The sequence below is a fragment of the Peromyscus maniculatus genome, chromosome 7 (genome assembly GCF_049852395.1).
Source record: "Peromyscus maniculatus bairdii isolate BWxNUB_F1_BW_parent chromosome 7, HU_Pman_BW_mat_3.1, whole genome shotgun sequence".
NCBI classification, from domain to species: Eukaryota; Metazoa; Chordata; class Mammalia; order Rodentia; family Cricetidae; genus Peromyscus; species Peromyscus maniculatus.
The window spans coordinates 41790433-42043498 of record NC_134858.1 but is presented as its reverse complement, the minus strand read 5'-3'; the positions used below and the strand labels follow the sequence as shown (position 1 = coordinate 42043498).

Genomic DNA, 253066 nt, shown 5'->3' with positions numbered 1-253066 from the left:
ACGGACATTTGGAGACAGAGTGCTTTTCCCCCCAATGTTGGGCGGGGTGGGGGTGGGGTCGGTAATCAAAACACCCGGGATGTCCTCCTCAAGGCCCCCAGTCAACTACCCAAACCTCCAGGACAGATCTTCGCTATCTGGAGACCAGTTAAACCTTAGGAACACATCCTCCTTACCTGCTGCAGGCACACCCGCCGCCCATCTTCAAAACTGGAGTCCCTAGTAGGCTTGAGCGCCATGAGACCCTTGAGGTTGTATGCAGAATGTTAAATGTCTGCGGGGAGAACCCTGCTGTTTCCTTCTGCTGTTGTCAAGGTAGCTGAACAACCCCGATGCCTGCATTTGCTCCTGGAGAACTCTAAACAAGGCGCACATCTTTCTGGAGAAGTCTCTGCTTGTCTGCCGATGGTGAACCTATGGTATCTACCTCCTGAGATCGTGAATAACAGCTTCACCCTCAACCCTGGGCAACAGGGAGAACAGCCCTAGGCTCCTAGTTTTAGAGGACCTCCTCATGCTGGCCTCTGAGTCCAGGGGATCACAATAGGGAATGTACCCCCTCTCAGTTCTAAACGGTTCCGGGGGGCCCAGGGGTCTGGAATTGCCTCTTCAGGGGGTCTGAGTTGGGTTCTTCCCTAGTCTGTCCTCTGAAGTGAGGAGTGTGTCTACAGACCCAAGAAGTGGTCTACCTACCGCCGCTGTGTGGATAGGCTTGATGAGCAGGTGGGTGGTTCCTGTGTATGAACAAGAGCCCCTGGAGCTCCAGGACCAGCCACAGAAGCAAGAGGACCAGGGAATAGTTTGAAGAATCCCATTTTGGACACGATCTTCTAGATCACCAAGGAAAAGCAGCCAAAGGCAGAGGACAAGAGATAAACTTACTGAACTAATTCGTTGTTGTTGTGACTTTTGTTTCTTGTTGTTTTGATTTTGTTTGTTGTTTGTTTATTTGTTTGTTTGTTTTGAGATAGGATTTCTCTATGTAGCCCTGTAGACCAGCGGTGTAGACCAGGGTGGACTCCAAATTCAGAGATCCTCCTGCCTCTGCCTCCTGAGTGCTGGGATTAAAGGCGTGCGCCACCACGCCTGGCTGATTATCCTGATTTATAACCTACATTTGGACTCCTGCGCTTTTTGCACTTGTATCTTGCCATAGGCCTTGCCAACATTAGAAGTGGAGCTGGATGTGAAGACCCAGAGAGATAAAACACATGTTAACATGCTTAGCAGAGAGCTAGGCACACAGGGTGGACACAGGACGCAGAAGCCCGGGGCCCCAGAGGCAAAGCCGTGTCCAGGACAGGCTTGACCTTTGCTTACCCCAGGAGGTCCTTCCGCTGTATAGACAAGGCCAGGCGTCCTCGCTGCCCATGTTATTTTTACAACAGGGTCATGTTTCCCCGAGCAGTAGGCTGAGGTGAGAGGAGGTGAACCAAAGGGGAAGAAAGTGACCCCTCCCCGGAAAACAGGGAAGGAGGGGGACAGGACTCCAGAGATATCTTTAGACCCTGGTGGCAGAGGAAGGTGACTAGCTCCCCTGAGTGCCCTTCCCCGCATCCTCTGATCCCTTGCTGTTCCCTGGATTCCTTAGCTGGGAGGGCCCTCACCCACCACAGAGGAAGATGTGAGACAGAGGAGTATGTGTGGGCCAAGGTCACCTGCAAAAGCACAGGTTAACCCGGGATCGGTGCCTCCCTGCCATTTGCTCTCTACACTTCACACACCTGCCTGTTCTCTGAACACTAGCAGGGCCCCCAGCTGGGCAGAACAAGGGCCGGGGAAACACTAAGCTGTAGGGGGTGGGGAGGGTTTCACATTTGTAGAGCACTTCCCTCACAGAAACCTCAGAAGGCCTGTGCAGTGTTAGAGCTAAGAGGTCCCTCCTGAGGAGGTCAAGGGACAGGGTGCGGAAGGCTCATTCCTTCTCCCCACCCTTGGAAAACTCTTAAGGAGGTCCACCGGATCCACTCCTCTTTCCTGTCAGAAGCCCTAGTCATAGGGGAGCGAACAAAATGTACAGCTCCTTTCAGAAAGGTGGGTACCTGGAGCCCCTGCCCCAGTGCCCCTGACCATCCTGATTCCTGGGGGTGGGTGACACACACAGGTCTGGGTGACTTGGCTCAGAAATCCCTTGAAGTTCGCAGGGACATTGAGATGGGTTGGGCCAGAGCCCAACAGCTGTCAGAAAATCATCCATTTCTCAAGCTGGCAGAGACAGCCTGGGCTTAAGTGGAAGGAGATGCTTTCTTGGGAATTCAGGCAGGCTAGCCCCCCAAATCCTATCAGACCAGACAACTGACTCAGCGGAAAAGCCCACTTCCCTAAGCCTCCTGGGGTGCTAGGGTAGAGCTAGGGAGGAGAGGGGGCCCTATTTCTGGAACAGTTGGGCATCTAGAGGAGCCACTGAAAGAGGGAGGCAGGATCACAGTAAAGGAGGCCTCCGAGTGGTCCTGACACCGGAAGATGCTCACTTGTTCAACAGCATCACCTTCTACAGGTGACCCCCCTCCCTGTCAGTTCCCAGCAAGTGGGCCAGAGGACTCCAGAGCCCTCAAGAGGTATTCTTCCTAAACTTCAGCAGCCTGGCAGGGCATCTCCTCCCCCCTTGGGCTCCCCTGTTGCCCTTGTCTACTGCCTGCTCCCCCAGAAGCCTTTGCACACTCTTCTCAGGACACTGCAGGTAACTGCAGGCACTCAAGCACAGCCCCACTGACTGTGGATTCTGCAGGGAGCTGGCCCTACACCCTCACCTTATGGCTCCCTTCAGGCCTTGGATCCCGACCAAGAGCTGCCTCTGCATCTTGCCTACTCTGGGCTTCCCGACCAAGAGCTGCACTTGGTAAACAGGACCCCCATCTCAGTGCAACTACAAGTATCAGGTTCTACATTAAAGTTAAAAGCCCACAAGTTCTTCTGCCCCTTGGGTGGGGGCTTGGGCTGATGCTCTGGAGCCCCTTTCTAGAGTATCTGAGTCTACTCTCAGCCCCTCCCCACTCACCCTCCCTTGGCTCAGAGTGGCTGCCTCATCAGCCACTCTCTCAGCATCCACGGAAGTTTGGCAGGTGCTGAGAGAGTTAACAAGACAGCATGCACCAAACCAGCCTGCAGGCACGTGGCTGAACGGTCCAGCAAAGGATGCCGCATGGCCACCTCAGTTCAGGGCTCCCAGGGCATCAGTGAGTTGGTAGAAAGCTAAACTCTCTCCAAGTTCCCCTCTTGAGGAGAGTTCTCCCTCTCTTCTCACCCGCCTCCACTTCCTAGGGGCTCAGGGCATAGGCAGGTAAGCAGTCACTCCATCTATCTCTTCTTTCCTTGCTTTCTGCCAGGTTCTGTCCAAACATCCTTTCAGGCAAAGGGGGATGGGAAGCCCCAGACAGATGAGCTCATTGGAAGGAGGAGGGCAGAGGGAGGAGGGAGCGAACCACCCCGGGCATGTCTCTGCTGGCCGGACAGTCCCAAGCTGGAGAGGGGTGTGTGCCCACTTCTAGAAGCAGCTCAGAAATGGGTGAGTCCCGGGCATCTCTTTCTTGGGAACCACACTGGGGTGGGAACTGAAGCCCCTGCGCGGAATCTTAGTCACCCTAGCCAACACCCCAGAGCTATGTTTAACTCTGTTTCCTGGGTCACCAAGTACCCTGCCCTCTCATCAGTGGCCGATGGGGGCTCAAGAGGTGTGTGATCTGGAGGTTTGGGGAAGGTTTGTTATACATTGCAGCTGCTGTCCATTGGAGGCTGTCATATTAGCTAAGTGGCCACATGTGCCCCTGAAACCAGGACCCTGTCCTGCCCCTCAAATGGGCACCAGATACAAAAGTACAAAACTGTAGAGTGCCGGGCAGGACTCCCTAAAGATCCTAATCCTGTTCTCTCCCCGAACATTCAATGGGGGAGGGGTGCAGCTAGAAGAGTTGGTATGCGGGGGCGGGGGGGGGGGGGGTTGGAGGGAGAGAGTAGAGGGGACATGCAGAGAGCAGGGAAAGGGGGGAAGGAACGGGGAAAGGAAATGTGGGAGTGGGGGACATCTTCCCTAGGTGGAAGGTAGCTTCAGGAAGGTAGAGAGAAGGGGTAGGGACTGGGAGAGCTCCAGTCAGGAGGGTAAGGAGGCTCGCGAGAAGCTGTTCACGGGCAGCTTCGGGAAGTTAGAGTGAGACAGGCTGAGGAGAAGCCGTAAGGGACTGAGAGAGCTCAGGCCAGGAGGGTAAGGAGGCTCACAGGCTGGCCGTAGTCCTAGAGGTGAAAAGGTGGCCAGCAGAGGCCGCCACTGTTCACACACACAGAGCCGGGGAGTCAGAGCACCAGATCCCAATAAGACATCAGAGGCCTCTGGGAAAGCTTTGCCTGGGCTCCATTTGACCCCTACGTCACCCATGATCATTTTGGAGTTGACTAGGCTCACCCTCCCTCCACCTCCCTTTACGTGTCTGGACTGTGGAGAGTCACTCCAGTGTTGCTATGATAGAAAGTGGAGCGTTTGCCTTCGCACGGCCCTGGCCTTTAAATCAGCTCTGCACTTTCCTAGCCACATCGCCTTGTTCGCACATGGTGCCTACTACAGCAGAACTTTGTTCCCTCATCTACAGACCCAAGAAAGGAATGAGCATTTGGGGAGGGTCTTTATGCTTAGCTAGACTGACACAGAGCGCCTCGCTCAGTGCCAGACACAGCAGCTCCTTAATAAAGAGTGGCCGTTCCTGTAGGTCTAGCCCAGGGGCGTTCAAGCCCGTTCTGATAGGACATGAAAGCTATCCCTTGACCTGCCGACAGGGCCAGAGGCAGTGGAGAGTGTCAGCAGCAGGAATGAGGCAGACTGGCAGAGCTGGAGTGGTAAGAAGGAGGGAAAGCCCCCCCCCCAGGGGAGGGGCAAGGACTTTCATCTTTAATGTATGGGGATTTTCATCTTTAATGTATGGTCTTATCTGTAAAGACAGGGGAATCCAGAGCCCTGGCAGGCAGGCCAAAGAAAGCAAGTTAGACTTGGCTCGATCTTTGGAAAGACACTCCACAGGGCACCTGGCTTCACATTTCTCACCGTCTTCCAGGCTCTTTTCTCCATCTATCTGGGGGTTTGCCAACACTCCCACCCCCACCCCCTCTAAATCATGTAAAGCAGATGCCAGAAAGGAGGTATAAGTAGGGCTGGTGAGATGGCTCTGTGGGTGCCTGTGGCTAAGCCTGACGATCTGAGTTCAAACCCCAGCACAATGGGGTGGAAGGAAACTGTCCTCTCACTTCCAAGTGCAAAGGCACAATGAACAAGTAAATGTGAAAAGTGAGGTGCAAAGAAGGCCCAGGGAAGACCACAGCTAAACAGAGCGATGAAGGGATGGATATTAGTCTTATTTATCTCCAGGCAAGCAAGGGTTAATCCTGCTTCCATCGTGTGAGTCCTAGAATGAGGGCTGTTGTCAGTAGCCTTTAAGACTAAAGGCTAAAGGTATAATCTAAAGGTATGATCCGATACTTGAACCTTCTTGACAACACCTCCAAGCTCTGCTTGAATACCTTCCGGAATGGAGATCTCATTACCTCAGGAAACTCATCGCCTGCGAGGCTGACCTCCACTGGATCGATAGCCGCCACCTCCGCCAGCCAGTCCTAGGGTTTCGTCTTGGGTGGAATGAAAGCCGTCTGTCCGATCCATGGGACCACAACCTGCCCCACCAAGTTCACCAAGAGCTGGGGTGTGCACCTCCCTTCCTGGCTAAGTGTACCCTCTGCCTCTGCCCTTGTGCCCATGTAGAGGTGGGGAACCGCTCAGTCTGTTGAGATAAATGACTTAAAGATCCTCTTAAGAGGCAGGGGCAGCCGGGCGGTGGTGGGCACGCCTTTAATCCCAGCACTCGGGAGGCAGAGCCAGGTGGATCTCTGTGAGTTCGAGGCCAGCCTGGGCTACCAAGTGAGTTCCAGGAAAGGCACAAAGCTACACAGAGAAACCCTGTCTCGAAAAACCAAAAAAAAAAAAAAAAAAAAAAAAAGAGGCAGGGGCCGTTGGGGTTGGGATAAAGGTGGCCTTGTCCCTGTCCATAGAATCTCAAGTAGCCAAGCTTACTGTCTAGGGTCTGTTCGGTTCCCTCCCCCACAGCACTTTCAAGGTCATTATTGCCAGAGAAAAGGAAAATCTACATCACCAGTCCACCTACTCCCTGCTTCCTATTTATCTACTCTTGTCTCCTCTGTTCTCCCTCCTCTAACCCCCCCCCCCCCGGGCCTTTCTTCCCTGTCTTAGTCTGGGGTCTTTTCTGTCCTGTGGGAGAATGGGGTCCTTGGCTGATTCCTCTGCATGCCGTGTTGGAATTCAAGATATGGGTCCCAGCTGGACACCCTGCTCCTGGGTCCCTGGAACTCTCCCCCACTGGCTGGAGCCTCTCTTGAGAAGTAGCTGGGGCCTTGGCTATGAGAAATGAGTGGAACCTGGGGTGATTGAGGATGAGGCTCTGCAGGAAGGAAGGAAACCCCCAGGGCTCTCTGGGAGAGTTCCTGTGGAGGTCCCGGCAGCGGGGACCTCCTGAGTCCCGGAGGTGACAATGGTGAAGGTGTCCAGCTCTTACACAGCTAGGTGTCCAGTGTGCTCCCCACCGAGCCCTGACCAACTCTCTTCTCACCTAAGTGTATGGATGCTACCCTTCCTCTGCAAGATGGGTGGGAGACCCATGACCTAAAAACAGCGGGCATACAAACCAGTGCTAGGCAAGCCAGGCTAACAGTGAGCATGCAAATGGGACTCAGAAGTCGAACTAAAGAAAAGTGGTTTTGTCTGTGGATATCAGATCAGCTCAGGGAAGGAAGACCTGGGCTCTCTTCCCGCCTCTGCTACCAGCCAACCCTGTGACTTCCCTTCTCTGAACTTCAGCTTTGAAAGTTGAGCCTTTTGGGGAGGTGGTGGCACACACGCCTTTAATCCCAGCACTCGGGAGGCAGAGCTAGGTGGATCTCTGTGAGTTCAAGGCCAGCCTGGTCTACAGAGCAAGATCCAAGACAGGCACCAAAACTACACAGAGAAACCCTGTCTCGGGGAAGAAAAAAAGAAAGAAAAGAAAAGAAAATTGAGCCTTTAGGAAGCATGAACCTCTTCTATACGGACAGAAGACACTAGAAAAGGACAGGGCAGGAGGTGGGCTGTCATGGGCTGCTGTGCTGAGCTGGGCTAGACCCAGCACTGGAGTAGGGAGGTAGGAAGGGAAAAATGGCAGTTTTTGAACCCATGAAGACCCTCTCTGTTCTTGGTTCAACATGAAGCCTTAAGCAAATTCTGGTCCTCAGTTTCCCATTTAGGACATTGAGGGGACTTGGCTGTGACTTCTGCAGGGCTTCCCATCTCTGAGTTTGTGAATATCTACTTGTTTGCTCCATCCCCTGTGGTCCAGATTCCTGTCTCACAAGTGGCTTCCCGTCAGGATAGTGAAGGACTGAGGAACTCAGGAGACCAGTGACCTGACCAGTCAGAGTAGGAGGTAGGATGATGGGAAGTCTTTTCCCCAAGGCAACTTGAGCTGCAATCAAAACTATCCCACCCAAGCTCAAGCAGGTCAAAGACATCAAACATCAAATAAATGCCTGAATCCCCACCTCCTGGAAGTCAGGCCCAGTCCGAACATTCCAAATGTCATTAGGAGAGAGAGAGAGAGAATATGATGGTGACATGGCTGAGCATCAGGGACCTATGTCCACCCTGAAGGAACCAGACAGACTCCCTAGTGCCTCTTATACTCAGTCTCTTGCCTCAGTTTCTCTTTCTGTTTAGTACAAAGACACCCTCTTTGACATCCGCCCATCAGAAGGACTCAGGGGCTCCAGGGAATAGACACCCTCCTAAACTGAGGTCCTCTGGCTCTGCTAATGCCAGCCACACTAGCCATCTTCGCTTGACGCCACCGCCTCCTTCCTGGGGTCTCACTCGGGTCACATTTGTGGTCATCACAAGCATTAGGGTTACTAGTCCTGAGATCCTTCTAGAACATTCCTGACCACTAACCATCAAGGGTGGTCTCCGGATCGCCAGAGAATAGACAGAAATGTTAGAGAAAAATGACCTATTACTTACAGATGTTCCTTGACATTCAGAAAGTTTCAGCCCCTTGACAGAAGGATGACCTTTGTCTTGAACCTTGTTTACACATTTAGTGTGTGTGTGTGTGTGTGTGTGTGTGTGTGTGTGTGTGTGTGTGTGCAAGAGCTGGTTCTCTCCTTCTATCATGTGAGTCCCAGGGATGGAATTCAGGTGTTAGGCTTTGCAGCCAAACGTCTTTAGCCCCTGAGCAATCTCTCTGGTCCTTGGATGTCTTAAGGCTGATGCAGCACTATGTAAATCAGATACCGTGATACAAACACACACACAGGCTTCCTGACTCACCAGCAGCCACCCTGCCCTCTGAAGCTGCCCTGAGGTACCCTGACCAGCTGCCCTCCTCTCTTTCTGGATTCCAGAGAAGGCAAGAGTGCTGTCTACCCAGTTAGACGCTGTTAAGAAGCCGGGAGCAGGAAGGATGGCCCATCTGTCTATGGGAAGAAAAGGTGGTATCTCCAGGGCAGCCAGCCTTGGGTGCTGAAGGATTGTCCTCACCCCAGAAGTGACTGAAAGTCTTTCCCAGAACTGGGTGCTCAGTCACCTGTCTCAGAGTGCTTACTGTGGAGGACAGAGTCCTCTGGGGTCCGGAAGGGCAAACAGATAAAAAATTAGGGTGGGGCAGGCAGGCTTCATTTTTTCCTTCCAAGGTGAGCACTTTGAGGCCCTCAGATCCAGCAGGATGCATGGTGTCCTGGTGAAGGAGCACTAGGGCTTCCCATCAGGCTCCCAGCAAAGCCTTCCCCTACCCCAGTCTGTACCCCAGAAAAAGAAAACAAACAAACAAACAAAAAACCGCCACACTAGAGAGATGTTCAGGGGAGACAGTGTGTTTATTGCAGCCAACAGATCCAAGCAACCAGACAAACTGCTAAAGATGCTCAGCCTGCTCCCAGCAGTCAGGTCTCAGAAGACCGTTGTGTAAAGCTTCTCTCCCCTCCCAACCACTCCTTCCAACCTCCAAACAGCAGGGAGGAGAACCTAGACATGCATAAATGCTTGGTATGCAGTTGGGTTCTCCCAAAAAAGCATAAAGAAAGTTCCGTAGTGAACCTTTGGTGAATCTACCCGGAAACACTGAGACGTGATTATATCCTCCCCCAACAATGTAACTTTTAGGGTGGGCATAGTGAGATGTTTTATATATGCATATATAATATATCTATACCTCTATAGAAAGGCTATGTACAATCGCATCAGCAAGCTTCGGTAGAGGAAGACATTAGCAGGAGGCACAGCAAGGCCGTCTGTCCTTAAGACATATGAAGGAAGAAACCCGTTCTAACTGCACCAAGCCATCCCTAGGACCTGGGACTAACTTCTTTGGACCTGGCCAGTAGTTCCACCTGCCTGCCACCTTAACCTGATCCTGTAAATATTTAGTAGCCCAACTTTCCCAAGGAGATTCCCAGGCAAACATGGACCCAATCAGCTTTTCCTTTTTTTTTTTTTTTTTTTTTTTTTTTTTTTTGGTTTTTCGAGACAGGGTTTCTCTGTGTAGCTTTGCGCCTTTCCTGGGACTCACTTGGTAGCCCAGGCTGGCCTCGAACTCACAGAGATCCGCCTGCCTCTGCCTCCCGAGTGCTGGGATTAAAGGCGTGCACCACCACCGCCCGGCCAGCTTTTCCTTTTTTATAAACTGGAAGTAACTGACGAGTTCGTTGCTGGAAGGGCAGAGAGCTATTTCCAAAGCCAGTTCCAAGGCACCTCAAGGCATTTCCAGTCCTGAAAAATTGTGCTTTGTTCTCATAAGCTGAATCCCATGGGTTAGCCAGGCCACCTTTCTTTGCAGTGGCCCTTCATTAGGAAGAAGAGGCAGATGGGATGCGCAGCAGCGGTGGCGGCGGGGTTTCTGGGAGGGCAGGAGTGGTTGGGAGCACAGTGATGGGAGGAGCATGCAGCCAGAAGTGGGGCCCAAAGCCCACACTGCAGCAAGAGAGCAGTTGGCTGGCATAAGCTAGGAAGCAAGGCTGAGCAATGGCTCCTGGAGAAACATCTCACAGTTTCCCACCTCACCTCACAGAAGCCCGGTTTGGTTCCCAACCTCACAGCCCCAGAGATCGTGGAGGAGGGTCCGAAGCGGCTCCAAAAGAAAGTGAGCATGAGGGCAAGCACCTGGGGCAGAAATGGCCCCTGACCCAGCCTGTGGGGTCCAGAGACGGGCATTGCTTTCCTGGACCCACCCCACTCTGTCAGGGCAGAAAAGAAAAAGACCCCAAGAGACTCCAGCTTCTTAAAGAGACAGACCTTCTTAGAACAACCCTTGGGGAATCTCACGTGCAGCCCACCCAAATGCTACGAGACCTGGTGTGAGCCAAGTCCCATGTCCGTGCACCCTGAGAGAAGAGGGCGCATGCAAGGTGCCGAGAACTGACTGCTCCAGGCCGCAGAAGTATGTATCGCCGCCTTTGGTTTCCACTGGTTTGAGGCGCCCACCCCTCCTCCCTCCACTCCTAGGAGACTGGCTTGAAGGATAGGCAGTGTCCACCTGCTCCAGGCATCCTGGAGGCTTAGCCCACTCCCATTGGCAGTGTGTTGATTGGCAGTTAGGTACTGAGCCAAAGAGTTCAGAACTTCCAGAAGGGTTAGGTTCACCTTGCCGAGAGTTCTCTGGCTGGCTACCCATCCCCTACTCCAAGCTCAAGCTACTTGACCCCTCCCAGTGGTCCCCTCCTCTTCCCCTGCACTCTTACTCTCCCAAGCCCCAGACTCGAGAGCCTCTTCCTTCTCCCCTGGCTCTCTTGTGGAAGCAGCGGCTGCAGAGGTGGAAGTAGATGCACCAAAAAATGAATCTTGGTCCTACAGTGCAGCTCTGGCCGGTGGTCCCTGACTCTGTTATGGCTTTAGATGCGCCCCTGGCACCCAGCAGAGTGCCTGGCATAGAGCAGACGCTCAGTAAATGGTTGTTGAATTGAAGTGAATTAAGCTGAACCTCCCATCTGCCATTATTGTCTCTTCTAGTTAAGCAGAGGCAAGGATTGGTCCCTGAGACTGTCATGGTCCTGTCTCCACCACCCTCTTCCCCTACCCTGGACAGCTAACTCCCTGAGCTTATAGGGGCTGAGTTCTTGGGAGGGGAGCAGGGCTAGATGAACCCCACCACCACCACACACAAATACCTTCTAGACTTGAGGGCTTCCCACCAGGAAGCTCCATTTCTTCTAACTGGGGACCAAGGAGCCAGAACTGGGCGAGACCTTCAGCTCCTGTGGGTCATTCCAGTCTCCCCATCTGCAGGGGGGCTCTGGGCTGGTTCTCCTCTGAGCATCTCCCAACACCATGCTCTTTGATGAGCAGTTTCTACCCCGCCTTTCTCCCCGGCTCTGGACTTGAACAAGTTCCTTAGAATGATAGGAAAATGGCAGTGAAAGTTGGCTTCCCGAGAGAGAGAGCGACTTTGTCCCCTACAGGGGGAGTTCTGGGGCAGGACTCAGAGACTCTACCCGTGTCCTCTCATTTTCCCGCCAGCCTTCTCTTACTTCATGCCAGCAGCCAGAAGGAAACCCTGCCAAGGGCAACCAGAAACCCCCAACTGAAACCCTGCAGGAAGTTGCCCTCTACACACACACACACACACACACACACACACACAGAGAGAGAGAGAGAGAGAGAGTTCTGAGCCTTGGCTGCTACTTGCTGAGACCAAAGTAATCTTTTTGGAGAAGGCAGCTAATCGTGTTTGCAGTCACACACACACACACACAGAGAGAGAGAGAGAGAGAGAGAGAGAGAGAGAGAGAGAGAGAGAGAGAGAGAGAGAGAGAGAGAGAGAGAGAGAGAATTCTGAGCCTTGGCTGCTACTTGCTGAGACCAAAGTGATCATCTTTTTGGAGAAGGCAGCTAATCGTGTTTGCAATCACACACACACACACACACACACACACACACACACACACACACACACACACAGAATTCTGAGCCTTGGCTGCTACTTGCTGAGACCAAGGTGATCATCTTTTTGGAGAAGGCAGCTAAACGTGTTTGCAATGAAGCCAGCACCCCTCGGTCCCCTAGCAGACTCTGACACAGGTCTTCTGCTGGGGGGTTCCTAGGGTGGGGTATGTTCCTGCCTGATGCTGCTTTTCAGCCCTGCTCCTGCCAGCATCCCCAAGAGAGCAGTAGTCAAGGACGAACCAGAGCCTCCCTGGGAGCAGTGATAGAAATGAGGCCAGAACAGAGTTCTCTGGGCCAAGGCTTGTGTCCAGGAATGTCTCCCCCTCCAGCTTTCCTTGAGTGTTCTCAAAATGCACAGTCATTCCTTTAAAAAAAAAATGACCCCACAAATGGTAGGACCCTACCTTCATCCCCAGCCTGATGGCTACTCTGTGCTGGGAGTAGCCAGAGGAACACAGCAAAGTCACCATGAGTCCTTCCCATGGTGCCTCTGGTCAGCACAGGGCACCCCCCACACCCATACACACATACACATACTGCTACCCCCACAGTTTAAACCGCCACCAGACCAAGCCCTAGACAAGATGGGCAGCCAACCTCTTCTCCCACTGCCCTCCCTCCCCCATCCCGTCTTTGGGACCACACCCAGGGTCTTTCTTCCTCAAAGACTGACAGGCTAGAGCCCTGCTCTGCTCTCCCCAGAGCTGGCATATCTCAGATACCAAGGCAGTTTTCAGATGGAAGGGAGGGAGGTCACCTTTGGTATGGGGGGGGGGTGGTAGGGGATGGGAAGTGAGGCCCCAGGTCAGTCCTGGGGTCCTATTAGAGAGAAGCACACTGAGAGAGAGAGAGAGAGAGCAGGCAGGGTCACACTGTACAGGGAAGGGAGTGAGAGAGACAGGACATGGGGAGGGGCTCCAGGGCGGGCCGCCGGTTACTTGGCGCTGTCGTCTACGTTGCCCTCGCCGTCCGTCTTGCCCTCCTCCTCCGTCTTCAAGTCATCCGTGTTCAGCTTCTGTTCTTTTTTCCTCCGCACACACTTGACCACCATCAGCACCAAGATGACCACAGCCAGGAAGCCCCCCACCGAGGCACCCACGATGACTGCCACCGTGGAGTCCCGCTCTGGGGGCACTGGGGGAAAGGAAAAAGAATCGTGCAGCTGGGAAGGAAATCCCCTGCCTCCCCTGCTCCCCAAAATATGAAGGGATCTGACTTGACTCATCTTCACCGACAGGACATTAGCCAAAGTCAGAGCAGCCTAGACCACTGAGCTCTGAGCGTTCCTGCCCCCAAGACTCCTCAATAAGCCCCTCCACCCCCAGAATGGAGTATTTAAGACCATGGACTTGGAGATCAGACCCAAATTTGATTGTGGGAGTTAGGAATTGCATGATCTTAAGAAATTTATGCTTGAACCCAAGTTTCCTCATCCATACAATGGGCATAACAGCTCCTCTTTTAGTGGGTTCTGTGGATGAAATGAGATAAAGCCTCTGAAAGTTGCTGTTATTACTGAAGATTATGAGCATGATTGACTTGTTCCCTCAAGGACCAGAGGGAAGGCATGGATGCCTTCCACCAGCACATGCATTGAAGATGAGATGGGGTCCCAGCCTCCTGAAGGGCCTTGAGCTAAGCTGAGCAAAAGGGCCCATGTCTTTCAGCAGCCCAGTCATCCTTACCTTCCAGAAGGACCTGCAGGTAGATCTTGCCGTGGCCACGGTGGCGGTCTGGTGGGTTGGTGATGTAGCAGTTGTAGATACCTTCATCTTCCAGCTGCACATTTTTTAGCGTCACTGACACATCATACTTACTTGGGTTCCCCGAGAACTCCACACGGTCTCCAAACCGCTCCAGCTTCAGGTTAATGATCTTCATTCGGAACTGGAGGAACTGGGTTGGGAGAATAGCGTGGGCAGTTGGGTGAGCAAGGGGCTGTGAGGATCATGGGGACATTGTGTGTAGACCCCCATATCCATCCCCATCATCACTTCCCATTCATCTTTTTTTTTTTTACATGGGAAGAAGGGGGTTAGCCTCGAAAGGGCCATCCAGTTGTGGTGACATCATGCCCTCTGTGTCAGGCAGCCCACCCAGAATCCTCGGGGGGGCGGGGGTTACTGGTCCAGTGCAGATGTAGGGACGGGAATGGTGGGCTTCATACTTCGGGGCTCTTGCTTCCCTCCACCTCCTCCTCCACTGGGACTTACCATCTCCTCCGAGCAATTGCTACATTCCTGGTAAGTCCAGTTGAGAGAGAACTGCTTGTGGTTCACGGTGTAGCAGGAGTTGAAGGTACAGGGCAGGCGGGTGTCAGACCCGTTGAGGACACTGAGAGTGGTGGGGACTGTGACTTCCATGCTCCGCCCTGGGGGTACTGCAGACAAAACCACACTCTGATGAGGATGCTGAGTGACAGGGGGTGGGGAGGTGCAGGGTTGAAACCCTTCTATAGCTGTGGGGTGTAGATGGAGGGAGGCAGAGCAGAGTTAGGGGGCAGCAGGCAGGAAGGCTGACAGCTGCTGTTAGGAGGGCAAAGCACATAAGGGACACCAGATGTGGTCCTCAGGAGGAGAGGGGGCAGAACGGGCACGGAAAAGAGAGCCCTCCAATGGTCTACCAGGCCACGGACAGCCACATGGCCTCAACCTTTTCTAAGGCCATTGTGGGAAGACCCCCTACTTGCCTCCACCTATCCTAATACCATTTCTCTGCCAAGCAAGAGGCTCCACTGGGCTTGCCTCAGTTTCCCCTTGCTCTCCAGATACTTCTGATCATCGTTGCTGCGCCAAAGCCCTGCCAGGGGAAGCATCCTTGTTCCCATGGGGCAGGCAGCTAAAGCATGGTGGGGTCTGGGAAACCTCCCTCTTACCTAACCCAGCACAGGCCTCTGACCATCCCCAGGCTCTCACAGACAAGATAGAGGGCAGACATGAGGGAAGAGGCATCCCGGGGAAGAGGTGTCATTCTAAGGCAGTGTCGACTGGCCTAGGGGGAGACCTCCCCTTTGGGAAATGTCGGCCTGGAAACACCATGGCAAGAAGCTGCTTCAAGTTGCCAGGTGGTAGTGTGGACACAGAAATGTCTTTGAAGTCCTGCATGAGGCACCAGACTCAGGGCAGGGCCTGGGTGCTGCAATCCAGGAAAGTGCCTCTAGGGGACCCTGGGCAGAGCAGAGTTTAAGGAAGACAGGCAAGCTGCCCAGGGTCCAGCAGTTACAGAGACACGCACCTTCAAGGTATGAAAAAAAAGTACCTTCTCAGATGGACTCAGGCTGCCTCAGATTCTCCCTGACCTTAATTCCAAGATCCTCTGCTAAGACTGTTAGAACTGCATTCTAAAAAATTAATTTAGCATTAACAGGGCAGGGGCCATAACCCAGAGGTAGAGTGATTGCTCAGATCAAAAACCCAGCAGTGACACTCACCATCAGTCACATTCATTTTCATTTTTTATTTTGTGATTTTTGTTTTGTTTGTTTGTTCTGGGTTTGATGTTGTTGTTGTGTTGTTTTGTTTTTTGCAAGGTTTGGTAGTGTGTGTGTGGCTGGCAGGCAGGCCTCTTCTCATAGCCCAGGCTGTCCTGGAACTAGCTATGTAGCTAAGGATGACCTTGAACTTCTGACTCACCTACCTCCAGCTTCCAAGTGCTTGGATTACAGGGGTGCACCACCCCACCCAGTTTATTTACTGCTGGAGATCAAATACAAAACGTTATGCCCAGTAGGCAGGCCTTTACCAACTGAACCACATCCTCAGCCCTCATTCACTCAGCTACTAAATACATGTAAATTGTCTACTGTGTGCCCGGTGCTTAGTCTTGGGTCCTGGGAGTTGTTGGTCTGAGGCAGAGTCACTGAACTTGGGGCTTGTATTCTGGTGAGGCGGCAAATATCAACAACAAAAATAAGACTGTGGTTGTCTGGAGCACTGTGTGACATGGACTGTAAGGACTGAAGTATGGCTGAGGGGAGTTGTTTTATTCAGGGTGGTCAGGGAACAGGGCTCTGAGAGAATGGCATTCAGGAAGCATCTAACTCAAGAGAAGGAATGAGCCATTTAGGAATATCAAGGGCCACATTCTCATGGCTGGGATGGACCTTCACACATCTGAGAAAAAAAACAAGACAGGGTATGATAAGACCTGAGGTCAGAGTTGGGCAAGGATCAGACCAAGGGACCAGAACATAGGAGTTGGGATGATTCCAGGGAGTTTAAGGGTGGGATGTGGTCAGCTGAGATGCTAGCTGAGTGAAAATTAGAGCTATAGTTATGGGCAGATACATGCCCCGCCCCCATACACCTTGATTCCACTTGGATTCCACCCCAGTTCTAGCCTCAGTCAACTGTAAGAACTGTAGGCAGATTCCCTCACCTCCCCATACTTCAACCTCCTCCTCCAGAAAACCTAGTTCATGGCACCGTCACTGGGTGGTTACCATGACTAAAATAGTACTAGGCGTTCAGCAAATGGCAGCTGTTATTAACCTCATTCTCCTTAAGTTCCGCTGTGGGGACAGAAAGGGCCTAAGAGCGGAGGTGGGGGATCTCTAGACCTGAGGGTACCTTGGAGACTGACACCCTTGGACTTCCCCCAAATGTAGCTAAGGAGCCAGGCTGCAAGGATCCTGGTTCTCCAACTGTTCGGTCCCACAAATCTGCTGGCCCCGCCCCCAGAAACAGAAGTAAGGCAGCCTGCAAGCCACGAAGCTAAGCCTACCCAGAGCATCCTTCTGCTCAGTACATCCCTGCAAAGGCCCCACAAAGCTCAGAACTTAAGGACAGGAGGGTCTCTGGACTGCTGACCGGGAAGGTCCCTCCAAAGCCTGGATGGGGGCAGACGTATGGACCTCAACTGCAGGGCCAATGACACTAGATGAGCATTGAAATGCTCACAAGGGGACCATCAACTGGGGGAGCTGATGGGGCCCCTCCCAAGAGGAACAGCACCCAGCTCCCGGCTCTTGCACTTTCATATCGAGTCTAAAAGTACCTGGACCAGTGCCAGGCAAGGAGGAGGTGTGCAGAAAATATTAACACCACCCCCATGCTGTAGAGACTGAGAAATCTGAGGAAAGAACTGCTGGAGGTTTGTCCTGAGTTTACCTCCTAGGCCGGTCATCCCAACCTCTCCAGCCCCTCCCTTGAAAGGGCTCCCACCTTCCAAGTCCCACCCCTGCCCCCCAAATGCTCTGAAACTGACTGGCTCTGTAAAGACCGCCCTCTCCAACCTGTCCCACCCCAGCAGTTGAATTTGAATGTCTGATCGACATCTCATCTAGAAAGATCCGGCACGCCACTATGTCGAGCGGCAGAATCAGAGGTGTTTTCAGGCTGGTGCCAGGAGACAGAGAAAGGTGCAATGCGGTTTCCCCTGCATGCACCCTGCAGGAGGCACTGGATGGGATTCGTGGGCCCTCTAGTGGCCGTAGAGGCCAACTGTCAAGTCCCATCAGCAAAGAAGAAGGTGGGGGGGGCAAACTAAAGGAAGCCAGAGCTAGGGATCTACAAGCCTCTCAGGTTGTAGATCAACTGCCATCCTTTTATTGTGAGGAAGGAGGACTAGGAGACGCTCCGAGAACAGGGACAAGCTGAGGCCAGGAACACGGCTCTCCCCTGCTAGTCTGAGATTCAGCCCGAGACCTCATGAGAATCTCAGTGGTTCCAGGCTGAGGCCTCAATCTCTCAGTCAGTTTAGTCCCTCACTAAATTCAGGAAAGCGTTGGCCAAGGTCAGAACTGACAGTGGATCCCAGTGCTTCTGGAAAGGATGGATCCAGGCCCACCAGCAGGCCTTCCATCATAACGGCCCGGCAGTGGTGAGGCCATCTCCGCTACCTCAACTGAGCACACACACCTGGCAAGCATGATCTACCGCCGGTCGCTTTCAGATGAAGAAATAGAGCACAAAGAAATGAAGTGGCTAGCCCAAGTTCACTGCCAGGAATCGAAACTAGAGCCTGATTCCAGGCAGGGCTGAGGTGAGGATTCAAGCTGTGTGGGGATGTCATTGTCATTCCGAGGTGTCCTAATGAGTACACAGCAGCTCCAGTCCCCAGCTCCAGGCAGGCCCCCAGCAGACAGTGTTCTGTTAAGAAACTCCACAGTGGGAATCCATGGATTTCCTAATGTCCTCTTTGGGACCAGGTCTGAGGTCTAGGTCTTGTGATTTCCAACTCACAGAAAGGAGGAGGTGATGGGAGAGGGGAATGTAAGGATGTGACAACCCAGGACCTGACCCAGTTGGGTTCTTCAAGCCCTGGCCCATCCTGCAGAGACCCTAAACCTGGGCTATTTATCTGCCAAACACTGTCTCTCCTAAAGACTGGAAGTAAATTCCCTTTACTCCTCCTTCTAGCCCTAAAGCAGTCTATAAGTTTGTTTTATTCTTGAGGAAAAAAAGAAAGAAGCAGAGGGGAGGAGGGAGGATGGGAAGGAGGAAGAGGAGGAGGAATCATCCTCTGGGGCAGCCCCCGCCTCCCAGGCAAATGAGGCATCTCACCCTACCTCCTCCCCTGCCTTTACACTCAGATCCTCCTGCCCAGGTCTCCTCCCCAAGCACCCAGCTGCACTCATGTTCGTACCTCCAAGACTCCAGTGGCTCCCTGCTGTTTTTAGGGCCAAGTTCTGGCACCCACGTGCAGCTCCCAGATGACCCAGCTGCACACCACAGCCGCATTTCCTGCCGGTTCCATCCCTCCACGGGACTCCAGGGACTCCCAACACTGACGTTCCTCTTCCTTCCCCTCACAGGGCCCTTGTTCACACTTGTGCTTTAGGTTGGGAACTTTGCTCACAGGAACCTCAGACCCCATTCATAAGGCACAGCTCGGGTGACATCTACCCAGTGTCTGGTTCTTCCCCAACCAGGTCCCTATTTCTTCCAGTGACTTGGGGGCCCAGTGGTCAAGAGATCTTGGGACTCGAGAGATCTTGATATGATCTGAGGCAAGGTCATGAACCCTCCAATGCTGCCATGGCCTCGTCTGTAATTCGGAGGACACTAATGCTGCTGAGGCTATCGTGACAATTAAATGGCATGTGATGTGTACAAAGCTCAGCACAGTGTCTGTCCAGCACACAGCTACTAGCAAAAGATGACTTCTAGCCGGGCGGTGGTGGCTCTCGCCTTTAATCCCAGCACTCGGGAGGCAGAGCCAGGTGGATCTCTGTGAGATCGAGGCCAGCCTGGTCTACAGAGCAAGCTCCAGGACAGGCACCAAAACTACACAGAGAAACCCTGTCTCAAAAACAAAATAAAACACAACACAACAAAAAGATGACTTCTAGCACTATCCCTATACATGACATTCTTACAGTACACACAATGCTTAGTTGCTGTGGTTCATGTACCTTTGTCTCTCAAGAGGCCCTGGAAACTCCTTATTCATGTTGGTATCCCTGCATCCAGAAAGCCATGTAGCACGTAGTAAGTGCTCAATTAAATTTTGTTGCCGGGGGTTGGGGGTGGGAAGAGGCATTCTCCTCCACATCTAGGTCCCACCTTTAGCTACAAATACGTGTGGTCAGATCGATTGAGGACCCTACTCCACTCTCTATGCTCCAATATAATCCAGACTTTGATGACCAGGTAGCAGCTAAAGAACTGATGGTCTTGAGAAACACTGGAATTTCTGTCATGGGAATAGCTGTTTGCCACCTTTATAGTCATCCCCACATGCCCCTCCTAATATCTGTGACATCCCTCCATCCCAGTGATTCATGCCAGCACAGCCATCCAAGTTCGATGGCAGAGGCATGCCTCCTCACAGCTTCAAGATCAAGGTCTCTACTCTCACAGGCCTGTTGAAATAGCCACTTCTTCCCACTGCCTCTTACAGCCCTGACACACAGACCTCTTCATCCATGGTACCATCTCCCTTAAGCCCAGGTTGGCTGGTCCTGTTGCCAGGGCCCCTGGACTTGTTCACTTAGATGTGGCTGGTGTAAGCAGCCTCCATCTGGCATGAGGCTGTGGCTAACTTCTGAGAGGAGACTCTGGCCTCCAGCTCCTCCAGCTGTGGTGTGTGTGTGTGTGTGTGTGTGTGTGTGTGTGTGTGTGTGTCACACAAGTGTGCAAACCATTCAACCATCTCTTTGTAACCTGCACTCGAGAGTCTTACAATTAATGCTAACAGAGCAGTACCGTTTCCTGAACTTTGGGGGTGGCAGAACTCCATGTTAAAGAGAATGTGCTAAGTCAGTCATGTGGGAGTTCAAATCTCAGCTCCCTTATGCCTGTCACATGACCTGACTGGATGAGTTACTTAACTTCTCCATGCCTCTGGTTCCGCCCTGGAACACGAACAGAATCATAGTGTTTACCTCAGATAACTGCTGTGAGGGCTAAACAAGGTGGGCCATGCCCGGGCTTGAGGAAGAACTCAGAAAGATTTGCCACTGTTGACCCCCTGCTCTCTGTCAAGTCACAAGTTCACCAAGCAAGAGACAATCTCCAGTCACCCATAGAGGTGATGCTCAGGGTGGGGAGCCTCTTGCCCATGGTTATGAAGTAAAGAACAAAGATAGCTTTAAACTTAGGTCCAGTTTCACAAGAAGGAAGAAGTTAGATCCTAATCTTGCAGGCTACGAGAGAGAGAGAGAGAGAGAGAGAGAGAGAGAGAGAGAGAGAGAGAGAGAGAGAGGGAGGGAGAGAGAGAGAGAGAGAGAGAGAGAGAGAGAGAGAGAGAGAGAGAGAGAGAGAGATTTGTAGGGAGAATATCCCCATCTACAATCCTTGGACTTGACCCTCAGGCACTGCTGAGGGAGTTTTAAGATCAAGAATAAAACTGTCTAGAAAGCAGATTTAGAGCCCAGCATGGTGGCACTTGTCTAGACTCCCAGCACCCAGGAGGAGACAGAGGCAGGAGAATGACCGAAAGTTCGACGCCAGCCAGGGCTACACAGTGAGACCTTATCTCGTGGAGGGGTGGGGGATGGGTGCAGAGGGAAGCAGGTTTATAAACAACCTAGCCCACCTGCCAGCCTGGCATGAAGTCTCTGAGTGTTCAAATGTGAAGTTGACTTTAGGACCATATGACAGGGTGGTCTGAAATGCTCGGACGGACTGTTCTGAGTCGGGTTTTAAAGGACCACACCTTGTTCATCCATAGGTGCCATTTATATTTTTCTCCTTTTCCCTGGATCCTGGACACCTGACCTCTCCATCCGGTCCACACCAGGGGTGCCCTGCTCCAGCAGCAGCTTCTCAGGTGTTTCTCCCTCCGCCAACCCAGAACCCATCCTCAAGCCTCATCCCCAATTCCTCCCACATACCTCCCAACAAACTGGTGGGACAGGCTCAACTTTCTGTCTCCCCCCACCCCAACTCTCCAGAACACTCTCTCTCCTAACCCTTTAGATCCACCGGATTCCAGGGAACAGGGCTCACAGGAGACTTTAGATAAACCAGCAGCTCCTAGGAGCTCTCGTCAGAAGCAGCTAAAAATGAAAACTATACTAATAATAAAATAATAATAATAATAATAGGAAAAAGAAAAACCCCTGAAGAGACTGAAGAGCAGCCTAGCTCTGCCCCACCCCCCACATAGGTCCACTTCAGGGAAATCCAAAGGGGGAAAAAAACCACCTCTTGATTATTTTGATCATTCCCATCCCCAAGGCAACACTCATCCCTAGTCAACATCTCTGTGACCAAGTCACCCAGCATCCTGCATCCCAGCTAAGCCCCAGATCCCCAGCGCGCCCCTTCCCAAGGACACAGAGGGACGCTCCCACCTTCCCTCTCCCCTGCCCCTCCCCCTCCTCCTTCGGCTGCAGCTGTGCTTCTGACCCTTAGGAGCATGCAGATGTGGTTCTAACTTACCCAAAGTGAAAAACAGACTGAGCCCCGTGAGACTGAAGGCAGGGCGAGGTAGCCAGGCATCCCTGTGCATTTTCAGAGACTGTGATGTTAGGCGGGTGGGCTATGGGAGAGGGTGATTGAGGGACCAAGGACCAGAAGGGAGGAATGGTTGGATGCTAAAAAGGAAAATGCACGGATGTACTTCAAAGACATGTACAACATTAAGGAAGCTTTATTTCCATCTCTCTAATATGGCCGACTTGTATGTGGCTGCTAAAAAGAGAGGGGGGTGGTGTGTAAGGGAAAGGGAGAAAAATGGGGAATGGAGTAAATATTGTGGTTGGTGGATTTCAAAAAGCAGGTGGGAGGGCATAAAAAAGATATTTCTGGAAGAAATTAAGTTGCCGGAATTTTTTACCCTCTAAACTCGGAACTAAATCAAATCTTGCCTTTCGACTGCACTTGAAATAATTTTTAGATTTTGAAATTTCTTAGAGAAATGTAGGTGAGGAGGCACATGCCTGTAATCCTAGGGGTAGGGAAGTAGAGGCGGGATTGCCCTGAGTTTGAAACTAGCAGAGGCTTCAAAGCAAGACCCTTCGAAGAGAAAGGAGAAGGGAAGAGGGTAAAAAGAAAGGAAGAGACTGTTGGAGCCGTCTATTTATTCCAAAGGCCTGTAAGGAAGTCCTTCTTACCATTTAAAACCACCACGAGGCCAGTGAGATGATTCGGGGGTGAAGGCGCACAGCACGGCCAAACATGATGACCGGAGTGTGGTCCCCGGAATGCGCCTGGGGAAGGAGAGAGCTGCAGGTCGTCCTCTGACCTGAACACGCGTGCCAGGCACCTGTGCACTCAGACGCGCTCTGGCTCTGGCTCTGGCTCTCTCTGTCTCTCTGTCTCTGTCTCTCTGGCTCTCTGGCTCTAGCTCTCTCTGGCTCTCTGGCTCTGGCTCTCTCTCTGTCTCTGTCTGTCTGTCTCTCTGTCCCTGGCTCTCTCTGGCTCTGGCTCTCTGTCTGTCTGTCTCTCTCTCTCTGGATGGTTGGTTGAATGGAGGGATGGATGGATGGATGGATGGATGGATGGATGGACAGATGGATGGACGGACAGACAGATAGATAGATAGATGCACACACATAGATAGATAGATAGATAGATAGATAGATAGATAGATAGATAGATAGATAGATGCACACATACACCACACACACACACACACACACACACACACACACACACACATACACACACACACACACCAAGAGTTGCTTTGTATTATTTGAGCAGGGTTCAAGGAAATGGGCAGGATGCTCTGAGAAGTATGACTTCCTCATCACTCTAGCATTTCAGCAGAAAGCAGACCATGCCACAGAAGGCTGACACACAAACACCTGAGAAGTTTGTTTGTTTGGTTGGTTTTGTTTTTTTACAAGGGAATAGAACATGAACCTTTGAGGGACCCTGACTCCAACAAATCGATGGAAAGGGACCTTTTTTGAGACAACAAGAGGAGAGTAAATATAAACTGCACATTGATTATATCAACAGATAATTCTGATGTTGTCAGCTGCCATAAAAATATTGATTTTTCATGGCAGTGGTGGCACACTCCTATAATCCCAGCACTCGGGAGGCCGAAGCAGGTGGATCTCTGAGTTTGAGGCCAGCCTGGTCTACAGAGTGAGTTCCAGGACAGTCAAGGCTACAACAGAGAAACCCTGTCTTGAACCCCTGCACCCAAACAAACAAACAAACAAACAAAAAACCATCATGGTTTTGTTTTAACAGCCTGACCTGTTAGAGATGCAGCTACAGGTGAAATGAAATAGTGCTGGAATAGAATCTTAAATAGTCCATAAAAACACAGAGGAAAAAAAAGTTCTGGCCGTCACCAGAGCGGGCAACGTCACTGATGGTCCCAGATGTTTGGTGATGTCTGAGGTACGTTCTTTTGGCTTTGGTGTATGTTTGAAACTTGTTGCTTCAAAGGAGGGAAAACATAGAGGCTTTTCACAAGTAGAAGAGCTTGGGGTAGAGGTGGGCCTAATCAAGAAGCAGGTTCTTACCCAGCAATCACACGCCTTATCTATGCACAGTCAGGGATCACAATCTGATTGCCCGATTTATATGTGATAGTTCAGGGCCAGGATTCAAACCCAGCTCTTTGTAAGACACCGATCCCCCCCTACACACACACCCCAGTATTCCACGTGATTTATCACTGGTTAAGGAGGCACAGAGCCCCCCTGAAGTTGATGCAGTCAAGAAGCAAACTATGAAGGAGCAAGCTGAGCATTCTGCACAGTGCCTGGCTGAAACTTGATATTCACTAACCCAGAGGTGACTGACCATTCGGGGATGGGACTGGAGGAATGAATGTATTTAGAGAGGAACCAGAGTGGGGGGGGGGGGCAGGGGGATGTGGAAGGGGAGAGGGAAGTCCAGCCAGGTCTCTGAAGCTTTCGTAGGGGCGCAAGACCCAAAGCCAAACAGAGCTTCAAGGCAGGGCTGTGAGAAGACAGAGGAGTGACGTTCAGTTGGTGCACAGACCCTGTCCCCAGTGCCCCTGTCACACCAACACAGCCCCAGCACAGAGCCACAGTGCAGGAGGAGGAATTTCAGGGGCGTCTCCTCCAGTGCCCACCCCCGTCACCCTAAGGCCCTGAGCCCCCTTCCATGGTGCACAGATCACAGGTGTGCACCCAGAGGGCTAGACTGGCACCACTCAGGCCACCTGCTCTGCTCAGGCCCATCCAGCCAAGTCCCGGTCTGCAACACCAACCAGGCTGCCGCAGACACTTTTCAGCCTAGACCGGCTTGCTGGAAATTTTTAGTTTGACGTAGCCGGCCTCCTCCTTTTTTCTTAATGCACCGTAGGGTGCCTTGTGAGGCCCAGAAACTGAAGGCAAGGGCTTTGCTGTTTCACTTGACCCCATGCTAAGTCTGGAAGCTTCTATTTAGTAGTCAGCTGAGGCAAGAAATAATCCTAAATTCTGCTTCTCCCTAGAATTGAATTTGGCTAAGGGTCACTAAGTACTCAGACTTTAAAGAGTTTTGGTCCGGCTCAGACCTCCAGGATCAAGGACCAGGAGATAGGGGCTACGTCAGAGCCTCCCATAGCCCACTGGGGCCCCAGTAATCATCTGCTGCAAGGGGACAAGCCTCCCCTCGGAGCCACGGGAGGCCAGGAAGCAGAAACTCAGAGGTGTTCTGCAGACAGATGACACTAGCAATCAAGAAGGGCTTTTTTGGATGTGAAGCCCTGTGGTTTTGGCATTTCTGCCAGGTGCCATTTATCACTGAAGATTTCATTGGACAGCATTCAATTACCTACCCTGCTGGGAGAAGTCAGGTTAGAAATACTCCAAACGAAGGCAATTTCCTTTTTCCTTTAAAATGCGTAGTCCAGGCTACAGGCTCTTACCTGAGAGGCTCATTTCCCCAGGTAGGGTCCTCTCCTGGCCTCTTTGGTGCCACTTGGGAACCAGTTAGGAGACTAGAGTCCTAGCCCTCACGCTATCTCAAGAAGTCAGGATCTGCATGTTTCACAAGACCCTTTCAGGAGATTCTTAAGTGTATTCAAGTTTTCAACTTGACGGGCTTGCAAGCAGCAATGAGAAGCCAGATTTGGGGGTTTGGCAAAAAGAGAATGCTCTCCAGGAAGAAGTTTCGAATCAATGCCTACATCAGTCGATCTGCAGGGCACATGGCAGCTTGTGAAGTACAAGGCAGGGATTCGTTTTCTGAATCTGTCCTTTGCCCTATCCCTTCTCACCACAGTCCACATCAGGGGAGGTTTTTTGTTTGGGTTTTGTTTTGTTTTTTGTTTTTGTTGTTGTGGTGGTGGTGGTTTTGTTTTGTTTTGTTTGTTGTTGTTGTTTTAACCCTGCACATCACTTACATCTCTGCCTTGGTAGTGTCTTAGGATAGCCCTTCCTGTCCCAAATACTCAGCAAATCCATTGACTCAAAAGTTGGCTCCAAAGCTGGAGCTGCGGCTGAGTGGCAGAGCAGATGCTTACATGCTCCATTCTCTGAGTTCAACCCACAGTGCATGTGCACATTCATCTACACACACACACACACACACACACACACACACACACACACACACACCTGTTCCAAAGCCATCTACTCCTGATCTTCTAATTACCTCTTCATTCTGTGCTCTGATGACTCTGGACACATTCACTAATTCAACACCACAGAAGATTAGAGCCCCACTCCCACCCCTCCAGAACCAAACCACTTCAGTACCCATACAGAGAATCTGACAACAGAGCTAGCGAGTGAGTAATGAGGGGATGACTTGCATGATAAGATGGATACCCTGGACAAAGGAAAATGGTCCACGCCCAGCTTGGGAAGAAGCAGGAAAGTGCAAGATGTCATCATGCAACTCGGCTTAAAATTTCTTAAATGGAAAGTTCCAGAAGCAAACAATTCATAGCTTCAGACCCCAGTTGACCTGAAACCACAGGAAACAAAGCATGGTGTCGTGAGACAGCTGCTGCCTTTACTTAACGGCCCTATGTGCTAGTCAGTGGGTGTGAAACTGGAGCCCCAGAAATAAAGGAGATGCACATGCCTTTGAGAGCACCCGTTCTAGACAGGGAGACAAAGGTGCAAAGCCACAGTTGAACATGAGGAGTGCAGTCCCGTCTGCTTGGGGGCACAGGAGCAAAAGCACCCCAATTTTTTTCCATCTCTGGGCTAACAGGAATATGGCCAGGAAGTATCCACACTGACCTCCCAGGTAGACCGTAGCACTTTTAAGTGTGTGCTATTTCTCTGAGTACACCATGGGCCTCTGCTGATCCCTGAGCAGATGAGGATTACTGGATATCTATGGGTATATTTGTGGAAAGGGTGGAAATTCCACCAGCCTGACTATCCAGCCAGGTTCCCCATGCAGATTCCTCCATTTCCTCGGCGTTCTCGTCAGCAAGGACTTGACCCACGGGAGTCGAGGTGCAAGGGCTGGTCCCAGGAAAAGGCCTAAAGCAGGTTGCCTAAGAGCATCAGAGCTCTGGGAGAAGATAAAGCCTCCCATGAAAGAGAGGACAAGAAAAGGATCTGACCAAGTGTAAAGACATCTTGGAAGATTGGAGAACTAAACTGCCCAGGTGAGATTCAAGCAGAGCTTGGAGGGAATGTGGATTGGGCAGGAGGGAGTGTCCCAGGCAAGACAGCAAAGGAGAGGGCTCAGGAGCTGCAGCGGATGAACGCAGCGGGGTGCGTGGCTGCTTGTTTGGTTTTTAAAGAGAGTGGCACTGTGGTACAGCATCCATGAGAAGAAAAGACAGGCAGAACCCAGAAGCCACAAACAAGCAGTGTAGAGTTCAGACAGGGGCCTTTCAAAGTCCCAGAACCTTCTGCTCCTATTCTGGAAGAGGTACATCACCACTATTCTTGACATTATGAGATGCTGGCTTTGTGGGAAAACACTAAGTTCCCTTAATATATATGTTTTTTTCTCAAAGAAGAAAGTTTCTGTGACTCTGATTTTACAGAAGTGGTCACAGATGGCCTGACCTCCCTTGAAGAAATTCTGACCACATCTGCAAACTAGCTGGCCAAGTCAGCAGCCCTGAGAACTGTCTGCCACGCTCAGGAAGGAGACTACCAGGTTGGGTTAGAATACAGCATGCTTAAAATCTAAGGCTCTTTGGCTCTAAGAAACTGGGGTGTCAGTGTCAGCACTGACAAACACACACACACACACACACACACACACACACACACACACACCACACACACACACACACACACACCACACACACACACACACACACACACCACACACCACACACACACCACACACACACACCACACACACACACCACATACACACACCACACACACACACCACACACACACACACACCACACACACACCTAGCATTTTGGGAAAGATAACTGTTCATATAGATGCATGATCATACTAGCCTACACAAGGTCAGGGTAACCAAAGAAGAACAGAGAACGGAGTGTTGAAGACTTTATTTTTCTTTTTCCTTTTTGGTGATTTTCAAGACAGGGTTTCTCTGCATAGCCTTGGCTATCCTGAAACTCACTCTATAGACCAGGCTGACCTCAAATTCAGAGATCCACCTGCCTCTGCCTCCCAAGTGCTGGGATTAAAGTCATATGCCATTACTGCCTGGCTAGGGCTGGAGCCTTTAAAGGAGGTCCAGGAATTGCCTCCGATTTCAAGAGTAGATTCTCCACTCACTATTGTCTCCATTATTCATTCACGGGCAGCCCTACCCCCTCAAACCTTGGGACTACTCTCTCGGCAAGGGCCTGGATGTTTCTGGAAGCCTTCAAACATGGTAGCATCTAGTGTTCTAAGGGCCAAAACTACTGAAAAGTCAAACAGAAAACCTGGTTGTTGAAGGATGAGGAGACCCAGCTCACTTGGTCTCAAGCAGCCTCGTGCCCTCCAGGATCATCTCCTCTCAGCTCCCCAAAGCCCTTGCCTGTTCTTGGTGCCCTTACATTCTCTTTCTTTGGATAGGAAGAGGAATTAAGGTGTCTGGTTAAACGGCTTTGTGCTCACAGAAATAAAAATTAACAAGAGATTGGGACCAGAAGACACTACCATCTATACCATTCAGTTTTTCTACTCAGACTGAATGTTAGGGGCCTGGAGAGATGGTTCAAAAGCTAAGAGCACTGGCTGCTCTTACAAAGGACCTGGGTTCAATTCCCAGCACCCTCATGGCCACTCACAACTGTCTGTAACTCCAGGTCCCCCAGGATCCAATGCCCTCTTCTGGCCTCCATGTGTACTACACATATGTGGTACATAGGCAAAACATCTACACACATAAACATAAAAAATAAACAATATTTTTTTAAAAGAAAGGGATATTTATTTTTAAAAAATGATTGAATGGCTAGCATTGCATAAAAAACAAAAGAGTCAGTTGCTGGAGGAGAGAGAATTAAATTGGACAAACAAAACTTGACAAGGTTAGAAACCTCAACCCAGGCACAATTGCCTAAGCTGTTCATTTAGTCAGTGGTGAAAAATCCTGGGCTGGAGAGATAATGCACTGGGCAAAAGCACTTGTTACTCTGCCTGATAACCTGAGTTTCCTGGTTAAATTTTTACCAACGGGACCCACTGGCATCACCTGGGAAGAGGAAACCTCAGTTGAGGGAGTGCTTCCATCAGACTGGCCTGTGGGCATGTCTGCGGGGCATTTTCTTGATTAATGATTGATATGGGAGACCTAGCCCACTGTGGGCAGTGCTACCCCTGGACAGGTGGTCCCTTTGTACACAAAGGCAAACAGAGCAAGCCAGTGAGCAGCACTCCTCTGTGGGCTCTGTTTCAGTTCTTGCTTCCAAGTTCCTGCCTTGGTTTCCCTGAATGACGGACTGTGAAGTAGAAATGTAAATCAAGTAAACCCGTTCCTTCCTCAAGTTTCTTTTGGTCATGGTGTTTACCACAGCAACAGAAAGCGAACTAGAACACTCGAGGACCTGCACAGTAGGAGAAAACCAACAGCTACAAATTGTCCTCTGACCCTACAGACACACAACATCAATTTTAAAAAATTAAACCCCATAAATCTCCACTTTTATATAAGAAAGCTCCAATTTAGCATGGCTTGCCATTTGATTTTGTTTTCCTATTTGGTGCTAATGTGAAAGCCATATGCATTCGCTAGAAGCTGTACTGTGAGTTCTGAAATTTGATATCATCTCAGGCTAGTGGCAGGTGATAATATCCTCTCTCTCAGTGCTGAGCAATGGCATGTCACCACTCCCAGGCAGCCACATGATCACATCAGCTAGGGAACACCCAAACCTGTATAGTGTGGTGTTGGTAAGTTGGAATGTTGTACAGGTTAGCTGTGTTCGATGAATTTTGAAATCTGGATTTTTTTACTTCGTGATGACTACAACCCTTTCTAAGCTAAGAGTATTTGTGTGGGAAAATTGTCCCAAAGCACCCACATAAACTTTCTGGTATGAAAGGGAAGAGGCAGGGTCAAAGCTTGAACACAGTCACTTAACTTCAAAGCCTTCTCCCTGCACTGTGTACCTGCATTTTGCTGGATTAATAGTCAACCCTCTGTAGAAGGTGGCTCTGGGACGGCAAACAAGCAGGTTTCCCCTGTGATCTCCTGAAGTCCTGTTTTGGTTTTTGACAACATTAGTGTTTGATAACTGTGGATCTACCTCAACTTTGAAACTCTGTGCCTGTATATAAAGAAGGTTTGTGGGGAGCTAGGGCTGGGAGAGAGATGAGAGCTTTGCTCTTCCTCTTCAGTTCTCGCTACTGAGCCCAGAATGGAAGCGAAATGGAATGGATCGAGTTCTATGCTTCTGCAGAGTGCTCTCTGAGGATTAAGAATACCACCCAATCTCAAGCTTCTTCCCCCATCAGTCTCAGGCCCAGAACAATAGATGTAAAATCACCATCCATCCATCTGATTCTGTATCCTGAAGGCCATTCCCTGTTTAAGAAGTAGAAAGGCACCCCTCAGCCCAAGGGAGAATTTAACCTAATAGGCCATGAATGAAGCCCCTTCCTCTATGAATACTTCAGCTATGGAAAGTCCCCAACTCTGCTATGTCCCAGATAGGACGCTGCCTTCAACATATACTGACACAATCCTTGTGTCCTAAACAGATGCTTTCTGTGGCCCCAAAGAACAAAGAAAGGCAAGTGGTGACTCTTCTCCATGGTTAACCAGAGTAGATGGTAAAACGGAATAAACTTAGAGCAAGCATGTCGTTTTGGAGAGTTTGGGGAATCATTTACAAATGTAGCCCTACAAGAATGAATCAGAAATCAGAGATTCAAGCTCGTAGAGTGGATTTAACCCAGCACTCAAGGGCCTAGGCAAAAGGACTGCCCATGAGTTCCAGGTTACCCTGGGCTACAGAGCAATACCCTCCATGCCCTCTTTTTAATTTTATTTTTTTATTGTTTAAAACTTTTTATTTTATGTGTATGAGTTCTTTGTTTCCATGTATATCTGTGCGTCATGTGCATGCCTATGCTCGTGGAGGCCAGAAGGAGCCCTTAGAACTGGAGTTACAGATGGTTGTGAGCCATCATGTGGGTGCTAGGAATTGAACCCAGGTCTTCTGGAAGAGCCGCAAATGCTCTTAACCATTGGACTCTCGTTCCAGCCTGAACAACTAGTGCTGTTCATGTACACACATAACGTGGGTGTGCAGTCATCTAGTGGAGACATGGATGACCCATTAATGGCCACACTCTGAAGAAAATTGACTCTCTCAACAGTCATCAACTCCCAATAGCTCCTCAGATAGGGGCGGGACTTTATGAACTTTCCTCCCAATGGTGCTGGGATGTTGATTGGCTAGACCTCCTGTAGGGACCCACAGCTGTTGTCAAGTCCAACACTTGACACTGTTCAACACTTTTGAAAAAGACATGCCCAAATTCCATAGGCCTAGCTAGCAGCCACCAATGCAGATCCCCAGCAAGAGAAAAACCACTAAGTTAAATCCCCCACTTCCAACACATCACCTCCTAACCTTCCCCAGAACCAATCCAGTCCCCATGTGCTGAGTCCTTTGTAGCTCTTCTCTAGGGACATCTCTCAGGAGTTCCACACTTCAAATTCCACCTCTCACCCTTCATCCAGGACATAAAAAAAAGGATGGTTCCCACAAACCAAATTTATTTGGGGATAATTCATCAAAAGAATTGTTTTTGTTGGTTGGTATCTCTGTGAGCCTCTTCGTAGCTCATTCACAAAAAACACTGTTCACATTAAAGATCCGGTCCAAGGGATGGCTTGAGACCACGGGTAGACCAGCCGGCTTCCCAGCCCCACCAGCCAGCACACCACTTCTGGGAGAAGCCTACGGTCTCGTTCCCCTCATCAGTGCCTGTTTATCTGGAGCAGTCCAGTCTTCCTGCCAGACTCCAAACCTTCCATCTTCAGGCCTCTGATGGAGGTCGAGACCAGCGAGAAAGCAGAAGTCTAAAATAGGCGACACAGTGGCTGGGGGGCCACCAAAAATACAGTCTGTGCCGCTGCCGAGACGAGGTACCTCTCTTCTCTTCTCAGAAAGCTTGCTGTTTGGAGGAATTACCGAAGCTGACCTTTTTTTTTTTTTCCAACTGGATTATTTGGGTCTGACTGGAGAGAGGACCAAACTGGGTGCTTTGGAGGGAGAAGGCCAAACTGGGTGCTGTGAGGAAGAACAGAAGAAACAAACACATCTGAAAGGAGGCAGGGGCTTGGGGCTGAGCTCAGCAGTGAAGTGTTTGACTAGCATGTGGAAAGTCCCGGGTTCAATCCCCATCACTGAAAAAATAAAGTATATCTAAAAAGAATAGTAGCAGCCACTCACTGAAACGGTCCTCGTATGCTTGGCACAACACTAAACTCTATATGAATTGCCTCATTTGTCCTCACCCCCAGTGAGGCAAATATTACTTTTCCCCTTTTTTAAAACAGGATCTCGAGTAACCCATGCTGGCTTCAAACTTATTATATAACAGAGAATGGCCTCCAACCCTAAGATAAGAAAACAAGCTCATAGAGGCTGTTATCTGCTTCTAAGCATCATCCACCAAGTTAGGGAGGCAGGAAATGGGTCCAGCTATCTAATGCCCAAGTCTGAGATCTGAACCACCATCCGAAGAACCTGAGAAAAGTGTTGTCGGTGGGAGATTGGGTCTAGGAAACCTGCAGATATCAAAATCCATGGATGTTCAAGGCCCTGGAAGTGGCTGGACATTTGTATATAACCTACACACACGCTTGTCTGTACTTAAAATCATCTCCCTGTTTCCTTTGATAGAATTCGAATGCCATGTAACTAGGTGTTCTGATGTAATACCTAAGGAATAACAAGAAAATGCCTGCACACGTTCATTGTAGACATTTGACAAATATTTTCCATGTGTGGTTAGCTGAACCCATGGATTCTGGATGCAAAGTTACAGACTACATTAAAGCAACCCAATCAAGTCAACAGCAATAAAATGACAGGCTCCTTATTGACATTTCTATCAAAGCATACCTCTGCTGTTAAGGTTTCCAACAAGAGCCTGTAGCCTCGAGTTTGGCCACAAAGGGGTGTGTGTGTGTGTGTGTGTGTGTGTGTGTGTGTGTGTGTGTGTGTGTGTGTGTCTGTGTGTGTGTACATGCCTATACACATAGGGATCAGAAAAAAGATATTGGCTTAGCCCTTGGAGCTGGATACAAGTGTGTGCAGGACTCCCACCTGTTACATCACACTAGGATCTGAACTCTGGTCCTCAGGACTGCAGGGCAAACACTCCCAGCTACTTAGCCACCTGCCAGCCTCCCACAGGTTCATTCATTTTGGCACACAGCATTTCTTTTATCTATCTATCTATCTATCTATCTATCTATCTATCTATCTATCTATCTATCTATCATCTATCTATCATCTATCTAGCTATCATCTATCTATTTTGAGGAAGGGTTTCTCTGTGAAGTCCTGACTGTCCTGGAACTCACTCTGTAGCCCAGGCTGGCCTTAAACTCAGAGATCCACCTGCCTCTGCCTCCCAAGTACTGGGATTAAAGGCATGCACCACCACGCCTGGCACATCTTTCTTTTTTTTAGAGATTTGCTTTAAAAAAAAAAAAACAACTATGTAAATATGGGGGAGGTGTGCATATGAGTATAGGTTCCCACAGAGGCCAGAGGCATCAGGTCCCCCTGGAACTGGAGTTACAGACACTTAGGAGTTGCTTAACATGACCGTTGGGATCCAAACTCAGGTCCTCTGCAAGAACAGTATGCACTCTTAACTGCTGAGCGGTTTTTCTAGTCCAGCACGTAGTGTTTCTAAGTAACCTGGCCAGCCCCGAAGGCCTTTGTGTTTATAGCCTGGGCCTTACCTCACCCACACTTCAGCAGACCTGAGGCATCAAGGGGACAAGGACATCAAGGGGACAGAGGCACTGTTTTCCTTGCACAGCATGTGGGTAGCTGTGAAGAGCACCGTGGCTCCAACAGATCTCCACTGCAAGACTTCCTACAGTACTTGTAGGGGACACTCCCGCCAGTAGTCATATCGGCAGGTCTCTAAAAGCCGAGATGAGGCCTGGCCGGTTGCTGGAGTATCACATGGCAATAACGGAAAACGGATGTAGAAGAAAATGACTCTATTCATCCACAACTTCAGAAGGGCTAATGTTTTACTTGATGGAACGGGGCCAGATCTCTGATCTCACACTGCCTAGGCAGACCTTTCTCCACGGCCATCAGCTGGGAGTCATGTGTCTTCTGTGCAGTAGGACAGGGGCAAACACCCCAACATTCCACATGCTCTGGAGGCCTGCCTTGCTGAATTCAACAGAATACAGCTCCATCATGGGGCGGGGGCCATTAATTAGTCTATAAAATAACACAGTGCCACTGCCAGCCAATTCCTTCATTCCCACCCCTACACGGTGCACAGCAAGGAGCCCTTTCTGGGTGCCCTTCTTCCCTGAGCTGCCTTGGTAGGACGCAGACTCCATCCTACCTTGTGAAATGCAGCCTGTAGCCTGCACGTCAGTTAGGTTGTGAGAAGGTAATAACAAAGTTCAGAATAACCAAAGCCAATGGCCAAAGGGGATCCTGCTTTTACCTTTGTGTGTTTATGATGTGTGGGCGTGCACGTGTGTATGCATGAGCATTTGTGTGCAGGTGTGCAGGTACATGCATACAGTGCCGTGCATCTGGAGGTCAGAAGACTTCCACCTCCTTTGAGACAGGATTTCTTTCTTGTTTGCTGTCGCCTACACCGGGCTCTGTTTCCACCTCTCATCTTGCCGCCTGAACTGGGATTACAGAGGGGCACGCTGACAGCTGGAGATTCACACTCAGTCTACACGCTTGTGCATCGAGCACTTTGCCAAGCCATTTCCCTAGCCCCACACCTTGTTTGGAGACAGGGTCTCACGTCAGTCAGGTTGGCCTTAAACTGGCTATGCAGCTGAGAATGACCCTGAATTGTTGTTGTTGTTGTTGTTGTTGTTGTTGTTGTTGTTTGGTGTTTGTTTGTTTGTTTTTGTTTTTCAAGACAAGGTTTCTCTGTGTAGCCTTGGCTGTCCTGGAACTCACTTTGTAGATCAGGCTGGCCTCAAACTCACAGAGATCCGCCTGCCTCTGCTTCCCGAGTGCTGGGATTAAAGGCGTGCGCCACCACCGCCCAGCGACCCCGGAGGCCTCTGCCTCCACCTCTTTAGTGCTGGGATTACAGGCATGTATTACCACAACCGATTTACATGGTGCTGGGACTCAAGCCCAAGGCTTCAGGCAGGGAAGACATTACTCTCCAAACTGAACTGTATTCCTACCCCTCTATCTTCACCTTTTACTCTCCTGCAAGCCTCATCTGAGGATCTAAGATGCTTTATTACATCTATTTAACCAGAGCTGGGCTAATGAGAAAAGCCCCCGCCCCCTCCGCTGACTACTTTCTCTGCTAGTACTCGCTATCAGTGATTTTAATCCTAAACAGTTCATTCTCCCTGCTTCCTACTGCTTGAGGCGGGAGGGGGGGCAAATTTGTCCTCTGCAAACAACCTCTTCAGGTGGCCTCGTCATTCCTGCCTCCCAGAGCCTGGACTATCCTCCTCAACATGTGCTCCCTCTCCAGAAACCTGGCCCAGCTAGGGGCCCAGAATAGTCCTCACCATGGTCATGTAGGTGGCCTCTGATTGTCCACTTGGTCCTTCATCCATCGCCTCCCACGTAGTTATTGAGGAGTAGACATGTTTCTGGGGGGTTGGGGAGAATACAAGATTCTTAAGGGTCATCCAGGAAAGAGACTGTTCACAGGAAATCAGCCACCAAAACCATCAATGATGATAATTCCGACTTCAGTCTTCCTGAGTTAACTCACGGGAAAGGGTACCAGCCTCAAGAACCAACCTGTCTGCTTCAAGACCAAACACCTTTGCATCTCTAAGCACTGACTTGGCAGTAGGGGACCCTCATCCTGCAGAATAACTTGTAGGCTGGCACTAATTATCAGCTGTTATCATCTAGCAGAGGGTTGATATGGCAAGGACAGCCCTCCCTGAACCTCACAGCTCTGAGGTCTGGGGACTGTGATTCACCATCACGTCACTCTTAGGAAAATGACACATTCTCAGGCTTCTGAGGATTGAACCGGGTTGAACGAAAATTCTCCTCTTGGGACAAAAGCAACCCAAAACTCAGGAAGCCGATCAAAGAGAAGTGTGTAAAAGTTAAAAGGGGAAAGGGAGAAGAAGAGAAGGAGGGGGAAGGAAGGGTGAGAATACAGGAGCTCGGGGAAATTCACCTCTCAGCTCCTGTTTATAACTCCACATCAAAGCACTATGAAGGGGAAGTCCTTGGTCCCCTCTAAAGGTTCCTGATTAAACCTACTCTTAATCATTAACTCCTTAGCTCACGAAGGTAACAGAGTTCTCCGATTCCAGGTCCAGGGCTCTTTCCTGTACCTACCCCCAAGATCTGCTGCCCAGGGCTGATCCGACCCAGGCTACCCTGCCCCAGCCCATTCCTCTGCCGCAGTGATAAAGACTTTTTGAGTTACTGCCTTGCACAGAGCCCTGGCCTGTGGACTGAGCTGAAACTAATGAGTAAGATACTGTTCCGAAGTGATGGCCCCCACCCTCCACCTCCCGGTGCTTCCTGCTGGAGTGTGTGGCCACTCATGTCCCCCTCAGCTGGCAGGCTGTCCTCTCACCTCTGGATTAGCTTTCTCTTTGCTCTCCAGGCTCTTCAAGGAAGGTGTAGAATTCACTGAACTGTAAGGCATGAAAAGTACATGGAATTAACACTCAGAACCTCACAAGGTACACTGATTCACGTGTCCTAGAAAGGACCCTCCACTAGATGGATGGGTCTTTTGCATCCAGTGGGATACCCACATCACATAGGACCCTTGCATTACTTTATGGAGAGACCCTCGGGAGGAACTAAATACACACAGAACAGCTCCTCTGATGGGAAATGGGAAGGTGCTCTGAGTTTAGGCTGAAACATGACTTCGCCTTCTCTCTTTTCCTCTAACAACCTCTGTCCCACAGTGGGAGGCAGAGTATATCGGGGCATAGTGGCATCTTGAAGTCCCAGCTAATCCTGAAGCATGGAGCCAGGAGTTCAAGACCAGCCTTGGCAGCATGTAGAGATCACATTTGAAATATACTATCGTCGTCGTCGTCGTCGTCGTCGTCGTCGTGTGTGTGTGTGTGTGTGTGTGTGTGTGTGTGTGTGTGTGTGTGTGTGAATGTGAGCATGCTCAAGTTACAACATGTGTGGAGAGGTCAGAGGACAACTTTTCATAATCTGTTCTCTCTTTCCACTTTGTTGAGACAGAGTCTCTCTTGCTGCGCGCTCTGCATATGCCAGGCTAGCTGACCAGCTAGCTTCCAGGTGGTTCTCCTGTCTTCATATCTCATCCCACCATAGGAGAGCTGGGGTTACAAATGCAAGCTATGGTATCTGACTTTTCATACGGGTTCTGGGAACTGACCTCAAGGCATCTCACTGGCCCAAGAGACCTCATTTTAACGAGAAGAGAGGGGAGAAGAGGGAAGTGAGGGGAGGGGAGGCGATGTGAACAGAGGAGGTAATATAATTTTAAATGACTGAACAGAGAGGGCCCACGGCATTTGACCTCACCATCTTGTTCTCAGTACTGAGAACTGGAACTGTCGATGAGCCACGCACATGCAGCAAGACCACATTTCCCGGGTCTGTGACACCCCCAGTGACCCCCCAGTGACCCCCCCAGTGACCCCCCAGTGACACCTGAGCCAAACGCCCCAACACCCCCCAGGCTGTGCGCTCTGACCCTTCCCTGAACAGGCCCTTCCACTTTGCTCTCTCGGCCAGTTGCCTCATGCATTTGTCAGTAAATGTAACTTTTTTTTTTCCTGTTTTGATCTAAGGCAGATCTTTTTTTAAAAAGGTATGGGCATAAAAATAAACCATGTTTGTCTCAAATGGAAATGTTTTTATCGTATGATTGTAAAGTTGTATATTCTCACTGTTAAATGAATCAAATACTACAGAATTAGACAGTTGGAAGCTGAGGTTTCCAAGTGGTCCCCTTAGGCGACAGGATCGTTATCTTCAATGTCTGATAATGCTTCAGAACTATCCTTCAGGACCCTGTCAACGACGGCTAAGTAAACTCCCAGACAAAACATATCCAGTGTACAGGCGCCTGCCATGAACACTGTAGTGCTTCTTTTCTATAAAATCGAGATCATACTGCGCATTTTCCCTCACAACCTTCTTGGCTACCATCCCATACCCTCACATGCTGGCTCGTATGTAATGGTATATCCAATAGAATGCCCATTCATCCAGTCATTGCCTTCCTGAGAGATGCTGTACTCACGATGACTCCAGATTTTTATTAGCAGCAAAGTTGCAGTGACTGTATTTATGTGGGAATCTCAGAATAGTAATATTTCTTTAGAATGACTTTCCATGACACGGAGGCCCAGAGTATGGACATGAATTGGGAGCGGAACTCACACTGTGTGGCTCTTAGTCTTACGTTCAAATGCATGCCTGGAGCAATGACCCTTAGAGGTGCCAAGGAAGTTTAATGCCAAGTCACACAGCTCTGGGAGTAGTGGTGTACCTGAGCAGGCACAAATGCTTTCTTTAGAATCTACATATCCCCGGGAAAAGTCACTCAGACATCAGTGTTGTGAGGCTAGAGGTGGTGTGACTTAGTGATAGAAAGCTTGTCTAGAATGTGCAAGATCCGGGGTCCAATCCCCAACACAGTAAAAGAGAAAAAAGCCAATACTCTTTGGTCTTTATGGGTCTTTCCCACTGCTGTGATTTCAACTGAGGCATTAGCTTAAACTGCCAACATGTTTCACTAATATTCTGTAAACAGAGACGCTCAGAGCTGCTGATAGTGAAATACTAGCATCTGTATCCAGGCATTTGGGCATTTCTAAGAGTCTGGGAGAGCTCCTGATGAAATCCAACCCTTTAACACATTTCAAGCCAGGCACAGTGGTACACACCTGTAATGCCAGCAAATGAGAGATTGAGACAGGGGGACCATGAGTTCAAAGCCTGCCTGGGTACATAGGGACTTCTGTCTCAGTCTCCATCCCATTTCATAACTTCTTTTAAGCAGTCCATGGGTACTATCACAGCCTTTACATGAGGTCTATATCTGAATTGTGTTCCACGTAAACCCCCATTTGTGAGGGAGCTGATAATCTTTGTATAACAGCAAGGAGAATGAGCATGGTACAGCAATGTCCAAGCCTTTCTGAAGTGTGGTGAGCAAAGGGGGGCAGAGCCACCTATAATGACATCAAATATAACCATCAATGCACCATCACAGGGCACTGGCACTCTCTCCCTCTTTGGATTAGATGAGATCAGGATCACATTAGGGTGGTATGGCTACTCTTCCACTTGGATTAGATGAGGTCAGGCTCATATTAGGGTGGTATGGCTACTCTCCCTCTTTGGATTAGATGAGATCAGGCTCACATTAGGGTGATATGGTTACTCTTCCACTTTCATTTAGAAATAGACTACACACTTGGCCTCCCGACTGAAAGGGTGGGGATGGTCACATACCTCTTATTGCACTGGGTTTTCTTCACAATCAGTATCAAAACAGGGAGTAGCAAGAAGGTGGCACAGAGAATCCCCACAATTATCACCAGCTGATTCCCATCCAAGATCGTCAGCTGATCAGTCTTGGGTCGAGGAGTTGTTGAAATTGACACTTGGGAATGAAGAAAGCATTGAGGATCTCAGTATTCTAGAAGAGTGGGGAGCCCCCATAACCCCATGCCAAGCAGCAGCAGCCAGGTCAGGAAGCAGGGAGAGAAGGCCAGGCTGCATCCCCTATCAGGACACAGGCACACCATTCCCGTTAGACTAAGAGCCAGGCCAACTGCCTTGCTTAGCCCTAAAGTGTGGGTTAAACTTGGCAGAAGCGACTGCCTTCACCTACGCGAGATCACCCTTTTACATCAATAATTCTATGTTAAAACTTGGTTTACCGAATGACTAGATATAACAGGCATTTTCAAGGCCACCGACATTTTTATGGGCAATGATTGTCTCAGAAAGAGTATATGCTACAAGACCCAGATGCACAGTCACAATGCTAACTAGGGCCTCCGGGATATTTCCACTGGTATAATACCCGTCCCTCAGCTCCTCTATTCACTCTAAAGACATATATCAGCATTTCTTTGGCACCAGAGATCTCTAGACACAGAGGATGCCTACAAAGACAACTGATGGCCACTTCTTGCCTCCGAAGAGGGAGACAAGCATGACAACATAGACATCTGTCTGTAGGGGGGGCAGAATGGCACAGAGAATGGGGTGCGCAGTTCTGTGAAGAGCATGGGAAGGAACTTCTGCCAGCAGGTGCTAGATTTTAATGTGAGTTTTTAAAGAAGCATTCCGTTTGATAGTCTGGAGAAAGGCCAAGAGGATGTCACGCCCAGGGTCTGGTGGCCTGACGGGGTGTTTTGAGGAAGTGGAACCAGCTCCACAGGTGCAGGTCAAAGGTTGAAGCTGAGGATGCGGAAGGAACTTAGGCTGGAGAAATAATGGGGTCCAAGTCAGGAAGGCGCTTCATCGCCTCGGCAAAGCAATTGGCTTTTTTTTTTTTTTTTTGCTACAAGTCCGGGAGAAGTCAATGTGAGGTGTATCTATCAGTGGTGGGGTAGAGTGCTCTAACTTGTGATTTAGAAAGAAGGCCTTGGCTAAGAATGAGAGCAGAGGCTGGATAGAGGCCAAAGTCTAAAACAGAAGAGAAAATGGCCAGAAGTAAGCCTGGTGAAGGCCTGGAAGGACGGTGGCCTCAAAATCAGCCAAAGAAATGACACGACTTATTAGGAAAGAGAAGACTCAAGGGCCACTCACTCCCTGGCCTCCAGTTACCTAACCGTATCCATGGTGGTGGCATTCCCCAATGTTGGGAAGATGGGATGAGGGAGAGCCATGCATATTTGAAGGATCTGTAGAAATTTGGTGCGGAGTTGAAATATATGCATGCGTATAATAACCCCGCTCCCCCACACACACACACACACACAAAACCAGCCCTCATCTCCATGTGTTCTCATGCTTAGATTCAGCCAACTGCAGAATTGTTATCTGTGTTGAATATATGAAGACCTTTTTTTCTCACCATTCCCTAAGCAATGTGAGGCAACAATTACTTATATTAGGTATTATCAGTAATGTAGAGGTGATTTTGAGTGTAAAAGAGGCTATGTGTCTGTAATAAATAAACACCTCTTTTTAATATAGCATTTTTATAGAAGGAGCTTACACACCCACAGATTTTGATGTTTTCAATGGAGGAATAAGTCCTGGAGCCAACCAAATTTCCTGAGATATCAGGGGACACATAGGGCTGTTTATAAACATTTGTGCCAACCTAATTGTGACCAATATAGAATGTGGGTTAAACACAGCATCTGAGATCACTGTGCTGAAGAAGGCTGGGGGTGGGCGACTCGCATGCCCCCGGGGACATAAGCTAGAGTAGACCTGGCAGTAGAGCCTGAATCACAACAGAACCGTGGGACGGGAGCTGGGGGGATGCCAGAGCACAGGTATAGATGCAGCCGGCGCAGGAAGGCGTTCAGCTGCCTCAAGATGGCATGCGGAGATAAGAACGGGGTGGGTGTAGACTTGTCGGTGGGTAGGGTGGCCTCAGAAGGAGGTGAGCCCCCGCTCCCCACTTTGGTGTGTGTGTGTGTGTGTGTGTGTGTGTGTGTGTGTGTGTGTGTGTGTTTTCCTGTGGAGTGGAAAGAAGGCTTGTGAGAAGGGAGCACACACAGGGATGAAGAAACTTCTTGAAGGAATCCACCTCTCCTGCTTCCCTCTTCAGCTGGGACCATTAGCACTGACAAGAAGGTGTCTCTGGCCTGAGACACTGAGGTACTTCCCTTTCCAGTCATCCCCCACCACCACCCTTCGCCAACCACAGCCAGCTCCTTCAGGCCCCAGTGAGAGGCGAAGTCCACAGGCCACATCCTGAGTGCTCACTGAGTTATGATTTAACCCTCACCTCACACCGCCTGCCTCAGACAACACAATTAACACTTTCTTCTCCTCGGTGCACACTGTGTGCGCGGAGACCCCTCTGTTTCTCATTCTGGAACCTTCCTCTTTTCTCTCTGTTGCTTGCTCGCTCTCGCGGCTTAGGATTAGTTTCCCTCCACAGGGATGTGCGACTCCCTCAAAGTCAAGCAGGCGTGACTCGGGACCTTCACTCCACCCACTCCACCTCTGAGCTCCCATGCCTTTGCAGCAGTGGACCACAGCGGCCATGAGTGGGGTTTGGTGGAGACTCGGCGTTTGCCCTGTGAGCGCCCTTTTCCATGCCTACCACCAAGCAGAACTAGGGCACGGCGAGCCCAGGCATCTGGTGAGCCAGGTGGATGGCGGCATCATCACTCTCAGGGTAGTGCAAGTCCAAGACCAGCCCCTGGGAGCCCTGCCTCCTCCCCCTGGGCATGCCTGGAGCCTCCCTGACTCACTCCAGAAATTGTGCACAGCCCCTCCGCCCTCTTCACCCAAATATTGGTTACTTTGAGATCTCTCCTGGACCACACGCAGCTCAATGGTTTTCCTGGACTCCAGGTTGCCCAGGTAGATGCGACAGGTGTAGACTCCCTGGTCAGACTCCTTCACTGTCTGAAGCATGATAGAGCCGTCGTTTCGGGAGATGTCGCCCATCAGGTTTACCCGGTTTCGGAAGCGGCCCTGGTTCTGGAAGAACCCACTACGCTCCTTGAAGTCATAGCTGTCGAAGTCATAGCGCCAGACAACCTCCTCCTAAGGGGAAGGTCAAAAGCATGAGGTTTGGAGGACTGCAGGGTGTGTACTGGAGGAAACCTCAGAGCTGACAGGGCCCTGCCATGTGAGGACAGGGAGAGTGTTAGATAACACAAAGTCTTGTTCGCATGCACGTGAACAAACAACACATGTGTACTGGTGAGGAAGACACCAGACCACAAACAGCCGTTCTGTCGGAAGAAGTGGGTTGGGGGGGGGGGGGCGGTGGCTCTGGCCTGTAATCCTAGCTACTCAGAGGCTAAGGCCAGAGGATAGCAAGTTCAAGGGAGTAATTTAGCCAGACTCTGTCTCTGAATAAGGAGTAACAAGACAGAAAAGTTATAATTCTGCAGCAGAACGCTTGCCTAGTGCACATGAAATCCTGAGTTCAATGCCCAGCACCGGAGCTAAAGACAAGAGAGAAACAGAGACAGGGAATGAGAATATAAAGTAAAAGTAGTTCACTCTTTTCCAGAAAAGGAAAGGAAAGGAAGGAAGGAAGGAGGGAGGGAGGGAGGGAGGGGGGAAGGGAGGGAGGAACAGAGGGAGGGGAAGACAAAAGCACACTTTATTGTCCCTGCACTTCCAGTTGGATTTCCAACAGGCAGATAAAGCTTGTCTAAAATTGACTGTTGCCCCCTAAACCAGTTCCTTCCGGTCCATCCCATTTCAGCAACCGGCAATGTCTTCTTCCAGATGTTCAAGCTAAAGATCTTAGAGTCATCTTTAATTCCTCTTCCTTTTTTTTTAAATTTATTTTATTTAATTAACATCTTTTCACTTATTTTTCATACCGACCAGTTTGCCCTCCCTCCTAATCCCTCTTTCTTAAGCCACTTGTATCGAACTCTCCAGAAAATCTGTGCCCTCTGCCTTCAAAACACATCCCAGCCCTCTCAGCCACCCTTCCACTGCCAGGCCAGACCCAAGCCATGGCTCATCTCTACCAGGGGCATCTCTCCTGCAGGGGCCTTCTCACCTGTCTCCCTGCCCGCCCTTCCCCACAGTCTACCCTCAGCAGATGAGCTTTGAGAAACCTAAGATCCAGCATGTCGTCCTCCGCTCCAACCTCCCCAGGCCCCTCATGTCTCCTGCAGGCCTTTACGATCTGCCGGGTCCCTTCCCTCTCTCACACCCATTTTCAGTTCCTTCACTAGCTGTAGTTACACAGACACCCAGGCTGAAGGCTGGTCTCAGGGCTACTGTTCTTGGTACTCCCGTGACTGGAACCCTCTGGTTCTCTCCGCTCACTGTCTTCACACCAATCCCTAAACACCGCCTTGATGAGGCTTCCCCGACTAGCTACACAGAACGACAACCACAGAGCTCGGCTTCATGGTTCTTCCTGGCTCTTTACTTCTTGTTGTTTTAGATATTCATCTTGTCGTTGTCTCGCTGTGGCTCCCTCCTCCACCTTTACTGCTACTGCTCCATCAAGACAGGGGCTTTGTTTTAGTTGTTTTTGAGACAAGGCTTCCCTGTGAAGCCCTAGCCATCCTGGAACTCACTCTGTAGACCAGGCTGGCCTCAGACTCACAGAGATCTGCCTGCCTCTGCCTCCCCAGTGCTGGGATTAAAGGCGTGCGCCACCACAGCCAGGCCAGGACAAAGTCTTTAAATGAATGGATATTGAAATGTTTTACAAAGGTATGTGGTTATTTGGTGATGGTGGTCATGGTAGAGGTAGCGGAAAGGATTGAAACCATGGCCTTATGCATACAAGGCAAAGGTTCTTTCTACTAATGAGCTACATAGCTCTAGCCATAGATTTGTTTTGTTTTGTTTTCTTTGTTTGTTTGTTTTTGTTTTTGTTTTTGTTTTTCAAAAAAGAAAGAAAAGCCACTGGGCAGAGCCAGGCAGATCTCTGTGAGTTTGAGGCCAGCCTGGTCTACAGAGTGAGATCCAGGACAGGCACCAAAACTACATAGAGAAACCCTGTCTCAAAGAAAAAAAAAAAAAGGAAAGCCTTTGAGCAAAGGAAATGAGTTATAGGCAGAAACACAAATGTAGAGACTTGGTCCCAACTCCTGTTTCTGCCGTGAATCATTTGATGCATGACATACAAATGCATGACAATGGGGACTGGAGAGACGGAGTCAGTGTTGAGGGCTGGACTGGTCCCAGGCTTTCCCTGAAGCCCTGACGTGTGGGGGAGGCACACAGCTAGCTCCTCTAAAACTAGGAGCTTGCCTGGCAGAGCCTGCAATGGCCAGGGGCCAGGGCCTTGGGCGAGCTGTGGCTTCAGATCCTGAGAACTCAACTCCTCCCACTCTAAGGGGCTATAGTTACCAACCCCAGGGCTGATGGTACTCAGTCTATAATGTCCTTGAGACACCCTGTGTCCCCTAGTGCAACACTTGATCAGCTTCCTGCCCACTTCGCCCCATCCCATGATAGTTTCTGAGGACTGTCCCATCTCTCCCCTAGAAATGCTGTATAACGTGCTGTACTTCTTAACAAACCTGCTTGTGTGAGCCATGAGCGTGTGCAAGACATCCGAATGCCAGACTTCCTAGCCTTTTCTTTACCTTCATCTGAAGGCCACCTCCCACTTAGGAGCCTGCCAATAAAGAACTATCTGCTGGTCCAGTCAGCTCAGTAGTGAGAGGGACTTGTTCTTTCAGAGGGCCCAGGTTCAGTTCCCAGCACCCACACAATGGCTCACAATCATCTGTACTCCAGTTCCAGGGAATTAGATACCCTCTCCCCACTCCATGGACATCAGGCGTGTATGTGGTACATAGGCACATGTGAAAGTAAAACACTCACACACGGAAAACAAAGAACAAATCGATAAACAAAAACCTAAATGCATGACGAGCTCTTAGGAGCGAGCGTGGGGCTACGTACCATCCCCCACCCTCTACCATGATGCCACCCCTTCTGATGCCCTCAGATAGCATCCAAGAACCAGGTAAGTGTGAGTGACTTTGTTAGTGAGATGACCTGGAACACATTTTAATTTATAAAACTGAAATCATTTATGAAACTTCTCACTTTAACTTCTATCAGTAAGTCAACTAAGATGTCGCTCACAACACAGTTTTTATTATATTTCTTTATGGAGGGGCAGTTGCATGGTGTGAACGTAAAAAGTCAGAGGACAGCCTGTAGAACTCTGTTCTCCCCTTCTATCATATGGGACCCAGGGGCTGAACTCAGCTCATCAAGCTTGGGAGCGAGTAAGGGCCATCTCACTAGCCCTCAGTACACATTTTGACCCCTAAATACCATGTCATCGTTGAGATCTGTTAGTCCAGTGAACTAGCTTGCTACCTGATGCTTTACAGGTTACAGTTCCTATGAATTATCCTTCACTCTGGCTCCCAAGGGTCTACCAATCCCAAGCCCTGGAAAGTCTATGAAGATGTAAAAAAACAAACAAACAAACAACACAAAAAAACAAAAAAAACAAATCTCATCACACAAAGTGAGTCACGGAGCGCCAGGCAAAGCTCACAGAAATAGCACACATTAGGACAAGAATGTAATTGTGTTCTTAGGCCTGGCCCACTGCTTTCCTGGTTAGGCCACAAAAACCACCCTGCTTTGCCCTGACGAGGATTGTACAATGGAGAGGAGGTAAAGGGAGTCTCAAACGCAATGGCCACATCATGTACAAAGTGCTTCCCGTGTCCCATTGCACATCAGTGTCTTAGAAACCTTAACATTTAGGCAATCAGCTCTTCTTCCCCCTCCTCCTTCCCCTTTCCCTCCCACACTTCCTCCTCCTCCTCTTTTTCTCCTCCTCCTCTCTTCACCCTCCTCCTCTTTCTCCTCCCCCTCCCCCCTCTTCCATCTTCTCCTCCCTCACTCCTTCCTCTTCTCTTCAGTAGAATCGTATTTCCCACCAAAAAGCCAAAGTTGTCCAGACAAGGGGCTAAAGCAGGAGCCCAGGTCTGACAGACTCCCAGGCCTGGGCTTTTCCAGTGTCACCCACCACATGCCCACCACATGCCCACCACATGGTACCTGATACCTGATTCACCTCTCCCTGTCCTTCCCTGCCTCCAGCCAGGGGTCTCTACAGTGAGGGCTCTTCCCCCTTACCTTGTTATGCTTCCCAGAAGAAAACATCCAGTCCACCTTGGTAACATGTTTCTCTTTTGTGCTCTGGAAAAAACATCCCATCGGGACTGAATCGCCAACATGGACTGTGAGCTCTGGGGATAAAATGATAAATTGAGTCAGACTTAATATAATCAAATAGAGTTTCTAGACAATAAAGTCTGGGGGCTGGGGAGATGACTCAGTGGGTAAGAATGCTTATTCTGCAAGCCAAAGAACCTGAGTTCAAATCCCTAGCACCCACATTAAAAGCCAGGCACATCGCTTTGGAACCCCAACATTCGGGAGCAGAGACAGGTGGACCTGAGAGCTCTCTGGCCAGTCACCTGAGCCAAAATGGTGGAGTTTCCGGTTTAGTGAAAGACCCTGTCTCAAGACAAAACAGTAGAGAAAGGTGGAGGAGGGCAAATATAACTGCACCCTTGAGTATATGAAGAGCACAGAAAAAGAGAGAGAGAGAGAGAGAGAGAGAGAGAGAGGGAAGGAGGGAGAGAAAGAAAGAAAGAAAGAAAGAAAGAAAGAAAGAAAGAAAGAAAGAAAGAAAGAAAGAAAGAAAGAAAGAAAGAAAGAAAGAAAGAAAGAAAGAAAGAAAGAAAGAAAGGTCTGGCTAAAGATCCTCCACAGTAAAAGGTCACTGTCACAACCAAACGTGGACAAAATATTCAAGAGCCCCTTCTCTCAAAGCGACAGGGCCTCCTAGCCTAAGAGAACGTGCTCACTCTCCACAGACGCCAAGTCTGGGGTTCCTGTTGTTTCTACACTGCGTAACCACTCTCTGCTTGCCTTTAACTCCTTTATCTTTCCCCCTTTCCAGAAATTCTCTCATATTTGAAGTCCAGATGAAGGACTGAGATTCCTAAAGCCCTCGCTTCCTGTTCCTGGATACAGAGACCCTCATCAACACAGCACAGGCAGTGGACAGTCAGAAAACCCGTTCTTATATTTAACTTGCTGGTTCTTCTAACTGAGGGGAAAAGACGAACTGTGGATAACTTTCTTCAAATTCTTTTACTCGTTTTACAAGTTATTTTGGGATTTGCTTGGGACATAGTTCTGGCTTCCACACAGGTCATGGGACTCTTTGCAAACTCGGCCAAGGAAGCAGCTTTCCCTTGGACTGTCCCCCTCTCTGTTTCAGTCCCGGCCTCTCCAGAACCCTACCTCCCCAGCTGACACACCACCCCCCTTCCAGCTCTCCGGGCCTTCCACCGGGTACGGTAGGAGCTTCCTCCTGCTGGCCTGTGCAAGCAGCCGACCCCGCCATATTCCCTCTGAATAAGTCATTCTAAGAGGTCCCTGAAAAGAAAGCAAGCAGAATAACATTGCTAATTTTTCCACTCTGCCCTCCACAAAGCATCCACGAAGTCCATTAAGAAAGCAAAGGCGGCATGGGGCACAGGGAGCCCGAGCCTAAGTCTTGAGTAGACAGAGGTCTTTCAAAAGGATGTCAAGCAAAGGTCCCAAATGAACAAAAGCAGTGCATAAGCAGACCTTTCATCCAAGTTGCCTCCCTGGGAGAACTTGAACTTCCTGCCCAGTAAGAGAGCTAGCTACCCAGTAGGAAGAAAGCAAAAGAAAATATTATGAACTTAAACTCAGGGGAGAGAATTCTTCTGCAGGCAGTGAAAACCAGCTCCAAAGGGCATCAGTAGGGAAGGAAAACTCCCTCTCAATTACATCAGCCCGTTAAGAACGGAACACTAGCTTTTAAGTCAATAACAACTGAACAGTCTGAGTCCTTTTAATGCACTGAGCATGTGCCAATCACCTTATAGGCAGCCTAGCAATTAGTCATTATAACATGCATGTTCAGTCCCTAAATCTGGGTCCATCCACTGCCTCATATATGTTAAGGACACACTCAACCATAGAACTATATTCCTAGCTGAAGTCATTATAATGTTTCTAGCTTCTTATTATATTGCTCTCCATTTCATATGGAAGAATAGAGAAAGGCACTCAAAGCACACAGGTGCTAATTAAGAGAAAAATCAGAATTCACAGCCAAGTCCAAGTGAAAACAAACCCCGAGCTTTCTGGTGTACTGTACCCTATCACATCACGTGAGAAGAAAGAGGCCTGGTTCCAGAGCAAAAGGATGAGAAACATGTTATTTTCACCTAAAATATTTAAGAACTATGGAAAAGGGCATGGACGCGGTGGAATTGTAGGAGGATTATAAACTGGAGGGTATACCTTGCAACGAAAAGTCACAGATGGTTATCAACATGGAGTTTCCACATGAACAGAGACAACCTCTATAAACAAGTGGACCATGGTCCACTCAGCAAGGAGGCAAACTGTGGGGGCTTAGACCTGTTCCTGCTTTGGCTGGACAGGGAAGTGAATATGAGTTGCCTCTGACCACCCTGAATGTGATTCTAGCCCATTTCCCTGGCTTCTTCAGCCCTTGAAATTGGCTCCTTCTTTGTATCCACGAGATGGGAAGGAGCAACCATCTTGTGGGCTGCACTTTGAGGAGGGTTTATGTACGCCCAGCAGAGACTGGGGATAGAAAAGGGACTCACAAGGAGAATCTTGGGGGAAAGCAAACATCAGACTTCCTCCCTTTTCCTGGAGGGCCACAGCTTTGGAATTAAGGAAAAAAGATACAGGGAAAACGAGGAGAGGTGCCAGAGGCCACTCCTTATTACTCCATACTCACAAACTGAATTCACGAGGGACACTAGTTCTAGAATTTCATCCATTACACTAATGTGTATTGATTGCCTACACTCTACCAAGATCTATGCCAAAGGCTTGTCAGAGGCAAAGGACCGAAACCCAGACAAGCAGGGAAGACACACTGCATGGGTATGACTAGCATCATGAGAGAGAAAGGCCAGGTGCTGGGGGAGTTTGCTCAGTAGCTAAGGATGAAAGCTAGCAGGGGAGAGTAGAGGCCCTAGATGACGGCCTCCACTGGCAGGCCAGCAGACCTGAGGCCATCTACTACCCCTTTATGCCATCTCACTAAGGATTCATTTTCATTACTTTTTCATGATGAGTATGTATAGTGAGGGTGGTATGTGCAAGTGAGTGCAGGTGCCCAAAGAAGCCAGAGGAGTTGGATCCCCCTGGAGCTAGGGTTACAGGCCATTGTAAGCTAGGAACCAAACCCCAGTCCTCTGAAAGAACAGTATGTGCTCTCAACCACTGAACCATCTCTCCGCCCCTACCCTACACTCTTGTTTATCATTGAAAAAGTTTTTTTCATGCAGCACATTTTGATCATGTTTTCCCTCACCCCCAATTTCTCTCAGATCTTCCCCACCTCTCTACACACCCGACTTTATGTTCTTTTTTCTCTCTCCCTCTCTTAAAACAAAACCAATAAACCAACAAAAAACAGTCAACAATAAAAATAATAAACACCACACACACACAAACAAACCCCACAAAACCACAAAAATGAAAATCAAAACAAACAAGCAGAAGATTGATAAGACAAAAAAAAATGCTCAAACAAAGAAAAATGAGACAAAAAGTTTACAAAAAATACCACTGGATTTGCTTTCTGTTGATCAAGTAGGACATGTGGCCTGCCCTGAGGTGTGGCTGGATAACCCAGTAAGACTCCATTGGATAAAACTAATCTTTCCTTGGTAATAACTGGGAAATCTTCTTGGCTAGGGGTGAGAGCCTTCCCCTCTGAGCTCTGGGACCCTGACTGGCTTGAGCTTGTGCCGGCCTCATGTGCTTCCACAGTCTCTGTGAGTTCAGATGGGCATCAGTCCTGTTGTGTCTGGAAGATGCTGTTCCCTTGGTGTTAGCATCCCTTCTGCCTCCTCTTCCACAGGGTTCCCTGAGCCTTGAGAAGAGGGCTTAGAAGATGACATCCCATTTAAGACCGAGTGCTCCAAAGTCTCCCACTCTCTGGACATGAGCAGCTGTGGCTCTTTGTGTTAATTCCCACCATCCCACACTCTTAAAGAATGCCTGTATACTGTTTTCTTCTTGTTTTTTGAGGCAGGCTAGTCTCAAACTTTCTGTGAAGCTGAGAATGAACTTCAGCCTTTCAAGTGCTGGGATTACAGGCATGTGCCACCACACTTGGCTAGGCATGAGATAGTTTTGTGGTTTTCTAATCGTTTTCATTTAACATTTTGTTTGGGAATGTTTATATGGATATGGTGAGCAAATTTTAGATGCTCTGGATGTGATTAGTTTGGATATCATTCATTTATTAGAAAAGAGAGATGTGGAAATTGTTCACACAACAAAAGATTTCAGAGCGTCCTTGGAGTGGGCAGCTTCCTGTGCCGCCATTTTTAGTTCAGTCTAACTGCAGTCTATGAATGTCACCGTCTCTAAGTAAGGAATGGTCTTTGCCATTTACAATTCCTTTGGTGCCCTCCATCGCCAGGAGACTTTCTTTCCAGCAGCTGCCTGATCCTCCAATCCTTTGCCTTCGAGACCAATCCAACACCCACCACCGCTGCATGTGAGACTTGTTCTGGAGAGTTCTCTGGAGTGTAACGCTTCTTTGGGTTACAGTCTTGGCTGCTAGCCTTTCAGCTTGGTCAGAGAGAAGAAAGAACTTTCTAAAGTCTGGCCTGCCACAACTCCAGGTACCTCGGTTCAAACTGTCACTTGCAAACTGTTTGAAAGTGGCAGAATCCTACTGTAAACAAAGCCTGGCCTGACATTACGATGAACAGATCAGCAACAAGGGAGATGACTTTGGTTGTTGTTGGTAGAAAGTGGGGGGGAGAGGCGGGGGAGGCGGATGGGGGTTGTCCCTCTGTGAGGGTGGTCTTCGGCCAGCCCCTGCCCTGTCCTCACATTCTGCCTGAGATTCCTGGAAGTTCGTGTTTCCACAAAAGGACAATCTTAAAATCACTCAGCAGGGCTGGGGCTACAGCTCAGTGAGAATGTTTGTCTCACGTGACTGAGACCCCGAGGTTCAATCCACAGTACTGTAAAACTAAAGCTACCAACCTACTGATGTCACTCCCTGCATTTACAGACAGGAAAGTGAGATGCAAAGAAGTAAGAGAAAGCTGCTCACCTCCACCAGCCCCAGAACTCCTGACATGGATGCTTACAAAACACGGACGAGGTGAGACATCCATGTGCCTAACTGCTAGGAAATAATCAGACATAGCGAAGAGAACACAGAGAAGGAAAGATTCCAGAGCTCAAGTGTCAGTTCTGTGGTTTATCAACAGGTGTCCTTAGACCCGTGGCTCAGCCTCATCAAGTCTCAGTAACCTCCGCCAAGATGGGAAGGGCAATACAAGCTTCCCAGGGGTTCCGTGAAGAGGGAGTGTGCTCAGACTGATAGTTACTGCTTATTGAAGGGAAGTACTTAGCCTAAAGGCTGGCAGTGATCGGTTCCCCTCCCTCTTCCACCAGCAATCTGTTGCCTTCTCACCCCTCTCTGAGTAAGTGGCCCCTTACCTTTAGGCTCCTCCGGCAGCACGCGCAGTTCCACAAACTTTTTAAACACCATGCTCTCGCTTTTGCGGCGGATTTCACAAGTGTAGGTCCCCTGGTCATCCTCTTGCACATTTTGGAGCAGGAGAGAACCATCATTTCGTAAGATGTCCCCCACCAAATGGGAACGGTTCTGGAAGCGTCCCGTAGGCACGCTAAGGTTGGAGTAATAGTATAGCACGTATTCATTCTGAGAATAATAAACATTGGAGAAAATCAAGAGAGGAGCCAGGCCTGAGAGTCTGGATTGAAAAGACCATTACGTGGAAACAGTGAAGTTATCATCATAATAATGACCAAAAAGTACTCAGCTAATAATATTAATAATGATAATGTACCAAGCAACTGCCTAGCTTGTACAAGACTCCATGACCAACTTCCTATACAGACAAATGAAACATAGTATCCATATTTTCATTTCTTACAACATAAGGAAAAATACAACACCTCCCATAATCACTCTGGGGATTAGAACTCATAACTTTTTTAAACCACTTCCTGTCTTATGACAGGGTCGGCGAGATGCCATTCAAATGTATGACCTAATCCATGGTATTGTGGGCTGGTGTTCCCAGCAGGGCAGGCAGGCTGCCACTCCTCTCAACTCCGCCCTCCTCCAGCCAGCAGTATCATAAGGAGTCCTCAGCAGGAATGGTGGCAGGCTGGGAGGGGGAGCCCTGGGGAATTCTCAACTCCACTTCCACCACAGTGCTGCTGCTTTTAGAATAGCAAATAGAAGTGCAATTTTGAGTGAAAGTATATAGCATTGGAGGGATAGCAGAGAATGCGCTCTGAGCTACAAAAGCAGCCATTGATTTGCAAACATAAGCATTTCTTTGCTAGCAGCAAACTACTTGGGCCATGTTTCACAAATGATCCGGACACCCACACATCTCCGTGGACTTTGTGATAGAAGCTGAAGACAGTTTCCCAGTCAGAGCTCATGAGAGCAAGCCCCCTGCCTGGCTGCTAATCCCGACACTTCAAGCAAATGCAAAGAAGCAACGTATGGTCCCCCAGAGTAGAATGCTCAAAGAATTGTCCCAATACAGAAAGACACCTGTACCATTCTTTTGCCTAGCTCATCTGTCTAGACTACAGGAAATGCCTCTCACGTCCATCTTTACTACCCCGTAGGGCAGAAGACAGTAGAAGCTAACTGAGAGAACTCCATGTCGCCCATCAGCCCTCAGCCAGTTAAGCACTGGTACCATTACGGTCATGTTTCCTCTCCACCATGAAGCAAGGTTGGATAATCTGCCCTGCTGATGACACACAGCCAAATAGCTAAGCTAAGAGAAGACCCAGTGATGACTCCTTCCGAAGCTCTTGCAATACTACCTTGAAGACTCAATGACTGATTCTCCCACACCCAGGCCGTCCTGACACCATTAGCCAGAGGCTTGACTACACAGTCAGGCCACCTCCTTACCTCAGCATATTTCCCGTTTGAGAGTATCCAGTCTACTTTGACCACATGTTTCTCTTCTGTGCTCTGGACAACACATCCCATGAAAGCTGAATCACCCACATGCACGGTCAGCTCAGGGGAGACAGTCATGTCAGCCAGGCCCCAAGGATCACCTACAGGGGTTGAAGGATAGAAGACGTTACTTAGACAAGTAACTTCAACAAGAAAACTCAGCATCAATCTCTAGAGACCATGCATTTCCCCTCCATCCACGATCCAGCATGATCTAAGCACTTAGAGGCCCCTCACTCAAACCAGCATGGCAAAGGAGAGCAATCCTCTGCTTTTCTACATGATTCAAGTCTGAAGGATTCTGCAACCTTCAAACCGCAAGAAGAGTTAGCTAGCTGGTTCCCTTGGCCTCGCTGGTCCCTTCCTCTTTTCTAGAATTCCTCTGCCTTACCTTTCTAATGAAAGGAAATCCTGAAATCCACATCCACTCACTCACTTCTCTTAGCTCTGCGTACAGTGTTCTTAACAGTGAACTAAACAGGAAGTGGGCTCATCCTCGCTGCCCGTGAGCTTGCGGGTTCCCTGTCTGAATGATCTGAATGATCAGTTGCTTTCTTCCTCTTTTCCCTTTATTTAATCCCTCACAAAAAGTTTATCGCTGCATTTGCTGGCTGAGTCTCTCCAGTTAAGTAGGCCAGAGCGGAGCACAGCTTTCTCTTCAATTCCCTTTGTGTCTGCCCTCTCCCAGCCTCACCCTCCCGAGTCCCCATCAACTCTGGCTTTTAGGAGGCCTCTGCAGGCATAGATTCCCCTCACTCCCTCATCGGCCTGTCACTCACAGGATTTCACTAAAAGAGAAAACTATGGCAAGGACATTTCTGTTTCCACAAGATATCCTCTGGCACAAAGACAACAAAATCAAGAGACAAATTTAGATGCTGCCCAGTTCATATCGAAGAAGAGCCAAGTGAACACATATGGGAGTGAGCAGGAAAGGTGCCAGCCTTTTCATCCAAGCTGTCTCCTGAGAGAAGAGAGAACTTCCTGCCCAACAGCAGGCTCACACAGTAGGGAGCATGGAAAAGAACACAGGAACTCTCAACCCTTTGGACAGAGGTATTTTGAAAGAAACCATACTAGCTCCAGCGACTACTGGAATTTTCCTGTGAGAAAGAATTGAGTATACATATGCGTGCGTGCATATTCTATGTCACCTAGAATTGAGCAAAGGCAGCACTTTTGTTTATTTTGTTGAGTAATGGTTCACTGTCCTCAGCTCAAAAAAAAATAAAGAGAGCCAGTGAGATGCCACCAAGCCTGATGACCTCAGTTCAATCCCCAGACCACATGGTGCAAGAACCAATTCCTGCAAGTTGTTCTCTGACCTCCATACTCGTACCCCACTTGAAAAGTACACTAATGAATAATAATAAAGAGTTGGGTGTGATAATGCATGTTTGTGATCCTAACACCCAGGAGGCAGAGAAAAGGAGATACAGTGTTCAAGGCCACCGTGGGCTACATAGTGTCAAGTCCCAGAGAAACCATGGACAAATGGCCAGCTGTGGTGCCTATTTAACATAGCAAAGCGCACACTGACCGCCAGGTCCTCTCAGCATTGCAAGTGCCTGTTACAGAGTCCGGCTCCTCTCAGCACTTCTCACACACACACCCCTCCCCGCCCTAAACCTCTCCAGGCCCTGAGCTCTCTTCCCTCAGCTTCTGATTCCTATAGAACCCTGGCATTTTGGCCACATGCTAGAACCTGGGCATTTTAACCACATGCTAGAACCTGGGCATTTTGGGTACACGCTTTAGAACCCAGGCATTTTTGGCCACACGCGGTCTTTGTCCTCTTTGTCCCCTTAGCCAGGATTCATCTCGCTCTTGGTTCCTCTCTTGGTCCTCTGCTCTTGGCTCCTGGCCCCCTCTCTTCTCTCTCTCTCTCTCTCTCTCTCTCTCTCTCTCTCTCTCTCTCTCTCTCTCTCTCTCTCTCTCTCTTCTCTTCATCTCTCACTCTCTCTCCCCTCATGGCCTGGTCTCCCCTGCCAGCCACGTTCAGTCTGGACTCTTCCAGATGCCTCCGGCTGCACTCTCCCTCGTATCTACAATAAAAACTTCTCTTCGACCAGACCTAGGAGCAGTCATAGCCCCATTTTCATTCACATAGAAAGACCCTGACTACAAATTAAATTAGTAAATAAGAGAGCAAAGCATTAAATTAATTTCTTCTTTCCACAGGTCTGTTTCCATGGAATAAGGAACAGGATAGAGGCAGAAAAGAGAAAGAGAAAGGAAGGAAGTGGAGAGGAGCAGCAGGAAGCTGCCCTGGACACCCGGGCAAGGTCTGAACAGGAGATTCCTACCCAGTCTACTGAGGCCAAAGCAAGCTTCCCAGAAGGAAGTAAAACCCCGGGGAAGCTTGTGGAATCCGGAAGGCTTGAGCAAGCTTTTTGGGGTGAGGTGCTGGGGGAGGGGTAAAAATGGGAGGAACCCAGAGTTCCAGGCAGAGAAAAAACTTCAATTAGGAAAGAGTTCCCTGTGTTTAGAAACCACAAAAGTATCTGCCTGACTGAGGCATAAAAGGTTCCTCCATTTCCCTTCCTATCTGAGACTAGCTGTAATTGATCGACCCCAGTGTCAAGCGTAGGGAAGCCAAGAGAAACTTCCCTTCACACAATCATGTTCTAGAACACCCAAGAAGAACCCAAAGACATCCTGTGCCCAGTAGAAACAGAAGAAGGCAAGAAGAACCAACTACCTGCTCCTGAAACAACCAAAACCGAGAAGTTCCAGCCCAGCGTTTCCATATCTCACAAACCAAAGGGAATGAAACATACATAAAAATGGACTTAAAAACACACAAGACCAGGGCTAGCAAAACGGCTCAGTGGGTAAAGGCACTTGCCACCAAGGCCGAAGACCTGAGTTCAAGTCTAGGAAACCACATGGAGGAAAGAACGGGCCAGCTTCTGCAATTTGTCTCTGACATACCCATGCCCTGTTCCCCCACAACACAAAATAAATAATGTCCAAATAATTGTGGGTACAAGCCTTCAGATACCGGCCTCAGTCTCTCGTTTCCACTTACCCAGAATCACTGGAATCACAATCAGTTTCAGGAGGCAAAGCATACTGCTTTCAAGTTTTTGATCTTAAGATAAAAGGAAAACCAGAAAATTATGAACAGAGAACATTGTTAGCAGAACAAACCAACAGTGAGCCCCAGTGTGGGCCAGTGCCAATGTGGACCAGCGCCACTGTGGGCCACGTTCTGTCTGAGGCACCGGCACAGCACTGAACATGGGAGGCAGAGCTCTGGCGCAGCCACACTTGACATATGAGGAACAGCGGGCAGAAGGAAGCGAAGGAAACGCAGGAGTTTGTATGAACAAGACAGCATCAGGATGCTGAGGGGAGATAAGGTAAAACAAAACCAAGCGATGTTTGGAGAGACCCTTGGGGTCTGCTTCATGCCGGCCAGAAGGGAAAGTCAGATGAAAGTCACTTTTCCAAACAAAAAGGGCCAATGAGTCCTTGCGGAGCCCTTGAGACAACTACCCTAGATATTCTACATAAACCAAACACTACAGGGATCCACAGCCTCAACTTTTTACCTGTCCCTCCAGCTCAATGGGAATGGCTGCCTTGATGAAGGCAAAGGACGTTCAGTCCATGTGGGAGAAGAAATATACAAAGAACGGAAACTGATTGATCAGTGATTTGCATTTGGACATTACACATGCCCAGCAATCGCTCCGCTAACAGAGTCATAGCCTCAGTTCACAAAGGGGAAATGTTAAGCCTAAAGGTTAACATTTAACATAATAAAGGTTAACATAATAAATGTTAATACTAAAGGTATTAGTTATCAAATTTAACATACAAAGACACCACAGGAAATACTTTTTTTTTCAACCTTTCAAGGCAGGACAGTGTGGTTAGAATTAAGAATTGAGCTGAACATGTAAAACCATTTCTAGTGTCTTTGTTCAATGTCTGTGCTATTAATTTCCCAACACCCTCCAGCTCTTGGAAAATGACTCACTATTCTATACCAAGTCCCCCCAAAATGTTCTTAACCAAAGTGAAGAACCCTAACACTAAGAACTTACAACTCAGTCCATCATGGGGAGCAGACCATCTCCCATTACTATAACCATCTCAGCTGTGACCCCCAACACCTAATGGCTCGGCAACTAGAACCATTCTACCTCAGAACCGCTAAGAAATGTCCCTTATTGCATTAATAGCAAGGGCTCAGGCTAGCTCGCTGGGATATCTGGCACTGGCCATTTCCTTTCTAAAATGCAGTTGCCTGGAACTGGAGATATGGCGCAGCAGCTGAGGAGCATGTACTGTTCTTGCAGAGGATGAGTTTGCTTCTCAATCCCACTTCTAGTGGCTCACGGCTGCCTGTAACTCTAGCTCCAGGGACATCTGGTGCCTTTGACCTCCAAGAGTACCTGCACTCATGTGCATATTCCCACCCACAAACATACACACATATACAGAATTCTAAAGATAAAATTAGAAATACATATTTTTAGGTGGCTGCCCAAAAAGATGCCTTACCTGTATTCCAGTCAACAAAATCCACTTGGAAAATGGAAACTACTCAAGGAGGTTCCTTCCCTGGGTCTTCCTCGACTCACTATACCTTAGCTATACCTACAACACAGGATGACAAAGCAAGAATCAGATATGATCATATAGATAACAGTGTTTTCAAAAAGAGGAAACATTGCTAGACAGGATCCCATTTTCTAGAACCTAAGAGCCAGACAGAGAGCAACCTGTGACTTTAGAGACGTCAGGCTCTGAGTTTCTGCCTTTATAGGAACAGTAAGCTATCAATCAAAATGAACTAGAAGCTTTGACTACCACTGTTTCTATGTAGACAATAATTACACTGTTCCATCTGAATCAGGAGTCGAACAGAAAATACAGATCTGCTCTATGCCGACCACCTCCCCCAACACAAACACAGTTGGTGGCCGTAACAGGCTTCTCTTAGAGCATGACTTTAGCTCATCACATTCAGACATCCAAGATCCATGTCACCTTCTCAAGGAGCTACTGAGTTTGTTTCTCTGCTCAGCGAAGAGTTCTCAGCTCTCACAGGATTCCCCGAAGAGAGAGCAGCAGACAGAGGAGTAATAGCTAATTTGCATGTCTGTCGCCAATGCCTATCGAAGTCTGCAGTCCCAAGGACAAGACCACGTACGTCTTGCTTGTATTTGTGCTCCACCAATCCTTGTTCTACAGGATCTATAGATTGCTGGGAGCGTGCCAGATAAATGCTTGTCACCAACAATGTGACCATTACCTTGAAATCAGCTTCGAGGCTTCCTGCAACCCCTTGACACTATTCTGTGAGGAAACGAGCAACTTGAAAAGGACTGACTGACTCGCACAGAGCCACACCCAGCCTCCCTCAAACCAATTCTAGGAAATGTATACTGTGATGGATAAAAAAAAAAATACCCACTTTCAGTCTTAAATACTCAAATACACTGATGGAGTTCTGTGTGAACTGGAGAGAAAAAAAAACAATATTTTTAGCAGAAAGAGCATTGAATTTTTTTTTTAAGTTATTTTCCAGGCTCAACGTCTGGAACTCAGCTTTAACACTATAGCCTCAGACTTTTTTTTTTCTTTTTTCTAGTTGATAGGCAACTACACTAAAAATTAAGAATTGATATGCAATAAACAGAGAAAGCAGTAATGCCAGGGATTGTCTGGGCCATTTACATTCTAACTCACTCAATCTTCACCACAACCATGAGACTCTTTGCAGATGGGGAAACTGAGGCACAGGCCAGTGGTATGTTTTGCCTAAGAACACATAGCAGATTGGCACAGTCTGACAGGCATTCTGGATCTTTCAGTCCCAGCCTGTATCATCACGTTGAGGTGTTTCTCCACATCTGTCAAAGTAGCTGATGTTTTAGTGTGTTTACTCCCTGAGTTTTATCTGAAGAAACAATATTAATCCCCCTACACACACACACACACACACACACACACACACACACACACTGGTTGTTCTTCCAAACTTCATTGCACATACTTTCGCATACATGGCACATGCCCTTCACTCCTGTTGATCCATTCTTCAGATGGCAAGTTAAATGTCATTTCCTCAGGGAAACTGCTCCTCAACCACCCATCCTAGGCCAGACCACCCAGCTGCCCCTTCATGGTGCTCTGTATCTTTCTTTCAGGGCATTTGTCACAAGCGGTCATCATCTATTTGCTATGGTGCTCATCTAATTAAATCCTTGTTCCTGGTCTCACTCCCCAAGACTCTCAGATCCAAGAGGCTGAGAGGGCACCCATGAATTTCTCTACAGCTCCAGCACCGGCATGGTGTAGGGCGCAGGAAATCCTCAGTTTACAGCTTCTCAAACAAGCTCATGACACCTTGGGAACTTACCAAAAATCCTCTGGTTAAGTTTCAATTTCCTGAGTAGGTGGCAAACATTCAGAAATTCTTTTTTATACACACACATCATCATCATCATCATCACCACCACCACCACCACCACACATCACTTAGTGAGGGGGAATTATCATCAGGAAATTCCATTGTCTGAGCATCCCAGAGTGCACTTACACAAACTGAGATGGCTATAATGCCTCTAGGCTGTATGATCTTATAAGACCACTGTCTATGCATTATCAACTAAAATGTTATTTAGTACATGACACATACTTATCTATACATACACATATATTTTGAAACATATACGATAACCCCAATTCTGAATTCTAAACACACAGATCTTGATTTTTAAAATCCCAGCCAGCTGGCACATTCAGAAGCATCTTGCCAATGGGTCTTGTTTTTAAACTCTCCTCTCTACCCTGTTCCCTTCCACACACTGGCATAGCTCAGCTGTAGGTTGCAGGTTAATACCACACAGCCAGTTATTTCATGTGCTGGCCGAGCTTTCTTACCCGAGCTCATGGCTTCCTCACGATAACTCCTGGCAAATATCTCCTATGAGTCCTAGGGTGTGTGTGACCACCAGGGTTACAATATTTATTCATATATTATTACAATATTGCAAGGCAGTGGAAGAACAGGGTCTTGCTGTCTCCTGGCCAGTTCGCCCCCCCCCCCCCCCCCCCGGTAATAACAAAGACCGCAGAAACACAGACAGCTGGACAGCCTTCCCGCTCTGCCTCACTCCACTGTGAGGCTAAGTTCTGCTCCTGTGCACCTTTGGACTCTCAGAAATGTGTACATATCCAAGTCCTCATGACCACTCGGCGACACAAACCTCTTAAAATATGCCCTTGCTTTTCCTTCTGAGACCATGAAATACAAATGGGGGCAGGGGATTGTGCTTCTGAAGCACAACCCAGATTACATGCTACTCAGATGGGACCTTGGGAACCATCTCCTGATCCCTCCAGACGAGCAGGTAGCTAGTTCTAATTCAGCTTACGTCTGTCTTTCTGGAGGTCTGGGCTAAGCCAGGGTAGTCCAGCTCTCTTGGGAGACTTGGACTTGTTACCTCGGTGACATGTTGATTTATCCAGAACAGAGAGAAGACAAACGGAGGGAGGAGGGCTGCCATGAGCTCCAGGACGGCCAGTCGTAACTCTGCCTAAAGCCATAGGCAGCAGGAGAGCCCATGGATGAAGCCCATGGATGACCTTAGTCACGCTTATTACGGCAAAGCTGACTTCTCTTTTCTCTGAGAACCTTGACGTAAAGTACACTACTAAAACTAAAGTTGCACCTACTTGTCTACCTCATGGCAGCCCCCGCTGTGGAGAACGGGAGCTCTGTGCATGGCCTCCTCAGCCTACAGCAGCTGGACCAGCTTTCCTCTGAATGAAAACTAGCCACCTTCTCAGAACAGTTCAATGGCTCACAGCACACCAAAGTCACTGCTTACCCAAGATGACAGCGCCCAGGAAAAAGCAACGCTTCACGATCTCGCGCCACAGCATCCCCCACACCAACTGAGAGACGTCTGCCAGCCGAGTAAGGCGAGCTCAAAGCAATCAGATGTCTGCGTGCCTTCTGAGGTGGCTACAGAAACACAAACAGGAACCTTCAGATCAAGCTTCTCCTTTCAGTCACCGGTCTCACTACCCAATCTGCATTTACGTTTTCATTATTTTTTAATTAATTTTGGTCAATTTCACGAATGTTAGCCAATGTATTGGGATGGCCATATTCACCCCATTATCTTCTCTTATTCCCCATCTTATCCCTGCGGATCCCCCTTCTCTTCCCAACTAGTCCTATTCTTGCGTGTGTGTGTGTGTGTGTGTGTGTGTGTGTGTGTGTGTGTGTGTGTGTGTGTGTGTGTGTCTGCATGTACATGCGAGTGTGTGTATGCATACAGGTCTTATGCAGGTAGCCACAGCTTTCATGTGCACATGATTACAATGGCCATGTCATATCCAGAAGCATAGTACTCCATTATCTTCTGGCTTTTACATCTTTTTCTGCCTCCTCTTCTGTGATGTTCCCTGAGCCTTAGAGGAGGTGGTACACATGTCCCTTTAGGGGCATTTGTATTTTTATTTTAAAATGAAGGACTGTATGCAGCTTAATAAGTTGAGCCTCATACCCTGGGTCCCTGCAGGTTTTACTTCCCCTTCTGGATTACAGACTCTGCAAGCAAGATCTCAAATGGGCCAGGTGGAGAGGTGTAGATCTGAAATCTAAGCACCCGGAAGGCTCAGGCAGGAGAGGACAGCCTGGGATGGACAGTGAGCCCCTGTCAAAATGAAACAAAACAACAACAAAAATCTTGAAAAGTATGAGGCATTTGCTGAGTAATCAGCTTTATGTAAACAAAGCACAATTAATTTAAGATGAGTAAAAAACATTTGGCTGTGTTTCAGATACAGCGGCTTTTCTTCTTCTTCTTCTTCTTCTTCTTCTTCTTCTTCTTCTTCTTCTTCTTCTTCTTCTTCTTCTCCGTCTCCTCCTTCTTTCTCTTCCTCTTCTCCTCCTCCTCCTTCTTCCTCTTCCTCTTCTTCTCTTATCACAGAGATGTAGCCAGGCTAACCAATCATCCTTTAGCTGCTCCCAAAGATTCACCTGCCGGGTGCTCCAGCCCACCATGTTGCTGTGTAGGTTTCCTCTGACTGTGAGGGTTGCCAGCACACGGGGAGCAAGTTATTCTCCTAGCAAACACTTAGAGCAGCTTTGGCATCCTGGGGAACAACTTGGGGTTTCCTGACTGCAAGGTACCTTTCCATTTTAAGTCACCACTTCAAAGTTAGTGTTCTCACGCACACACATTCACCCTTAGCTCTACTGAATTGACCCAAGCCTGGGTATGCTCATCTTTTGGAATTTGTCCTGTCCTGAAAACTATTGACTGTTTTCTCACCTCAAGGACCATGCTGCACGGGCTGCATGTAAATATTTCCACTACAGTCTATTTCATGCCAACAGTTTGCCACTTGGCTCACAAAATTTCTAGAAATGCAACCCTCAGCTCCTGCTGTGTGAGCTGGTTCCATCGGGCCGCTGGATCTAGTCAGTCTTGCCGGCATACAGCTCAGACAGCTTTCTCAATGCTGAAAACCACAAGCCCCTCTTCCCCACAACACTTCTCATTTTAATGCAGACAAACATGAGAAGGGTAGCCACAGGTGCAAAGAAGTTTATTAACTACAGTGGAGTAAGGAGTCCACGAGTCACGATGTCTATGTGCACGTAGCATACATACATACTTACAGCTCATACCCTCCGACGAACAAAAAGTTAAAGTTTAAAAGTCAATGAGATACAGCAGTGAAGAGTTCAACACCGGAGTGGACTCTTCTGGCAGGAAAGTTTTGAACTGTGCAATTACACAAGAGTCTTGGTCCACTCTATGGATCTTCTGAGAGTCTCTCTTCAGAATGGGAACTCCGTGATACAATAGAACATTCTGGCTCAGGATTTGGCCTCCAGGTTTCACCCCCTACCCCATCCCACCCCACCCCACCCCCCACACAAACACATACACATGGGGGGTGCAACTTTCCATTCCCAAGCACCATTGCCTGACTCAGGAGCTGCAGACAGTTAAGATGTCCCCAAGTAGCCTGAAGTGACAGGTCACAGAGGAAAAATAAAGCACTTTATAAATTCACATTTTGTAACAGTTTTAAGAGCCCAATGCATAAAACTCAGGTGACAGAACCACAATGAAAGACTTACATCTCTTTCCAGACAATGCTATAATGCCATGTGGTTTGAGGCCACAGAGCGGCAAAAGGGGAGAAAAAAAGTATGAGAATGGCACCTTAGATGATATTAAAACAGTAAGTCAAACAAACAAACGCCTTTATCTTACATTCATTCTTAAAGAAGGCAGGGTTCGGTAGACTGCCTTATCATCCCTAGGATCAAAAAGCTATCAAAAGTTAGCAGCGCAAACCTCGGCAAAAGGGTGAAGAGGGACTAAGAGGACAGCCTGAGCCTGGGATGCGACCACCAACCCACAGAGCAAATAAAATACTGCCTCACTCCCTTACAGTGAAGGACTTCCATGGTCTGTCCTTTAAAAGAGAAAGGACCACTTCAAAACAGGGTACACAACAGTGTGTGTGTGTGTGTGTGTGTGTGTGTGTGTGTGTGTGTGTGTGTTCATCAGGCATCAGTCACCTAACTCATCAGTGTCTGAGCTAGTCAAAGCCTCACAACACACTTGCAAGAAAATCCTAAGACACCAAAACTGGTCCCTCGTTTTCACGGGGTGACGGTTTAAATGGGTTCTTGTAACCCCTCTGTCAGAGGCCCACAGCATGCCCCCTCATAACTGGATCGCTCTCTTCAGATCTGCAAGAGCCCAGTTATTTGTGCCTGGTACCGGAATGCTTTCTGCTCTGTTGATCTGTCAGAAAGGGTCTCACTGGAGTGGCCACAGACAGACCCCAAAGAACCATGGGGTCTAGCCACCAGAGATGTAAAAGGCCAGTTCTTCCTCTTCCACGGGCTTCCATGAGCAGAGCTAAATCACAGTACTTATCAGCTCATCAGATTCATGAATCAGCAGGCTAGATTAACAAATCTTTAAAGCAGAGTTAATGATCCCAGTCTCAAAAACAAGATCTTGGTGGTAAGTAGAATGGCTTTTATAAGATACATAACATATAACACTAATATGGAGCCCTCCCGAGCCACTTTAGGAAGAACCATGAAGAAGATCACCGTGTTGAAACGACCAGGGCTGGGGGAGGGGTCATTTGCGACTCTCACAATCGAAGTGAGGCCTATAACTCCATAGAGAGGGCTGTTTGCACACACGCTCTCAGGCCTTCCTGACACGTCAGGTACGTCTTAATGGTTTATAAAAAACCTATTATAAATTAAAATTTTACACGAGCTGCTCCAGGAGAGTAGAGGTGTGGGTTGCAAGAGAAGGGAGATGTCCTGTGCAACCTCACTTCCTCATCTCCGGGGCTGAGAAACGCAGCTTGCAGACAGAACTGCATGCCCACCTCTGGTGCAGCTTAGAACTAGCAAAGGTTCTGAACAACAACACAAGAAAAGTGACAAGACTTACAGCAAAGGACTACAAAACGTCTTTCAGAAGTCGCCCCTAGAAACCTTCTTCTTCTTAAGAGGCATTTCTGGCCTCTGACTTGAAAAACCAAGGAGGAAACCACAAATTAGTCAGCTGTAGGAACGCAAAAGAGCAGACTCTTTGGCCCAAAGTGTACCTAGCAAGAAAAATGAGGAAGACTCTTCTACCTCAAAACTTGTTTCCTTAACTGTGACTGGACAGTAACGCTTTAATACTTAAAAGACCCCGTCAAAGCAAGCCTACAACTTGTGAGCCTACTGAGTCTAAAGAAATTGGGGCCAAATACTCCAAGTCACCCAAACACAACTGACGACGACGACCATTAAACCACGTAGGGCACACTGAGTTCTCCCAACAGAAAACATGCGTGAAGAAGCAACGGTTACCCATCCCAAACAGGTGTGTTGTTCATTGGCACATCATCAGGAAGCTACAAGCTCCACATCATTAAAAGTACAATTTTGGCATCAGCAGAGAGACAGGCATTTAGTGTTCCCCTTCAGGCAACTGGAAGAAAACACGAGCTACATTCAAGAGCGAAGGGAAACCAAGGGGTGTGTTTCTGTTCAAGATGAGAACTTCTTTGTTCAATCAGAGTGTGTTAAGAAGGGAAGGCATGAGTCCCTTCTGGAAGTTTCTGAACAGTTTATAAATACAAAGCAAACACTTCTTCAATAAATAAATGGTCCTTAAAGTCTTCACCGATGACCTTGGGGATCTTCTGTCACTGCTTCCCCGCCAGTGGCACTCCTGGCCAGAGGAATGGGGTATTTCCTGTGGTTAGGTAACAATTCTTCCATCACACACACACTTCATCAGTACGTGTCTTCATAGTCTGAATCCTAAAGGGGCAAGAATAGCAGATGTTTGTGCACTACAATGCCACAGTCAGATGTAGGCAAAGACCATGTGTCTGGGGTCTCCAAATGAACCTACCTAGCTTGGGGTAACAATGGTGGGATATCCCTGACAGCACACCTAAGTTCCATGGAGCATCACAGGACCTCCATACAATGTGTCTAGCGGACTGATTACTGCTTTGAAGCCCTGATGGTTCTCTTTTCCTTTATGACTGTACTTTAGAACCTAAACACACCAGAAAAGATGCTTGCCTACAGCAGAACGTGCAGGGCTGAGGTTAGGAGCTCGTTTACCTCCTTCCAACCTTTCTCGCTAAAGCACACTGAGACCTGCACAGTTATCTCACTTCTCTGTGAGAGCTTCAGCATCTCTGAAATGGGGATAATAAAAACATACCTCCCAGAACTGCATGAGACAACAGTTTCTCAACACTCTTGACCAGCACTCCGGAACGTACTTTTGAGTACAGCTCTACTTCTTCTTCTCCTTTTTTGTTTTTGCTTTGTTGGTTTTTCGAGACAGGGTTTCTCTGTATAGCCTTGGCTGTCCTGGAACTCACTGTGTAGACCAGGCTGGCCTCCAACTTAGAGAGATCCACCTGCCTCTGCCTCCCAAGTACTGGAATTAAAGGTGTGCGCCGCCACCCCCAGCTTCCTCTACTGCCCGTACGCCTTCGTCTACAGCTATGTCCTCCTGTGACCCCTCCTAGATAAACTCAGCAATTCTCCCCTCTCTCTCTCTTGCAGCATCAATTTTCCTTCTCCTCTGGATCACCCACAACAGCATAGAAATGTGCTCTGTTTTGCCCAGCATAGAGGGCAACTCAGCACACAGCATCCTCTACCCACTGCCCTATTTCTCTGCATCCTGCCTTAGAAAAGCTGTCTGCACTCACTTCCTCCAACGTAACTTTGTGATGATTCTTGCCCCTTCCACAGTGCCTTTCACCCTCACCATCCCAGTGGAGCTACCTTTGCCAAGATCACCAGTAACCTCCACATCACCAAAACATCAACAGTGAACTCCCAGTTCCTTGAAAAACTCTTCCCCATCTCCCAAGATACCAAACTCTCTTGGTGGTCTCCCAACTTCAAAGGTCATCCCTTTTCATCCTCTCTTGGTAATTCCTCTTTGCCTTTCTAATCTAGAAGCCTTGGAGAACTCCAGGTTCAGTCCTTTGATCTCTCCTATATACATAAATCTATTTTCTTGATGAGTATATCTTCATCAGTCTCTATCTCCTAATAGCTTCTAGGTCGTATCTCCAGACTAGGCCTCCGTTCTGAAAACATAACTGTCCACTGCACATCTCAAACTTAATATGTTCAAACTCAACTCCTGATTTTACTCTTAAATCTTGCTCTGGGCTGGAGAGATGACTCAGTTGTTAAGAGCATCCTCTGCCCTTCCAGAAGACCTGGGTTTGATTCCCAGCACTCCCAGGGTGGCTCACAACCATCTGTAACTCAATTTCCAGGGTATCTTACGTTCTCTTCTGGCCTCCATGAGCACTGCATGGGCAGGGTCCACAGACACACATGCAGGCAGACACTCACACGTCTAAAACAAAAATCTTAAGGTTTAATTAAAACATTTTCAATCTTGCTCTAGAAAATGTGAGTTCTATTCTACTAGTTGCCCATAGACCTCTGGAATGATCCTTGCTTCTTCTCATTTTTTTTTAAACAAATGCCAATAAATTCTTCTGAATTCACTTTCAAGCCAGAATAGAGAATACAACCGCTTCTCACCATCTCTACCATGGACTTCTCTTACTCGGATTCTGGCTGATGCCGACTGACTAGGCTCCCTGATCCTGCTGTGGTCCCTGACCACCATTCTCAACACACAAACTAGACTGACACTCTGAAAACACGCATCAGTCCACAGTGCTTCTCTTCGAGTCCCCTCTAAAGCACTCCACTTCATTTAGAGTCCAGGGTGACCAAACCCTCTACAAGATCTAGATGCTGCGTTAACCCTTTGACTCCAACAGCCTCCGTTCTTGCCCGCCTCTCTTGCCTTCCACACTGCCCCCTTGCTGCTCCTAGACAGGCAGGTCGTGCTCTCTCCTCTGAGCCTTTGCACCCACAATCTCTTCCAGAAGCTCCCCCCCCCCCCCCCGAGAAAGCTGTGTGGCTAGCGGTTGACTTCTCTTAGGAGCGCTCTCAATGCCACCCTTCTGAGGCTGCTCATAAGCATCCTATCGATTAAATATTGCCCAATATACTGAACAGTTTACTCATTTTCAAAAAATTGTCAATGTTTATGCCCCAATTTAAGACAAGATGCTATTTCAGCTGCATGTTAGAGAATGTGAGTGAGTTTTTCAGGGAGAGAACATTCTCCTTGAAGAGCAGGGATGTTTATCTTTTCACCTCTATTTTCTAAGTACCTAGAATGGTACACATGACACACAGAAGATGCCAATAAATAATCATTAAACAAATTAATGCAAGAAATGTAGATAATAACTCTCTTCCTTTGTGTTATCAAAGTATTCAAACCCTAGAGAGTCGAGACGAGGTCCTTCTTCACAAACTAACAACTTTTTTCTCATCTCTCACAAGAGCCTCAAGCTCACAGAAGTCACAGTAATGAGAGGTCCGGTGAGCAATGGGACTGCACTCATCTGGTGAAGTACTGGGTGGCAGTGAGGACAGAGAGGACTCAGGGGCAGGTGCGTTTCACACCCGATCACAAGCTGAATCAGAGGCGTCTCCAGCTGCACCACATCAGAGTCTTCCCCGCTCCTTAGATCCCAGGATAGCCACAGAGAAGCCTGAGTCATTGTGTGTGCTCAGAGAGGGACTTGGCCTTTAGAGATTTAAACCAAGATGAGGACCTGCCAATGCAGTGTTTCTTGGTGATAAAAGACGTCAATCAAATCACCTAAAGGCTGTACATCCTGATTTCCTGTAAAATACTAGGGTTCATCAGAGAAGTTCAGTTCAGGGTTCTGAGTCGAGAAACTTGAAATCCCCTTATAAAAATTCAATAGGGCTTTTGGATTTTTTGTTTGTTTGTTTTCAGTAGCTTACACCGCCCCCTTTTCTACACCCATGAAACAGAAAATAAAATCACGGAGCGATGAGAAGGCTCAGTGGGTACAGGAGCTTGCTGTCAAGCCTGATGACGTGAGTTGGATCCCTGGGACCCACATGGTAAAAGGAGAAAATCAACTCCCATAAGTTGTCCTTTGACCTCCATACACACATGGTAGCATAAATAAACAAATGTAATTTTTAAAATGAGGGCTGGAGAGATGGCTGAGCCGTTAAGAGCACTTGTTACTCTTACAGAGGACCTGGGTTTTGTTCCAAGCTCCCATATGGTGGGTCACAACCATCTGTAAGTCCAGCTGCAGGCAGTCAAACACCCTCTTCTGACCTCTGCAGACACCAGGCATATTGGTGGTACACAGACATACATGCATGCATAACACTCTTATACTTTAAAAAAATCTAAATTTTATTTTTCAAAAAAAAAATCAAGTTGAGAATTGGTAGGGGTTCCCAGAGACCCTGGTTCATACTTTCTTGTGCTGGCTGGCATGTGTCTGTTTGTCTTGAGATCAAAGGATCCTTCAAATAGGCAGGAAGAGGAGCAAACACCAAACAAAAGAAACAGGGCACCTACCAGACACTCGGCACAGCGGACACAAAGCTTTGTCATGCAGTCATTGTTGTCCTCCTGGTCAGTGCTGTGGAATGAACACAAAGCAAAACTCAGCTGTCACTGTGCTTAGCAGAGGACAATTCCAAGCTCAGGTACTGAAATCACATGAGTGGTTTTATAGCCAACCCTGAAACAGAGTCCTTAGGAATAAGTAAGAAATAAATGTGTATGAGACGTGTATCAGAACACCCAGCAAGTGCTAGAGAAGAAGCAGCTAGTCACCATCATTCACTCAGAAAAGTGCCAAACACCAGCCACGGCTGGAGCACAAACAGAGGTAAAGAGGACCTGGTCTGTTGATTCCTCCCAATGCCATGCCAGCGAGAACTGTGAGAACCAATGTGTACTGTAATACAATCCCATAATGTTCTAACAGGGTGGAACTGCTACGCAGCACCGGGCAGGGAGGGACCAGCTGTCTGTTCAGGACTCACGGAGTGTGATGAGAAGGGGACATTTCAGCTTGGTCCTGGAGGGTAAGAAAGCTCCAGACAAATGAGAGAGGGAAGGGTGATTCCAGGAATGTTGGAGTCAGGAGGAAAAAAAATGGATGGATGAATAGATGGACGGACAAGTGTGGCAGGCCACAGGAAAATGTAATGGATCAGCTACAATGGCAAAAGCTACTGCTTAGAAAAGTCAAAGACTTTTCCGAAGGTCAAGTCATGGCTGAAGAAGTCTTGGTGATATTTTTAGCTTTTGTATATATATTAGCTGGTTCCTACATGATTTTCTTATATGCTATGTGTGCTCCCAAGAACTCCTAACAGTGTATTTATCTAAAATACCTATCAAGCATCCAAGGCCAAATGATCTCCTGAACTAAGGTACACCCTTATGGAAACAATGCCTGTCTCCTAGGTCAGGAGGATAGCTTTATTTCTTGTGCAATTTAAGCTGAGACCCTCCTTTCTTATACAGCCTTACTAACATTATAGACTCCTAACGTCTTACTTGACCATTTCTAGGAATGTAGACTGAGCACATAAATCCCCTTTTCTTGATATACTAACCGATCGTTAGCTGACAGTTGACCTTCTCCTTTACTACTCCCTTTTAGGGTTGTAAAAGAAAGCCTGATTTATTTCCCTAAGGAAAACTCTTATCTGCCTTTATGGCCCTGTAAGAATTCAATCCTGGTGACCTTGCTTGGCCAGAGGATTGCTATTGCTTGGTTTTATAACTGAATGACAGAGAGATGAGGGAGTGGAGAGGGATAAGGAAACTTAGAGGAGGATTTGGGGGAAAACTTGAGGACGAGACGGAGAAGAGAAAAGAGAATGGAAGAACTAGATGGGTAAGAACTGGAGAGGAATGAACTAGATGGGAAGAACTAGATTAAAGGGCTAGAAGAGAGTACTAGAGGAACAAGATGGAAGATGAGGAAGAGCCAGATGGGGAGGAACAAGATTAGGAAAAACAAGATGAGAAAGGAGATGGGAGAGGAGCTAAGATGGGAAGGAACTAGATGGATGAGAACCTAGATGGGGCAGAACTAAAATGAGAGAATTAAGATAGAACTTAGAGGGGACAGCAGATAAATGTAGAGAGAACTCAGGCAAGAAAGGAGCTAGGCATGAGAGTGGAATAGAAGCTTGTAGAGAGAGAACTGACTCAGAAGAATAAAGTGTATGGACTAAGGCGTTCTGTGTACGTAGATTCATTTCCTATAATCAAATATTAATTATCAGCTGGTTGTAGATTCTTCCCAGACTCTGGGAGGGGACTATCAAGGGGCTGAACCCTTATAGTTCCAATTAGACAGGTAGAGACAGACAGACATGTACATATACACAACTTACTATAGTATATCTAGGAGAAAAAAAAAACACAAGCTGACTATAGCTGGACTATAGAGTGAGTGAGAGCAAATGATGGAAACAATGTGACCTAGGAACAGACCACAAAGGGTTTTATATACCATATTTAGAAACAGACACTGGTATTTTTGCCAATAATTCTTTCCGTGTGTGTGTGTGTGTGTGTGTGTGTGTGTGTGTGTGTGTGTGTGTGTGTGTATGTGTGTGTTAGTTACAGATTCCTTGAAAATGGAAGTCTTTCTCCAGTAAATAAATAAACACACAGACAGAGAGAAAACTTTAGAACTTCCCAAGGTAAAACTCCCTAATCCATAAGGTTTGTTTTGTTGAGACAGGGTCTCACTATGTATCCTTGGCTGGCCTAGAACTCATTATGTAAATCAGGCTGGACTTGAACTCACAGAAACCTGCCTGCTTCTGCCTCCTGAGTGCTGGGATCAAAGGTGTGCACCTCATGCTGGCTACAGAGCTTTAATGTACATTTTAGTTCCTTTTAAAAAGTAAATCTGTTCCTGGGAAACTACTGGATGGTGCTTGCCCACTGGCAGAATGGTGATTAATAAATGCTTTTGATAACTGTGGTGGTGTGAATAAGAATGAATATATGAATAAGGCTCATATATTTGAATGCTTAGTCACCAGAAAGTGGAACTCTTTGATAGGATTAGAAGGATTAGGAAGTGTGGCCTTGTTGGCTGAAGTATGTCACTGGAATGGGATTTAAGGTTTCCAAAGCCCATGCTAGGGCCAGTGTCTCTGTCTCTCTCTCCAGATCAGGATGTAGCTCTCAGATCTTTCTCCAGCACCGTGCTTACTGCCATGTTCCTACCATGATAACAAAGGACCAAGCCTCTGAACCTGTAAACCAGCCCCCAGTGACATGATTTCTGTTACTAGAGTTGCCTTGGTCACTGTGTCTCGTCACGGCACCAGAACAGTGACCAAGGCAGTAACTACACCCATTTGGCCCTGTCAGAGCATCTGCTGACCACGCACAGGACATCTTATTTAAATTTCCTTTGCCCTGTTCTCAGGGCTGTTCTCAAAGTCTCCTTCATTGCTCATGCATATTCTGTCAGGAGACATTAGCTCAGTGCCAAAAAAAAAAAAAAAAAAAAAAAAAAAAAGGAGAAAAGAAAAGTCTGCCCCAGCTCAGAGCCGTGAGAAGGAAATAGGCCCACGGTGGGACTTACTCGTCGGAGACTTCAATGGAAGACTTCTTATAGCCAGACCTGCTCCTCTTCTTCACCCCCGCTGCTTTCCTCCCCATCCTCACCAGCAGCAGGATGACCACCACTGCCGAGGGGATGAAGACGAGGATGGAGAGAAGGGCCACAGAGGATAGCATGGTGCCAAAACCTGTAGGAAACACAGAGAGAGGCTGTGCCCATGCAGCCTTACTTCAGATCAGGCCCAGGCTTCTTCAGCTCCCTGCCTTCGCTCATGCTTCTAATCACAAAAGGAATAAATTCATCACAGAAAACATAAAGAAATGCAAGAAGCATAAACACATACACATAACTCTGTCACCTAGGAGTTCTTTCCAGGAGTCTAAAAACACATATGGGGCAGGATGCATATTTGTAAGAGCAGAAGTCCTATTTTTCACACTATTTTGGCTTAACACATGATCTAAATATATATATATATATATTATATATATTATATATATATACATATATATATACATATATATATGATGATGATGATAAAGGTCCTGATTATAAAGGTCTTTTCAGCCAGAAGGCAAAGGCAAGCGATCTCCATGAGTTCAAGGCCAGCCTCGTAGTTTACAAAGTAAGTTCTAGAAAAGCCAGAGCTACGTAGTGAGGCTCTGTCCAAACAAACAAACAAACAAAAACACAATACATAGTATTCTACCATACTGAATCAATTAGCAAATCAATCCTCTAACTTTGAACATTCAAGTTATTTCAAATTCTTTGACTCCACAAATCATATTAAAATGACCACTCCTAAATCCTGGTGTTTAGCTCTGTCTCTCTCTCTCTCTCTCTCTCTCTCTTTTTTTTTTTTTTTTTTTTTTTGGTTTTTCAAGACAGGCTTTCTCTGTGTAGCTTTGCACCTTTCCTGGAACTCACTTGGTAGCCCAGGCTGGCCTCGAACTCACAGAGATCCGCCTGGCTCTGCCTCCCGAGTGCTGGGATTAAAGGCATGCGCCACCACTGCCTGGCTAGCTCTGTCTCTTAAGATGAAATTTTAAAGTAGAATTGTAGGGAATATATTTTTAAGAGAATATAATTTTAGGAAATATGACTTCTACTACTAAACTGCCTTCTAGAAAAATGAACTCTACTCCTGCCAGGGGTATGATTATGTAAATGTGGAGTGAGTTATTGCCAAACCAGATAATGATTATGACAAAGAAAAAGGTGGGGGAGGGGAGGGGAAGAGGGGAGAAAATCAGGGCAGGCAGGCAAGAGGAGATAGAGGAGGAAGGGAAGCCCCAAGAAACGATAAGGCAGTTATAATGACTCAGAATGTGTCTCTGTATCTTTGGTTCAAATTCAGTTTCAAGTGCAAATAAGGATGTAATAGTCGCCAGAGGGACATTTTGAAAAAGGGCATTCACAACCTCATCTCCACAGGAGAAGGAAACTGCTGCTCTTTGTAGCCTAAAAGAAATGTAATGCTGCCCACTCTCAGAGAGAGCGCCTTCCCACGAACAGTCTCCTAACCGAAGCCTGACCCTGACCGGACAGCTGGAATGACTCCTCATCACTCCCAATCGCCCTTCATGAACCTGGGGGATTCTCAACATTCCACAACACATTCAGCCACCTGAAGACAACATGAAAGAGACAATGCAGAAACTTTGACAACGTTGGGAGAGAGTATTCCGTTTTCAAAATCAAAACTGAGAGAGCTCAGCCTACGGTAAAGGCTCTTCCCACCAACTCCTACAAGTTGTCTTCTGACTTCCAGACACATACTGTAGCATGCATGCCTACACACCAACACACATACAAAATAAATCGATGGTTTAAAATTTAATCTTAACAGGCATACGAAGACAACAACTTTGACACAGTGATCCAGATCCTCTAAGCCAACTGGTAAGTCCCAGAGGAGTCACAGCACGGCAGGAGCCTGGCAGGGAGCAGCTTACCCCTTTCTGTGACCGTGAGCTCTGTCAGGGGGATATTGTGGTACACGTCCGGAGGGTTCTTCACAGCACAGCTGAACGTCCCATTGTCCTTCAGAGTGGGTTTGCTGATGCTGATGGATGCATCCCCTTTGTACACATTTCCAACCCAGGAAATCCGGTCTCGGAATGTGCCCGCTGTCGTTGGGTACTGGAAAGACTGATAGTGGAAGATCTGAGAAAGCAATACCACGAGAGAAAAGGTTAACTTGGAAAATGCAATGAAAGGAAAAGCTGGGCAGATCCAAAGTTAAAAAGAACTGTTAATCAGGGTTTTCTTTTCCCCGGTCGGTGTTTTGTTTTGTTTTGTTTTTAATGCTTTTCTCGCCTCTCTCTTAGAGAGACAGGTTAATAAAACTGATCAGAAAAAGACCGAAGAGAGTCCTGGGATCTCAACCTTTAAATCTTTCCTATGGCTGAAGAGATGGCTCAGCGGCTCAGAGCACTGTCCTTCCAGAGGACCTGCAGTCAGTTCCCAGCACCCACATCAGGCAGTTCACAATCACCTGTAACTTCAGCTCCAGGGGATCCCACACTTCTGGCCTCTGAGGGCACCTTCACATGTTACAATACACACACACACACACACACACACACACACACACACACATACACACACACACACACATATACACACACACCCATAAACATATGTACACACACACATACACACACATCCATACACATATAAACACACACAAACATACACACACCCATACACATATGTACACACACATCCATACACATATGTACATATACACATACACACACATATACACACACACACCCATACACATATGTACACACACACATACACAAACCCATACACATGTAAACACACACACAAACATACACACACAAAGAGAAAGAGATCTAAACAAGAACTTTCTTCCAAATTCTCCCTAAAGCCCCCAGGTAATGACTCTCAAGCAGGGGCACCTTCAATTCTCCACAAAACATTTGACAATGCAGACAGATTCTCTTTCCCACCAAGTTTTAAACTGTATTTCTTTATTTCTAATTGACAAATAATAATTGTGTATAACATTTATGGAGCACAATGTGACTTTTCGTGTGGTGCTGAGACTTGCCCTCTGGGCCTTGTGCCCGCCAAGCTCTACCACTAAAGCTACATCTCCCAACTACTTTTGTTTTTGAGGAACTGCCATGCCATTTTCTAAATTAGCTGTATTATTTACATCAGGACCAATCCTTATCGTCATTTGTCTTTTTAAGATTTATTTTTATTACTTTTTCATTATGTGTGCATGTGTGTTTCTGTGTGTGCTTGCATGTGTGTGCATGCACATGGGTGTAGGTACATACCCACAGAGGCCAGAGATGGCATCAAATCCCCTGGAGCTGGAGTTACAGGCCCCTGTGAGCCACCCAATATGGTACTGGGAACCAAACTCAGGTCCTCAGCAAAAGCAGTGTACACGCTTAACCTCTGAGCCATCTCTCCAGCCCCATCTCATTTCAGTTTTATTTTTACTTCCTTTATAATTAGAGGCACTGAGATTTTTTCATATATCTGACCACTGATATTGCTTCCTTTGAGAAATGTCTGCTCAGATCTTCTGCCTAAGCTTAATCGGGTTATTTGTTCCCTTGGTGTACTTTGGTTGTGGCAACTAGAGATGTGACTTCAGGCACCCAGTGGGTAGACGTCAAGGGCCCTGCTCAACTTCCCATGATGCACTAGACATCTCCGTAGGCTTAAATGTCAACAGTGCCGAAGTAGAGAAACCGTACTCTAAAGTGACACCCAATGTTTGTTTTTCATGGTTTGCAAATGACTTTCACTGTTTACTCACTTGGCCCTTATAACATCACCAAAGCATGTGAGGCAGGTGTAACTATTCTGAACTTACAGGAAGAGAAATGAGACCCAAATCAAAATATGAAGCAAGGTACTCAAAGGCACACAGTTAGCAAGGGACAAGAGGGAGATTTTCATTTTCCAAATCTCTGGGCAGGTGTAAGACAATCCAGTCTCTCTCGGGTTGTCTCCTGTGGCAGTTAATACAAGCTCACATCAAATGCCTGAGACGTGCACAATGAGTATCTGCTGTATTAAGGCGACACTGCTTTGGACTTGATGACCGGACACTTGGTCACCAAAAGCACATATTTACGCCTGAAGGTGTGGCAAGCAGGTAGGACAGTCAACATGACTCTTATGCAAGACAGAAGGCTTCCCTCTTTCTCTGTTTACTTGCTACCTTCCCATTTAGGACAGCAGGCGTTTCCAACCACCGAATTGCCTAATTGTGAAGAACAAATTCCTCCGAGAAGATGCTGCATCACTCACTGGTTAATTTCATCAAGAATTCCCTTCACAGACACTTAGCACACCTCCCATGTTCCAGGCGTGCAAAGGAACAGGATACAGTGGGCACCACACAGGCATGGCCTCTGTTCTCATGGAGCTCACATGTTGGTAATTATAGACAGTAAGAACTAATGTATATGTGACGAGTGTTCCAGAGGGGGAGACAGAAGAGGCCTACCAAGCCAACATGATGGCGTGGGCCTGTACTCCCATACTCAGGAGGCAGAGGCAGGAGGGATGCTGTGAATATCACCTCAGCCTCACTGATATACTAACTTCAAGAGCAGAGCAAAAGCCTGTCTCCAAAAAACAGGCCTCCCATCAATCATCAGGATAAAAGCCTTAAAAATTTCTCGTTGAGCCAGGCAGTGGTGGTGCACGCCTTTAGTCCCAGCACTCGGGAGGCAGAGCTAGGCGGATCTCTGTGAGTTCGAGGCCAGCCTGGTCTACAGAGTGAGATCCAGGATAGGCACCAAAACTACATAAAGAAACCCTGTCTCAAAAAAACCAAAAAGAAAAAAATAAAAAATAAAAATAAAATAAATTCCTCATTGACAAAACAAGGCCTGCTGTGTACCTTCCAGATTAATCTAATTCATGAATTACACATTAAATTAGTGACCTCCCCAATCCTCGCTCCTTGGTAAGCCTGACAAACTAACCACTTCTCCACACACAACCTTGAGCTGCAAGAGTCTTAAATGCCACGGATTCCAACTCAGATGAGATCGCTGCTTTCTGACTGGGTTCACAGAACAGTGCTCCAAGAGAAGCACCGTCTGCATATAGGGTTTCTGACCTAAGAAGCTCCCTACTGCTCACTCTGTCCTACTTTCGGACAAGGAAGCAGAGCCAAATAAGGTCAGCCACGGCCTCCTGACAAGTCAGAATAAAGTGAACTATTTTAAACCTAAAGCGACAGGAAGCTCGACTCCAGCCTTGTCTCCTTGGCCAGTTACCTGACCTACTCCATACCACGGCACCCAGGAACAGCTCCTGATGAACAAGGCAAAGCGGAGTCACTAAGATGAAAGGCAGTTTTCCTTCCAGTGGAGGAGAAGGGAGAAAAGAACACTCTTTAAAATCCAGTCTGGGGACAGCGAGACAGCTCAGTGTGTAAAGGCGCCTTGCCACGCAGCCTGAAGGCCTGAGCTCACCCCCAGAATCCAAGGGGTGGAAGGAGAAAATTAGATTCTGAAACTTGTCCTCTGTCCTTCATACACCCACAGTAGCACGCCCACAAAAATAAATAAATAAATAAATAAAATGTAAAGAAAACAAATCCGATTTATATATGGCTGTGACATTCACATTTTTAAACATTTTTTAAAGACTACTTTATATGTATGGGTGTTTTTCCTGTATGTATGTATGTCTGTGCATTCGTGCATGCCTGGTACCCAGGGAGGTCATAACAGGGTTTCTGATTCCCCTTGGAACTGGAGTTACAGGAAGTTGTAAGCCAGCATGTGGGTGCTGGGAATTGAACCCAGGTCCTCTGGAAGAGCGCTCAATGCTCTTAACCGCTGAGCCATCTCTTCAGCCCCAACATTCAAATATATTCTTAAATAGCACCCATCCTGAACTAAGGCCACTGATGGAACTATAAAGAGAAAGGGTTTTTACAGCATTGTAATCTCTAATTAAACATCCATAATGGGACTTGAACCATAAATGTGTTTTATATGTGTGACTAAAGTATATTGCTTCTAATATTGCATGACCATCTGTCACCAAGACAAGGTGCCACCGTTTCCTTCAAAGGCAGCTACGTAAATCACTGCAGATATTTACATGACCAGAGGAGCAGCCAAGATAAATCTACAGACTGTGGGGTTCTCAGACAGACACACCCACTGAAACAGCAGGATTGGAGCAGCTTTCAGAGAAAGGATGCAGTGACGTGAGTGGGGAATTCCTCTAGCCCACGTCCTGGAGATGCCCTTTTTAGTACATCAGATCTAAAACGAAGCTGTAACGCCACACCGAAGGAAACAACAAGGCAACCAAGTTAAACCACATTTCCTCTTGGTTTCTGATCATTTTTTCCTTGAGATAATGTGCAAGAGTCTTACATGGCAGAGCAAAAGGCTCTGTGTGATTAAACAGATATCATACGGGGCGGAAGACTGACTCACTCCAAAGACCTATTTATTTTTATTGCTTTTTCTAAATTTAACTCTGAGTGTGTGTGTGTGTGTGTGTGTGTGTGTGTGTGTGTGTGTGTAGGGGTGTGTGGGATGTCCATGTAGGAATTTTAGTGCTATGGTTCACACGTAGATATCAGAAGACAACTTTAGAGAGTTGACTCTCTCCTTCCCCCATGGGTTTCAGGAATCGAACTCAGGTCATCAGGCTTGCAGAACAGGAGCCTCTGTGTTCCCTGAACGAGGGCACGGGCTTGCTTTCTTTTCTTAAGGGTAGATCAAGCTGGCTTTGAGCCTGCTGTGCTGCTGAGGACGGCCTTGAATTCCTGATCTTCCATCCTCACCATCACTGAAATGACAGGTGTGTGCCACCATGCCAGGCACTCAAAGAACCTTTCTAGAAAGTCTACACTTACGGATTCTGTGCGACTGCTGCTGGGGGGGCGGTACGTCCAGTCTATGGTCAGTTTGTCAGTGACATCGGAAGATGACTTGAAGGTGCATTTCAACTTGATATTTTCTCCAACATATCCTCGGACGTGGGCATCAGCACTGATCTCCAAAGAAAGGACGGTACGCACACCTAACAGAGGCAAGCCCAAACACTTACAATGTAGTCGTTTTGTTGGATTATGCAAATGTGAGTGAGCACTATAGATGCTTTGTATCACTTTTAGGGATCTCTCCAAAAGCCAGGGTCCTCAATGTATTTTCAGACAAATCCATGAGGAACAAGGAGCTAAGTCCCATTAATCTTTAATAACATTTTATCATTTTATAGTCTCAAATCACAGTAAATAGTTGAGTAAAAATTAAAAACCTAATCACACTAGCATTTTTTTCCAAACACAGGCTTGTCGTTAAATTAAATACAAACAAGGAAGGTTGCCCATAATAACTAAAAGGCAACGCTACCCACTCCTTCTCATTCTGTGCCCTCCCCAACACCCCCTCACACACACATGCTCCAGGAATACAGCAGCTTTTATGAGGTCTAAGAGACTCAAGCAGTGGTGGCACACGTCTTTAATCCCAGCACTCTGGAGGCAGAGGCAGAGGCAATCAGATCTCTGTGAGTTCAAAGCCAGCCTGGTCTACAGAGGGAGTTCCAGGACAGCTAAGAACAGCTAAGGCTATACAGAGAAATTCTGTCTCGAAAAAAGAAAAACAAAACAAAACAAAAGAGAGAGAGACTCAACCAAACACAATATGATCACAGCACGATGAAGCTACTAGTGCTTTAACCAGTATCAAAATGAGGATAGAAAATACAAATAGGAAATTTATGTTTTAAATTATCTTAAAGGGTTATATCTAGTCTTCTCCTCCTCCCCCTCCTCTTTTTTAAAAATTATTTTTATTCTTTTTAAGTGTGTGTGTGTGTGTGTGTGTGTGTGTGTGTGTGTGTGTGTGTGTTCATCCACACAAGTGCCAATGGAGACAAGAGGCTTTATCCCCTAGAGATGGAGTTTTGCGAGCCGTGTGATGTGGGTACGAGGAACTGAACTCTGGTCTTCTGGAAGAATAGTAAGTGCTCTAAACTGCTGATCCTTCTCTCTAACACCTCTTCCTCCTCCTCTTTTCCCTCTCCTTCCTCTCCTCCTCCTTTTTCTTGAGACAGGGCTTTGCTATGTTGCCAAGTCTGGCCTAAATTCACAGTCCTCCTGACTCAGTCTTCTAAGACCTAGGATTACAGGCATGTACCACCACACCCAGCTGTGCTTGCTCTCAAAGCTGGGTAGTGAATCACACACCTATTAAAAGTAAATTACGGAGGGCTGGCTGGAGGTGTAGTTCAAGGGCAGAGCACCTGCCTTAACTTGGAAGGCCCCAGGTTCTATACTTAGCATCAAAAAAAAAAAAAAAGAAAAAAGAAAAAGAAAAAAAGAAAAAAGAAAAAAAAGAAAAAGAATGTAAATTATGGAGAGGAAAAATATAATTGAATGTGTTCTACAATGTAAAAGTAAGATATCACTTTTAAAGCCGGCAGAGTGTGGTCTTTCTAAACCATTCATTCCAACTTTGACACTCCATCTCTCAGAAAGAAAGAAAGAAAGAAAGAAAGAAAGAAAGAAAGAAAGAAAGAAAGAAAGAAAGAAAGAAAGAAAGAGAGAAAGAGAGAAAGAGAGAAAGAGAGAAAGAGAGAAAGAGAGAAAGAGAGAAAGAGAGAAAGAGAGAAAGAGAGAAAGAGAGAAAGAGAGAGAGAAAGAGAGAAAGAGAGAAAGAGAGAAAGAGAGAGAGGGAGGGAGGGAGGGAGGGAGGGAGGGAGGGAGGGAGGGAGGGAGGGAGGAAGGAAGGAAGGAAGGAAGGAAGGAAGGAAGGAAGGAAGGAAGGAAGGAAGGAAGGAAGACAAAAACCAAAAACCAGGCACTTTCTTCCAACCATGTGCTGTTGGGAAAGCAGTGAATAAAAATCTGTCTCCCACTGGAGAGCACTGTTTTAGGAAGTTAAAACACTATCCTCTGGTTTTCCTGCTTCCTTCTCTACCTCAAGAATCCAAGGTTCTTCTGGTAGCCAAGGGCATAGAGCATAACAAGATTTCAGAAAAGAGTAAATCCACACCCTGCCTCAAAATCCAGTCTTTCTGGCAAGGCAGGATGGTGTAATGATTGAACACAAAGATGCCGAAGCCAGAAGATCTGAGTTCAAACCCCAGCCCTTATCACTGGCTCTGAGCAGTTCAACAAGCTACCTGACTCCTTCAGTTTGCTCATCCTGGCAGAAATGGGGCTTCCCTCTAGGTCCCTGTGAGCACTACATGGGTTAAAACACGTACACCACCCAGAAGGCCTACCTACCTCGAGCAAACGCCCCACGCCTGCTGATATCGCCTCCTGTTTCTCCCACAGGCTCTCGACCTTTCCTACTGCTGGCGTATCTGAGTCACTGTCCCAGTACCTTTACCTCTGCCGGCTTTGAATCATTCTCTCACACCTCTCTGAACAATCTCGTCTGGTCACATTCCTCCTGAAAGGAGGAGACCAAGACAGAGCTTGCTAGTAAGGCCTTTAGTAAGAATCCGGCCCATCTCAAAGATGATGGCCATCTGGTTCCCTGAACAGCATCCTTTCTGATTGCCACACTAAACTTGCCATTTCTTGCATGCCTTTGTAAATGCTCATTCCTCTGCCAGAAAAAGCCTTCATTCTCAAGCCCTCACTCACTCCTGACCCATGAACTTGAAGAAAAATCCTATTCAGCACCGGAGAGTCAGGTCTAAAACCTGAAAGGTAGAATGAACCCACAAATTACACAGGTTCCTCATCCTATGTTTTTTGCCTAAAACCTAAGTACAATATAGAGCTCGAAGGGGTAATTTAGAGTTAACCAGAAATGCATCAAGCTCTAGCCCACCTGCCTTCAGGCTGTGAGGCCTAGGTCAAAGTTTCCTAACCTGCACAGGCTTCAACTGTTCCATTGGTGAATGGAAAGAATAACCTCCTAGGATCACTGTGAACATCCAATACACTTTAAACACATACAGGCCTGGGTACAGCTCCGTGGTGGAGTGTGTGAGCCTGTGTTCTCTCCCTAGGACCACAATAAATAAGCAAGCAAACAAATAATAAATACACATAGGATGTTTCGTAGAGTCCTCAAGATAAAAACTTTTAACAAATATCAACTATTATTATTAAAGTGGACACCACCCATACTAAAAATTCTGGGCTGTGAATTAAAATCTAAACAGGAATAGTCTGTCTCAGACACCTGCCAACTACCCATCCTAACCCATTCACTATGTCTGGACTGACCAGTCATTTTCCAAAGATATTACGTCTTTTCATGTCTCTATGCTTTTCTTTGAATATATCTTTGTCTGGAAGGATCTCCCCATTCCCACCATCCTGCCAGAGTTGCTCCCCACCACACCCCAACATTCACAAACCTTCACCACCACTCAAATACCAGCCCACACCTTCACCACCACCTCGAATACCAGCCCATACCTTCACCACCACCTCGAATACCAGCCCATACCTCCATCACCAGCTCAAATACCAGCCCATACCTCCACTACCAGCTCAAATACCAGCCCACACCTTCACCACCAGCTTGAATACCAGCCCACTTTCTGATACCCAAATTCCCTGAAGTTCTTTGCTCTTCCTCTCAAGTTCCCATAATACAATACTACCCAAGCACATATGCCATGACCACACCTGATTTATAAAAGCCCTTTCCTCCACAAAATACAAGCACCATCAGGGCAAAGATTCTGAGGGAAGAAGGCAGACGGAGAAACTGAGAGATCACCATGATTACTAGTGTTAGAACATGTGTTCACTGCTCACTCACTTTCTCCCTATCACCTTCCTTATGGAATTCTCAACACCTCTGTCGATGCGTCCGACTGTATCCATTCAGGAAAAGATCAGTTCTTGCTAATCACTTCTAGATTGGGCTGGTGTACTAAAGGAGGAAAAAAGTATCACCCGAATGTATAGACAGTTCCCATAAGAAATTAGCATGAGAAGGAAGGAAGGGGTCAAGAATGACTCTCAGTTTCTACTTAGAAAAGCCACTCACTCAAAGAGGGAAAGTAGGCTTGGGGGGGGGGGAGGTGAATCTGATTCTGGGGAAGTTCAGATGTCTTTGATACCTAAGGGATAATGTCTAAAAAGAATCATACATCAGGGGTCAGCAATCTACGACCCATGACTCAAGTAGGAGCAAATGGCTCTTGTGAGAAGGGAGCAAACTCGTAATAATTAGCAGTGACCCTGTTCTCAGCTCTGCAGGTAACCCAGATTGTCCAAACCAATCCATCTCCAGTGGTCTTCCAGCAAACAGCTAAAACATTTCAACATCTTTACGTAAACGGAGTTTTATTAAAATACAACCACATTAGTTTGTGGCTGCTTTTGCACACTTGGCAGAGACAGGAGATGCAGGAGAGAGCAGGTGCGTGCACAGTCTGAAATGTTCACTCTTGTTCCATTACTGGGAATGGTTACTAACACCTACTTTAGAGCAAAGACAAGGTCTGGTTAGAGTTAGAAATCAGAACCTCCATGCTTCCTCCAGCCAGCTCTCCAGAGTCCTGGTCTCTTCCTCTCTTCCTCCCCACTCTCTCCATCTCTTCCTTCCCTCTCCCTCCCTCCCTTTCTCCAACCCTTCCCTTCAGTCCTCTTCCCTCTCCATATTTCTATCAATTCTCTTCTTTAAAATCTTCCTAATCCTATGTTATATACATTCAAATCTCCCCATTTTAGCATAATATCCTTTCAGATTTAATTTTTGTTTTATTTGGTTTTTTTTCCTTGAGATCATGCTATGTAGCCAAGGCTAGACTGGTCTCTAACACCTGATCCTCCTGCCTCAGCATCTCAAGTGATGGGATCACAATGCTCTGATTTGACATTTATTTTGGCCAAATAAAAACCATAAAAAAATTTTAAAAACCAATTAATGGAGGTGAGAAAAGAAAATCACATTCTAACACAAATAATTTTACAGCTGGTAGAAATTAAACATGACAAAACATAGCCCCTAATTTTATACATCCCATTTTCCAAAATGTAAATCTCTCCATCTTGAATTTACATAGTACTTGCACTTACATGAAAATGAGAAAAGTATAATCCTGGGCTGGTTCTCTATCATTATTGCTTCCTCATCCTCCCGCTCCTTCTTCTATTGTTTTTTTGTTTTTTTTTGTTTTTTTTTTTTCCAGACAGGATCTGATGTTTCTCAGGTTAGATTCACATTCACTACATAGCTGAGGATGACCCTGAACTTCTTATCTTCCTTCCTTCACTTTCCTAGTGCTAGGATTAGACATGTGCCACCATCCCCTGTTTTTGCAATACTAGGGATTGAATCCAAGATTTCATCCAAGCTAGGCAAACACTCTACCAACTGAGCTACATCCCCAAGCCCCCAGTCTATCATTACTATATACTTAGCCAACTAAAATAAGCAGGATCAGACTTACAACTTCAGGCCAATTCAAACAAGATAACAATTTAAGGGGTTCTATCTTTGAAGAGGGATAGCAAATAAACACTTGTGGGGAAGCAAATTCTATCACCTAAGATTCAAAAGAGACACAGAAAATAAAAACAAAAACAAACAAACAAAAGACAGATGACACACTGAAAGCATGCTAAGTGAAAACAGCTAGTCGCAAAGGGGCACACCTGGTTTACGGTGTATGAAATGCCCAGAACAGACAGAGGCATAAGTAAAGACAGTAAATTGGTGGTTTCCAGAGCCTGTGGTAAGGTAGGAATGGGTGTGGGATTTCTCTTTAGGGTAATGAAAATATTCTAAAATTGGTTGTAATGATTGCATAATTTAGTGCATACTAAAAATTATTAAACTGTATATTTAATGAATGAATAAGCATGTGAGTGAGCTAGATACCAACAAATTTGTGCTTTTTTTTTTTTACCTTTATTTTTATTTTATGTGTTTGAGTGTTTTGCCTGCATGTATGCCTGTGCAGAACTTGCATGTCTGGCATCCTTGGAGGCCAGAGAGGGCATCTGATTTCCTGGGATTGGAGTTATAAAGCCTTGTGAGCCACCATCTGGATATTGGTAATTAAACCAGTCTGTAGAAGAGCAACAAGTGCCCTTAACTTCTGAACCATCTCCCCAGCCCCCTTGGTTGGATGGTTGGTTGGCTGACTGGTTTTTAAGGCAAAATATAAATCTATTCAAGAAGACTTGGAGGAGTGGCTGAGGAACACAAATCTATTCAAGAAGTAACCAGAGATCAATAACTTAAAAACTATTATTAGAGCATGTGCACACATGTAGAGGTTAGAGGCAATTCTGTTGAGCTGGATCTCTCCTTCTACCTGTATGTAGGTTCTGGAGATGGAACCAGGTCCTCAGGATTACGTGGCGAGCACCTTAACCCACCGGTTCATCTCACCAGCACCCCCCACAAATTAACTTACGTTGAACCATTTGTTCAGCTAGATGTGACATCGGCTCTTTGAGGTTTACAGAAAGACCACCATTTCTAGAATTTTTTTTCTTTTTCTTTCTTTCTTTTTTTTTGGGGGGGGGGGTTTTGGTTTTTTTGTTTTGTTTTGTTTTTTTGGTTTTTTGAGACAGGGTTTCTCTGTGTAGCTTTGTGCCTTTCCTGGAACTCACTTGGTAGCCCAGGCTGGCCTCGAACTCACAGAGATCGACCTGGCTCTACCTCCCGAGTGCTGGGATAAAAGGCGTGCACCACCACCGCCCGACTAGAATTTTTTTTCTTAATGGGACAATATTTGAACATTTCTCCCCAACACCCATGTTGTGTGAAAACAAGAGAGAGAGAGAGAGAGAGAGAGAGAGAGAGAGAGAGAGAGAGAGAGAGAGAGAGAGAGAGAGAGAGAGAGGGAGGAGTTTATGGGAAGTGACATAAGACTCTATTGCAAAAAGAACTCAGATGAAAATCTGGACACTTATGATGACACAGGTAGCTGGGAGGGAGCAGGGAGTGTGCTGGCAGTGTGCAGATTAGTCACCAGATAAGTAAAAAAAACCTCCTCACCTTACCTGATGAGACTCCGCCACCTAAATGTGTTCATATTTATACAACTACTAAAGATCCCTTTCAGAAATGACCACATTTCAGGGGCATGTTACAACAACTCATTCTAATGCTAGCTATCCTAGCACTTTATTTCTTAGGAAGACACAAACAGACACAGAAAAAGTAATCAGGAAACATTTGCACCTCAAAGTGAAGTCAATTAGTTTGGATTCAATTTTAGAAATTTGGAATAGCACGAAAGCAAAATTATCCAAACTTCACAATATTGTCATTATGTCAACACTGTACTGCTGACAACAGTCAAAAACTAGACTTTCAAAAGAACTCCCGTGTCTTTTATACTTTAGAATGCTCATGAAGTGCTAAGGTAGCTGCCTTTTCTTCAACAATATGCCTGCTCTAAGAAAAATCACACTATAACGCTTCTCGAAAATGTTTTATTTCATAGCCCCTGAAATAAAATTACCAAAGCATGATTTTCTCCCCTCCCCCCGCCCCTTTCTTTCTCTTTTCTTTTTTCCCCAGCCTCTAATCATGACTGTGTCTCTCAAAATAACTGGGACAAACAGAATCGCCCATCTCTGGCCAGGGTGCCACAGCAGTACCGAGTCCCGGCAGACAATCACTGACAATCTCGGACACGAACAGCGAGCGTCCGCAAAGCCTGAGCTCGCTCCGGTTTCATCCGGTCGTGGCATCACCCAGGGAGAGCCAAGTCCCACAGGTCAGGCTCCGAGAGCTCCGCGACGGACCCGGGACCAACTCTCCGCAGTGGGTGGCACCAGCCGGGGAAAACCATCCTCCCACGTCCCCTCCCTCCCAGCAACCGAGCGGGGGGTTTCTGAGACCCCTCAACCCGGAACCGGAAGAGCGACCATCTTTCCTGACCCCCCCCAGGCCGGAAGTGGAGCCCAGCCAGCTGGCGGACTCACCTTGGACAAACAGAATGCTCAGGAGTGGGAAGAGAGCGCAGCCACGGCCTCCTGCTGCTCCTCTTGGCTGCTGCATCCCGACAGCTCCTCCGACACTTGCACACCTTGTGTACAGCTCCCGGGGACCACGCAGGTGGTGCCGGAAGTGACGTCATCGCGGGAGACACCTTTGAAATGGCCATCCGGATTTACCTCAGGGGCAAGGCTTGTTACCAGAATCCTACCTGGTTTCCCTGATCAGCAATTCTTGGACTCTCAAGAAGGATCTTATTGCTCTCTTCTGCTTCAAATTGGCTACGGACTTTGGGGAAACAATTTTATTTTCCTGGAATTCTGCATGCCCAGGTTTGATCCTCTGACTGTAATCCAGAAGTTCTATCTCTATAGAGGGTCTAAATTGAACCTTCACAATAGATTCGCATATGAAGTTCAAGGAGACATAGGCGAGTGTACAGGGTCAAATAAATAAATCTTTATTGGGCTCTGCGGTAAATACACGCAAGCCTCATCGTTCCTGTTCCTTTTAATGTAGCCATGACATCATCCAGAATTGGATGCTTATTAAATGACTGCAGTGACAGTGATGATGAAATCATCTACAGCGTGTATTCGAGGTGAAGGGGAACTAGGGTATGTGTATCAGTCGTTCCAAAAGTAAGGAAATGAGATGGTCCGACATCCTCTGAAAATAGACGGTCCAGGACCCTGCTTGACTGATGTAGTCACCCAATTCTCCTGGAACTGCTATGGTCAATGAAAGTGGAAGGGAAGCAAAAGCCTCCGCTTTTGGAAAATTTCCTAGCTGTGACATTCTCAACTGGTACACTTTACCAGACTTGAAAGTTGGTGGTTTTCTCTATGAAGAGAGTAAGAGTAGAAAAACTAGTATCAGTGCCTCTGAAGTCCCCCAAACTAAGCCAGGCAGGGTGGCAAGTCTGTAGACCCAGGATCTGCAACACTGAGGCAGGAGGACCAAGATCAACGTGAGCTTCATAGTAAGACCCTGGTAAGGTTTAGAATTAGACTCAAGAAATGCGTCTTCCAAATGTGTGGGATCACTTTGCCCATTTCCCAGCTCTCCAAAGCAACATGAGAAACCTATAGAAATCATATATATCTACTAGAAATTAATTCCATCCATTACTGATTCTACTGTCTCTACTAAGAAAACTGGAGCAAAGATAAAACACATCCCTTTGTTTGCTATTAACTGCTATGTGAATTTGGCAGATTTGTATGTAAGCAAATAATAAAATCCATAACTCTTTATTACTAAGGGTTTATTTACACAATGCTTTAGGCATAATAAAAAATAAGTTACAGTACAAAAGTGCTCGTAGGAAGGAGACACTGAACAAGGCTGTGATACCCCATGAGTATTCAGACAAGACACAAGCTGCAAGTTCACTGGAGAGTTTTTAACTACTTCAGTACACCTATGGAACATACATGGGCCATTGTTTAAAGAAATATCAAGTTGTATTCACAACGGTGAATTATGAAGAACAGGAGAAAACACAGATCTAACTTGTAGCTTCAAAACTAGGTATCAAAACGTTTTTAGGCCAGGATATGGTGGCTCACACCTTCAATCCCAGCACTAGGGAGGCAGAGGCAGTGGGGCTTTCTATGACTTCAAGGCAAGGCCAGCCTGGTCTACAGAGAGGTCCAGAGTAGCCAAGGCAACAAACAGATCCTGTCTTAATTAAGAGAGAGAGAGAACAACAACAACAAAAGAGAACATTTTAAAGGCAGTATGAAAAGCAGAATGAGAGGTATGGAATGAATTTCAAGACCAAGGTTCACATGGAAATGATGTCAACTTGTTTTAAAGACTGGGTAAAATGTCAAGGTCCTGTGTCTAGAAATACAATCTATTGGAAATTCCAGTTTGTTAGAAGAAGTAATCTGTGCAGCAGTCTAATGAGGATTAAAACATCACATTGTAAAGATTCACTTTTAGATGTTCTCTGTTCTCCCAACTTGTGTTGGGACTTGTGTGCACACACCAAGGAACTAGATGCAAAGGAGAAATCCATCCCTCTTCTTCCCATAGCCCACTTGAAAAATTTGCTTTATACTCAAATTAAGGGAAAAATAAAATTGATTCATTACCTTTAAGTAGTTTTGGTATTTCTTTGGTCCCTGCCAAATTCTCCTTAAAACAAGGTGAATTAAAACCAAAAGAACTTTAAAGAATTTCTTTCAGTTCTCACACTTACATAAGACTGTGCAAAATGGTCATTTGCTTGGGTTGGCCTTTTTCACAAGTCCAAATTAATTTTAAGTTGTAATACAATGATATCACAAAGTCAGCAAATGAGCTGAGCTCTGCTGAGGGAGACAGAGCACAGTAAGCAAGCCGTACTCAGTACAAAGCTGCAGTGAGCTGGATGTGGTGGTGCACCTTCAACCCCAGCACTAGAGAGCTGAACTTTAAGGCCTGCTCCGCATAGCTAGTTCTAGACCAGCCAGTGATACATAGTGAGAACTTGTCTAAAAATAAATAAATATAAAAACGGCCATGAGCGATTCTTCCTGGTAGCATCTGCTGGTATACTGGTGTTCTCGTGACCTTCTGTAGTTACTGTGGTTAGATTTGTACTGTCACCTACAGACCTTGGATTAACTGTCAAAAAATCTAGGATAATGAACAAATTCAGTTAAACAAGATGTGGCTACTACTTAAGGACAGCCATGAAAATCAGACTTCCAGTGTGAATTTGGGTTTTGCTATTCATCAAAAATGGCTGGGAGGAGGTTTAGCTCACCTTTTTATGATTTATTTTCATTTTACGTATGGGGGTTTTGCCTGCATGGATGTACATGTACTAGATGTATGCAGTGCCCCCAGACACTAGAAGAGGGTGTCACATCCCCTAGAACTGGAATTATTGATGGTTGTGAGTCAACATGTGGGTGCTGAACTGGGGTCTTCCGTAAGAGCAACCAGTGCTCCTAAAGGTTGAGCCACCTCTCCAGACCCCTTAGCACACTTCTGTGCTGTCCTAAAGAAACTCAAATGTGAGAAGAAATATCACCTGGCGGGCAGGCTAGCTGGCTTTCCTGCCCCTTGATGCCAATACACACACGGGAGTACAGGAGTCACACCCCACAGGCATTTGGAAGGACAAAAATGTAACTTCCCAGTTTACAAAAGCTAATACACACCCGCACTCTGGGATTAGGTAAAACCCTAGTAATGAAGGTGCACAGGAGTCTAGCAGCATCTGCTCAGGGAGAGTCCTAAGCTGCTCGGCAGGGGCGTTGCTCATCTGGGCAGGTTTGTGCTGCGGAACTTGCAGGATGGCAGATCATCACTGGAAACGTTTCCATTGACTTCAAGGGGAACTAATGTCCTTGAAAATCCTCAGCTTCCTGGAATACAAAAGTTTAAAAGGATAATGTTCATGAGAAGAGTGTAAGAGGAATACCTGGCAGTGCCCATCACACCCACAACATCCATAACCCATTCCTCATGGAAAATATTCTTAAGCTTTCTCTCCCACTAATTCGATTTTTAATTTCAAAGGACATGCTTCCTGCTCTGTGTTACATGGTTCTCAGATCCCGTGTCTTTTTTGTGCTGTGTTTTGTTTTCTTGAGATAGGATCTTACTATGTAGCCCTGGCTGGCCCGGCACTCACGGGTGTAGCTAGGACTGGCCTAGAACTCACAATAGTCCTCCTGCCTCAGCCTCCCAAGTGTTGGGATAATAAGCATGTGTCACCACGCTAGCAGTGTCTTTTCTAAGAGCCTTTCATGGACACATGGGTAACTACAGGTCATTCACATGCTTACATCCCATGCCTTCTTCCCCCATTGATTAAATCAACATAAAGGAAAATAGATTAGTCAATGTGTAGAATTAATGCACTGCTTACCTTGAAAATTTTTCCCTTCTTTTTGGCATTGTTTATTGTTTTGTTTTATGACAAGTGTTTTTTAAATTATAGACTTACCTCTACATATTATAACATACATTTTTAAAACTTGTTTTCCTTTGTAACCATAATACCATTACATACTTACTAAGACCTAATAACTCCCTAATTTCCACACGCATGTTCATATTCAAAATCTTAATTACAACCTCCATTATTTTTTTTCAAACAAGGTCTCACTACGTAGCCCTGGCTGCCCTGGAACTCACTATGTAGCCCAGGCTGGCCTTGAACTCAGAAGTCCACCTGTCTCTTCCTCTTGAGTGCTGGGATTAAAATCAAGTACTATACCACCATGCCAAGCCCAACCTCCTAACTTTTTATAATTTGTTTAAATTTGTATCTTCTATCAGAAACCACAGGCTACACTTGATGATGTTAGTTTGTTAAATTTCCTTTCAACTTTATTCAGATTTATTTTACTTAATGAGTGTTTTGCCTGCATTTTTGTATGTGCACCACGTGTGTGCTGTGCCCAAAGAGTTCAGAAGAGGATGTTGGATCCCCTGGACCTGGTTATGGATGGTTGTGAGCCACCATGTGGGTGCTAAGAACTGAACTCAGGACCTCTGCAAGAGCAGGAAGTGTTCTTACCCACTGAGCCATCTCTCTGATCCTTAGGTCACTTACCACCATGCCATAAATGACTTATAATAAAAACCAAACCATCAGATATAAATCTTTTCATTAAAAATGATTTATTGGGCTGGAGAGCTGGCAAAGTGCTTGCCATACAGGAATAAGGACAAGTTCTGTCACCAGAACCCATGTAAACAACCGGGCATGGTGGCACATGATGAGAACCCAAGCACTGGTGAAACAGAGAGAGGCTTTGGTGGCCACACAGCCTAGCTCAAACAGCAAGTGCCAGGCCGGTGAGAGACTGCCACACAGACACACACACACAAGAAACCATCATCAACAACAACAACAACCCAAGGGAGATGGCACCGGTTGTCATCTGATCACCGGTGTCATCTGCTTATGCACACACACACACACACACACACACACACACACACACAATGATTTATTCACCTGTTGGAAGTTCATCATTGGTGGTGGTTAATATAACCCCCAAACCTCAAAATGTAGAGTTCTCTCATATGCACAAGCACCCTGAAAGGCGAAGTCATCTACGAAGCTAATAAGAGACCAATCTGCCTTCTAAACAGGAATGTCATCAGCCATCAGAGAGATCCATCCATGGGGGAGATGGGCTAAACAGCCAGGCAAGCTGAAGACAGAAGTCACCTACGTGTGACCCTTACCTCACAGTGCTAGTCTTCCAAATATACAGAGACCTTGTTCTCTTGTTGGAGTTTTTCCTCTTCTTTGCTGAAACAAAGGAATAGGAGCCAAATGTCAGGTGAGCAAGACAGGAAGCAAAGGTGGCAGGTCTCAGAGCAGCACCAGGTAAGGTGCCCGGCCCCAGACCCCGCGCTTTAGGAAAAAGTACATACGCCTGGAGTCCGTTCAAGCTACAGAGAGCTGAACCGCCAGTACTGTGTAAGGAATAATACTGATGCCCCCACATGTCCTATGAGTCTGAACGCAGACACTTCAGAATGTGAGAGAAGTCCCCTGAGATCTAACATAGTTCACTGGAAGTTTAATGTGTACACCTATACTTCACCACTGTGTCTTACTTCTAATGTCTATGCTCCTCTGCAAAAAGGGGAACTTGGTGGGTTTTTTTTTGGGGGGAGGGGTTGGCTTAGAACTCCTCTTTATTGATTATATTCTCTTCAAACCAGAATGCCATCAATGGGTTCCTTAGATGCTTCCCAAAGAATTACATGTATTTCAGTAAATATTAACTAATTAAAAATAAATAAGTGATTCTGAGGTAATTATAAATCCATATGCAAAAGAATGGAGACTCTAAATTATATCCAAAACTTAACTCAAAATACACCAAAGATATATGTAAGAATGTGACTGAAAATATAAAATTCTTAGAAGAGATGGACTTCATCAAAATGGAAAACTTTTGTGTCTTAATGGATAATATTCAAGAAGGAGCAGAGAGCACAGAATGGGAGCAATTTCAGGTAATGTAACTGAAAGGGGACAGGCACCCTTATAGCTCAACAATAAGAAGACATCCATCTTAGTTTGAGGTTGGGCAGACTATCTGAACAGACACATTTCCAGAGAAGTTCTATAAACAGCCACTAAACACATGGGAGGTGGAGGCGGACCATTAGTCATCACTAAGATGCAAATCAAAATCTCACTGAGACAACACCTCACATCCACTAGAGGGCAATAGTCAAAAGTGAATGCTGGTGAGACTGTAGAGAAGTTCTAATGTCCATACGTTGCTGATAGGAATGTATTGGCTGTTACGGGAAAATGGTTAGTCAATTCCTCCAAAAATTCAATAGTTACCAGTGACTTGGCAATGTCCCTTCATTATTGGGAGAACTGAAAGTATTTGTACACAAAAATTGGTGTAGAGTATGTTCACTGTGATTGATATTAGTTATAAGAGCCAAGAAGAAAAAAAAAAAAAACTGTACGTCCATCACCTGAAGAGACAAATGATGTGATGTGCCCACTGTAGTGGAACATCATACAGCCATAAAAAAGAATGAAGTAAGATGGGGAGACAGTTGAGTGTGTAAACTGCTTGCTGTTCAAGGATCTAAGTTCAGATCTCCTGGCGCCATGTAAAAAGCCTCAGGTGTGGCAGTGAACCCCTTTAGTCTTAGGTGGAGACAGAAGGATCCCAGAGGCTTGCTAGACAGCCAGTCTATCCAATCAGTGAGCCCCAAGCTCAGTGAGAGATCATGTCTCAAAGAACATAGAGAGCAATAGAGGAAGACACCCAATGTGTACCTCTGACCTCCACATGGGCACACACATGCACATAGCACACACAAAAACTATGAAGTAGTGACTATTTTACAACATTGACAACTTTTGAGAACATACTGAATGAAAGAAGCTAGATACAAAAGGTCACGTATTTCATGGTTCTACTTACGTTAAATGCTCAGGATAGACACAACCCCACAGACAGAGAGCAGGTGAGTTGCTGTCACGCCGGTGGGAGGAGCGAGGACTAGAAGATAGGGGGTTTCTCCAGGGGCAAATGCTTAAAAGGTTCTAGAATTGGTGATTATTGCACAACTTTGTGTATATTTAAAAGGGTGCATTTTCTTTCTAAAGTTTATTTTTATTTTATTTGAGTGTTTTGCCTGTGAATATGTAAGTGCAGAACCCACAGAAACCAAAAGAGGGCAACAAATCCCCTGGATCTGGAGTCACAGGCAGTTTTGAGCCACCGAATGGAAGCTGGGAACCAAACCCAGGTCCTCTGCAAGAGCAGGCAGCGTTCTTAACCGTTACGCCATCTCTTCTTCCCAGATGAGTGAATGTTATAGCTTCTAAACTTTATCTCATTTTAAAATGTGCAGTGAGCACTTACAGTCAGCACAGCAAACTTGCCCAGCCACTGATTCAGTGACTGCTGAGTGTCTTGCCCTGCGGCTCTTACAAGCGCACTTCCCTTCACAGAAGATTCTTTTAAAGCTACACATGTTCACTTTTTTATGCCACCAAAAATCCCACATAATGAATGAATTTCTTTGGTGAGGTCTTTTGTAAAATTAAGAACCTTTTTGGATTTTGTTATTGTTGCTGTTTAAAGATTTATTTTGTTTTTAAGTTATGTGTATGTGTCTATCTGGATGCAGGTTTGTGCACATCAGTGCAGGTGATACAGAGGCCCCAGGTGCTGCATCCTGGAGCCTGTGTCAAAGGCTGCTGTGAGCTGCCATGTGGGTGCTGGAAACCGAACTTAGGTCCTCTGCAAGAGCACTCTATGCTCTTAACCACTGAGCCATCTCTCAAGCCCCATTAAGAAGCACTTTGTAAAGTTACTACCCATGTCCTAATTTATCTGTCCTGTGAAGTGGAACTTCTCACACATTTGGTCAAAAGTAAAAGCGACTGTTCAACAGTTGTTTGGCCCTGTTGAAAAAAGTCCCAAGAGCCACCCCAAGAGTACGAGCAGGCACTCCCACCAGGGCTCACTCAGCCTTACGATTTTATCCCCTCATCTTTCTCAGCCCTTTTCGCCCATCGCCTTTTCCGGAAGTGCTGGAAGAGGACCACGGCGATTACTATTATGATCATCACTGCGCACGCAGAGCCAATGGCCACAGCCAGGAAGAAGATCTCAGAGAAGGGCACTGTGGGGAGAAAAAGACAAGACAGAGCAGTGAGGTGAAATCTAAAGACAGTAACAGTGCAGCTTATCATCAACCAGACTCTCCCTTTCTCCTACTTTGGTGAATAAAATAGCACATCATGTTGTAGCCTTTGGCAGCAGGGGAAACCCGCTCAGACTACATCAGGGCTTCTCTAGTGTGATTCTAGAAGCAGTGACCTCACCACTGGAGAGCTTTGAAGGGAAATTCTCAGGCCCCACCCCAAACATGCCGGACTAGAAGCACTGAGGTAAATCCAGCCATCTGCGTTCGGACATGTCCTCCAGGTGCTGGTGACGACACCCAAGCACTGAGAACCACTGAGTCAGTTAAACTGCCCGGTAATTCAAGTTACTGCTAACCTAGTCAGAACTATGTCCAACTCAGTCCTGAATAACTCTACTCACCCCTTCATTCAGTCAGGCTTTAAAGCACCTACTGTGTTCCTGTCACTGTGATAGAAATGAAAGGTCACAAGCATAATACCCACGGCACTGTGTAGGGTGTGTGTGTGTGTGTGTGTGTGTGTGTGTGTGTGTGTGTTTTCCAACCCCCAGAAGACAGACAAGTAAAACAATAACCCTAAGAGCCAGAAAGGACATCAAGAGAATGTCTATGCCAGGAGTTTCCAGCCTAGAATCCATCAGGAAGGCTAAAAAAATTCCAGGGGATCCAGTGCCTTCTTCTGGCCTCTTGGGCACCAGGCACACAAGCAGTGCACAGATATACATGCACCATCACACATATAATAGACAAATGGAGTCTCTGCAAGTGTACATCCATGTCTTGTTTGTTTGTTTGTTTGTTTTTCCTTTTCCAGAGCTGAGGCCTTGCACTTGCTAGGCAAGCGCTCTACCACTGAGCTAAATCCCCAACCCCTATCCATTTCTTAAAGTAGGGAAACAGAGCCATGGCTTTCTGTAGGCTCTCAAAAAAATATTGATTCTGACAAGTTAAACCACTGCTTTTTGTGTGTTGGTTTTGTTGTTATTGTTGTTTGCTTTCTGTTGTTTTTGTTTGTGGTTTGGGTTTTTTTGCCTAACCTATCAGAAAAAAGCAAAAACAACTGAGGTCTGGAGATATTGCATTATTTCTTTCAGTGCTCAGATGATTTATGTGGACCACACAGTTGTCTCTTGGTAGAGCCTGGAAAGACGGCTTTAGAGTGATCTGGGTAATGGTGACAGGAAACAATCACACCCCTTGACACACAAAGATGTTTTAAACAATGCTGTGTGTTAGTTAAGAACACACGCCTCCTCAGCTCTTAAGAAGCTGAGTTAGGAGGATCTCAAGTTTGAGGCCAGGCTAGGCTACATAGAGAGAGCTTTTCTCAAACACACACATATGCATGAGAGCTAGCTCTATCTTATTAACTGTGTGACCTGGGTTATTTATTACTTATTTTTATTGAATTTCAGTTTCCTCCCATGTTAAGACATAACAATATCCATTTCTTGGATGCTTATAAAAAAATTAGCCAGGCAGTGGTGGCACATGCCTTTAATCCCAGCACTCAGGAGGCAGAGACAGGTAGATCTGGGTAAATTCAAGGCCAGCCTAAGCTACAGAGTGAGTTCCAGGACCAGCTCCAAAGCTATACAGAGAAATCCTGTCGGGGGGAGGGGGGTTTGGGGGGAGGAACCAATTTCTATAAATTGTGCCTGCCCATAATAAATGAGTCTGGAGAGACGACTCAGCAGTTAAGAGCACTGATTGCTTTTTCAAAGGACCTGGGTTCGATTCCCAGCACCCACATGGCAGCTCACAACTGTAACTCCAATTCCAGGGGATCTGACACCCTCTTCTGGCCTCCATGGGCACCAGGCACTTAAATGGTGCACAGACATACATGCAAGCAAACCACCCATGCACATCAAATAATAATTTTAAAATTGTTCTTAAAAGAATAAATAACATGCATCGTGTAAAGCTCCTGACAGCCAGGAGCACAGAGTGAACACCGGTAACCATTACTGGTAGTGTGTCAGGATTAAATGAGATAATGTGTGCCAAGCACTTTGGATTGTGCCTGGCACACAGGTACTCAATACGCATCTGGAATAAATGAGAGAATGAACTGACCTATTGTGAGTCTTTTTTATCAGAGTTCCTTCCTGTCCCTTTCAGGATCCCAAGGCCATTCTTGTCACAGATTCCTCAGATCTCTTTATTTTGTTTCCATGACCAAACAAAGCCTGTATTTTTTCACCCCAGGACTTCTCAGTCTCTGAAGTTCCCAGCCCTGAAGCCCTGGGCCCTCTCTCCCTTTCAACATCACAAAAGATGGCACTTTTTTTTTTAATTTACTTTTTTTTGTCAGCTCTCACTTCCTAAAACCTACCAGTGTGCACCACGCTGAGCCGGATGGACCCTACCAGACCATCGACGTCAGGTGGGTTCTTCACCTGGCAGGTATAAGTCCCATTGTCATCGAACTGCAGCTTCCAGAGGATGATGGAGACATCGTACCGCTCAGGGTTCCCATCCCAGACCACCCGGTCCTTGAACCGTCCGCTCATGGGTCTGAAGGGATCCATATGATAGTAGAACACCTAAGAGAAGAAAGGATGATCTCTCCCACTCTGTACGGGGCGGGAGGCTGAGATGGGGGGGGGGGGGGAGAGAAGCCTCAGCAAGTCTGACCCAGGCTCCAGCTAACTCCTCGGAACACTCTCTGGCTTCTCTTTTCTCGGATCTATCACTCTCTGTCCCAAGAACTGGTTCCCAACTTAACTCCAGGCATGTGGCCCACACAGGAAAGGCAAGGGGGAAAAAAAGGATTGCCTTAATACAGTGGTTCTCAGCCTTCCTAACGCTGAGACCCTTTAATACAGTTCCTCATGTTGTGGCGCCCCCCCAGCCAAGCTACTTCAGAAGTGTAATTTTGGTCCTGTTAGGAATCGTAGTGTAAATATCCATGTTTTCCTCCGATGGTCTTAGGCGACCCCTAGGGTCCTACGATCTCGAGGTTGAGAGTCGCAGCCTGAATACATTCCTAGTCAAGGGTCTGCTGGAAGGTGACAAGAATGTACTTACAAACTGCTCACGGCCCCCATCTCGAGGGCGGAAATTCCATGTCACTGTCAGGGCATCGCCCACAGGGGCAAAGCTGGAGAAAGTGCATTTTAACCGCACGTCTGTCCCGTTGACTGCCTCCAGGGCCCCGGACGTGTAAATCTCCACAGCTCCTGTAGGGCGAAGGGCTGCAAGGAAGGAAGGAAAAAGGTTAACAGCGGTGTAGCGTTGAAGAAAAAAAAAAAAAAACCGCTGACACCTTCCAAATAAGCCAGCCTCCAAACTCACTTCACCTGAGGTCTGCATACACACCTACCTACACATAACCTTGACCCTCCCATCCCGAGGGCCAATTAAAAGTTCTGCCCAGCAAACTACCTGGTGCGCTCACTTTCTTCAAAGCCTCACGGTACCAACTTCAGAACTATAAGCACAAACTACAAAGATCAGCCAATAAGACGGAAGGCAGAAACAAAAAAATCCAAACGTTGGTCAGACGTGGAGTATTAAGATCAAGCAATAAAGCATATGTTTAAAAAAAAAAAAAGTCTCCAGGCAGGTACGTTTTCCAGCCTGCAGACTTGGGACTGCTATGCTCCTAGCCTGCAGGTTAATCCACCCCAGCAGTTGCGCTCGCCTGCACCCCTGGAACACTTACACCACGTGGCGAATTTACAAGTTCGGTGTGTGCGTTGGGGCCGCTTCAAAACCACAGCGGGGCTCTCGCTCTGATAATCTAGGTTTGCTCGGTGGTGCGGCAGACAAAATCCTCCCACAGAAATCCAAGGGCCAAATCTAGCCAGCAGACCGAGGCCGAGAGCCGCCACACAAAGATGGTGTGTAACCTGAGATCAGAAAGCCCTGTCTGTGCCTGAATCACGAGCGGCCAAACACACCTAAACCTGTTTGCCCAAAGCACTGCCCCAAAGCAACCCACCGAACTGAAGTTTCGGGGCGGTCTGGACTAGAACGAACTGCAGCCGGGTCTGGGGCTCCCCACAGCGCCTTTGAGACTTCTTCAAGCCATGAGCGCTATCTTTACACAGAGTGGGCGGTGGAGGAAAAAACTAGAAGCCCGCCAGTTCTTACCTGTGAGCTGTAAGCCCAGGAGAAGTGGAAGCACTCGCGCAGGGCTCTTTCCATACATCAGGGAAAGCCAGCCGTGGCCCCAGAGGCCAGACCCGGCAGACCCAGGGCTCCAGCACCCTGCCAAGGCCAAAGCCAGGACGAGCGGGCACCGCAGTTTTCTCCCAGAGAGGTCCGAGTCCCTCACCTACGGGAAGGTGCACAGCACAGCCAGCCAGCCGTGACTCATCCCGCCCCGGCCGGTGCAGCGCTGGAATGAAAGGTGGGGCCTCCGCACCCAGCTCCCTCCTCCCGGTTCTCCCGCCCGCCCTCCTCCACACTCCAGCCCTCTGCGCAAAGGTCTCAGACTCCCCGGTCCTCTCTTTACTTTTCCGTTCATCTGACCGAGGCCTGGCCTCCGGATGGCTTCAGAAGCAGCCAGAGGAGGTGGTGCCAATTTGAAATGTCCCAAGCTGCTCTGGGCTTGGCCACACACACCCTTTTAAAATAAGCTATAGTCTTGCCTAGGAAGTGAGCATAGAAAATAGCTTGCTCTGATTCTCGCCCTCGGGGCTACATAACCTAGGGCCTGGCTCAGCGCAACTCCCAGAAAGAATGGGAATTCCTTCGGCCCCTCTGGGAACCCAGTCCCACCCATGACGCCGGCAGTCTTTCCTGAGGTCTCAAGGCGGGATCCTTTCCCCCAATCAGCACGGCTCTTCCACCTCAGCACAGTTTGCAAAGTACTTCCCTGGCTGTCCTTTCATCTCCACAGCCCTCTGGGAAGAGAGTAACAGCCCAGGAGGTAAGCAATTGCCCGGAGTCTTTTTGAGTTTTATTTTACAGTTTGAGACAGTCTCATGATGTAGCCCAGGCTGGGCCCTGAACTTGTGACGCCATTACCCAGCTTTGGCAATACTCAAGGATTAAACCCATGACCTTGCGGTTACTAGGCTAGTGCTCTGGCACTGAGTGAGCTACACCCACAGCCCTATGGGACTCTTTCTACGGGCATGTGTTCTCTGCCCACAAAACAAAGTCTGATACGGGTGATCAGACAGTGAACTCTCAAGCAATTAGTCATTCAGAAGGAAAACCTTTCCTGTGCCCACTTTTCGGACAGCCACCTATGTGAGAGGGTCTAAGACACTGAGATAAAGGGCTTCCTCCTCTAAGAGTCCCAGATTCAGGACACAGCAGCAGGCTGACCAAAACAGAAGACCAAAGACAGCATGCAGTTAAAAAGTGGGCGGAGGCAGCTCTGTGAGTATTGGTGCCACCAAGCCAACAAACTGGCCACCTGAGCTCTCTCTGGAACCCACACGGTGGAAGGAGGGAATCAATACCTGAAAGCTGTCCTCCGACCTCCACATTGGATGCTGCGGTACGCAGGCGCGCGCGCGCGCGCACACACACACACACACACACACACACAAGTTAAAATGTAATTTAACATTTTTTTTTTAAAAAGTAGGCCAGACGGGGGATGGTGCCCTGAACACAATCGAGTTGCCCTTATCCTTGGATTAGCTATCTAGAAACTTTTTAGTGACTCATGGTCTTCTAGCTGAGTTGGAACAAAGGGTGCTAGGAAGGGAAACAAGGACCAGGCTGAGAAGAAAAGTAAAGAACTATCAGGCTAGGGGTACACACAGCTCGAGGACAGAGCTTGTGCACAAGACCTGTCAAGTGGGCGATAAAATAAAAATGACGAAATTCCACCCAAACGAACGTACACACGAGGAAAAAAGGAAAGCAGGGGAGAGAGGTGGAACAAAATGAGTAGCCAGACACCCAAACCTACTCATTAACTTGAGGGGCCCAAGGGCCGCCCCAGAGGGAGGTCAGCTGCATGCTAGCGCCGATGTGTTACTGTAATGAGTGTTTCTGGAAGAGAACCTGGCTCCTTCACCAGCCTCTAGGTCTTTCTGAGCAGCCCAAACCGAAAACTCCCGGGATGCTGAGTGAGTGGCCTTTCCATGGTGGTAAAATGCAGTCTTTCCCATTTGTAGGTCAGAAGAAGTCAGCTCTCGGAATGTGCTGGAGAAAAAAAAGTTAAAGGAAACTTCATCTTGGTCGACCGACGTTAAGCTTTGCAGAGAAACGCAGTTCCAGAAGGAGAGAGAGGAGCAGGCAGAGGTTAAGTTGACAGCAAATTGCAAAATTCAGTGGGAGGTGGAGTTAGCTGGGGGACACAGAAGCACAGCAGGTGAGGAATCAGGGCAGGGCCACTGAACAGAATGGAAAGCCTGTTGTCCAAGCAGAGGAATCTCCCCAGCCGCCAGATGCCCTGAGAGCTGGCAGCCAGCCCCCGCTCTGAGGGGCACAGCTGCCCGGATCCCATTCCTCAGTTCAGGTCAAGTTCTTGGCGGTGTGCGTGGCAACGCCCAGTTCCTTCCAGTCAACAGGAGAGGCTTCAAGTCACTCACCGTTCCCCACCCTGGGTGAGGAAGGCGGCCAAGAGCTGAATCTGTTATGAGAAAACTACAAGTAAAAAGACCATGGCCCCTCAGTATTCCAGAGATACCGGCGTGCAGGGCTTCAATCCAAACTAGAGGCACCTGAGACCAGCTGAGGAATAGTTTGCGTCTTGGCAAATGAAACAACAACAAATGAAAGAAAGAAAGAAATTCTGAAGATTACAAGGAAATAGTCAAAGACCCTGCTTTTCCCCTTAAACTTTTCCAGAGAAGTCTTGATTGTCGTTAAAATGTGTACCATAACCTCAGGGCACCATCTGTCCCAACTGTCTACACAGGTAGCTGGAGGATATTGGACCTCCGCAGGCAGGAAACTCACCAGAGGCTCAGAAGACCGAAAGACACTGCTTGCACCAATTATTTGTAAAAACTTGTATTTCCCAGCATCCTAGGCAAAAAAAAAAAAAGCACAAACAAAAACACCTGCTATTTCCAACATTAGAAGTCAGCATTCTGTGCAGCAAGGAAAAACATACAATTTAGCTTTTAGGGTTGTTCAAACAAAGCTTTTGTTTACTCAAACGTTTCTGCCAGGGTCCTCCTAAGGGGGAAAAATGTATTAGATGCTTTCTGTGGACTAGGAATGTAGCTCAGGAATGCACTCGCCTAGCATGCAGGGTGGCCCTAGGCTCCATCCTCAGCACTGCAGAAAGCTGGGCATGGTAAGACACACCTGTAATCCCAGCTTTCAGGAGGTGGGGGCCAGAAGAGCAGGTCAAAGTCAGCCTCAGCTTTGTATTTGAGGCTAAGCATTTGAAGGGAGCCTAGACTGTGTGAGAGCCTGTCCATACATAGAGAGGGAGGGCAAAGGGAGAGGGTAAGGGAAGAGGGCGAGTTAAAATGCTTCTCATATGCTGATCTAGATGTGCAAAGTAGAATAAAACATTTGGATCTGGCACCATCTGAAGAGTATTCAAAGGGGCATCTGGGTAGTCAATCACATTTGAATTTGATCCTTAAAAAATTAGGTAGGAATTCCGGGCTGGAGAGAGGGCTTAGCAGTGAAGCGCACTGACTGCTCTTCCAGAGGCCCCAGGTTCAGTTCCCAGCACCCACATGGCAGCTCATAACTGTCTGTAACTCCAGTTCCACTGGACCCTCACACAGACATACACACAGGCAAAACACCAATGCACATAAAATAAAAATAAATCAATTATTTAAAAAAAAAAAGGTAAGAATTCTGGGAAGAAACAGGGTTTTCCTGTTGGGACAGATGGATAGGATGTGGCAGCTACAGAGATCAGTGGCCACCACCTCTCAATCCTTGACTGCTGGGAGGAGCAGTAGACCAGGCGAGAAGCTTAGACCTCCTTGGGCAGCATCCTCACTGGTCATCCAAGGAGTATGGGCTTGGTCCCAGCTGAAGGCTAACCTGTAACTTAATAGCACAGCCCAAGAGAGCATGGGGGATCCCCAGGCCCTCCCATCCTTCTTGCCATGTGCATCTCTTCATTACATCCTTTGTAGCATCCTTCACACTAAAGCAGTAGGGTGTGTGTGTGTGTGTGTGTGTGTGTGTGTGTGTGTGTGTGTGTGTGTGTGTTAAGAAGAGTCTCTCTAGGGTGGAATTACTTTGCTATTTCTCAGAACCATTAAAAATAAAAATATTTGGGGCTGGAGAGATGGCTCTGTGGTTAGGAGTGCTTGTTGCTCATATAGAGGACTGGAATTCTGATCCTAGCGGCCCCATCAAGTAGCTCACAACCACCTGCTACTGCAGGGGTCCAACATCATCATCTTCTGGCTTCTGCAGGCACTGCACTCACGTGCACAAAACCACACACGGACGTATGTAGACAGGTATATCATAATTTTAAAAGAAAAATTAAAAATCTTTAAAAAAAATAAAAATAAAAACCAGGCTTAGGCTGTAGCTCAGTGGTAAAGTGCATGCCTCACATGCTTGACATCTTGGGTTCCAACCTCAGCTTGCAGTGAAAAAGGAAGAAGAATGGGCTGAGGAGGGCAAGGAAGAAGGAAACTGAAATACCAGCCAACACTTAGTCTCCTGGCTTTCTCGTGGACTCTGGCCTAGAAGCCAGCATGAAAGTATCTATTTTTAGAAGACTTGAAGATTCCCAGCCTTCCCAATAACTGCCAGCTGCAGCATCCTTTTTAACATTCCTCGGCTTTAGAGAGCATGTTCAAGGTAAGAAAGAGAGCAAAAGATGGCGACGTACCAGCTGAGAGGTGGCCTCTGTGTCCCAAAGAAGAGTGTGTTCCCTTTCGTCCTCTACCTTGCCTTGGGTGTCCTAGGCATAATCCAAATAGAGTCTGGGGGCTGAGGGTGGGCTCTCTGTGTCCATGGAAACCAGAGGATGAGAACTCTATCCTGTATCCTTGCCGCACATAGTTTATCCTCTCCGTAAAGCCTTGGGCTCCTCTTTTAATTTTAGAGGAGAGACATCATTCCCTCATTATCAGCCCAAGGAAGAGACTTGGAAGTTTAACCTTTCACTTACTCCTGAGGGAAGCCAGATGGATGCACAGGATGGAGAGAAAGGACATCTTTGAAGAGACTTGGAAGAGGCTCTCCGAGCACTTGTCCACACACTGACAGCCATCCATACAACATTGAAACGATGAAGAACAGTTTACTGTCATATTACAGCTTCACTGTTCCTCTGTTGGTTACTGTATTACAATCGGTTACTGTGATCAGCTTTCATTCTTAGGAAACCCGTTCATTCAACTACTTCCCCCCTACTGAATTATGGGAGGCATGATCATCAAAGCTGGGGTCAAATGGAAGCTCAGTCATTTATTCACTGTGTGACTTCAAGCAGTCATTTCATTCTCTGTTCCTCATTTATCTCAGGTAGACAATGGGGAGAAAGAAAAAAAACAATATGTGCCCACATAGGCAGATCTAAGAATAAACTCATAAGTTCTATGCTCAGTGCACACAGAAAATATTCAGAAAATTTTAGCCATTTGTGGTTTTACTTAGGTAAGATGCTGAAAAACTATTTCACATGGCCTCTTTGGGGGAAACGCCTAACTTTGTCTTTTATAGATCTGCAACTACCCTAGCAATTCTATCCCAAGGTATTTACCCAAGAGAAATGGAATCTTATACCAGAAGGAGATCTCCCAGGAGAATATTCATGGCAGCTTTGTTCGTTAATACCCCAAGCCAGAAACACCCAGGGGACCATCGACACAAGATAGCTAAGTATGTTATCAAATATTCCTACAACAAATACTATTCAGCAATAAAAATGGACAGACTGATGATACTACAACCATTTGGATGAATCTCAAAAATATGCTGAGCAAAATTAGCAAGATACACAGCAGAGTGTAACTCTTTGATTCCATTTACATGAGATTATAGAATAGTTCTAGAATCTTTGGTGAAAGTCAGAGTTGATGATAAGAGGTTTGTAACTCCAGCACATAGAAAACAGAAGCAGGAAGGTAACAAGTTAGAGGCCTGCTTGGACTATAGAGCATTCAAGGCCAACCTGGGTACATAGCAAGTTTAAGGCTAGACCAGATACATAGAAGAAGAAAAAGAAAAAAATGTTTTTGGTGGGGAAAATTGTATGTCAAATGTTTGTTCTTGGAGGAATAGGAGGTAAGGATTGATCAGAGAGTCAGGAAAAGCATGAGAACTGTCTAGAGTGATATTAATCTTCTATATTTTGATAAGCATTTGAGTTACTATACTGGCCACTTTTTATCACTTTTAGCGAACATCTGAGGAGAGCCAGGAAGATGGCTCATCCAGCAAAAGCACTTGCCACACAGCCTGATGACCTAAGTTTGAGCCCCAGAACCCACATAAGAAGCAGGATGCAGTAGTACAAATCTGTAATCCCAGAAAATCTGCAGTGACGTTGAAGGCAAAGACATGGTCAGAAGCTCACAGGTAGTCTGGAGTATGCTATACAGCAGCAGAAACTGGAGAGGCGGCCGGGCAGTGGTGGCACACGCCCTTAATCCTAGCACTTGGGAGGCAGAGGCAGGCAGATCTCTGTTAGTTCGAGGCCAGCATGTTCTTATATAGAGAGTTCACGAAAGGCGCCAAAGCTACGCAGAGAAACCATGTCCAAAAAAAAAAACAAAGAGAGAGAGAAAGAGAGAGAGAGAGAGAGAGAGAGAGAAAAGACTGCCTTTATCTTAGGCAGCCATTTATTTATTTATTTATTTATTTATTTATTTATTTATTTATTTATTTATTTATTTATTTGGTTTTTCGAGACAGTGTTTCTCTGTGTAGCTTTGCGCCTTTCCTGGAACTCGCTTTGGAGACCAGACTGGCCTCGAACTCACAGAGATCCACCTGGCTCTGCCTCCCAAGTGCTGGGATTAAAGGCATGAGCCACCACCGCCCGGCCTTAAGCAGCCATTTAAAGGCCATGAGAAATATGTACAGGCTACATTAAATAAATTACAAACCACAAAGAAATTTTATCCAAAATACACACACAAAACTCCTATCATTTGCAACAAAAGTGACTTTAAAATGGTCAGAGGACTGGAATAGACATTTCTCCAAATCAAATATAAAACAGCTAAAAAGCATAGGAGATCATCAGAGAAATGAAAACCAAGGCCTCAATTAAAGACCACACCCGTTTACAAGGCTGTTATTTTTAAAACAAAAAGCTGCTATTAACAAAAAGGTGGAGAAATTGGAATCCTTGTCCATATCTGATGGAAATGTAAAATCACTTCTGTCACTGTGGAAAGCAGTTTGGCAGTTCCTCAAAACAACAACAACAACAACAACGTACACAGAGGTCTGGAGGTTCCGTTGGTAAGAGCCTGTCATGTCAACATGAAGACCTGAGTTTCAATTCTCAGTACCTCTATACAAAATGAGGTCCTGGGGTTGGGGATTTAGCTCAGTGGTAGAGCACTTGCCTAGCAAGTGCAAGGTCCTGGGTTCGGTCCTCAGCTCCGGAAAAAAGGAAGGAAGGAAGGAAGGAAGGAAGGAAGGAAGGAAGGAAGGAAGGAAGGAAGGAAGGAAGGAAGGGAAGGAAGGAAGGAAGGAAGGAAGGAAGGAAGAAAGAAAGAAAGAAAGAAAGAAAGAAAGAAAGAAAGAAAGAAAGAAAGAAAGAAAGAAAGAAAGAAAGAAAGAAAGAAAGAAAAGAAAAGAAAGAAGAAAAGACGAGGTCCTATGGTGTTTGCCTGTGCTTGTACTCTGGGCAGAAACAGTCAGACCCCTGGAGTTCCTGGCCAGCTCCTAACTCAGTTGTGAGCCCCACACTTAGCCAGAGTCCCTATCTAAAAAAAACAAAGGTGGAGTGTGCCTGAGGGAAACACCCAGTGTTGACCCCTGGCTTACACACACACACACACACACACACACACACACACACACACACGACCTGACCGTCTCAAAAGAACAGACTCTGTGTTTGATCCCACTTGTCAGGGAGGCACACCAAGAATAATCGAATTCACTGAGTAGATAGACTGAGGCCACCAGGAGCTGTGGTGGGAGGAAAGCGCACAGTGCGTGTTTAATGCTTACAGAGCTTCCATTTAGGAATGTGAAACAGCCCAGAAAAGGTCAGAGTCTAGACAGTGACCGTTGCCAAGCAATGTAATCATGTTTACTGCCATTTAAACACCATGTTATGTGATGGTGATGGTTGTTGTTTACGTTTATTTACTTATTTGGGGGCCGTGAGGGTGAGGGCATACGCATGCCATGGTGCCCACGTGGAGGTCAGAGGACAGCTTGCAGAAGTCAGTTCTCCCAGCCTAACTCGTGAGTCCCAGGTCATCAAGCTCTTTTATCTGCTGAGCCATGCTATGGATTTTTTTTTACCTCCTCTTTAAAAAAAAATAAGAAAGAAGAAGAAAGGAAGGAAGGAAAAAAGCAGACCAGGTAAAATCACCCCAACTCATGTGTAAAACAATGGCTGTGGCTGCTCGGTGGGCCTCTGTGTCTTTTCAAGTATTAGTGAGAGTAATGAAGGCTTCCTACGGAGTAAGGACGCCAAAGGAGATCCATCATTCAGTCACTCGACACGTAATATCAGAAATCAGTGCAGCTGTCACAGGGTCCAGTTCTGAAGTCCTGCACAAGGGAAGCAGTGCAGGTGGGTGTGTGAGAAGGGATCCCAGGTCGGGAACAGAATAGTTCCCGAGCCCAGGGAAGACCAGCAGCAGCTGAAAGGGTTGGATGTGGGTGGAGGAAAGGAGATAAAGGGAGTGGATGGAAATCAAATCGCGAGCTGACTCTAAAGGCCTCTGATAAAATCCAGGAACTTGGGATGCACCGAAAATGTTTAAGGGTTCAGATTCATGCATTAAAAAGATCACTCAGCTGTGGTTGGAGAAAGGCATCGGAAAAAGGGAAGGGAAGGCAAGAGGCTGCTTTCAGCAGGCGGGAGATGATCCCACCTGTACCAGGGAAGCTAAGAAATTGCAAGATACGAGGGAGCTAGGGTGGAAGGGATTGGTACTCAATTACAGAAGAGCATACGAGAAAGCAAGTGATGGAGGCGGATCCCCGGGTTTCCAGCATAGGCAGAGGCTGATCCCCCAGTTCACAGCATAGGTCAAGGGTAACTGCCTGCTGAAATAAAGACTCTGAAGGGCAGCTGCATTTGACGTTCCCGAGGGACAGCCAGACAGAGATGCTCAAACAAAGCTTACAGGAGGCCATTGCTTTGGACTAGTCTCCTCCACCAGGCCTGGTAGACCAGTAGACTAGACCAGGCCAGAATGCAGCAGCCAGGCCTGGTAGACCAGTAGACTAGACCAGGCCAGAATGCAGCAGCCAGGCCTGGTAGACCAGTAGACTAGACCAGGCCAGAATACAGCAGCCAGGCCTGGTAGACCAGTAGACTAGACCAGACCAGAATGGAGCAGCCACCGCAAGCATCATTTATCCAACCTCAGGTCTGCAATGGGCCAATTTAAACCATTGCAACAGCCAGGAGTCATCAGAACCAATTTGAAAGAAATGCAACCAACCTGAGTCAGAGGCACCAGGACATCCCCTTCATCCCTGCCCTACAAGGAAAGTACCTCTGAGTTGGATAGTCTGGCTTTCCTTTCCTATTTCTAGTTCCTTCCGTCCCTTTCTGCCTATAAAGCCCCCTTTTCTCTTCATGTGTGAAAGCCTCCAAAAGTCGACCTCCACATTGTAGACTAGTGATTACGAGAGATGGGGTACAGAAGGTGTCCAGTAGATCTTTAAGGTGGTGAGCTGGGGAGAAGCCATTTCACTAGAAAAGTCAGGCTGTCCAGGCCATCTGCAGGCAGACTGGGAAAGGACCAGCCTCCCAGAGCAGCCCAGAGAGGGAGGTAGATGGAAGGGGACATGAGCTAGAAAAGCCTCTAGTTTGGGGCTTATTCTCCAGGAAACTGGAGAATGGAAGGGTGGCTGAGGATAGACAGAAAGAAAGTGGAGAGGAGTCGGGAAGAGAGAGAAAGGAACGGAGAGGAGAGAGGAGGGGAGGGGAGGAGAGGAGGAAAGGAACGACAGGGATTTAGCTTGCCCAAATGTTCACCAGGAGAATCCAGCAGCAGGAGAAAATGTAACCCTTTCATTGAAAGCAGTAAAGAGTGTTCTGGTTGCTTAGGCTGTCCCTGGCCTATGATCCCACTGTGATGACTGACAGGAACCTCTGTCACAGAGCAGAACACAATTCAGATGGTCATTGTAGATGACAGAAAACCCCAGGATGGCTGTGAATATGGATAATTTAGAAAGCAGTGGTAGCTCACGCCTTTAATGCCAGCACTGGGGAGGCAGAGGCAGGTAAATCTCTTAAATTCGAGGCCAGTCTGGTCTACAAAGTGAGTTCCTGGATGGCCAGGACTGTTACACAGAGAAACCCTGTGAAATAGAGGGGAAAAAGAAGGAGAGAGAGAGAGAGAGAGAGAGAGAGAGAGAGAGAGAGAGAGAGAGAGAGAGAAGAAAAAAGATAGCAAGAAGGCTGGGGGAGGGGGGATGTACATGTGCTCCTGTGTTTAGTGGAGAGGATGCATCCTCCTAATTTAAGAAGTTCTCATTTGGACCGGGCGGTGGTGGCGCACACCTTTAATCCCAGGGAGGCAGAGGCAGAGGCAGGCGGATCTCTGTGAGTTCCAGGTCTACAGACTGAGATCCAGGACAGGCACCAAAACTACCCAGAGAAACCCTGTCTTGAAAAAACAAACAAACAAACAAACAAACAAACAAAAAGAAGCTCTCATTTAATGATTTCTATTTTATTTGTCCTATTTGTATCATAGGGAAGAAAGGTCACTATTCTCGAGTAAGGGAAGGAGACTGGGACAGACAAACCTCTTCAGGACAGAGAGTCTAACAACACAGTTCGGAAGGTGAGCAGAAGCTGGCCAAAGTAGAAAACCTGGAGATCAAGTAGTGTAACCATGGTAACATAACTAATGACCCAGTCAGATTCAAAACCAGGTCTGCCTGACTGGCAAGTCAGCTCCTGAGCCAACTTCGCCGTCCGCCACACCAATCTCCCTTCTCCTTAGAGTCCGGGGTGCCATGGAATTCCCCTCACCCCACACCCCACCTCCTCTGCTCTCTGGGGGACTCTTGATACAGAGGTAAATGAAATAACATCAGGCTCCCCCTTCTTAACACCTCTCCCAAAAGAAAAAAAGGCTTTAAGAAAACTCTTGGAAAACTTTTGTTCATTCCTCTTCCTGTTACAAAAAAACAAGCAGCAACAACAAAACAGCTTCCAGCAGCCGCCCGCCAGGTGTCCTGTACTCTCCTAGGAATTCAAGCAGGAAATGATAAGATCTTAGCCCCCAAGGAGTTCTCAAGCAAAAAAAACCCTGAGAAGCCACATTTCCAGGTGCAGAAAGTGCACAGGCAGGTGACAGCGCGAGAACTTTGAGAGACTCTCTGAAAAGGCTAGAGACCCCGGAATCCTGGGAAATAAGGACCAGTAAACGAAAGAGCAGGGCCCATGGGCCAAGGCCTGGGATTAGGTGAAGGCAGGCAGGCCCGGTGAGCGATCCCTGTAGCAGGTCCTGAGGATAGTTATAACTACCCACGTTACATAAATTTCCTTTACTGTCTTCCCATCTCACAACCTTCGAAAGCACTTTATCGGTCTCCTCCTTCTACTGGTCAGGAAGCAAAATAAGGAAACTGAGTGATCTGCTGTGATCCCACTGCGGCCATGGAGTCCAGAGCTTTAAGTCTGGGTTCCAAGATCTTTCCTCTACAGATGGAGCTCAAAGGTTAAAGACACAGCTCAGTGGTGGAGCGCAAAGCCCTGGGTTCAACCCCCGGCACTGCAAACACACAAATAAAACCAAGCCCGACAAGTGTAAGATACGAGAGGCATATGGAAGGAGCCTCTGGCCCTCTTGTGTTCAAAGCTTTTCCGTCAAATTCTAGTCGTGTCAGGGACAGTCTACCAAGCAATGGGCTTTTTAGGTGAGAGTGACTTATCAGAGAGGTAATGGACCATGGTGCTTTGTACACAGAGAAAGATTCAAGCAGAGCCAAGCAGCGCAACTCCATGGAGCATTCACTGAACCCAGACAGTAGTCGAGGTGGAGGAGGATGTGTTGGTGGATGTCAAGTTGGACTCTCCTTAAGCGCCTCACCCAGCTAGGCAAAGTGGAAGAAAAGATGTGCCTTCCAGTCTCTCGATCCATAAACACCGCCGAGACGGCACAGCATTTACCTTTGAGAACAGACATCAGCTTTTGGAAGAAAGCTGGACTTGCAATTAGAGAGCTCACAGAATCACAAATCACAGCGCAAAGCGAGCCGGAGAAGCTCACGGCAAGTCGGGTCTTGCCCATCTCATCAGCAAGCTGATGTCAAGGTCCGCATCATCCTCCCCACCCCAGCCTCAGCCTCAGCAGCTCTCTGCCCAGGTCCCTAACTTGCAGGAACTCCTATGATGATGATGGTGGTGGTGGTGGTGGTGCGTGTGTGTGTGTGTGTGTGTGTGTGTGTGTGTGTGTGTGTGTGTGTTTCTTCCATGTAATCATTCCTGGAGAGGAGGGGATGCAGACACACTGGGTCACAAGTGTCACCAGTAAGTGGATCATGGATGGGAGAAGTAGGTTTCTGTATCTCAAATGATAGGAAGAGGCCTCTTCCCAGGGCACAGTCAGGGGTCACGCCTACAAATTGCAGGAACCCTAGGAGACCTACTGTGCACTCTGAGGCATGAGTAGAGATTACAGGGAAGAAAGCCTTAGCACCTTCACTGTGCTACCAGGAACCAGTTTCTTAACACCTTGCTGTAACCGGCCTGGCAGGAATGAAGGCATTCTGAAGAGACACTTGTGTCCCTCCCTCGGGCTACCCAGCTGTCTGACTACTCCAACAATGGTCTCCAAGAACTGGAATTCCCCCAGGAATCTCCAGCGGGGAGAAGGCTGAAGTCTGGTGCTAGCCAAAGTGGGAACTTGTCCCCAGGAAAAAGACTGCACATATTTCTGACTACTTGTCAGTCCAATTTACAGGAGAGACGGGAGCCAAGAAAACACTGGGTCAGTCAGGCAGTGGTGGCGCACACCTTTAGTCCCGGAAGAGGCAGAGGCAGGTGGATCTCTGAGTTTGGGGCAGCCTAGTCTATAGAACAGCCAGGGGAACAGAGAAACCCCGGCTCGAAAAACAAAACAAACAAGCAAACAAAGGGGCTGGGGGAAGGCTCAGAGGATCCCGTGGCTCCCCCTCCTAAGCACTGGGAATACAGGCAAGCACACACAGCAGCTACATCCAGGGAGTCGAACTCGGGGCTTCGTACTTGTGCCGTGTGTAAAGCAAGTGCTTTACACACCCCCAGTTGTTGTTGTTGTATCTAGGTTTTGATTTTATTTCATTTTTAATGAGTGTTTTGCCTTCATGTAAGTCTATGTGCTACAGGCATGCTACAGTACACGTCCCATGTACCCACAGCGGCCAGAAGAGCCATTATATGGGATGCTGGGAATTGAAACCGGATCCTCTGGAAGAGCAACCAGTGCTCTTAACCATGTCTTCGGCCCTTAAAAGCTGGATTTTTATGTGAAATAGCCTCCACTACAAACATTGACAATGAATTCACACGGTTGAAAATTCTTTATTACATTCGTTATTTGTTTATTTGGAGGTGGAGGGTGGGGCATGCCGTGGGACATACACACGGAGACCAGAGCACAACTTTCAGAACTTTCAGAACCATGTGGGTTCTGAGGATGGAGGTGGGGGGTGGGGGTGAGGGTAGGGGGTGGGTAGCCACAGCTCTGTACACCGAGCACCAGCTTGCCTGAGAGACTGCAGGACTAGGAAGGCACATCTGGCTCCTTGTCCAGAGCTTTTCTTAGCTTTCTCGGGCCCTATGTTTGGATAGTCAAACTTCCACATTGGATGCCATATGCAGTTGGATTTTTTTCTTTGGGCCACCAGCTCACACGTAACAGGGAGACATTATTTATGAAAGCTCGGCCTATAGTTTAGGTTTGTTCCTAACTAGTTCTTATAACTTAAATAACTTAAATTAACCCATTTATATTAGCCTACATTCTATCACGTGCATTACCTCTCTTCCATCTTGCACCTCCTGTTTCCTCTCTGTGTTTCCTGACATCTCTCAAATGCCTAGATTCTTCCTCCTCTTCCTTTCTCTCAACAGAAATCCCACCTATACCTCCTGCCTAGCTTTTGGATGTTCAGCTTTTTATTACGCCAATCACAACAATATATCTTCATACAGTGTATAAATATCTCACAACACCCTAGTGTTGGGTTTAAAGGTGTGCACCACCACTGCCCAGCTATTTTTATTATTTTAAATTACATATGTTTGTGTGTCAGGGGGAGGGATATGTGCACACGAGTGCAGGTGTCTTAGGAGGACAGAGGCATCAGATTTCCCTGAAGTAGGAGTTATAGGTGGTTATGAGCTTCTGATATGGGTGTTGGGAGCCAAACTCGGGTCCTCAGCAGAGCAGTATGTATTTTATGTGTATGGGTGTTTTGTTTGCGTGCATGCCTGTGCACCGCGTACATGCTTGGTGCCCACAGAGGTCAGAAGAAGGCATCAGATCCCCTAGGACTGGGGTGACAGACGCTTGTGACCTGTGAGCCACCAGTTAGCTGCTGGGACTCAAACCTGGGTGCTGAGGAAGAGCAGGGGCCGCCAGAGCTCTTACTCTCTGAGCCATCTCTCCAACCCCAGGATGTGACTTTCTTATAAAATATTTGAAGTCATTCACGGAGCCAGTTGGTGAGAGGATGTAGTGGGTAGCTGTTCCAGCTTTGACCTGGAAATACCACCCTCTTTGAGGCTTCAGTAACTGTCACGCCTATAAGGTGGGGCCAAGAGAGGACCCCTGAAGACCCGAGATCCGGATAAGGGAGCTTTCTTGGTTCCTGGACCCTGGGCGCTGGAGGTAGACCCAGCAGAGTTCTCCAGAGAACACCGCTGGACTGCGTTACACCTTTCCCAGACCCTGTAACCTATCCCTTCACTTGTAAGTTACCCCACAAAATAAACCTCCCTTTTAACTATGTGGAGTTGCCTTAATATTTAAACCAATAAGACACCCTCTTCCTATGGACTGAACACCATACCTGACAGTGGTTAGTGTCCAGTGAGTGTCCATGCGGGAGGAAATTGAATCCCAGCCAGCAAAAGTGACAACTTTTAGGATTGCGGTGTGAGCATGTACTCGGGCTATAAATCCCTTCACAAAGTCAAATGGCTTCACTGAAAACCCACTGCCATTTTGTTCTTCCTGGCTGTGCCTCCTCAGCATTTCCACATAAGTGATCTGCGGCCATCTGTTCAGAACAGCCAGACAGAATTTAAGCATAGCACCACAAATTAATGGGAAAAAAATTGTTTTAATCAACCAAGACTTTAAAATGTATTGCTTTCTATAGCAAAAACCTGTGAAGCAAAAAATGGAACATAGAAACAGAATCATCAAAAAAAGCAGTCTGGTGTGCGAGATCTGTCCTGGTTTTCATCGTTTTTTCATCTTTTCTCTGGTTCCTCCACTCCCCACTTCTCACAGATCCACTCTTTTTACTCCTTCTTTTCCTTAAGATACGGTACGAATGATCATATGGTCTACTGTCCAGCTCAGGACACTTTGAAAAGTCAAGTAGCATTTCTGGTGTTTATACCGGAAAAATAAATGTGACCAGGGCTGTCGCAGGCACGCTGGGGTGCAAGTTAACCTCATGTAAACTCTTAGTCCTTGGTTCCATTTTTGTGACATAATGGGATTGAACCCAGGGACTTCTAAGAGCCTGTGGGTCCCTTATTTTCTAAGAGTCCATTGTTCTGATTAAAAGTGTGTCATAGACTGGGAACCCTTAAATTACCTATCATCCTTTTGAAAATTATTTTCAATATTGGTTTATTTATTTATATTTATTGTGTATTTATGTATTGTGTGTGTGTGTGTGTGCCCACACGACACTGCACACATGTGGAGGTCAGAGGACCACTTGTGAGGGTTGGTTCTCTACTTCCATCATGTGGATCCCAGGGGTTGAACACAGGTCTTTGATTCAGCAACAGGCACTTACCCTCTGAGCCACCTCGCCTGCCCCCCCCACCCACTACTCTTAAAAGCCGGTCTTACTTGATGAGCTCTGCACTGCTTCGAGGTGGATCTGCTGAAGGCAGCAGGAAGCACCCATGCTACCTCAGCCTTGCATTTTGGCCTAGCAGGCTCTCCTCCACTTCCCTTGGAGGCCTGGGAGCAAGCAGGTTGGACTGGTCAGCTCAAAAGTGCTTCTGTGTGGAAAGGGAGCCAGATGTTTGTCCAAGCAGAAGGGATGAGTCTTCACGGTGAATCAGGGCAGAGAGTGAAAGCCCTCCTGCCAGATCAGTCGGGAGCCACCCAGAGGTTCGGGTCATCTCAGCAGTCTTACTCCTTCCTTCCCATCAATTCGGTGATGGTGACATATGCCCCTGGAGACTAAATGTCTGCCAAGCTATGGCGATGGTAACCAAGGGGCTCAGAGTCAAGTAAAGACACCTACTACCAAGCCTAAGGACCTGAGTTTGATCCCCAGGACCCTCCTAGGGAAGGCAAAACCCAACTCTCTAGAGTTGTCTTCTGATCTCCACACTCATGTGGACACACACACACACACACACACTAAATACAAATGAATTAGTAAACATTTTGTAAAGGGTCAGGGCTAAAATGTGTTATTTAAAGTGGCCACCTTGGGTCTATACTTCCATTCTTTTTGTTTTGGTTTTGTTTGGTTTTTCAGAGACAGGGTTTCTCTGTGAAGTTCTGGCTGTCCTGGAAATAGCCCTATAGACCAGACTGGCCTCGAACTCACAGAGATCCATCTGCCTCTGCCTCTGAGTGCTGGGATTAAAGGCGAGCGCCACCGCCGCCCGGCTCCATGCTTTCATTCTAACAATGTTGACATTATTTCAAACATTTCTAAAGTGACTCTGTTGGAATTGACTTAGAAACTTGAATCACTTTTTTCTTTCTTTTTAATCTTTCACAACAGCAAATGCTTGTGTCTGTGTGGGGGGAGCTTGATTTGTGGGCATTTAAAGTTACACGAATCAAATCCAAAAGAGACAGAAAATGAGTGCTGGAACCAGGCACCGACTACAGAATCAGGACGAAGAAGACTTTGAAGGTCCCCAGGGGACCCTGTGAAAGATAAAGTCCCTCAAAGCTTTGCCAGACACAAGGACACATACCAATAAGCCCAGCACCTGAAATTCTGAGCCCTAAGGATTGCCATGAGTTTAAAGACAGCTTGAGCTGTATCTTGAGAGCCTGTTTCAAAAGGGAAACACACACACACACACACACACACACACACACACACACACACACACACACACACACACCTGACTAGGTGGGCAACTGTAAGGCACCCTCCACCCCAGAGTGACTTGAAGACCTCTCACTGTAAGTTGAGAGTAAGTTGGACTCACCAGCTCTTTCTATTTTCAAGACTAAGCCTTTCATGCTGCGGCTCCAGCCTCTCCCAGCTTCTCCATGGGCTCCTTACGGCTTCTTTTCACAAAGTCAAACTGCTTTCTTGTGCTTCCCTCCACTTGTCTGCACTTACTGTTCTGTCTGACAAACCTTTATTCTCTTTCACAGTGAAGTTCACATTCACTGGAGTCTTCCCTGACCCCTGGAGCCAGAGTTAATAGTCCCTTAGCACCCTGTGACACTTTATTACAGCCCTTGCTGACACTACACCGTCATTGTTGTTTATATGTCGGCCTGCACGCTAGGATGAGTTCCTTAAGGACAGAGACCGTGTCTCATCCGTTTCTGTACCTCCAGCACCAAAAATTGTCAGCCACGGAGTAGGTATTTGCGCAGTGAAAGGTCTAGGTTCTGAATCCCGGCTGTTCCCCACCAAACGCCCACGGTGTAGAGCTCCCTCTGGTGGAACTTAGAAGAACTACATGTGAAGACCTCAGCGCCTGATACTCACTGGCCTTGTCTCAAAGGCTGAGATATCCACATTGGACAAGAGTGCCCCATGTTCCTCTGTTTGCTGCCTAGGAGCAACCACTAAAGTAAGGACTAAGTAGAATCTATAAATTATATATATAATAAATCATTTCTGAACATGTTAACTAATTAAAATGCTAATAATAAAGCATGTATTATTAATTAAATAACTGTTAGATAGCTAATAAGAATTAGATAGCTAATTAATAATTATCATTAATTAGATATCTATAATATAATAATTATTAATTAGATATTTCTTACTTTCATTCATTCGTTAAAATTTTAATTATTGAATGAATAATCAACAAGCCTCAAATTTGGGACATGCCCATTCATCTATGTAATAAATACTGCTTTAATTAGATAAGAAAACTGTGTCTAAACACTTAAAGAATACTCGTTACATGTTCAATGCTATACCAACTTTGTGTGTGTGTGTGTGTGTGTGTGTGTGTGTGTGTGTGTGTGTGTGTGTGTGTGGTTTTTTTTGAGACAGGGTTTCTCTGTGTAGTTTTGGAGCCTGTCCTGGATCTCGCTCTGTAGACCAGGCTGGTCTGGAACTCACAGAGATCCGCCTGGCTCTGCCTCCTGAGTGCTGGGATTAAAGGCATGTGCCACCACTGCCTGGCCCATACCAACTTTTTTTAAAATACCAAATTTGATTTCAAGGAACTCAAGTCTGAGTGTCAGAACCTTCTAACTGCAGAGAATCTGAATACATGGTGTCTTTTAGTCCTTGCAGAGGGGAAACAAGGGTGGCAGAGACAGCAGTCTACCCAGCTACCCCGCTCATTCCTGCCCAACCCCCTGATCCCACTTCTAAATCCAAAGCTATCCGCACGAATTCACACAGGCCCCACAAAGTGAGAGACAGCTCGTTTTTAGCTTCTTACTATGGAAAATTATGAACATATGCAGAGATAGAACAGACATTGTTTTGCTCTGGTCCTCCCTGACCTCTGGCTCCTAACAATCTTTCTGTGCCCCCTCCCCCTTTCTGCACTGGTCCCTGAGCTGCATGGAGGCAACATAGACATATATTTATTATATACACAGTGTGTCTGGTTATTATTCTAGGCTGTGTCATCCATTGGCTGGGACAGTTTGTTTCTGGAAGGACAAGGATTCAAACTGACGAAAGGCCTGGGAATAGAAATTTGAAAGACAGAAAAAGCAAGAGTAGTGTGTCTACATGTACATGCTAAAATAGGTGCGAATTCGGTTCATACTTACTGGGAAATTAGCACTGGTTTTCCTTTTCCTTTAAAATACTTGTCCTTATTTATATAAGTAATACATATTCATCATGGAAATTTTTGAACATGTAGAAAAATATAGGATGAAAATTCAGATTGCTCTATTTATACCCAGGGACCATCTTTGTAGGCATTATGCTGGTTTTCCTCCAATCATTTTCCTAAATATGCATTCATATTTCACATGGTAAAGATTATACTGTGAAATTCATCCTTTGAATGTTTATTTTTTTTTAACTTATGAGTCATGTCTATGTCTTAATTTCCTCTAGGTAATATTTTTTGCAGGGTTATATTCTCAAAGAATCAGCCCTTAAAATCATATATAATCTTTAAAAAATAAAATCCAGCATCTAGGTTCTGAAAAGTGAATACCAGTTGGTACTCCCTGGTAGTCATCAAGCTCTCTCTTTCTTTGTCAGATTGAACTGGTTTGGGCATTTGTTTAGATTTAACTTGTAAATTCCCTTTGGTTTTGAAATGATATAAAAGGATAAATACAATAAACTCATGCCTGGTTTTATGTGTTTATCATTTTAAAAAGAATTCCTATGATGTCTCGTCCCTTCCAGAGCTAACCTCTGCTCTCCTTTCTGCCAAGACTTCTCAGAAGACTGGCTTGCCTCCTCACTCTTACCTCTCACCCTTTTGTTATGCTTACTAGTCTTTAGTAAAGAAACAGACAATGCTCTCTTTAGATTTATTTATTTCTATTTTATGTATGTGAGTATTTGCCTGCATATATGTGTGTAAGCCACATGCAAGCAAAACCCACAGAGACCAGAAGAAGATGTTAGATCCCCTGAAACCTGAGTTACATACAGCAGTTAACGACTGTTTGGGGAGCTGGGAACCAAACCCAGGTCCTCTGCAAAAGCAGCAAGCGCCTTTAAGTGCTCTTCCTTCCAGCCCCAAAACCTCATTGTACGTGTGTGTGTGTGTGTGTGTGTGTGTGTGTGTGTGTGTGTGTTACAGATTCTTTGAAAATGGAAGTCTTTCTCCAGTAAATAAATAAACATACAGACAGAGAGAAAACTGTCTGATATAGGTGCTGGGAACTGAATCCAGGTCTTCCTTAGGAGTAGTAAGTGCTCTTAACTGCTGAGCCATGTCTCCAGCCCGAGGGCAGCTTTTAAAAAACAACTGATGAAAGCTGAGCATGAAAAACACAAAACAAATGAAAAGCCTGCCCTTTTTGTTCACTTTAACTTCAATATTGTTGGATAGTTTTACAGTCGTCTTCCTTTATATATATTTGTCTATGCTTGTACATTTCTTTCATGAAGTATATCTTACATAGAAAAAATGCACCCATTTCAACTATATTGTTTCTGGAATTTTGGCAAATGTGTACACTACCACAATTAAGATGTTAGACATTCCCATTATCCTTAAAGTTCCCGCAAGACTCTTTGTGACCAGCCTTCCACCTTGCTCCAGTCCCAAGTGACTAGTAATCTCCTGCCTGCACTCCAAATGTTGCAGAATTCCACCTACAAAGAATCACATAGCATATACTCTTGCGTCTGGCTTCTTTCTGCCTAAAAGAGTCTTTGAGATTGATTCTTGTTGCATGCATCCATAGTTCCTTGCATTTTATTGCCTTGTGGTATTTCTATGTGAGTGTGCTATAATTTATTTATTCCTTAGTCTATTGTTGGACAGTTGGGTTTTTTTTTCAGGTTTAGGAAATAATGATAAGTGCTGAGCCAACTTCCCAGCTGTCATAGGGTTTCTGTTGCTGTGAAGAGACACCATGACCATGGCAAGTTTTATAAAGGAAAACCTTTCATTGGGGCTGGCTTACAGTCAGAGTTTTAGTCCATTATCTTCATGACAGGTGGCATGCAGGATGACATGTGCTGGAGAAAGAGGTGATAGTTCTACATCTTGATCCACAAGCACCAGGGAGAGACTGTAACGCGAATTGCTAAATGGTATTTTTATAAAAAACCTGGAGCCTGATATTGGGGTGAATGCTGAAAAATCAGAGAGACAAAGGAACAAGCCACCTTTTACCTCTAAGACTCTTCAGCCTGAAAAAGCTTTCCTCAGCCGAAAGACTTTAGTTCCTATCTCCTCACGCCTTATATACCTTTCTCTGCCCACCCATATCATTTCCTGTCTCAACTTTCCTAATGCTGGGATTAAAGGCGTGTGACTCCCAGGTATTGGGACTAAAGGTGTGTGCCACCACTGCCTGGCTTCTCTGTTTAATCTAGTGGCTTGTTCTGTTCTCTGATCTTCAGGCAACTTTATTAGAATACACAATATATCACCACAAGTGACTGTCACACTGGGCGTGGCTTGAGCATATATGAGAACTCAAAGCCAGCCTCCACAGTGACACACTTCCTCCAACAAGGTCACACTTCCTAATAGTGCCATTTCCTATGGGCCAAACATGTACACACTTGAGTCGATGGGGACCATACCTATTTAAGTCACCACACCAGCCCTTTTTATTAAGTTTTAATAGTTCTATATTTAGGATATAAGTCCTTGGTCATTTTTTGTGTGTTATAGATCCTTTCTCCCATTCTGTGACTTACCTTTTTATTTTCATAGTCTTCCAAAAATGCTATAATTCTGATCAAGTCTAACTTATTCTTTGCTTTCACGTTACTATTTTTATCTCCTAAGATAACTTTGCCTACACCAATGTTACAGAGATGTTATCTTAGTTTTGTTCTGAAAGCTTCATAACTTTAGCTTCCACATTTATGTTTGACTCATCTCAAGCAAATTTTTACATAAGGTTTGAGAGATATATTTAGTATTTTTTAAAAGATTTATTTATTTTTGTTTTATGTCTATGAGTGTTTTCCCTACATGTATACCTGTGCATTACTTGCTATCAGGAGCCTGCAGAGGCCAGAAGATGGCATGGCTCTCTTGGAACTGAAGTTAAGAGAGTTGTGAACTGCCATGTAGGTGCTGGGAACTGAACCTGGGTCCTCTGCAAGAGGCAAGTGCTGGGATTAAAGGGGTGCACCACTGTGCCCAGCTTCTGTTTAGTGTCTCCGGGGGCATTTGTTAGGATGACTCTTCTTCTTCTGTATTGTCCTGACCCCTTCACCAAAAATCAGTTGACCGTGTGTTAGGGTGTATTTCTGAACCCTGCATTCTGTTCTACTGAATTAAACATCTTTTCTCATACTAACAACTCCAGCAATACATTTCAAAATATCCCATAGGTCAAAGATAAATCAGCAGAAATGACAATATATGGTAACTGAATAGGTGAAATATGGCAGGTTAAAAATGCATGGAATGCAGCCAAAGGAGTATGCATTTATCAGTGCAAGTGCACATACAGATGCCTCTCAACTCATGTTCCCATAAGCTCACTCTAATTTAAAATACTATTCATTAAGCACACGTTTGAAAACATCTGAGCCACCGAATGTGCTGCCTTGCCCTCGCTGACCTTGAACGTGTTCAGAGCACTTACGTTCACCTGCCTACACTTGGCCGTAATCATTTAACACGAAACCTCTGCTAAAATGGTGTGTTGGACATCTTGTATGCAAGCACAGATGGGCATCTTGGGTGCATGATGGGATGTGAAAACAAACCAGTCTCCTGAAAACACTGACAGTCCCATCCACCATAGACTATCAGTTCTTGACTTCCTTATCCTGGGGCTGGCACTGCCTACTCCTGGCTCAGGAAAGGATCAAAACTGAGAACTAAAGTGTGGTTTCCGCTAAATATGAATGGCTCTTGGTACCAGAGCAGTTCTTCGTGGTGATTCTCTGCCCAGAGGAAAGAGTTGCCAGCAGTCGAAGCGGGAGTGACTTGAGCACAACAAAACAAAGCAAGGGAGCAGAAAACTCCAGAGAGTAACAGAGCACGCTCATCCAAGGGGGTGTGGAAGTTCTGTGCGTGGGTTAGGAAATTTTAATAAATATGAAGGAGGTGGATGGCAGGGGGTAAGGTGACCCTTCTCCCCAAAACACAGTGGACAAGATCACCCTCTTAGGGTGCTTCTTTCTATGATCCTCTTGAAATCCCATGAGGCCTGGGGCAGGTGGGGTTCAAAACAGCGATACTGTAATGGAGCAGTGGGGGCTGGAGAGAAGGCTCAGTAACAAAAAGCACCTCAAGGCCATAGGTGGAACAGGTACCCACTACAGGGAAATGTTGAGGCTGTTAGGAGAAGAGAGAGGTTAGTGTGCCAAGTACTGGCTGGAGCTAGGTGAGCATGCCTGTAGGTGAGCATGCCTGCAGGTGAGCATGCCTGCAGGTGAGCATGCCTGTAGGTGAGCATGCCTGTAGGTGAGCTTGCCTGTAGGTGAGCATGCCTGTAGGTGAGCATGCCTGTAGGTGAGCATGCCGGTAAGTGGCTCATGGATCCAGTGGGGTGGAAGGCAAGGCCAGGTAGAGGAAACTTGGTCACTTTGAGGCCATTGTCTCATGACCCAGGATTTAACACTTGGCATAGGCCCAAAGACATTTATATAATAGTTGCTAGAAAGGTTCTTGAAAGTTTGGTAATAGCAGTGGTCTAGCCGCTAGGCATGGTAGCACATGCCTGTAATATCAGCATCCTGAAGCCGGAGGCAGGAGGATTGCCTTATGTCCAGTGCCAACCTGGACTACATAATGAGTTCCAGGCCAGTCAAGGCTACATAATGAGACTTTGTCTCAAGGAAGGAATGATAAAAGTAGTCTATGTGGAAGAAAACACAAAGCATTGCTGTGGCAGGTGATAGACAAAGAGCTGAAGAAGCTCAGAAAATTAACATTCTAGAATGAATCTGACATATTATACTAGAAAAAACACAAGCCAAAGTCCGTTAGTAGGAGATTATCAGCCTTCATGTAGCTATGTGTTGTGAAATATCACTTTAACTATGTAAAGATGTGTTACATTTGTTTATGCTGCATTTGTTTAATTGTGTAAAGATGTATTGCTTTGCCTGCCTAAGGCACCTGATTGGTCTAATAAAAAGCTGAATGTCCAATAGCTAGGCAGGGGAAGGATAGGCAGAGTTGGTGAGCAGAGAAAATAAGTAAGAGGAGAAATCTGGAAGAATAGGGAGAAGAGAGAATAAGGGAGAAAAATAGGGCAATGACTGGGGCCAGCCAGCCAGGCAGCCACCAGCCAGCGAGACACAGAGTAGGACATACAGAATGAAAGAAACGTAAAAAAAAACTCCAAGGCAAAACGTAGATGAAGAGAAACAGATTAATTTAAGTTATAAGAGATAGTGGAACAAACATAAGCTAAGGCCGAGCATTCATAACTAATAAGAAATCTCTGTGTCATGACTTGGGGGCTGGCAATTCAAGAAAGCCTGCTGCAGCTATGACCATAATACCTGACAGAAACAACTTTCAGGAAGATGTATCTGGACCCATGGTTTCAGCCCAGTATGGTGGACAGCAGCTTAGACACGTGTAGCTAAAGTTTTCCTGCCTTGCCCACAGTCAGGACAAACCTTTGTCACCCGCCAGTCCCACAGCCACTCAGACCCAACCAAGTAAACACAGAGACTTATATTGCTTACAAACTGTATGGCCATGGCAGGCTTCTTGCTAACTGTTCTTATAGCCTAAATTAATCCATTTCCATAAATCTATACCTTGCCACGTGGCTCGTGGCTTCCCAGCATCTTCACATGCTGCTTGTCCTGGCAGCGGCTGGCAGTGACTCCTTCTGCCTTCCTGTTCTTTCTTTTCTCCTCTCTGTTAGTCCCACCTATACTTCCTGCCTAGCCACTGGCCAATCAGTGTTTTATTTATTGACCACTCAGAGCAACACACTTGCCATACAGAACATCCCACAGCAGACACAGGGGTGGGAGTGTGTGGTGATGGCTACTCTTATCATGGTGAACCAAAAAGCAAAGATAGCATCACAGTAGCCAGGCACCAGGTAGGAAGTTCAAACCCTTGCCGTGCTGACCTCCTTCTGCCAGCTTGGCCACACCCCTCCAAAGCAGTATCACTAACATTGGGGACTGGGTTTTCAAAGCATGGGCCTGCAGGAGCCATTGCAGTTTCAAACTGTAACAGTTTACTAGATAACCAAGATCAGTCTGCTAGATTTACCAAATAAAAATATAGTTGGGGGCCGGGGGAGGGGGGGCAGTGTGGGGAGGTGGCTCAGTGGTTAGGGTGCTTGTTGCTATTGCAGAGGGCTTAGATTCAGTTCTCAGGACTCACATGGTGGCTTACAACCATCCTCACCTCCACTTTCAGGGAATCCGGCCTCACCTTCTATCCTCTGCAGAATGTACACATGTAGTTGGGTTTTTGTTTTGTTTTGTTTAACTCTTTGGGGGCCACCACCCAGCTACCAAATAAATACATGGAGACTTATTCTTACTTATGAATGCCTGGATTTAACTTGGCTTATTTCTAGCCAGCTTTTCTTAACTCAAATTATTCTATCTGGGCTTTTACCTTTCTCTATTCCATATACCTTTCTTTCCTTCTTACTGTTTGGCTGGGTGGCTGGGTGGCTGGGTGGCTGGGTGGCTGGGTGGCTAGCTCCTGGAGTCCTCTCCTCCTTTTCTCACTCCTCCCTCTTCTCTTCTCTTCTCTTCTCTTCTCTTCTCTTCTCTTCTCTTCTCTTCTCTTCTCTTCTCCTCTCCTCTCCTCTCCTCTCCTCTCCTCTCCTCTCCTCTCCTCTCCTCTCCTCTCCTCTTCTCTTCTCTCAAGCCTAGATTTTTCCTCCTGAGGGATTTATTTTCTCTGTCTGGCAGCCCTGCCTACCCCTCTCTCCTGCCTCGCTATTGACCGTTCAGCTCTTTATTAGATCAGTCCATGTTTAGACAGGCAAAGTAGCACAGCTTCATGGTTAAATAAATACAACATAAAAGAATTCAATAAATCTTTGCATCATTAAACAAATGTCCCACAGCATAAACAAATGTAACACATCTTAAACTAATATTCTACAACACACACACACATACACACACACACACACACACACACACACACACACACACAGGCAAACCACTCACAAACATAAAATAAAAATAAAAATACTTTAGACACAGATATAGTCTGGACTGGGATAAAGTTCTGTTGCATAGTGGATGCCTTACATGAGCAAGACTCTCTGTTCAGTCTCTAGAATTGAAAAGGACAGAAAGATGTTGCCTAGTTAAATTTTAATTTCAAATGAGCAACAAATAAATTTTTTGTATAAGTGTGTCCTGTGTATATCTGGCAATGTGTGTTTGTGTTGCTCCAAAACAGAACCAAGATTATGAGCTGGAGAGATGACTCAGAAATTAAGAGTACTGGCTGCTCTTCCAGAGGACCAAAGTTCAACTGCAAACACCCATATTGGGCAGTTCACACCACCTGTAACTTCATCTCTGGGGAGTCTGACACTTTCTTCTGGTCTCTGGGGACACTTGCATTTATGCACACGCATGCACAGGCACACACACACACACACACACACACACACACACATACACACACACATACACACACACACACACACAAATAAAAATAAATTATAAGAAAGGAGAGCCAAGACTAAATGAGAAGATGGCTGAGTGAGTTTCCCAGTGGAAAGTCATAGTTCCCTGCTGAGCTTCCAGAACTGATTGAGCCAAACTTTGTTGGCTGAAAGATCAGATGTCTATACAAAAGGTCATCACAACAATATGGCCTATGTATAAAATACAGTAGTAACTCCCACAGTCCTTCCACGCTGAGACCTCACAGTAAACACCCTGGTAGAGGCTGAGTGTCTTACTACAGGCTGTCACTTGATATAAACAACCATCAGACCCTCCGAGTCACAAGGTTGGAGGGGTGCAGCAATAATCCATTGTGAGACAGAATGAATGAAATCTAGATGGGGTATGAATGAACGCAAGGATGCAAGCCTCAGCTACCGGAGTTCCTAGCCCAGACTCCCAAGGCATCTCTCACTTCTTCACCCTCTGCTCAGCCCGTGGCTGGCTACATGACGGGCTACTCCATGAGCAATGGCTGACAGAGGAGAATGAAGCCTGAGCTTTGTTGTCAAATGTCATCTGAGCATGTAAGCAAAAGTCAAAAATGAAGAGCTACGACTGTGCCACCCCACGCATGGGCAGCCTTGAAGACACCAGTGAGGGAAGCTGGCAGTAAACATGATCGTTCATTTTATATGGAAAGAGAAGCGGCCTAAGGTCAGACCAGGCAGAGGTTCGTGGGCAGTCGTAAATGACTTGATGTCTCTTGAGAGAACAAGTGACAACAGAAGACTGGGGACAGAGAAGTCTGGGGGAGGGGTGTGTGTATGACAAAGCACACACCACAAAGCAGGAAAAAATGACTTGGCCAGTTAATGTCAGCTGGCTCTGCCTGGGGCCGTCTCAATACTGGAACATTGAGGCTTATGAAGGAACCGTGTCGACAGTGGTGGAGCTGTATCTGGGCACAGTAGTGTGGTCTCTTACTCATCAACTCCACCATAGCCCCTGCCATCAGTGAAAGAGTCCCCGTGCCGAGCCCTGAGTTGGTGTCATCCTGGAGCAAACGAACCCGTCTGTCCTTAGCACATGGAGCATCTTTCCAGGCCAAGGCTGGAAAAGCCTTGTCATTGATGTTGTCCTTGTTGCAGCCATTGGTTTGAGATGGGATCTTACTCAGTACCCCAGAATAAAACTCGGACTCACTTCAGACTTGTGGCACTCCTCCTGCCTCAGTCTCACAAGTGCTGAAACTGTAGCCGTCAGCCACCACACCCTGGTTCAGGGTTTGACTTTCTGGCATGCAGTACCTCAGCTAGACCTGCCATCTAAGCATTCCTGTATTATCTGATCCATCGCCATTGTACCTTATACAGCACCACAACTGTAAACATCGCAGCTCCGATGGAAAAGTATCCTGCAAGTCAAGTCGGGAGCCAAGGGTTACCACAAAGTCACTGTGAGCACAGCAGCTTACAGTTCTGCTCCAGGGAAAGGTTTCCCCAATGTAACAACTCTGCCTCGGCAGAGGAGGGTTTCCCCAGGGGAGGGTTTCCCAGTGAAGTTGTTACAGCTCTGCTCAGGACCCCACCCCACCCCACCCCCACCTACCCCACCCCCACCCCCGAGTGTAACAACTCTGCTCTGCTAGGGGAAGGTTTCCCCAGCGAAAGTGTTACAGTTCTGCTCTGTTCTGCTCCAGTCCTGCTCTGCTTTGTTAGGATCCTGCTGAGACAAAAGTTGTTACTTCTCTCCTCTGGTGAAAATGTGACACCGTACAAGAAATCTCACTCAAGGGATTTATTGGGAAGGAAGAATACAGGAGGGTGGCTGCCTTGGATGAGAAACAGCAGCAAACTGAACAGGGTACAGACCTTATGTAGGATTCCTTGGGGGTGGGTGGAGCTTTCCAGGGTGGCTTGAGATTGGTGGATTTTTGGTGATCTAATTTTGGGGCAGGCTCAGGGATTGGTGACATTTTGTGGTCAGGGATTGGTGGGATTCTGTGCTCAGGGATTGGTGGGATTCTGCAGCCTGACTCTGTAGCAAGCTCAGGGATTGGTGTGATTTCAAGCCCTGGGCTTGGTATCAAGTCAGGGTTGGGGTGTTTTTCCTTGGCCCTTTTCACCCTATAACAACCAGACACCCTTGACCAAAAAAAAGCATGTCCGTGGACAGATTGTAAGCATTGCAGCTAGGATAGAAAGGTATCCTGGCAGTCTGGAGCCAAGAAATATCACAAAGTCACTGTAAGCACAGCAGCTTAACCGTCTGCTCCCCGGAAAGGTCTCCCCAGTGCAACAACTCTGCTCGGCCAGGGGAAGGTTTCCCCAGGGGAAGGTTTCCCCAGGGGAAAGTGTTACAGTTCTGCTCAGCTCTGAGCTGCTCATGTTCTGGTGAAAAGTTGTTAGTTCTCTGCACCGCTCCATTCTGGAGAAAGAAGATCTCACCCAAACCTCGTTCAAGAAATTTATTAGGAAGGAAGAATCCAGGAAGGTGGCCGCCTCTGCCATGATGGAAAAAGGAAGCAGCAAACTGAACAGGCACAGGGCTTATATAGGGCTTCTTAGGGGTTTTTTCCAGGGTGAAGATTTTCAGGGTGGGAGTTGGTCAGATTTCAATGCCTGAGTTTCCACAAACTGAGACATTAGCTGGATTTTGTGCTCAGGAATTGGTTGGTTTTGTGCTCAGGGATTGATTTTTTTTTGTATTGAGTTGGTCAGGAGCAGAGTGTGGTTCTTTGGCTTCAGGGCCAAAGTGTTTCCTTCAGTGGCCCTGGTTTCAGGGTCAGGGTGTGTTTCGTTGGCTGGCCCCTTTACCCTGCACAGATGAACATGGGTCCCACTGGTCCTATCATATGCCATATCACTCTAAAGCTGCCAGCTTGATGGATCAAGCAAGCATCCTCTGCTCCTCACCTCCAAACCCCTATCCAAGGCTCAGGGAACGTTGCAGAAGAATGGGCAGGAAGAACGTAAGAGCTGGAGGGTGGGAGGAGAGCTGTGAACCGCTGTCTTCTGGAATGGCATGACTGATGTGCAGGTCAGCTCAAAGCAGCTGTGGTTACCTGCGTGAGAGCTGCACAAGATCAGGCCAGTCAAAATCCCAACGTGGAGGAGTGGGATTCCAGAGGCCCCTCTCCTAGTTAAGGAGCTATTGACAGTTAGTGGCTGCTGAGAGAGGAAGACTCACTTTTCTTTGGGGTGTGCCTGCCGGGAGGTTGGCCTTGCCCCAGTGGGTGGCCTTACACTCACTCATACACTTGCTCACACATGATTAGGACTTATTGGGCTCAAAGGACCAATAATAATAATAATAATAATAACAACAACAACAACATGAAGTCCTGAGCAGGTTAGTGGGCCCCAGGAGCTTGGGGAGGCAGTAGAAGTAGATAGAACAAAAACACGTTGAATACGTGTTTGAAATTTTCAAAGAGAAAATATTTTTTTTTTAAGAAAACATCTTGTTGGAGAGATGTGTGGTAATTTGAATGTAATTGGCCTCCACAATCTCGTAGGGAGTGGCAGTATTAGGTGTGGTCCTGTTGAAGTAGGTGTGACCTTGTTGGAGGAAGTGTGGTACTGTGGGGGTGGGCTTTGAGGTCTCCTATGCTCAAGATATTGCCCAGGGTCACAGTCCATTTCCTGTTGCCTTCTGATCAAGATGTAACCATCACCACGTCTGCCTGCATGCCGCCATGCTCCCTGCTATAATGGACTGAGCCTCTGAAACTGTAAGTGAGCCACACCAATTAAATGGTTTCCTTATAAGAGTTGCCATGGTCATGGTGTCTCTTCACAGCAATAGAAACCCTAACTGAGACAAAACATCTTGTTGGAGAGATGGCTCAGAGGTTAAGAGCACTTGATGCTCATGAGGAGGGCCGGAGTTCAGTTCCCAGCACCCACATGGCAGCTCACAACAGTCTGGAACTCCAGTTTCAAGGATCTGATGCCCTGTTCTGGCTTCCTTGGGTACTGCACACACATGCACTGGCATGCATGCTAGCAAAACAATCACGTATATAAAATAAATCTTTTTTCAAAAGAAAGAGATCAACCAGGACCCTGAAAAGGCTGCTTGAGGGTGCGGCAAAGCGGAAACATGGAGCAGTGCAGCAGTGAGCTGTGTGGACCTGGGTGACACCGTCCTGGAACCCCCTTCAGGACCGCTTACACCCCCAGCTGAGAGGATTAATGGCCCCTGAGAGTCACAGCAGCCCAGCCACAGGTACCACCCCAGGAGAACCCGCTGCCTCACCCAAGTCCACACTCCTCCTAGGAACAGCTTATGTTCACACTGGGTGATGTGCCCTTCGCCTTATTCAAAACGACACTGGGCTCCTATGGAGAGAACACCGTGCAGTTGACTGAGGCTGCCTCTCTGAAGTCGACCTTCTCTCTCCTTCATTCGGCTTCCCTCCCTGCCCTGCAGGTGTCCTGCATTCCCATGAGCCACCTGCGCACAGATCTCCACCTCAAGGCTTGTTTCCCAGGGAACTCAAAGGACGGCAGTGCACATTTAGAGATATGAAGATAAGCCCAGAGGGAAGGGGTCCGTTATCATGGCCCCACCCCTCGGGGAAAGGCAGAGGGGTTGGGGGGGGGGATGGTGCTCTGTTTTATAGGCCTCCTGTGCGCCTCATTGTTTTCAATATGCACGTGTATTACTTCCATAATTAAACCTTTTCATATAAAAATCTTAAAGAATCAGGTTGGGGAGATGGCTCAGTAGAAAAAAGGAACCTGCCACCAAGCCTCACAACGTAAGTTCAACTCCCCCAGGACCCAGGGAACGTCGAGGAAGAGCGGTCAGAAAGAATGTAGGAGCCACAGATAGGGAGGTGTGCTGTGAGATGCTGGGTTCTGGGCTCCACGCGGCCACTGCACTCATGAACTCACTGCAGCTCTGGTTACCTGCACAAGGCAAAGCCAGCAAGGTCAGACGGCATCCCAACAGGCAGCGTTAATCAGACTCAGTGAGTTACAGGGGCCGACAAAGCGGGGAGAGGTGAATTGGAGGTGTCTGAAGGGAGCAGAAGGGGGAAATCGAGGTGGACATGATCAAGACAGATTGATTGTATGCATGTATGAAACTGTCAAAGAATGAATAAAAGGACATCTTTTTGGGAAAAGGAGCAAGAGCCAGAGAGTGAGACAGCAAAGTGGTAAGGGGGGGATCCTGACTGAGAAAGAAAACTCAGCATCAACCTCTGTCCTCCACAAGCACCTCCACACATGTCCCCACACTCAAACTCACACACACACACACACACACACACACACACACACACACACACGAAAAGAATTTTTAAAGAAACTGATACTATTACTTATCTGGGGCAGGCGGTGGACAAAAATAACGTAAGGGTAGGAAAACAGGGAGGAGAGCTGTGAAATGCTGTCCTCTGGCCCTGGCCCAGCCCACGCAGTCATGACCTTATACTGCAGTAGCTGTGGCTGCCAGCACTTGATCTACATGTGACCGGGCCTATCAACAATCATGGACTGGGGAGGTACTTATGGGGCCCTCAGCCTTCCCGCTGAACAGTGGGCTGCTGGTGGATTCTGGAAGAGGGGCCGTTGTTTTCCTTAGTCCTGTACCAACTGAGGAGCTCATCAGGCTCCAGTGGACTGCTCCAAACCTACTGTCACACCGTGATAATCCTGGTTAAACTCAGCAGATAGCATTAAAAAAAAAAAAAGCCAGAGAGATACCTCAACAGATAAACTTTTTTGTGGTTAAAAACCTAAAGACCTGAATTGAAACCTGGGACTCACATGGTGGAAAGAGAGGACTAAGTCCCTCAAGTTGTCCTCTGACTTCCACACACATTGTGGCGTGCATATGCCCACCCACATACACATACAACAGATAAATAAGTAAATAGATAAGGTAAAAATAAATTAATAAAGAACATGAATGTAGGAAGACTTGTTGAGAAAGGGAAATCAATAATCAGAAGGCATGTTGTCCATGTATGAAACTATCAACGAGCAGACTCAATAAAAGCTTGTTTTCAAAGAAAGAGATCATTGTTTATAACTCAGAAAGCGCCTTTGCTAGATTTTAAATAATAATAATAGCAGCTACCTTAGTGGGTGTATGAGCAAAGCCCTTAACATGATGTCAGGGCGCAGAAAGGAAGCTGTGCGGGTACTCATGTTCAGTACCGGCTCAGCATGCGCCATGAAGGGCCAGGAAGAGCTGTATGGCAAAATCCTGTCTCGAAGAAAGAAAGAAAAACAAAGGCCCTCACAGGTCTTGTTACTAAGATGGCTCCATCCTGCTGCTCAGAGCCAAGGGCACCATAAAAGAAGACAGAGTCTGAGCGTTTCCACGTCTTCCTGCCTCAGCTGGTGGGGTTATGCGTAAGGAAGGCGCCCTCAGTGTGGAGACTCTTTGCACAGGGCACACACATAGGCGTTTTTCACAGAACCCAGAGGACGTGCCAGAGTCCCCTCGCTCATCCTCGTGGCGAGGCTGCGAGGCCCAGATTTCCTCAGACAACCGAGGCGGATCGGGGCTTCTGCCTGGAACATTTCGAACATTGCCAAGTGACGTGGAGCAGCAGGCGGGCCCCGCGGCCCTTCTACACTTCCTGTGTGGGGTCCCAGACACCTGCCTCCCCTGCCTGCTTCTGGTGCTTCTTCAGAAATGGTGAGTCTCTCCTGGTAAAGCGCCCTGCTTTCCATCCTGTGATTGCAAGCAGTGACCCGGCGTCTTTACAGGCAGCCAGCACGCTGAGAACTTCCTCTGGCTTCCTTTTCAGAAGTAATGAGCAGGCTGTCTCCGCCATCTTGGTAGATCGTGCGTTCTGAGAAGGATGCAGTGGAACGCTTTCTGCAGAATACTGCTCCTCGGCCTCCTCCTAGGTGAGTAGGCGGGAATGAAGAAGGGTGGCGCTTTTCCCGGCCATTGCAAGGCTCACAGCCTTGCCTGGGGCGGTTGGTGCTTCACGGACTAAAAGGTTCAAGGAACTGCTGGTGATTGCCGTTGGGGGGGGACGAGGGCTGGAGGGGGAAAAAAATGTGGCCCAGGTGCCCTGGAGATGGTTCAGGAGACAGGCAAAGGAAACCAGTTGGGTTGATCATATCCACTGAGGGAAGGGGTCTGTCTGTCATCGAGAATGAACCCATCTGTCTGTAAAGGAAGGAGCAGGGGTAGTAGCCCCGCTTGGTTTGGGGGAGAGGTGGGGGCTAGACCCGGGCCCTGCCCTGCTTAGTGTCTTTGAGGCAAACCCTTTGTGATTTCCGGTCTTTTGAAAGTGACCATGAGATTCCAATTAGTGTAGTCCTTTTTCTGAAGCAAGGTGGGATGTAGGTTGATAAACAGCTGAGCGCTCTCATGTGAGAGATAAATAGTGGGAGGGCGGGCACAAAAGCCGTTTGCAAAGTGTGTGTGCACTGCGTGAAGAAGACCTTAGGCGGGTTAACCCATTTGATTCTTACTTCTTCCTTGGAAGAAAGGTGGTCCAGCCCCTGACATAGAGATGAAGTTGTCACTGCAGGATTGAATAGTTATTCAATGATAAGTAGTCAGTAAACCCAGCAGCTGATCTGGGAAAACAGGGATGTCTGTCTATGAGGCCTGTGCTCGGAAGGGTTGCACTTTGTGAGCCAAGATGGCTCATGAGAGTTTTACGCCAAAGACCTAGAAAATACTGTGTTGCCAGAGCTGGGCTCCTCTCTCAGAGCCACAGCCATTGTGGCTCCATTTCCTGCTTCACCTTGGGTTTCTCAAGCATGAGTACACACACACACATCTTCACTGGGGGTGCTGGGTGAGGTGGCTGGCTGCTGCTAACACAGAGGCTCATGATGCAGTCTAGGCTGGCTCTTCTTAAACTCAACATCCTTCTGCCTTAGCCTCTCGAGTTCTGGGATTACCAGCTTGCGCCATCATCTCCCTCAACATTCCATGTTTCTAAAAAGCTTTTATGTTTATTAATCTGTGACTGGTTCAGTGAACACACTTTAAGTCTCAAGGGGCAGAATATGACTCTTGCACGGAACAGCCAGGCCTTTTCTTAGAGGTCTATGGTATAAATTATTGTACTCTCTGTTAAATTAAAAAGATGATAGCTATAGATAGATAGATAGATAGATAGATAGATAGATAGATAGATAGATAAAAACACATAAATTAAAAAAGAAAAGAGGAAAGCCTCCGAGAAGGTTCAGTGGGTGAAGGTGTCTCCCACCAAGTCTGACAACCTGGGTTTCATCCCTAGGTCCCACATGTGAAAGGCGAGAACTAATTCTTATAGGCTGCCCTCTGACCTCCACACATGTGCCGTAACATGCATATGCTCACATACCTACACACAAAATAAGTAAATGTAAACCAATATAATAAAAAGAAGAATAAAGAGAAAAGGGGGAATGTAAGGAGACTACTAAAGACTTAAGCACCCTAGTAACACGCCTTGTCTGCTCTGGGGATGGGAGAACACCTCACCCTACACAGAGGCTGTTCATAAACAAAACGCTCAGGCAGTGCAGGGGAAACTGGTCACCGTAACAGACCCAAGTCAGTGTTGAGCGAGGGGACCCAGGAGAGCCCGGATGTACAGGCTCTAGCTGAGGAGTAGTCGGATTTCAAATAGTGCCACCCTTGTCTCAAGCAGAAAACAAATGGAAAATGTGAGCTGTCCGGCTCTCAGGAGCCAGAGGCAGAAAGAGTCCCAACACCTGAGGCCGCCAAGGGCTTGTTTTTCTTCTGAAGTCGGAGAACAGTTTTCACAGTGGAGAGTCGGCTGCCATGCTCATTTGCGGTCTCCTGGGCCACCCAGAAAGGAGCCTCAGCGTGCTCGACTTCTGCTTGTCAGGGCCGCACACCTGTGTCTCAGGCTGGTTGTCTCATTGTTCAGTGTCCTCCCGAATTGACTGGGAACCCCTGCCCAATACCCTGCAATAAACATCCTGTCCTGGTGTACAGAAACGGCTGATCTGAGGTGGGGTGGAAAGGACTTTAGGTGCCAGTGACAGGAAGACAGGAACACAACTTTTTTTGTTTAGCATTTCAGGCATTCACAGCCCTTACTAACTCATTTTTTTTTTATTGTTTGTTTTCTAGTTGGCACTCGGCAGGATGGTAAGATATGATTCCTTTCTTTGCTATGAAATCATGCCAGTATTCTTGGTTCAGCCGTCACACTAAATAACAATGTTCCAGTCTATAACTGATGGGCGATGTATACAACAGTAGACCCATGTGATTATAATGGGACTGGGTTACTGTATACACACAGAAAGCTGTGTGTACATACACAGATATGTACCATTGTGTTGTGATTGCCTGTTCAGTGTGTTTACATGCTGCAGAGGTTTGTAGGCTAGGCACAACACTCTACAGTATATAGTCTAGGTGAACAGTGGGCACAACACTCTACAGTATATAGTCTAGCTGAACAGTGGGCACAGCACTCTACAGTATATAGTCTAGCTGAACAATGGGCACAACACTCTACAGTATATAGTCTAGGTGAACAGTGGGCACAACACTCTACAGTATATAGTCTAGCTGAACAGTGGGCACAGCACTCTACAGTATATAGTCTAGCTGAACAATGGGCACAACACTCTACAGTATATAGTCTAGGTGAACAGTGGGCACAACACTCTACAGTATATAGTCTAGGTGAACAATGGGCACAGCACTCTACAGTATATAGTCTAGGTGAACAGTGGGCACAGCACTCTACAGTATATAGTCTAGCTGAACAGTGATCACAACACTCTACAGTATATAGTCTAGGTGAACAGTGATCACAACACTCTACAGTATATAGTCTAGGTGAACAGTGATCACAACACTCTACAGTATATAGTCTAGGTGAACAGTGATCACAACACTCTACAGTATATAGTCTAGGTGAACAATGATCACAACATGCTACACTATAGCCTCGTTGAGGAGTGGTCTCTGCTGTCCTGGTTTGTGTACATGTGTGCTATGACATTCATTCAGTGACCAAGTCACTTAGGAATGCATTTCTCAGAATTAGCTGTGTTCAGAGTGCAATTTTCTCAAGGCTTCCTTCCCATAGACAAACCGCGGGCAACAGCGAAAGAGATTTTTCTCCTCCCTTGCCTCATAGATGTACCCCAGTTTAGGGAACAAAGACTGCAGAAAATGATGAACAACTTAAAACAGTTGAACAGTTTACAGTAGAGCTGGGAAGGTGACTCAGTTGGTAAAATGTTTGCCTGACAAGAATGAGGACCTGAGTTAGAGTCCCAAAACACACATTAAAAAGCCAAGCATGCTGGGCGGTGGTGGCGCACGCCTTTAATCCCAGCACTCGGGAGGCAGAGACAGGCGGATCTCTGTGAGTTCGAGGCCAGCCTGGTGTACAGAGCGAGATCCAGGACAGGCACCAAAACTACACAGAGAAACCTTGTCTCGACAAACAAACAAACAAACAAACAAAAAGCTAAGCACAGTCCAAGCCCTGGGAAGGCAGAGACAGGAGGACCCCTGGGGTTTATTGTCCAGTCAGCCTAGCCAAGTCATCAAGCTCCAGGTTCAGTGAGACACCTTGTCTCAAAAGCAATGAGATGGAGAGCTATGGCAGAAGGCACCCAATGTCTGCCTCTAGACACACACACACACACACACACACACACACACACACACACACACACACTCACACACACACACACACACTCACACACACACACACACACACACACACAAGAACACTAACATACACACATACACAAAAAGTTAAAAGTACCAATGGTTTTCATTTTTCTGCTTTTCCTATTTGATATGGGGTTGGGAGAGGTTGGCCAGAATGCATGTATAGGGTGACCCTGGTTAAGTTTTGGAGTGGCATTTGGGTGCACATTCCTAATCATGGGCTTGGATAGTCTGAATGGGGGTGTCTATGTGTGCACTAGCGGGAACTTTACTTTCTCAGAGCAGTTGAGTCAAGACTGTCCCAATGCTGTTTAGTCAGCGCCTCCAAACTGAGAGAAGCAACACTGTATTCAAAAGCAACAACTGTGCCAGGCTCCATACCCTTCAGTGTATAGCCAGTGTCCATGGCAGCCGTTTCGTGCACAGCCAACAGATACAGAATGCAGAATGTAAGACTCAAACAGCTTGTCATACACAGCCAAAGAAACTTCAAGTCCGGTTGTGCTCTTAAGACTGAGGGGAGGGTCCTCACCCATGGGAGCAGGCTGGATCTTAGTCGCTAAGACTATAACTAACAGCTCTTATTGCTTCCTTTTCAGATCCCGAGAACTCTGGTAAGAGGATTCACTCTACACAGCCTCTTCTCAGAGGTTGAACAAACTGATCAGATGACGCCATGGGAGTCGTAGTAACAATGGGAACCGGAACTAGTACAGGGAGACTGGGGTCATCTGTCTGAGATGTGGCTACTAGCTTCCATGTCTGCTTAGAGCTATGCAGGGATGCTTCCCTGGGCTCGGGAAAGGCGCACAGGTGGTTGTGGGACCCTCCATTGTTTTTTGTGTGAGCCGTAAGTTCCTTGAAGGCCGAAGCAGAATTTCATTTACCTGTCCTTGGTGCCTGGCCCATAGTGGGTGCTCAATGAAGTGTGTTTGAGTGAATAGATGAACAGAATGTTAATGTTTTGCTAGTTCTTTGTCCTCAAGAAGCCAGTTGTCTTTAAGAGACTCAAATAGCTGATGCTACAGTGTACTGCATGCGATGGGTGTGTGCAAAGAAAACATGAAGCATGAAAAGAATGGCAAACTCCGCAAAGTGTAGCTGAGGAAGGCTGGGGGGCTGGTTCCTGAGCTGAGTTTTCAAAGGGTTTCACTTGTACTTTAGCACAGAGGATGCTTGAGGCAGAGGAGACAAAATCTAACCCTGAGACTTGTTTAAATCCTGATTCAGTTCCCTAGTTGGGTGTTAATGGATAACTTCTTAATACCTCTGCTATGTGATCAGTGTGTGTAAAATGGAAACAACCTGTAGCGGTGATGTGTAGACTTCATGATTGATTCATTTAAGACGCTCACAACAGTACCTGCCCGTCAGAAGCCAGTAGGTGGCATTTAGCTAGCTGTTCCATAGAAACTCATTGTTTTTAGAGAGTAAACGTGGAAGGTTTGGGGTGGAGGTAGAGCCATGGCTCGGCAGTTAAGACCACTTGCTGTTCTTTCAGAGAACCAAAGTTCAGTTCCCAGCACCCAGTTCCAGGGAATCCGGCCTTCTCTTCTGGCCTCTGTGAGCACCCACACGTATATGTGCATACTAACAAGCAAACATACACATAGAGTTTCTTTTAAATCTTTTTAAAAGGGATTAAATGAGTATGGTGGCACGCACCTTTAATCCCAGCACTCTGGAGGCAGAGGCAGATGGAGCTCTGTGAGTTGGAAGCCAGCCTGGTCTACATAGCAAGTTTCAGGTCAGCCAAGGCTACATACATAGTGAGACCCTGCCTCAGGGAGAGAGAGGTTGGGGAGATATATATCTTGGAAAGTAGACACAGACAGACCTGGCCAGTACTTGAATAGAAGAATAAATGTTAAAGTTTGTTGAGCATATATGTTCTAGCTGTTGACCTGAATTGGGGGAGAAAGGCTTAGAAACAAACAGTCTAATCAATGAGGGATAAACAATTTATAGGAAACTCAATTTCTTAACCATTGTGAAATGCCATGGATATGTGTAAGAATGGATGTGTACAAACTCTTCGTGAACACATCTGTCTCTAAACATGGACATCCAGCCCCTGTAAATCAACATTCTGATGTTGAATTCAGACCAATAATGTTGTAAGCAATTTTTTACATGTTTTCAGACAAACCTCCTAAACACAGTATAATGTCTGTTTACTTTTAGTTTATCTTATTTATGATTTCTGATTCACATAAACTTTCTAGGAGACATCAACGGTAAAAAAATTATTAAGTCAAAGCAGCCCTCTGTTACGATTATACTCAGCTCCCGGCTGCTGCCTGGGGAGCAGGTCACATGAAGTCCCAGCCAGATGTCTGGTGAGCAGCTGGGTCAGAGCTCAGCGGTTTTCTATGGTAGCAGGATCGCAGGAAGAAAGGGCGGGAAGAAGGCAGCATCTTTCACAAGCATCTGCTATGTGCATCCACTTTTACCTTCAGGATCCTTTTGATTCTTTCAAATACCCTCTGAAGTGGCCATTTTATCTCCATTTCCCTGATGAAGAGGCTTGAGTCTGGGAGCCCTGGTGCATGCCTGTAATCCCAGCACTCAAGAAACTGAGGCAGGAAGGTTGGAAGTGTGAGGCCAGACCAGGTGACCTAGCAAGGCTTCGTCTTAAATAATAAAGACTTTTAAGAAAGAGGAACACTGGGGCTCGGAGAAGTTAAGGACTTGTTCCTGCTCATACAGCCTGGTCATCTGTGTCTTTCCCCGGGGACACCTGTGTCTCAGCACTAGCCACCACCATTTTCTCCCTTCCAGCTCAGATTCTGTCCTGTCAGGGCTCTGGCATATCCCAGTAGCATCCAGAATGCAGCCACAAGTCTTCAAGAAGGGCCACCAGCCCACCTCTTAGGGCAACGATGTCTGTTATAGGGAGTGTGGGTTTTATGAGCGGATTTCTGTCACCCCCAGCTGTGGCTCCTCCCTCCAACCAAACAACAGAGAGTTCCTTATCCTTATACTCAGAGATAATCTAAAGCCAAGTCACTCCTTACAGAAAGAGCCAGCATCCTCTTAATGTGTGCAGAGAGTCTTGGGTCACTCAGAGGCGATACGGAGGAAAGTGTGTTGAGTAGGACATTTGATCTTGATTACAAGCAGCTCCATTAGCTTTAAGGGAGAACATCAGAGGCTGAGGATGTGGCTTAGTTGGCAGAGTGCCTGCCTGGCATGCACCAAGCCCTGGATTCAATCCCCAGCACCACATTAACAGTCCATGGCGGTGTGTACCTAGAATCCCAGAGCTCAGGAGTTAGAGGCAGGAGGATCAGAAGTTGAAGATCACCCTCAACTTCATAACAAATTATGTGGCCAGCCTTGACTGCACAAGACTTGTCTCAAAACAAAAAGAGAAAAATCATGTGAAATATATAGGCCAAGAGTCAGTCATTCAAATGCGTGGAGGTCTTTATCACTAGGACCCTGTGACAGCTAGCCCTAAGATGATTCTGGCTGAATGAGGAGAACAGCCCAAGAGTTTTCTGTCCTTTGACTAACACTCCAGTGTCTATAGTTCTGGCTTGGGAGCACATGTGCCCGTATTTTGAATTTGAAGTATCTGGATTATGCACGAGCATATTTCGGGGACTTAATTCAGACCTCACCTCTAGGTTTTACAGGTCTTGGGGTGTTGGTACTTACAACTGCTAGAATATTTTTATCTTAAATGGAAGTGTAAACCAGGATTATTTTCTTACTCTTCTTTCCTTTTTTTTTTCTTTGCAGATAATGAGGCACAAAAATGTGAGTCTACAGTGCTTTATTTATGCCCCGTCAGAAGACATAGGCAGTGGGTGGAGGGCATGAGACAGATTGAGAGAGGACAGCACCAAGAACTGAGAGCCTCCTATTATGTTCCCAGTGTCTGTTTTAGAAAAATATCAAATGAGGACTTTTGTGGGCTTTTCTTTACTTCTGACTTTCCCGTTCCAGCTCCCATGTGACTGCCTCCACTCTGAAGCCACCTTCCAGAGGGTTCTCTGCCCCTCCATCAATACACACACACACACACACACACACACACACACACACACACACACACACACACACACACCCTCTCCCAATTTATCTAGTCAGGATACCTCCCTCTGCCAAGCAAACCTCAACCCCAGTGATAAAAATCTCCTGTACCTGGCTGCCTCTTACAGTGCCAACTTGCCATTTGTGAAATTACCTTGTATTTCCCTTCCAACCTCCTTCCCTTTTCCCCTTTTCCACAGATTATAAAGTCTCCATCTCAGGAACCAGGGTAGAACTGACATGCCCTCTAGAGAATGAAGTCGTTACTTGGAAGAAAAATGATAAAACAATACCTAATGAGAATAATAAGCTTCTGGTGCTGGAGGACTTTTCGGAAGTCCAGGACAGTGACTACTATGCCTGCCAAGCAGAAACCTCATCAAACGCTTACCTCTACCTGAAAGCAAGAGGTAACTCGGGCTCCTCTCCAAACAGCTTTCTCAAGAACCCCCCAAGCCTGCCACAGTCCCTGTCATCCTAAATCTCCTCCTGCCCTCCGTCCCTGGCTCCCGGGGGCCACACAGTATCAGTATTTTCTGAAAAACAGATTAAACAGTGGCCTGGGATTGTCTGGGTAACTTCAATTCGTACCAGGTATAAAATAGCAAGTTCCCTCAGAGGCAGGCTTGGGTCACTTGCCTTGTAACATACTCAGAATCAAGGTTCACCAGCACCAGAGACACATTTCATTAGGAGGACTTGCAAAGAGACTCAATGCCACTACCTAAAAGTCCTAAACCAAGGCACCACAATAGAAAATAATAAGAGCTGCATTTATCTAGTACTGTTTTTGGTCTGGGGTGGGGGTGGGGGGGTTGTTGTTCATTGTTTTGGTTTTGTTGTTGTTGTTTATACTTGTTTGTTTTTGTTTTTCTGAGACAGGGTTTCTCTGTGTTGCCCTGGCTGTCCTGGAACTCACTCTGTAGACCAGGCTAGCCTTGTACTCACAGAGATCGACCTGCCTCTGCCTCCCGGGTGCTGAGATTAAAGGCAGGTGCTATCACTACCCAGCTAAGTAGTGTATTTCTAATCCCAACACGTGCCTCAATTATCCAAGGGCCAGGGGCACACTAGGCAAGCTCTATACCACTGAACTCTGCCCCCAAGGTCCATACCATGGGATTCTTTCCTGCTATCCCCACATCAGCCATATAGGTTAAGCACATTTTTTAATTCCCATTTAGTTGATGAGAAAACAAAGTGGGCTAAAAATCCCCACAACTGGTGAGTGATGGAGCTGAGACTGTTTGTCTCCAGAGCCGCTGACTGTGATCAGCCATGTTGCCTGTCGTTCTCACTGGACACTTTTGCCGCCAGGACTCTGATGCCGGCAGGCATGCAGGTGTTAAAGGAAGACTTGTCTTCTTCCTTTGTTTCTTCCTCTTCTCCCAAGGCCAGCTGTTTTCCTTTTGGGGTCACGTCTCTCTCTCCCCCACCCCTGCCTCCTGCAGTGTGTGAGAACTGCATGGAGGTGGACCTGACAGCAGTGGCCATCATCATCGTCATTGACGTCTGCATCACCCTGGGCTTGCTGATGGTGGTTTATTACTGGAGCAAGAATAGGAAGGCCAAGGCCAAGCCCGTGACCCGAGGAACTGGTGCTGCGGGCAGGCCCCGAGGTAAAGCCATAGAGCTGGGTCAGGGGAGATTGGGCCTGGAACCAGGATGGCCAAGTCTACAGCAGATTCCAAACAGCTTCTCTAGCACATTCTCTGTGATACCAAGGTCCCTTCAGAGGGCTCCCGATTCAAGATCATTACTCCCTTCCACCCTAAAAAAAAAAAAAAACTCTAAAAACCAACGCTGACCAACCACTGCGGTGGGCTTCCTCAGATGCCCAGCAGTACTCTGCAGGAAGCAGATTCGACCTCCAAACTGTGGGCAGAGAGATCTCAGGATGTTAGTCCCCACCTCTTCTTCTCCCTTCCTCCTGCAGAAAGAATGGGAGGACCTGAGCGAGAGCAAAGTCACAAATGAAGAGACCCGTGTGGAGGCCTTAGGGATGGGGTGAAGGAAAGAAAAAAAAAAAAGAAGGGTTGCTGGATGGGAAAGGGAGATTAGAAGAAAGGACAGAGAGGATTGCCCTCCCTTAGGGTGGCTCCCCTGGCAGCCATCTTTACTGCAGGACTGGTGTTCAGCTTGGAAACGATGTTTTCCCCCTCCCGCCTCTGCAGGGCAAAACAAGGAGCGGCCACCACCTGTTCCCAACCCAGACTATGAGGTAATGGGATAGAGTGGGTGGGAAGTTGGAGGGGCTCCTTCTGGAGAGAAGGAGACTGCATGGGACTGCCCATCTCATCCGCCGGACACTTCAAGCTGCTCATCGGGTCTCCCAGGACAGGCTACCCGTGTGTCTTCTCTGCCTTCTTCACGTTATAACAGGACTATCTCAAAGGCTGGCTTGGCTTCCACAACCATGTAGAGGCAGGGGACCAGAGGAAGGGAGATCCGGCTTTTTCTCTCACTTGTTGGTTGACTGAGATTCTATGCAAATGCTAACCTGATAGATAAGAAGGGTGTTCCAGCAGCATGCCAGTGCAGTCAACCAGTCATCAAAATAGGGCAGTGCTTGATTAGTAAATAGCCCCTAGTTTTCCTCCATCATGCACACTCACACACACACACACACATACACACACACACACACACACACACACACACACACACACACACACCACATGCATGCACAGTCGGGCACCACAGCTCCCCTCCCACCAGGCTGCCATTTGATTTCCCAACCGAAGAGTCAATACCTGGCACCAGGCCTGCCTTCATTGTGACCATGCACTAAGAATTATTAAAGATTTTCTCTATCACACTGGACAAATTGAACAAAATCTGAGCATCAAGAATGGGGGGTCTAGCGTTCCCTCGGTAACTCCAGCTAACCTTGACAAAAGTGCTAGAGGCAAATCTTTCCAGTCTCCCTTGCTAGGTTAGGGAAGCTGAGGCTTCCAGAAGGAGGTAGCTGGCTCAAATCTGTGCCAAGTCACAACTGGACTCCTCCTGACTCCAAGCCCAGAGGTCTCACCCTGAACTGCAGCCAACTCTCCAATGCCTTTCTTCCTTCATAGCTCCTTCCTCCCACCCTCCTAACCACCTTCCTGTTCCACCCTTAGCCCATCCGCAAAGGCCAGCGGGACCTGTATTCTGGCCTGAACCAGAGAGCAGTCTGACAGATGGGAGAGACACTGGCCCCCATGGACCCAGATCCAGCCCCCTGAGCACCGTGCTGTTCCTTGTCCTCTGGACACATTGTGGACCCCACAGGATTGATCTTCAGTCTTCTGGTGAACACACCTCCTGGAACCTTGCCTCTGCTTCCTCTCCTGCCGCCTCTGCTAGTATCCAGTACTAGAATGTTGCTGCCTCAATATCCTCTGAAACATCATGAATGGTCGGGCCCTCAGCCAGCCATCTTGTCGGGATGCTTATTCCAGCCACTCACTCCCTGCCAGCTCCTTCCCTCTGCACAGATGTTATCTTTGCTGTCAATCTCCCCCCCCCTTCCCTGCACATAAATTGGCCCTCTTCCCCAGCCCTTTCCTATAGCTTTCTGTTTTCCCACCTCTGTGTTTCACACCCTTCCCTGGGGATGGGCTCAGTGATCATTGGCAGAGGTCCTGGCCCGGCACCTGCCTCGAGTTCCTCTCCACGTTTCATCTTAAATCCTTGGATAGTCATCTGCATCTCCGTGAATAGACCAGACTCCTCTCTGCTAATGGAAAAGCAATAAAGTGTATTGGCTAGAAAAGTTACTGTCTCTTTTTTTCTGGAAGGTCCTCAGAAGCAGCCTGTGTCCTAAGGCAATTCAGCCTCTCCCCAGGGACTCAGTGCAGCCTTTGCCTATTGGAGGGGGTGGGCACTAGCAGCCCTCACATGCATCAAATCATCAAAGGTGCTGAGTGACGGGTGGTCCCTGATGGAGTGGTCGGTCCATAAAATGAATGAGACAGACGGACCCGAAAGGCAGGTGATGGTACCAGAAAGGAAGGGAGGGAGCAGAGGGGGTTGGGACTGAGACAAGGCTTCCACCAGCTGCCAAGAAACTGCTGAACAGAACAGAGGAAAGTGGAAAAAAGCCTCACAGTGCAGCTCGCTCCTGCCTGGGAGGTAGCTGCCTGGAGCCCCAGATGTGGTGGTTATGCAGCAGGATGTGGGTTGTGCTGGGAGTGAGGGCGAGAGAGATACAGTGGCGACCAGAAACCAGACATGGGAGGCCATCGGTGAGAGGGTTTGGTTCTCTGTCTCCCACACACTCAACTTGCAGGAGAGAGGAATCCAGAGCCCAAGCAAGCTGTCCTAAGCCAACTCAAACCAGCAGGCTCTCTTCTGTCCCTTTCTGCCCTCAGACACATCCCTGCGACATACTGTTCACGCTCAGCCTCAGACTTGTGGCTACAGCTACTATTTGTTGGTCTCTACTGATATGTCACTTTTTTCTCTCTGGGCATCAAGTTTATGTTAAAAGGAGCCTTGGGGATTTTGCCCATCACCAATGGCTATTAAGCAGGCTGGCTCAGAGATGGCAGATTTGTCCAGCATATATTTGATTGTGTCCAGTCATGGACATTCATAGCTCAGCATGGCATAAGCATTAGCAGTTGATGTTTACTGAGTATTTACTATGCTCCACAAATTGTTATTAGCCCTGTATGTGTTATCTCCCTTAATCCTCATAGAGACTCCACAAGATAGACAGATATTTTCATCTTCCATCTACATGGGCTCAGAGAGGTTAGGTCATCTGTCCTCACACTCACAGAGATCCTCGTGCCTCGGCCTCCCAAGTGCTGGGATTAAAAGTGTGCACTGCCAGCCAGGTGATGGTGGTGCAAGCCTTTAGTCCCAGCACTCAGGAGGCACAGGAAGATGGATCTCGTGAGTTTGAGGCTAGCCTGGTCTACAGAGTGAATTCCAGGATAGCTAGCACAGAGGATTACACAGAAAACCCTGTCTTGAAAAACAAAGGCAAAAACAAACAAAAAAAAGTGTGTCCTGCTTCTAACTCCAGCTCTCTGACACCTACCCACTATGACTGTGACCACGAGCAATGCTCTCTCTCCTACTATATGTCTCTGGAAAGACAGAAGAGATGGAGATGGAGCTGAAATCCAGAATCCACTTTCTACCTGGGGTAGAGGCAAAGTATTATAGGATGGAGGCAGATGCTGTGTCAAGGAAGACAGGAGCTTTTTATTCTGGAGCCTGCAAGATGGCCCAGCAGGTAAAGGTGATTGCCACCAAGCCTGAAGACCTGAGTTTGATCCCCAGGACCTAAAAGGTAGAAGGAGAAAACCAACTTACATAAATTGTCCTCTCACTGTTAATCTCAATGGGTGAGAAAAAGATCACTGCCACAATTTTTGAGCCAAATTTAAAGCAAGCGTTATTAAATACTGACCAGGTCTGTGGATACTGGCCAGGTCTATACCCAGGATTATACAGCCCCAAATTACATTAGTCAGGGGCTTATAAAGACAAAACCCATAAGGATACATACTTCCCAACTTCATCTAATCAAGGGCAAGCATACGTCCTGACATACTTCCTGCTTATGTACCTCTTGCCTACATGTCATCAAGCATATAGTATGCAGTTGGGGCAGCCAAGCTTGTTTACAGAAGCAAAAACACAGGGCTTGTTATCTTACATGAACAACATCCCCCAGAATTCCAGGAAGTCATCTGTCCTTGGGCAAGAGGGGCTCACAGGCTAGAGGCACTTTTGCTTTATAGATCTCTTAAGCAGAGTCATTTAAACTTAAAGCATAACATGAGCCCTCACATCCCATGCTTGAGTTGTATCCTGAGTCAAATCCCTGACTCTGTGGTAGGTACCTGTTCATATTAGGATCTAGTAACCATCAGTTTAATGGCACCCAGATGGGGATTTACATATCTAGTTGTCTTAGGTAGGGTTTCTATTACTACAAAGAGACACCATGACCACTGCAACTCTCATTAAAGAAAACATTTAATTGGGGCTCATTTACACTTCAGGGGTTTAGTCCATTATCATCATGGTGGGAATCATGGCAGCATGCAGGCAGACATGAGGCTAGAGGAGGAGCTGAGGGATCTACATCTTGATCCACAGGCAACAGGAAGTGAACTATATACCACACTGAACATAGCTTGAGCAAAGGAGACCTCAAAGCCCACCTCCACATTGACACACTTCCTCCAACAAGGCCACACCTCCTGACAGTGCCACTCCATTTTCTTTCAAACCGCCACACTAGTTAAGGCATTAATGAAGCAAGATTATTAATAATTAGCAGAAACAGGAGAGCCAAGGGATCTTATGCAATGGCTGACCTCAGAGTTACTATCTAGGAGAAACCTGAAAATGAGAATAGAAACCAGTCATTTATCTCATCTTGGGTCATTTTTTGTCAGTAATTTTTTTTATTCAGTACAGCCTGATTACCTCTAATGATTCCCAAGTGGTTCATGTAGAAACAACATTTTTTTTTGTTAAGGCCATACAATAACCTCCTTATTTTACATAGAGCAGGTATCATATTGTGGGACCTATCATATTGTGGGACTGTTTCACCTAATTAAGGTACCTGTTGATAGATCTGGGTCTATTTGGTTTTAACAGGTACCTTTCCTGGTATGCCATTAGGCACTATAGGTAGCCATTTTGTCCCTATGCCAGGGAGTTTCCTTTTGAACAAACACTCTAGCCTTTTATAGAGGATAAGGGAGACATACTCTCTTCTGTAACTACTTCCTGCTGATTAGGACATCATTGCCAGGGCCCAGGAAGCCTGGAATGTTGGTCAAAGGCTGGGAGGGGATTCAGGCAATGGAGCAATCATCAGAGAAGCATCTGGTTCACTGACCCAGCTGAAGAGACAGGGAGCAACCATATTGGCTATACTGGTTCACATAGTCCAAGGCTCATAGCCATTTGGAGTAGTTTGTAGTCCACAGCTGATTCCTGGATGGTGTCTGTCAGCTGAGTGGAAATCTGATGGGACAGATATAGAGTAGGGACAGAAGTTTCCTACTGTTCATAATCTGTACTAAAATCCACATTGTAGGAAAAAACAGCTAACAGGTGTCTGTAAAACAGCTAGAGTAGACTCATGCCTTCAAGTCATAGCAAAGACTACAGCTTTGGGTTAAGAAACATCAACATTCTTTTCTCTGTCCAGGGGACTAGATGTATAGATTGAACAGAGATGCTTTTAGCCTGAGGAGAAATACATTTACATTTATAGTTAGAAGACAACCAAAGGAAATTTAAAATCCTGAGCTTGTGACTGATGATGGCAATCAGTGCTTTACAAGCTTATCAGAACTCCATTGATCAACGTTAAAACTCTGAACTTTTGAGATCTCAGTATAACAGTAGCACAGGGAGAAGAAAAGAAATCTGAAACATTTCTCATTTTTTTCATATACCTTAAATCACTTTCTTAGACCTTCAAAACTTATTTAAGCTTGAAATCTTTCTTTCTGCCTAATCATTTACCATGAGGGCAATAATTGCAAAGCAAGTTCTTTTATATAAAGGAATAATAAAAAGTTACATCTGATTGCCGGGCGGTGGTGGTGCACACCTGTAATCCCAGCACTCGGGAGGCAGAGGCAGGTGGATCTCTGGGAGTTCAAGGCCAGCCTGGGCTATAGAGCTAGGCCAGGCCAGGTTCCAAAGCTACAGAGAAACCCTGTCTCAAAATACCAAAAAAAAAAAAAAAAAGTTACATCTGGCAGGGCAGTTGTGGTGCACGCCTTTAATTCCAGCACTTGAGAGGCAGAGGCAGCCGGATCTCTGTGAATTCGAGACCAGCCTGGTCTACAGAGCAAGGTCCAGGGCAGCCAAGGCTACACTAAGAAACCGTCTTGAAAAACAAACAAAAGAGAGTTACAGCTGAAACCTGGTTATCCTTTACTATGAAACCTGGTAGCAGGCAAACCCGGGAGTTCTAAAGAGAGCAAGACCTGACTTTTATATATGGAATGAACTAACAAGGTAGCTGCAGCCTTGAGGGAGGAGCTGGTTGCCTGTTGCTGCCAAACTGACAATACTACAGTTAGCCACCAACGCCATCAGAGATCTGAGAAGGATAAATTACAGCAGAGAGTATGGCACCTGTATCCATTAAAATGACAGAGACTTACAAGCTACCTGGACGATTACCCTAGTAGGCTTCCATAGTCTCGATAGCTTCGTTGGGGGACAGAAGCTAGTCTTTGGCTAGCACATAGAACAGCATTATATATTCAGCTGCTGGCACAGGACAGCATGGGCCTTCAGCTGCCAGACACAGAATGTCTGAGAGATTTTCCTGTGGATGAGGAACTTGGGGGAAATTGTCCTACCTTGGCTTAGGCAGAGTAGGGTAGTCAACCGAATGCTGTCCACAGTTTGTGCAGGGCCCTGGAAACAGGTGAGGCATGGGGCAGTTTCGTCCAGTGGTTAGTGTCACCACAATCCAGGTCTGTGCCCCATCTGTCTTCCTTGGAGATCTTAGGGTCACTGCTAGGACCTAGCATTTCTGTCCACCACAGGAAGCTTTTTCCATTAAACATTTTAGATGCCACATTCAGCAGATCTCTGAAGAGTGTGAGGACCATTAAGTATTTTAAACAAACTTTCCTTGTTTTTAGTTGTTTGCTTTAGGCTTAACCTTGAAAACATATATAGGAGGCTAATGCAATTAATTACATTAGTACTTAGCGTGACTACAAATATAGTTCTGAATACATGAAAGAATTTGATCATTTATAAGGTGACTGAGTATTAACTTACATGTCTTAATCATCTCTAATAGTTTATAGTAAGTTAATAGCTTTTGTAACTAGATCTGCATTTTTATCCTGGTTAGGTTTAGCCTTAAAAAATAATAATTTTTTAATTGAAGCTCTCTAGTATCAAAATAAAACTTTAAATCATAAATATAGTCAATAAAGAGACTGGCAACTTTACTTTCCTGGTCCTTTCATGATGTGCCATTACAGAATATCACAGTTTCTTATATGATTCAGTTTATCAAAGTATCTGAAGCTTAACAAAGTTAGCAAAGACAAGGAGGCTAGACACACTTTCTTAAGTCAGTCTCTATTAGCTAAGGAGAGACATTCCATAGGTCTTTGACAGGCTGCTTAGGTCTGTCTTGCTGCATCATAAGATAGGAATACCCCAGCTTCTGGTGTTTAGTGTTTGGTGCTCATAGCTATGAACCTCTCTTTAGCCTTTTATTTACTTATTTTTTAAGACTACACATCAATAAATACATCATAATATAAAATTTTATAAGCTTAAAATGTCCCATAGCCCTAAAATTTAAAGTAAATATCCAATTTTTAAAATTTAAACTTTTTTAAAATTCTAAAATATCTGTAGAAGGAATTTTAAAAGTTCTTATTAACAAAATCAAACCCGGAGCCAGGTATTGAGGTAAACACTGGAAGATCATAGAACAAGCCACAGCTAACCTCACCTGGTCAAGTTCTCAGCTGGTCTTGTTTCCTCAGACTGGAAGCTTCTGTGTCCTCATCCCAATGGCTCTCAGCTGAACTGTGCTGCTAAAAAGCCTGAAGCTTAACCAGCCACATGCTTAACCAGCCAAATGCTTCTAGTTTCTGGTCCTCACGCCTTATATACCTTTCTGCTTTCTACCATCACTCCCTAGGATTAAAGGCTCACTTTCTGGGATTAAAGGCATGAGTCACCATGCCTGGCTGTTTCCAATGTGGCCTTGAACTCACAGAGATCCCAGATGGATTTCTGCCTCTGGAATGCTAGGATTAAAGGCGTGTGCTACCACTGCCTATCCTAATTATCTAGTGGCTTTTCTGTTCTCTGACCCCAGATAAGTTTATTAAGGTACACAATATTTTGGGGAACACAATACCACCACAAATATCCTTTTAAAAAGTCTAAAATCTCTCAACTGCAGGCTCCTATAATATCAAAAAATAAATCAAGTACCTTTTTTACTTCAAGAGGGAAGAAACAGGGTGCAACCACAATCTGAACAAAGCAAAATCAAAGTCCAACAGTGCAAACAATTCAATGCTCAATATCTGGAATTCATTCACCATTCTCTGGACTTCCCCAAGAGGCCCAGGTCACCTCTCTGTCTTTACCCTCAGCAGCACATGTAGCATGTCTTCTAGGCTCTAGCTAGCTCCATTTCATTTTGGCTGTTGTTTCTGGTGGCCATCACATGACACAGGCATCTCCAAAACTGCTGGGTTCCCCATTGCAACTGGGTTGCATTTTCACCAATAGCCTCTCCTGGGCTCTCTTTAGGAACTCTGGTCCTGACACATAGTGCTAGAACTCAGCTTCTCTCCATGACCGCTTCATGCCTTTATAACCAATACCACCTGGGTTACTCTTACATTACAAAGTTTGGCTGCCAGCATGAGGTACATTCTTGTATATGAATGCATGAAGGTGCAGCTTTAATACCTTATTTAAAAAGTGTTATTTTTAAATCCTATCTTTTACAAACCTTGTTTTTATGACTTTGTTTTCAGGACAAGAATTATCATACAAACTCCATCCTAATCCAAAATATCTTGGAGACCTCCTGTCTCCTCCTCGGTTGGCTTATACCAGGTGGTCACATTTAATCAAGGTAGTAGGGAAGTCACATGTCAATCACCCTCTCCAGTCCTAGCAAAGATGACTCCTAGTGATGTAGCTGCCTCCATCCCAATGGTGGACAGCAGCTAAGATGGCAATTCATATATTGCTTATATCGTAAGGTGGCACTGTGCCACATGGTTCCTTTTAGAATACCCATGTAGCCAGGTGGTGGTAGTGCACGCCTTTAATACCAGCACTTGGAAGGCAGAGACAGGCAGATCTCTGTGAATACAAGGCCAGCCTGGTCTACAGAGTGAGTTCTAGGACAGCCAGGACTACACAGTGAAATCCTGTCTCAAAAAACCAAAACCAAAACCCAAATTTAAAAAAAAAAAAAAGGATTATCTACATACAGATTTTTACCTATCAATTCCCTTTGTTATGAGGTTTTTTGGTTTGGTTGGTTGGTTTGGTTTGGCTTAGTTTGGTTTTTCAAGACAGGGTTTCTCTGTGTAGCCTTGGTCATTGTGGTAGTTTGAAAGAAAATGGCCCCCAAAGGGAGTGGCATTATTAGGAGGTGTGGCCTTGTTGGAGTAGGTGTGGTCTTGTTGGAGGAAGCATGTCACTGTGGAGGCGGGCTTTGAGGTCTCATATATGCTCAAGCCATACCCAGTGTCCCAGACCACTTCCTGTTGCCTATAAGATGTAGAACTCTCAGCTACGTCTCCAGCACCATGTCCCACCATGATGATAATGGAATAAACTTCTGAACTATAAGTGAGCCACCCCAATTAAATGTTTTCCTTTATAAGTGTTGCCATGGTGATGATATCTCTTCACAACAATAGAAACCTTAACTAAGACAGCTGGCTGTCCTAGATCTGGCTCCATAGACCAGGCTGGCCTCAAATTCAGACCCACCTGCCTCTGCCTCCCAAGTACTGGGATTAAAGCTGTGTGCTACCACCACCCATCTAGTTTTAAGTTAACTTTTTTATTACAGATTTTTACCAGTTTTTAACTATACCAAGTAAACTTATAAATCTTGAAGTAAAGAAAGTTCACATAATAGTCTTACAAATCTTGAGATAAGGTTTTTATCTTAGAAAAAGTTTTAAGCAGTTAAATGAAACCAATGGTCTAATTTTTTAGTTGTTTACTTTGCTCTCTTTTCCCTGTCACAAAATCAGGTGGCTTGCCTGACATGGGACAGAGAGGAAACTTTTAAATAAGCATATTTGGGTCTAGAGAAGGGAGAGCCATAACCCAACTCCAGAGACAACTTGTCAACAAAGTAGAATAACATCAAGCAACTGTAATATTATCCACATCAAAAGACTTTTGAATCTCTGCTAAATTGAATCCACTGGCCAGAAGACTGAGAGATAAGGAGCACTGGGCCCTGGCCATCAAAGCAGCCATGGCAAGCAGCGACAGTGGAGGCCGGTGGCTGGTGGTGGCAGAAACAGTCAAAACAAAGCCAAAAAAAACATAGAACACAGAAAGCTCACACACGCAAAGGAGACAAGTCAGAAACAAAACATGCGGTGGCCACTGTCATTCACACAGTCCACTGAGCCTGACCCATTCCCAGCTCGAGTCCCGTGTTTGCAACAAAGACCAGACAGACAGGACACAGAACCAGACCAAGAACCTCAGGTGGGGAGACGCGACGTCTCACTTTTTGCCCTGGATGGGAGAGTATTTGGGTCCCATAGAATCCCTTCTTATCCCAAACTGGGATCCCAACAGAACCAGATGTCACAGAATGTTGCTATGACCTACCAGGGGAGGCTCCGTAGATCCTTGCTGCTTTTCCCAGCGTGGCAGTTCGTGACAATAGTCTGTAAAAACCAAAAGCACACCTCGGAGCCTTGGAATGTCTCAAGGTGCTCACTTTCTGAGGTGGCCCTTCAGCCCTGGAGTCCCAGAGTAAGGGTCCAGCTTTAGCATTTGGATGGGCGGTTTGATCTCACTGGGGCTTCAAGAAAATGTTAATCCCACTGGGTGAAAATAAAACCACTACCATAATTTTTGAGCCAAATTTGAAGCAAGTTTTATTAAATACTGGCCAGGTCCATACTCAGGATTCCTAGAATGTGGCCCCAAATTACATTAGTCAGGGACTTATAATGCAAAACTCACATACATACTTCCTACTCTCATCCAATCAAGGGCAAGCACACATCCTGACTATTTCCTGTCTATGTACCTCCTACCTACGTGTAATCAAGTACATCTTGTGCAGCTGGGCAACCATGCTTGTTTACAGAAGCAAAAACACAGGACTTGATATCTTACATGAACAACAACCCCCAGCATTCCAGGAAGCTATCTGTCCTAGGGCAAATAGGACTTACAGGTTGGACGCATTTTTGTTTTATAGGTCTCTTAAGCACAGTAATTTAAACTTACAACATAATGTTAGCCCTCACATGACCCCCACATGTGTACCATGAAGTGCATGCATACACACGCACACACACACACACACACACACACACACACACACACACACACACACACACACAATTTCTTAAAATGGAAAGGAAAACAAGGAGAGGACCCGGAGAGACAGCTCAGTAGTTAAGAGTACTTGCTGCTCTATCAGGGTATCTAAAGCCTATCCCAGCATCCTGTGAAGTCTCTCACAACCACCTGAAACTTGCTCCAAAGGATCTGAAACCCCCTTCTGCCTCCTTGGGCACCTACACAATGCAGCATACACACCCATTTCCGGGGCCCTGCACAAACTGTTCACACTGTTGGGGTGACTGCCCTACTTTGCCTAAGTCAAGGTAGGCCAATTTTTCCAAGTTCCCCATTCACAGGAAAATCTCTCAGACTCCCTTTAAAATAAAAATAAAAGAGAAATCACTTCTCCTGATCCAAATATGAGTGCCTCACCTGTGAACCCTGATCCAGGTTGCCCTGCACGTCATGTTCTTCCACTCTGGAAACTGTGGGTGGGTGGGTATGTGCATTCATGGCATGAAGGCCAGAGCAGGACATCAAGTGTCTTCCTCTCTCACCCACCACCTAATTGCCTTAAGAGAGGCTGGCCAGACAGCTCTTTGGGGTCCACCTGTCTCTGTCATAGCCATGCTCAGCTTTTCAAACTGATGCTAGGGATTTGAACTCAGGTTCTCAGGCTTGCAGAGCAAGCAAGCCCTCTTAACCACCATCTCCCCAACTCCTGGCAGTTGTTATTATTCCTTTGTAGTAACAAAACAAAAAAGTCATAAATGAATGCACTTACCAAATGCATTGGTGGGAATAGCAGGTAAGCAAGCTACAACAAAGGAATTTCTAGATTTCTGAACCAATCTGATGACATTCTTAGCTTTGGGGTTGGAGGAAGCTAGTGTGTGTGTGTGTGTGTGTGTGTGTGTGTGTGTGTGTGTGTGTGTGTGTGTGTGTTACCATTTATTAGAGGTGAAAGATGAGGGTCTGGAGAAATGAGTCAGTGATTAAGAACACTTATTGCTTTTACAGAGAAACTAAGTTTGGCTCCCAGCACCCTCTTCAAGCAACCTATTACTACATTCATGCACACAAATCCCTATACCAATACACACACACACACACACACACACACACACACACACACACACACACACTTAAAAATTAAGGTGTCTTTATCTTAAGATGAAAGATGAATATGCTTGTTTATTTCTAAATAAAGAACTAAATCTTAGTTGAACATTTTTTTTTTTTCGAGACAGGGTTTCTCTGCGTAGCTTTGCGCCTTTCCTAGAACTCACTTTGTAGCCCAGGCTGGCCTTGAACTCACGGAGATCCACCTGGCTCTGCCTCCTGGGTGCTGGGATTAAAGGCAAGCACCACCACCGCCCGGCTTTGGCTGAATATTTTATATCAAAGGACATAGAGTATTGTCAGTGTGTTTTAGAGTTGATCAGTATTTTTGTTTTTCAGGGCTGGCCATGTAGCTCAGTTAGTAGAGTACTTGCCTAGATGCATGAGGCCCTGTGTTTGATCCACACCACTGCAAAAACCAGATGTGGTGGTGTGTGCCTATGACCCCAACGCTTGAGAAGAGAAAGCTGCAGGTCACCGTTAGCTACATCATAGGTTTGAGACTACCCTGGGCTACATGAAACTCAATCTCCAATTTTTAAAAATGTTACTATTGTCAATGCTGAGAACACCACTTTACATACATATGTACTATAAACTAGCAAAATATGCTTAGGGTCATTCCAAAATTTGTTGGAAATTCTGTCCTGATCTCAAGCCAAAATTCATTTACCTTGTCTTTTTGAAACTCAACCAGCAGCCCAAACAACTTGAAAATTAAGCATTCTAACCCAGTACTCATTTGATAGTTACATGCTGAGAGATGACAGTGGGAAAATATTAGAAGTGTTTGTTTCCATATGAGACCACATGTTTCTACAATGGCAGGAAACTGTATGCACAATAAGAACAGTGCATTCGTAACATATAAGAGTCTCCCACTTGAGCCAACGAGTTTTAGGAAATGTTTATTGGTGCTGAGTAGTCTGACAGTGGACCAATGCCTAGTGCAAACGTTGTGTATTCAGGACCAGAGCTGAATGAATTTGCACAGCGAAAAGACAGGCAAACACTGCCAGAAATAACTTGGATGCATTATGTTCTTTATTTTGAATTAATTCGGGGTTGCAGGTCTGGTAAGATAGCTCAGCAGTTAAAGGTGCTTGCCTGATAGCACTCTCTCGCTCACTCCCCCCCCCTGCTCGCTCGCACGCACGCACACACACTTACACACATACACACACACACCCTCAGAGTCCCAGTACTCTTTGGTGTTCTGCCACCACCCCCATTCACAATGTCATGGAAACTTTTGTGGCTCAGTTTCTAAACACAGCAGCCTGCCCTCAGCTGTGGTAAGGCAGCAAAACCCCAAAGAGTTGTTATGATAGGGCCTGGAACCAACATGCAGCTGAAGAAGAGTGGCTAGGCTGACCCTCCCCACAGGAAACCCTCAGGGTTAGAAACACCAGTGGGCCAGGACAGACCGGAAGCTGTCCAGCACACTGCCTGTGTGAGACTGAGGAAAGGAAATGCTGAAGGGAGACCACAGGTAGGCAAGATCCCAGCCAAGCGACGACAACCGCCAACCCATGTCTTGTAAAACACAGACGCCTGCTGACTGAAAGAACACACCTTTATTGGTTGAGGGAAGATACAGAGGGAAGGTACACTTGATAATGACACTCGGAGAAGCCCCAGTCTCAGGATCATTTGTTCCGGGGCCAGTTCCCTCCAAGACGACTGTACTGGGCATCATCACGATCTCGGAGAGGCTGGAATGAGAAGCATGACACCAAGTCAGCATCTGAGGTCTTCTCAGCACCCACGCCTGACTTCTCCAGACATCCAAGGATGAGCTACTGCCCTCCCCACCACCCAGGACTCTCCACACATCTCACACCCATCCTGTCAGGTCCCTTAGTTCTCACTCCCTTCTCCCATTCTTGACTCCTCCCTCAGGGCTTACCTGATACAGCTGCTCATTCTTCAACAGGGCTTGAATGTCAGAAACTAGAAGCAAGGAAAGAGAGTCATTGGGAGCTGGGGAAGATGAGACAATGAGACCTTTGAACACTGCGGGGGCGGAGGGGGGGGGCCGCGGACGACACTGAAGCCAGTCACACCCTCTCTCAGTCTCAGAAGTCTGCATGAGCACCATGGGCATACATGTTCTTTCAGCACCCTATGGTACCAGTCCCTAGGGACTAGATGAAGCCAACCCTACTACTGTTACCATCTTTCAACCAGTTCATGAACTCATACAGAGAGAGAGAGAGAGAGAGAGAGAGAGAGAGAGAGAGAGAGAGAGAGAGAGAGAACTTCCACTAACCCCCAGAGAGCCTTCCAGTCTCGTGTCCTGCAAAGCAGTAGACTCCCAAAGCCAGGAGCAGAGTGGCAATGAGGTCAGTGATGATGATGCCAGCCACGGTGGCTGAGTCCAGCTCCACACAGTTCTGGCACACTGTGGGGGAGAAGAGAAAGAAAGGTTTCGAGGTCAGGGAACCGTCGCCGATCCTAGAAAGACCCTAGGTTTTCCATTCCAAGACTCACGCTTCAGTGAGATGGTGGTGACCTTGCTACTTCCATCCCCACCCTCATCCCGAGGAATTGCTGAAGAGAAACATGACATAACTTCAGCTTGATGGGGCTTTACCTGAGGAAAGGACTCAGCCCCTCTCCCAGCCAGCCCCTGCCTCCTGTCTGTCTTAGTCAAACCTTCTCCCATTCTAAAGCACTCCCTGACAAATCTGGTCCATACCACCGTGAGTGCCCTTGGTTTGTTTAGAGAATAAATCGGTTCACCACAGTCTGCTTTTAGACAGAATGTTCTCACATCCAGAGGGCCCATGATCTCATCCCAGTGGGTCCAGGAGGCACATACTTCGGTAATATACTTGTAAGGTAGACAGCTCCTCTGTCCCATTGCACTTATATATCCCTCGTGGGTCCAGGATGCCTTTTCCCAAGTTCAGTGTTGTATTTTTTGCAAGCCACGCTTCCGCCGATCCCTCTAGACGCATGATGCTGGTATTGCAACTCACAAATACTTGATCCTCATATTCGGTCACTGATACCTTGAAGGAGCTCCCTAAGAGGGAAAACACCATAATCAGAGGCAGCTCTGCTGTGTAGCCAACCCATCATTCAACTGAAGTGAATACTTATGGACCGACCACGTGTGTAGTAAGGGATACGATTCCTAGTGAAAGGAAGGGGCAGAAGAGACTAGAGGAAGACTTCAGGAAGTTATCCAGAAACTGCAGAGCCATGAAGGACATGAGGCTGTAGTCCAAGCAGAAGACAGATTGTCCAAATTGGCTTTACCTGCCAGCTTAACTCAGCCTAGAGCCACCTGAAAAGAGAGTCTCTAATTGATGGATCGCCTACATCAAATTGGCCCTGTGCACATGTCTAGTATAAGGGATTGTCCCGATTGCCTTACAGATGCAGGAGAGTCCAGACCACTGTGGGTGGCACCATTCCCTGGGCAGGCGGGTCTGGGCTGTATAAGAAAGCTAGCTGTACAAGCAAAGGAGCCAGAAAGAGCGATCTTCAATGGTTTCAACTTTGAGCTCCTGCTTGAGTTTCTGCCCTGACTTCCCTTAAAGATAGACTGACCTGGACTTGTAACCCAAGTAAATCCTTCCCTCCCTTAAGTTGCTTTTGGTCAAAGAATTTTATTACATTAGAATTCAAACTAGGACACGGATCCTGAGTGACTTGGGGCAAAAGAGAAAACCATGAAGCTGGAGTGATCCAAGAACCTTCCTGAAAATTAAGTTCAGACCACCGATTAGACTACTGGGGTTCCCCAAGAGACCTGGGAATGCAGAAGGATGTTCTTAGCCTGGAGACTGTGCCTTTTATACTAAAGACTTCTAATTCCTCTTCCTAGCCAATAACCCTCTCACTTCAACTTATCCTTTTCCTCCTCTGCTATCTCCACTCCAGTATCTGCCAGGGTACTGAGAGGCTCAGTATGAAAGCCTTTTCCAAGGCCACTAACCTCTGGGACAGAGAGGAGCTGTGAACTACCAGCCCAGTGATCCAGATTTCCCAGGGCAAAGCCCATGTAAGAACATTCCCTGGGAACATAGCTCAATGGCAGAGGCATGTGCAATACCCTAGATTCGATCTCCAGTACTGCCAATATATACTCTGGCACAGTGACTTGAATCTGTAATCTCAACACTTGGAAAGCTCAGAAAGGAGAAAGCCTGAGACAGCAAGGCCAGCCTGGGCTACAGAGTAAATGAGATCCCATGAAAAACAAAAACAAAAACAAAAACAAAAAACAGTAGTTCTATTAGTGTGTTAGTGGTACTGGGACACAGACATAGGCACTGTCATCTGCAGCAGCCAGAGGAGTTCCTTTAATCTTGGAGGATATTTAACTCAAGTAAAACCCAAATCTTCTCCTCCTTCAACAGAAAATTTTTAGGATGAACCAGTAATGAAGCAATTTGGGGTTTATCTTAATATAATTTCCTTATATTAATATAAGGGCATTTTAATATAGATCTTAAACATGCATGTTAAGAGAAAGAGAGGCACCCCAGAAGGTTTCCCAGAGAGAGACGTGTCTTTGCAACAGACGTGTACACCGTTGGGGGGGGGGTTGAAGTTCTTATCCACAGAGTTGCTAAGAAACCTAAACGAGTTCACAGAGTGGTTGGTACGGGCATCTGACAGGATTACAACTGATTAAATAAAAGTCTAGATTTGGGGATGCCAGAAGGCACCTCACTATAAACAAAGTAAGCAGTCTTATTTGTGAGGGTCCTAGAAAATGTTCCAGAGAGAAATGAGGCCCTACCCCCAAAGTCATATGCACACAGGCATTAAGCCTGTCTTGTTGCTTACAAACACCCGTATAGGAAAAGACTAGCACATGGGCAACTTTCACAGCAAGTGTTAAGTGTGCCGAAATTCTCAAGTCTCAGCTCGAGAGGCTTCAACTAGCTTCTGGGGGTGAGAGGGTCCTTTCCCTTCTGTGTTCTGTAATTTTTACTGTCTTTCTAGCCTACCTTAGGGCCGCACTTGCTTAAGGAGAAATGGCCACACACACACACACACACACACACACACACACACACACACACACACACGCACAAAATAATAATAATAATATCAAATCCGTTTCTGAGGCTCCATATAGGGGGTGTAGGAGCCAGAGATGCACACAGTGGGCCTTCCCAGACAGCCGGAGAATATCTCTCAGCCCACAGGGTACTGCAATGTCTACTGCCAGCAGCAGCAGCAAAGATGGAGTCTGTGTGTCTCCAATGTGAACACAGAAGCGTCCTCCAGAAAGCTCCAAAATGGCTGCCCCTCCTGTCTCTGAAGCAGGAGTGTATACAAGCACGCTAGAGAAGACAGGGGTGCGTACAGTTCTTCTCCTCTTGTAGTCCTATCTTCTTTGGAGTTATTTCCAGCAGAAACCTCCGGTGGCCAGGACAGCTTTTAGAGTGGCCATTTGGCCGAGTTTTCCGGAGACTGCTGAGTTCCTGGGATGTGAGCTCTCCGGGGTTATGTGGGGTTAGTTTGGTTTGTACTCTTGCACTCCTAGAGATCTACCCCTGAGCTATATACCCAGCCCAATTTTCTGTTTTAAAAGTGAACAAACAGAGAAGAGCTGCTACCTACTAGCTTTAATAGAATATATCCCCATCTGTCCTTCCCACTCAGCTAAAGCTAACTTTCCCCAAGATTACTCCTGAATTCTGAACTGTGGCTCTGGGTGGTTACATAACCGGCTGATGACCAAGAATCCTACGCCAGGAGGCCGTTTGCCTTAGAAGATGCAATGGGTGTAACTTCTTCCATCACCAACCTTAGGCCCAGGCACATGCAGTGTTGGACCATTTCCTACAGACGTCTGGTCCAAGGCCGTGGATACCATTAAGACCAATGTGAGCCTTGACTGGAGGAGGTCAAAGCCAAAGGCTTGTTTCCTATACCCCAACCCCGCCCTTCTGACCCTCCCCTGCCTGATGATGAACTGGAGCCAGCACTGAGATGTACTTCCCAGTGAACTTCTTCCAGTGATGATGTCCGTCTCAGGTCCCTTCCTCCACACCGCTGAAGAGAGAGGCCTCACTTACCTTGAGGGAAGAAAGCGGCCAATATCAGACCAGCCAGAATCCCGCTGTGTTCCATCTTCCAGAGGAATTCATCCAACAAATAGAGGCAAGCCACAGAACAATCGGCCAGGGTGGCACTCCCCTCCGCCAATGGACTCATGGGTATTTCAGAAAAAGGTGGGGGAGGAGCCAGAAGAAATCTGCCTCTCTGCCTTTGATGGTGGGAGACTCTCAAGGCAAGAGTCGGTTAGAGATGGGGTAAGAAGGAACAGGTGCAAACCGCTCTTTCTGGGGCAGAGCTTGGGAGTAAAGGCAGAAGGCAGAGGAGAGAATATGAAGGAGGTTCATTCTGGCTTCTATGAGGTGAAAGGAGATTGAGAATAGCTTTTCCTGGGTCACTGGTAACAAATGAAGAAAACTTCAGGCTTCCTATTGGCAGTACGACTACATTTACTTACAAACAAGACAGGGTCACCTCTTCAAATCCATTGAGAGAAGCTATGGGCCCCACTACACAGGCCACATTAACGGTTCCTCCCATTTGTTTCTGGTCAGTTTCAGGACCCTTCACAGGGCAGTCGGGGCACTATATCAAGCTGCTTCTAGCCAGTTGGACTTCAGAAACCCCCCAAGTCAGCCATCTGAATCCTAGATCCAGCGTGTAGTACCCATGGCCCCAAGCATGGAGTATTTCAGAGCTTGTCTCCCTTGGAATCACTATAAGGACTTGGAGAGGGGTGTTTGCATGGTGCCTCCACATCAAGTCTTCTCAGTATGAGATTCTTCTTGACAATATAATCCACTCACTTGTATAACTGAGCCTTCCCAGCAGACAATGGACTTTCTCTACCACAGGCTGTGGGGATCTGAAACTTTCCACACTGCCAGTTAGAAGGTCATCTGCCTGGGGACAAACTATATTTTGTGCCTAGTGTCACACAGGAAGTCTGTATATTTCTGTTACCCGTTGAGTGACTGAATGAGACAATGGCCTGAGAGCCTGGAAATAGCCCAGGGTTGTGTGCTGAGAAATATGCTAGCTGTCCTGTTGGGATGGGCCTACCTATTTTCAGGTAGGTACCCCTTTGATGTTCTCAAAAGAACAGGGACAAAATCGCTCAATGAAGGTCTACACTAAGATGCTTTTCCATTCTGCACTCCAGCCCTAGCCACCTAGAAGTTCTACCTAAATCCTTGAGTTCTGGGGTCAAGTGACAAACAAGTCTAGTCATAGTAACAACTACAGACAGTCTCCAACCCATTATGCAAAGAGGTTCTAAGGAGAAGGGGGTTTCCAAATGGGAGTCTAGACCCCTCACTCTCACACCTGACAAATGCAAGCCTCAGCAGCAGCAGCAGCAACAACAACAACAACAGAAGATATGCCTGCACTGAAGCATCTCCGCTGAGGTCCCTGCTGCCCACACTTTAAGCAGAGGGTGGGGACACTGGTTTTTGCCTCTGCTCAGAGCCCCAGCTCAAAGGATGCTGGGCGGAGCCAGGCTAGCTGTTGCACAGGCTGGCTGGCTGGCTGCTAAGGGACCTCCACAGCTCTGCTAGAGAAGGAAAGAGACTGACATGGAACAGGTGAAGGGTCTGACTGGCCTCGTCCTGGTGATCTTTCTTCAAGGTAAGAGTTTACTCGAGGGTCTGACAGCCGGGGGGAGGCTCATGAGAAGAGGCCATGACCAGGAAGGCAGGGTTTATTGGAGTCCTAATTAACCTTGAGCCAACTTCATCTGTCATCTCAGAATTCAAAGAAGGAGAGGCAAAAATGAGGCCCCCAGCTGTCCTCTGCTGGAGAGAAGCACGGGGACCAGAGGGCTGAACTGGCTAGAGAGAGGACGGCACTGCCGCCATCTTAGGCTTGAATGCAGTTCAGAAGGACCGTGCAGCCGAGACGGGGTAGTGACTCAGTAAGGTGCTTACCATGCAAGCATGGGAATCTGAATTCAACCCCCAGAACTCACTAAAAGTGAGGGTGTGGTAGCACGCTCTGGGAAGGCAGAGACTGATGGATCCCTGGGGCTTTCTAGCAGGCCAGCCAGCCTTGACAAATCACCACCTTCAGATCAATTAGACAGACAGACAGACAGACAGACAGACAGACACACACACACACACACACACACACACACACACACACACACAGCCTTGATAAGGAAATTGGGAGAAAAGGGCATATTCCCTGGACCTACGGAACATTTGTCTACAAAGCTATTTAACTAGTCAACAGGCATGGCAAGGTCCAGACATGTGAGACTCCAGAGAATAAAAAGATGAATAAAAACCTTCTGTTCTCAAGAGTTCAGAGGGTCATTAGAGAGATCGCTTTTACCGAAGACACACTAAATACAAGGTGCAGCATGGAGACACAGCATGGGGACACCTGTGTGAAATATCCGATAGGAAGTAGGTGAACTAGGCTGACACCTGGGCACCCCTGGGGGAAGCTAAAGTCACCAACATTATCTTTTTATTTGTTTGTGTGATTGTTTTGCGTTTGAGTGTGAGGGTGCGTGCATGCCGTCACACATATATGGCAGTCAGAGGACAACCCGGAGGAGCTGGTTCTCCCTCTCTACTATGTAGAATCAAACTCAGGTCACCAGGCTCAGCTGCAAGCACTTTGTTCCTCCCTCCTTTCCTTTCTAACAGGGTCCTACTATGTAGCCCAGGCTGGCCCTTCAACTCATAGACATTCCTCTTGCCTCAGCCTCCTGAGTGCTGGTGTTACAGGCGTAAGCCGCCACACCCAGCTAAAGGCCTGAAAATTCTTGAAACTACAAAACCTTTTTGTGATGTGTCAAAAACAAAGAACTGAAGATGGAGCTGTAAGGAACCAAGAGAGTATGAAATATTTGCTGGATGTAGTGGCATCTAAACTCAGTACTCTGGAGGTAGAGGCAGGAAAATCAGGAGTTCCAGGGCAACCTGGGCTATACAGCAAATGTTGAACATAATCCACTACTATAAGAATATATTTAAAATTTTAATTTGTGGAATTTGATGAAATGAAGATCATGGCTGATTAGAACAGTTTCAGTAGAGTGGTTTGAGTGGCTGCCAGACCAGTTTAAAAACAAAACAAAAAAAAAAGGTGGAGGCGGTGATAAAGAGTAACAAAGGTGGAACTGTGCTGGGGAGGGATTTGAGTGAGAGGCAGAAGAGATGGCGCACGCCTTTAATCCCAGCACTCGGGAGGCAGAGGCTGGCGGATCTCTGTGAGTTTGAGGCCAGCCTGGTCTACAGAGTGACTTCTAGGATAGCCAGGGCTACACAAAGAAACCCCATCTTGAGAGAGGAAAAAAAAAGAATTAAAAGATGGGCCAACATGCGGTTTAGCTAAAGGAGAAGGCGATGCGCATAATGAAGGTCTAGAGTAGATATCGGAAAGACAGAGCTGAGGGCAGAGTCCAGGGCACACAGGAAGGCAACAGTACAGACGAGAGGAGCAGGAAGCAGGTGCGGGGCTCTCAAGAGGCGGGCTCAGACAGGAAGCAGGACACAGCAGCACTGCGGCTCTCCACACAGGGAGGGAGGCAGAGTCACTGTGGTGACTCTACGTAGACCACAGCAGACTGGGAGCCGTGGACAAGATGGCAAGAGTGGAGAAGCCTCCCTGAGAGAAAATGAAGGAAGCCACAGACAACACGGGCTAAAAGACAATACTGAGAGCCCGAGGGAGGCTTCTGGAAGGAATACCAGGTTAAGCAACAGAAAAGCTAAGCCCCAAGTCCAGCTCAGCCACCAGGAAGTATGAACACTTGAACACCACTGCCCTCTGAACTCGGTTCTCACACCAGTCAGCTGGATATTTGGCTACAGGGTCTCTTGAGTCTCAAGAGACCACACTTAGATATGCAAATGTCAACAATGTCACCATTGTCACTGCCACCTCCTTTCCTATTGACTCTGAGTAGCATGGAGAGTCTTCTTGCTCTCCTATGATACAGCCAGGTGATTAAAGATCAGGGCCAGTAAAAATATTTTTAGGGGCCATAGAGATGGCTCAGCATTTAAGAGCATGCTTACTACTCTTGTAGAGGACCAGGGTTCGAGTCCCAGCACCCACAAGGTGGCTCACAACTGTCTGTAGCTCCAGTTCCAGGAGACTGGGACATTCTCTTCTGGCTTCCACCAGCACCAGGCATGCACGCAGTACACATGTACACACCAAGCAAAACACTCATACACATAAAGTAAATCTTTAGAATAATAATATATTCAACTGTTGTGTCCATTTACCCCATTCACTGCCATAACCATTCATCTGAAAATTAGGCTCCTCCCATGTTCTAGGCACTGTGCTGGTGTCATTCATAAACAGCATCAGCCTGCAGACATTGTAAGGCAGTTGATACTTCCAGCTACTTCTGTTAAACTTGGACTAATGACTAGCTTCCCCATCACTAACTCTACATCTAGCCCCACCTCTTCCAAATCTGTATCTTTAATAAGCTGTTTATTTTCCTATCCAAAATGCCTTTCCCTATCCGGTGAGCTTTTCCTTGTTCTTCAATATAGGCCAAATGCCATTTCCTCTACTAAGCTTTTTTCTTGAGCAGAATCAATTATTTCTCTTTTCCTCTCCCCTCCTCTTCTTTCCACTGCTCTGTTTTTTTTTCTCTTTTCTCTCTCTCTCTCTCTCTCTCTCTCATTTTTTTTAAGACAGGGTATCACTATGGATCATTGCGTCCTGGAACTCAATATGTAGACTTTCAGAAATCTGTACACCTTGCCTCCCAAGTGTTGGGATTAAAGATGTGCACCATCACACCCCTCTCTGTGTCATATTTTATGAGTTTTATTAATTTTTTTTGTTTTTTTGAGACAGGATTTCTCTACGTAGCCTTGGCTATTCTGGAACTCACTCTGTAGACTAGGTTGGTCTCACAGAAATCCACCTGCCTCTACCTCCCAAGTGCTGGGATTAAAGGTGTGGGCCACCACCACGTGGCTGAGTTTTATTAAATTCTTAAGACTGCCATCCCAGGATATCCCCCATTGACAGTCTACTTTCTGATGGTCTAGTCTTAGTTATGTCTTACTATCTGTAGTAAGGTCCATGAAACTGCCACCATAATAAAAAGGCACATCACTCCATTCCACATGGGGTAAGGGACAGCCATATTGGAATTGCTCCCATGATGCCTCACCTTCAGATGGCTTAGCCTCAGCTGCATACCTTGCTACCCAAAGCAAGAGCCATGAAATTATTCCTCCCAAGACCTTTGGTTCTGCCATGCCCATGTTTGAGCACCAATTTTGTATGCTAACTTTTTCCTGGAGAGACATGAACATCTATTCACTTCAGGTAGGACACTGATGCAGATCAAAATAATAATTCTACCAAAGTCCAGCTTAGTGAATTACTTTAGTTGGCTTACTTATAGAGAAAGGGTAAGGGGTTAAGTGCAGGATTGTGGGTAGCCTCAAAACAGCTACATTGCTACAAAGCTCCACCCCATTACGGATAACAAACTTATGGAAACTGCATCGTGGAGTCTTCTATTATCTTTCATACACATTTGTAGAAGCACTGGGGTTAGCAACAGCTTCAAAACCCTCATTCTCTAGAAAGTAAGATTTGACCAGCCCCATCTCAAATCATCTCCTTAGCATAAAGTCAGGATAGCCAAGAGTCTACCATGAACAACAAAGGCACACTTATCATTCAAGAAATCCCAAAGATTTAGAAACTCCCTCCCAGAGGGTCTAGAAAGATGGCTCAGTGGTTAAGAGCACGCTGTTCTTGCAGAGGACCAGAGCTTGGTTCCCAGGATCTACACCAGGCAGCTCACAACTTGCCCATCACTCCAGCTCCAGATATCTGATGCCTCTGGCCTCCAGAAGCAGCTGAACTCTCATGCACATACGGACTTGTTCTGATGTTCATACTCAGATACACACAACTAAAAATATGATAAATATTAGAGAAAGAAAAAAAGTCCGACCCAGAAGGGTAGAGCAAAGACCAAACACAGTAATGTTTAATTCAGTTTGGTGATTTAGGCTACAACCAGGAAAGAAACACAGATACAGCCCTTGCCGTGGACTAGTATCTCTCTTGATCTTGACCTCAAGTAACCATTCGAATACCTTGGCACGTCAGAACAAGCCCATGCCCAACTGATTCTTTATCTTTCTTTTGTCTTTCCAGGTACGGTGGTCCAGCCCAAACAAGGTAAGAGAAATGGTTTCTCTCTATTCTCAAATTCTGAGAAACTCCGTAGAAGTGTGGCTTCCTACAACAGTAGTCTCAGGGGTTGAGGAGATAGATCAGCAATCAAGAGGACTTCCAGAGAACCTAAGTCCACTTTCTAGCAACCACATGGGATGGCTCACAGTTGTCTGTAACTCCAGCTCTAGGACACCCAACACCCTCTTATAACATCTGTGAGTACCTGTACATACATGACATATACTCAAACACACACATGCATACACACACACACACACACACACATACACACTCATTTTTTAAAAACCAGTAGTCTCATAATTTAGAAAGGGAATAGTTTTGAACAGATGAGGTGGTAAGAATCAGAGAGCTGACATTTCCATTATCAACCAAAGCAGTGTTCTGCGGGAACCCATTCTGGGCAGTTTCCCTAGACCTGAGCAATGAATTGTCTGGTTCTTGCAGTAGAAACAAGATCCTAGTAACTAAGCATGTCTTGAAATATGACTGAATCAGCAGCATTAGCATTATTGAGGAGCATGTTAGTAACAGATCTCACCTCCCCAGAACTACTAAATAAGACCTGAAATTCTAACATGATCCACATGTGATTTGCATGCACTGTAACAAGGTAGATAAGAGTGTTGGAATGGTCTTCCGGTACAATTACAAAGACCCTTCACAGAACCATGACTTTTTCCTTTCCAGAAAACCAAAACCATTTGGTAAAAGTGGATGACAATCGAGGGGATGACTCTGTATTTCTGACATGTGGCTTGAAAGACCAGACCATCACATGGATTAAAGACGGGCACACAATAAGTTCGAATGTAACTAAACACACGTGGAATCTAGGAAGTAGTGCCAAAGACCCCCGGGGCATGTATTGGTGTCAAGGACCAACGGGCAAGTCAAAGCCACTCCAAGTGTATTACAGAAGTATGTAACTCCTTCACAATGTCTGTTGGGAATTCAGCAGTACTTACTGTTCTGGTGGGTTTACGGTCTAGGACAAGGTGTGACTGGATGCTAAGCAGTGATTTATGGTGATAATAATAGCTGGTTCTCTTTGTCTGGGGTTACTGCTCTTTAAATCGACACTTCCCATGGCTTCCTGAGAAAGCACAGCCCTGTACAACCTGCTTAACCTTTGGGTGGACTTCACGGTTAAAGCAGTTCAGCAAATAAATCAGTTGGGAGGAGGGAACCTCGGATGGTGTGCAGTGGAGAGGAGAACAGGGTGGTTGAGAATGGAGACCAGGTCTTCCTTCTTCTTCACCTAGTTCCTGAGTGTAGGACTGTTTAGATTTCCCTGGCACTTCTCAGAGAGGAACACTGAGAAGCAACAGTTCTTGGGGCAAGGATCCTCCATTGCCATGCCACACATAAAGGGAGGAGCCTGATGCCCAGGGCATTGGTGCTGGTGGGCTGGAGAAAGGAAACATGCAAGAATGCCTTATGTCCTGAAAGAGATCCTGTCCCTCCCTTTGTCTTGTTCCCCACAGTGTGTGAGAACTGCATTGAGCTAAATATAGGCACCATATCCGGTTTTATCTTCGCCGAAATCATCAGCATTTTCTTCCTTGCTGTTGGTGTATACTTCATTGCTGGGCAGGATGGAGTTCGACAGTCAAGAGGTAAAAGAAACCAGATGTGGTAGTGCATGCTTGTAATCCTAGGTACTTAGGAGGCTGAGGCCAGAGGGTCGTGAGTTCAAGGCCTGCCAGGGCAACAGAGCAATACCCTGTCTTAAAATAAAATTTGTAAAGGGTTAGGGGGTGGGAGATAAACCTCAGTTAGTAGAGTGCTGACCTAGTTTGCACAATGCCTAAGGTTCAGCCCCTACTTACACAGACCAGATGTGGTAGCGTGTACCTATAATCCCACTCAGAGATGGAGGCTAGAGAATTTTCATTTTCAGCTACATAGAGAGTTTGAGGCCAGGCTGGTCTACATAAGACCCTGTCTCAAAATGAAGAGGGAGCAGTTGGAGATATGGTTCAGTTAGTAGAGCACCTGCTTAGCTTCTTCAAACTCTGAATTATTCCGTCTCTATCACTGAATAAAACTCGGTGTGGTGACACAAGCCTGTAATCCCAGTATTTAGGAGTTAGAGACAGGAGGATCCAAAGGTCAAGGTCATACAAGGCTACATAGTGAGTTCAAGGCCAGTCTAGGCTACATGAGACCCTGCCTCAAAACAAACAAAACACATAAATAAATAATGGAGGGGTTGGGGATTTAGCTTAGTGGGAGAGCGCTTGCCTAGCAAGCACAAGGCCCTGAGTTTGATCCTCAGCTTCAAAATAAATAAATAAATAAATAAATAAATAAATAAATAAATAAATAAATAAATAAATAAATAAATAAATAATCGAGGGGTGTAGCTCAGTGTAAAACTCTTATGCAGCATGTGTGAAGTCCTGAGATCATTCCTATGTTCTGGAAGAAAAAAAGAAGTAAAAGAGCCAGGCGGTGGTGGTGCGCACCTTTAATTCCAGAGCTCAGGAGTCAGAGGCAGGTGGATCTCTGTAAGTTCGAGGCCAGCCTGGTCTATAAAGTGAGTTCCAGGACAGCCAGTGCTGCTATACAGAGAAATTCTGTCTCACCGGGGAGGGGGAAAGAAGTAAAAGAGTGTCCTGAGTTAAGAGATGGGACCAACTAAGACCCTTGGCTCCCCTCTTATCAAATAGGCCCAGCGGGGAGACTGAGTTGGTACATATTGCTAATGTGTATAATTAGTGACCCTGTAACTCTGAGGGGCAGGGAAGAAAGACATTTCTTATTATCCCAGCATATTTGACCAGCCTAAGATTTGGCCTCTTTTTTTTTTCTTTCTTTCTTTCTTCCTTCCTTCCTTCCTTCCTTCCTTCCTTCCTTCCTTCCTTCCTTCCTTCCTTTCTTTCTTTCTTTCTTTCTTTCTTTCTTTCTTTCTTTCTTCTGTTGTTGTTTTATTAAGGCAGGGTTTTGTAAGGTAGCTCTGGCTGGAACTCATTATGTAGTTCAGGCTAGCTCAAATCCCTGGAGTTCCTCACAAGGAGTGAGATTACAGGCACGAGCTACCATGCTTGATCTCTCTCTGTTTTAATACTTTATTGAAGACGAACATAATGGCACACGCCTTTAATCCCAGCACTCCAGAGGTAGAGGCATGTGAATTTCTCTAAGTTTAATCCTGGTGTCTATATATCGAGCTCCAGGCTAGCTAAGGGTTACATAGTGAGATGCTGTCACACACACACACACACACACACACACACACACACACACACACACACACACATCACATCACAGAATTAATTACTGAAGCAAAGTGTAGTGGCTCACATCTGCAATCCCAGCATGAAAGAAGCTGAGATAGGGGGATCACCTCAAGTTTGAGGTTAGCCTGGTCTACATAGAGAGCTCTAGGCCAGCCAGAGCTACATTGTGAAATCCTGTCCTGAAGAAAGAAAGAAGAAAGGAAAAAAAACATTCTTTAAAAAAAAAAAAGTCTTATGTAACTGTACTTGTGCCTCTGGTCCGCTTGCTTCTGCCTCCCAAGTGTTGGAATCACGGCATTTGCTGCAACACCTGGTACATGCAGTGTTGGAGATCAGACTCATGGCCTCACACATGCTAAGCGCTCAACCAACTGAGCTACATCTCCAATACCTCAAGAAGAAGCCTTTTATTGAAGTAAAACCAACATATAGAAAAGTGAATCTCAAGAATACAACTAGCCGGGCAGTGGTGGCGCACGCCTTTAATCCCAGCACTCGGGAGGCAGAGCCAGGTGGATCTCTGTGAGTTCGAGGCCAGCCTGGGCTACCAAGTGAGTCCCAGGAAAGGTGCAAAGCTACACAGAGAAACCCTGTCTCAAAAAAACCAAAAAAAAAAAAAAAGAATACAACTAAAATAAAGTTAACAAAACAAACATATTTGTGCATCTGGCACTCAGTTTAAGAAGCAGAGTATTACCAACACCATAAAAGCCCCACTGATGGTTACTTCCGGCCACTCCCTGTGCCTAAGCATGAACACTATCCTGACCTCTGACCATAGAGATGTTTTGCTTGGTTCTAGTTTTGTGGAAATGTACCTATGCGGTACACAGTCTTGTGTGTAGCATTTTTGCTCTGCAATGTGCTTTTGGGAAGGATCCATATTCTCCTGTGCTGATGATTCTTACACTGCTTAGAATTCCATTATGTGAATAATTCAATTTATTATCATTCTGTCTTTGAATGTGTATTTTGTCTATTTTTTTTGTGCAGCTTCGGACAAGCAGACTCTGTTGCCAAATGAACAGCTCTACCAGGTAAAGTGCCAGGGATGAGGACAAACAGTGCTACATTTGATTGGGGTGGACCTTCAGGATTGGGGGCAAGCTCTTTGGAAGCTACTGTAGGGATAAAGAGCTACTTATGGCATGCCCCATAATGGAATGGTTGCTGTGTTGGATAGCATGGAAAACATAAAGAAAAAGACTAAGATAGACCAAGGTAAGGATCTGGTCAGAAAAAGCTGAAAAACACACTGACCGAGACACAGGAAGAAACTCCACAGGGACTCTTCGTCTCCTCATTCTCTTTCGGCTCCTAGAGCTGTGAAGCACTGAAGTTCTGTTCATAAAAATAGCCAATGAATGTGCTTCATGTTAATTAATAAAAGATAGAAATGTGAGTTGATGATGCTGTCCTCTTCAGCCCCTCAAGGATCGGGATGATGACCAATACAGCCATCTCCAAGGAAATCAACGGAGGAAGAAGTGAGCTCAACATGAACCAAGTAGGTGGGTTCCTCACCATTCATCCTGGGGCCATGCCTCTGCATGGTCGGCATGCTTCCTAGCTGCTGCCAAATGCCTTTTTCCAATAAGGATGAGAAGTGGGGTGTGCATGGTTGACTATGGAGTCTCTTTTCTAAAGTCGCTAGTACCAGGACTGATTGACTGCATGGGTGCTATAAGCATCTGTAAATCCTCTGAGAGCAGAGCCTCAAGCCACAGAGATGCTGAATATTAATCTTAGCCTCATTAAGTTCTCTCAATAGCCACAGTTTTTCTTTGTGATGAGGGATTTTCTTTGTGATGAGCCATTACAGGAACATCCTTGGCCTCTATCTGCCTGGTGGCACTAGTATGCCCTCTCCCCCACCGTATGATGAGCAAAAATGTGTTAGACACTACCTAGTGTCCCCTCTAAGGCAAAATTGCCATTAAGATCCAAAGACCAGGGCTGGAGAGATGGCTCAGGGGTTAAGGGCACTGGCTGCTCTTCCAGAGGTCCTGAATTCAATTCCCAGCAACCACATGGTGGCTCACAACCATCTGTAATGAGATCTGGTGCCTTCTTCTGGTGTACAGGCATACTATATACATGATAAATAAATAAATATTTAAAAAAAAAACTGGGCCTGATGATGCATGCTTTTAATCCCCAGTCCTCTGAAAGCAGGTTGTCTGTGAGTTCCTAGCTATCTTGGTCTAGTAAGGCCAATTAATTAATTAATTAATTAATTAATTAATTGGGGGAAGGGGAGGGAGAGAGAGGGAAAAAACAAAACCTAAAAACCTTTATTAACTTTTTTTTTTTTTTTTTTTGGTTTTTTGAGACAGAGTTTCTCTGTAGCTTTGGAACCTGTCCAGGACTAGCTCTGTAGACCAGGCTGGCCTCAAATTCACAGAGAACTCACCTGCCTCTGCCTCCCAAGTGCTGGGATTACAGGCATGCGCCACCACCTAAAACTCTTTATTAACTTTTTAAATCAGCCTAGCAACCAAGCCCTTCCCCAGTGTCAATCAGGAAGACAGATTTGAGAAACATCAATTGGTTTTCTGACCAACTGCAAATTTTCTTTCTCATTCCAGGTGTTGCCCCTCCCATCCAGAACCCAGGATCAAAGCAATGTGTTTCAGAGAGGGCCCAGTAGAGAGATTTTCAGCCCTGCCGTTAATCTGCAGAGGTGGCAAGCAGAGAGGGCGAACCGTCTGAGAAAGTTTGGGTTTTTCTCAAAATAAAATAAAAGTCCAAGCTTGGGGGAGCTGGTGGTGTAACTCGGTAGTGGAGCATTTGTCCATCTTGCTTGAGGTTCTGTGTTAGATTCTCGGCACCCTACCCTCAGACCCCCACCAAAAAACAGTGAAGGGAAAACAAGCAGTGTGGTGTCTGCAGGGCGCCACCTATTGGGGAAAGTCGTAAAAGACAAAATTAAAAGATCAGGCATAACCCACATCTCAGTCCAAATAGACATGTTCTTCTTTTTAATTTTCATCACGTTCTTACACCACTCATAATTCAGCGGACCCATGATGATGATGATGATGATGATAATAATAATAATAATAACTCAGTGAATTATATATGTAGTATGTAGTGAAAGGTCTTCTTCCCCTGGATCCCTAGCCACAGGGTAACCTTCCCCACAGGCAAGTGAGCTTCTTACACAAGCTCTGGGTATACTCTAAGCATGTAAGAGCAAGTTCTCAAGTACGCTTTATTCTCCCCTCCCCTATTCTTCACACCAATGATATAGCACTACATAGCTTACATTTTCTCCTAATCCAACCTGAAGATTATGAAGCAGAATAAGGTAGAAAAGATCAATTACTGGCCATTGACTTATTTAGGGATTCACTTACAGCGCTGCTTGTACTGCCTATTTGCCAAGCATAATTTCACTTGCTCCCTGGAACAGAATAACATGGAGAAATAACTAAAACAATGAGTCGTTGCGCCTAACAACCTGCTGCTGGCTGCCACATAAGCTTCTGTAAGAAGTTGCTTGCTTTCCCACCCCACGTTATGGTTCTCAAGTATAAGATGAGAACACAAACTGGACCCAGGGTCGAAGCCTCTCAGGAGCTGTCCTGGCTTCAATCCACTGGTGACATCACCTCTCTTTCACTGCGCTCTCATTGCTGTTGGAGTGCTTATTCCAGAAAGATAGCAGCAACATTTCTGGAGGTCCCCTGGTGAGATCTCCTTCACCTTGGCCCCAGTTGGTCCAGAAAGTGGCCACTCTTGGGTCTCTTAGCCCACCAAAAATCTCTGGAACTGGGAAGAGTGCACCCCTGATGGGATTCTAGGGTCCCATTCCAGTGGCCAAGGGGACTGAGAGACCCAGGACTGGAGTCTCCAAGTGGGAGAAGGTTGAGATTAGGTGGGACATCCAGACCCCAGGGAGACAGGCAGGAAAGCCGGAGTGGGGTTGCATCCAAAGCCTTGATGGGATACTAAGGTGGCACTGGTCTCTAAGGAAAAGTTAGATTGATCTCCAGGGAAATGGACAGACTGAGAATTTAAAATGAGAATGTATAATTTCTGAATGAATGATGAATACTTGGGAGTTTTGGGGGGGTTGACTTTGGTTTGGTTTGGTTTGGGTTTTTGGTTTTTCGAGACAGTGTTTCTCTGTGTAGCTTTTAGAGCTTGTCCTGGAACTCACTCTATAGACCAGGTTAGTCTTGAACTCACAGAGATCCACCTGCCTCCGCCTCCCAAGTGCTGGGATTAAAGGCATGTGCCACCACTGCCCAGCAATGATGAATGCCTGTAATGGTCCGACAGCTCTGTGGCTATGGGGTCTGATTGATCCCCAACATGCGGTTTCACCTGAACAGGCTCTCACCTCCAGTAATAAGAGGTGACAGGGACATAGGTGTGGCCCCTAGTAAGACCTTAAGTTGTCCTGTAACCAGCACAGGGCTATAAAACCCCCCAGGTCCTGGTTAGGGAACTCTTCTCATCATGGGTTTTGCACAGTCCCTCTGTGAGACCCCCACAGTCATGCAAAAACTGTTAAGCCTGAAGAAGGAAGCACTCCCACTAGGTTCTCCAGAGGATGAAATTTCGCCCATGTTGCTGCCTACCTACCAAATCCAAGGCAATACCACCTGATCCTGCCTCTGCATTGGCATCTGCCCTGACACAATGCTCACGAGCCTCTTCTGGTGGCAGCTCTGTCAGACTCTGGACCACTGTGTTCAGTGTGTCAGCTAAGGAAAATCCTAGGTCCTCCCCTCATCCCGGATGATGGCATCTATATAATCCAGCCTCACACTTGCCTGAAGAGGAGAGAAAGCCCCTCCATGATTGCAGAGAAATTATAAAAGATACTTTCTCCTCACGGCCAGACTTTAGAGGTTCAGCTGCTCCCCAATACAGAACCTTTAACAAACAGGACTGAAGCCTACAACAGGGGGATGCCCCTCACATCAAGAGACTCAAAGCAACAATATATAGAGAAAGGGGGCTGCTTACCTAAGGGGGCAAAGAAGTTTAAAACAGAGACCGAATCCCCCAGCTCCTAGAAGCAGTTTGGGCCCCCAACTGTGGCAGTGGTCACTGTCAGGTTTACATAAGGAGTCAAGGTTGAGCAAGTTGGAGAAACCAGCTGGCAGATGAGGCAGCTAAAGAGGCTGCCCTCCTGGATCTAGACATAGTCCTCTACCCCCTCTTTTTATCCCCCGAGAAGGTATGTTTACACTCTGTGCTCCCAGAGCCCTCCTCATGTACCAAAGGGGGGAAACTGATTAAGGGGCTACTGAAAATTAGGAGATCTGGCTGGTTACTGCTACAAACAGAAAAATACTAATTCCTGAGATGACTGCCCCCCACCTAGTCAGGCAAGCTCGTAAAGCAACCCTCCTGGAAAAACTGCCCTGCAAGAATTGTTGCAAAGATATTTGATGGTCACAAGGTTGCCAACATTGATCCAACAAGCTATCAAAGCCTGTCTGCAGTGTGCTTGAAACAATCTCAAGCAGGGACCCAAGGCACCCCACGCTGACACAAAACTAGGAGTTTTATCCATTGAAACATCTAAAGGTGGACTTTACTGGCATTCAATCCAGCAGAGGGTACTTATACTTGCTGATTATAGTGTGTCCTTTTTCAGGCTGGGTAGAAGTTCTTCTTACCTGCACAGAGAATTAACTTGGACCTTGCACATTCAATACCACCCTCGATTATCAGACCTTGTTGAGAGAATGAATAGAACTTTTAAAATGGCACAGGCCAAACATTGACAAGAAACAGACCTCCCTGGCCAGAAATTCTGCCACTTGTACAATTTAGGGTGCATTGCATGCCCTTCAAATATGGCTACTCTCCTTTTGAGATCATGTTTGAGCCTCATGGTGGTGGCACACACCTTTAATTCCAGCACTCAAGAGGCAGAGGCAGGCTGATCTCTGAGTTGGAAGCCAGCCTGGTCTACAGAGCAAGTTCCAGCATAGCTAGGACTACATAGAGAAACCCCATCTTGAAAAACCAAAACATAAATTTAAAAAAAAAAGAGCAGAAATTATGTTTGGCCACCCACCTCTACTGTTCCCAAAGGTCTCAAAGGACCTCCAAGAGTATGGACACACTTCCCTCCAATGTCTCTTGAAAGATTTGGCTGACACTGCACAAAAATTGCCCACCTCCTCAGCTCTTGAAGTTGAAGGTGTCAAGCTGTAGGTACATCAAACCAGAATGCACCAAGTCTTCATGTGAACCCAAGCCAGAATGCACTGTGAAAGCTGACCCAGACTACCCTCTGAAATTGACCAGCTCAAACAATCTCAGAGTGGAGGCAACAACCCAGCTCCTACTCTGCCTCTCTACGCCCTTCCCAATCCCATGGACATACATCCAAGCCAACCCTACTCAGGCCCTGACCTTGTCGCATAAATTAGTCTGGAGAGCAACCCTTAGCGCCTTAGAGTAATGCTTCTACTAGGAGTAGACTAGGCGCGAATCATCCCTCTGACCTCATCATGCTGTGATGGAACTGCCCACACCAGTAAAACAGACTGTGATTCCTCGTGGAGATGTCCCCAGCTAGTGACAGTCTATGGACGAGTGGCCAGAGGACAAAAGAACACTTGTGGATTGTTGTGGAGGGGGATCTATTGGTCTTGTCATCTTAAATACTGGTTGTAACATTCACGAGTGGACTTCCCAGGAAAGGGGCCTGCAAGACAGTTCCCATAGAGGAACAAGGAGTCAAGGTCATAACAGGCCTCTGTTTAGAGGTAACCAGGGAAGAATAATGTGGAAACTGACCATAGGAAAACCCTTCATCTGAGAAAGACATGTCTTAAAATGCTGGCTTTAATAAATGCCAGCCATGAGCTCCTTTACCTAAGGCATGACTGCTGGATATTTTACATGGAAGCCAAGTTACTCATACTGGAGTAGGAATCACTAACCAAAGCCTGACTGACAACACAAAAGAGGTGTGTTTAACTGAGCCACCCAATCAGGTCATAAGAAAAGCCTGATGTGTGGGAAATCAAAAGGGCTATGCCAGACCAGTTAAAAGAACAGTAGTTCTGCCTGGCAGTGAGGGCTCACACCCTTAATCCCAGCACTTGGGAGGCAGAAGCAGGCGGATCTCTGAGTTTGAGGCCAGCCTGATCTACAAAGTGAGCTCCAGGGCAGCCATTGCTACATAGAGAGACCCTGTCTTGAAAAACAAAACAAAGAACAACAGTCCTTATGGCAAATATTTTACCTGTCCCAAATATATTTACATCTGTTGCCAGGGAGACAGGTGCAGATTCATACTCTTGGCCCCTGACTTGGATGTGTTCCCAGGAAGCAAGGCTCCGAAAGAGGTTCCACAATACTTACACCCTTAGATTCTTTTACTACTCCTGCTAGAAATGGCCCTGACAGGGTCAGTGACCACCGGTACCACTACAATAGGCAACCAACAAGTTCAACATAGCCAGCTCTCTACTCATACCAAGAAACATGTAACTATTGTTCAGGAAAACATAGTCATTCTTCAGGATAAAATTGATTCATGGACAGCAACAGTTCTTCAAAGTCCTAGAATATTAGACTTGATTGCCACTAAAAAAAATTTTTTAAGGTATATACATGGTTTTTAATATTAATTGGTCAGGAATAGTAAAAAAAAATGCAGAAAAACTATTAAAAAGGATTAAGGCTAAAGGTACAAATGAGAGCCACTGGAGTACAATACAATCATGAGATTGTCACCTAGGTCTTGTGTTTTGTAGTTTTTAGGGCTTTGTTGTTTTAGCTTTAACAATAAATGTCATTTTGAACATGTGTAAAGTATTAGTTACAAATAGAATAAAAGGTATAGTTGGAAAATATCTGCACCTGTAATTTTATTCAAGTAAAATTCACTCCATAGCAGTTGTATCAATGTATACTACCAATCACAGCAAACAAGTTCCTGTTGCTGCCATGCACGTGGGTTACCAACTTATTGCTGATATTTGAGCTGTGCCAATTGGAGTTGGTTTTTTGGGTTTGTTTGTTTGTTTGTTTTTTGTTTTTCTCTTTTGGAGGCCTGCCATCCAGCTCCCAAATAAATATACAGAGACTTATTCTTACTTATGAATGCCTGGCCTTAGCTTGGCTTGTTTCTAGCCAGCTTTTCTAACTTAAATTACCCTGTTTCTCTTTATGTTTTGCCTCTGGGCTTTTTACCTTTCTTTATCCTACATATCTTTTTTTTTCCTTCTTACTCCGTGGCTGGCTGGGTGGCTGGGTGGCTGGTCCCTGGTGTCCTCTTCTCCTCCTTTTCTTGCTCCTCACTCGCTTGAGTCTAGAGTTCCTCTTCTATTTATTTTCTCTGCCTGGCAGGTCGACCTATCCCTCTCCTGGCTAGCTTTGAGAATCTGGCTCTTTATTAGACTAATCAGGTGTTTTAGACAGGCAAACTAACACAGCTTTACAGAGTTAAACAAATGCAACATGAAAGAATGCAACACATCTTTGCATCATTAAACAGATATTCCACAGCATAAACAAATATAACACATCTTCAACTAATATTCCACAACAGTCAATATGATTTTTAAGGTGATATCTCAGTGTAGGGTGGGTTTTCTGTTTATGTGTTTGTTGGTTGGTTTGAGGTAGCCTAGATTAGCCTCAAACTCACTGTATAGCAAAGGATGACCTTGACTGCTCGATCTTCCCCCCTCCATATGCCAAGTGCTGGGGTTACAGCATGCTCCACCATGCTCCTTGCAATATAGTTTTAATTTTAATTTCCCTTATAAAACTAGGAATCAACCATTTGTTTTTCTTTTATATCAAATTAGAGAAATTAGAGGTTTTTTCCTTATTGGCTTGTATCAGTCCTGTACATATCTGGGAAAACTATATCTTTTGTGATATTTGCAAATATTTTTAAATTTTCCTTATGTTTTATGTACATTTTCAAATACTCACATGTAATACATTTCATTTGTCTTTTGTAACTTTTAGGTTGTATTTTTATTTGTAAATATTAAGATTTATATATATATATATATATATATATATTTACATTATATATATTCTTGAGACAGAGTCTCACTGTGTGGCCTTGACTGACCTATAACTCTATTGATAGACCAGGCTGGCCTTGAACTCACAGGGATCTATCTGTCTCTGCCTTCTGAGTGTTGATATTAATGGCCGCCCCGCTCTGCAAGATTTATATTTAAAATTTCTAACCATTGAAATTTTTGTTGAGGCAAGGTGTTGGTATACAACTCAGACTGCCCTTGAATTTTCCTGTGTTGTTCAGCTAGCCTCCAATTCATAACTCATAATCTCTAACACCAATTTTCTTTTTAGATTTTTCCAGACAGGGTTTCCCTGTGTAGCCCTGGTTGTCCTGGAACTAGCTCTGTAGACCACACTGGGCCTTGAACTCAGAGATCTGCCTACCTCTGCCTCCTGACTACTGACTACTGAAATTAAAGGTGTGCACCACCATGCCCCGCTTCTAACACCAAGTCTGTGATTGTATGTATGCATGCTGTACACATGTGCACGTGTGTGGAGGTCTGAAGACAACTGCTTTCCTCCTACCTTATGTGGGTTCCAGGGATTGCACCAACCTTTTGCAGCAAGTACCATGAACTGCTGAGCCATCGCTCCTACCCTGAAACGTTTAATTTTTAAAACTAAACTTCAATTCTCAAAGGTTGTCTTTGATCTACACACATTTGCACACCTGCACTCACACTCACACATCACAAAGGCACACTCATATACACACCTGAATTTTTTCCCTATTCGATGTCTTTAGGAGGTAGAACAGCAGTAGATACTCAAACACTGCACAGTGCTTTTATGTATGTGATAAAAATATGCATGACACAAAATTTGTTATTTTATAGTCTTTTGTTATTTTGATTTGGTGTTTTAGGGGTAAGATCTTGCTTTGTGGCTCAGGCTGGTCTTGAACTTAATCAGAATCCTCCTAGCTCAGTCTCCCAAGTGCTAGGATTACGGGCATATTGCATGTGCCTGACTAAAGTTACCATTTTAGCAATCCTGATGATTATTAAAGCACATTTGTTGATGTGGGACTTGCTCTGGATGGACCATCCAATGGCCCCGGAGCTCCAGTGTGATAACCAGGGAGGAAGAAGCCCACTGTTAACGGCATTCTCTGCTGCTTGCTGTCAAGGGTAAGCAGCATCTGCCACGAGCTTTTACCACCATGGTATTTTCCTTTGCCTTGGCTGACCTTAGATGGAAAGGTCTGAAACTGGGAGCCAAAATCAGTCCTTGCCTCTTGGCATTGTTTCCGCGGGTATTTTATCACAGCAATGAAAAACACAGTCACTTTTGAGTGTGCCGTTCCACAGCGTTAAGTGCTTTCCAACTGTGGGGCAGCTGTCACCACTGTTCATTTCCAGAACGTCTTCATCACCATGAACAGAGACTCTGAGCCCGTTCCCTACCCATCCCTAACCCTTAGCAACATTTTCCTGCTTCCTATCTCTATAAATTTGCCTATTCTAGGTATTGCATATACATGGACTCACACAGCATGTGTCCCTTTGTGTCCAGCCTACTTCAAGTAGCAGGTTTCCAAGGTCTGTCCAGTTTTAGCATGTATTAGAGCGCTATTCCTTTTTAACACCATAAGCTTGTATTAGGCTTATGTAATCTATGTTAATATCTGTGTACCCATTAATGGACATTCAGGGTTGTTTCTACCTTTTGACTACTGTGAATCCTGCTGTACTCTGGTGGACAAATTCCTATTTAAACCCTACTTTCAGTTTGTAAGGGACATCATAAAATTTAGGTTACTGGATCATGTGATTCGTGTAATAATGCTATGTTTAACAGTTTCAGAAATCACCAAAATGTTTTCTAAAGAGGCTGCACTATTTTAAATTCCCATCATCAAAAGATAGCGTTCCTCCGGGCAGTGGTGGCACATGCCTTTAATCTCAGCACTTAGGAGGCAGAGGCAGGTGGATCTCTGTGAGTTTGAGGCCAGCCTGGGCTACAGAGTGAGTTCCAGGAAAGGGTCCAAAGCTACGCAAGAGAAACCCTGTCTCAACAACAACAACAAAAGATAAGGGTTCCAATCTCCCCTCCTCCCATCGCCCCTCTCTTCTTGAGAGTTTTGCCACATAACCCAGAAAAGGCTGGAATCTATGTATCCCAGGAGTAGGAACCCTTTTCGTGCTCGTGGGCACGTGGGTAGGGGTGGAATTTGTGGTGGAGCATATCAGATATTTCCATTACGATTTGTAACAGTAGAAAAAATGCAGTTATGAAGTAGCAATGAAAATAATTTTATGGTTGAGGTCACCACAACATGAACTGTCTTAAAGGGTTAAAGCATTTGGAAGGTTGAGAACCGCTGTATAACCCATACTGGCCTGAACTTCTTGATCTTCTTCTCTAACCTCCCTCCCCAGGGCTTGGATTTCAGGTACGGACTACCACACTCAGTGAGTTCTAGTTCTTTATATATATTCTTAATATTAATCCTTGATTGCTTATGACATGCAATTTTCCCCTCATTTTCTCATTTTGTGAACAGTACTCTTGCTGCTTTCATTAATTTTGTGTACCTCAAAACAGACTAGTAGGATGTATACTGTTACCATTGTATATATAAAACTAAGTCCAACCCAAAATAGCACAGTGCTTGGCACCAAAACCTGCTCATAACTTCTTAGACATTGTCTTTGTTGGTATTGCTAACTACGAAGAGTAAGTGGATCGGCTCCAAAAAGCAATAGGACAGGTGGGAGCGGAAAAAAACAGAAAGCCGCAGTCTGCTCACAGAGCCAGAGATCACAATATTGCATCTGCCCTCAAGAGATGGATTTCCAGGGTCCAGCTTAACATTCCACTGAACGCCGAACCAGCCCCGCCCCGCCCCGCCCCGCCCCATCGCCTCGCCCAATCCCAAGGCCACTTCCGGCCCGCCCCCCTGCTAGCCGCCAGCTAGTGTGCGCGTGCGCCCTGCCGGTGTTTTGCCTGCCATTAGTGGGCGAGGACCGACAACGCCCCTACTTCCGGCGCAGGGTAGAGCCCAGACAGGCGCGGCGCTCAGCGATGATGTCAGCTCCGGTTGCCTTGCTGAGTCGGAAGTGGGAACCTTTTGGTCGCTGTGGCTGTGAGGTGTCGTCGTTGCTGCCCTTCCAGGCTCTGGTAAGACAGAAGGTATCTTCAGGGGAGGAAAGTGTTGGGCCTGCGGCCGGGGTTTTCAGCTAAGCAATTGCCAGTGCAGGGCTCTGCACACTTGCAGCTCTCCCTTACCTGACCTGGGTCCCTCCTCTTGAACTTCGACCCTGTCTGATCTGGAAACCCTTATGGTGCTCCAGCGTCGGGTGTCTCTCCACATGTTCTTCTTTGCCAAACCCTGCTAGAAAGGACCGGAATGTTGGCTGTGGCTGTCTTTCGACTTCTTTTATCTAGGACCTGCGCCGGGTGGGTGGGTCTCCCTCCTGCCCACGAATCTCTTGCCAAACCCCAAGATAAAATATAAAGAGTGGACGACAGAAAGCCAGATGCAAACGGGACGAAACGAAGCTAGAGTCATAGTAATCACCCCAGTTGAGTGCATGTAGCAAGATGTTGATGTTTAAAGCGAGTGATGGGCTTGTCGCTGTAACTCTTCTGAGATTCTGCTCGAGTTTTTCTTGGATTGAGAAAACATTCTCAGATTGAGTGACCACAACTCAGAAGCTTTGTATTTAGTGGTGTTCCCTTTAGGATCCGTTTTTGTCTCCTAGAGCAAGAATGGGTTTTGTCTCGCTGTCATTGACTTTTTTTTATTCCAGAGAGAAAACTATAAAATGCGTCCCAAGACAGGATGCTAGGGTTTGGTGGAGTTTGGGTTTTTTCCTCTTTATCTTTATTTGGTTTTTGTTTTGTTTTGTTTTGTTTTTGGTTGGGGCATGTATGTGTTTCACTTGATGAAGTCCTTCTAGCTTGCAGATAAATGTGTTACAAGGATTTTTGTTGCGATACCGCAGGTAGCACTAAAGCTATTTCTCGGTAGAGCATGTTAGCCTGGAAACATTTTTTTATTCCAGAATAGAGACTTTATTAGAGACGATTTGGTACAGCTTAATTGGGCAGGGACTTGCTGGGATTGGAACACAAGCGCTGGTATATAGTAAATGCCCTAGCACTGAACTATACCCCACCCCATCCAACCCTATCCATAGAGCTTGGTTTCGACAGTCTCTGTTTTAAAGTGCTACTGGTAGTTCTACTTTAAAACCATATCAGACATGATCTTCAAATATCTGTATGCTCAGAGGAGCCAATAGTTGCTTTAAAAAATTAACATTACTCTACATAAGTGAAAGTTTAAATCAGGAGAGGATGGGAGAAATTTATGGGACCAATGGTAGACACTTCTTATAGATGTAGACTTTTGCAGTAGGTATACAGAGTGAAATTTGTTATCAAGGAAGACTTATTAAAAACAAATCAAATCCAAAGGCTTTGAAGGGCTGGTGGTTGTACCATCCCAAAAGCTAACAACAGAATGGGTGTGTTCCTGTCTGGCAGCTGAAAACAAGAGATTTGTTTATTTTTATTACTGTTAGTGTTTCTTTTTTCTAAAAGGATATTTTACTTATGTGTACATGTAAGGGCATTGGATCCCCAAGAGCTGTAGTTACAGGAAGTTATGAACAACATGGGTGCTGGAAACTGAACTCTAGTCCTATAGAAGAGCAGCAAGTGCTCTTAACTGCCAAGCCACTTTTCCAAGCTTTTGTTTGTTTCTTTCTTTCATGTAAAGATGTTTTTTTAACTTTATTTATGGGTGTATCTGTAAGAGTGTGTGGATACCTCCAGAGAACAGAAGCGGTTGCTAGATCCCTCGGAGTTGGAGTTGCAGGCAGCTGTGAGCTGCCCAGTTATGGGTACTGGGGTCCAGGCGCTGGTCCTCGAATGGAGCTGTAAATCATCCTAAATGAGCTATCTCTTCAACCCTTCATTTATTTCTGAGTCAGGGTCTCACTGTGTAGCCTAGACTGGCCTCTTGCTTCCAATTCCCAAGTGCAAGGATTAAAGGTGAGCACCACAGTACTCAAACTGAGAAATTTAAAACAAACAAAATATCAAGGTTCCATTTTATGAGACTTTTCTTTTCTTTCTAGGTACTTTAATTTACATGTGTAAGCTCAATGACTATATCTAAACTGGAATCTCCACAGAGATTTTCATCAGGTGATCAGCCCTCCTTTTCCCTGTAAGTTGTTACACCATTTAGCCTTGTTTCTAGAGAAAGAAATTCTCTGTACTGGTTTTAAGAAAATATAAAAAAGATGAGTTTAGTAAGGTAGGCGAAAACCGTTGTGGTGATGGTTGTTGTTTGTTTGTTTTGTTTTGTTTTATTTTGTTTTTTCAAGACAGGATTTCTTGTCTGTGTAACTAGCTGTCCTGGAACTCACTTTGTAGCCCAGGCTGGCCTTGGCCTTGAACTTAGTAGTGATTCTGCCTCTGTCTGCAAGTGCTGGGATTAAAGGCGTGTGCCACCACCGCCGCCCAGCTCAACTATATTTTTAAAAATTACTCAAGCCAGGCATGGTAATACATGCCTTTAATCTTAGCACTTGGAGACTGAGGCAGAAGAATCACTACAAGTTCAAGGCTAGCCTGGGCTACACAGTGAGACCCTGCTTCATTCAATAACAACAGCAAAGGCCTGGAGATGACTCAGTGGGTCAGAGCTATTGATGCCCCAGCATGAGAACCTGAGTTTAAATCCTCAGCACCTACATAAAGAGCTAGATGTGTCCACATGTACATCTGCAACCCCAGAACTATGGGGAATGGAGACAGGTAGTGCTTGCTGGCTCTCATCTTAGCTCCAGGTTCAGTAAGAGAGCCTGTCTCCAGTGAGAAAGGAGAGTGATGAAATAGGAACCCCAGTAACCTCAATTGGCCTCTATAGCTGTATACATATATGTCTCATACCTGTATCACACACACATACACACTTAAAACTGACTTATGCAGTTATGGACTTTGCCTGCATACCTGTGTCCCCCCCCCCCCCCCACACACACACACACACTCTTCAAGCTAACTTTTGCATTTAGTTGACTTCTATAACTGAAGTCTGGAAGGTGGCAACCCTAGGCTTGTGTTTTACTAGCCTAGCAACTAAAGAAGAAAGAGTTCCCTTCTTAATTGATTCAGCCAGAAGTCCAAAGACAATGTTCACTGATTCCTGTAAACCTTGATAGGGTCTTTTGCTCATTCTTAGATCAGTCACTTTGTCCTCTACCCCGCTTCTTGGAACCGGTGGATGAGATCAGTGCATCTGGATATATGTCTTGAGTGAAATTGATCCTTAGAGGAAAAAACTATGGTAATATTGAGGGAAAAGATGCTATTTTGTCTCTGGAATATTGCCAAGAGTTCACTATACGATTTGTCATCTTTTAGTGTTCAGGATACCTTGGGGTAGGGGAACGGTGGTAGGGAGCCAACAGTGAGACGACAGTTGAGTGTGGCATCACATGAATTAGAGGAGAACTAAGCTTATCCAGTGGTTATATGGGAGAAAGTCCTCTCAAGGACTGTTAATTCCAACATAAAATGATACTTTTTATTAAGTTCAACTGAATATACATGGCAAAGAAAAAGCAGCACCTAAGAGTTCATTTCCTTAGAGTAGGAAAGCCATGCACCATCCTCTAGGAGGCTAGAATGACTGGCAGTCACTATGGCTAATTAGCTTTTAGCTCTGATGCAGTAAAATAGCAGAGGCCATAAAGCAACTGACCGAAATATCTCAGAAGTGCCAAGAAGTGATATAAACTCTCTTCCTCCAGTAATTAAGGGTGACTTTTCCAATTTGTAGTAGCTTTTGTTAATATGATTTTGTAAGGAGCCTTACTTCCATGAACTGAAGGTAAGTTAAGCGTGGTGATTTGTTCCTATAATCTCAACACTGGGGTAGCTGAAACAAAGAGGATCATGCACTCAGGCCAGCCTTGGCAAGACCATATAATGGTGATGCACTCCTGTAATTCTAGCACTCAGAAGGCAGACACAGGAGGAGCATAAGTTTCAAGCGAGCCATCAAGTTCCAGGGAAGCTTCGGCTTTATAGTGAGGCTCTGTCTCAAAAACACAGACTAATTAACTAATTAACTAATGGTAGATCAAATGTTCTTCCTCCTCCCTATCCTATCACCTCATCTTTGAGGTGTTTTATCTATATTATGGTAGTCTACCTGACAGTTGAATTTGTTTTTTGAATATAAAAAAATAGATAAGCAGTAAAAATTAGTATAGAATCAAAAAAATTAGTTGAGCATAATGAATGCCAGTAACTCCAGTACTCTAAAGGCTGAGGCAGGAGGATCATGAGTTCAAGGCCAGCTTAGGCTATATAAAAAGATCCTATCCCATTTTAACAGAAAAAAAAAAAAAAATCAAACAAGAATGTTTAGACTTTAGTTGAAGAATGATCTGTAGTTTTGTTTTTATTTGTTTGTTTGTTGTTTGTTTTATGTGAGGAGATGTTTTGCCTGCACATATGTCTGTGTACCATGTGCATGCTTGGTGACTGTGGAGGCCAGAAGAGGGCATCAGATGCCCTGGGATTGGAGTTACAGGCAGTAGTGAGCTGCCATGTGGGTGCTGGGAATTGAACCTACGTCTTCCAGAATGGCAGCTGGCACTCTTAATCGATGAGCCATCTCTCCAGCTCCAGATCTGTAGTTTTAAACCTGTGAGTAGAATTAGGTTACTTAATATACATGAGACCTACAAACATACAGCTAATCTGATCCTGTCCTTGATCCAGCATTCATATCTGTTCAGCATTCCAAATCTGAGTATCAAGCCAGGCATGGTGGTGCATGCTTGTAATCCTATCACTTAGGTGTATGCAGAAGGATTAGGAGTTCAAGGTCCTCCTGAGCTACATAATGAATTTGAGCGCCCCCTCCCCTCTCCATGTATGAAAACCTGCCTTTTAGAAAAAGAAGAAATCAGTTCCTGTATAGCTAAGGAATTCCCAGCTTCAGCCCTGCATTGTAGCGGTCTGGGCAGGTGCCACCTCGTCTTCTGCATGTGAATGAAAACTGGTCTGTCAGCTTAACAACTTACGGGAAATTCAGAATTCTCGTGGTGGTACGTCTCAGTGCTGTGGTTACAGTTAGTGGGGAATCGCAGTCACTGACCGTCTTAGCTGTATCCAGTTGGTAGGTTTGTAACCATCTTGCCAAATATGTCTTGAGTTTGGGAACAGGAATTGGCAGGTCTTACTCCAGAGCATTTTCAAATGCGTGGTGCTCAAGAAATGGGAAAAGAACAAGGGTGGGTCTGCTCCAGTGCTTGTGTTACCTGTGCTGCTGAATCTAATTCTTGTCCTTTGCGTAGCCCCGCCCCCTAGGCTGGATGGAGGAGACCCTAAAGTGAAATGACAGACCAGGAGAATAACAACAACATCTCAAGTAACCCCTTTGCTGCTCTTTTCGGCTCCCTGGCTGATGCCAAGCAGTTTGCAGCAATCCAAAAAGAGCAGCTGAAGCAGCAGTCTGGTAAGTAGAGGAGCCAGTGGCAGCAGATGCCACGACCCAGAGCCGGGCCTTCCCAGGGGAAGGGTTCCTTAGGAAATTCACTGCCGTTAGAACTTAAGTTTGGGGCAGAGGTTGTTTTGCTTTTATTTTCTGTCTGTCTGTCTTGGTTTGAAGGCAAGCGTTGGTTTGTTGTTGGTTTTCACGGCTGGCTTTGTCTGAGGGGCCTCCCCTGTGCTGTCCTCACTCACATAAAGAGAGGTTGGCTAACAGGTGCTTCCAGAGGGGCAGGTGACAGCCGTGATCCCGAGGCTGTCGGGTGTTTCAGTAAAGGGAAATCTGCTGTCTGGTAGCAGCTTTGTAGCGTAGGAAGCCAAGGTGGTGTGGTAAGCAAGCTGCACGCAGCTGTAAAACCAGATCTCAGAGAATCATAAAAGCTGTCTGATCTCTTGACAAAAAAGAGCTGCTCTTAAGCCAGCACTTGGGAAGACCTCTCAGGTGAAGTGTATCTTTGGTTCTGCTGAGTGGCCCCCTTTGTAGCTCACTGCTGTTTAGGACAGACTGCTAAGAATCTAATCTTAGCTTTAATATGAAAAAAATGAAACTCAGAATAATCTCTCAATAGCCAGAAAAGTGTTCCTCATTTGGAACTGAATTTAAGATTGAGTACAGCTCCGTTCTATCTGGAGACAGACCGGAGAGATTAGAATATATTTGTCCCCTGGGACAAATTGTCCCCTGGGAGAGTCACAGCATTCAAACAAGAAATGACCACACACACACACACACACACACACACACACAAAAATAGTGGGTTTTTTTTTTCCTTTTGATAAAGGAGAAGTGGTTTCCGTTTTCCCTTCATTTATTTAAAAAGGTGTGTCGTTGAGGTGCGCTGCTGAGTTTGGCCTCGCTTTACGATTCGGATTGACTAGGCAGGAGGGAAGACGACAGACAGGGGAAGAAGAGGTTGTAGACGGAGGAAGAGAAAGGAAGTGTGAGGCTTTCGAACTGGCTGTGAACGGGCTGAGAGCATCGTAAGCCGCAAGCTGTAGGAACAGGGCAAGGACATGCTTTCTGTCACTGGCTTGGTCCCTCATCACTTAGTTTGTTTACACTGAGCTCCTCATGCCACCAGGTCCAACCTGTTTGTCACCGCAATTAGTATTCCGCCAGAACCTTTGGCCTCCTGTGCTGAGCTTCAGGTCTGTGAACTCATACAGGGAAGCATATCTTACTTCTGAGAGTTTGGTACAATTTTCAGAATACCACTTTGTCAAGAAAGAAAAGAAGTCGGCCAGGGAGTGGTGGCGCACACCTTTAATCCCAGCACTGAGGAGGCAGAGGCAGGCAGATCTGGGTTCAAGGCCAGCCTGGTCTACAGACCAAGTTCCAGGACAGCCAGGGCTGTTACACAGAGAAACCCTGTCTTGAAAAAACAAAAAAAAGAGAAAGAAAAGAAGTTGTCCACCCTCATAGTTTCTTCTGACCGGCAGGCACTATTTTTATAAGGACATTCCTGTGAGTGCCCTTCTGAGAGGCAACCTTTGAGTTGCTCTATAAAACTTTAAAGGAACTCAGTTGATAAGGGGGAAAAGGTAGGAAAAACTAGAAGACAAAATGTGACGGCAATTTAAATACCAAAAGATGAAAATTCCAGTCTCTCTAATCTACAGGAAAATGCCTGTTGAAACTACAGTAGGGGCTGTTGAGATGGCTCAGGGGCCAAAGGCTCCTGTTTCTAAGCCTGATGAGTTCAGTCCCTGGGATCCTCGTGGTGGAAAAAAAGAAAAGACTCCAACAAGTTGTCCTCTGATCTTGCATGTGCTCTGTAGCAAGCATACAACCAACCACACATACACACTCTAAAGAAATGTAATAAAAAAAATTAAACAATTAGATTTTTATTTGTTTGTTTAAAATGTCAAATTCTTGTCTTTATTTTTGGTCACGAGCATGTTTTAACAGCCTTGGTTTATGCATGCGACTATAACATCAGAAGCAATGCAGTTAAAAAAAAATACAACTTTTTAGAAAATTCCTCAATGTTCACTTCACGTTAATTATAAATAGCTGGGTGGAACGGTGTGTTTCTACATACACTGACAGTTATAATCAAGGTCTGTATACAGAAACGCATTGTTCTACCCTACATACATGTCATAAACACACAACAATAATAAGTAATTTTTTTAAGCCTACAACAGTGGTACCAGCCCCTAGGACTTGAAAAGCAAAATCTCTTCATACACACATGATATGAAGTATCCACCTAGGAGAATGCATACAGCAGGATTAGAGAGGTACTAAGAGTATGTGATGTGGCATTTTCCTCAAATTAAGTAACTTGAGCATTTGGGACATGTTAACTGTTTGACTGCATCACATTAACTAGTCCTAAGTGGCAGGCACTACCTGTCCAACATTTCATACAGAGCAGGCACTCAAAACATGTTGGCAAGTTGCTCAGATTGGTACACTTTCTGAGTAGACCTATGTGTAAGAGTATAATCTCAGGGTCTAATAAAGAAACATCAACTTGACTTCAAATAGTTCACATAACTTTATATCTCCCTAAAGAAAGCTTGTGTGTGTCTGGTGGATGTTGAATTGATGGTATAATGTTAAAAACTGGCCAAAAATGACCTAGCACCGAAGGCTCCCAACTGGAGGGATTTCAGTAATCTGAAACTTTCAGACCTGAGTGGCCGAACTGGTCTCCCTCAAAGGAGTACAAGGAGCTTCCAAGCTCAGGAATCATGTGAGTGTTCGGCTTTCCTCAAATGAACCGGTGAATGCTACAGAGGTAGCATAGTTTACCAAGTTACCTTCGAAGCCCCAAAACAAAAGGACAAGGTTCTTTTTCAGCTGTATTAATAGAACTGTCTAAAGTTTACAGTTCAGGCTCGCTCTTGGATACCTTGTCAATCTCATCTCCTTTTGTATCATGAGGGCATTCATGAGTCCACGCTCCCCTTGGCCCAGTGGCATCTATTGCCACATCGATGGCAGAATCGGGAGTCATCCATCTCAGGAACATGAGGAAGAGATAGCTGAAGACAGCCAGCAAAGCGAAAATGTGGCCTGTAAGTGGGCCACAGTGAGAGGTGAGCCTGGTCAGCCTCCCGTGCATCGGCAGCACAGCTTCCTCCACCACCCTCTCGTACACTTTCTCGGTCCTCTCGGCCACATTCCGCCAGGTGTAGAAAGCCTTCACTACATTGTGGATATTTTCTGCATCTGAGAACATCCCCGACTTCACTTGGAAAATAGCTTTTTCCAGCCCTTCACACAAAGATTTTACTGAAGGTTCACATAAAATAATAAGATTCTCCGGAAGCACTTCAGGAATCCCACCAACCTTGGTGCTGACAACCCGTAGACCACAGCTGGCGGCTTCCAGGATCGCCATGCAGAAGGCTTCGGTCAGGGAGGTGTTAAGAAAAATATGTCCTTGAATTAAGACATTTCTGACATCCTTGTGTTCTAAAGCTCCCAAAAGATGTACTCTGTCATGTAGTTGGTATCTTTCCCGTACTTCTTCCAAAACGATGCTCTTTGGTCCCTCTCCCCCAATTAGGAAATTTAACTCGGGATATTTCTGACAGAGTTCGGGTATTATACCACTAAGCAAGTCGATCCCTTTTCTGTAAACCAGTCTGCTCACGACAACAATCGTTATTACACCGCCATGCCTCCTAAGTGGTCCTGGGGTGAAGTCAGTGGGATCTACAGCGTTAGGAATGACGGACACTCTTTCAGGGTTCAGGGCTGCCCGCAGTACAGTGTTTTCCTTACTTGTGTAAGAGACACAAATGATGTGATTTGTGTCACAGAGAGACACAGTTAGAAGCTTGTTTGTAAGCACAGAGCTGACATCAGCAAATCCAAAAAGGGAATGATCTGTGAAAACTGTGTGAAGCCTCATTGTCTTGGCGTGGAAGAGAGCGTCATGGGCCATGGCAGAAAAAGAACTGTGGGAATGGATTATTGTAACTCTCTCCCGGACAAATATGTACCTGAGCAATGGCAGACTGTGGAAGAGAGTCGTGGCTGTAGATTGGTTGTACATGACTCTGAGAGGCAAGTAATAAACTTTGAGACCATTGGTGAGGTAACGGATGCCCTTTCGATTTCCGTAAGCATGGGTGATAATTATGACCTTGTGCCCCCTCTCAATGAGGCACTGAGAAAGCTGGTAAATGTGGCTCTCCACACCTCCCATGTTTGGGTAGAAAAAGTCAGAGACCATGCATATATTGTGTGTGCGGGTGCTGTTGGTGGACGGCATCACTGAGGGGCACTGCCCATGCCCACCTCCTCCTCTATAGGCCATGCTGAGTTGGTGCAGGAATCAGTTCTCAGTGCAAGCCAGTTAAGAAATGTGTCTTCTGTCACCTGAAGTTCACAGTGCAATGATTTTTCTCCTTATTGAAGGGTAGTGGTGCTCAAACAGTCCCCTTCACATTTTTTCTTGACCTTTCCTGTAGTCATGTGGGCCTTTCCTCCGTACGTGCCTTCTTTCTAGTAGGCTCCTCTATTTCCATGCCACCTCTGTAATTAGATCAAATTTATTAAAATCAAGAGACATTTTCTCATACCCCTAGCTAGTTATGTAGATGAAAGCAGTCTCTTTGAGAATAACTTCTGTTAACTTTTAAAATACTTAAGCGCTTTAAAAAATTTGTATTATGTTCATTTGATGTGTGTATGTGGAGGTCAGAGGATAACTTGCTTTGTTCAGTTCTCTCCTTCCACCATGTGGGCTCCAAGGGTTGAACCCGGGGAACCAAGTGCCTTTACCTGCTGAGCAGTCTTACCTACCCTAAAGTTTTCAAGCTCTTTGAGCCAACAATTCTATTTCCTAGATTTTTTTTTTTTTAAGATTTATTTATTATATATACAATGTTCTTCCTGCATGTGTCCCTGCAGGCCAGAAGATCTCATTATAGGTGGTTGTGAGCTACCATGTGGTTGCTGGGAATTGAACTCAGGACCTCCGAGAGAGCAGCCAAGTGCTCTTAACCGCTGAGCCATCTCTCCAGTCCTCTTTCCTAGATTTTTGTCTTACACAAATACTCACCCACATAAACAAAAACAATTAGATTACATTCAGTGCTGTATTACTTAAGATCATGAAACCCTGGAACAGTTTCTCATGTTTACTTGATGAATAAACATGGAGTTTAAGTGACTACATAAGTCATAGTAAAGGCAAAAATTACATTACAATGCAACTATTAAAAGTATGAGATGGACTGGGCCTGCTAATGCAGGCTGGTGATCCAGCTACTCAGGAACCTAAGGCAGGAGCATCAGAGTTCAAGCCGTCCTCCTCACAGAGTTTAAGGCTGGCCTGGGCAATATAAGACACTGCCTCAAAAAAATCAAAAAATAAGGCTGGGGATAGAGTTCATTTGGTAAAGTGCTTGCTTGCCCTGGGTTTAATCCCTGGTACCACATAAAAGCAGATGTGGTGTGCATCCCTTTGATTTTGGGAATTTGGTGGTAAAGACAGGAGGATTAGAGGTTCAGGATCATCCTTATAGGGAGTGTGAGGACAAGAGGAGGCCTGTTTCAAACACACACAACACACAGGATTAATCCATGGAATGAAGAAGGTCTCTACATGACTTCCAGGGAATAGTGTTGGTGTTGGTAAGTTAAGGCCTATTGAAGGGCTGGAGAGATGGCTCAGCAGTTTAAGAGCATGTGATGCTCTTGCAGAGGACCTGGGTTTGGTTCCCAGCACCAACATGGTGGTGGCTTGTAACCATCAGTAACTCCAGTTCTAAGGCTTGAAAGCCCTCTTCTGACCTCTTCAGCCATAAGGCACACACACATTGCACATATATACATCCAGACAAAACACCTATACAAACAAATAATTTTTAAAGCCAGTTGAGAAGCTAGAGATGACCCAGTGGTTAAGAGCACTGGCTTCTCTTCCAGAGGTCCCAGGTTCAATTCCTAGCACCCACATGGCAGCTCACAATCATCTATGACTAGTACCATGAGATCTGATGCCTTCTGAATAAGTGTGGTGTGTGTGTGTGTGTGTGTGTGTGTGTGTGTGTGTGTGTGTGTGTGTGTGTGTGTGTAAAGCCAGTTAAGACGGCTCAGTGGGTAAAGGCACTTGCTTCTAGTTCTGATGACCTGAGTTCAGTCCTTGGATCCACATGGTGGATGGAGAAAAAGGACTTCCTTCCCCAAGTTTCCAAGTTGTTCTGTGATCTCCAAATGCATGTCATGGCACATAAACATACACACATACAAAAGTAAGTAAATGGTAAAAAAACTGTTTTAAAGTGTGGTACAGATCTGTCATTAAACAACAACAAAAAAGATGGAGAGATGGCTCAGCATCACATTCCCACACACAATGCATACGTATACATCATTTTAAATGCATCTTTAAAACAATGATCCTCATGAGATGGCTCAGCAGGTAAGGTGTCTGCCACCTGGTCTGATGACCTGAGTTCAGTCCCCAAGACCCACATAGGAGGAGGAGAAAACTGGTGTTGCTACAGGCTGTCTGTCCTCTGACCTCCAAGTGCACACTGACACACACATTCCCTGCACACAAAACCAAACATCAAAGAGACAAGGAAAGGCAGCTGAAAAGCGCACCAGTTTTTTAAATAAGAAACAATGGTAATGAACATTAGCACAGGAGTCTGGAGCACTGCAGATTAAGCAGCTGTCTATAGGGTTCTGGTTTGAGGAACCCTTCTACAGGAAAGATTCCTGAGTGTAAAATTACCACAACCAATGTATTACTGCCATTTGATCTATTTGGTAGTTATTTTTTTCTCGAAGAAAGTTAGGTAATGTTGCTAATTTTGTCACAGTGGCGTACGATTATGGGTGGAAGTAATGACGCTTACTGTATAGAAGGCAAGATTTATAGCCGGGATTTCAGACTCCTGCACTTCACTTGCCTGGCTTGAATTGCTCCCTAATGAGATGAATAATTTGTTTCACACCTGCAGTTGTCCTCCTGGTGGTTACATTCATTCTAGGCAGTGTGTTTTGTTCTAAGGGAGGAACACACTGTGTGACGGCTTATGTGTTCTGGCAGATGAGCTCCCAGGAAGCCCAGATGACTCCGATAATAGTGTGTCAGAGAGCCTGGACGAATTTGACTACTCTGTGTCTGAGATTAGCCGCTCCTTCCGGTCACGGCAAGAAATATGTGAGCAACTCAACATCAATCACATGATCCAAAGGATCTTCCTCATTACTCTGGACAACAGTGAGTTGCAGACTTGCCCCCTCCAATTGGTTGTCTGTTCTTCCCTCCTGGCTTAGGCGAGGGACTCCTTTGGCTCTTAGAAAGCTTCTGTAACTAATGGAGCACAGGGTTTATTTCAGTAAGTTTAAAAAATTAAAACAGTAGTTTAAAAACTTAAAAACAGTATTTCAGCCACGCAGTGGTGGCACACACTTTTCATCCCAGCACTCAGAAGGCAGAGGCAGGTGGATCTCTGAGTTCAAGGCCACCCTGAGCTACAAAGTGAGTTCCAGGATAGTCAGGGCTACACAGGGAAACCTTGTCTCAAAAAAATAAACAAACAATATTTCTACAAATCTAACCTCTGTTGCCATTTTGGTGCTGACTGGGCTGTGTGACTACATGTCTGTACTACCTTTAAAAGGAAGTAAAAAGAGTAGCTAACTCCATTTTCTTCTTGCATGGATGCTGAGAGATTCAGACATGTTTTATCTGTGTGCCCTATCTGTAATTCAACCCTAAAGTTAATGCTGGTATCTGGAATTTTCTTCCTAAATGTTGTACTGAGGATTCATAACAGTCCATGCTCTGTAACTACTTTATGTATCAAGATCACTCTAGTATTCCTGAGTTCAAGAGACTTGCTATCAGGATCAGTTGTTGTAAGCTGATCACAGCCGTACATGCCTTTGGTCTCCAATACTGGAGAGGCTGAGGGAGGAGGGACCGCTTGAGCCTAGAAGTTAAAGACCAGCCTAGGCAACATAGCAAGACCCTGTCTCAGAAAAGGAAAACAAGACAAAGCAATGTCATGGGGACAGGGACATTACCCTTAACCTATAGGTAATGAAAACTGTTTCACAGGTGATCCAAACTTGAAAAGCGGGAATGGCATCCCCAGCCGGTGTGTGTACTTGGAAGAAATGGCAGTAGAGCTGGAAGATCAAGACTGGCTTGATATGAGCAATGTTGAGCAGGTACCACTCCTGATTATGTGCAGACCACAGCCGCGCTGCTAAGTCCCAGTCATTCTCCAGACACAACTTGGCTTGCTTCCACCTCTTCCACTGTGTGTATTCCTCTCTGGCCACACATCCAGATCCACCCATTGTTTAAGAACCAGTTAAAGCTGGGCAGCAGTGGCGCGTGCCTTTAATCCCAGCACTCAGGAGGCAGAGACAGGCAGATCTCAGTGAGTTCAAGGCCAGCCTGGTCTACAGAGCGAGATCCAGGACAGGCACCAAAACTACATGAAGAAACCCTGTCTCAAAAAACAAAACAAAAAAAAAAACAGTTAAAATGCCTTCATAGTTGCCAGAAAAGAGTTCTTATTCCCTCCTCCGAGTTCCTTATCTTATCCATTTCTTTTTTTTTTTTTTTTTTTTTTTTTTTTTGGTTTTTCGAGACAGGGTTTCTCTGTGTAGCTTTGCGCCTTTCCTGGAACTCACTTGGTAGCCCAGGCTGGCCTCGAACTCACAGAGATCCACCTGGCTCTGCCTCCCGAGTGCTGGGATTAAAGGCGTGCGCCACCACCGCCCGGCATCTTATCCATTTCTTATGGGAACTGTCACTGTCTCTTGTGGTTTTTTATTGAACCTGTCTTATCACTCCTATTAGACAAGGCCCATCTCTTTCTTACATACTTTCACTTTCAAAAAAATGTAAAACAGGCTGGGGAGATGGTTCACAGGCAGGTCTGACTCCCCGGCACTCACATGAAACTGACTGTGGCCATGTGGGACAGCAAATGAGAGGGGTAGAGAGAAGAGGACTCTGGGGACTTGTTGGCCATCCAGCTGAGCTTAAAAATGGTGAGCTCCAGGCTTAATGAGCGCTCAGGGGAATGAGGTGGAGAGTGACAGAGCAGGACACCCAGTGCCCTCCTCTAGCCTCGTTCTAGTCCTCAGGAGATCAAGTCCAGAAAGACATCACCTGTTCGGTGGAACTGTTTCCCAGGGTATCAGAGCCCATGAGAAGCGTACTGTGCCTTTGAAAACCTGATGAACAGCTGGGCATGGTGGCAGATACTTTTAATACCAACTTTGAGAGGCAGAGGCAGGCAGAGCTCTGAATTGAAGGCCAGCCTGGCCTACATAATGAGTTTCAGGACAGCCAGGGTTACAGGAGAAACCCTATTTCAAAAAACAAAATAAGGAGGCTAGAGAGATGGCTCAGCTGTTAAAAGCATACATTGCTCTTAGAGGACCCAAGTTCAATTCCTAGTACTTACATCATATGGCTCACAGCTGCCTGTAACTCCAGTTCCTGGGGAAACCAATGCCTCTGACTACCATGAGTGCCTTCAGTCATGTGCATATATCCACACAGATACCCATAATTAAAAATAATAATAAATGTTTAAAAAAAATTGAGTAGTCTGCAGAGCAAGTCTGTCTGCAGAGAGGCTACACAGAGAAACCCTGTCTCAAAAAAAAACAGTACAATTGAGAGGGAAGACTGATAACTTGGCATCTACCTTTCACATTTAAAGCAATCACACAGAAAAGTAGATTTCACATGTTTTGTCCCTGGTCCTTACCCCCCACCCCCACCCCTACCCCCGGAGCTGAGGATCGAACCCAGGGCCTTTCGCTTGCTAGGCAAGCCCTCTACCACTGAGCTAAATCCCCAACCCCTCGTCCCTGGTTCTTAACACCATTCAGCAAGTGACTGTTTGCTGTGACTGTCCCAGACATCTGAGTCTTGCTTTATAATAACTGTGTATATAATTAGTTTCTAACATTTCTAAATTTATACTGAGCTATATCTGATTCTTGCCAAAGCATGTATCAAACTCTTTATATCTTAATGTTCTAGGATTTACCTTGCAATGGATTGTATTTGTGTTGATTTCCGTTAATAGGCCATCTTTGCCCGGTTATTGCTTCAAGATCCAGGAAACCACTTGATCAGCATGACTTCTTCTACAACGTTAAATCTCTCTGCTGATCGAGATGCAGGGGAGAGGCACATCTTTTGTTACCTTTACTCCTGCTTCCAAAGAGCCAAGGAAGAGGTAAAGCCCCGTGGAGTTTTAGATTATCCTCTTGAGTAACTTTAGCATGTGAGTGAGGGTTGGATCAATGTCTTTCATGTCATAATATATATGTATCTCATGGCATATCTGGAACAGAGTATTCATAGCACTATGAGATTGCCATAAAGCCTTAGTCTGTCTGTGGCTTGGGTTCCATCTCTCTTCGCAGTTAACCAGTGCCTCTTATTCTCCAAATATAACTCTCTAGAAATCACACCCTTAAAAAAAAAAAAAAAAGACTAAACACCTGATCAGTCACATGCCTGTAACCAGCACTCATGAGGCACAGGCACAAAGATTGCTACAAGTTCAGAGCCAGCCTGGTCTCCATGTCTACACAGTGAGACAAGCTACAAGTTCAGAGCCAGCCTGGTCTCCATGTCTACACAGTGGGACATGCTACAAGTTCAGAGCCAGCCTGGTCTCCATGTCTACACAGTGAAACAAGCTACAAGTTCCAGGCCAGCCTGGTCTCCATGTCTACACAGTGGGACAAGCTACAAGTTCCAGGCCAGCCTATAGTACATAATGAGACTGAGATAAAACAGCATAAACCAAGCAAAACCCTTCTCGGCTAACAGCATTTCCAGGGAGACGGAAATCCTGAACTGGGCTGAACTTGACATCTTCAGGATTAGAATTTTATCAGGTGATCTTTTAAGCCAAAGAACAAGTCTGTCATGAATTTCCAGTCCCCAAGAAACCAATACTGCCAGACAGTGGTGGCACACACCTTTAATCCCAGGCATAGGCAGGTGAGTCTCTGAATTTGAGGCCAGCCTGATCTACAGAGCAGGACAGCCAGAACTACACAGAGAAATCCTGTCTCAAAAAAAGAAGAAGAAAGAAACCAATACTGTTTGGGGACGTGATGTGTGTTCCATTCTATTTACTGTACCCACCCTTGCTCCGAGTTATAGAAAACTGTGCTTTTCTCTCTTCGTTGTAGATTACCAAAGTTCCAGAGAACCTGCTCCCCTTTGCAGTACAGTGCAGGAACCTCACTGTGTCCAACACTCGAACAGTTCTCCTCACCCCAGAGATCTATGTTGACCAAAACATCCATGAGCAACTGGTAGATTTGATGTTAGAAGCCATTCAGGGAGCCCGTGAGTATAAAAGGAAGGTCTTTCAACATCTACATTTAGAATACCAATTTAAAACTTCTCTAAGCAGGGCGGCGGTGGCGCATACCTTTAATCCCAGCACTTGGGAGGCAGAGCCAGGTGGATCTCTGTGAGTTTGAGGCCAACTTGGTCTACAGAGGGAGATCCAGGACAGGAACCAAAACTACACAGAGAAACCCTGTCTCTAAAAACCAAAAATAAAGAAAATCTCCTCTAATGGTTTTAGAGTCTTAGAACCATTATGATTCTGATAGAAATTAAGGAAGACAGCTTACACCTTGATCTTTAGGCCTCAAACCATCAGAATTCTAAAAAATATCATAGAGGAGCTGGAGAGATGCCTCAAGAGTTAAGAGCACTTCTAGCTGCTTTTCCAGAGGACCCAGGTTCAATTCTCAGCACCCACATGGTGGCTCACAACTGTGTGTAACTCCAGTTCCAGGCAGATCCACTGCCCTCTTCTCACCCCCACAGGCACTGCATGCACTTGGCACACAGGCATACAGGCAGGCAAAACACCCACACACATAAATAAAAGTAAGTAAATCATCGAGGGCCAGGGTTTGGAAGTGGGTACGCAGCTCATTGGTCAAGCGTTAGTCGAACACTTGCCTGACATTCACCAGGCCTTTGAGTCAATTCCTGTACCACAACAGAGACAGACAGACGGAGAGAACGTGAAACAGTGTATACAGACATAAAAACTGACATGGCCTCCTTCCTTTCTCATCTGTCTTCTGTTAGATTTTGAAGATGTAACTGAGTTTTTAGAAGAGGTCATCGAAGCCTTGCTGTTGGATGAGGAAGTTCGAACATTTCCTGAAGTCATGATTCCAGTGTTTGATATTTTACTAGGCCGAATAAAAGATCTGGAGCTCTGCCAGACCCTACTGTATGCATATCTGGATATTCTTCTCTATTTCACTAGGCAAAAGGATATGGCCAAGGTAGGTCTCAAAGGCACCCTCTGCTCATAGTGCTGACAGCATAGTACTTGATGCTTCCTGTCCTGACAACACTCTCACATTGCCTATAGAAAGCCAGATATGGTGTCATGTGCCTGGAATCCTAGTACTTAGGAAGTGGAGGCAGGAGGATCAACGTTATCCTCAGCTACAATGGGAATTTGAGGCCCTGGGGACAGGGCTGATGAGATGGCTCAGTGGGTAAAGGCACTTGCTAGAAAGCCTAAAGACCTACACTTGATCCCCAGAACCCACATGAGGAAAGAAGAGAAGGAGAGAACCAACTCCCACACACAAGGTGTCCACGGACCTCCACACTGTGCCCATGGTACGCACACACAGGCACACAAATAAATAAAAGTTTACAGTTTTTTCTTGTAATTTGAGGCTGGCTTGGCTTTTATAACACCTGGCCTTTAGAAGGAAAAAAGAAAAGAAACAAGAGAGCCAGGCAGTGGTGGTGCACGCCTTTAATCCCAGCACTCGGGAGGCAGAGGCAGGTGGATCTCAAAGTTCAAAGCCAGCCTGGTCTACAGAGCAAGTTTCAGGACAGCCAGGGCTACACAAAGAAATCCTGTCTTGGGGAAAAAGAAAAAGAAAACAGAAGGGCTGTAGAGGTGGCTAAGTGGTTAAGCCCACTGGCTGCTCTTCCAGAGGTCCTGAGTTCAATTCTGAGCACCCACATGGAGGCTCACAACCATCTATAATGGGATCTGATGGCCTCTTCTGTCTAATGCCCTCTGTGTCATGCAGACATATATGCAAATAGAACACCGATATACATAAACTAACTAAATAAATCTTTATAAAGAAAAAAGTATGTGTACTAGACATATACATACATGTATGTATATATGTGTGTGTGTATGTGTGTGTGTGTGTGTGTGTGTGTGTGTGTGTGTATATGGGTTGGTTGTATTGAGACCCTTGCAGCTCATCCCCTTTATCTCACCATACAGATGAATAAGTAGGTTTTGTCCTTTCCTACAGGTTTTTTTAGAATACATTCAGCCCAAGGATCCTAGCAATGGGCAGATGTATCAGAAGACCTTGCTGGGAGTAATTCTGAATATCTCGTGCTTGTTAAAGACTCCGGGTGTAGTAGAAAATCATGGCTACTTTCTGAATCCATCTCGTTCCAGTCCTCAGGAGATCAAAGTACAAGAGGCCAACATTCATCAGGTGGAACTGTTTCCCAGGGTGTCACAGCCCCCTGATTTGAGATGAGCATTTCCTCAGGAACCATGTAGGGATAAGGCTGCTTCAGCCTCTTTGGGAAGGCATATTGGTTGGCTTCTGTCATAATAACACAACGAAATTGCCTTCTTATTGGGAGGGATCAGGTGGCTTGTAATCCTAGCACTTATGAAATAGAGTCAGAGGATTAGGAGTTCAGAACCACCCTGAGCTATATAGCAAGTGCTAGACAAAACTGCACTATAGAAGAGCCTATCTCAAAAATGAAGGAAGCAAAGAAATCACTCTTGGTATACACTTTTAATCCCAGCACTCGGGAGGCAGGCAGGTGAGTCTCTGAGTTTAAGGCCAGCCTGGTCTACAGAGCGAGTTCCAGGATAGCCAGGGCTATGCAGAGAAACCCTGTCTCAAAAAACAAAACAAAACAATATCCCCTTCTTCCTACCCTTCACTTTGAGGAGAGGATGGGCTTCAGTGTTGGGTGAGGACAAACATGTAGATTATATAGAACCTGCAGTATGTGACAGCACTGTCACATCCCCTTCAGTCCTTGCCCTTCTTGCCAAGACAGTTATTGTCACTTGACTCATGAAACCTTTTGACTAAAGGCCATCTTATAAATCTCTTTGTCCCTTGTCCTTCTCTTTATGTGTAGACCTCTCAACATAAGACTTAGCAGAGTCTGACTGGTATTTGATGGCTGGCTGTGGGGCACTGGATGGCTGACAGGGCAGTTCAAGTGTTCCATTTACTCTCTAGTCATCGTGATGCTGTCAAGCAGTGTTCAGCAGGCGACAGCAGTAGCCAAAGCCAACTGCCCATGTTTTTTTGTTTTGTTTTGTGTAAGATTTATTGTGGCCAATGAGATGGCTCAGTGGCTCAGTAAAGATGCCTGTCATCCAGCCTGATGATTTGAGTACAGCTCCCAGGACCCACATAGTGGAAAGAGAGCAGCTGCTCCCAAACATCCTCACACGTGAGGCTCAATTGCACGCCCCTCCACATACTAAATACGTTAACACTAAATAAATATAATCTAAAAATTAAAAATATTTATTGATTGTAACCATGTCTATTTGTATTGTTTATGGCTCAGTTTCATTCTACAGCAGAGTTGAATAATTGCTATGAGAACTATGACAGAGCCAGAGAATTTATCATTAACACCTTACAGAAAGATCCCAAATGTAAAACCTATACAATTTTCTGCAATTTGGCAGCTGACCAGAAAATGTCTCAAAAATACACATATTTTTAAAAATCAGAATCAGAGAATAAGGTATGAAAAGAGTGAAGGCAAAGATTAAGATTAGCATATTTTTAGAAACTTGTATTTGCTAGGGTTTAGGAGTGAAAAAAGAAAATACCAGGATTGTGAAATTGGAATGTTCTGTGGTTGTGTTTTCTGGTTAAACAGTTCATGGCTCAGTTCCATGAAAAGATCTACCAGATGCTGAAGAACTTGCTCCAGCTCTCTCCAGAAACCAAGCACTGTATCTTGTTCTGGCTTGGAAACTGTTTGCATGCAAATGCAGGCCGCACCAAGATCTGGGCCAATCAGATGCCCGAAATCTTCTTCCAAATGTATGCCTCAGATGCCTTCTTTCTGAATCTGGGTGCTGCTCTCCTGAAGCTGTGCCAGCCATTCTGCAAACCCAGATCCTCTCGGCTCCTCACTTTTAATCCCTCATACTGTGTCCTGAAAGAGTTGAATGATGAAGAACGAAAAATTAAAAATGTCCACATGAGAGGTAGGCGGGGAACTGGGCTTTTCAAAACAGTGAATGTGTGTGTCACCTCTAAAGCATTTGCTCCCTTAGCCTCTGAGAAAGTGCCTCTTGTTCAAAACAGATGAGGCACACTGGCGAGCTGGTGAAAAGATTTTAAAGACGGGTTTTTAAAAACGACTGTCATCTTTTCAAAGTCAGGCCTTGGTGAGACCTTCTGTCTGTTTTGACAGCCGTGGATGCTCACTCCCTCATCTTCTATAGAACTCCGGTAGACCACAGCTGCCAGTTTTAGAACTCAGGGGACAGACAGGTTGACATGGTGACAGTGGAGCAGGAAGGAGTGAGGGACCAGCTCTGCAGAAGCTGCTGGGGTCTTCTCCATGGCTGAGTCTTGAAAGACACCTCAGGGCTTCGCAGGCAAAGGAGCAGGAGTGTCTGGCAGGACAAGAACAGGGGAAAGTCTGGAAGGAGCTACGGTAGGGCGTGGTGGTGCATGCCTTTGATCGGAGCGCTTGAGAGGCAGAGGCAGGCGGGTCTCTGACTTGGAAGCTGTCTAGGAAAAAAAATCTGTGGAAGGTCTTTATTGAGGAATAGTAAGAAGTTCCATGTAGTTAGAGCAAGGGGAGTGTAGAGTAAGAGATGGGAAGTGGGAAGGAAGAAAGCTGACACCAGGCTGGAGAAAACTTGAATAACACAGAGAAGTAAAAATGAAGAAAATGAACCAGCCCTGATTCTGTCACTCAGAATGAATCTCTCCTCAGTTTTGATGGATTTCCTTCTAGGCGTTTTTTAAATCCTCTTATAATTATAAAACTAATATCTGCAGCAAAGTCACTCAGCTTGAACACAGAAAAACATAGAATAAGTAGAAATGGTTCATTGCCTATCACCTTGAAAAGATACAATATTACCACTCGTTTTAGTTTTTGCTGATATCATTGGTTCAGTGAGAGATTTAACTATTTCTGTGGATAGCAAGAAGCCAGCCAGTGTTTTTAGACAAGGAAGTCGTAGGAGCTGTGTTGTGAGGGAGATAGCAGTGTAGCAGTGTGGGCGCTGAGCAGAAGTCGAGGGAGGCTGAAGATCAAGCCATCACGAGTGTGAGCCATCACGAGTGTGAGCCGTCACCGTCTCTCTTTCCACTTCCTCGAGGTTTGGACAAAGAGACCTGTCTGATCCCCGCTGTGCAGGAGCCAGTGTTCCCCCAGAGCTACAACCTTGTGACGGAGAACCTGGCCCTGACAGAGTATACCCTCTTCTTGGGCTTTCACAGGTAACTCCTTGGATGTCCTTGGGAAGGAACTGTTTGGGAAGAGCGAGGAGCTGTGTTGACAGCTCACAGTTGACAGTGAGTCTAAGACTCATGTCAGCATGGCAGAAGGAAAGAACCCGTGTGCGTGGCTTTGAATTTACCTGAGGCCGCTTTGTACAGATTACTTTGTACAGTTTTTATCTATTTTTAAAAAATTAACAACGTGCTACTGTTTTTCTCCACATTTTCCAAATTTTCAATTCCTATCTTTCTGTTATTATCTAGGAAAGTCAAATTATTTTCATTTCACATTTCACTTTCTACTCTTGAATTCTTATTACTTCTGATACCAAAAGACCAAGAGACAAAACTGAAAAAAATTGAAAGAATGATGATAAGGGATTCCAGTAAGACCAATATGACCACAAAAGAGCCGTGAGCCTAAGAGAAAGGATTCTAAAAATGGGAAGGCTGAGAACTTGTGTGTAGAAGTTCTAAGAGGGTCCGTTTCTAGCAAGCCAGCTACATGTCACTCTACCGTGTCCGCCTCTTACTTAGCTGAGAATGATTGCCAGTATAAGGGGGGGGAGAGATGATGTATTTCTGATCTATAGAAAGTATTATGAATACCAATTTTGTTTTTACTTGGGGTGGGGGGACAGGATACACATGCTCATGTGTGATTTAGAAGTCAAGGGCTGGTCTTAGGTGGCTTTCTCAGTCACTCCCCACCACATCTTTTGAGGAATGATCTTTCACTGAACCTGGAACTCACTGACTTGCAAGACTCCAGGCGTCCCCCTGTCTCTGGCCAGCATCAGGACTGCAGGAGCACACCACCAGACTCCGCTTTTACAAGGGATCTGGGGTCTGCATTCAGGTCTCATCCTTTCACCACAAGCAACTTTCCCAACTGAGCCAGCCCCCAAATCCCAGGAACACTAATTGTTGCTTCTTTGTTTGTTTTTCAAGACAGGGTTTCTCTCTGTAGTCCTGGCTGTCCTGGAATTTGCTCTGTAGACCAGGCTGGCCTCAAACTCAGAGAACCGCCTGCCTTTGCCTCCTGAGTGCTAGGAGTAAAGGCATGGCGTGCATCACACGCCTGGCCTGGAATACTGATTTTTTGTTTTAAATGCCTTCTCAGTACTTACGGCATTTTTTTTTTTTTTCAAAACTCCAGCAACAAATTACTGGGGGGAAAAATATATCTTTGTTAGATACTTTTTCTAACCTGTTGTTGACATTTTAAATGTGATGACAGAGTTGAACATGTATTGAACTGCTCAATCTGCTTGACAGTCTAGATTCAGTCTAGAGGCCAAGCATCTAGTTTCCAGTCAGTAACCCTAGTCACTGTCCACGAGAACAAAGGGAGTAGGCCAGGCGGTGGAGGCACACACCTTTAACCCCAGCACTTGGGAGGCAGAGGCAGGTGGATCTCTGTGAGTTTGATGTCCAGGGCTACACAGAGAACTCCTGTCTTAGAAAAAAAAAACAAAAAACAAAAAAACAAAAACAAACAAAAAAAAATAACAACAAAAGAACCACGGGGGTGATTTAGAACTGTAGATGTAGAAGCAGTTATCAGTAGCTTTTCTAGGTCTTCCTTTCAAGTGACGGATGCTTTATGTGTGGTCATTATAATCAAGACTCGTTTTTTGTCTGCTCAGTTTTCTAACTGTGCAAAGGTCACCCACTGGCCCCACCCTAAAGCTTATGCTGGGCTGCTCATACTCTGCCTTGTTAAAATGACCGTCTTCAGTAATAACAGCTCACTCTGCACCCTGCTCAGTCAGAGGACATGGTAACATTTTCCCAGAGCAGTGCACCTTGCTTCTGTCCAGTCAGTGACTTTGTGAGTGCCTTCTGTGTCATTGTGCCTACAACTGTCCACAACCTTAGAATACTAGAATAACCAAACGAGGATTTGCTTGCCAGCGTGCTCTATACTACACTGCCCCACATGAGCCTCCCTGACCAGTCTCTTCTGCTTTCTTGGGGGCAGGTTGCATGATCAGATGGTAAAAATCAACCAAAATCTGCATCGGCTGCAGGTTGCCTGGCGGGATGCTCAGCAGAGTTCTAGCCCTGCTGCTGACAGTCTCCGTGAGCAGTTTGAACGCCTGATGACCATCTATCTTTCTACCAAGACTGCTATGACTGAGCCCCAGATGCTGCAAAACTGCCTGAATTTGCAGGTGTCCATGGCTGTTCTGCTGGTTCAACTGGCCATAGGCAATGAGGGCTCACAGCCAATAGAGCTAAGTTTTCCTTTGCCAGATGGCTACAGCTCTTTGGCTTATGTGCCAGGTAAGCAGCCTGTCCCTTGGGAACATACTATTAATAGCCACCTAAGTTTAACTGGGTCACCTTGGAAGCTTAATCCTCAAAATACCCGTCCTTAGTTATCATCCCATTGTTTTTAGAGAAAGTACTCAAACTTGCAAATAACATCTCCTGGCCAAAGCATGGGGGCACTAACAGTTGTTTCCCCTGCTGTGTGTCTCCAGTGTTCTGACAGTCAGAAAACAGCCTTCAAAAGAGGAGCTGTAGTCAGGGTTTTCACAGCTCTTAGCTTCTGTCATTAATATTGTTTGTCTTTCAAACTTAGAATTTGTCTGTCTAACTCTCCCTGAGCTCTTTTAGAAAAAAACAGACCACCTTTTCTTGTTAGTTAACTCAGAAGGGGGATTGTGTGTATGTATGTCAGTGAGGGGTCAGTAAATGTTGCTCACTAATCAAATTAAATGTTCTTGAATACTGTACTGGTCTTGCATGGCTATGTAACAAGTTACTTCCCCCCAAACATAGCAATTTAAAACAACAAACATTATCACACATAGCTCTCTGGATCAGAAATCCAGGAACACTTGACTGTGTGATCCTAGCTCAGAGTACTAATGAGTTTGTGACCAGCTGTCAGTCAGAGCCATAGGACTCTGAGCACTCCACAGGAGTTGAAGGATCCACTTACAAATCCAGTCATGTGGCTGTCAACAGGCCTCAGCTGTTTGTCCCACACATCCCTTAGTACCACTTGTGGTGTGCCAGCACAGGTGACCAAAACAAAAGCTGCAAACTTGATAACTAACCTTGACAATGATGCATCACCTAGCCTAGAATAATGCAGAAAGGGACTTGGCCAAGGTATGAGTGCCAAAACGGGGGTGGGGGGGTGGGGGGGGGTGTGCTTGGAGGACCACCCTGGAGCTCCTTGCTGCAGTCACCTAGTGTAATTAGCCACACCTCAAGTGTGGCTTAAATTGTGACTGGCCTTTGGGGCACAGCATGCTAGTGTTAGCAATATTTTGTGTCACTACTGTTCATGTTTCTACTCAGATAATAATAAAGCTTGATGCACATGTAAGAGATCCCACAGTTGGTAACTTACCACCATCTCTGATACTTAGATGGTGATAAAAGTCCAAAAGACTTTTGGGTTTTTTAAACCTTCGTTAATTAATGTGAAGGGAGGGACTGGGATGTTGTTTGGGACCAATGAACAGCTATTTGGCTAATTCTAGCAAATCTTTTTCAGAATTTTTTGCAGATAACCTGGGTGATTTCCTCATTTTTCTCCGGCGCTTTGCTGAGGACATCTTGGAGACATCAGCAGATTCCCTGGAGCATGTCCTTCACTTTATCACCATTTTCACGGGAAGCATAGAAAGGTGATGTGCTGGAAGCTTGCCCCAACACTCTTAGAGCTACAAAACATTCTGCCTGCTGTGGTGAGACTTAATAAGCAGAGGACTCTGCCTACAGAGAATTTGAACCTGAATATAAAGTGCCTGGTGGGAATTCCACTGCTGGTCCCTGGTTAAAATAGTTAACCAGAATACCAGAGGCCATACCAGTGGCAGCCAAGTGCTAAATTCTTCACTAATTATGTGAACCAAAGCTTGCTCCGGCTCCTTGAGTTGCGTTAGTGGTAAACCTAGGTTCATGTTACTTCTAGCCTTTGCTCTGACACAGAGGTACTATGGTTTTTAAAACTGCTTCCCTGATATTTTTATCTGGGGTTGGGGGTTGGGGTTATATATGTAGGCCAAAGGAAATAATTTCTGTGCACCAAAGGGCACATTTGCTGCAAAATAAAAAGTCCACAATTCTCTAAGGGACATCAGATTATAGAAGCCAACCTTTACTGAGCTGGGCAGACCCAAAGGGAAGTCAGAAGCCAACAAGCATTGATTAGACCCACAGGTTGGGAGTATGGGTGCTATACGATAATTATAACCTAACCTTTGCCTTCAGTAAGCTTGGGAAGGCAAATTTATTCAAGATGAATCCGTCAAAGAATAGTACATAGTAGATAGTACATTGATATAGAGAAGAAAATCGAATGTCTAAGCTTTACATGGAAACCGAAGTGCTCCCTCATACATGGTAAGCTGTCCCCTCAAGAGTTAAATGGATAGGCATAATAGTGCGCTTCTATAATCCTAGCACTCAGGAGGCGGAGACAGGAAGACTGCCACAGGCTCAAGGCCAGCCTAGTCTGCAAAGGGAGTTCCAGGACAGCCAGGACTACATGCATAGTAAAACCATCTCAAACAACATGTTAAATGGTATACCCTGCATCAGCCAAGTACCGACAAACTTGAAACAGGGGTGACTTTTATGTATGTGATAGTGATAGAGCATGTCCTGGCTCCTTGTGTGGAATAGGATCATACCAGGGAATCAAGTTCTCTTGCTCATCTTGCTTCCTGCCCTCTGCAGAATGAAGAATCCCCACCTAAGGGCCAAACTAGCGGAGGTGCTGGAAGCAGTAATGCCTCACCTGGATCAGACCCCAAATCCCTTGGTGTCCAGTGTGTTTCACCGGAAACGTGTGTTCTGCAACTTTACATATGCTCCCCAACTTTCAGAAGCCCTAATCAAGGTTTTCGTGGACATTGAATTTACAGGTAAAGAAGTCCTGTGACTGACTAGCTCTACAGCTGAGAACTAAGTTTCACAGCTTGGTCACTTTTGAATGTCACAGAAATGTCAGCCAGCATTTCTTGAATACTTACTGTGTGCTAGGCTTGATGCAGAGTGCTTTATGTTTTCCTGTATATTACCTTGTCTATCTGAAGGTTTATCTATATTGTTCTCATGTTATATGTGAGAATACAGATGCTCAAAAAGTTTTAATTATCTGTCTGTATCATACAACTAAAAGAGGTAGCACCAGCTCTGTCTCACAAAAACACAAACAACAAGAACAGAAAAAAAAAAAAAGAACCCACCTGCATAGTGTTGGCAAGCATGGCAATCGTGAGGACCTGCAATCGGGCCTTAGGACCCAGATAAAAAAGCCAGATGCAGCAACATGCACCCAATCCTAGTTCTAGGGAGGCAGAGACAGGAGCATGCCTGGGGCTCGCTGGCCAATCAGTCTGGCCAATCAGTGAGCTCAGATTTAGTGAAAGACTCTGTCTCAAAAACAAAAAACACGTGGAGAGCAATTGAAGAAGACACTTGGTATCAACCTTTAGCCTCCATATGTCCATGTGCAAATGCGCACACATACACATACATATATGGACACACACACACAAACATGTATATACGTATCCAAAAAATGAGTTAAAGAAAACATTGCCAGGAAACAACACTGTCTTGCTATTCATCCTGAGCCCCTGGGTTTGATTAAGCAGAACTTCGTCTGAATTAGTAGGCAAGATATGTTCAACAGTTGTATGAGAGTCTTTTTAAAGGGGACTTCTGCCGTCTGGTGACACATGCAGTTGACATTTAAAAAGGCATTTAGCATTTTATTAGCTAACTTTCCATATTTGTTTTCTGCCTTTGTCTCTTGCTTACTCTGGGTCTCCATTTCCTCACCTGTAAAATGAGTCAAAGCCAGGCACACCTTTAATCCCAGCCCTCGGGAGGCAGAGAGATGCAGAATTCAAGGCCAGCCTGGGCTACAGAGTAAGTTCCAGGAGAGCCAGGGATACACAGAGAAATTGTCTCAAAAAAAGACAAAAAAAAAAGTGATGACTCGGTGACATCGTGCATGTAAACCTTCCCCTGTAAGGAGGACGTGCACAGTGGTCACTGTGCTGCTCCCACTGTGGCCAGACTGCCAGAGAACTGTCAGGAAGTCAGAACAGGTTTGCTCAACCAGGCATGGTGGTGCGTACCTGTTGTAATCTGAATGCCTGGGAGGCAGAGACAAAAAGATGGAGTTAGAAACCAACCTAGAGAGCTGGAGAGATGGCTCAGTGGTCAAGAGCACTGACTGCTCTTCCAAAGGACCCTGGTTCAATTCCCAGCACCCACATGGCAGCTCACAACTGTCTGTAACTCCATTTCCTGGAGACTCAATACCCATGGCAAAACACCAATGCATATGAAATAAAAATAAATAAATTAAAAGAAAGAAAGGAAGGAAGAAAGAAAGAAACCTAGAGCCAGCTGTGGTGGCTCACACCTTTAATCCCAGCACTCAGGAGGCTGAGGTAGGTGAAACTCCATGACATCCTGGTCTATATAGCAAGTTCCAGACCATCCAGGGTTATATAGAAAGACCCTGCCCCCACCACCCCCCCAAAAAAAGAAGAAAAGAAAAACCACCTTGGGTTATATAACAAGGGCCTTCTCAAAATAAATGAGTGAAAGAAAAAGAGGAGGATGTGGGAGGAGGAAGGGGGAGCAGGAGACTTGCATTAAGCAGAACAAGAGAAAACTCGGCCCCTAATCCAGCTATGGTATCTGTCTAGCTTCATTCTTCCTTTATTAGGAGCCAGTCTGGAGAGGTCTTATGATAATGTTGATAAATCAGACCTGTATAAGACTCAGGTTTCTAGCTTCTGACAGGATTGTTTGGAATAATCAAGAGCCAATTGGCCCCATGGCTGGGATGTTCTCTGTAAAGAATGCGGTGATCACTTAGTGTTCATGACTTTTGCTGCCGCAGTGGCCTCACAGAGGTCTCACTGCATGCTCCGTATTTGGATGCAGAAACCTTTGGTCTTGGCCTCTTTTTTCTTTGAACAGCTTGGTCCCGACCCTTTACTAAGTGAGCTACCCTCTCTAGCTGTTTCCCTGTTTAGTCAAGAAAACCAACACTTCTCCAATTCTAGGCCTTAGAAATGGTCAGAGAAAGCTGGGAGCGGTGGCGCAGGCCTTCAGTCCCAGCACTCGGGACCCAGAGGCAGAGGCAGGCGGATCTCTGGGTTCTGGGCCAGTCTGGTCTCTAGAGTGAGCTCCAGGAGAGCCGGGACTGCACAAAGAAACCCTGTCTCAGGGTGGGGGTGGGGTGGGGTGGATTCTTAGAGAAGGCTGGGGGGGGATGTAGCTCAGTGGTAGCACATTTGCTTAATGTGTGCAAGGCCTATGGTTTGTGTGTTGTGTGTGTTTTTAATACAATATCGTTATCCCTTAACAGTTTCATACATGTAAAGAATGCTTCATCATATCCACTCCCAATTCCCGCCCCCCACCCTCTCCAGGTACTCCCTACATGTTCCTTTTTCTCTTTCACGTCTGCACCTTTTTTTATCCACAACCCACTGAATCCAATTAGTGCTGCCTGTTGGAATGTTACTAGTCTTATTGATGTGATCTTGTGCAAGGAATCATAGCTACAGCCTAGGTTTCATCCTGGCACCACAGGGGTGTGGGCTGGGGGAACTCCTGGAGAAGATTTTGGCAGCAGCCTTGACATTCAGAGTGAAGAAAATGCATGTGCATAAGCTCCTGCTTCTTCTCTATTAGACCACCCTTCTGATTTCTCTTCCTTGCCTTACTCTAGGGGACCCCCATCAATTTGAACAGAAGTTTAATTACCGCCGCCCTATGTATCCCATCCTAAGATACATGTGGGGGACAGATAGCTACCGGGAGAGCATTAAGGTAAAAGAGGTTTTCATGAAACCAGTTGCTTCAGGTCAGCCTCAGTAAAGTTGTAATTTGGCACTAAAATATCTTCTTCTTCTTGGGCTGGGACTTACAGGATTTGGCTGACTATGCCTCTAAGAATTTAGAAGCTATGAATCCCCCACTGTTCCTCCGATTTCTTAACCTGTTGATGAATGATGCTATCTTCCTTTTGGATGAAGCCATACAGGTAAAAAAGAAAGAACTGTATGTGTTCCTCTACCATCTGTAGTGGTGTCAATGAGGAAGGCTTCAGATCATCAGCATTGGTGGTGGTAGGGTGATGGTAATAGTGTTTGATTTGGTTTCGTGTGGGGGTGTGGGGGTGGGGTGGGGGAGGTATTTAGACAAGTTTTCTCTCACTCTTTATCCCAAGCTGACCTCAAACTCACAGGAATCCTTTCACCTTAGCCTCTTAGAGTTTTGGGATTTCAGACATGAACCAGTACACCTGGCAGAGAGTATATTCTTTTGACAGTTTAATTATAATAGAGTAATCCTTGCCTTAGAACAGTCCTGCACACCAAAAATGTCTGTGTAATTGTGTGCCCCATTCTTGCCAGTATGCCACTTTCTAGGTTTATCATTTCATTAGAGACAAGGTCAAGGGTCATTGTTGAAGCTTCATGGGCTTGGGTGGTTCTTTGGTTGAGAGTTTAAAAGATGGGATTGGGGCTGGAGAAATAAATGGCTTAGTGGTCAAGAGCACTTATTACTTATTGCAGAGGACCTGTTCCCAGCACCCACATGGCAGCTCACAACTACTTGTAACTCCAGTTCCAGGGCATCCAACACCATCTTCTGACCTCCACAGGCTCCTGCACACATGTGGTGAACCTACATACACATGAGTGTGTAATAAAGCCAAACTAAGGTGTACCAACAGGCCAGCAATGTGAAAAGAAATCATAGGATCTTAACTTAGTCAGCAACTGTCAGATTTTCATTACAGAGCACCCGAGAAGAACAGCCTAAAGAAGGAAGGATGCATTTGCTCACAGTTGCAGCAGTTTTAGTCTGGGCTTAGCTGTGTGCTGTGTTAGCCCTGCAGCTGGACAGGAGCTCCTGGTGGAGGCAGGAGCATCAGTATGACCAGGCAGTGACCTCCAGGAGGAGGTACAGCTTAGTTTGAGGGTAGCCTACTGGACAGTCAGGAGCTCTCGTTGATAACCCACTAAGTAACTTGGGTTCAGTTTGTGAGAGGGATCTGGCCTCCTGCTCTTTTCATAATCCTGCACTCTGACACTTAGATAGGTTCTCGGAGGAAATGAGAGCAGTTCCTCTGATAAACAGATCTAGTAAGTAGGGACAGTATGATTCAGGGAGTAAAACAAATGGCATTCTCCTGAAATTGGATAACTCGTTGTTTGCTGCAGTTGTAGGATGATGAGAGGTGAAAGCTTTAGTAATTAGGCCATTCTAATTAATTTTAGACATCAGGCATGTCTGTAGAACTTTGGTTTTTCGTGAGCAAGCTTTGAACATTTTGTGTTTTTGTTTTAGGAAGGATTCCTTTTTCCTGGTAGCCTGGTGTTTTAGCCTGGGCTCCATATGCTGCTCCACTGGTCCTCCCTCCCCTCCAGACAGTGTCCTAGTTCCAGTTACCTACCAGTCTATTCAAGCTGAGACAAATCTCTATGAGGACTTTAAGATTTAGTGTGTGTGTGTGTGTGTGTGTGTGTGTGTGTGTGTGTGTGTGTGTGTGTGTGTGTGTACACTTGCTAGAATGCACATGGAGTTCAGAGGACAACTTGAGGGAGGCTGTTTTCTCCTTTCACCAGGAGGGTTCTGGGCATCAAACTCAGGTCATCATTCAGCCTTGGTAACAGTGCCTTAACCCACTGACCCATCACATTGGCCCTCCAAAAGGTCTTAAGCTCCAGCCCTGTATTGACAAAGGCTCAGGACCTTTACATGGTGTCTGATTTTTTTTGTTTGTTTGAGACAGGGTTTCTCTGTGTAGCTTTGCGCCTTTTCTGGAACTCACTCTGTAGACCAGGCTGGCCTCGAACTCACAGAGATCCACCTGCCTCTGCCTCCCGAGTGCTGGGATTAAAGGCATGCACCACTACCACCCGGCTTTTTTTTTTTTTTTTTTTTTAAGTGTATTAGTGTTTTGCTTGAATGTATGCAAATGCATACAGTGCCCATGAAGGCCAGAAGAGGGCATCCGACCCCCTGGAACTGCAGTCCCAGGTGGTTATGAGCCACACTGTTGGTGCTAGGAGTCAAACCCTGATCCTCTGCAAGAGCAGTGAGAGTTTGTAACCATTGAGCCACCATTCTAAACCCAGTTGACTGGATTTTAATTAAGCCTTCTTAAATGTTACGACCCTTCAATTGCATTCTCTTATCTGATGTATCACATTTCTGGTTTCCATAGTATTTGAGCAAGATAAAGATTCAGCAGATCGAGAAAGACCGAGGAGAATGGGAAAGTCTGACGCCAGAAGCCCGCCGAGAGAAAGAGGCTGGCCTGCAGATGTTTGGACAGCTGGCACGTTTCCATAACATCATGTCCAACGAAACAATCGGTACCCTTTCCTTTCTGACATCAGGTAAGAACATGATGGTCCGCTTTCTCAAAATTCAGGAGTCAAGGTCTGTTTCACTTAGGGGATCAGCCCAACTAAACGTTAAAAGAGTTAGAATCTGGAACTGGACTGCAGCTCAGATGGTAGAGTGCCTGCCTAGCGCAAATGAAACCCTGCATGGTGGCACACACCTGTAATCCCAGCACTTTGGATGTTGAGGCAGGAGGATCAGAAGTTTGAGGTTACTCAAATCTACATAATAAGTTCCAGAACACTTTGGGATGTACGAGACCCTGTCCAAAAGAAAATTGGACTCTGGTGACTCTAACTTCCACATCTGAGAGTGAAACAAATCAGGGAAACTTCAAAATGAATGATGGTGCCCATTACTGACATGCCAGAAAACAGAAGCTAGTAACACAGTTGGTTTCTTGAAGGAGCTTGGAGTGCAGCTTAGTGGTAGAGTACATGCTTAGTGTGTGCAAGGCCCTAAATTCAATCCCGATACCCCAAAAACTGCTGTTAGAATGAGTTAGCCATTAACTCTGTGTGTGTGTGTGTGTGTGTGTGTGTGTGTGTGTGTGTGTGTGTGTGTGTGTGTGTTATAAAAACATAAATCTAGGCATGGTTTTGCATCCTCTTGGGAGATGGAGGCAGAAGGACTCTGAGTCCTAGACCAGCCTGAGCTACACAGTGACAGCCTGGGGCAAATAACAACAAATGAGGGAGGGAAGAGAACCAATAATTTTCATTCAGTGATTAAATTTAGTGTGATATGACAGACAGTGAGCAGGAGTAAAATGGAACTGTCTAATGAGAATCACAGAAATAGATTTTAAAAACTTTGTTGTTTGGTTTTTGGTGTTTTGGGTATTTTTGTTGTTTTTTCCTTTTTTTTTTTTTTTTTTTTTTGAGACAGGGGTTTCTCTCTGTATCCCAGGCTGTCCAGGAACTCACTCTGTAGTCTGGGCTGGCCTCAAACTCACAGATCTGCCTCCCAGGTGCTAGGATTAAAGGTGTACACCACCACCTGGCTACAATTTTAAAAATTTTTAAAGCTTCTTTTAAAAACTATCAGGTCAGGGAAATCAGAGAATATAAGGCAGCCACAAAGCAAGAACAAAAGCCACAAAGGACAGGAAAGACATTTTGAATATTGAAAATGTAGCTTTAAAACTTTAGATAGGGGCTGGAAAGATGGCTCAGTGGTTAAGAGCACTGGCTGCTCTTCCTGAGTACCTGGGTTCAATTCCCAGTACCCATATGGCAGCTCACAACCGTCTGTAACTCCAGTTCCAGGGCATCTGACACTCTCACACAGACACACATGTAGGCAAAACACCAATGCACATAAAAATAAACAAATAGACTTTAAATATTCAATGAAAGGGTTAAAAAATTAACTCGAGGAACTCTCCCATTAAAATGGAGCAGAAAGGGCTGGAGAGATGGCTCAGAGGTTAAGAGCACTGACTGCTCTTCCAGAGGTCCTGAGTTCAATTCCCAGCAACCACATGGTGGCTCACAACCATCTATAATGAGATCTGGTACCCTCTTCTGGCCTGCAGTCATATATGCTGTATACATAATGAATGAATGAATGAATGAATGAATGAATGAATGAATGAATGAATGAATGAATGAACTTTTTTTAAAAAAGGAGCAGAGAGAAAAGGATGAAAAAATGAACTGTAGATTTAGGAATTCTGAAATACAAGTAAAATGTGGGGCTCCTAGATGAGGGCATCTGCCACCAAGCCTGACAACCTGAGTTGGAGCCCTGGGACCCACATGGTGGCAGGAGAGCACTGACTCCACAGCTGTCCTCTGACTTCACACCCTCGCTGTAACACATGCAGGTGCACACAAAAATGTATTTTTCTAATGTTTTAACAGTGTTCATGTGTGGGTAGTAGCTTTTGTTTCCTTCTTGTTTGATTTTGGTTTTGCTGGTCTGTGATTTCTCCACTGAAAATGTATTATGTAACGTAAAATCCTAGAGGTCTCTGATGAAATTAGATATAAGGGAAACATTACTGATAGGTTGAGTTCTGAGACTTTGGCTTTTTTCCAGAGATCAAGTCACTGTTCGTGCACCCCTTCCTGGCGGAGCGCATCATCTCCATGCTGAACTACTTCCTACAGCACCTGGTTGGCCCCAAGATGGGCGCTCTCAAAGTCAAGGACTTCAGTGAATTTGACTTCAAACCTCAGCAGCTTGTATCCGACATCTGCACGATCTACTTAAATCTTGGGTATCTGAGATTGGCACTGAGCAAGCTGTGGGGGTGCTAATGTTGTGATAGCAGAATGGCTGGCTAGCGATTGTGTGAAAACAGTGAGGGAAGGAAGACTCATATCTAGCTGATAAATGGAAGAGAGATTTTATCTGATCCATGGGACATGGTTCATGATTTCCAACATTCTCTTTTGATCTGTGCAAAGATGATATTTGTTATGCTATTTGTTAAAACATTTTTTAGGGCCATAGAACACTTCATAGAGACATCCTTGTAGAAAATTAGATGTGGTGGCACACACCTTTAGTCTCAATACTTAGCAGCAAGAGGCATGCAGATCTCTGAATTCTATGCTAGTCAGATCTATAGAATGAGTTCCAGGACAGCCAGCCCTACACAGAGAAACTCTGTCTCCAAAAAAAAAAACAAACAGAAAAGAAGAAAGAAATTTAGATGTCAAGCCAGGGAGATAGATATCTTAGTCAGTAAAATGCTTACCACACAAACATGAGCATCTGAGTTCAGATCCCCAGCACTCACCTAAAAAACTACATGTGGTAGCATGCATCTGTAATTCCAATACTGGGTAAGCAAAAACAGGAGGATCCCTGGAGCTCACTGGCTATCTAGCCTAGGCAAGCTGATGAATTCTGGGATCAAGGAGAGGCCATGTCTCAAAAAATACAGTCTGGGAAGTAATTGAGGAAGACACCCAACATTGACCTCTGGCCTCCATACACATACTTATACATGCACATACATATACACCACATACAGAGATACACATATACACAGCAGAAATAAAATGTCTTTCTAGTTGAAAAGAGCACTTGTGGCCTATACATGATGGAATGATTGTTCTGTAGCCCATCTGCTGTTTACACATTGACTGTGCTCTGATGCTCCGTTTCTTTCTAATGCTGACCTCCTAGGGATGAGGAGAATTTCTGTGCCACTGTGCCCAAGGATGGCCGTTCCTATTCCCCTACTCTCTTTGCACAGACAGTCCGAGTCCTGAAGAAAATCAATAAGCCTGGGAATATGATCGTGGCTTTCAGTAACTTGGCAGAGAGAATCAAGGTAAGGTCGAGGACAGTTTGTTTTCTCATATATTCAGTAAGAAGTGCCACACTGTCACCTCAACTCTGCTGCTTTTGCCCTATTTCAGGGAGAAAGGGGTTACTGCCTAGAGGCATTGGAAACAGGTCCTTCCTCCTAGTCAGTCAACAACTGGGAACAGCCATCTTACTAAATAGTACCCCTTCCAAGGGAGAGTAATAACAGAATTGAAGATGTGTCTACCAGATGAAAAGAAAGTGCATTTGTGAAGTCTTTCTTTAGACTAACTTTTATGTCCCAGTGTTAGGAAAGATTTGAAACTTTTTAGAATAAAATTCAGGAAGAAGGGCAAGGCTTGCTGAGACATGGCTATAAGCCAGCACCCACCCAGCTGAAGCAAGAAGATTGCAAATTCAAGGCTAGCTTGGGCAACATAATAAGCTCCCAACTCAGAATAAATAACAACAGAGCCAAGATGAGTCGTCCCCAAACACTGTTTATACTGCTTTTCCCTGTTCTCCACATTCCTATTGGTGGCTGGTTTATACTGAAATGCATTTTAGAGACTAAGATACTCTATTGTCCTCAGCTAATCCTTCCAGCTGGACAATAGGAGAGCTCCATTTGAAATGGGGGGAAAGGAAAAGTACCTGGCACACAAGTCTAATAGAAAACCTATTTGTTTTCACCTAAAGTGCAGTGATGGCGCACACCTTTAATCCCAGCACTTGGGAGGCAGAGGCAGGAGGATCTCTAGGTTCAAGGCCAGCCTGGTCTACAGGACAGCCATGGCTACACAGAGAAACCCTGTCTCCAAAAAAGAAAAGAAAAACAGAACCTTCAAACCTTCTTTACTGGTGTCTGCCTTTCCTTTTTTTTTGAGCTGGGCTTGATTGGCTCAGCCAGACCCAGACCTAAGGAAGTGAGTTACAGGATCAGTTGTTGGAGGCAATCAAATCTCTGTACCTGCTTGTATCAGAAACTGCTCTTCAAACAGGCTGCGTGAGTAGCTCAGTAATTATGCAGCTACCAGCCTCTGCCCTTTCCCCTTTCAAGTCCTAGCATCCAGAGCCGAACGCTGCCAGAAAGAAGTATTCCTTCTTTCTCCTGCTGACACTTGCATCCACTTCCAGCCATGACTCCCAGCAGCTGAGCCAACCTGCAGCAGAACTACCTCTGCTTCTAAAACATGGGTCTTGGGCTTGTTCTTGAAAAAAAAAAAACAAAAAAAACCAAAGTGTAGCTCTGTGGTCTCTGTGGAGGGTTATTGACGACCAAATTTAAGGTGTCGTGACTGAGCAGTTTGGGAGCTGCTCTGAGTTCGCTTTTAGAAACCAGCTGTTGTCGCCTCAGTCTCTTGCAGACCTCCAGCAACAGGAAGAGGAGACATATGCAGATGCCTGTGACGAGTTCCTGGATCCCATCATGAGTACACTGATGTCTGACCCTGTGGTGCTTCCATCTTCCAGAGTCACTGTGGACAGGTCCACCATTGCCAGGCATTTACTCAGGTATACCCGTCCACAGAACTGCCTCAGGAACACAGCTGTGTTAGCTTCCTGTGTGTGCTTGCCAGCCACTTAACACAGTACTGTGTGCACAGTACATACAGAGTCATTGGGGTAGCACCACTTATCACCTGTTTAAGATTTAGAGATTCACAAGATAACTGTATTGAAAGGTACTAGCTCTTACCTTACCTCTTCCCTCCTGAGCCAGGTGTGGTGGCAGGAGCCTGGAATTCCAGCACTTGAGAGGATTGCCCTAACTTTGAAGCCAGTATGGTCTACATAGCAAGTTACATAGGCCAGGCGAGCTGCACAGTAAGACCCTATCTCAAAATACAAAAGAAAATAATTTTTGTTTTGGATTTTTTGTTTGTTTGGTTTTTTGTTTTGAGACAGGGTTTCCCTGTGTAGCCCTGGCTGTCCTGGAACTCACTCTGTAGACCAGGTTAGCATCAAACTCACAGAGATCCACCTGCCTCTGCCTCTGCCTCCCAAGTGCTGGGATTAAAGGCATGTGCCACCACTATCCAGCAATAATTTTATCCACATTATGAAATATGTCAACGTGAAATGTATTCTGGCCTGAAATTGTTTTAATTTTATTTAAATTGTAAAAATGTCCAAAGTGGGAAGGTGTTGGTGTTTTTAACTGGGATTTTATACTCCCTTCAGTTACTATATTTGTACTCAGGTATGATAGCTGGTAGTAACATAAACTTCACCAGGCTGAGTGCTGTTTGGACAGTCACCGTGCAGATAGGTGTCCATAGGAACGACAGGCAGGCAAAGAGAAATTGAAGCCAACCAGTGCCCACACAGCTCCTGCCTTCTCTCTAGAAGAGTATCCTGTAGGTTGGGGAGGGGATGCTAGGAACTGGAGTTTTATTTTGTGACCCCTGCAGTCAGCTGTTTTGTTTTGTCTTCTATGTGTTTGAGTGTCTTGCCTACATGTATGTATGTTATGTACAGTTCATGTATGCCTCGTGTCTTCAGAAGTCAGTTGGTGTTGGATCCCCTACAGCTGGAGTTATGGATGGTTGCGAGTCACCATGTGGGTGCTGGAAACCAAACCTGGGTTCCCTACAAGAACAGCGTGTGCTCCCAACTGCTGATCTAACTCTACAGTCCCCATCTTTTTTATTCATTTATTTTTGAGATAGGGTCATGCTGTGTTGCCCAGGCTGGCCTCAAACTCCTGAGCTCAAGCAGTCTCCCTGCCTCAGCTTCCTGAATAACTAGGAAAACAACCCTGTATCCAGCTTGCCCCCCTCCTTTAAGACAGGATGTCATGTAGCCCCCAGGCTTCCTTAATTCACTTTGTAGATGGAATGACCTTGAAATCATGATCCTCCTGCACATCAATCAAGTGCCACCATTGCTTGACTTGGCCCCTTACACTAGTTAAGTGTAAGATCAGATAGGAAGGGGTACTGAGAGACTGTGATACCTATTTAAAATGCTCTTCTGTAAGTCAACTCAAATTAAGGAACAGGATATTAAAAAATGAATTTTCTGTTTCATTTTGTATTATGCTTTTTGCTATATGATGCTATACTAAGTAATATCAGTGAAAAATCATGGTGCTGTCAGATCTATTGATTTGAGGTTTTTTATTTGTTTGTTTGTTTTTTCCTGGAGACAGGGTTTCTCTGTGTAGTTCCTGGCTGTCCTGGAACTTGCTTTGTAGACCAGGCTGACCTCAAACTCACTGAGATCCTCCCACTTCTGCCTCCCAAATGCTGGGATTAAAGACATGCACCATCACTACTCAGCAGATCTATCAATCTTTAAAGTATATCATGAATCTTGTTTTGTTTTGGAATCAGATTCATGTAGCCCAGTCTTGAACTTGCTATGTACGTGAGGATGACTGATCATCCTGTCTCCCCTCCTAAATGCTGAAATCACAGACGTGCACCACCATGCATGGCTTATGTGGTACTGAAGATCCAACTTAGGGCTATGTCCACATGAGAAGGCATTCTACTAGCTGAGCTACATCACTAGCCAGTCTTGGGGCTTGCTTTGTTTCTTTTGCTATATTTTTTTAAATAACATTATTTATTTATTTGTTTATTTGTGTGTGTGTGTGGTTTGCAAGTGTGAAGGTAAGAAGACAACTTACAGGAGTTCTCTTCTTCCACTGTGTGGGTCCTGGGGATCAAACTCAGATCTTCAGCCTTAGCAGCAAGCTATATCACGCAATGAGCCATATTGCTGGTCCCACCTTTGTTTTTTTTTTTTTTTTTTGTAGTGCTTCGAATAAAACCTAGAACCTTGCGCGTGCTAAGCAAGCACTCTGCCACTGATCTATACTCTTTAGCACTGAACCATAATCCACATTGACTTGCATAGCAATCAGCTAATTTAATCAAATGTCAGTTACAAGGGCCTTATCTCGTAACAGCTTATACTGTTCCAAGGATCTGTCACTCAAATTACAGGTAGTGAACCTGGTTCAGTAATGCTCATCTGTTGTCCCAGCTACCTGGGAAATTTAGGCAAGAGGTTATTGGTGCCTAGGAATTGGAAGCCAACTTGGGCAACATAACAAAACCCCATTTCAGAAAGGGGGGCGGGCCAGAGGGTGGTGGTGGCGCACACCTTTAATCCCAACACTTGGGAGGCAGAGGCAGGTGGATCTCGGTGAGTTCGAGGCTAGCCTGGTCTACAGAGTGAATTCTGGGACAGCCAGGACTACACAGAGAAACTCTATCTGGAAAAACAATAACAACAAAACAAAAACAACTACAAATGGTGATTTATGATAACACAAGTGACTAGGATCTCTGACTTGAACTCTAAAGGCTGATGACAAAGATAGCATTTCTTTTTTTTCTTTTTTTTTTTTTTTTTGGTTTTTCAAGACAGGGTTTTTCTGTGTAGTTTTGGTGCCTGTCCTGGATCTCACTCTTTAGACCAGGCTGGCCTCAAACTTACAGAGATCCACCTGGCTTTGCCTCCCAAGTGCTGGGACAAAAGGTGTGCACCACCACCACCCTGCTCAAAGATAGCATTTCTTAAAAAAAAATTATTTATTTATTTATTTATTTATTTATTTATTTATTTATTTATTTATTTTACTTATGTGTATGAGTATTTTGCTTATCATGTGTGTGCCTGGTGTCCATAGAGGTCAGAAAAAGACATTGACTCCCTTGGAACTGGTGTTACAGATGGTTGTGAAACTCCATGTAGGTACTGGAAATTGAATCCAGGCCCTCTGGAAGATTAGTGAATGCTCTTAACACTAAGGCGTCTCTAGCCCCCACTAGCATCAATATCTCAATGGCAGTGTTGGATAAAGTTTATTACGGGGCAGAGAGACAGGGTAGCTGAGGAAGATTTGAGAACATACCTTTCTCATTTCCTTTTTTCTAACCCCAGGTCAGCACCTGACTCAATCACAGTGCGCCATGCTCGAGACTCAGCAGCGAGATGCTTAGATGTTTTCTATCGGAACTTTCCAGAGTAACTCACTCTCCATTCTTTTCTTGTCCTAGTGACCAAACAGATCCTTTTAACCGTAGTCCCCTTACCATGGACCAGATCCGGCCAAACACAGAACTCAAAGAAAAAATCCAGCGGTGGCTCGCAGAGAGGAAGCAACAGAAGGAGAGACTTGAATAGATACTGTGAACTGAACAACCCAGACCAGCCCAGGATGTAAACAGTTGTTTGTGGGTTCTCTTTCTGGCTCTGATCCTTCCTTCCTTCCTTCCTTCCTTCCTTCCTTCCTTCCTTCCTTCCTTCCTTCCTTCCTTCCTTCCTCCCTTGCTGCCTCCCTCCCTCCTTCCCTCCCTCCCTTCCTTTCTTCCTCTCTTTGTTTTTGTGTTTTGGTTTATTTCATTCATTGTTGTTGTTTTACTAAATTAGAAAATTGTTCTTGTGCAAATTATGATAATTAAGATTCTTAAGACCATGTTGTCTCCTGGGCTTTCATTAAATTCTCCTTCTCACAGCATCTTCATAAATCTTCACTAATTTTCAGCCTTGGTTTTCCTATTCCTCTTGTTTCCTTTTCTACCCTAAATTATATTAAGTCCAACTACAAAAGTGTCCTGCCACTTTATTCTTTCCCTTCCCAAGTACCGTTCAGACATGTTTTCGTGAACACTGCTTTTAAGTCTGTGATGTCAGCTACTTCAGTGACAGCCGGTAGTATCCAGAAACCCTGTTCCCTGTGTATCTTCTAGCCGTCGAGGGCTGGACTTAAGCCCTGTCCTTAGTATAGCTCTGTAATGTTACAGAGCAACTTTTCAGATAAATGCAAATACCTTCGTGTGTGTAGACTTTTGGCTGATGGATAAGATTGGGGGGAACCTTATACAACTTCTGTCGGTTATCTCTTAATTTTGTATTATCTTGTAACTTAAAGATACTATCACAGACACTCCCACGAGGTTGTCACCACCAGCAGCTTAGCTGCACAGTCTTTTCATGGGTGACAGTAATGGGTGAAACTTCCAGTAAGAGAATAAGTAAGAGGCTGTTGGTGCCCTTTTCTATTTTGTGCCCCAAGGACTAGGCCTGGGTAAAAGAGGCAATAAATGAATAGTGTATCTATGGAGATGTTATTTTAGGACACCAATGCAGTGTATCTTAGTGTGTGTGTTATACACACAGATACTGTGTCCTGTTTTTATTGGTCTCATATGAATTGAGTACCACATTATATTGTGTCCTCCGTGGTATATGTATGTGGTATGTGGCAATGTCTTCTCGCATATTCATTCTTGTTGGGTAAAATGGTAAGACTATAAAATGTATGTAGCTAATGTTTGGGCTGTGACATGGCTCCTGAGAGCCGCTTCTAATCTAGCCTTAGTTTATCAATTCACAAAGTAGAGACTGAAGCAAAATCTGGCCCACAAACCATTTTAAATATCCACCTAGCTCTGGGCACATCAGTATCAATCTCAGCCCAGAGGTGTAAAAGACAAGAAAATGGAATTGTGGCTTCCTTTAAAGAATATTACTGTTAGCCACAGCCTTTCATAGACAGAAGCAGTGTTTCAGTATTCCAACACAAGTTGCTATAAGTAGTCCTTTGTGTATTTTCTGATGGTGTCAACTAGAAAACCTCTGATCAGAGAGGACCTCTCACTCTGGCTGTTAAACAAATGTCAGCCGTTGCTGTGCTTGTTTGTGAACAGGGAAGCCCAGGACACACTCACAAATGCCAGATTGTTAAGATAGACACCATGTGCCCAGCTGACAGGATTGCTTTTCTTTAAATGAACTTGATTTCCTGTGTGTATTAATTCTCCTCTTTCCCTCTCTGGGAATGAACTGCATTTGAACTAAGCTTCTACCAACTGCATTTATTTTTCCCAAAGCTAGTGTGGTAGGGTGTTTTTATTTGAAAAGGAGGAAAGACCAGTTTTGCAGGTGAAAACTGGAGGAAAATGGGTACAGAACCTCAGAAGACAACTGTTCCCAGCAGCTTTCTAGCTAATGGCTGCCTCTCCTGTCTATCTGTACTCTACTTCTGAACGGAACCTGCAGCTTGTAAGCCTTTTTTGGCGAGTTTGTGCTGTTCTGTTTGAAGCTCTCCTGATCCTGTCTCTGGACGGCTGTGCACCATGGATGCTGCCCAGCCCTTCCACCACCAAAGCAAGTGTGTAGCTTCAGGCCACTGTTGGGGAGGAGACCAAGTGTGCTCGGTGCCTTCTTTCTTTCTGCGAACTAATTCAAAGACATCCAGAAAAAGGAACTCTGGAGACTGCTGTCTTCTACAACAAGAAGCATGTGTGCATTAGCAGAGGTAAGGGGGCCTGTCTGGAACTCAGCAGCAGCTGTCAATCTGCTAAGATCTCCTGACAGACCTAGTTTTCTGTGATGACTTTGCTGGAGTACGAAAGGGAAGTAAAGACTTCAGTCAGCTCTGGCATTGCTCATAGCTCACCCAAAGGCTAATGCTAAACTTGGGTTCAAGCAGTTGTTTGTTTGTGTATTTAACATGGCTTTCCGTGGGTATGTGAAAACTGAAGGAAACTTGAGAAGTAGTCTAATGGTGTAGGTGAAGATGCCATTTGCTGTTCAGTACCACACTCTACACAAGTTTCATTACATTGTTTTGGTTCCGATTGCTGAGCAGTGATTGGGCAAAGCCTAAGACTACTGGGTACCTTTACAAGCCAGGCTGATGCTGTACCATTGTCATGTGAGGAAACAGTGCACGTGTCCTAACTGCTAAACTGGAAAAGAACCTAGAGACAGAAAATGAAGAACAAAACAACAGAATGGTTGGCTGAAATCAAACTCGATCAATAGAACTATGTTTAACATTCCAGGAAGGTTACTTCTTGTCAAACTTGCCTGGGGATGTTGTTTGTTCCAAACTTGTAATTAATAAATGAGCACCTGACTTACCACTCTGTTAGTCCTTTATTACAGTATTAAAAGCTAGCGGCCTGGTGTGGTGGTGTGCTGTGCCTGTAATCCCAGCTACTAGCCAATAGGAGGAAGGAAGGGCAAGGCCTGCTAGGGCTACCTAGTGAGTTCAAGACTAGCCCAACTTAATTTTCTTTTTCTTTTGGTTTTTAGAGACAGGGTTTCTCTGTGTAGCCCTGGCTGTCCTGGAACTCGCTCTGTAGACCAGGCTGGTTTCAAACTCACAGAGATCTGCGTGGGGTGTTCCACCACTGCCTGGCTCAAACTAAAATTTAAAAGGGATGTAGCTCAATGATAGAGAGCTTGCCTAGCATACACATTGCTAAATTCCTTCCCAGGACCACCACCACAAAAAGAAAAAGCTAATAACATTTCAAAAGTCCTTCTGAAAACCTAGAGGGTTTTGCCACTTTCTCTAAGCAAAGTACTGTTAGTGAAAATAACAAAGCCTTTAGAGTGCTACAACCACAAACTTGTGGACTGCCCAGCACCTCTTCTGTGTGTCCTTAAGATATTTTAAATTGGACTGGAGAGATGGCTCAGTGGTTGAGAGCACTGGCTGCTCATCCAGAGGACCCAGGTTCAATTCCAGCACCCATTATGGCAGCTCACAACTGTCTGTAACTTCTGTTCCAGGGGATGTGACACCCTTACACAGACATACCTGTAGGCAAAAAATGCTAATGCTCATAAAATACAAATAGTTGTGTTTTTTTTTTTTAAGTTTCTAAAATTTAGACTCTCCCCTGAAATTTTCTCTCCTTTCACACTCAGGTGGCATGCACCAGATTCCTCACTTTGAAACTTTGCTCCCATCACGCCATTCAAGGAAAGGCCCCACCATTCTCAAACTAATTCCTCTGTCTTCTTCGCTGTCTCCCTGTTCTTGACAATTCTCCTTCTCTGACTTCAGTTTCTCTTGAGCTCCACATTCTCCTTGAGTTAGTTGTCTGACTTACGGTCTCTTCCATATTTCCTCACTGATGCAATCTGGTTTCTGAGATTTTGAAACTTTCTAGTTAATATCACAGATGTTCATACTGATGATTTGCTTGCCTATCTTTCCCCAAAAATAAATGGTCTTACCCTGTAGTCCAGACTGGCCTGAAACTCCCAGTCCTCAGGCTCCTGTATGCTGAGATAACATGGGTTTCACCACCCAAGTTATCTTTCCTGCCTTAATTTGACATCAGTATCTAAGGCAGTTTGTCTCTCCCTCGTCAAAATGCTCTTGATTCCTTAATCCCACTTCTAATCTGTCCTTCTAACCATCCCATCAGTTTCACTTCCAACACTTAGGCTTGTCCTCATAAAATACCACTTTCCTACTTTTTTTATTTTGTCATGTCAAAGTTCCAACCCTTTGGAATTTGTATGTTTTCTTGCATATCAAGTCTTCCCAGATCAGCACCATGCCTAATCTTATGTCCCTCTCTCAGTTTATCTTACAATTCTGATACGTACTCCTTATATGACCATTTAGGAATCTCGGTCTCTAAGGGGACAATACCCAAAGCGTTCACTGGATTACAAATGCCTGGCATCGTATACACCCTCAACACACACACACACACACACACACACACGTGACTTTCTTCCTCCTGTCTGCATTGCTCCACGAGGCTTGTTTGGAAAACGGGGATTGGATTCCAATTCTAATAGTGGCTGCGGAGGAAAATAGGATTATAAAAGGGCAATTAAAGAAGTGGTTGATTGGGTGAGTCTGGTGACTTGCGTTACGTGACGCCTACATGGCCCCTTAAAGCTCCTATTCGGCCCTGGACCTGCTATGTCTCTAAAACAAACATATCGGCCCACAAGCATCTTACGATGCCCTCCAGCCTCGATTTCCACGTTCTCTAAAAAACTACGAAAGTGCCACAAGCAAAAGTGGAGATCAAGCTAAGAAAAATCAACGACGCACGCGCATTTCCTCACCTCAACGGTCTTCCGGGCCGCCATGAATGGCTGCCCCAAGCAATGCCTGTTTCCCGAGGAATCTCATTATTCTCGACATGTTCTCTCACCTCATATTTTCATGTCTGCATTTTATTTGTGCCTAACAGAATGAGCTGACCAACTACGTTCCACAAACAGGGAAGGGATAGCTATATATTTTGAACAGGCACAGAGAGGGACAGCCTGACCTTGGAAGTCGGGCAGGGGGCCTGCCACGGGTCCTTCGGAGGGTGACATTCAGCCGGCGGTGCGAGGAGACGGACCTTCCACCCTAGACGATGGCCAAGTTCGTCCGTAACTTCGCGGAGAAGGCCCCGGGGCTCGTAGCCGGTGAGCGCGGCCCGGGGGAGGCTCGCGAGGGGCAGGGAGTGTGCTGTGGGCACCGAGGGGCCCGCGGGCGTCGGGAGGGCGGCCAGGAGGCAGCCGGAAGGCTGCAGCCTCTCCTGGCCTGCACCCGGCTTCTTAGGTCGCACACGCCGCTGGGCCCTGGCCGCGACCGCGGGGAGGGTCGTGTGAAGAAGCCCGGTTTCACTCCGCCGCGAACGCCATGAGGCCCCCTTACCGTGCCCCGGAGAACTGGGAAGGGAGGACGGGAACGGTAAAGGTCGCACGTCAGGCCTCACGGGGTGGTCTGGCGAAGCACTAGAAAGTCATCAGAAATGCTTAAAGACCCGGACGGCCTCTTCTGAAAGGTGTGTGTGCTTACCGTCTTGGTCAGATCCTAGAGGGGTCTGCATCCGGCGAAGGGAAGGAGGAACGTAGGGATGGATATCCCTGCCTCGGTCCGCATAGAAAGCGATGCCTGTCCACAGTCGTCTTTATCATGGTGGCTCGGCATCCGCGGGGTTGCTTTGTTGGAAAAGTCTGCTCGAGTGCCGTGTCTCAGATGAACACTGAGTAGTCACAAGCCTGAATAATATATCCTGTCGGGACAGTTCTCTTCTGAGTAGCAGATTACTCGTTTAATTTCTGAAGCGGAAGGTGAAATTTACATTTCTTTCTCTTCTGTATTGTAGTAAATGGTTGAAGGTCAGATTTCTAAATAGCTGGATTTCTATATGTTCAGATTTGGTTATAAAATGTGAATATAAAGCGAATTTTAAAAAACATGTAGTGCTTTTGAGCTTGTTTTGCTGTGTTTGGATGCTTAGTAATTCGTTTTCTCCTCCCTTTCATCACCAGCCAAACAGTGATGAGCTTAGAGTGCCAGACTCAATAAATACTAAATTCCCTCCGACAGAACACTTAACTAGTCAGCTAGTAAGCCGTTTTCCTCATTTTTCCAAAGAATTTCTTGTTTTCAGCTTTACCTTTACTATGACCATCTGGCTGTGTTGCAAACTGCTAGGGTTTTACATTATACAACCCAGAAGGCTTCACACTTGGACTTGGGTGGTTTGAGGTGCAACATTTAATATTTCATATGGAATTTTTTTCCTAGCAGTATGATTTTTGCATAATTTAGGTAGCTTGTATTCAGGAATTTAAAACTGGTGTTATTGATAAAATCCCAAAAGAAAAACATTACCAAGGTAAACTTTGGTCTTGTAACACTTAACTCTTTCCACTGTTGTGAGTAATTGAAAGGTGATTTGTTCTTCCAGAAGTACTGAAAGGGAGGGAGCCCTAGTGGGGTTGGAATGTCAGGTGGACTTTGCTCTATAGCATACACTGGTGTATTGAGTGTGAATGTTAAAGTATTTGATACTGATACTAATCTCAGTTCCCTAGGGTATGCAGCCTTATCATCAGACCTCCTTAGGAAGGTCAGAGTCTTTCTGTTTTTTCTCCCCTTAACTAAGCTGAAGATTTTATTTGGGTTTCACCAGTTTTTCCATTAATATCTTTCACTTCTAGGTCCCATTCCTCAGGGTATTCTCTTTTTTTGTTTGTTTGTTTTTGTTTTTCGAGACAGGGTTTCTCCGTGTAGTTCTGCTTCCTGTCCTGGATCTCGCTCTGTAGACCAGGCTGGCCTTGAACTCACAGAGATCCACCTGTCTCTGCCTCCTGAGTGCTGGGATTAAAGGTGAGCTCCACTACTGCCTGGCCAGGCTATTATATTACAATTAGTTGTCAGTCTCTCCAGTGTCCCCTTTCTTATGTCTGATCTTTCAAGATTTGGCCACTTTGAGGTATCTTGTCTAGATATCCTGAAGAGTGTTCCCCAAACTGGTTAATTTGGGTTTCTCTGATAATTAGTTTGGAATTGGGGATTTTAAGAACAAGAACTACAGATGAGTCACCCTGATCACATATTAAGAGGTTCATGATATTCATATCCATCTTTTTTGGGGTTTTTTAGGGGGACAGGGTTTCTCTGTGTAGCCCTGGTTGTCCTGGAACTGGCTGCAGAGACCAGGCTGGCCTTGAACTCAGATCCTCCTACCTCTGCCTCCCAAGTGCTGGGATTAAAGACATACAACACCACTGCCCAACCCATACCCATCTCTTGATCTAATAAGATCTTCCACTATAAAACTATTGATTTCACTTTCTGTGCCTGTTTTTATTTTATTTTTATTTTTATTTATTTATTTTTTTTTGACAAATTTTAGTACTTTTCACATACACGCCACTCCCCCTCCCTCTCCTGGACCTCAGCAAGTCCACCTCCTACCTTCACCTCTTCCCCGAAAAGAACGTTATTTTGCTATGACATGATGGTGGTGACCGACCAGCCTTACGTCTTTTGTGTCTACACCCATCTTTAGAAGCAAGTAACCAGAGCAGGAGGGTTTTCTGTTAGAGTGTTGGGTGGGTCTAGCTTCTACATAGATCAAGTGGAATTCTGTGAGAAAGATCTGTCTTGTTTTCATTTCCTTTTTTTCTTTTTTCTTTCCCATTTCTTTTTTTCTATTCTAAATTATACTGGCTCATTTTAATTTATTTCATGCTTTCATATCTAACTCTGTGTCATTTATTGCTGAGATTGTGCCAGCCTTGGCCATCTGTAGATCTTTTAAGTTGGCACCTCTGCCCCCTTTAACATGCCTCCTTATTTTTGGTACCACATGATGAATCATCTTTTTATTTTCTCTGTCCAGCCTTAGAATTGGCCATTTCTCCAAGAAGCCCTACTTCCTTTTATTAAACAATGGAATTTATAAATTGTCATCTAGGTACTGGGTTTTTTTCTTGCTACTAGAGTCCACTTTAAATTTCTCTCATTGGACAGTTTCGTTTGCTGTGATAAAATACCATGGCCAAAAGCAAATTAGGAAGGAAGGGGTTTATTTCATCTTCCCAGTATGAAATCCATCATCCAGGGAAATCAGGGCAGGAACCTGGAGCCAGGAACTGAAGGAGAGATTTTGGAGGAGTGCTGTTTACTGGCTTGCTCCCCGTGGCTTGTTCAGCCTGCTTTTTTTTTATAGCACCCAGGTCCACCAGCCCAGAGGTGGCAGCTTCCTGAGTGAGCTGGACTCTCTTCACATCAATCACCAATTAAAAAAATGCACCACGGGCCGAACTAGTAGGGGCATTTTCTCAGTTGAGTTCCTTCTTACCAAATGACTCTAACTTGGGCCAAGTTAACACAAAACTTGCCAACACGAGCATTCAGACACATGCTGTATTTTATGTTAGTCTGTATAGATAAGTAATTGTTTCTGGGGCAGGAGAGATGGCTCAGTAGTTAAGAGCACTTGTTGCTCTTGCAGTTTGTTTGTTGTTTTGTTTTGTTTTTCAAGACAGGGTTTCTCTGTGGAGTCCTGGCTGTCCTGGAACTCTGTAGACCAGGCTGGCCTTGAACTCAGAGATTGACCTGTCTGACTCCCAAGTACTGTGATTAAAGGCCTGCGCCACTAATGCCCGGCTGCTCTTGCAGTTTCTGCATGTTTTTCTCTCCTCAGTTTGTGTGTCTGTGTCCCTCTCTCTCACAGCGTCAGTCCAGGACTTTGCATGTGCTCTACCACTGAGCTACATCTCCAGGCCTTATGCTGATTTTGTGATTATTTCTCCTTCTGAATTCATTGATTTGAAATAGTGAATAAATACATCAAGGAATTTTAGGGCTTTGTTTGGTTGGTTTGTTTTTGTTTCTCTGGTTTATTTCTCTGTAGTTTTGGCTGTCCTGGAACTCACTTTGTAGACCTGGCTGGCCTAGAACTCACAGATCTGCCTGCCTCTGTCCTGAGTGCTGGGATCAAAGGTGTGCACCACCACCTGGTGCAGTCTAGTTTCAATTGCTCTTACCAATACATGTAAGTTTTATTTGCATTAATAGTGCAGTTTTTGAAAGGAGATGCAGCTATGCATGGTGAGAGATTTAATCAAGCACGTATTGCTAAGGATACCAAAAATGGATACTTACTGGTATAATTCCCTCTGGACTTGTGGTCAATATTGTGATGAGCTCTGATCTTTCTCTTCTGGACTCCTCTTCAAAATATGGTGTTTCTACAAAGAAAAATAAATAAATTGCTTTGTCTTTGTTTTCCAATTAGGGACTAGTAACTTTAGAGTTAATTAGATTTGCCATTTAGAGGTGAATAAGTACTAGCTGGCCACTAGTGAGTCCTAGCATAATTGACGGCTTAGAGCTTCCTGTCGGTTGAGTGTCCCTGTGACACAGGTGTTCTGCGTCTTTAAAAGCCTCTTGTTACCAGGGAGCAGCAGCTCTGACTTTTCACACCGGCTGCACATTCAGTCCAAGCAGTGAGTGGATGTGATACATGAATAAATATTTGTGTCCAGCCCACACATCTGCTTCTTTCGATCTCTAGTGAGTTCATCCTGGGTTTTTGTTTTGTTTTGTTTTCCAGCTGCGGTGACTTACTCGAAGCCTCGATTGGCTACATTTTGGCAGTACGCCAAGGTTGAGCTGATTCCCCCAACCCCTGCTGAACTCCCTGCAGCTATTCAGAGTGCGAGGAAAATAATTCAAAGTGCTAGAACTGGTAGCTTCAAACAGCTTACAGTTAAGGTAACTATGGGCTATGAAAAAGTATGTTTGTGATAGAAAATGTCTTCCCTGGGGGTTTTTCAGGTTCTTTTGATTACTATATATATTTTCCAATAAAGCAAAATCCAACATAATGAGAAATAATCTCTTTTGACTGCCAAGAAAAGACATTTTTTTCTCACTTTGTAATCTGGATAGCACTAACTCAGCTCTTTGTCTTGGTCTAGTTGTGGTCTTAGAACAAAAAGGTGAGCATCTTGACTGGCAGCCGTGATTTTCTTCCTAATCTTAGCTGGTATATTATAGTCTGATAGCTGCCTTTGCTGGGTTTTTGTTTGTTTTGTTTCTGTCCTGGAATTATCCCCGTTTCAGCTAAAGACCTCTAGAATTATTAGGCAGAACAAAAATACCAAAATCTGGGTTTTCAAATTGCGTATAGACTAAAGGCCACAAGAATTGGAACTTGGAGCCAGGTGGTGGTAGTGCGTGCCTTTAATCCCAGCACTCGGGAGGCAGAGGCAGGCAGATCTCCGAGTTTGAGGCCAGCCTGCTCTAAAGAGCAAGTTCCAGGACAGACTACAAAGCTACACAGAGAAACCCTGTCTCAAAACAAACAAACAAAAAAGAATTGGAACTTGACTTTTAATTTCCAATTCAAGTAACTGCTGGGTTCGAGCCCTCACCTGGGGAGTGGTGACAGGAGACTTCTGATGGCCCCTGGCAATGACCTCCAGAAACACTCTTAGAAGTAAAGGCGTCCAGTTTGTTTATGGAAAGGTATTTTTTCCAACTAGAGTTTTTAGATACAAGTTTGTGTTTAAATGAAACAATGCTTTCAAGAACCATGTGTGGGTTTGTTTGTTTGTTTTCCCTTTGCGGGGGTCAGAAACATAAAATGGATATTGAACACTTGGAAAGAATTAAAGCAAATGATAGTAAATAAAAATGAAGTACATGGGTGGGTGTAAGGGAAGAAGACAGACTTCTCCATCTTTGATGGACAGAAGTGTCTATTCAGAGACAAGCCCTCCTATGAATGCCCTGTCTAATGTGTGAGCCACTTCCAGGATGTGGGTTGTTTTAGAGCCCATAAAGTGTCTCATAAACTAATAATGAAAGGGTTAAGTCAGTTCAGGTCTTTAAAAATTCCTTTGAAAGAATTTATAAGCTCAGGCCCATTTGCCTTACAAAATTGAAAGTTCAAGGTTTTCAGAAGTTGAACGTTAAACATTAGTAATTCCTGACTTTGGCTAAAACTGTTCTGTAGTTTTGAATAACATTCTTATATTGTCTGTCAATCCTGAGAGAGAATAATTTCAAATATGTGTTGGGTTTTTTGTTTGTTTTTTAAAGTACCTTAAAAATTGTGCTTTTTCTTTTCTAGGAAGCTGTGCTGAATGGTTTGGTGGCCACTGAGGTGTGGATGTGGTTTTATGTCGGAGAGATCATAGGCAAACGTGGCATCGTTGGCTATGATGTTTGAAGACTGATCTTTAACATCTGATTTATTTGAGTTCCTATTTGAATGTTCATGGACTACATGTAATGAGACTGCTATCTGAATAAAATATTAGCTGTGGAATAGCAGTGTTTTCTTTGTCAAATACTGCATAGACAGTCACAGTTTTTCCTGATAGTAAGTTGAGTTGTCTTTGTCCTTGTTACATTGATACTGATTTAGTGTGTGTCTGTTTAACCATCAATTAGAAAAGATGGATGTGAATATATACACATGATACATAATACGTGATGGTAAAATTTTAACTCAAAGGTTTAAAACATTATTAGCCAAGTGTAGTGGCCCATGTCTGTAAGCCTAGCATTTGGCAGGTAGAGTTGGGAGATGACAACAGATTTGAAATTTGTCTACATAGTTCCAGGTAGCCATGGTTATAGAATGAAACTTTCTTTAAAAAAAAGAGAGAGAGAAAGACACATCAAAAATTTAGGCAGATGTAGTGGCATACACCCAGCAACTTAAAAGACTGATGTAAGATCACTTGAATCAAGGAGTTCAAGACCAGCCTGAGCATATAATGAGACCTTGTCTCAAAAGGACATATGGGGGAGGGGCAGGAGTTTAAAGTCATCTTGAGCTACGTGAGACCTTGTCTCAGAAAAAGTAATTACAGAAAAGAAATTTGGATTATTTTTCTCAACAATTCTGTAAAAATGTTGGGGGTACTTGTCAATTTGAGTATTTGCCTCAAAGAATAGTAGGGGGTAGTATTCTTAGATGTATGTTTATAATATCTTTGACAGTAGAGCAGGGTGAAAGAGCCATGTAACTGGGATGCTCTGGTTTGGCGGCACACTCCTCTTACCCCAGCACTTGTGAGGCAGAAGCAGGCAAATCTTTTAATTCAAAGCTGTCCTGGTCTACATACCAAGTTCCAGAACAGCCAAGACTACTTAGATCTTGTCCCTCTCTATTTAAATAAATAAATAAATAAATAAATAAATAAATAAATAAATAAATAAATAAATAAATAAATTTTAATAGGGATATATTATATTAATCTAGTTTTATCACTTTTTCGTAGCTTTGCAAGATCCAGTAGATAACAGTTATGATAGTGTCACCCAAGGGTCTAAGTGGTGTGTTATGGCCTGAAGTAAACAGTGATTAGCATCAATTTGTCTTGTGCATATAAGAGATACTGATCCAACATTGCCTTTTGCTGTAGCCTTACAGTCTCTGGTTTGCTAAGGAGTGTTTCTAACCCATTCTTAATTTATGCAGCTGCTGTAAGCAAGTTATTGTACATTTCTTACTGTAAAAGTGTATGGTCTACAGTACAATATTGATCTTAGTGTTTGGCTTTTGTCTTTTAAAAAAAAAAAAAAAGATTTATTTATTGGGCTGGAGAGATGGCTCAGAGGTTAAGAGCACTGACTGCTCTTCCAGAGGTCCTGAGTTCAATTCCCAGCAACCACATGGTGGCTCACAACCATCTGTAATGAGATCTGGCGCCCTCTTCTGGCTGGCAGTCATATATGCTGTGTATACATAATAAATAAATCTTTTTTTTTAAAAAAAGATTTTTATTTATTATACAGTGTAATGTCTGCATGTATCCTTGCAGGCCAGAAGAGGGCACCAGATCTCCTTACAGATGGTTGTGAGCCACCATGTGGTTGCTGGGAATTGAACTCAGGACCTCTGGAAGAACAGCCAGTGTTCTTAACCGCTGAGCCATCTCTCCAGCCCCCCAGCTTTTGTCTTTTTAATCCCACTTTTACACCCTGCATTTGGAACACTGCTCCTATACCCTAATGAAGAAATGGCACAGCTTTTCTAGAGATAAACAACAAGGTCTCTATGGAGACTGCTACTCTTCCGAATATGAAGTAATCTCCAACAGCTTCTGCAGGAACACAAGGGATCCAAACCGAAACCGCCCTGTTGGCAGAAGTATTCTGTCGTATAAATTGCATCCAAGTGAAGGCTACAGAGGACTTCCACAGTGATGTAGGTGACTTTCTTTTCCATGTAGTGCATGACTAGTAAAATTCACCAGGAGAAAAACACAACAAACTGGAGTCAGCCGGTGGCTGCTGCAGCTCACAGAAGTTCGTAATATGTAATGCTCCTTTTTAAAGCAGCAGTCACACCAGAAGGCCCTCAAACAGTTTCTACTCCACTACTTCCTCCTTTACCCTACAACACACCTCTATCTATGACTCACACTGTGTGTCTAGATTTTCTTAGATTAAAATAGCAGTGGGCTGCTTTGTAGTCATTGCTGGGTTTCACCAGGCTTCTTGCCCTCAATGCTTCCACATACCTTGCTTCCTAGCAGAGAACTGTGTGGAGTTTCATAAAAGTTGTGAATGCTGAGTGCTTTTTTTCATTGTAGTTCAGGTGTTCTATGTGTATCATCTGAGTTCTGAGTACTTTCTAGACATAGAAACCTGCTCAAGACTGTTCCCTGTTCTAAGAGCTTGGTGTGCTTTTCAGATGAGGACAAAGGAAGATGCACTTGAAAGAAGCTAACCCAGACTATTTTGAGAAGTTGGACCAAGAGAGGTTGTCTGGAGATAACCTAAAATAAACTAGGGAGGCACACTTGCTCTTATTTACATTGCTCAAGACTGAGGCAGGAGGTTCAAGAGTATGAGGCCAGTCTAGGATACTTAGAGCCCCTGTCTCAAACCAGAAGACATGAAGAATGGAGCAGAGTATGGAATAACCACAAAGCTATTCTTTGGAGGAAAACAAGCATGCATCTGTAATGCCAACAGGGAAGTGGAACAGGATGATGGGAAGGTCAAGATCAGGGCCTGAAGAGAAGGCTCATTAGGAGCACTGGCTGCTCTTCAGAGGGCTTAGGTTCAATTCCCGGCACCCATCTCTAACTCAGGGTCCAGGGCATCGATTGCCATCTTCTGACCTCTGCACCAGGCGTGCACATAGTGAACAGAATACATACAATGTAGGCAAAACACCCATACACAAAAGAATTTTTAGGTGTATGACGAAACTTTTACTGGGGAGATACAACACACATCTACTCACCCCAGACAGGAATCCCCTGACAGACCCAAATAAGATACCACCGAAGTTTAACTTGGTGAACCAGTGAATTTTATTGGGGTTACTTAGGGAAGCAGAAATGACTCAGACAGCTGTATCACCAAAGCACACTGCACAGCCTGAAGGCAGCTCAACACTGGAGAGTGTCCTTTCCAGGTGGGTCTAAGTTACTTGGCCTCAGTTGGTCAAAACCACTTCCAGGAAGCTGGGCTGGTCTCAAGAGTCTTCTTGGCAGCTTGGCTTGCCTGAGTTTTTTGCAGCTCAGGCTAACATCTGAGGGGTACTCTCAGCTTTTACTCGGGCAAGGAGGGGCCTAGTGAATCTGGTCAGTTTCAGAGACTTCCGGAAGCTATTTTGAGTTGTTTACTTCCTGCCTCAGGAGCTTCCCTGTAGAATGGCATGTTTCAATCTCAGGAAATTTAGACTACAAAAAGGTCAGGGTCATATTTTGCTACATAGCAAGGATACCAGCCTATAATACATTGATACTCTGTCTCCAAAAGAAAAAGTAAGCCTAACAGTGGTTGAGTACGCCTTTAATCCCAGCACTCCGGAGGCAGAGCCAGGTGGATCTCTGAGTTCGAGGCCAACCTGATCTATAGAGTGAATTCCAGGACAGCTAGAGCTGTTAACACAGAGAAATCCTGTCTTGGAAAAAAAATAACAGCACCTGAAATTTCTGGCATAGTGGACAATCTGAAAGACCAATATGTATGAAGTAGCAGGAGACAGTAGTAAGAGGTGAAACCAGAATGTTGAGAAGAACATGACGTATCTTTTATGCCATATTAAGAATTGCACTGCCTGGTTGTACACACCAGCAAGATATGCTGAAGAGAAGGATCATGAGTTTGAGGCCAGCCTGAGCTATTCCATTGAGCCCACAAGATGACTCAGTGGGTAAAGGTACTTGCTACCAAGCCTGATACCTAAATTCAATCCCTGGACCACACATGGTTAAAGGAGAGAACCAGCTGGGCAGCAGTGGCGCCTGCCTTTAATCCCTGCAGCACTCAGGAGGCAGAGGCAGGCAGATCTCTGTGAGTTCAAGGCCAGCCTGGTCTATAGAGCAAGATCCAGGACAGGCTCCAAAACTACACAGAGAAACCCTGTCTGGGGGGAGGGGAGAGAGAGAACCAACTACGTCAAGGTGTCCACTGACTTCCACATGTGCTCAGTCATAGCCATCTGCCAATACAATTTCTTTTTAGGAAAAGGATTGAATTTGGACTGGAGATGTGTGGCTCTGTTGGCAGATTTCTTGCCTAGCACACCCAAGGCCTTGGGCTCGATTCCCAGCATTGCATAAACCAGGACTGTGGCACATGGCCTGTAATCCCAGCACTTGAGAGGTTGAGGGAAGAATATCGGCAGTTTAAAGTCCTGCTTGGCTACAAGGAAATTCGAGAACAACTTGAAATGCATGTCTCGAAACAGTGAATTCAGCCAGGTGGATAGCACACAGCCCAGGACGCAAGGCTGAGGCAGAAGGATCAAGAGTTTGAGCCCAGTTTAGGTTACTCACTGGCTCAAGGCTAGCCTGAGCTACATAGTGAGACCCTTTCTCAGAGAAAAAACAGCTGTAGTACGGGGCAGATAATGTAGCTTAGTGATAGTGCTTACCTAGCATACGAAAGGCCCTGAGTTTGATCCACAACACCAGAAAAAGAAAATCATAGTATTTGAAGAACAGAAAAGGAAAAATTATTTGGAAAAAAAGATTTTAACAAGCTGGCATGGTGGTGCATGCCTCTTGGAAGGCAGAGACAAGTAGATCCTGTGTGTTTGAGGCAATCCTGGTCTACAAGTTGAGTTCCAGGACAGCCAGGGCTACATTGTGAGATCCTGTCTCAAAAAAAAAAAAAAAAAAGGAGGTCATGGATGACACTATCTGCAAGTGGCAATTTCAATCCCCTGTGACAAAAGCTAGGGTAGAAATGCATAGGGTGCATGTCCTGCATTTCCGCAGTCTGCAAAGGTTCCAAGAAGAGGAAACACAAGAGGGAAGGTGGTAGGTAGCCTGCGCGGTGCAGCCAACACCAGTTACATCGGGACAGTCACTGCTCCATAGATCATCCTGCTTTCTTATGTCTCAACTCTCTGTTGCTCTACTCTCAAGCTAGGCCAAGATTTACTGCCTCTTAGATCTTCCTAACCCTAAATACCAGATAGCTTTGTGGGACTTCTTACCCCCTAATGAGTTTGATTTTGGTTTCTGCCGGGAAATGCATTGTCCTGACTGTGGTCACTTGTGACGAGAACCGACACAGTGCCCCGGGGACGTGCCGTAGCAATGCACTTACCTGCACCTGCTCCACACAGAAGGCTCCCACACTAATTGGAACACTGGCAGCCAGGGCCCTTGACAATCTGTCTTTGACCTTGCCTTAATCCCACTTGGGGCTACCAAATATTGTTTAGCCATACCGTTTCTAATCAATTCAAATAAAAACCCAGCTTTTAAATATTAGGTCATGTGATCGTCTACTACTGCCTCTGGTTGCCTTCTGATCACCAGGTCACTCCCTTTTATCTCTTGGCCTTTTTGTCTCCTGGTTCATTGTTACTCTATAACACAGTGGTTCTCAACCTCCCTAACACTGCGACCCTTTAATAGAGTTCCTCATGTTGTGGTGACCCCAACCATAAAGTTACTTCATTGCTATTTTATAACTGTAATTGTACTACTGTTATGAATGGTAATGTAAATATCTGATGTGTAGGATATCTGATATATAACACACCTCCCATGAGGGGTCACAACACACAGGTTAAGAACCACTATTATAACACTATTAGCAATTTCAACATACATGTGGGTCATTGATTTCCAAAAAATAGTCCCTGGACAACAGTAGCATCACTTTTTACCAAGGATCTTTTTAAAAAATTATTTATTTTGTATGTTTGTGGAACACTTGTGGTGATCAGAGAACATGTGGAAGTTGATTCTCTCCTAAGATGTGGTTTCCAGGGATCAAACTCAGATCTTCAGACTTGGAGGCAAGCACCCCTTAACTGCTGAGCCATCTTGCCAGCCCTCACCAAGGATCTCAGAAATGTAAGTTCCCAGGCTCTATCCCAGAAACCCTGGGAGTAGAAACTTGCAGTCTGCATTTCGTTGGCTTTCCATGGAATTCTGAACCATGCTTAACTTTGAGAAAGATCCACATAAATGATCCAACAGCCTGAACTCTCAGCTCGTCTCCAAACTCCCCAACAATTAGCCATTCACCTTCCTTTAGTACTGTTTCCCATGTCCTTACAAAACACAGCATCCCTTTCTAACCACCTACCAGCCCGTTCCTTGAAATACTCAGCTACATTTATCTGAAGACACTTTGACCATGAGCAAATTGATCCTCATAACCCTGACATTTCCCTCATTTCCCAACTTTATTTATAGTCTGTAATCTGTGGTTATCATTCTTCAGAACACACCTTCAATTTCCCTGCCTCTCACCATGGAACTCATTTGCCAAAACCACATCCTTGGCTTACGCCAACCATCTAACTGCTCTGCGCTTCACCCATGAAGCTAAGTGAAGTTGGAGAAAACAATCGTGGTGACTAGCTTCCTTTATAATCACAATCAGAACCTTAAGGCAGCACTTCATAAGACCTGCCAATCATATTGTATTTCTTTTCCTTAGGCCATGATTATTTCCATCAACAGATGATCTTGCTTCCCACTTGACTAAGAAAATGTAAGCAGTTGGAGAGCTTCCACTTCCGAGACATCTACACACCTACCACTGTTTGCACCCATATAAATATAGATGCGGGCGTGACTCAGCTGGCACCAGCTCTGGAGCAGTCTCAGCCTGCAGGCCTTCAGGAAGTCAGTCCCCGGGGCCTGCATCTCTCCTACTGTGGCAGACTGCCATCGAAGCCTGCTGTGTATCAGCCCAGGACCAAACACAGCAATTGGTACATCTTGCTCAAACTAGGTGCAGCAGATTGCAAGCTCCAACCACACAGAACTCAAGTGTACAAATTGTGATGGGTAGAATTAACGTATCCATTCAGGATCCATGCTTTATAAACACTTCTCCCTCTGCCTCTGGTCCTGGCACATCAGAGTTCCCACTTCTTCAGTTCATCATCTCTTGAGAAGTCTCTTTAGATTTGTCCAGACTGTCCCCCTTGCCCTCCCATGGATGCCTTGTACAGCCTACATCATTGTACTCTAGTGCTATATTTACGTTTATTTCCCTCGCTAAGCTGTAAGCTTCTTAAGGAAGACATGGTATCCAAGCATCCTTTGCAATCCCAGCCTATCACATCATCTGGCTTGTATATAGTAGGGACTCAAACTATGAGAAAAGCAGACTCTCCTTGCTGTGTTTGGTCCTGGGCTGACACACAGCAGGCTTCGGTGGCAGTCTGCCACAGGGAGAGATGCAGGCCCCGGGGGACTGACTTCCTGAAGGCCTGCAGGCTGAGACTGCTCCAGAGCTGGTGCCAGCTGAGTCACGCCCGCATCTCAACCTCCTGCGTTCAAACAGATTTGGATCCCGATCCAGTGTGTTGCTTGCCTGGCTGTTCATGCAGGGATGCTTCTGCCTGAGGGCTAGGAAGGAAGAGCCAGGAGGTGGGCCACTGAAGAGCCTCTACGGAGAGAGGACTTATGCAATAGACTCCTGAAAATCCCTGGAGTGCTCCGAAACCTACCATCTAAACACCACCTTTGCTAAGTCTGCATTTCAGGGCCATCCTCGGTGCAGCTGAAAGAACGTCATAAATAGCGTGCTTTTTTTTTTTTTTTAACAGGATTTTCAACATGCAACCTATAGATGGGCATTGATGAGAATTATACCTGGGGCTTCTTGTGTGAAGTAAGAAAGGTTATCTTCAGAAACTCCAATGCCAGAGTTGTCAAATCCAAAAGCAATTAAAACACTGTTGTGTGGTTTGGAATTATACCTTACTTGTTAAAATAGCTACCATTTCCCCTAAGGACAGCCTGCATTTTTACCCTGATGTCATCTCACTCTGGGTCTCAAGAGGGTAGAGAACTCCAAAGCAAGTTATTTAAGCCAAGTGTGGCAGCACATACCTATAATGCCAGTGCTCTCAAAGCAGAGACAAGAGGACTGCTCTAAGTTCAATTCCAGCCGGTAAAGATAGTGAGTTCTAGGCCAACAGAGCTGCAAAGGAAGATCCTGTCTCAAACAAGAATAAACAGGTAAATGTTCTAACACACCATCAATTAGAAGACCGTGGGAACGTGGCTATCAAAGTCTAGTGAGACTCAGAGTCACGGAGAGAAGGCCATGTAATCCAGGACTGGTGGGAAAAATAAAGCACTGATAATCAAGAAAACATTTAGATGGTGTGGCCTAAACCCTGGGCATCTACATGGCCTTTGGCGGTAACAGGAGCCACAGACATCAACGTAGCCCTGGCTTTGGTAGGGCTGCGGACCCAGACATGGCCCTGGGTAGCAGCACAGACCACCCAGATCAGTATGGCCCTGGCAGCAGCATGGCCCTCAGATACCGACATGGCCCCAAGTGTGGTCCAGACCTTGGGCACCTACATGGCCTTCAGTGGTAACAGGAGCCATGGACATCAACACAGCCCCTGGCTGCAGTAGAGCCATGGACCCAGACATGGCCCTCAGCTGCAGCTCGGGCCCAGATGGCACTGTGGCCCCAGGTGGCAGAGCAGGCCACTCAGATAGGCCTGGCCCCTGCAGCAGCCCAGCCCCTGGACACCAACATGGCCACAGATGGCAGCCTAGACCCCAGGCATTCATGTGGCCTTGGGTGGCAACAAGGCCACAATGTCAACACAGACCCTGGCTGGGGTAGGACCACAGACTCAGACATGACCCTCAGCAGCAGCCTGGGCCCAGATGTCACCATGGCCCCGGATGGCAAGCAGGCCACCCACATCAGCCTATTCCTCACTGCCTTGCTTCTTCGTTCTGCCTCTTTCCACAGCACATGAACCGGTTCGCTCCTCTTTCTCCCTCATTTCTACACCATATATTTGCTCATCATCAGCCAGCCCAGGCCATGAAGCCCCAGGTGGGCCTGTGGATGTCTCCAGCCAGCCCGGGCCGTGAAGACCCAGGTGACCTAAGGATGTCTTCAGCCAGCCCCAGGCCTTCCACACTAAGCTTTTTGTTGTCATTTGCCTTAGGGTATCTATTACTGTGACAAAACACCATGACCAAAAGCAGATTGGGAAAGAGTTTATTTGTCTTACACTTCCACATCATAGTCCATCACTTGAGGAAGTCAGGACAGGAACTCAAGCAGGGCAGGAACCTGGAGGCAGGAGCTGATGCAGAGGCCATGGAGAGGTGCTGCTTACTGGGTTGTTTAACATGGTTTGCTCGCCTTGCTTTTTTATAGCACCCAGGACCACCAGCCCAGAGATAGCACCACCCACTATGGGCTGGGCCCTCTTTATCAATCACTAAGAAAATGCCTTACAGCTGGATCCTATGGCGGCTTTTCTCAATCGAGGTTCCCTCCTTTCAGATGACTCCAGCGGGGTCAAGTTGACATAAGGTACACATAAGCCAGCACATCGTTGTTTGGTTTATTTGGTTTATAGAGATGGGGTCTCAATGTGTATCCAGGCTGGCCTCACAGCAATCCTCCTGCCTCAGACTCCTCTGAGATTACAGAAGCACCATACCTGGTTTAGGCTTACATTTTTGTGTTAGAGTGTGCAGTCTTAGAGGTAGGGAGACAGCTCCACCAGTGAAGTGATAAATTCCATACTAGTATCCATATTCAAAAGCCAAGGATACCAGACGTAGTGGTACACACTTTTAACCACAGCACTAGAGGGGCAGAGGCAGGCAGTTCTCTGTGAATTTGAATTCCAGGCCAGCCTGATCTACATAGAGTTTTGGGCCAGCTAGTGTTACATAGACCTGGTCTCAGAAAACAAACAAAAACACATGATGGCATGTATTTTTAATCCCAACACTGGGGCAAGCTGTGATGGTACACACCTTTAATCCCAGCAGTCAGGAGGCAGAGTCAGGCAGATCTCTGTGAGCAGAGGGCCAGCCTGGTCTACAGAGCTATTTCCAGGAGAGCCAAGGCGACACAAAGAAGCCTTGTCTTGAAAAAAACCAATACAAACAACAACAACAATAATCCCAGCGCTAGGAAGACAAAGACAAGACAGATCCTGTGGCTCTCACAGCCAGCCTAGCCTACTTGGTTAGGTCAAGACCAGTGAGACATTCTGTGGACATTCACATAAAAAGTGGACTACTCCTAAAGAAAAACCCCCGAGGTTGACCTCTGACTTCCATATATATGTACATACACATGTGTACACACAGAGCGTTAAGTCTTTGATCTGTGCAATAGTAGCCATTTCTCATGGTTTTGTTTTTCTGTTTTCCACTGTCACCTCACAAAAGGTAAGTAGTGAGTATTATTTTTTGTTTGTTTTCTTGTTATTGTTTGTTTTTTTCTAAGACAGGGTTTCTCTGTGTCACCCTGGCTGTCCTGGAACTTGATTTGTAGACTAGGTTGAACTCGAACCTGCCTCCTGAGTGCTGGGACTAAAGGTGTGCCCTATCATGTCCTGCCATAAGTATGTTTTTATACAATTGTCCACTGCTGTATTTGTAAATTAAATTATTTTGAACTGATACTTAAAAACATAAACATTTTGCCAGGCATTGGTATGCACACCTTTAATCCCAGCACTCAGGATGCAGAGGCAGACAGATCTCTGTAAGTTAGAGGCCAGCCTGGTCTACAGGGCAAGTTCCGGGATAGCCAGGGCCACACAGAGAAACCCTGTCTTGAAAAAAAAAAAACAACCACAACAAAACTATAGTTATTTTGGAGTGCCATGTGATAGTTAAATACATGTATATCTTGTGCAGAGGTAGTAATTTTTTAATTTTATTTTTATTCTATGTGTGTGGGTATTTTGCCTGCATGTATGTCTATGCATGCTTGGTTCCTGCAGAGGCCAGAAGAGGGCAATGGGTCTCGGGAGCTGGCGTTACAGATGATTATCAGCTGCCATGTGGGTGCTGGGAATCGAACTTCAGTCCTCTAGGAAACAACACGTGCTCTTAACCATTGAGCCAACTCTCCAACCAGGCAATAATTTTTGTTTATTTGTTTTTCAAGACCAAGTTTCTCTGTATAGTCCTGGCTGTCTTGGAACTCACTCTGTAGACCAGGCTGGCCTCAAACTCACAGAGATCCGCCTGCCTCTGCCTCCTGAGTGCTGGGATTAAAGGTGTGCGCCACCACTGCCTGGCTGGCAATAATTTCTAAAGTCTAAAAATTAAATAAATACAATGGGGGGGGCAGTAATGTGGCTCATCAGCTAAAGGAGATAGCCCCAAGCTTCGAGTTCCATCCCTGGAACCCACACAATGGAAAGAGAGAATTGACTCTCAGAAATTGTCCTCTGACCTCCACATGCACACACATTATGGCACTCTCGTACACATACAGACATGAGATGTAAAAATGTTTTTAAAATATGCATTATTATATATATATTCAAAAAACATGTCAAGGGGCTGGAAATGTAGCCCTTTGTAGCACATGGGAATAATAGTGTTGATTGATAAATCAAGGCCCTCAGTGCTAATTCTCAGCACTTTAAACAACAAAAACACGCCAAATTATCTTTACCCAGATGGTCTTGAGAGTGTTGGCTTTTGGCAAATCTTTCAGGCCAGTCATGATCGCCAGAAAGAAAATAACCAAATCCTTGCTCAAACGTCTTTCTAAAAGATAGATTTCTAGTTGCTCAATACTGACACTGCTCTCCCTTATGGAATACATCTCAGAACTCAAGAACCGGCAGCTTCTAATGCCACTAAGAATGTCCCTCAATCCACACGTTGTCCACCTAGCTAAGGGACAGCTTCCTGGAATTAAGAAGGCAAAACCTAGGTTATAATTAACTCAGACTTCCTCCTCCTCTTGTACCTTGGCCATGACCTTAATCCTCACCTAGATTTTCCATCCCATCTAAGGATAAAAATTTGTTCTGAATTAGATCTACCGAACTCTGGTCCCGTTAGCTTTAGAGAATTGGCTTGATAGCTGCAGGGAATCTTCAACATACATTTAGACGTATATAAACAGACAGACATCCTGTGTAGGGATAATATTGTCAGTTTTATCCCTCCCCCTTGTTTTACTTGTATTAAAAAAACAAACATTACTTGATGAGGATAGATCCAGCAAACTTTTTCAAGGTAGTTTAGAGCAAACAGAATGCTCCCGGTTCCTGGAACCAGAGCAATGACAACCCAAAGGAAGGGTGAGCAGGTGGGATAAATGGGTGTGGCTTTGGAAGTGAGCAATTACCAGCTGGGTGAGTTAGAGTCGGAGGTAAATGGTGACTAATGAGCCCACTGAAAGGCCTGTCCTGGGTGACCCTCACAATTCTATTATTTAAATTTTGATTTTCCTTTGAGACAGAGTTTCTTTGTGTAGTCCTGGCTGTTCTGGAGCTAGCTCTTTAGACCAGGCTGACCTTGAACCCACAAGAGATTTGCCTGCCTCTGCTTTTACAAGTTCTGGAACTAAAGGTGTGCGCCACCACTACCTGGCAACTATAAAAAAAAAAATATTTATTTAATTGTATCTCTGTGTGCCTGTGTGTGAAGATGACAGTGGGTGACCACAGAGGCCAGAAGCATTGGATCCCCTTGGAGCTATCGGGAGCTGTGAGTTAGAGGCGTTGTGAGCTGCCCTACATGGGTGCTGGGAACCGGGCCCAGGTCCTCTGCAAGAGCAGTATATACTCTTAATCACAGAGTCATCTCTCCAGCCTCGGGCCTCACAAGGCAGGAGATGGAGTCGTCAGATTAAAGAATAGAATGAAGAATTTTAGTTAGTTAGTTAATTATTTTTATTTTATTCGTATGGACATTTTGCCTGCATGTGTGTCTGTGTACCACACATGAGCCTGGAGCCTGCAAAGGCCAGAAGAAGGCTTGGATTCCCTAGAACTGGAGTTATAGACAGTTGTATTCAGACAGTTACAGTTACAGACAGTTCTCCAGCCTGTATTTATTTAGCTCTTGAAACAGGGTTTCATTTTAGATTGGCCTAGAACTTACTACGTAGTCAAGGCTGGCCTCAAACTCCCTGCCCTGCTTCCACCTCTCAGTGCTGGGATTATAGGCGTGCGCCATCCTGCCTGGTCTGAAAGAAGAAAAATATCTCGCCTGTCACTGGACAGAGGAACAGACACTTTTCAGCACAGGTTTCCCGTTTCCTCCTCTCATCTGGAACTGATTCGCTCCTGTGACTCTCCCTTCCCGTTCCTTCCCTCCATTCTTCTTCACTCTGGAAAGATTTCCCCAAACTGTCCCCCCACATTCCACCTGAGTCTCCTCCTATCTAGTCTTGCATTCTCGCCTTGTATTCGTCCACCACATCACTTGTTCACTTACTTAATGATCAACCGAGTTACTACATTCCTGTTGTATATTTATATATTAGAATAATTGCTTAAGATTCTGAAGATGTGTGTGTGTGTGTGTGTGTGTGTGTGTGTGTGTGTGTGTGTGTGTAATGTGTGTGTAGAATGAACAGAGGCCAGAGGGGAGCATCAGGTGTCCTGCTTTATCAGTCTCCAGTTTATTCCTTTGAAGCAGGGTCTCTCATTTAATCTGGAGGTAAGCTGGCAGCTGGCAGGCCCTAGTGGTCCACCTGGCTCAGCCCCTACCAGTGCAGCCATTCCTGGCTTCTAATACAGACACTGAGGATTCGAACTCAGGTCCTCACGCTCACTCAGCAAGCACTCTTATCCACTGAGCCATCTCCCCAGCCCCTTCGGAAGTTCTTCCCGCCCCCCTTTCCTATTTTATTTATTGTTGTTGATTCGAGTAAGGTGCCCATATACCATGATGTGGGGTGAGGCAGAGGACAGCTTTCAGAAGCCGATTCTCTACTTCCACCATGTGTTCTGGGGATGACACTCTAGTTAATTTAGAGTTGCATGGCAAGTGCCTTTACCACTGAGACACCTTGCCAGCCTTTGTTCTGAAGTTTTATAAGACTTACTTCCTAGCATGGCGTGAGGTGCATGCCTATAATCTTAGTACTTGGGAGGCTAAGGCAGGAGGATTGCTATGAATTCAAGGTCAGTCTGAGCTACAAAGTGAGTTCTAAGCTAGCCAGCAAAACCCACAGTGTGAGATTCTCTGTCAAAGAACAAAAATAATTAAAAGAAAGGAGGGGGGGGGGCGAAGCATGTTTCCTGGATGGTAGCCAGATTGTTTTCCCTCTGCCCAGGATTGAACCTGGGATCCAGGCTGTATCACACAGGGGTGGAGGCAGAACAGCGGTTCGATGCCACAAAGTGCGAGGCAAGGCCTTAACCGTGCATGTGTTATTAAACCCGAGGACCCGAGGGCTTCTTCCATCTTTATCAAGGGAGTGGGACTTCTCTCCTCCCATACGACACAGCTCCGTGTTTCCTGTCTCGAAGAAGCTTACAGTTCCGTGGAAGACGTAGCAAAATAAGCAATCACAAGCCATACAAGTGCAAGATACGGTGCGGTGCGAGCAGCAGCAGGGGTCTGTACCGCACTCCAGGGACGCCCAGGAGAGGTGGAGGGAGGCTGGGATGCAGCGGATGATCCTGGACGTCAGCCAAGCGGACGGAAAGGGGACGATGGGCACCAAAGCAGGGTCCGACAGCTCTGAGCAGCTACCTGGGATTAGTTCAGCAAGGCAGGGCCGGAGGAAGAGATGTGTTGCGGAGGCAAAGGGTGAAGGAGATTTACAGTCAATGGAGCATCTTGAGGAAGCGAAGGATAGTGAAGTATTTTAAAGGACTGCACTCGGATTTCCATCTTGGGAAGTTCAATGTCAGAGCACAATACTGAGAAACACCGTGGAGTACAACAGTAATACATGGCAGGGTGCTTAGAAGAGGGAACACGAGAGGCAAACCAGGGCAAAGAGGCATCAGCGCGGGGACATACTGGAGAAGGTGCCCAACAACGCATTGGGTAGGCGTATCCGAAATTCAGAATGGCGTTTACTGCTGCATATGCAGTTTGGGGAGTAGGGGACTGCTTAGGAAGGAATCCCAAGCCAATTGAGCACAAGAATGTTCACCTATATCCTCAGCACCTTCCAGGCAGCAGGAAGCACTTGGGATTTGAATTAACAAATAAAATAATGAAAATAGAGGGTGTCTAAGAATCTGGATCTGAGAAACCACCATTGAGAGATGGAGAGAGGCTAGTGCAAGGATTTCAGATGGAAAGGTCAGGGAACTGAGGACTGAGTCTGAGCCCCACGACCAATATGTGGAGAGACTGAACTCCCAGAAGTCGTCCTCTGACTAACACACATGCGCTCATACGTGTAATTAAAAAAAAAAAAACAAAACAAAACAAAAAAAAAAAGGAAAGAAAGTCGTCATTGTCTGAGCTGGCCATGGTATTTTACATCCATAATCCCAGCTCTTGGGAAACTGAGACAACAGGATCAGGAATCTGAGGCTATTCTGGGCTACACAGCAAGTACCAGGTCAGCCTAGGCTCTGGGACCCTGTCTCGAAAGACCAAAGTAAATACAATAACACAACAGAAAAGAAAATCCCTAGTGTCTGGTGGCCATAATTTGAGCAGAGGTGGCAGTCAGATAATAGTGGCTTGGGGAGTATTTGGAAGGCCGTGAGAAAGTGGAGGCTGTGAATTACAGTTCCCTGTTTCCAGGAACTTGACCCTATCTTCACCAAGTCATTTTTCTTTCCTTATTTTCTTTTTCCTTATTTGTTTGTTTGTTTCCTTTTGTTTTGAGACAGGGTCTTGCTCTGTAGCCCAAGCTGGCTTTGAACTAATTATGTAACCTAGATTGGTCTCAAACTCCTGATCCTCCTGCCTCTGTCTCTCCAGGGTTGAGATTACAGATGTGTTACCACATCTGGTCTTTCCCTTTTCTTCAGTCTTTCTCCTTAAGTTGGTAGGCTCAGTTCTCTCTGTCTTTAAATTTTTTTTTAATGTTTTCTTTTTTTTTTTTTTTTTTTTTTACAGGCAATTTATTTTGTTCTATTCATTCACAGTTAATACAGAAAATACTTGGAAACATTTCCATATAATGTTTGACACAGAAATCATCAAATAGAAGTATACAATGTTGACAGGAGACAGTACATTTATAATTTATAACCCCAAATGTATTTATAAATTAGAAATGGAAAGATCTACAAATGAAATTATGAAGGTTCACCAAAGTCATTTAATCTGTCAGTTTCTCATTCATTTTTATGTCTTAATAATATTCTATTGTATGAATAAGCCACATTTTATTTCTCTCCAGTATTTGATAGCTATTTGAGTTGTTTTAACTTTTTTACTATTAGCAACACACTGCTGTAAACCTTCATGTACATGTTTCATAGGTGCACATTTTCAGTAGTTTGAGGATATATTCCTAAGGGTAGAATTGTCGAGTAACAGAGTAACAATGTTTTGCATTTTGACCAACCACCAAACTGTTTTGCCAAAGTGGCACACCATTTTACAATCTCACCAAATCCTTGTTTTTAGGGCTCTGATTTTTGTACAAAAGCATTCAATCATTCTGTCAGACCAAACCAGGAAAAGTAGGCTATAGTTCAGAGCTGTTCTATTCCATTTACTATGCAAAGCCATTCTTGGCGTTTGCAACTCTCAGCCCTTTTGAGTATTATTGCAGTGTTCACCTTTTCCTCCACCACTTTTTTTTTCTTCTTTTTTTTCTGGTTTATTTCTATCTATTACAAATGTTTAAAAAATCCTCCATCAACGCTGCTGATAGCAGCAGAACCTTGAGAAATATACCTTTGGTTTGCCTCAGAAAAGGAACACATATTGCACTGTAAAGTTTATAAAGTTGGCGCAAAACATTGTAATAATATTACAATACCAGTTTTAAGAGTTCAGTGACTAATGGGGAGCCGATGGGATACATGCAGAACTGTGAAAGCGATCTCACTTAGCCAGCTGTACACGTAGACTGTAAATCTACATTCAGATCATTTCTGAACTAAGACTATCATCTCAGTTTATCTGTTAAGGTCAACCAGGAAACCCTAGAATATACCTTGATTTTTGCAAAAAACAAAATAGGGAGAGGGGTTTCTTCAGCATTTCAGTCCACGAGTAACAGTATCCTAACAGGCAAAGTGTTCTCTCACTGTCAACATAGAATGAACTGCTGCTGGAGGTCAACTTGGGCTTTAATTTGCATTAGCACTTACATGCATAGTAGTCCAAGTTGTTGACCTCATGACTTTAAAAAGTAACTCTAAAAAAGTAAAATGGCCCTTCTTGGAAGACTAAAGAAAGAAATCCAGCCACAGTTGTAAAAAGTCTCATCAAAACAATATACCCTTTTATGAATTACGCCTCAATTAAAAAAAAAAAAAGTAGCCCCAAATAAGAAGCAGCTCTGAAAAAGAAAATATAACTTAAGATATTTGAAAAAAACAAGGTGAATACAGGTTCAAAAATAATTAAGATACATTTTCTTAAGGCTACCTAGAATTAGGCTTTAAAGAATTCTACCATTTCAAGTTTACCACTAGTTACTAGATACCTATTTACAAACAAGATGTTCACCTTTTTTGTTCCTTTATCAAGAGAAAAATCTACCTTCAGACTATGAGGGTGTTGATGGGGAGGGACTAGAAAACAAGATTCAAACAATCCCATGCAAATATCACATTTTTCAAATGGAAGAACTCCAAACTGCACTAGAAGTTCCAATCACTGAGACACTTTCCATTGAAGTGATTTAAGTACAACTACATGGCACCAAGGTTTAGGCCTAATATAGGCCTGACAACCAAGTCCTTGTTTTCTGGAAGAAAGGCCTCAAAAGTCCCACTCAATTCTATGCTCTATGAAAGAGTCCACCAAGACCTCTTCCTCAAAACCATCTAGGCCCCAGCCTCCAGCCTGTGCTTGTGATGCATCTTTCTCAACATCCTGAAAAGGTAATGTAGGTAAAATATGCTCATAAACATTAAAACTAGTTGTTAGAAAGACGTAACTAGCTTTATAATTTAAGTTTTAAAACATAAATACTTGTAGCTTAATCTGCACAGACAATGATTGTCGAAGCCCAGAATTCAACATTTACAAATTCTCATTCACACACACAAAACACACTATTATCACACAACTTGTGTCTTAAGAGAATCTTCTGCTTTTTAAATCTTTGGCCTCCCAGTCAATCCCAAGTTCAACCAACTTTTCCGAGTTCTGGTAGTTACCTGGACCACTGAGACCACTGAGGCATTGCCACAAGACTTCTTCTCTTTTGAAACATCCTTTTTCTCTAGATATTAGGATAGCTACACCAGCTTGTTTCTTCTGTGGTGTATGTTGGTGTGGGATTATCTA

The 253066-nt window shown here is 45.8% G+C and overlaps 9 protein-coding genes, 2 long non-coding RNA genes, 1 other non-coding gene and 1 pseudogene across 20 annotated transcripts; 5 read left to right on the top strand and 8 right to left on the bottom strand.

Moving 5' to 3' along the window:
- Positions 1-9533: 9533 nt before the first annotated feature.
- Scn2b (sodium voltage-gated channel beta subunit 2) lies at positions 9534-22049 on the bottom strand. The gene is made up of 4 exons (XM_006989831.4): positions 21784-22049; positions 14170-14336; positions 13642-13852; positions 9534-13090 (listed from the first exon to the last, which is right to left on the bottom strand). The coding sequence occupies exons 1-4, from the start codon at positions 21851-21853 to the stop codon at positions 12891-12893; spliced, it is 648 nt and encodes a 215-aa protein (XP_006989893.1). The 5' UTR covers positions 21854-22049; the 3' UTR covers positions 9534-12890.
- Positions 22050-31417: 9368 nt separating this feature from the next.
- Positions 31418-62200, bottom strand: Jaml (junction adhesion molecule like). 3 transcript variants are annotated; one of them, XM_042280807.2, is made up of 12 exons: positions 62105-62200; positions 61421-61557; positions 58083-58178; positions 56599-56661; positions 53517-53668; positions 52049-52274; positions 46628-46740; positions 42331-42577; positions 39344-39494; positions 36465-36525; positions 35425-35508; positions 31418-31951 (listed from the first exon to the last, which is right to left on the bottom strand). In XM_042280807.2, the coding sequence occupies exons 4-12, from the start codon at positions 56639-56641 to the stop codon at positions 31886-31888; spliced, it is 1143 nt and encodes a 380-aa protein (XP_042136741.2). In that variant the 5' UTR covers positions 56642-56661; positions 58083-58178; positions 61421-61557; positions 62105-62200; the 3' UTR covers positions 31418-31885. The 3 variants fall into 3 exon arrangements, with proteins under 3 accessions (XP_042136741.2, XP_076432273.1, XP_076432275.1); XM_076576158.1 differs by lacking the exons at positions 61421-61557; positions 62105-62200 and adding an exon at positions 58572-60582; XM_076576160.1 differs by lacking the exons at positions 56599-56661; positions 58083-58178; positions 61421-61557; positions 62105-62200 and adding an exon at positions 53959-56494.
- Positions 62201-63135: 935 nt separating this feature from the next.
- Positions 63136-87664, bottom strand: Mpzl3 (myelin protein zero like 3). 2 transcript variants are annotated; one of them, XM_006989829.4, is made up of 6 exons: positions 87502-87664; positions 79486-79652; positions 74552-74762; positions 72615-72780; positions 69563-69626; positions 63136-65904 (listed from the first exon to the last, which is right to left on the bottom strand). In XM_006989829.4, exons 1-6 carry the CDS (start codon positions 87575-87577, stop codon positions 65878-65880), a joined length of 711 nt encoding a protein of 236 aa, XP_006989891.1. In that variant the 5' UTR covers positions 87578-87664; the 3' UTR covers positions 63136-65877. The 2 variants fall into 2 exon arrangements, with proteins under 2 accessions (XP_006989891.1, XP_076432276.1); XM_076576161.1 differs by lacking the exon at positions 87502-87664 and adding an exon at positions 81762-81800.
- Positions 87665-88764: 1100 nt separating this feature from the next.
- Mpzl2 (myelin protein zero like 2) lies at positions 88765-100173 on the bottom strand. The gene is made up of 6 exons (XM_042280809.2): positions 99773-100173; positions 98705-98871; positions 98010-98220; positions 95500-95647; positions 92717-92783; positions 88765-90879 (listed from the first exon to the last, which is right to left on the bottom strand). Exons 1-5 carry the CDS (start codon positions 99828-99830, stop codon positions 92726-92728), a joined length of 642 nt encoding a protein of 213 aa, XP_042136743.1. The 5' UTR covers positions 99831-100173; the 3' UTR covers positions 88765-90879; positions 92717-92725.
- Positions 100174-100419: 246 nt separating this feature from the next.
- Positions 100420-113258, top strand: LOC143274241 (uncharacterized). Its single transcript, XR_013052725.1, has 4 exons — positions 100420-100553; positions 101761-106105; positions 110437-110763; positions 113043-113258. It is a non-coding gene; the product is annotated as an uncharacterized LOC143274241 (long non-coding RNA).
- A 19594-nt stretch (positions 113259-132852) lies between these two features.
- Positions 132853-144773, top strand: Cd3e (CD3 epsilon subunit of T-cell receptor complex). The gene is made up of 9 exons (XM_016008133.3): positions 132853-132991; positions 133104-133206; positions 135410-135427; positions 137578-137592; positions 140726-140743; positions 141220-141429; positions 142471-142638; positions 143194-143240; positions 144139-144773. Exons 2-9 carry the CDS (start codon positions 133158-133160, stop codon positions 144193-144195), a joined length of 582 nt encoding a protein of 193 aa, XP_015863619.1. The 5' UTR covers positions 132853-132991; positions 133104-133157; the 3' UTR covers positions 144196-144773.
- An 11958-nt stretch (positions 144774-156731) lies between these two features.
- Positions 156732-161379, bottom strand: Cd3d (CD3 delta subunit of T-cell receptor complex). Its single transcript, XM_006989827.3, has 5 exons — positions 161221-161379; positions 157998-158204; positions 157446-157577; positions 157083-157126; positions 156732-156888 (listed from the first exon to the last, which is right to left on the bottom strand). Exons 1-5 carry the CDS (start codon positions 161357-161359, stop codon positions 156823-156825), a joined length of 588 nt encoding a protein of 195 aa, XP_006989889.2. The 5' UTR covers positions 161360-161379; the 3' UTR covers positions 156732-156822.
- Positions 161380-161754: 375 nt separating this feature from the next.
- On the top strand, positions 161755-173418 carry Cd3g (CD3 gamma subunit of T-cell receptor complex). Of its 2 annotated transcripts, none has more exons than XM_016008108.3 (7): positions 161755-162829; positions 167363-167386; positions 168092-168322; positions 168889-169020; positions 171640-171683; positions 172072-172157; positions 173235-173418. In XM_016008108.3, exons 1-6 carry the CDS (start codon positions 162778-162780, stop codon positions 172135-172137), a joined length of 549 nt encoding a protein of 182 aa, XP_015863594.3. In that variant the 5' UTR covers positions 161755-162777; the 3' UTR covers positions 172138-172157; positions 173235-173418. The 2 variants fall into 2 exon arrangements, with proteins under 2 accessions (XP_015863594.3, XP_042136740.2); XM_042280806.2 differs by having other exon boundaries at positions 172072-172153; positions 173235-173406.
- A 9186-nt stretch (positions 173419-182604) lies between these two features.
- Ube4a (ubiquitination factor E4A) lies at positions 182605-226278 on the top strand. Of its 5 annotated transcripts, none has more exons than XM_076576155.1 (21): positions 182605-182796; positions 184764-184855; positions 188004-188164; positions 195225-195398; positions 196242-196354; positions 198241-198393; positions 199364-199523; positions 200286-200488; positions 201497-201688; positions 203121-203454; positions 204586-204706; positions 206691-206995; positions 208224-208356; positions 209411-209598; positions 212436-212536; positions 212637-212750; positions 214944-215118; positions 217169-217349; positions 218267-218414; positions 219747-219904; positions 223405-226278. In XM_076576155.1, the coding sequence occupies exons 3-21, from the start codon at positions 188044-188046 to the stop codon at positions 223529-223531; spliced, it is 3201 nt and encodes a 1066-aa protein (XP_076432270.1). In that variant the 5' UTR covers positions 182605-182796; positions 184764-184855; positions 188004-188043; the 3' UTR covers positions 223532-226278. The 5 variants fall into 5 exon arrangements, with proteins under 5 accessions (XP_076432270.1, XP_076432267.1, XP_076432268.1 ...); XM_076576152.1 differs by having other exon boundaries at positions 182666-182796; positions 195186-195398; XM_076576153.1 differs by having other exon boundaries at positions 182719-182808; positions 195186-195398.
- On the bottom strand, positions 190891-192616 carry LOC102926138 (phosphatidylinositol N-acetylglucosaminyltransferase subunit A pseudogene; annotated as a pseudogene).
- Positions 226279-228425: 2147 nt separating the features above from the next.
- Positions 228426-234741, top strand: Atp5mg (ATP synthase membrane subunit g). The gene is made up of 3 exons (XM_006989824.4): positions 228426-228586; positions 233020-233180; positions 234544-234741. Exons 1-3 carry the CDS (start codon positions 228535-228537, stop codon positions 234640-234642), a joined length of 312 nt encoding a protein of 103 aa, XP_006989886.2. The 5' UTR covers positions 228426-228534; the 3' UTR covers positions 234643-234741.
- A 334-nt stretch (positions 234742-235075) lies between these two features.
- Positions 235076-235384, bottom strand: LOC143274240 (uncharacterized). Its single transcript, XR_013052724.1, has 2 exons — positions 235267-235384; positions 235076-235202 (listed from the first exon to the last, which is right to left on the bottom strand). It is a non-coding gene; the product is annotated as an uncharacterized LOC143274240 (long non-coding RNA).
- Positions 235385-248998: 13614 nt separating this feature from the next.
- On the bottom strand, positions 248999-249129 carry LOC121831245 (U6atac minor spliceosomal RNA). The gene has a single exon (XR_006074620.2). It is a non-coding gene; the product is annotated as a U6atac minor spliceosomal RNA (small nuclear RNA).
- Positions 249130-253066: the final 3937 nt, after the last annotated feature.

Coding starts and splice junctions, on each gene's coding strand:
- Cd3d (XM_006989827.3), bottom strand. CDS start 161,359: ATGAGTCCATTGGCGGAGGGGAGTGCCACCCTGGCCGATTGTTCTGTG. Junction 157,578..157,997: donor CTTACAAGTATATTACCGAA/GTATGTGCCTCC, acceptor TCTCCCCCACAG/TGTGCCAGAACTGTGTGGAG. Junction 156,889..157,082: donor AGAATGAGCAGCTGTATCAG/GTAAGCCCTGAG, acceptor TTCTCATTCCAG/CCTCTCCGAGATCGTGATGA.
- Cd3g (XM_016008108.3), top strand. CDS start 162,778: ATGGAACAGGTGAAGGGTCTGACTGGCCTCGTCCTGGTGATCTTTCTT. Junction 162,830..167,362: donor CCTGGTGATCTTTCTTCAAG/GTAAGAGTTTAC, acceptor TTGTCTTTCCAG/GTACGGTGGTCCAGCCCAAA. Junction 171,684..172,071: donor CAAATGAACAGCTCTACCAG/GTAAAGTGCCAG, acceptor TGTCCTCTTCAG/CCCCTCAAGGATCGGGATGA.
- Ube4a (XM_076576152.1), top strand. CDS start 188,044: ATGACAGACCAGGAGAATAACAACAACATCTCAAGTAACCCCTTTGCT. Junction 200,489..201,496: donor GGCAAAAGGATATGGCCAAG/GTAGGTCTCAAA, acceptor CCTTTCCTACAG/GTTTTTTTAGAATACATTCA. Junction 208,357..209,410: donor TTCACGGGAAGCATAGAAAG/GTGATGTGCTGG, acceptor TGCCCTCTGCAG/AATGAAGAATCCCCACCTAA.
- Cd3e (XM_016008133.3), top strand. CDS start 133,158: ATGCAGTGGAACGCTTTCTGCAGAATACTGCTCCTCGGCCTCCTCCTA. Junction 141,430..142,470: donor CCTCTACCTGAAAGCAAGAG/GTAACTCGGGCT, acceptor TGCCTCCTGCAG/TGTGTGAGAACTGCATGGAG. Junction 143,241..144,138: donor TTCCCAACCCAGACTATGAG/GTAATGGGATAG, acceptor TTCCACCCTTAG/CCCATCCGCAAAGGCCAGCG.
- Mpzl2 (XM_042280809.2), bottom strand. CDS start 99,830: ATGTATGGAAAGAGCCCTGCGCGAGTGCTTCCACTTCTCCTGGGCTTA. Junction 98,872..99,772: donor CCTGGGCTTACAGCTCACAG/GTAAGAACTGGC, acceptor CCTTCCTTGCAG/CCCTTCGCCCTACAGGAGCT. Junction 98,221..98,704: donor ATGGGGGCCGTGAGCAGTTT/GTAAGTACATTC, acceptor TTCTTCTCTTAG/GTGTTCTACTATCATATGGA.
- Mpzl3 (XM_006989829.4), bottom strand. CDS start 87,577: ATGCAGCAGCCAAGAGGAGCAGCAGGAGGCCGTGGCTGCGCTCTCTTC. Junction 74,763..79,485: donor GCAGCAGTCGCACAGAATCC/GTAAGTGTAGAC, acceptor TTGCTTTCTCAG/ATCTTCCACTATCAGTCTTT. Junction 65,905..69,562: donor TCCGCTGTGCCGAGTGTCTG/GTAGGTGCCCTG, acceptor TTGCCCCTTTAG/GATTCAGACTATGAAGACAC.
- Scn2b (XM_006989831.4), bottom strand. CDS start 21,853: ATGCACAGGGATGCCTGGCTACCTCGCCCTGCCTTCAGTCTCACGGGG. Junction 13,853..14,169: donor GCAATTGCTCGGAGGAGATG/GTAAGTCCCAGT, acceptor CTCCCAACCCAG/TTCCTCCAGTTCCGAATGAA. Junction 13,091..13,641: donor CCTGCAGGTCCTTCTGGAAG/GTAAGGATGACT, acceptor CCTTTCCCCCAG/TGCCCCCAGAGCGGGACTCC.
- Jaml (XM_042280807.2), bottom strand. CDS start 56,641: ATGCTTTGCCTCCTGAAACTGATTGTGATTCCAGTGATTCTGG. Junction 36,526..39,343: donor AAAACCCAGTGCAATAAGAG/GTATGTGACCAT, acceptor CATGCCTTACAG/TTCAGTGAATTCTACACCTT. Junction 31,952..35,424: donor AGGCCACCTACATGACCATG/GTGAGGACTATT, acceptor TCTTCCTCACAG/CACCCAGTTTGGCCTTCTCC.
- Atp5mg (XM_006989824.4), top strand. CDS start 228,535: ATGGCCAAGTTCGTCCGTAACTTCGCGGAGAAGGCCCCGGGGCTCGTA. Junction 228,587..233,019: donor GGCCCCGGGGCTCGTAGCCG/GTGAGCGCGGCC, acceptor TTTGTTTTCCAG/CTGCGGTGACTTACTCGAAG. Junction 233,181..234,543: donor TCAAACAGCTTACAGTTAAG/GTAACTATGGGC, acceptor TTTCTTTTCTAG/GAAGCTGTGCTGAATGGTTT.